The 270,192-nt window shown below is 40.9% G+C and overlaps 1 protein-coding gene across 29 annotated transcripts; it reads left to right on the top strand.

Annotated features, from left to right (window-relative positions):
* Positions 1 to 6,423: 6,423 nt before the first annotated feature.
* Positions 6,424 to 240,592, top strand: DTNA (dystrobrevin alpha). Of its 29 annotated transcripts, none has more exons than XM_051769740.1 (27): positions 50,581 to 50,783; positions 53,609 to 53,736; positions 62,172 to 62,245; positions 65,541 to 65,643; positions 133,293 to 133,360; positions 139,215 to 139,295; positions 169,654 to 169,867; positions 177,317 to 177,402; positions 178,925 to 179,079; positions 183,263 to 183,368; positions 186,268 to 186,434; positions 188,888 to 189,012; positions 194,294 to 194,374; positions 196,217 to 196,306; positions 201,647 to 201,724; positions 202,357 to 202,449; positions 209,298 to 209,385; positions 211,852 to 211,946; positions 213,322 to 213,435; positions 216,607 to 216,703; positions 217,949 to 217,969; positions 222,032 to 222,191; positions 224,925 to 225,014; positions 225,556 to 225,724; positions 226,443 to 226,575; positions 229,748 to 229,792; positions 237,065 to 240,592. In XM_051769740.1, the coding sequence occupies exons 4-26, from the start codon at positions 65,552 to 65,554 to the stop codon at positions 229,763 to 229,765; spliced, it is 2,421 nt and encodes an 806-aa protein (XP_051625700.1). In that variant the 5' UTR covers positions 50,581 to 50,783; positions 53,609 to 53,736; positions 62,172 to 62,245; positions 65,541 to 65,551; the 3' UTR covers positions 229,766 to 229,792; positions 237,065 to 240,592. The 29 variants fall into 29 exon arrangements, with proteins under 29 accessions (XP_051625682.1, XP_051625780.1, XP_051625767.1 ...); XM_051769704.1 differs by having other exon boundaries at positions 50,582 to 50,783; positions 211,849 to 211,946; XM_051769749.1 differs by having other exon boundaries at positions 50,582 to 50,783; positions 217,949 to 217,966.
* The last annotated feature ends 29,600 nt before the right edge of the window (positions 240,593 to 270,192 follow it).

Raw genomic sequence — 270,192 nt, forward strand, 5'->3', positions numbered from 1 at the left:
TGTGCTTTACATTTGCCAGTGTAGAGCTCAATGGGCCTGGCTGACTTCAATGTATCTACATTGTTTAAATGTTTAAGAGGTATTCTGTCCTTGATTTTGGACTTTTCTACACACCTGCTAAAATGAAGTATGCTAAGTTTCTGGGTACCAGCACCTTGATTATGACTGAAAACCATTGACAATGTCAACCTTAGTGTCACCTGCTTTTTCTCTTGTTTCCCTCTAAGCAGCAGACCTTCCTTCAGCCTTCCCCCCCTTCCTTTCAGACTTGCCATTACAATTTGTCTCTTCTGACTCATTTTGTGCCTTTCTGCATCCTTTCTATTCAGGCACCCTTTGTCCCTGTATTCCTTTCTGTACAGCTGCTTTTGTGTGATCCAGTGTTATTTACTCTGCAAGCTGAACCTGGCAGTGCAGAAGGGTATTTCTATGGTGCCAGGGCTCGGTGCAGTCACAAGGACAGAAGGGAGGATGTTCAGTCACACAGCATCTCCCTGTCACATACCGTAGTGTGTACACAACTGACAAAGCAGCTTTGGCTTCTTTAGAGCCAACAGTAGATTAATTCATGGATGTGTTATCCTCCCAAAATCGTACAGCTTCATATTCATGTCCTGTGCTTGAAGTACGGGCTACCATTATTTCAAGTGCCTGCTCCCATAAATAACTGTCTTGTAACTATTTTAGATGGTGGGTATGGATACACCCACTTACCACAAGCATAGCTCCTATTTTTCCTTTGTAGATCTTAAAGAAATTACAAGTGACCCTCCCCTTTTCATTTTGCAGGTGGAGGAAGAGAAAGGACAGAGCTGTGCCAAGGACAGCATTCAGCTCAGACTGGGTTAGGAAGTGAAACCAGTTGACAAATCCCAATCTCACATTCTTGCATGCAGTAGCATAACATATGAACCACTGACTTCCCTCAGTATATGCAGAGGTCTAGATGATACACATTTAAAATGCTGCATAGTATTTAGCTGTCTGGCACAAACTGCAGCAATGTGCTAATGAAATTAAAGTCTCTGTAAAGCCCTATACTGCTCCAAAGTATTATTACAATAGCCAGCTTCCAAACTCTTTAAAGTTATAGCTTTTGCATTTTCAAGATATAGAACAGAACAGCACAGTGATACACCATACACTATATTAGTGCAAAGAACAGTCACCAACTTGCTTATATTGGCTGACAGTAATTGTGTAGTACAATGTTGTCACTCTCTCGAATGACAACTGTCAGTTCTGGAGTGTACAATTTAATGAATATTAATTTCTAAAAGGGAATTAAATATTTTACTATTGTAACTGGCGACCTTTGCAGTTTTATCCTCTCAAACAACCTGAAATTCAGTTGGTTTGAAAGAATATTGTTTGGCAAAAAACTACTCTGCTTCCTCACAGCCTCCCATGCATTCGTCTGTCTTTCTAAAACAGTTGTGCTCCTCTCAGAATCCCTTCAAACCCATTATTTTCTCTGGTAGACAGGCTGGATTCATACGGCAAGGGAGGGAGCTCATCGGAGCTCACCTGAGAAGCTGTCACACAACAGCAGCATCAAAACTAGGGAAGACAGATGCCTCCTGGTGTCATCAGTCACCAGAGTAATGGCCAACAACACTCACCTCTGAAAAGGTTTTAAACTCCTCTTGGAGTAGAATAAACGATACTCTCAGAAGATGCTTTACAGGTGTTAGGTGTGAATAGTCCCCTCACTTTGCCAGCAAATAAAGGTCTGTGGTAATATATTTCTTGTTTAGCGTGACCTCTCTGGAACTGCCATCATATTCTGAACAAAACTCACGTAGTTACCACAAACCTACTAATTTAGTAACAGACTTAATCGCAATTCTAACTTCCAGGTCATTAAGAAAGCCTAGAGTTACACACGTAATCTGACGCTAAACAGCCAACACAGTTTCCTTCTTCCAAGGCATGAATAAATAGAATATTAATAAAAAAAATTAAAATAAGTCAGTGTACTAAGTGTTCAGTAGTTCCCTGCCCACTAAAATCTTTTATTTCTATATAGCAGAAATCCTATTCCTTCCCTATGACATCTCAGTGTTAAGCACTGCATTTTTCTAGAGTGAAGTATGGACTTTATTCTCTGGCTGTAATGAGTCAAGGAAACCACTAATGTACAGTGTCAGTATTTTTACTGTTATTATCTGTATTCTGGCATTTCCAATAAGTTAAAGATCATAGTAATGATGATGTATCCAAAAGTCCAGTTCGAATGATGTACCCAAATGGAACAAATTCAGTTTATTATTTGATTTCACAGGCACTTAATCGTACAAAACGATGCCTCGTTGGCACAGTGATAGATGAACTAGGAAAGATTAGATTTGTTAATGCTGACATTAAGATCAGCACTGTCTAGTGTGATTCCTGCTCTCCTCACACTCTCTTAGATGTAGGAGGTGTGATCTTCTCTCATTCTTCAGCACTGGGGGTGGGAGGGGATGTCAAATTAAGAACCCCAGAAGCTGACACTGCATGGTGGGAGGGCGGCTGGGCCAAAATGTGTCGTTATCATGTCTGTCATCTTCACTGTTAGAGAGCCATTTATGTTACCCAAGAGGAAATAGGTTGTGTGTGGAAAACCTGAGAGGATTGTTACAGACCTCATGGTTTTTAATGTTATTAAATGTAAATTGTAGGAAAGACAGTAAAAGGTTTGGAAACTCCTTCATGAATTGCTGTCTGTAAAGAAGAGCTGGTCAACATGTGATAGGACAGTTTGCTTAGAAGGTGTGACAGAAAAAAGGGTCAGGAATGCAGGGACTATTTTGAACTTCAAATAGAACCACACCTGAGACACTTCCCTTGTACTAGAAGGGAACAAGACAGGACACACAGTATAGGTGCAAATTAAACTCCTGTTTTTTTATGGATGAGACACCTTAAAAATTCAAGGTGAAAGATAATAGGGCAACTAAAAAAGAACCTGTTGTTAAATTTGCCCTAGAATTACATTTTAAGTGTAAATTACTCCCAGTCATTCTCATTTTCCAGCCTTGTAATTAGGAGCTTGACCTTAAGCCTGGCTGGAATGAACCTCTAATTTGATCAATGACTAGTGTTGATGACAAACTCAGGTGAGCTAATAAACATCAGAGTAGTTTGTGAGATAACCTAAATACATCCATATAAAGGGGTATGAAGAGGTGTTTTCTGGAGGAATGGTTCCCGAGATATTTATAAAGGATCAGCAAATGAAGTGTGCTGCTTTGCAAGTATGAGAATTAATGGAGGGGGAACAAAAGTTTTCAGGTGTTTGACTGCAGAAAGCAGCCTGTTCCGGTAGACACAAACCAATGTCTCTCCTGCAAGGAACAGATGTCTGAAATACATCTCACAGTTGCAGGAAACACTCAGACTGTCCTGTAACAACCCTGCAGAATTTGTACCATCAGCATCTCTATGAGACTGGCCAAAAATCAGGATTTTCACTTAGCAGAGGCTTCCACTCTCGGTTTGGTTTTCATTTAGTTTTCATCAATTTCAAGCAAACCTAACAAACACATTTTTTTCTCCTGCAAACTGGATATCTGAGGAAAGCTGCACTTAGAAAATGCTGATTTACAGTGTACCTTAAACAAAATAACCTTTCTGATTTGGCAGGCAAGCACACTGCTACAAGACTGCTAACAACACCTAAAGCAACGTAAAGTCCTGAAGTCCTGTTCCTGTGGTGCTTTGACAAGAATCAAAGCATTTTTCTAAGGGAATTTTGCCTTCTGTGTGATGATAGTTTGTTGAAAAGCAGCTTGACAACTCAAGTCCCAGTTCCCCTTGAAAACATTTCCTCTCTTGCCATGCAAAGACCGTCACAGTCAGGTCTGTGACCCATAGATTGGAGAGTCCATTGCCCACTCAGCCTTGGAAGGGCATGTTCTAAAGAATGAAAGATTATGATTTATTGTGGTGAAACTGCCTATAAGTGCAAATAATTTAGTGCCATGTTAAAACAGTGATTAATTTAGCTCATAATTTCAAGAAATGAAGCAACACTCCCTGACAAAGTCTGAGAAGCTATAATTTATAGCAGCCCTCCCAGTTAGCAGACTATAGAGCTATGAACATCCTCGGTCCTGTAAATGTCTTAACCGGACTCCCTACAGAGCATCAAGGTCTCCTGGTATATTCTCCTGTGAGCTGGAAACAGAGATTTTAAAGACAGATTCTCCCGTAGTCTGATCTGCTTAATGTGCCACTCTTCCTTTTCAGTAAGGTTACTGACACTTAAATGTCCCTGCTGAAACACAAATCTTCCCTTACCTCATTACTACAGTGACAAAATCCCTTATGCAGGCTCACTCATTTCATCCTCTGTGGCACTACCTTTTCCCTGTTTTTTCTGCTATATTGTGGTAATAATAATCAACTTCCATAACTGATACACGCACAGACTTGCCTGCTGGTTTTCCATCACCCACCACACCTCACTTCAAGCTCCCATTTCAACCTACATGACCTCATACCTTACTTCACCTGTTGTATCACCTCTTATGCACTTCATCTCTCCCACATTCCCAGTGTGTCTTACCAAGCTAGAGGGTACAATCTTGTGGGTATCTACTTGGTATCTACTGTGCCTGAATCTCGTTTTCATCCTTTTGTCAGCTCTCCTTCCCACTGCTTCAGCAGTGTGAGGAGGCCAGTGGCTGCTAAGTGTCATCACTGGGAGAATCCAGCACTGCCTGTGCCTTTATCCTGTGCTCAACTCCTCAGGCTTTTAAAAGGATGACTAGATTCTTAATATTTGCGTGCAGTAGAGTAGCGCAATGCCCTAGCTATCTAACCAGGCACACTTGTGCTTCCAGCATGATCAAACCTCCCTCTTTTTGATTTTTCTGCTTCTTTTTTCCAGACAGAGCTGTGGTCTCTTCATGTTGCTTTTAGATTAGTCAAAGTATCAGTCCTAACATAGGACCGAGGCAGCTGCATCCCAAAAGCCTTCAGTCCTCCTGACACCGTGTGATTAGGAGGATCTAGACCCTCCAGCATTATCAGAACTCAAGTTTTAAGTATTGCAGCTAAAGACTTATACAAATATTGTTAATTGGTTTTGTAAGTGGATAGGAAAAATCTGTGAAAACTGAAGAGAAAACACCCCCCCAACCTCCAAATTTCGTTGTTTTAAAGACTGCATTGCATTTCTAATGCAGATAGCCATGTCTTATTTTCAGGAAATTATGGTTGAAGATGAAAGAAAACATGTGGCTGCTACTCTGAAAGCTGCTGAATTTTCTTCTCAGGTACCTGTGTGTTAAGCCTACATGGTTAATCCCTATGGCTTATCTGACCAGTTAGGGGGGGAAAAAAAGTGGGTCACAGAACTTGAGCACTGGAGACAATTCGATTCCTTCCCCAGATGCAAATGTGCTAATTTTGAGAGCCGCAGGATGATCAGAAGCTTTTGTTGTTCATCATTCCCAACAGCCGGGCTACCCGATGTGCTCGGAAGGCTCCTACACGCCCACCCACAGGCCAACCTCTGCTCTCAGCAGTGAGCCGCGCTGGAGTCGAGTGTGCACCGCTACCTGCACCTGCAGGACCCGAATCCCGGGGAAGGGCTGTCACCGCGGCTCGGATGAAGTGTTCTTTCCCCAATACGTCACCGCGCTGCCTGTGGCGGTGCCAAAGTCGCGCTCCGCTCTGCACCCTGCAGCTGGAGCACCGGCCGGGATGGCGGGGACACACACGAGGGGCGCCGGGGGACCCCCGCCCGGGGTTGGGACCGACGAGGGGACTCCGGGAAGCCCCGCCTGGGGTGCCTTCCCCCGGTGCCCGACCCTCGCCCCGCTGCTGCGGCACGGAGCGATACAGCCCGCAGCAGGCACGGCGCCCGCCCCGCCCGGGGCAGCGCCCGTCCAGGCGCCGTGGGAAACTCGCACCGCGTGTGCCACTCTCCTCCGCCGGCTCCCGGGGGAGCCGCGGCGTCGCGCCCACCTCCTCCCCAGGACAAGCCCCGCCCTCCCCGGGAAAAGAGGATGACATCATCCCTCTCCACTCGCCCGCCCCGCCGCTCCCCCGGCCCGCCCGCCACCCCGGCGGGGATGGGGGGGTCGCACCCGCACCCCCCTGGCGGAGCCGCGCCCTCGGGGGGCCCTGACGGGGCTCCCGGCCCCGCCGCCCGGCCGCGCCCCTGCCCCACGCCCCACTACGTCATCGCTCCCACCGCCCCTCTCCGCCGATGCTGGCGGGGGAGCGTCCCTCGAGGGGGGCGCCGGGGCCGGGCAGCGGCTTCGCCGCGGCTTCAGCCCGCGCAGGGCGCCGGCGCGTGGCGTTGGCGCCGGCGCGGTGCGGCGGGCGCGGCTGCGCAGCGCGGCGGGGCGGGCGCGGCGGGCGGGCGGCGGGGCAGCTCCTGCGCTGACACCTGCAGCATGTGCCAGGAGCTGCAGCGGCAGCGGCCGCCTCTGCCTCTGCGCGGCGCGGCCGCCCCGCTCCGGCGCCGTGCGCGGCGCCGGCGGAGCAGGAGCAGGAGCGACTCCCGCTCCTCCCGGCGCGTCCCTCCTCCTCCTGCCTGGCACCGTGTGCCGGCGGCGGGTGCACGGTGACCTTACGGAGCGTGCATTACCTCACAGGTAAATATCAGCTGATCCGCCCCGGCGGCGGCGGCGGCGGGAGCAGGCGGCGGCGGGAGCGCACAGAGCCTTCCCGAGGTAGCGATCCCGGCCGGGGCAGCGGGTGCGCGGTGCCGGGCGAGGGGCGCAGCCGCCTGTTGCCGTGCACCTAAGCGGGGCGGGGGGGCCGGGGGTTCCCCGGCAGCGCTGCTGTCCGCAGGTGAGGGGCGACCTCGGGAGGGTGGGGGAGGTGTGTGTGGGGGCTGCCCCTCCGTCTCTCCCACCCTCCCGGGGCCGCCCCCTGTGGGGTTGCTCGGCGCTCCCGTCTGTCCTCGGGCGCTGCTGGGGCGCTCCCGGTGTGTGTGTGTGCACAGGCATGCGGCACGGCCGGGCTGTCTCCCAGTCGCCCACCCAGCCGCTCCGTGCAGCGGGTCCCTGGAGACCCCCCGGGGACCCGGCAGGCTGTCCCTGCCCGGCTGCTGTCGCCTCTTGCAGCCGGCTGAGGTAAAAGTGACGAAAGGACGGCGCCCCGCAACGCAGCAGCGACTGCCTTTTACCTGTGCGTTCGGCGGCTCGCTGGCAAACTTTGGTGTTGGGCAGTGAAAATCTCGGTCATTGCAGCCAAACTGGCTTGTACTACTCTCCCATGCTGAAGACCAGCTACCACCTAAAATGAAATACTGTTGGCGGCCGTTGAATCTGTTACTTACTCACTGGATCTACTTCCCAGCGTAGGTGATACCTTAGGTAGTACTTTAAACATTGGTGGGAAACAGTACTGCCTGGTAATCCTCGATAGATACTGGTGATCCAGGAGATGTTAAAAGGAGAGGTTCACCAAGTAAGAAGCAGCATCGCAAATTTGGTGCTCTTAGGCGTTCAATATAGTGTTGTGCTCAAAGTTTTGTAACTTACTGTTCAGTTCTGAATGCTGTACCTCTGCTCCTCCTCTTGTTTTTGGGATGTGGAAGTAATTTAATAATGGGGGTAAAGGTATGGATTCTACGGTTTAACACTATCATTAGCTATGGAGCTGTTTTTGTAGCTTTTACCTGGATACCGGGTGGTCTTTCACAACTGTGAATTTGCACGCAACTGGACTAATAGAATGATGGCAACTAGAGAGTAGTGAGTGCTAGATTTTTAAATCATCCCGGTTTCTGGATGTCAAAGGGTAAGTGAGCATGAAATAAAAGCCAATTCCATGTCTATTTTAAGTGCATGTCTTTATATTGCTCTTCAAAAGAGAATGATCCTACTGACACATTTTTAGGGTTTGCCGTCTTGTTGCAGTCACCAGTCAAGGTCCTATATTTATTCAAAATCCATAGTCATTGGAGTAGATATTTTTGTGGTTTTATGTGAATTTTGTTTTTTCTTTTTTTCACAAGGCAAAGTTAAAATTCAAAGAATAGAATGCCAAAGAATAAATCTTTCCTTCTTATAGCAAGTCACACATAAAATACCAGGTCCTGGCTTGACCTCTCAATGGGATATCACTGTAGAGGTGCTGTAGTCTTGCAGAGGTGGTAGTAAATAGGAAATTACATATGTGTGCAGACTGTGATCCCAAGAAAGCAGATATTTTATGCATATAATGCTTAGTATATGTGGTTCCCCAATGGTGTGTAATCATTTCCACGAGCAGTTTCCAGTGTGTTACTGATTGTGTGCACAAGTGCCCCGGGATGGCTAAACTGTGCAGGCTAAACTATAGAAGATTCAGCTCTCTCTAGGGAGTACCTCAGGACCCAATCCTGAAAACAAACATGTGGCTTTGATCTCTGCGTGCCAGGGTAACCCACCAATCCTGAAAAAAAAAAAAAAAGGCAGGAAAAAAGCATAGGGTACATTATGGTAAGCTGCTGGATAGCAATCCGTTAAGATTCAGAGCAAGGTGAAGGATGAATTGTTTTGGTTTGTTTGGCTTTTGAAGGTTTAGTTCTTTATTAATGATTCCCTTGATTTCTACAGTTGTATGCTGTCAGAGACCGTAGAATAGATTGTCTCCTCCTGTCCATTTTGCCCAGTGTTAAGTCCATTCAGAATTGTCTTTAAGGGTCAGCACTGATCTGTCTAACTTCCATGCCAGGCAAATAATCAGATATAATTGCACTGAAATCAATGAATATATACTGACATGAAGCTGTGAGAAGAAAATCGGCCTCCTGGTGTTTTATATTTGTATAGCCGAAAGCCAAAAATAGCTGTCATAAACACTGCGTGTCCTTTTGGAAGAAACAGTCAATGCCTATCTTACAGTTGTCCAGAAAATTTCTTCTGTTTCAGCAGCTTTGGATTAGGAAAGTGAAGGCAGCAGTCTTGGAATGAGAACTGTTCCAGAGAAACTTTTTGTTCCAGTGACTAATCTCCTTCCCTTTAATTCCATGGTGTTAATCTTAGCGTGCTCATATCGAGATTACTAACATTTGGCAAGGGACCGCTTTCTTAAACAGGACTCCTTGTGTGTTGCCAGGTGTAAGAGGGTTAATTCAGTTGACTGTGTTTTAAACTTCTGCTCTTTACATTAATTATATATATTCTTATCTCTGGGCATTACAGCAAAGTAGTTAGTAGTATGGAATGTTACATTCCAATTAGTTTCACAGTGCAAATGGCGATTATAGTTGATGGGTAAGTCTGACATGTACTGCATGACTTGTCATGTTTTTCCTGGAGAGAGGGGAGTCTTGGGTCTGAGTCACCGTGGAAGAACATGGAGCCCTGTAGGCACAAAACTGGTGCAGTGTAGTGATGAGTCAGATCTCTTATCTTTAAATTTGGTATTATGTGGTATTCATGCATGGGATGCATTGCATTTGTTGTGCACCTAGGCAAGTAACAGGCAAAAATCTCAGTGAGTCCTCCAACTCGCCTTTCCTTTGCAGAGTTGGTCCTGCTTCTATTGAAATGAAAGGCTGCTGGCTTAGATCATGTGGGAAATAACGGTGTATTACCTTGTCAAGCGAATCGGGTCTGCCAGGATATACTCATTCATTTCTTACATTGTTTCAAGTCCAGTAGTAATATGGCCTAATACTTAAATTTTCACTTTTTGCATTCTGGATTTGAACCAGCTTTTTCAGACTTCTGCAACTGGATAAAGAGTAGAGGACTAAGACCAGTGCTGCATCTTCATAGGCCCTGGTATTTGCTTAAGCTAAATGACTTTCATGAGCATTACTGTGGAATGATAGTATTGTTTCTGTTTCCAGAGGAAGCTGATGTTACTGCTAAGCTAATGAAAATAATTGAAATTTCTTAGAAGTGTTAGCTTCAGAAATATGTTAAACAGCGAGAGTGAAGACTGCTCACTCAGCTGTTTTCAGAAACAAAACAAAGCCTTACATCAGAGGTGTCTTCACTTAGACACTTACTGTGAACTTCCTTGAATAGCAATCATTAATAACACCGTCTTCTCAAGCTAATGGAGCATGAAGGTTCCTTGATTTGTAATCATTTGGGAGCAGATGCTCAAAATTCTGTCCACTTGCAGAAACAGCACAAGAGTGACACTTTTGCTGAAAATGGAGGGGGGGGAGCAGCAGGGAAATTATGTGTGGGACAATTGGAATGGCCTGGAAGAGTGTGGTGCAATGTCTCCCTCTCCGACATCATTACAAAAGCTTCTAGAGGGACCATGTTTGGAAAAAATTACATGAGCTTTTTATTTGAAAATTGTAGCAGAACATTATTGATCTGTATATTTTTAAGCTCTTGTATGTAACGACAGATGTTAGCAACTGGTTTTGGAGTAGAGGGTACGTGTGTTCATGGTCTTGCAAAAAATGCTTCTGTCTTCTCACATTGCCTTAAACTGTGAAACTCTTACAATGAAAGGATTGAAAACCATGCAGGAAAGCTGTGCCAATTTAGGTCTAAATCATACAAATTCCAATTAAAGCATAAATGCTTCATCTAAGTGACAGGTACCTATTCTATTCTCTAGATGTGTAGATAGCTATAGTGTCTCTTGTGGAGAATTCAGTGCAGGGACAGTTTAGCAGTCTCAGCAACTGAGATAAAATGCCAAGACACTTGTAAAAACTTGGAAATTTCAGTGGTCTTTGTGCCCTGGTGTAGAGATCAACAAACCTGAGACTGGTTGCACTGATGCTGTTGACTTCGGTAGAGCCAGGTAGAGTAGGTAGAGTAGGTTTTGCCCTACTTAAAACATCCAAGACTGAAATTATGGGGCTAAATCTTTCCTTCATTTATGATGATATAAATACAGTCTTAGTGTATTTTCTTCCTCCCACTGAAGAGAGAAGAAGATCACAACTGTAGTACTTAATGTACGGCATATCCACAACTGCTGCTAGGGAATATAATTGTTTTATACAGTTCTACTATAAAATGTGTGACGTCATCTCTTCCTGGAACCACTATATTTATACTGATTATGTGAGAAGTACCACTGTCAGCTCACATGCCTGTGCATGTGTCACAAGCACCCAGAGGGAAATTCTGAGCTGTACCTTTCATTGTACAGAGACTGCTTTTGTACAGAGATGCTCTCTCTGTATAAACGGAACAGCCTGTAAAGGGAAATACAGAGATTTCTATAATTGTTCAAAAGAGATTGCAACGTAACAGAATTTCATCCTATAATGTACAAAGTACAAAAATAAAGGCTCTTTTCAGTTAAATCTTCGACCAGATTGATGTCAAGAAGGAGTGCAGTATCTCAAATGGTTTGGTCTTTTTTAATCTTCTTAGTGGGAAGAGATGTTAGAAGAGCCATTCCAAACTGAAGTAGAAGATACATGTGGAATTTCCTCATGTAGTCGTCTGGATGTCTGCTTATTTTGCTTAAAATGAAATTCAAACTTGATTTTCTTTTTTCTTGGTGCTGACAAGCTCTGCCTTGGCTTAGTTGTCTAAAGAGGTAACAGCAAGTAAAATGTCATGTGACAGCAATGTCTGTAAACTGGTTTGTGATGTAAGAATCATAATGTAAGATTTTTATTACATGATTAAAATTAGGAGGGGAAAAGAAATTTTTCTACGTTGTTTGCAACTTTTGAAAAGTTCAGCCAGAACTTACTCCTGATCACCAGCTCCTCGCAGGTGTGAGTGAAGGCTTGTTTAACTGGTAAGACTCCTCCATAGTTTGACCATGTTGGTTTAAGTAAAAGCATGATATAATTTTGCCCTTGGGCCTTCCTGAGGAGCTGCTGGTTTAGTGCCAGAATTTGCGTGTCATACTTATGGGTGAATAGACCCATTGAACAGTGAGACCACGTTGAACAGTTCATCCTGGCTTGTGCAGGAAGGCGGAACTGTGTTTGCGTCATGCTTGACACCAGGGAGGATGGGTGAGCTGATTCCATCTGTGAGGAAGAGCCACATTGAGTGCTAGGCTCCTAGTGGCTAAGTCCACAGGTGACTGGAGGAAAGGAAAAGTGGAAGATAAAGCAGCATTTTCTGGAATGTAATTATTGCCATTGGAAGATTAAACTCCCAAAGCAAATCATGACCCACCTCTGTCTTCACATAGTACAAGTAGAAAAGATCAGTTTTAATCAGAAACATGAGAGGGAGCAGCGTGCACAAGATGCTAGGATGATCTTCCTGGAAAGATCTGGGCTGAATTGAAGATCTGATACATGTTTTTCTGATCTTGACTCCTGGTTCCTGGGCAACTATAGTTGCTCACCAAGTCTGCACACACGTGGACGGAGCTGCCTTTTTTAGGCCACTTGTATATGCCCTTATGCCTCGCAGAATTGCTCTGTGTAGTGGCTGTTTACATCTATTGAGTTGTCTCACAATTGCCCTGTTGTACTTGATTGGTGCCAAAGTCAGAGTTAAATGATGGTTGGCCTGTGCTCAGCCGCAGCAGCATTGTCCACTATAATCACCTCCAGAAAGTAGGTCTGGATCACAGTCTGAAGTACCAGTCAGCTCTCCTCTTTTCTTTCCTCTTTGAAATCCTCTTTGCTTTGGTGTGCGTGTCAATGAGCGTGCTCGTGTGGTGTGCCACACAAACTCGAGCTGCGCTGGGAGGCTTTTGCCTCCCTGGAGAAAGAAGGGCTCTTGGCTGCCCACCAAAGCCCATCACGACTTGACAGTTACGCTTTAGTGGAACGGACCGACCAACTTCTCGGTGGGCAGAGCGCCAGCCTAACAGATGGGCCTGAATGTGGGCAGCCAGCAAAGCACATACATAGATGTTGATAATTGTATGTATGGGCATAATAAAGAGGGATCTCGGCAATTCAAAAAAAGTTGCCAAAGCAAAAGGCTGAGTACCAAAGTGATGACCCGAAGAGAGACTTCTTTTGAGGAGCAGGCATGTCAGAGAGCTCAGAGGAAGGATCTGTACTTTCCTTGTTGCTCTTTGCCTGCAGTTTTGCAGATTATATAATAAACAAAGGAGGCTATTTAGTCTTTTGAATCCAGGCACTCTTGTTACTACAACTGGGAATGTGGAAAATGACACTTTGCTGCAGTGAATCCCCTTACAAACCACTTGAAGCTTGCTACCAGCTCAGATTCTACCAACACAGCTACTAATACAGCTTGAGATCAGTGGAAATTCGTGCATGCCAGGCTTTTTGTTTTGAATTGCATTGTAAAGTATGAAATACTGCAATGAGCAAGAATTGCATGGAAATCAGTTGTCAGTACAAAATGTAATAAATTTTCTTTATAGGTCATAGCTTCCAAAATCTTTGTGTGTAGCTAGCTAGACTCCCCAGCTAAGCTCCTTCCATTGATGGCGATCAGCTAACAGGCCATATAATAATTGATAGTTAAACACTTATAAGTCTTTTTAAGACCTAAACATTAGTTGCATCTCTACAAAAAGGACATAGGAAAGCTAGGTGGCAAGAACATGTCTGCAGATGGATTTGGTTGCAGAAACCCGTTTCCCTAATTTTTCCAATGTGATGCTGGAGAATCACCTGGCCTTGCTGTCTTAGGGCACAAAGGTGTCTTGCTTGAAGGTCCAACTCTCCTTCTTAGGAGAGAGCACTTGTGGATTGCAGGGTGAATAGCATCACATACTCAGCTGAAAATTGCCATGGGCTTCTCTTCAAATTCTGAAAGGTCTGTGGACACAGTTTTCTTTGAGCTGATAAGGCAAACCAAAGACCTGTGATTTTTGGCAAAATCTGTAATGGGCTCTGGATACACTCAGTATAAAAGTAGAGATTCAGCTATATCTTTCTAGGATCCTCAAGTTAGACTGGCTGGAATTATTGGGATAAGAAAAATCTTTTCTCAAATCCTGGAAATAAATTATATTTATCTGATCTAATGTAATAATCCCTTTATGCTTAACTTGAAGACATGGCAGCTGTCTGTGTAACTCTCAAATCAAGTTGTGTGGTTGCTGATTTCTAAGTGCACACAGTCCACGGGGAAATTCTGCAAGCCAACAAGTTAAATGTACCAGCAGACCTAGGGAGTGTGTTTTGGCATAAAGAATGGGACCAGGCTTTTGGTGGGGACTGACCTACCTGACGAGGCGTCCAAGATGAGTATGATGAAAGCACTATTTTGGAGGGGGAATAATGATGTAATTTCTTAGGGCCTGGATTTCAAAAGGCGAATAGCACTCCTGTAGGTTTCAGAGGCAAGTCCTTGCTTCTGTAATGGAAATGGTGCGTTCTAAATATTGAATGGAAGGATGTGTTCTGGTCTGAGTATAATGACTGACGTGTACACACTTTTATTAACTTTTTATTCTTATTTCAGTCTTTCAGATGTGTTTACCATGTGACTTGGCTCATTTTTTCCCTTCTGAAATATTAACCAAAACAAGCAGTTTAATGGTGGTGTGCACTAGTTAAGGGGAACTAGAGAAATGTAAATCGCCTGTGTGGGAATTCTGCAAGTTTTGACTCATTAATTCCTGTCTCCTTAGCCCACATCTACCATTTCCCTTTGTGCAGGCTAGGAGGAATATAGCCTTTAAGTCTCAAGGGGTTTTATCAGTTTTCTTATCACCTGCATTCAGCTGCTTCTGGCAGGACTGTTAGAAAAACACAGGTGTAGTCCTCCAAAGGATTGGGAGAGGGCAAAGGGAAAGAAAAACAGGATGGAGGAGGAAGATTGTTAAAAAGGGAAAGTGGTATGGAGAAAAATAGTATGTGAAAGGAGAAAAAAACAATGCAAAAGGGAAGGGTAGAAAGAAAGAAAAAAGCCTTAAACCAGTAGAAGGAAAGAGGGAGAGGAAAAAGGAAAAAACCACCCGAATCAGCAGATGAGAAGGACTGTACTTTGTTAATTAAAATTAGCACATGCTCCAGCTAAGTTTCTTTTCTCTTAACGTGACAGAGCACAACTCATTTTGCAAAGGCTTCTTTGGCAAAAGGGTGTCTTTTGACCTTACAGAACTACTTACATGAGGAACTGTCTTGGGAATATCTTTATGGATTGAAGACCAATGTTTGCAGGAGCAGGGTCAAGCTGTATCTGTTTCTGCCAACGGACAGATTTCCTTTTTATTACTGAATCTGCTGAAAAGGGAATATACTTGTCCTCAGTTAAGTGCTGGCACTGAAGAGAGGAAGGTAAGTTGCTGTATGTTTCAAGCCGACAGACAGGCACATTGGAAGTGCATCACTCCGTGTTCTGTATAACCTTCTGCAGAGAAAGGTGATACATACTGTCAAATACTGTAATATTAGAGGGACTGCTTTTGTAGTCCCTGTTTTTCCAGACAGATACAGAAGATTTAAAAGCAGTCAGTGTTTGTGAACACTGCATCGGCCTACCCTAAAAGGTACTTTGTTAATTTTTCATTCATAACCCCTGTTTATCGAGTCATATTAAGACCGAAATTATTATGGGCAACTGCATGGAACTTTTTTTTCACAGAAAAGGTAAACAATAGTTATTGTACAAGATTAGTAACTTAAAATGCAGCTACTTAGTACATTTCTCTGAACTAAGGATTAGCCAGTCATCCTTTTTAAGCAGAAAAATAGGTAGAATACCTCCATGTTTTGGTGAAGGGTATATTTCATTTGTCCCATTGTAGTGCTCTTCTGTATTTCCTCAGGGAACGCTACATTTCTGATACCCTAGGAGCCCCATATTGTTACTGCTGTTTGCATTTACACATAAATGTTACCTGTTTTACTTTTAAAACAAGCTAGCACAAAGATAATTATTCCCTCACAATTTGTGGCTTTTTTTTTCTTTCAACACATGAAAGCACATTGTAGGGCTTATAAAACTCTCTTGATTTGTTGTAGGCAATCAGACTTTTGATGGTGCGCTTGACTATCAGAACAAACGACTTCTTTACTGTAAGCTCTGTTCCAAATAATGAATGTAATGTTAGTGGGCTTACTGAAGCAGTGGGCTATATTACAGTGACTGCAAAGCATGGAAACCCACTGTGTCTTTCTGTCATAAAAAGGCCCTGCCTGTGCTGTAGATCCTATGAAGAATTTGTAGAGATACTTGAAAGGATAAAACACTGTATAAATTCCTAAAGTTCAAAGAGAAAATACCACTCGGGATAAAAAAGGGAGCTTAGCCCAGCAGCAGCTTAACCATATATGACAGATCTAGTGCTAAGTCCCGCACCATCAATGCAAATGCTTCTGGAGTTCACCATGTAGCCAGATGGAAGGACTAGAAGAAAGGCATTGAGGACACTGACATGGGGAGGGGGGCAGAAAGAAAAGGCATGTGCTTCCCAATAAATGACTCTTATTCTCCGGGCAGGATACGAACAGGAAAGGTTTATGACATGCGCAATGAGATCCTGTGTTGCATTTCCTGTGAGCATCAATATGTGTTTGTCTGCATTTCTGCGCAAGTACTATGCCATAAATAAAACTGGGAACTATGGAAGTTTGAAACTCTGTAATTCTAACACAGGGATAGATTACGCCAGACCTGAATGATGCTTTTGAGTGCTGAGACTTTAAAAACTCATTAGCTATGTCCTCCTTCCTGTACCATATAATGACAAGAACATTGGATCAAAGTTGATCCCCTTCAGGCCATCAAAAATGCAGTAAAAAAGGCTGGCTTAGAGGTCACACTTCCTTCTAGGTAGTTCTCTGTGACCTTCAATCATCTCTGTACATGTCCTGCAACCAGTTGTTTTCCTGTCTTGCCAGCTCCACAGAGAAATATCCCCTGGAACAGTCAGCTGAGCCGTGCCTCACACTGGCCTGCCTCCTTCCCTCTGCAGCACAGAGCTGCTCTTGCATGCTCTTGTCCTCTACAAGCCCAAGCATCTTCTTTCCCATTCTGCCAGTGGCGCTTGGATTTAAACTGCTCTGTGTTATCTCAGCTACTGCTGCACGTTGATTGTGGATGGCAAGTGAATGTGCAAATTATCTCAGTAAATAGTTGCGCTATTTGTCACACCAAACGACACAAAACCTGACTTTGGCAGGTTGCTGTTGCCGTAGATGTGCAGGGACAGCTTGTATGAGTGTCCGAGGAAAGGAATGACACAACAACATTTTAGCAGCTGTGCTGGTACTGTATGCTGCTTTGGGCTTTTTACCCAGTGCTCACAGTCCTCATTTCAAGTAGTGGGAACCTTTGGAAGGTAGGAAGTGATGTTGTATCTGGAAGACCTTAATGTCAAATAAAATGGACACGTAGCACTGAGTGCAGTCCTAAGAAAGGCGTGAGGTTGCGGTCACTGCTATGAAATGAGCATGCTTGTTGAAGGCCATATTGTGGCTTTTTGGCCTTTGTTGATGACCACAGGTATAGAAAGGGTTCATATTACTTTTGTTTATTTGTAGAAAAAGGAGGAAAGATGGAGCTGCGTCTCTGTTCTGAAGCTAAAGGTATTCTTTATTTCCCATATTTTGGTTTTTTTTAGGAGACTGCAACAGTGTACTCTAAGCAGTCACAGGAGCTTTAATGACAGCTGTTTTGCTTGAAAGCCTGTATCTGTCAGTGTCTGTAACATGGTTTGATGTAATCCTTTGGATTTCCTCATGTTTAAGAGAGCTGCAGTCTTCTTTGCCTACCAAAACACATTTAACAGTTGAAATTTTAGCAGTGAATATTTGTACAGTCTACCATTTTGCATATACTCTGATGATTCTACTGCTTATATATTTTTAATACATCTCTCACCTTAATGTGAACAATCAGGTAAGGACATGGCTTAGGAAAATATGGGAGTTTGGAAGAAAAAGAAACAAATAAAAAAAGAAGAAACAAAACTAGCAGAAACCTTTGTAGTCCCATATCTCTGCCATTTGCTGTTTAAAACCAAGGAAAAATATTTAAAACCGAAGTTGTCTGTCAGAGCAGAATTTATGCCTATGACTCAATCTCATCTTACTACTCAGATGTTGAGAAGATTTGTCCTTGAAACCCAGATTTCCCTTACATATACCGACATGTGTTTTGCAAGACCTTGAAATTACACAATGGAAAGAGAGCTGAAAACTGCTGCCAAATCTACAAATGGTCACAGTTATCCAGGGCTGACCAGAAGCTTTAATTTCCTGCACTACGGTACTGCAGATGAAACCGTGGAGCTGCGGTGTGCAGGCAGGTAGTCGGCACCGCCCAGGTGGCTGCTCCTCTGGCCAGGTGGGGAAATGCAGGTGTACCACTGAAGGCAGGATGTGGATGTTATCATTCCTTGGACATCAGCAGACAGCTGTCGCTTTCCTCCCATATTTTGTACCCAAAATGCTTCCCATTTTCTCAAGCAGAGATCTCTGAAAGAGGAAAGTATCAACTGGCGCAGGGGGTCCTGCGGCTGCCTGGCTCAGAATGCAGAGGAGAGTGGAGATGTAGGACCTGACTTTAGCACCCCTGGGTTAGCTATTCTGAAACCGACCAGGGCACTTGAATTAGCTGCTGTTTTTTCAGGGGGAGGCTCTATGGCTTCTGCCTAGTAGAGAGAAAAAGCAAACTTTGTCCCATTGGTATTACGATTGACATCCTAATTTGTTGATGCGACATGCTTATCTTTGCTAAACTACAAAGAAACTTGTTTAATCAGATCCAATTATCCAATATTATCAGCATCTAGTTGGGTGACTCTCGTGGGGCTTTGCGAGGGAGGAAAAGGGTGGGGTGTTTTTCTTAGTGATACTTTTTCTTTCTTGTTTTTCTTTGCATCAACTTCTTTCCACTAAATGACAGCAAAGCTTGCATGTTGTAATTAGCTCCTCATGCATCTGTTTGCATTTAAGGACTGCAAGATACTGAGCAATCTACATTTTTTTAGTGGTCTTCAAACACAGTAATTAAGAACAAGATATTGTTTTATTTGCAAAGCCCCAAACCAAAGGGAGAAGTCTTTCTTTTATCACTTCCTTGTCTTTCACAGCCTCACAGCAGTGAAACTTCGTGGGCTTCTTGCTGTCTGGTTGGCAAAGTCCAATGAATCTCTTCTTACCAGGGGGGCTAAAAATTCATTAAAGGGTTTTATATTTATATTAGGGTTTTATGCTTTACCTCAAATTTATACTTATATTTGGAAAGAACACATCAGCAACTGGAACATAATTTATGAAAAGTTATTATTTGTTGTTAATGCATTTAAATTGAAGCTCCGGCACACACTCATACACAGTCCTTGAGTTATCAAACATTTGTTAGTGTTTGTTATGTGAGCGGTGCGGCTGGAAGCTCAGACCTTGAGAAGGCTTTTACTGGTTTTTTTCACAGCTTATTTTTCAGCATTTATTACTTTCATTTCCTTTCCTTTTATTTTTGTTTTTAAAGGAGACAATCCTCCCCTAACTTGGAATGTGGTAACACCCACTTGCATACTATTCGTGAGTCATCAATGCCATTAGATATTGAGGTGTTTAGCTGGATTTTGAAATTAAGGTTCTACTCCATGTTGTTTGTGCATCTGTATTAACTGGCTTCTTAACTGTTGTGTTTTTCTACTTGGCAAGCGTTCTCAGCAGAAACTCTCACTGCAGGTGCTTCTAAAACTTCAGCATTTGTAAATGGTAACTGTACTGTTACCGTTGTTTAATATTCTATTTTTAAATCTCCCTTTCAAAAAGAAAATACAGTTGGAACAGTTATCAAGAAATGTAGCAAAAAACCTACCCTAGCTCCAAAGGCTTTTCAGCAAAATGCAAAGCAGGACAGCAAACCTGTGCCTTCTCATACAAAAGGAGAGTGTAACACACAATCTAGGCAGTAGATCCTTAGCTCCAGAAATTCATACAGCTCCACTGAAGTCACTTTTGTGGGAATCTGCTATGACTGTACCCTGTGAAGCTATTAATGGTGAAGTACCCAGCGCATACACAAGGGCACGACTACATGTGCATCAGAGAAGGGAAATAAATGCCTGAATATATACAGACATGCATATCTGCAAAGGTGGGGTGACTAGATTTCTTAGCATACTGGGGGGAGGTGGGGAGGGAGGAGACAGTGATAATGCAGAAAAAAAAAAAGGTAAGGAATGAATATCCAGCGGGCTTTTTTTGAATTATTTGTAGAATATGCCACAAAAACACAACAGCAAAGAGAAGGTCAGAGTCCTAAGAACATGTATTGCAATGGTCAGAGTCCCTTTCAAATGATATGGAGTCCATGCCTGCATTAATCCTGTTTCAGGAAGGGGGAATATTTTGAACACCAAGAATTGTTCTGTTCTTCTCAGTGACCTGACAGCATGAACACATTTCCCATTTGTAACTGGAGTATATTAAGTCAGCCCATAAGTCAGCCCATTTCTTACAGTGGGGCTTCAAGTCCCAAACAGGTGGGAGTTCATCCATTGTTTTATTCACCAGCCACATGAGTTTGTCTCCTTTAGGATTAAAGTATTGCGTTCCCAGATAACACTGGCCACTGCTAAAAGTAATTATTTGGTTTTGTCAGATTTAAATATATTTAATAGCATTGTCAGAACACAAATGCTTCTGTTTCTGTCAATATGTATGTGTATGAACAATATGTTAGTGTGTGAACAACTCGATGAGCGACGCTCACCTACGCTTTGGGCTCCTTCAGACAATGATCTCAGCATGCCTTTTTAACTTTTTCAACATAAGTAGGAAAAAATGATGTGAAAACTTTGGGAGCTGATATTAAAGCTGAATTTTTATGGGAATCTCTGTGTGCAATTCCAGGTGTTTAGCAAGACCCAGTTCCAAGTTAGCCCTGGTTGCAGAGGGAAGGCTTTTCAAGGCTGAATGATAAGAAGTTATGACCTTCCATGTTTTGTACACTTACTTCCTCTTTTATTTTCCTATTTGAGCACTACAGATGATCAAAAATAACGGGCAGACATTTTTGCTTGTTTTTTTTAAGTAATCTTGAACTGACAAGACATGAAATCCTTAGACCAAAGGACAGTAATTTTTGGAAGGTTACAAATGTCTGAAAGTAGAGACGCTGAATATATTTACCTCAGTCGTGATTTTACTGCCATAATAAGATTTTTTTTGCTTTGCTGCATACACCAGGACTTTAAGATCATGTTAGCTTATGCTGAGCTAAATCCAGATATGGGATTTGGTTGTAAAATGTACAAGGAGAGGTTTGTGTCTGCAAAATGTCTCTCCAATCCCCTTTCCATCAGAGGATATTAGGGGGTTGAAAGGAATCCATTGCACAATGCTTCCATGCAATCTTAGCTGATTTAATGATGATCTTGCTTTTCACACCTCTGCAAGGGTCCTGAGGAGCCAGGGAGGCAACTTTACTGGGCCTCCTCCCAGATGGCAGTGTCCTTTCCCTGTGGGTACTTTGGTGTTGCTGAAGCTTGTGTTGCCCAGAAGTGTATGAACAACTTGATGAGCAATGCCTTCCTGCACTTTGGGCTCCTTCAATGATCTCAGTGTGCAGGAACTATAGGAGAGGCACCTCCTGAGCCTGTACAGCCCCTGGCAAAGGTCATCCACCCATACGGTATGTGCGCCTAAGTAAACCCTTGTGCTCCCCCTCAGTAGGAGCATCCACAATGGCTGGAGCTTAACTAGTATCATGTGGTGATTCATTTGCAGTGCTTATTTTCTAAAAATTGCATAGCATATTCTCAAAAGCAAGTCAAAGAAAAAAGCGGCTGTTATGAAAAGAGAAGAAAAAACCTCACAAATACAAACCCACAAAGCTTTAAAGAACCAAACTCACATTGTTAAGGCGGGGGAAAAGAGCCCACAATTTACCATGTCTTATCTTATGTGAAAAAGATGAGAAATTAACTTAGATTTTTGAGGTACTGTTCATATTTTAGACGATTAACAACGATATACTAGTGAGTCTTAACAACATGGATTTGAATATAGTCCTGACTTGCATTTCTTACTTTTGTGGGTTTTCATAGAAAATAAACCAGGGAGTTTTTCCCTGTTGTAAAAAGATGTGCTTTTATATTCAGTGCTAGTGAAGTTTAGGCATGTGATATTGACCCTGAAATAAACACACTGCTTTTTCAGTGTAAGAAGCATCAGAATGGACCAGTCCAAATTTTATTCTCTCGTATCATTGAATACAATGATAGACTTCATTGTGCTTCTCTTTATTCTCGCACAGCTTATATAGACTTTGATTAAAAAAGCAGAAAATTGCCATGACCAAAAAAAAAGTTAATCTTCAGTGCTGTGTAATGTTTTGCAAGAACCATTTACTTTCTGTGGAAACAGCTGATCAACAAAAAACTGTAGCTGAAGCGTCCCATTAAGAAATTTCATAACATTTCATTTAAAAATTCATGATTGAAAGGAAGGATTTTAGCATCTCCAGATTAGTTGGTTTCTTTCACCTCAATCTGAACTTAATTTTTTTTCTTCCTGAACTACTGCAACACTTCACCTTTCTCCTGTGTTTCTGCTATATCAGGTTTTCCAGCCAGAAGATACACCTTTCTTAGCATGTCACCCCTATGAAGTTTCTGTGCCAAGTGGGGAAGTTGTATTTTGCTGTCCAAAAGCAGCCCCATAGTCCAGTCTACAAGCCACCAAAATTAGAAATCCAGTGAAGTCCTCCAGCAGCCCAGAGAGACACAGCTTATCCCAAAACAAAAACACTCAGTCCGCTTTGAAAGTGATACATTTTTTCTGCATGAATTAAACTTGGCTTTGAATGAAGCACTTCATTTGATTTTGCTGATGGAAGATTTCAGTTTTCAGCTCAAGATAAAGTACTTCCGTGCTAAAACTCCTGCTGTTCAGTTTTGTTCTGCTGACCAACTCTCTTCCGAGATTCTCTTAGTCTTTGTTTGCATGGATTGTAACTGGGAAATACTCTTGTTGTGAAAGCTTCTCTTCTTCCAAGAGGCATTCCGTCTTCTTACAAGTAGGGAACTCTGGAACCCAGTACTCTTTATCAAAGTGGAAGAAACACGTCAAGGTCAGATGATAAATTTTCTTGCAGACTGATACACACATTTGTGTTGAAGGTCCTGACCAACTTGGAGCCCAGTGAAACACAAATTCCTGTCTGTGTGTGTATTTAAGGAATAACTCACAGATGAGTCATGAATGCAGCATTACTAATGACCCTACCCACACCACAGCTGCTGAACCTTTATGAAAGGCAGAATGAGCTACAGACCTCCCCCAGATGCCAAGAACATCTCATCAGTACTCTCTGGATGTGATGGTCTCTGACAGGCTTTCAAACCTGGCCCCCACCTTTTAGCTAAGAAGCCAATTCAGAGTTCCTGAAAAAAAATCTTTTCCATGCCCCATTCGTGATGTGACCCACCCACATCCTTTCCCTGGCCTCATGTCCTGGGTTATGAAATCTCCCAACCCCCAGTAGTCCTTGTAGCACTGAATTTACCTTTAAGTCATGAAGCTGCAGCAGAGAATCACGCTGATTAAGTGAATACATGTAAACAAGAGAGAATGTGGTAATTTCTCCAATCATAATATTCTGGCTATATGTCTATTAGCATTTTCTTTGATGGACTAGATTTCCTTTGACATACTTTTTTTAAATAACCTTTGTAAAGCAAATTAATGAAAGAAAGGTAGAAATAGCGCAGAGTTGTTTTAGAATAGGCTAAAATCCTTTCGTGGCTCCTCTCTTTAAGCAAGCAATGCTTCTTCCAGGGCAACAAAATTGTGAGCTGAAAGTAGGATGAGAGCAATTAAGATCCAAGAATGGGTATGTGTAAAGCTAGGATTAAAGAAGGCTGAAAAGCAAAATTTCAGCTGAAGAAGAAAAGACTGATAAATATATTGAAAGCTTTTGATGGCTGCAATGTATATAGAAGGGCAGCTCATTTAATTTTGGCTTTTGCTTTTAACCATCAGTTCACTACAACTGAAGGTTTTTATCTTCATTCTAAACAACATTTTGGGGAATGGTGTTTCTTCTGCTCCCAACTGTGATCTGTAAAATAAATTTGAAAGATTTGCCATATGAATATGAGTTCTTTCAGTGTTTTCATTAAATCTAGATTTAATGGATTTTTTTTTAACTGAGATCTGTCATTCTTTTTTCTCCTTTGTATTGTGCATTTCTGGTTTGCTACTGTTCTGTCTCCTTTTTTAGGCCATTGCAAGCCCTTGTATTAAAACCAAACCATTTTCTTAAGAATCCTGCCACTTCCCATTTGGAAACCTATACATGAATACTGCTGTCTTTTAAGTTCTGTGCTGTCTTTTGGTAGTACTAGAGTAAGAGCTTGCTGTTGGATTGCTCCCACTCTCCCACTGCTACGACCTACTAGGGAATGAGAAGCTGGAGAGCAGCCCTGTGGAAAGGGACCTGGGAGTCCTGGTTAATGGCAACCTGAGGGGCATCAGGCAAAGCATCTCCAGCCGGTCGAGGGAGGTGATTGTCATGCTCTGCTCTGCACTGGTGCAGCCTCACCTTGAATATTGTGTTCAGCTTTGGGCACTGCAGTATAAGAAAGATACTAAACTATTAGAGAGCGTACAAAGGAGAGCCACAAGGATGCTGAAGGGCCTTGAGGGGAAGCCATATGAGGTGTGGCTGAGGTCACTTGGTCTGTTCAGCCTGGAGAAGAGGAGGCTGAGGGGAGACTCACTGCAGTCTACAACTTCCTTGTGAGAAGGGGAGGGGCAGGCACCCATCTCTTCACTCTTGTGACCAGTGACAGGACTGAAGGAAAAGACATGAAGCTGAGCCAGGGGAAGTTTAGGTTGGATATTTGGAAAAGATTTTTTGTCCAGAGGGTTGTTGAGTACTGGAACATACTTCCCAGGGAAGTGGTCATAGCACTTCACAAAGCCTGAGTTCAAGAAGCATTTGGAGAACATTCTCAGGCATGTGATGTGGTTCTTGGGGTGTCCTGCATGGAACCAGGAGTTGGACACAATGATCCTGATGGGTCCCTTCCAACTCAGCATATTCTATGATTCTTCTTATCTCTCTGAATGGGAGGTACTCCTGGAACCTTTCTGAGACTTGCCTCTGCATGGTTCTTTAGATACTTGACCTGACAGATGCTTCTCAGAATTGTTCAATCTGCTACTGCATACTTGGAAAAGTGGGATTTTTTTTGACAAAACTCAATTGTTTTGTTTACAAGCTTTAGCGAACCTTTCATACTTAGTCATTCCTATCATCTTATGGTTTCTGTGATCCCCAGTGCTGTTGCTGGTCGTACATTGAGAGAAGAACGATGATACTGGTTCCAACGCGAGCACTGCCAGAAGACACGCTGCTTTTATGCCTGGCGCTGTTCCCTTTTCATTCTTACTGTCAGCTGTAAGGAATGAGGCCAGTTTGTTCTCTTTGAAGGACATTAGCTATCTCTTGGTCCTAGACTGTCACCTCAGAGGAATGTTCAGAATGAGAGAGCAACCAGGCACCTCACTTGATGTTCCTGGGGCCAGAGGTGTATGAGTTGCTGATGAAGACTCTGTTCTGAGTGACCAGATCCAAAAGCCTTTAAGCTTAAAATCAAGGCTCCATGGCAGTGCTGGTAACAATTCCCAGCCTCATAAGATGTGTTTTGGGAGTGAAGTTTTCTGGGATCTAGGAAAACCAGTTCAGATAAAATGATCCTTCATTGCATTGCTGCCATGTAAATAAATAGTTTCTGTGAAACTTTTAGTGGTGAATTGGGGGTATGAATTCAAAAACGTCAGGCTCCAGTCCCTTGCTGGCTTCTCCACAGGGGAGATGGAGTTCTGAAGCCCTGTTGCAAAACTACCAACCCTCAAAATACTTAATTTTTTTTAACATGCAGCTTCTAGATGATAAAAGATAGTCAACTAAAACAATGTTATCCTTTATGATATTACAGAAAACCATGGAAATAACATATATTAAAACCCTATAAAAATTGAAGAACACAATTTTTGAACCAGTACTGTGATTTCAGGGTGATTTGTGTTGATATCCTCCATTTCTTTTGAAAATAAAAGTAGTATCAAAAACTTTTTTTTAAATCTGGAATTAGATCAGGCACCAAACAAGCTCATCCAAAACATTTCAGTACTGCTACACCACAGACCTTTTTGATGTCTAGGGCTTAATAAAATAATTTTTAAGAGTTAGGATTAGCAGTTTGGATTACAGCTGCATATGCAGTACTATCCTTTAGTCTTAGAATGAATTGATTCTAAAAAGTTCAAGACAAATGCACAAATCTACTTTATGAGCAAAGATAATGGATTTTCAGTTGGGGTGCAGGAGCTATAAGCCAGTTTACATCAGCATATGCTTATCGGTGTTTTTCACACTTTTGTTGAAAATTATTGTGTGATTTTATTCCTTCCTCTTCCAGCTTGTGTATCTAAAAATGGGAATCACATTGGTTTTCAAACGTCATTGGTTGTTCACTGAGCATCCAAAATCAAAAAGTAATTATTGTATTTTAGAAGACGAGTGAAAAATCACTACTAACTCTTCCTTGTGAGTTGTGTTGTGAATAGGATGGTTTGCATTGCAGAGAATTATAATGTGTGTTTGAAAAATTTATTCATGAAAGAAAAGCTGAAAATGGGTTCATTCGACTGATGTAGTGGATTTCATTCTGCCTTTATCTTTTGCTCCCACAGCAGGAGGAAGTATTTCTAATTGATCACATTGTTCAATATTTGACAAACTGTAAATCTGCTGTGACTTCCAGACTTTGCTGAGGATGGATTAGGAGTCAAGGAACAAGGACAGCTGCCATGCATGGTCAGAGTAGTCTGGAAAAATTTGCACTAAACTTGACCCATATTATTACCAATTTACCCATATTCACAAACATGAATTCAAAATATAACAGATATATTGACAGGGTATCCTAGCAAAGGCTTTCAATTTTCAATTTTTTTTTTTAATTCCTTTTTGAAATACTTTTAAGAATTGATAGTTATCATTGTTCTTTCAGCTATAATTACTTATAATAATTGGAGTTGTAGACATATATACTCAAGAATAGATATAAGTTGGACAAACAATCTATGGCAGCAATAACTTTATGCAAAGAGCTGTGCTATCTGACCCAGTGGAGTCTCTTGCTGTATGAAGTTTGGTGTATGTGTGTATCCTTGCTGGCTCAGAGCCCAGGATAAACACCTTGATCATCCTTTTGGGCAGATAAAGTGCAGCTGAGAAATGTTTTTTTCTGAGACCTTTTAGATGAAAATCTAATACCATATTGTTTCTGCTGCGCTTCATTAGAAGTGCTTGAAACTGAATTGCTATTGATTGCTTTTTAAATGTAATTCTGTATTTTAAAAAGTTGTAAGAGAAAAATGACAGTGATAGATGTGTACTTTAAGATCTCTCTGTCAGATGTGAAGGAAACTGCAGTCCATCAATGACCTGTTAATGGCAGAAAAGCCAATGATTATTCACACCCCAAAGGCTCTGATCTTACAACCACTTGATAGTTGTGTGTCCTTATTAATGTAGAGTAACTGCACTGAACATCATGGGATTACTCACATCGATAAAACAATGAGAGTTTGAGTGATCCTGGAATCAGTACACCTTGGAAACTGTTCATGTAGGAAAAAGCTATGATCAGATAATCAAAGTCAGAAATGTAAGTATGAGAAAGGTATCAGTGCTTCTGACACTAAAGGTTTCCCTGTACATTCCAGCTCACAATAGCAAAATATGCAAGGTTAATAATGTAGAAGTAATACACTTTGTGGTGTTAATCACTAGAACCTGTTTTTTCCCTTTTGTGACAGCTTTTATCTGAAGGCTCTCTGAAGTCAGTGGGTTATACCACTGAAGTCAGACTGAGATTTCGCTCATTTTCACCCATTCTGTGTTGCTTCTTTGCTTTCCGCAGACCTGATTTATTTTAAGCAATATTGTTGATACATGTGACATTTCCTTGTCTTCTTTAGCATGATAATGAAATCAGACAGTACTAGGAAATACTAAGGATCTCCAGGTCGTGCTATGGCAAAAAAAGTTAAAGGGGTATTTAGCTCTTGTAGAGGTACTCACTATCTTGCATGGGTAAAGTTATCCTGGTGTGATTGTGTGTACAGCAGAAATCCACATTTCAGCTGAAGGTGTGCGTTTAAGGTCTCCAGCAGCTGGTGTGAGAGCCTTTAATGATCTCACCTCCTCACCCTCCTTTTCACCCATCCTACCCCACCCTGCCTTTCTTCTCATTTCCTCTTCAGGACCACCCTATTGATTTGGTCACCAGCTCAGCATCTCAGGCCCCAAGTTCCCTCTGCTGTATGAAAATAAAATACTCTCTTCAACAGTTACTGCCAGTCAGCCATAACTTTTCTTCTGTGATGGAGGTTACTCTGAGAGTTTAGCAGGGCTTGGGGTGATAGGACATGAAGAATTGTGTTTGGGTTTTCTTGGGTTTTGTCCTTTTCCAGATTTTCCTTTTTGTTTTGCCTTCTGTCTTCCTTTACTTTAACTTTACCCCTTCTTCAGTCACAGTAGTTAAAAAGAGAAAAAACACAAAGTATGTTTTGAAGGCAAATATTTTGAAAACTGGAAAAAATAGGAACAATTCATACAGCTTTCATTGAAAATAAATTATTTTCAGACAGTAATGTTTATAGTTTCACTGACTGTGCTGTGCATACATGTTAAAAATGGTCCTTCAACTGACTATCTCCCAAGACAGGTAGTTGCATCAAACCTAAATTCTCTACTCCATGGCTTTTGTTGTAATTAGATGAAAGAACCTGATCAACTTTGGCTATCACCTTAAATGAGAAGTCATTGTCTTCTGGGACTGGAAGTGTTTGCATTATTGAATCTAGGTCGCTGTTTGTATTGCAGTGGATTTCCACCAAAGCCTTAAATTAAAAAATTGGGTAAGCATCCTTGGAATAATACTGATTTTTGTGTTATTTCAGTTTTCTTGTGCTACTGTGAGAACACAGGAAGGAAAAGACTATTATTTAATTACTCTATGCTGGTATGTGTTTTCCTGTGAGAAAAAAACCCCAGAATTCTGTAGTTTGTGCTGTATTCCATCCACAGTGTTGTCTGTGCATCACTATCTAAGCTGAATTCAGTACCAGACTTGAATGCATCATTTTCTGATTATGAAATGGAACAGTGACACCCAGGCATAGCCACTCAAAGTGATTTGAAAATAATAACCCAAAGAGAGCTTAGGCTCTCTGGGAAGAGACTCAAGAGGTGAAGTAACCTGCCTGCAAAGGAAACAGATTGTTTCCAAAGTGCAATAATCAGCCCCTGTTGCTGCTCGTCTCCTGTTAAGCTACTTTCTGTCAAGATACCAGGTGCAATGGACCATCCTCAACCTGCTCCAATGACAGTACCTTGGAAGAAACATGGAATTTATTTTTTTTTCCATGAGCATTCTTTTTCCGAAAATGGTGAAATTCAAGACTCAAAAATATTTGAACATATTGGCCTACTCCCCCTAATTCCTAGACAGTTTCAGGAAAATTACTACCTTTGATATGTTGTTTGCAAATTTGTGCTTGGAGGTGATTATTGAAAAAGCAAAATAGACATCACAGTAAGTTTCACTTTCTGTGATCCTTGACAAAAAGTGCTTTACAGTACTTTTTTTTTTTTTTGGACAGTCTTGCTTTTCACCAAAATGGAGGCATGTCATGTTCAGATTTATCCAAGATACCATCCTGTATATAGTTTAAACTCTTATTTTCTCCTCTTTTGATTTGCAAACTGTCTCTGGAGTGGTCAGTGTTTAACCCCTGGTCTGTTCTCTGAGTAGCACATCACTGTTACAGCACAACTCTTGTAATGGCTCAATGTCGTGTAGTGGCAACAAAGTGCTTGGGTCAAACAGCTTGGCCTGAACAGATTAGTTCAAATAACACCTGTCTGTCTACAGTACTAAAGAAAATACTGGAAAACAGAAGACTCAAATAAAAAGTCTGTGTTTCATTCTTTCCCTCATGATCTGTGAGAAAATATTGAACTCGTACTCAACAGATCACATGTTTGTCTTAAATATGCCTTTGAACAGAGAATTAATTAAACTCAACTAAAACATGGTGTGACCTGTGACCAGAAATTCTTACCCCTGGTTACATGTAAAACACTGAGTTCATAAATAAGCTCCAATATATTCTCTCAGCTAAGGAAGTTCTGTCCCAGCAAAATGAGTGTGCATGCAATAATGAAACTGGTATTGCTTTTATTGTTTGGGGAAGAGGGGGCTATAAGTAAAGCATGCTGTATAAACTCTCTGTAGAGTTTAGACAGACACTCTAATAATGTGTATTTATGGTTTATTGCATATGAGGAATTGGTTCCTCCAACCATTACCAACAAGTACCTTGTGAGAGCCTGTCAGTCTGCATTACCATCCATGGATAGAAACTCCAATGCACCAAGCCTCCACTGCACTTGTATGATTCATAGCTGTTAGAAAGGAAGACTTATTAGTCATCTACTTTATTGCCCTTCCTATACAGAATTATTCTGTATTGTGCTGTACATTTACTACTTTTTTGTTAGTCTAATTTTAAATTATGGAAGTAATGGAGCTCCCACTGCTTCCCTCAGGAAAATGTTCCAGAGCATAACAGATCTGCTGTTAAGAAATACACTAATTTCCTGATATTAATTTTTCCTTTATAAACTTCATTTTATTGCTCCAACTACTGTTTTCTGTGCATTTTCCAATGTTCTCACTTTGAAACTTAAACCTTGCACCCTGCAAAGGTGTCTTGTTTATTTTCAGCTACTATATGTGTATGTGAAGAGGTAAAAATTAACCTCTACAGGCTTGTGTTTAGTAGGAGTAAGGCAATAAAACTGCTAAAATTGGTTTAGTTTAGAGCAACACATCTTTGCAAGAGCTGCAGAAGTAATTATGAATAACAGCTAAAAGCTTCATGTCAGCTGAAAGTTAATTTCTCGACCACTTTGTAAAAAGGATGGTTACACTTACCTGAATGTAAGTAGAACAGAGTTGAAGTAAAACCTTGTATAGACATTGATTTTGATTTGAGTTTTGTAGTTTATCTAGGGGATTGGTAGGATACTTCAGACAGTTGAACAATTTACAGTTTCCCAATGGAACTTACATTCCCATGCGAGCTTCCCCAGGCTGTTTCAGCACAAACTTTAAATTAAAGACAGTGTTGGCTTGTGCTGCCTGTTAATTCTGCCTTGAAATAGATGAAGAGCTCTCACTACGCATCACAAATGTATGGTACAAGATGGTGGTTTAAGATATACCTTTCTACTTTGCATTGAGATGATCACTGTTATCTCACATAAGGGATAGCGTAGCACAAGTACTGTCAAAACTCATCAGACGCTTGCTTACCTGACTACACTTTTAAACCTATTTTCAGTGGCTCTCAGTTGAAGGGAAAAATAATTCTTAATTGGAAATAACTCACATCAGGTTTTTGTAGCTGGTTTCTGCGTGCAGGAATAAAATCTGACTTAAACACGCAGCTTTGCAATGTCTTGCTCTAAGTATGCATGTACTTAAGTGGCTCTAATCAACAGTGCTGAACAGAGTGCTTAATCCCTCCTTCTTTGACATTTGTCATCATGCATTTCCTCACAAACTTTAAATCACCTGAACAACTTTAAGGTCGCTTGTGTGCTTCCAGCATCCATCTTTTTTCTTTCTCTCCTGGACTTGGACTGTGTTGTACTGACCTTGTCCTAACTGCCAGCCCTCTTTCTGCTGAATTTCTTATATAATTCCAGTTCACAACACTCCATCTTCTGCTTGGGATAAAGTTTCAGCCATGATACCTTAGCCTGGATGCAAGCTGTTATAGCAGGTATAGAGATCTTGTTCTAAAATTTTTAGAGTTTGTTGGTTTTATTAGGTATCTGTCATTCTTTTCCAGAAAGTGACAATGTTTTATATGATAGCATTCCCCTAGGAAATGCTTACAGTAGAACTCAAGGATTTTGAAAAGGAAATGTTTCTAACTGAGGCTAAATGAGGGCAAGAGCATAAATAGAACTCAATTTTACAGAATACGTTCTGTAGTCATAGCATCTGCTTTATGGATGGCAAACATGGGTCTGCCCCTTCCTTAGCAGTATCTCTCACTTCTTGAAATATTTGCATCTTAAATGCCCAGTTTACTAGTCCTTTGAAGTCAGTGAGAAGACTGCAAATGACATCTCCTGTCTAAATATCTAGGGAAGACATATGAGAGCAACAAGACAAAAGAGAATAATACAGATCATGCAGTTAAGATAAACTGGGCATCCTAACTTCTGCCTTTGTCAGATTACTTGCAAAAGCTGCATAATAGAAGGGAGACACTGTCTTCTGTGACAACAAATCCTAGTGTACTTTCTTAGCTGTTTTTCAAGAGCCAGTGTGCCATTTTATTCTGTAAAATGGAATAAAATGAAAATCAAAACCAAATCAGTCTTTTGGGGTTTGCCCCAACATTTGCTGTAATTGACATTGCCAAGGTTATTGGGAATATATTACAAGAACTGCAGTCAAATGTTGAGTGTTTGAATAGGCTTTTCATTGCTTAGCTGCTCAGGCTGTCTTTACCTAGAATGTGATCTTATTGTCACTGAATGATCAATCTGTTCCTTTTGTTAACTCGAACTTTTTTTAAAAGTTAATTGTTCTTTTTAAATTTTAATTGAATCTTCAGACTTTATCTTATAAAGCTGACTGTGCAAAATGCATGAAACAGCATTAGGATTATTTTATGTAATATAACTGACCATGCATAAAATTCATGTAGTAAATTAAGCCCTGACAAATTAGCCTTTTTTCCCCTTTATTTTCATTGAAGTCTAGGTAAGCACAACATATGGAAATTCCATACATTTAGCAGTCTTAACAGGATTAATGCTGAAAAGGTAAAATAGTCATTGGGTGTTTTATGAGTATTTAGTTCTGCCTTAATGTTGTCTCAGATCTATAGAGTTCTTGCCAAGAGATAGGTCCTGGTTGCAAATAGCAGGTATGAAGTAGCTGCTCAGCATGGAAAGCAAATATTAATACAGAGAATGTAAGTGTTCTAAGGCAGTATAATAGATGGGTTTGTTGAGATGAAAGTCACTTTTGGGGTTGTATCATCTGAAGCATGAAGCAGGAATTGGCTTTGCAAATCAAAATTTAAGCCTTACTGTAAAAAGTAATGTAGCAGAGAGTGGGCTGGAATACTGCTTTACTCAGAGTTTACATTCAGCTTAGGTCCTACTATATACTACCACCACGCTTGTGGTATATTGTGTCTTTTGCTATGCAGGGTTAATGATCTATAAAAAGCCTTTATATGAATTTGTCTTTGGATGTCTGCATATTTATATGATGAACTCTACATTTATGTTGACAGATGAATAATTTAATAGCTCAGAGAAAACTGCAAGAAGTCAACAAAGGCAGCAGAAATGTCTGCAAGACTGTACAGAGCTGATATTTCTAACCAGGAAATATAGCTGTTGTGTTCTGATGTCATGTCTTGATCCTCAGACGGATCCTTTGGTGAAGTCAGATAATAAAAATTTGTGACCTCACAGCAGTAAGAAATTACAATACAGGACAATGACATCACTGGAGGTGTGAGGGAAAAGGTCAAGTTGAGAACAGCAATTGTGAAAACATGTTTATCTACAATCTAAAATACAAAATGGTTCAAGAAAAAATTGCTTACAAAGTAATTTGCTCTCTCACTTTGCCCCCGGAAAATTTCTTCTTAAGACATTGTAGAACAGCTCAGTAGAACAATAAAAGCAGTTGCCAACCTGGGTGTGTACAGAAAAATAAGCCTTTTTTACAAAGGGAGAAATTTGTTCTGTCACATACTAATTGTCTCATGTTTTCAGGTAGAAAAAACAATTTCATTACTACTCACCTGCTTTTCCTAAACTTTTGTGAATTTGAAAACTGTTCTAAATTCTTACTAGGAAGTTAACATGCAAATTCTTGTGAGTTGTGTGGCAGTGTATAGACTACTGATAGAGAGTTTGGGAAACTATTTTAATTTGATCGTTTGGTTATTTTATGTGCAAACAACCTATACAACTAAGTGTATGTGGTACTGCTGTCATGTCATAGATGCAGTGACCCTCAGCAAAAGAGGTTAATGGCTGTTGTGCCCTGATGTTGTTTGCCCAACAGAGATGTAAAACAGAGCACTAAATGGTTGAATTTGCAGTCTTCTATGGTTTCTTCAAAATACTTTTTTAATAAGTGGCATCTAAGAAGATTTTAGGATATAGGATTCAGATAAATCTCTAGTTGCCATCTTCATTATCTTTTGAGTGAAAAATAGTCGTGTTCTAGTGAAAAGGACCTGGTTTAGCCATATGAAAAGTATTTTCAGATAATTTAAGGGTGAGTAAATATTTATTACTGGTGTAGAATTGTAGTAAGCCACAGCAGAATTTTATTAAGAAATATATTTATACTTAATGATTATATTATAAACTTGAACTGCCATAATATACTTTCAAAATATGGGTCAGTGACTCTCATCACAGTGTGGTAAAGGCTGTCATATAGGAAGATGTGGAATGGGCTAAAGGGAATGCTCCTGGGACCTGGCAATTAACACATCTTGAGCACACAGCTTTCACAACAGTGCTTACTCTGCATGTGGCAGAAGCATTAGGAAAACTTGTATTGTTTCATGGGGTTTTTCTGCAGAAGCACAATTCATGGTTACTGAAGTTTAATTTGTGTATGTATTAGATGGAAAAGCTCTAGGTATCTGTGCATAGGAAGTACATTAACCATTTTTTCCATGCTTAGCATGAAATTTTCAGAGGGTCACCACTCCTGTATGGCAAATGTGTGCATGGGAAGACACTGACCAAGGACTAGAAGAGATTTAACACTTCAAGCTGGCTCTCCCACCACTGTTTTCATGGTAGGAGTCAGCTGCTGTTGCAAATGCTGCGTGCTCAGGACCTGTAGACTGCTGGGTCCCGTGATCCAGACTCTAACCTGCTCCTGAATCTTCCTATGTGACAGCCTCTTTGCAGATAGCAGACATCTCCTCTGAGTGCTGTGTGAAAGGCTGCAGAGAAGTACCTCTTGGTAGCTCTTCTGTCCTTGATACTCCTTCACACTTTTGTTGTCTTCTGTGAAGCAAGAGGCCTTTGTGCTGGAGTTGTGAACCAGGGGTGAATCTCACTTCACCTATAAATCCAGTATTGTTAATGGAAATGGCACACTACATTTCTTGTAGGATTTACTGCCATTGTTATATGAGTGTTCTGTAGAGAAACCCCATAAATATCAGAGACTAAATATATTCTGAAGGATAGGATGCTCAAATTAAATAAGCTAAAACTACCAAATTCCTATCCAGGTTGTCTCTATCCTGTATTTTTATCCCTAGTTACTTGTACCTTAGATTTCACAGCAGTTTAAGATACGCAGATAAGTAATCTTGTGCACTGTGGAAATCCAAGTGAGCACAGCATCGTGTATCTTAGGTACCAGCTGAAGAGTCTTGTTAGGTGAGCATCGCTTGCATACAGCAGACATCTGTAGACCCTTGCGTTTTTAAAACTCAGATAAATGTTGTCAGTTTTGCATGGACCTGATTCATGCCCATTGGTTTTGAAAAAATTTGGTTGTATCAAATGGATGTCAGCAGTACAAGCCATGTCTTGCTATCTTATTAGTCTCTTAGTGTCCTGAGGTGCAGACTTGCGACGTCTTGTGGGGTAGGAAAGGAGTGGGCAAACTGTGGACATTGGTACCACTCTCTGTCCCTGGGAGAGTAAAAATTTAAAAATAGCAACCTGTATTAGGTTTACAGTACAACTCCTGTAAACTGAGGAGCCTTCTCAATAAAATGGAGCCCTGTGATGCTTGGGTGGCAAATGTCACTAGAAGACCATCACAGTAAAAAAAGGGCTCCAGCAAGATGGAACAAAAAAGCAGATTATCAACTCCTCCAACCAAATGGCCTGAGGACTGAGAGTACACACAAGGTTTTGGCACTTATCCCACAGCGACTTCCCTCTCAATAAACTTTTTCTCAGGGCAAGAACTGGTAGAAGGTTCTCAAGCAGAGCTGCAGCCTACCTCCAATCACAGGATTTGCTATAGGAGGGAAGGAGCAAGCCTGTGGCCATTATAGTTCTATTTTACTGCCCTCTTAAATGTGATGCCTTACTGCTATTTTTAATTTAATTGTTTTTGAGAGTGGAGGCACTAAAACAAATTGTTTCTGTGCTTCATTCACACACCTAATGGGAGAACAGTGGAGGGAGCTGCAAACTGTAATCTTCATGAGGAACAGCAGCAAGAATTTCCAAATGTACATGCTTGGAATATGCTGAAAAGCTGACATTTGCTAATGAACTCACTTTCATCCCGATTTCTGGTTGTATCCAAGTATAATTTTTAACAACAGTGTTTTGCATCATGAAGCCTGGGTTCATTTGCGCTGTCCCGTGATTTCAATTGTAAGTCAAAGAACACCTGACTACAAGGGTGTATACGTGACAGCTTTTTGCTGTTTCTGCAGAGGTAGGAGACACCACAAGTGAGAGCAAAGATTCTTATCAGGGACTAGAAAAAGAGACCAGGGATTGGGCAAATTGTGCCCATAGCCTTCCAGATAGAAAGCTAAAGGATTAAAGAGTCCCACAAGCAGAGAGCTAAAGAGCTTGAGGGCCACAGGGAATGATGAACAGTGTGAGAGAGATTTAATAAACCAAGTAGAGGATTGAAGGATTTTATTTCCCCTCAGATTTTTACATTGACAGTAGAAGGCAGCATGGGTAGTGTGAGACTCTGCTCCAAGAAAAGGAGAATGCAAACTTCCAAAAGGCACAAAGGGTGGACTATTGATGAACCTCCTGGTAGGCGGGAAATGAAAGAAATTCCATGTGTTTGCTGTGGATGCCTGATACTCCAGATTGTGTGCAAGTGCTATCGATGAGCCACATGGGTGCATCCACTGTTGTTCAGGAGGGGAAACTAAGGCAAGAGGTAGGTGATCTTTTAATGTAAATACACGTTTGTACATATTAGATTTACATTTGTTCATATAGCTGCTGCATAATTAGTTCTACCAGCTCTTGGCTTCCATATATCTAAAGGAATGACAGTGTATTCTCAGACTTACTTCCATTTATACTAATTAAATACTAGTAAACCTGTCCACCTAAAGAACAAATGATAAATAATTTTTTCCTCAGCTCTGTTTTGGACATCTCTATATTCCTAACCATTAAAGCTACTTTATTTTTTATGTACTTCTATCTTACAAACAGTTATATAAGTTTATAGTCCTGCATAATTTAGCTGGGTGCTTCTTACACTGAACTCATACAGAGGAAATCATGACAAATTATGTAGGAGGAGGATTTCTAATTATTCAAGGCCTGAAGTGATAAGTTTATATAGAGATTTATATTTTTATTAAGCAAAATCATGGTTTCTCCAGAATATCTCCATTGCATGAGCTGGAGAAAAATCATTATGAAGGTTATGTACCTGAATTTCTTAAAAACAATTATTATACATGGTTCGAAAATAACATTTAGCTCCATAGGTCTTAGAAAGGAGAAATCTATGGTAGCAAGGTAATTCCTGACAATGTGGAAGATCCTCAAAATAGACTCCCTGTAGTCCACTGCCAGTGTAGAGGAAAAAGAAAAATGTTTTTCAAATAAATAAAATGCCTGGTGTATGATCCTTAGCAATTTGGAGCAAGAGAATTTCTCGTTCTGTGGGGTGGTCATTATTTGTAAATGTGCTTAGTAGCTGCAGGCTGGGCCCTGTCCTTGCTGCACCACCCCTGTTCACCACCCGACTTGTTTTATGATTCTGAAAGCAGAAGGTGTATCAGCCCATGGATTATGATCCAGATTTTGTAGTCAGCAAGTGGTGTACACTGAGCGATTTGTCTTCAATTTTATAGTATCCTACCATTCCAACTGAGCAGGCAGAGGACTCCTTCCAGGGCTCTGCAAGCAAAGAGCTCATGCAATGACCAGTGGTGTATGTATTACCCAGGCAGTGCAACTGCAAATAGAGTTGCTTTTCCTGTAAGTGTACAGATTAATCCCAGGAGGGCTCCTATGTGATCTACCATGCCACAGAAAGTCACGGATAATTCTAACAAAGAAAGGAGTCATCAGGTGCTGGGATAATAGAGGATTATGTGCCCATTTACCTTAAACCACCAAGACTTCAAGCTGACTCTGGCAAAGAGAGAGTAGTTTCCTGCTTAGGAACATGTCTGAAGGCAGAACACGGAGCATGTTTTGTCAGTCTGGCTGTAAGGTGGAGTGTAAGAAGCAATATTACCTGCTCAGTTATGTCTCTGAAGCAATGATGTGGTCGTGGAAATTTGGCAGAGGGGGTTGTCGTGCCAATTACCATATTTCCTCATTGTCCTTCATGCTAAGGCATTGTCAGGCTCTTGGAAGAGAGTTATATCTTACCCTACAAAGTTGTGTGGATGGTGCTGTAGAAATGAAGTATTTTTAACACACTGTAGCTACGAAGGGCTTGGCATCATCACCGGTGAGGTTCAATTACCTCACAATGCAAGACAAGATGTCCCTACGTGGCTTTGAGAGGTTTTGCCCTGGATAGGCTAATGTCCAAAAGTACAACTCAGAAATGTGGGTAAATGTCTCTCAACACAGGGTACATTTTAATACCCCGTGTTAAGTTCACATTTGCCTCCCTCATGCCTCTGTAGTCTTATTTCAAAGTCTCTCCTAGTAGCTCAGTTCCATTCCCAGAGGCCTGAAATGAATAAATCCAAACATGCTCTATTTAGACTTCTACCCCATTGCCAGCACACCCGATATGGCATTTTAGAGACTGAGGGAAGTGAGCCACATTTGCTTGTGGAAAAAAGAAAGAGCTGCAGCAATATAGTGACGTAAGGTTTATCCTGCAGGTTCACCTCGGGTTACAACCGGATCTAATTCAGCATGCTCTTGTCAGTACAGCTTAGTTCAGCTAAACCAAGAAAATACAGTTCAATTCTGCATACAGCTAACTCCCACATAAAGCATCAAAACCGTTCCAATCTAATTTTTTATTGTGGGCATTTTTTTTCCCCAAGTCCCTTCATTTGAAGAGCTGTTGGGCCTGAATAACATGAGTTTATTTATCTGTCTGGTACCAAATGAAAGTAATTTTATGAATTTGATTAAAGAACCATTTCAAAGTAAATAGGAGAATCACACTTTTAAAGAAGATGTTCCTACACATCAGATGCTAATGAGGTCACCCAAGAGAACATTGTGGCTTGGGGCCTCTACTCATCCCCAGAGTGCATTTTCTCACTGGGAAAATGTCCTGCCATGCAGTCTTAATCTAGAGCATGCTTTGAAATGGCTCTTTCAGATAGTGAGGTGCTAAACAAACTTCGTTTTCATCATAGTAGACTCTGAGAAATGAATTGTGTAAATTTCACAACAGTGAGGAGTTTTTATATCTGTCATAACTTTACAGTTTGACTCCTGTATCAGTGTAGTGGCAAGTTTCATCAGCCAGAAGACCCTGCAACTCCTAGAACTGCAAATGTTCTTGGTGCAGTGGCAGACCCAAAGTCAAGTTTACACTGAACATGTCAAGCAGCTCAAAGAAGTGAAATAGTGTATCTTGACCCAGATCTAGGCCAAAGTGGTTTTATAAACCAAAACAAGGGGAGTTGATGTATGCTTGCTGCCTTCATCTTCAAGTGCTGCTAGTTACTGGCAGTCAGAGCAAAAAATGGTTTAGAACACGAAGACTATGGTACACTCACAAGGCTGTCATCTTTTTTCTTAAACAACAGTTTTAGACAGAAATTTCTTGACTGAACTTTAGTGTTAACCAAACATTGATGCGTTGGATCTGATCCAGTGCATTGTTCCTGACAGTGCTCAGGAACTGGCCAGTTGACAGTTAAGGAATAATGTGACAAGAGGGGGATTTTCTTAATCCTTGGGGATTCCCCTTAAGGCAATCTTAATCCTATGACACTTAATCATTGCTTGTGTCAGGAAGTATAAATGTTTGTCTTCTATTGCTTAAAAAAAGTAAGGTTCATTAAGGATTATATTCTTTCTTTTTAAAACAAATGAGTTTCTAATGGGAACATGCAGGAATTCATTAACAATCTAATGAATATTTTTTTATAGTCCTTTTTGGTCCCAATTATATTATGCTGCAGACAGCTCCACAGGGTAAACTTACACTTAAGGTTTGAAAGGGTAGAACAGAATTTTCCTTAATCTCTTTTAAATTTTCCTGTCAGTTTTAAACTCCCTGTTTAACTTGTTTTTCATATCTCTTAATTATTTTGTCTTCTGGTTGCAATGTGTTCTTTTTCTTTTATTATGAGAAAATAAATAAGAATGTTCATATTCTGTGATTCTGTAATTTCCCTTATTTTTACTATTTATAATTTTTATACATCTATCCTACATTCCTCTCTCCCCGTTTGCCTCCTCTCCAAACAGATATCAGTCTTTCTTCATACAACTGATTTTAGGTTCAGAGTGGTTTATGTTCCTGGGGTCTGAACCCCAGGGCTGCTCTCTTTGCAGCCCTGGCTGCCTGTAGCATTCCTAATGCCAGATTTACAGTTCTTTTTGTTTGTTTGCTTGCTTAGGTGGAGAAAGTTTCCACACACCCCCTTGAATTGCAAGTGATACGCTTGACATTGGCAGTGTCATCAGAAGTGGTATGAGCTGAGTTCAAACAGGTGGTACCGTCGGGCTGCTGTCACAGGGGATGAGATCATACATTCACTCTGTCTCTGTGATGGATTTGTCTAACTCTCTCCAACTCGAGCTGACTTTGATCCCATATAATGAAAAGCCTTAAAATAGAAAGTGGAAGGGAACAGAGAGGAGCTTTAATTATTCACCGGCTGGGTCGAATCCATACCTTTTGTAAAGAGACTTCTTTTGTTGTTTTTTGGTCTATTCAATTTTCATTAAGCAAAATTTAAATCTTTGCGCTCAGCGTTGATTCAGATTCTGGGGCTGATTAAAGAGGCTTTTGAAGGAAGGTGCATTTTTATCTTGACTCAGTTAATTTTCCCATTCTCTAAATGAAATAAAAATGTCCCCTGAACAATTTCCAATTTTTCGTCGCAGTAGTGCTAGGAGGTCTAAGGTCCTCAAGGTTTTAGTTGCTCTAGGCACCTAGAAACATGACAACCACCAAAGGCTACACAGACAAAGTAGATAATAAGTGGGAGGGAGGAATTCAATGGTTAAAATCCCAAATTCACAAAACGAACCTGTGGCAGAGGTGAGGCCTGGTCAGGTCTCCTACTACTGCTGCCATGGTACAAGCCTACACTGCCTCTGCTGCATTCACCCCTCGGGTAATGCCTGAGCAGCATGGGCACGGTGTGGTGGTCTCCAGGCCGTAAGAGCCCCGTGACTGCCAGCATTTCTGAGCAGTATTCCCAGTTACCAAAGTGGTCCCTGTTACCCTGTGCAGCTTGATGATGTGTCTTTGCCCTCCTCTGGAAACAGGAGAGGTATCACCTCCTTCATTGAGCTGATGGGGCATGAGTACAGCTCCCCTGCGAGCATCTTACCCTGGCAGGTTGTGCCAGAAGGAGGCTGGGTACCATCCCAAACCCATCTCCTTCTTTGGAGGCTGGATGGTGCCTCCCAAAGGCATGAGGGCAGGGGGAGAGAGGGCAGGGGAGCCAGGCTTTTGGTGTGCTGCTTCCTTGCATCATTACACTTAAAACCAGAAACAACCTTGCAGTTACCTCTGTAGTCTTAAGCAAAAAGCTTGCTTGATTTATTTTGGAAGCTACTGTCTTCACAGTGTGCATGGCTGTAAAATCTACATGCTTGAGTTGAGGCTTGAGGAATCCCAGTGCCTATCAATATCACTGCATCCACAGCTCCTTCACAAGAATAGACAGTAATGTGAAAGATAGTGATGGTTCAGAGAAATGTCCTTGCTTTATCCTCACTTTCTCAGTGCCTGTGGATACGTTAACAGACTACTGTACATAGGGGAAAACATGCCTTTAATAGTTCTGTCTCAGCTTCTGTTAATTTGATTTCCCTCAGGTAGTGTTGTCACAAAGTCCTGGAGCAAGACTTTTTGTAGCGAGAAGCACAAATAATTTACACTGTAATGTCTTAGGTTCTTGGATAAAGCATATGCTTCTCTGAACAAAGAAAAAACCCTCTAATTTCTTTTATTTGGAGATAAACATGATGAATTCAGAGAGATAGGAGGAGGTGCTAAAATAAGGAGCAGCTTTGTAGCATCTGACAGAGGGTAGATTATGTCCAGACCTGTGCTCGCTCTCTGTGCCACACACATTGTATATTTGTGGCTGTTTGTCGTGGAACTTCACAGGACAATGTCAAAATAATCTGCAATTATTACTGGATTACTACAGATAAAATGTTTTTCAGTATCTCAGTTTTCCTGTGGAAGTTATTTAGTTAATATTTTCAGCTCCATTCCAGCTTCTTCCTCCTAAACTGGGCAAGTGTGAATTAGGTACTTTGTGTCAGCCCTTAGATCAAACTGCATTTGTTTGCATTTATGTAGATCTCAAGTACTGCCTTTGAAAAGAATGGGCTGCATTCTGCCCCAGATTGCCACATCCCATTCCTTTGCTGGAGCCACTCACTTAGGGGTGGAATTTTTCATCAAGACTCAGTACTGCTGTAGCATTCTTAATACTACTATAGTGTTGCATGGCTTGTATAGCTTTGCAGAAACTAAAATTGAAGAATTTAGAGCAGAATTAGGTCATGACCAAGTGTATTTGAAAATGCCATGCTAATTATTCACAACTTTAAAATCACTGAATGGATTTCTTCCAAATTTGCTCTGTTCCACAGATCCTATTGACATTTAAATGTAATTCCCTTTATCACTATGTTATATCATAAAGTCCGGTTTCCAGTATTTTCATTAGCTGGTAGATGTTCTATAATGTAAAAGGAAATACTACATGGTATGGAGAGAAAAAAAAGCGAATGCGGGTCATCTGTTAACACTGACTTTCTGGAATTCACCGATTCATTTTTTTAGTCTCATATTGGTATTGGGAAGAGTTTCTGTATTGTTAGTGGTAGAAGTTGTGTAGAGTTCCTGAAATTCTCAAGAAAGATCAGGTTGAGTGTGTGGCTGATCTTTCAAAGACCTAACCTTGCATTCCAACCTTTCAGACTGTCATCACCTTTTTTATTATGGAAAGTGTCCACTTTTCCTGAAGGTGCTGATTCTTCTCATCATTCCTTCTGATTCTCATGAGTGTGCACCTTCTCAGGGAAGAAGTGCTTGAGGGACATTTCTGCCTTTGAAATGGTTTCTACTGTAGTTTGGATTTCCATAAATTAGTGCTAAAAGGAAAGTGTGAAGTAGCTGAAATAGTGCTCTGAAGATTGCATAAAGCACATTGTAATGTTCGAGCGTTTGAAAATATGTATTTTCCTTGGGGTACAAGTTTTCCCTATGTTCAAATAAATGCTTTCATGGCAGCTACTAATGTCTTTTATAGGTGCTATCCAGTGCTGCCAGTTTCTAAGCCCTCAGAAATAAGTGTACAGGGTGGGATTATTGACTGGAGTTATGTTCAGGTGGTTTTTGGTTAGAAAAAACATTTCCCAACACAATCGCATTGTTAATTACCACATGATTAATTGACTTCATTACCATAAGCCACTTTCCCCCTTTCCTTTCTGCTTCCTTTTTTTTTCCCTGTGCTTCCTGTTGTTTATATGTGGCGTGGCACTGACATGACTTGGGGTGGGGTGTTTTCCCCCCTTTTCTGGGAGCGTGTTTGCTGGTGGGGTTCCCTAATGCAGGGCTCAGCTGCTGCCAGTCATCTTGTCAGGGGAGCTTCCTGGGCCTTTCTCTGCAGCTCATCTGGACACCCATCAATCTCATAAGATGAGATCATGATCTAAATATGTGTCGGAAAGTGAGATGATCGTGCCAAGGAGAGGTGTTACTTCCCTGCACCATTCCGGAAGCGATAGTGAAACCCTGGCAGGTACAGAGCCAGAGATTTGCTATGTTGGATGCACAAAGGTCCGTGTCATGCCATCTCCTGAGTGCGGTGGTGGTTTCTGCCTCAGCATCAGTGACTTTATCTCTTTTCCAAGCCTGTCTCTTGTCTGTGCTGCCTGCAGATTGCTGCCATCCCTTACCCCAGCTTTTCGCTCTGACATTTGGGATTTCTCCACAGGATGGGTACAGCAGAGGGAGCAGTAGGACAAGCTTCTCCCAGGCTGTCTTACCCTGCATGCTCTCGCCCCAGCTCAGACGCTCAGGCTGACAGACCTCCCCTTCTGCCCGTGTACCCCCTGCAGCACCAGGACCCCCCAAGCCTGAGGGGTCCATGCCACCTTGGGGCCAGGACAGAAAGGGAAGGAGAGGGTTCTGTGGCAGGGACACCTCCCCCAACCCTGCAGGGCACTGATGCATTTCAGAGAGCAAGTCAGGCGCTGCTGGCTTTTACATAACTGATCTGATGGGATTCGTGTTGTTGGCCTATATATTAATGTTCCAGCTCTCATTAGCGGTTTCTTAAGACTTCCAGGTCTCCTTCTGTGCTCTTACTGTGTATTTTTTTCTTTATTAACACACAAAAATAAATAAATAAATTAATTAATTAATAAAAAGCAATTTCATTTTTTTCCCAAGTTTTTCATCTGGAGGGTGAAATAAAGTGAGTTTTATTTTAAAGTAGGAGGATTTTTCCGTTTTATGCAGGATGAATGAAAGGGGATTGTTCCTACCTTTGGCTCAACTGAACAGAGAATCTGTTTTATGAATTATCCTCTTCCAGTTCTGAAAAAAAGTGTATATGTCACTCCAGCCACAGTCATGTCTGCTTGCACGGACACTTCAGGTATTGGCTGAATTTCTACGAAAAGCTTGTTGTTGTCTGTCCATGCAAGTCTAAAGACATAATGTTTGTGGCGTTTTTATGAAATAACTTACTGGAAAACATTTTCAGTGCAGAATATAGTGCTGCAATGAAACCCAAGGTGCTGGAGTGAGACAGAGCCATTTCCATAACAAAAATATTCAATTCATAATTTCAGGAATAAGGACATTATTTTCAGATGGAAGTTGTGAAAAGACAAGTTTTGGTGCTGTGATCTTTACTTTCATAAACTTTTCAGTTCTCCTCTTCAGGCTGCAATGAGCTCTCTTGATTAGCAGTATTCACTACCTTTTGTATAGTGGTTAGAGCAGACATGAGGCCTTCAAACAGTAGAGGGTTCTGAGGATTAAGAAGACTAAGAGCATCTCCTGCTGGAGCAAAGACTGTCATGAATTATTGTAGCTGGCATGTGGGTTGTTTCTTTATTTTATTTTCCTTTGGAGTTTGGCTCTCTGAGGGAATGCAGTCACACTATGTTTGTTTGTCTCACACTTCTGGCCACAGCCAGTAGTTTCGAACTCATTAGACACCTGCTAAATTAAACACAGAGGAAGAAATCTCAGCTATACTGATTCTCCTTGACTCTCATGAACTGGAATCCAAGACATCAACCCAATAAAGATGGGGCATGCAACATTCCCCTCTTGAAGCAGCTTCTGTGTGTTCTGGCTGGTCAGTCTGAGCCCACACAGCTCTGAACCAGCTGCATAACCTGCTTCCTGCTTTTTCCCCAGGTAAGGAGAAAGTACAAAAGGGGGTGTGGAAGGGAGCAGGAATACTGATTAGGGAAGTATCTAGAAGAACTATGGAGGCCTGGGGAAATTAAAAGGATAATTGTGAAGATGGCAACACAGGTTGACTGCACAAAACTGAAAATGTAGATGGGCAACACTCCTGTACTGAGGGGCAGGAGTGGTCATGAGAGTTTAGAGGAAACAGGGATTACTGTCACTGAGAGCAATAAATAAAGGGTCATAAATCCTTAGGAAGACAGTCTTCATTAGGTACACTGCTCACCAAGCAATTTTAATGAGCTATAGCTGTCACTTCAAACCGTTAAAGTGCAGTGTTTTCAGGTAGAGGACCAATAATGGATGATAGAAAGGATGAAAACAGGCTTTTTATTTATCAGTGAGCATCATCAGACCCGGAAAAACTTTTCCAGGCCTCAGCACAGTGTGGGATGAGGTTTAGCTGTCTTTTTTTTTTTCTTTTTGGAAAAATACTTTTCAGTGTGGTAAAAATAATTTACCTACAAAACCTTATTTTTTAAAATTTCTTTTAATTTTATTGTATCTAGGAAATCTTCATTTTGCTGATCAATTGGACATCTACCAAAAAGAGTAGTCTTTTTCCTGTATTTAGTGTTTGAATTAAAGATAAATGGAAGCAGAATTGTTTTAGTTCTGTTCTTAGGCATTTTTCAAGTAAGCTTGAAAATGCATCTGATAAATAATGGTTTGATTTTGCAGGGAACAAGTGTTGCAAGTGCACAGTTTTTCATAAGTTACTAAATTCTTCATAATTAATGTTTGTACTTCATTCTTGTGTACAAAAATAAAGCCAAAGTCTTTATATCTTTGCTCTTGTAGATGTGATGTGCTTATATATGATGATAAATACTGGTTTAAACCAGTTTGTCAAAAAAACTGGTTTGTCAAAAAAACTCTTACCAAACTACAAATACAAGACATAAGAAAAAGTAAAGAAGCATTCAAAAATAAATAATAGATTTTTTTCTTTATTCAATAAAATGAGTTGACTGAAAATATGGTTTGTTCCTGATGCTTAGATTTATGACCATGGATGATCTCCCTTCTTTCCCTATAGCTTCAATCACAGAAACATAGAAAAACCAGAACAGAAAAACCAGCACAGAAAATCCTTTGTTGCTGCAAAACTGCTCACAGAGTATGTACAGAGTGCATTCCCCATTTACTTCATTAATGCTTAGCTAGAATCCAAACAATTTGCATATGTTTTGTAAATAGAACTAACCTACCTGAACGTTTTCAGTGGCTGAGCTTCCTCCCATTATCCAGGGAGCCTCACAGAAATGGTAAGAGTGTTGTGCTTAGGGAAGTCAGACTCCTCACTGGCAGACCAGGGCAGTGTTTTGCCGTGTGCGAGCCCGTGTCACTCCCCTGAGTTCCCTTCCAGGGCAAATGTACCCTGCTGTGTTGGAGGCTGTGTGATGGTGGGGCAGCAAGGGAGTGGGTGCTGGGGGGGCGGCCACTAAGAGCCCCCTGCCCTAACCCGCTTCAATAGCTGTTCCTTATCTCTTCCAATAAAAAAAGTCAAAGGCAGGAGAGAAGCAACACATGGGTCAAGCCAAACCCTGCCTGTTGGACCATGGTGGAGAGGGCTCTTGGTGTAGCCACATAACTGAATAGGAATGGCTGGAGATAGGCTGGGGCAGTGAGGGGTGTGCAGACTGAGTAGTACTGAATAAACAGTGCTGGATCCATTGTGATGGGCAGGAACTGCATTCCTGTCAATGCAATTACAGTCCCTACTCCGAAGCTCTTACTCTCGAACAAACCTGTGCTGAAATCATCTGCGGAGGGTTAACAAGATCATTCCAAAGAGCAGGAAATACTCTTGAGTCAGACTTAGAAGGATTGAGCCTGTAGGGTAGCTGTTGCTTGTCCCAGTAAGCCCAAATCTTAAGACTGCCAAGACTAATGAATCCAAGACACTGACAGACAAGAGGGGACAAAGAGCAAATTCTGTGCACATTAAAAATAGCTAAACATGAAGGGACACATCATGCCTTTTAGGCACTGGGCTAAATTGGGAATGGGTAGGAAGTCACATGGCTCCAAACATGTTACCTATTTACACTTGACACTGGTACCAAATTACTCTCCCCTCCCTGCTGCTCCCTCCTCTGTTCCCATGCCAGCTAACTCCCACTCCTCCACAAGAACTTTCTATTAATGTGTTTTCATATATCTCAAATCTAATGCCCTAATCTGTTGCATTTGATGATGGTTATAAGCAATAGACTCTGCTGAGAGAGAAAGAGCAGTGGTAAGTCTCTCCCAGCTGTACACTTTATGTTGCACGTTAGACACTGGTATTATTGCACAGCTCTTCATCTGAGGAAACCGGACACCTGTCTTCTCCTTTGGCTAATGTGGTACAGTTTTTGGACATATGACCTCTGACTATCTCATTCATGGGATTAGGATCATGCTGTCCATGTTGACATTCAAGGTTTCCCCGTAACTTCCAGCATCGTTTTCCAAAGCTCCCTCTACCCCCATAGTCCTAGGTTTTTAAATAACCTTTTAAGAGACACGGGAAGCAAACAGTTTAAGTGTTCTTTCAGAGGATTCAAAACCCAATCTTTTTCCCCCTATATCTACTAAGGGAAATACCCAAATTTAGATAAAAGCCTGAATGTGCTACTGTGGATTTCCCTGCCATTGTTTTTCCTAACACTTAAGCACTCTCTAGAGGTAGGAAGGTAGGCTGGAGTCCTATAAACAGCTCATCCTTAATCCTTCCTGTTCATGACTTCACTTCTGAATCACCACATTTGTCCATCGCATCTTCTGCCGTGGGGAGCTTCTTTCTTCCTTCCTTGTTGCCCTAATTAGAAAGGAGCCCTCAGCCACAAAGGCACAAAGAGTTTTCTTTGTTCTTTTGTCTCTCTAAGCATCTAAAGCACTGTGCTTTTTAAGTCCTAGTGTTAACAGTTGGTCTCTGCTTCTAGTGATTACTGCCCTTCAAGTCTGACACCTTTACAAACAATTGGGAAAAAAAATTACTTGAGGTACATACTGCATTATATGCAGTTGCACCGTTTGAATGGGAGACTGACTCTGATTTTCTCTGCTCTGAAAGATTTGTAAGCCGGCAGTGTTAGAGGTGGCTCTGTCTGAAAGCGGTGCCAGGCAAGGCAGCTTTTCTGCCGTTCACTGCAGCTCCTCAGCTTGAATAATAGACACACATCCTGAACTGTTGTATCAGCAGTCCTGAGGCAAAGCAGTGAAGTGACTTCTTCCCTATCTGGCAGGAAGTCCACGGCGTGTTTTACTCTTGCTGGAGTTTTTAACGAGCACTGAAAGGCAGACATTGAACATACTGAGGTCTGGCTTTGCTAATAGTAACAAAGGTTAGTGATTCAAAATAAATCTTTCGACTTTTCAGGAGTTGTCAGACAGTTTGTTATTTTATGTTTGTGTGTTGCTAGCAGCTTTTCCACGCCCACAAACCTGTGCTCTCTCCAGGTTTAAGAGGACACTTGCCTTCTTGTCTGTGGGACTGACTGAAGTTACTGTTTTTCATCAAACTTCATATGTTATATATATGTTTCAAATGTAAGTATTTATATATATGTTATGAAGCAGGCAGAAGATGTGCAGGGTTACTAAATGTGCGCTCTGATACAGCCCTTCAACTGATTTTTTTACCATCCTTTAGGCCTTTCCAAGTTTGAGCCATTCCCTTCGTTAGCTTGAAGTAATTGCATGATCACTTTTACTACTAAATCAGTCCAGCCTCTCAACACTGGCACTCTGAAAACTGTAATGCCTCATCAGGTAGAACATTGGCAAGGCATTTTCAAAATGTGTTTTTAGCTAAATGATTCTGGGCACAGCTTGACCTTGCCTCCTCTGCCCAAACCTGTGCTCACTGCTTGCTTGGCTGCATCCCTGGGTACAAACCCCTCTTGGCAGCAGCTCAGACAAAGGCTGAAGACTCTAAGAAACCAGAGACATTTACCATGTTATTCTGTTTGAATTGGTGTGACTGTCAATTGGTATTTTCCTGTTGCAACTGAAAGTGTTCAATAATTCATACGTTTTACATAAAGTGTTGTGGCTTGTTCTTTTCCCACCCATGTCTGAGATAAGGCAGACTTGATGGCAAGCAGTGTTCAACTGAATATGCATTTGTGCATTAAAAACTGCTGCTTCAAAAGGCTGATCTTAAGAGTCGGGGGTTTGTGTCGACACTAGGGACTCTGTCAGTCTCTGGTAGGGATACTGTCTTTCTGGCTTACATGGAAGGACCTTTTTCTCCACTTCAGTCACCTCAAATGATGCCACTAATCTGTAGTCTAGTTACTTTGGAGTCAGGACAACATTGCAATGCATTGTTACTGTAAGGAGCCACAGACTAAGAGTGGAACTTTAGAAGCTTTTTGTTCAAGATCTGGTAAAATTTTGGGTGGTATTTTTTTTTTGTTTGTTTGGGGGGAGGTTGTTTGTGGGGTTTTTTTTGTTTGTACATGCTTAGTAAAGCCCCCTGCGCAGGCAGAAGTGCTGCAGGCATCCAGATACGAGTCTCTGCAGAAGCGTTGTCCAACAGAGGGTGAATTGCTGCCTTGCCCCAACCCATACACCCCTCCAGGTTGTGCCTGGGGTGCCCTGCGGAAGATGCTTCGCAGGTGTGCCACTTTGGACCACAAGTCGGTTGGTGATGCTCTGGCTCAGGGACTTTGCCTGAGTGGGCACAAGCAGTAATTTCAGGTGCCTCTGCACCGAGCAGAGGCAGGCCGAGCCGCTCTGGATTTCCGAAGGCACCATGTCGAGCTAATTGCCAGGCTGCTGGCTCCCAGCAGCGGGCAGCTGAGGCTGGAAGTCCGTGAAATCCTGCCAGCCAACCCCGTATATGTGTGTGTGTGTGTGTGTGTGTGTGTGTGTGTGTGTGTGTGTGTGTGTGTGTGTGTGAGGAGAGGTGGGGATGGGGAGATGGGGGTGGAGTGGTAGGCTCAGGAGGGAGGGAGAAGAAGAGGGAGGGAGGGAGGTGGAAGGATAGAGGAGGGGAGGGGGCTGGATGCCTGCGATTGGTAAAGCTCCACGAAGGCATCTGCCAGCAGGACTTTAGAGGAATGTGAAACCAAATCACTTAGAAGTTAAAGATAGACGCAGAATACACAGCATCTTGAGCCAGGGTTTAAATTCATCCCTCTCCGCCTGGCTTCTCACAAAGCTCTGCTTGTCAGCTTGCCTCTGTCTCCTCTAACAACTCTAATATTCTCTTAAAAATAATATCGTTCTGGATACTTTGGAATTACTAAGGTGGCAAAAGAGATCATGGTGCATACAGTAGGGTAAGTAAGAAGCTTGGCTTCGCATGCATTTGCTGGTGTGGTTCCTCTGGGTTTTCCTGCTGCTTTCAGAGCACTCTGACAGTTCCTCTAGGGTGAGGTGGATACCTAAGTAATGCTTTTCCCGGGTGATTTTGTCCACCATTTCTCCATATGGATCATTGGAACTTTATTCCTCAGTGAAATTAACTCACAAGATTCCTTTTCTTGGCATTCATAGGGAGTCTTGGGCTTTAAGAATTTTGCTATTACAGTTGGAGTGCCGTTTTCCTATCAGATGAGTTTTGTTACAAAGCTTTGCTTTTCATTAGTGGGACATACTGTTTGAAATGCTGCTTATGGTTACAAAGTTGAAAAGCGAGTTGTTTTCCATGTTAGAGAGGATGTAATCAATGTTTGCTTACTTTTTGGGCCATGGTTTCACTTAGGAACTATTTCCTCATGGGTAAATTTGAACACAACACAGGGTTAATTAAATTTAACCTTCTTGTTTGTTTGTTCCCAAATAGTGCTTTTACTTGGAGTTTAAGGGTCTTTTTGGTTTGGTTTTCTTTTGTTTTAACATTTTGGCTCTCATTTTCTCTGAACAAAGTTCATCTAGCAGTTATTTAAAAATGTGTGCATTTACCTGATTGTCATCACTTATAGTGAATTTGTGAGTAAGAAAAGATTCAGGCCATCATATTTTTTTCTAGAACTTATCAGAGGTAATTTCAGTATCTAGCAAATACATTACTTCATTGATCAATGTTTTTTTCAGGCAGTTTCTCAAAAATTTCTGGTGAAGTTCCTATACCCAAAAGAATTTTAAAATACAGAAACTCCGTGGGAAGTTAAATGTAATGTTTGTTATATAGCAAGAACTTGTAGTCTGAGAGTTTTATCTGAATCTGTGCTTTGAGTGAGTGTTGCCTAAATACTGACTTAGGTTTTGCCATTTATTCTGGGTACATGTGTTTTACATCATAGTAGAGGAGCTCCTAACTTTGGACTTGGTGGCGGTTCACCCAAACATACTCAGCATTCCTAACGTGTTAGTACTGTCCATAATAACCATAGGAAATAGGTGCTGTCTTTGGATAACTGGAGTGCCTAACATTTTTGGTTAGAGATATCAGTGCTGAAAAGACTCACATAATGGCAGTCTTTGTCTTGCAAAATATGTGGAACTGGGTGAATTAAAATAAAAACAGGTCCTCTGTTTCAAGGAAAGATGATGTGTCTGACTGATATGTTTTGGTATCTTTCTTGAATTTGATCAAGTTTGTCCTTATTGATCAACTTGACCAAATTTTGCAAAGCATTTGGTTATATTTGGTTGAGCAAATTTGCTGTGAAGTGTTTTCTGCTTGGTTAAGTGTAGGAGATGGAGAAGAAGGAAGTAGATAACCTTTAAGGTAAATCTGGAAAAAAACAGATGCAGATGTGAGAAATGACATTCAAGTCAGTTCTCTTATAATTTGTAGTAGTTGGATGTTCTTTTAACTAGCTCAGACTAGCTCAGCACTTCAGTCCCATGCTAAATTCCAGGCCAACAGATGCTTACACTAAGGAATTACTGTAATATTTGTTTTAGTATTGAAGTGGAAGACCTTTGAAAAAAAAGCTGTCAAGATGAGTAAAACTTGCAGTGGGGCTTGGTAAAAATGCAGTTAGCTTCTGGCTCTTGCACAGGGTCCTGTGCAACTTCAGGCAAGTTGTGTGAGCTTTAGGAGCCCCTGCAAATCAGAAGGGGGTGGAAATACCTTTATTACTCTCCGTGTTGGGTATCTAGATAGCAGTTCCTCCCGCTAGGCGTGGACTCTGATAAGGCTTGACACAATGGGCTTCTGTTTTCAGATGTACCCTCCCCAGGGCTATGGACTCCCCATGGAGGGAAGAAGAATCCACGTATTTGGAAGTAGGGGCTCAGTGCACCTTTTATAATCTTCCTAAACTGAAAGAGAAAAATAGACTGACATTCAGAGGTGAGCAGAAAATAGAATTAATGTTCCATGGGAAATTCCTGAGTCAGGTCAAAATTAAATTGCATTTCCCTACCACAGCGTATTGCTTTTCAGAAGCTATAGTTCAGGAGCATGATGTTCCCATTTCATTATCTGAGACCCTTCTCCCATAATTAAATGTCCAAGAGGCACTGGAGAGCTTTGTCACAAGGAAGCATGCTTTGTATTCTGGGAAGTGACGCTGCCTCAGAAACATCACTGCTGGAAGGGAATAAGCATCTGACCCAGGAACAGGGAGTTCCCAGGGTAACTGCTATGTGGTATTGGATTGGCTTTAAAAAGTATATTCTGGCCTATCTAATCCACAACATCTTCCAGTCATCCTGGCAATAAATGGAAAATCTTCAATAGGCTGATATTTTTCCATAGAAAACATTGCTGTATTTGATACAATTTCTAAATTATTATAATGTTGACATATTTGCTGAAAGAGAAAATCGTTGGCCAGCTGTTAGGGTGAATTTTTCATGGTTAGAGAGAGCATGGTACTGCATGTGTTCAGTGATTAATGGTACTACATGGCAGCATGATACTGCTGAGGCTTTTGTTAAGGGTGTGGTAGCTTTATCAGAGCATGACATGGGGACTAGGACCCCTCTCCTCTCCCTCCTTCTCTCCCTGTCCTCTTCTCCCAACCTAGCCCCGTGCTCCTAAGGTGACTAGGATTTGTTGGGAAGCAGGGAAGGTGAAAGGAGAGGAGACAACACATCCTTAAAGGCTTTTGTAACAAGGTGTTGCTAGGGATGGTGACACCCTCTTCTCTGTGATCTTCTGGACTTCTTTACCTGCTGCAGCCTTCCCTTTCTCCCTCACATTTCCCAGGATTCCCACTAACCCTACAGAGGGGAAAATGGAGAAGTGCTGCTGAGACAGAGGAGATGGGAAGATGAGAGGGAGCCTGCCCCTGGACCCTACCTCTTGCTGCTGCAGAGAGAGGAGAGATCATCAAGGTGCTGATCTTCAGGAGATAAGCAAGGGACAGAATATTGAAGAGGGGAGCACAAGACTATAGCAGAAGCTGGTGCCTCTTGGTTTTGGGTATTGTGTGAGTGGTTAAGGTGCTGCTCTGATGCTATTACAGTGTTCATCACTAGCATATGTCATGCTTTCCTACTCCAAGGAGCTGAAGGTGTTTCTTCAGGACAAGCGCTGCTTTGACACAGCCAGTAGCGTGTCTGCTTGTGCAGGAGGCAGGTCATGGTCCCTCCCTTTTTGTTACCATTAAATTGTGACTTTGTCATGAGAGTTCAAAAAAACTATGCTCTCTGAGGTGAACGTGGGTTTGCAGCATTTTTTCCTTTAATAAATCCTACACTTCTTTCTTTGCAAACTGCTAAAACCAGTACCAGGGATACACTTTATGGGTGTTAAAAATCCCTCCTTGCTAGACTTTACAATTACTGTACATGGTTCCCATTTTCTTTCTTTCTGTCATGATCTTTTTTTTTTCCTTTGTAAAACTTTTCTTCTAGCCTCATCCTCAGGCTTTTTGCAGTTATCATTTTGCCATAAACAAGAAAATAGGGGTGTCATCAGGAACCAGTTGGTAAGGAGTTTAAGGACTGTTTCCCCAGGGTTCCCTGACGATGTAATGGTATTTTTTCTGAGCTCAAAAGTACATAGAAGCAGCTTACAGTGATACAATTTCCTTTGGGTCTTAATGAATCTGCTGCCAGTGACAGCAGCTAATTTGTTTTGGCAGAGTATGACAGTCAATGCTTTACACAGTGCAGCTCACTGTAGAAAGCATCAATTCTGTAATTTTGTAATTCTGTAAAAAAAAACTCAAAAACATCCAAACCCAAAACTAATGCAATTATGATGTCCTGTGCAGCCATGTTATCACCTCTGAGTCCATGAGCAGAAACCCGGGGAATTTGCTAGTCCAAGTGTTTTCAGACCTCCTGCACTTATTATTCATTCTCCTGCCCTTATTATTCATTCTGGCTCCTGGTGTATCAGGGAATAAAGTACTTCCTGGCTAATTATTACGGTATGCAGCGACTTTACCTGGAAACAGAGCAATCCTTCCCACTAATAGGATGCTTAAAAATGCATCTAATTGCAGCTGTGGTAGTTGAGAGAATGGCTAATACCTAACGGTCTTGAAAAAACCATCCTCCCTGGCAGGGGGTATTACAGGAAACTGAGTTTTACCGTCTGTTTCCTGTGTCTGAACCAATTACATGGTCTCTTGCTATAAAACTTGAATTAGGGATTATACTCTGAGTAATAAAGAGATAGGAAAGCAGTGGAAATAATTAATCTTTATCTATTAATTTATTAATTTATTTGTTGGCATGGAGGTAGCTGTTTGCTGAACATAACCTTCCCTGGGGCCGTGGAGGGAACAAGTCGGCTTCTGTGCCTGTGATCTTTGACAAGCCATGTAAGGGGCTTGGCATATCCCTTTCTGAGATTGGTGACAGTGATACTTGCCCAGGTCTGTGAAATGCTTCAGGATCAAGGAACAAAAAGTAGTACCTAAGTGCTGCATTCTTATTTTCTTTTATATCTATTGTAAGGATAACACTAGTCTGGTATTAAATACCTCCTTGTAAATTTGTAAGAACATTTGCAGTCAGTGGAACCTAAAAAAGGAAGGAAAAAATGAAGCAGAGACAGAAAAGTCTGTGAGCAAGCAGACTTTAAAAGCAATTTAATGTCAACTTGTGACTGGTTCTTTTAAACACAGTGGAAGTAAGCACAGGCAAAGCACAGAGGAACATGCTTGGAGTGAAGTTGTCCTTGAGTACCCATTATCAAGTAACAACTGCAGATGGAATTAGTAATCTTAGGCTTTCCTCTACTGCATTTTAAAAATATCTCATTTAATGGAAGTATATGCTTTCTAGTAATTACTACCTTGTCAGTGTGTGTTCATTCCTAATGTGACATTGTCCTTGGAAGATCAGGGAACGCTTTGATCCTTTCCAGCTTAGCTATCATGTGTTTCTGTCCCCCCATTTTTTTAAAATGCACACCTCATTTATATTGGATTAAGAGACCTACTGTATCATTTGTGTGATATGGAAATACCGTGCATTTCCTAGTTTTAGATCATTCTTTTTTCCTATAAATTGACTTGAGAATGACTAACTTTACATCTAAAAAATGTGTTAAATTACAAAGGCAACACATTGATTTAAACATTTTTTAACTTCTGAGTTGGTTATTCTGAAATCTTGTCACTTTTTTAATATGGACTCCTAACTATCTTGTATGACTGAAAGCTTTCTCACCTACTTGAGAAACTAAATTTAGTCTGGGCAAGCTAGCCAGTCCTTTGCAGACTAGAACCCAGGAAAAAAGGCACGTCATAGATCCAAGTATGAAAGCACTTGCTATTTGATGTATATTTTTAATTGCTATTACAATAACAAATATTTCACTTTTCTGTGTATATACATCAACAAAATGTCTTTCCAAACAGATCAAACGAATTTCCAAACAGATCAAAAAAAAAAAAAGCAAGGGGTTTTATGGTTTTATATTTGTTCTTAAAAGTTTGATCAATTTGGATGTCTCAATAGGGAAAATAAATCACATCAGTTTCATGCAGGTACAAATTGTATTATGCTGGTTGGTACAGGAATGCAAGAAGAGCTTAATGGAGCTGAAAGTCAAGCTATGTTCTCTGCCAGGCTATTCTGTAAACAAGCCATGTTTTACCTCTTAAAAAACCCACTTCTGATAATGCCATATATCACATTACTTCCCTTACAACCTGTTCTGCATCTTGGCTTCCCATTTCTCTCTGCCACCTTCCAGGCCTCTTCATCCGAACCTCTAGGTTGTCTTCCCAACTGTAGGTCTGCAGTTGGTAGACCCATTGAACACATAATCATAGCGATCAGGGCAGGCTGGCAGCATATCCAGAAGTGGTAATGCAGCAGAAATCCTTGGCTTCATCTTCTCTGCTTGCCTACAAAGTCTCAGGGAGGAAATTTCTGGAGGAGACACATTTTCAAATACAAGAGGTTTTGCGTGGCTTTCAAGGAGCCCCCTGAGTGTGTCTTCCTTAGACCCATGTCAGTTCAAAACGAAAGTCGTCAGCAAAGGTGTAGACGTTCAGCTGGTAGAGCAATCCCTTGCATTTGTAAGCTCTGATGGTCCCTGAGAACCATCTTTGGGGGGATGAAATATGACTATAAGATAACAGTTGTACCTGCTTACCAGGTCGGAAGTTCTTATGTGAAAGCATGGAGGAATGAATGCTGCTCAGCAAAAGAATGGTAAAATATTTCTTTTAGCAGAGATAAAACTATTTATTTTCAATAACTTTAGCTTTGAAAATTGCTGAAAATGTATAAATAATATATTCAGCTTGACTCTAATACCTGATATATCAAGTTTCAGGTGAGTCATAAAATTTAGCAGAGCAACTGAAAAAAGGTTTTATAGTAGTAAGTGGGGGTAAGCAGAGGAAACTTGCTAAAATGATGATGGCAAAAAGCAATTATGTGACTGTAGGTGATAGTAAGTACAATTTCATTAATCATACAACTAAATAACTAAATGAGATAGTGGATGGTTGAAAGAATCCAAGCAAATACAAGTTCTTCATCTACATTAAGTCTGGTAATGGATTCCTAAATAGAATTAAAAGTGTAAAGAGTTTAAAGACTTTTTGAAGAAAGAAAAGTAGTTTCCAGGCTTAGATAAACTCTTCTCAGGACAGTATATTTTCATGGAAGGGGGAATAGGTGTTCACTGAGAGTCACATGCAGTTACTCATACCTCAGTGGTAACTTGGACTGAATGGACTTAATCTTTGCTGTTACACTTTTTAATATCCACTTTCATTGAAACAGTATATTCTCTATGAAAAAATCATAAAATAAGGAGATGGACTGATAATGTTTCAGGCCACTCTCTTTTTCTGAAAGCGGAAATAAACTCCTTGTGTACAGTGCCTCCGCTTTTGTAACTGTGTGTGTAAAGTACTAAATAAGTCAGCCATTATGTTACGTCCAAGAGAAACCAAGCTTTGCCAGAAAGCAACCCCAGCCAGGTCTGTCCATACCTATTTCACAGGTCATTAGTCCTATCCTTTTTCTGTTGTACACCATTGTAGATGACTGCTTGGGCTTGTACTAGGCATGACTATCTACACTGACAGGCTCAATATAGAACAAGGACACAAAATTGGGTATTTCAGCCTTGGAAGAAATAGTCCTTGTTTTTCCACTCTGTTACTGGTGGATAGAGCAAATAAAAAGAGGGAAGTTTATGCAAATACTGTCCAGGTGCCTGATGGATTTGCAGTATTTTGCACTGTGTGCTAATTAAAAACTATCCACAAGTCGATGTCTTTTATGAGGAGGCATCTCAAAGGCACAGTTGGCTCCCCAGACACACAGAGGCTGCAGTGGTGGTGTGTGTAGCTCCAGAGGATTCTGTGTGCTCGTAGCTCTTGACACCGGCTGGGGAACAGCCAGTGGGACAACACCTCTTCAGGAAAGGACAAGGGTTACTGTGGATCTCCAGCTGAACATGAGTTGGCAATGTTGAGCTGTTGCATTATAGAAAGGAAAAAAAGGAAAGTGTGATATTGGGATGCATATGGAACTACAGCCTGCAGGTAGCAATGGCCACACTGATGAGTGCTCAGCTGGGGTCCTGTGTTCAGTTTAGAGCACTGCACTTAAAGAAACTGATGACCGTTTTCGATGTGGAGAATAAGGCAGTAAAAATGACCAGAGATCTGTAGGACATGCCCCAGGGGGCCTAAAAAAGAAGAGTCTGCTGAGGAGTGAGTAGGATACGGGCAGTTTTTCAAGCACAGATAGAATAGGCTGTTGCAAAGAGTGGGCCACTAATCTCTTTTCTGTGCCACAGACAAAGAGAAATGCATCTAAAGTGAAGCAAGAAAGAGGAGGTAAACTGAAGGAAAGTGTTATCCCTGAAATACACTGCCAATGGTTCATGTGGAGTCTCCATCACTGGGAGTGTTAGGAATGGCTTTAATAAACATGACTGAAGTGTATCCGACTTTATCTCACAGTGGGAGGTGGATTACGTATCTTTTCTACCATGCCTATGATTTGGTGATATGGGTGATAATACTGCATATGGAATTGCTTTAATGATAGACATGCTTTCTGCATTCTGGTTTCAAAGATCTCTCTGCAGAGTGAAATGCGTTTTGCTGAGGTGCAGGAGGCACTTAATCATCATATAATTTCCTCATTTTGAAATGTTCCTTAGGTAAGTGGTTAAGGCATAAACAGCTGGCTTTGCATTTCAGCTCAAATATTGTTGTCCTGAAATACTTGGGGACATCACTTTGTCAGCTGGCACTTGACAGTCCATCCTAAATTTGAAACATGTAATTGGATTCTTTGGTTGAAATCCAAGTTTCCTTTGAAGTCATGGGGTTTTATAGGGTAAAAATTTCACACTGAGGATACAGTGGTGCCCGCTTGTATTTGCTTAGCTTTACTGTCCTAGTCAGGCCTGTTGTTTTCACGATAAGGATACAAGGAGTGGGTTGTAAGAGCACGTAACCTTTGCTATGGCAAACATTTGGTTGCAGAGGGGGGTCTTTGGAGTGCTTGTGTGGGTGAGTGAGAGCTTACAACAGGCATTATGCGAGGTGAATTAATTACTTTTTCCTTTTTTCAGATAATGTCAACAAAACTAATTTACACCATCTGTTCTAAAATAGAGGCAGTCAGTAGAAAAGCAACACCCATTTTGTTTTTTAACATTTCTTCTGATAATACTTCAGGCATTCTATATTCTCTTTAGTAATGTAATTTTTTTCCTTTTTCTCACTGGGGAGAGGAGTGTTCTCCTCCGGTGTATTTTTTTATTTCCAGTGGCCTTTAAATTTGCATTTAGTATTCTGATAGTTATAGCTGCAAGTTGAATGTTTCTCCAGCTACTGGTTAATCCCTCCTGATACACATGCAGAGAAGTCTCCAGTTGCTATGAATTGTAATAGTTCCACTGAAAATACTCTGGCTTTGCTTATGCCAGTATTAATTCAGAACAAGTTTGCTGTTTACAAATTTAGAGTAGATGATAGAATTTCATCCTTACAAAGAGATCACATTGATGCAGAAGCTCAGGGTGAATCTCAGAGCTGAGAGTTAAATTTTTGTGCCTCATAATGTGTTGTTGCATTTCACATCCAGATTTCTTTGCAGGCTTTTTTTAACTGTGCAGTGATGTGCTCCTATATATAGGAATTGCATGTGTATACCTGAGGCTAAAATAAGCCCACAAAGGAAGCACAAATCCCAGACTTTAGGACCACCAATACATCAGTTGTTAATAACCTTACAATGTTATTATAGCTAACACTACAGACATAATTAAATCGGAATGATTTGAAACTGCCATTAGGGGGAAGAAGGCGGAGGAAAATAGTTTCATTCTCACAACATCATGTTTTCATTGACCTACTTACAGTAGGGAAGAAAATGTGTCCCTTCCCATTACAGCAGAATAGGTTTGTTCAGCAATTTTTTTAATGCAACTGCGCAAGAGAAGACTGGTTTTCCTAACCACTCCAGGAGGATTGGAAAGGAGAGTAATGTTATTTCACACACTTAGGACTAAGACATGTAAGTTCCTGTCCAAGCAATAATGTTATTAATTTAATCGATTTGGCAGAACGTGCATTGAGTGAAAAAAAGAAGGGGAAAAAAAGCTTTATATTCAAAGGTGACGGGAAAACGGCTGTGCTTGGTCTGCAGCTGTGCAGAGGGACCTTCTGTGGGCAATTAAGTTTCCTTCATCTTCCCTAGCTGGAAGTCCCTGCCATCCCTGAGACTCTCAGACCTCCTGCCTGACATGCCTTGCAGCTGAGCAGCCCTGCAGCCTGCTTTCGCTTCAGCAGGAGTTCCCTCGTGAGCTTCACATCAGGGAATTACTGAACTGTACGAAGGGATGGCATAGGGCCCAGCCCTTTTGGGATACGCAAACTCACATTGACATCGAGCCTCTGTGATGTGTGACTGTGGGCACACAGACTTTGGGACTGCCGGGCTGGAAGCAGTGGAGTCCTGAACATCAGTGTGAGGTACAGCACCAGCTCTGCACAACCAGCATCCCTACCAAAGTCACTGAGCAGGGTGCAAAGCCCACTGCATCTAAAATACCTCCAGAGAGGAATCCTGGGTGCTCTTCCTCCTCCCCATCTGTCCCATGAGCAAAGAGAGTGTGATGCAGGTGTCTGGGTTACTCCAGCCACGAGGCACAGTGGTGCCCATGGGGTAGGCAGCGCATGGGGCTTGGGGTGCAGCCCTTCTCCTCCTCCAGACATGTGCATGTGGTATTTAAGGTTTTTTGTCTTATGCCTGAGTTAATAAACTGTCTTTATCTGAAAATAAACACCTGCGGCTAGTCCTTTCTAGGCTGCTCAGGTCACATTCCTCCACAAGGTGTTGTTGGTAATTTAGTATTGTCAGAGGCATTAGTCACTGCCATAGTAGCTTAATAATGCACGCTAGGAGCCAGCTGGTAATTAACAGATTAGAGATATCATCTACATTTTCCTCAAATATTTCACATAATAATTAGAAGCAGAGCACTTTGGGTGTTTAAAGCTGTTACGTATATTTAAAACATCTCAATATGTTAGGAAATTATTCATTCTTTTAAAGGTCAACTAGGCCTAATTTTGCTGCTGTCCAGGATTCACCAATGCACACCAAAGAGTTGTGAAGTAGAGAAAGAACCAGAGTTGTGGGGCTTTTTTTAACCCTTTAATTCTGCCTTGTTTAGCAAATTCATCCCAATGGCTGACTTCTGTTCCTGTTTTTAGGAGTGGCATGACTTTGTAGGTCTCTTGCACTTATCTTCCTTTCATATTAGAAGCATCTTGAATTGGAAGGGTACCATAGAATTATAAAATCATAGAATCAGCTGGGTTGGAAAAGACCTCTGAGATCATCTGATCCACTACCACTGCGGTTACTAGACCATGACACTAAGTGCCACATTCAGTCTCAAGTGCATCCAGTCTTATGTGCATGTGCATGTGTGATGGAAAGATGAAATCAGCTTGTAATTGAAGCAAAGGAGAGAAAAAACCCCCACAAATTGTATAAAACTGTTCAAGTGGGAAAGACACAACAGTATGAATGAAGGTGACAACGGGTTTCATTATGTAGTGTAAGTAAAATATGCCAGTATGCACAAGCTTACTTTAACTAACTTGGCATCTCCTTATTTTATCACCAGATGGTGACCAACAGTTTCAAATGGAGATGCTCTGACATTACCTGTGCGTGATGGTTGAGCGATAGTATACTTTGATATGTCTCCCTTCCATGCTGCTTCAGCCCAGTACTCCTTGATCCTCCTGCAGCCTGACTCCAGGACTCAGCTCTGAGTATCGCAAGCCTTTGACTCTGCTTTTTCTCCGGGGCAGGATCTGATCTGAGCACTCTGAGGCAGAAGAAGCAGGGAACAGAGCAAGCGGTCGGAGGAGCATCATTTCTACGGGTAGGGTGCAGTTAACTGTCTTCATGGGGAGCGCTTGGGTACTGGCAGTGGCTTTGAGAAGTATGATTTATGTTTTAAAATATTCTTCTTGGAGATGAAAAAATGCTGTTGAAAATGTGGTTGGGTGCTTTTTTATACAGAGCGCAAAGTTTTTGTCAGACAGTGACAGTTTGTGTTCAAGCTTTGAACTTAAGAGTACAAATGTGAGCAGCTGTAAAATGCAATGAAAGGCAGAGAAGAATCTTCCCTGTAATACCTTTGGTCTTTGCTACATTTATTCACCTCTACATTGTTTGATGGAAGAGCCCTGGGGATTTCAAAGCATATGTTTCTGAAGCTTATGAAAGAAAGGGAATTCCATATGCAATTTCTGTTAAGATTTTTAGCCTCTTAGAGTCAGACTCAGGCGTTTGGAGTGCTTCTTAATACCTTTTGGTACTAAAGCACAGAGGGTGGAGGTAGAGAAGGCCTGGCAAGTTATTCCCACAATGCTAATAAACAGTGTAGACTTGTTTTGTGCATCCTGAATTCTCTTTTGTTGTGGGTGGCTTTTGCTTGCGGTCTTTGTGGTAGTGCTTTGTACTGACTGTTGCCTCAGCAGAAAACCTTCCCTGTTTTTACTGTGTAACAGTAGAGCATGAAAGCACAGGCAGCACTGGAGTCACGTAGCATGCAGACACAGCAAGAGAGTGACCCTGCTGACTGCACTCAGGGTGGGTGAGAGCCGATATCCCAGAGGGCAGAGAGAAACACAGGAACATGCCACCCTTAACTTGCAATCCCACAGCAGCGGTGAGAACAGGGCTCGCATCTCCCAACCTAGGTGAAAGCAGCACAGCAGGTAGTTTTTGCAGTCCTGCTGGCAGTCCTGGTCCCTCCACTGTCCAGACCAAGGAGCCTGTTGAATGCACCACTTCTCTTTTTGCTGGTGTTTCTGGATTTCCCCCAGTGCAGGCCAAGGGCAGGGCATGGGGATGGTCCCACCTGGTTCTGCCCTTGGCCATTGTGTGGCAGCTTGGCACACACACAGAGACCTGGCAGGGCTCCTGGCATCTACAGTGGAGACATGGCCGGACCAGAGACATGGCCGGACCAGAGACATGGCTGGACCGTCTCGCCTGTGGATCTCTCAGTGACAGAACAGCATTTCCTAGTGCGGGAGCTGGTCCTGCAGGCAGGGGTCTTGAAGTTCATCCAGGGATTACAAGGCACATCAAGGCACATTTTTCATCCCCCCCGAAGCCCATCATATACACAAACAATTACATAGACTTTGTAATGATTATGGCCTTTTAAACTGCTATATAAATATTGGTACTGCATTTAAAAAATTATTTTTCATCCTTTGTGTTAATTCAGTTAATGACCTTCACATTTCAGGTTTTAAAATGCCCTTACATTCCATAGAAGACTATATTGCTGTTGAGGGGAATGAAAATAAATACAATAGCAAGGAGGGAAAGAGTTTTATTTCTTCAAACTGATACAGTTCATGTAATTGTGGAAGGTAGGGGGTGTCTTTAATACCTGTCACTCCCTTGTACTGATGTTTTCGAAATATTGCTGCCTTTCTTACATTACATTTTGGGTTAGTATTTCTGCAAAGAGGCTATACAGAAATCCCAGAGCAATTTAAACCTCTAAGATTTCTCTATTCTGTAGTTTATTTTGGCCAAATAAGATCCATATAGCTCTGTATTAAGGGAGTATTGTGATATTTGGATATTGCATTCAAAACACTGCATTTCAATACAATTGCTCAAAACCAATCTTTATATAGGTAAAATATATTATTTGCTGCATTCCTTTTATTCTGAACAATTCTATAATTTTATTCTAGCCATATAATTTTCTGGAAAAAAAATCCTTTACTTCTGTAACATTTTGTTCTGTGCTCTTTTCCTCCATTGTTTAAATCAGACTTAGGCTGTTCTCTTCATATTTTATTTTTATTTGATATTTGGGAAGCAGTAAGTTAACCTATGTGTTCCGTGTTCAGTCTGGATGACTAAGTAATTCCACAAAGACTGCTGTTCACTGGCTGATCACTGCACTTTCAATTTACTTTTATTAACAAAAATGCCAAAGCCCCACAACTAAACAATTTGGTTCTAAATGCAGAGGGCTACGCTGGAAATCCATTTATTTTCTAGTTTTTGGCACTGATAGGTGAGATTCAAGAGTCCCCACCAGGACTGCATGGGCAGTAGTAGAAGTTCTGTGGTCACTGTGAGAATTTTGTTTCAGCTTGGGGGTGATCCACTGTTAGAGTTGTTCAGTGCTCTGCTTACTCCATTCTTACAGAAAGTATTTCCTTTTATTTCAAAAAGCCAAGCAAAATGTCATTCCTAGCCACTATCTCAATGTCTTCCCTCACTAAAACAAAACAACAGGTGACTAAATCTTGAAGTGTCATATCTGGCATATTTGGCAGTTGTTTTCTGCTTCTTGGTAATGCTGGGATGTGAACTTGAGGTCATCCCAGCTGCTCTGGCCACCTCTCTGCTCACTGAAATAAAGACTGTGATTACTATTTGCTGACACTGCTTTATGTGTGCTTTTCTTTGCATATAGTATCCCAAACACTGTGTGTAAAGATCTATGTTGATATCTTGCAGTGAGAATTTCCCTGCCAGTGGGAACCCAGGCACGTATATGTATGTTTTGGAAGCAAATGGTTATGGTGATACGTGCAAGCTTATCTGCTCAGCCTGTTCATTTGAATGTAGCCTTCCGCGATTAATTGCCAGGATGAAAAATTCAGTCCATCCTGTTTATAGTTACGTGCATTTATTCAGTCCATTGTTAAAGCTAATGATGTTGTTCATGCATGATTTTTGCTTCTATGTAAGTTTTATTATATTTTGATCTCCTATAGCACCCAACAAACTTTTAAAAACCACTTCCCCAGAAACTGTTATTTCACTGTGATTATAAAAGAACATGTATATGAATCACAAATGAGAATATTACCCAACAAGGTATTCCTAGAAACAGGAGAGCACTTTACGTGCAATACAATACATTAATCATTTATAAGTAGTAGTCAGCCATTAAAATGTTGGGCTTTTTTAATACTGTACATTGAGTACAAGAATGATGTGAAAAGCTTTTTCACTGAATATGTTTGTGAGCTTTTGAAACTTTCTTAAGTTTTCATCCTCACACTCTTGTCACAGATTTGAAAAGGAAAAGCTCAAGTACCTTTAAAGTGTGAGTATATGTGTATGCATTTGTATATACACATAAGTAGATATATGTGTACAGATACATTGTACAAACTTTTGTCTTTAAGGTAACTCAACAATGCGCTTGGTCCCTCTTCATTTCTACCGAACTTCTCATGAGAAAAGGCTTTGCCTCCTGAGACACTTTTACGATCAGGATCTGTTATCATTGTAAGCAGATTTCTCTAATGAACAAAAGTCTGATAAATCTAGCTGAGCTATCATTTCTTCACAAGGCTTTATCCCTGGGTTGGCTTCAGACATACATGTTTGTAAATGTCACCAATGTCAGAAGAAGAAAGATAGGAATGAGGAAAGCTTCAAGGAATCATGTTTTGAATTTCCTGCATGAAGGTGTAGTGTCCCCACTCCCCGTTCAGATGTAGGACATGTCTGCACATGGCAACATGAGCTCCCCTCTGTCTCTTCCCCAGGCTGGTGGGATGTTCTCCAACGCCAGTCACGAGTTGCAGAGCTCACTTATCACCACACTGTGCCCAGTGATGATGCACAGCATTTTAGCAACTGCTGAAGCTGAAACCAACTTAGGAGCTGCCTTGTACCTGGACAGCTCAGGGAGGAAGTTGGGGTCTGTCAGCTATAGCCCATGAAGATATTCCCTGGATGGTGCACATTTTGGAGAAGGTGATGAAGCAGGAGACCTTTCCGGTACAGGGTCTTGGTCTGACTCTTGCTTTTGGAACAGAAATGTTATTATCATTACAAATTCTGTCACCACTGTTCACCTTCCCTGGGCATCTTTCCCTCAGCTCCTTTGCTTTGGAGGGGAAGCAGGGCAAGGGAACGGACCAGCTGCAGAACTGCAATTGTTCTGAAGCAACTTTGCACTGCATTATTGCAATGAAGGTACAGTCTGGGTCATTTAATTTCCCTTGATGACGTAGGCAACAGTCAGAGAGATGTGCTGGGGAATTATTAGCCACATCTGATAACTTACCTTTTAAACAGAGAGCAGGACCTTCCAAATATTGTAGGAAGTGGCAAAAGCAGCAAGAGAGAACAGGTAACACTTGTAAACTATCTTTTTAAAGTGCTAAAGTTTGAGCTAAAGAAATTGCTGTTTTTCTAAGAAGAAAAGTCTATGTAATGAATAAGTTTGTTCCCACCTAAGTCCCTTCCACGTGTCATGGAAAATATAGCAGCTGTGATTCCTGTACTGGTATTTAAAATGACAAGCATATTTAAATCTGAGTTTACTAATGAAACTTGGCTAAATCTATCACACCAGCACAATAATACCATGCGACCTTTACAATTTAAACCAAATCCCTCTTGGCTCTGATGCCATTCTCAATCCCATTATGGTGAATACCCCAGGTGGCTCATGCTGTATGCTTTCAGATCAATCTGTAGTGATTCTTCTGTTTCTCCCTTTTTCATGACCTGTCTGTAGACCAAGGTACTTCATGTATGTGCCCTTCTCAGACTCTCTGGTTGAGGAGTGATGACAGGAATGGCATTCCCTCTTGTTTTCACCTGGCCAGCAGTAATCTTGAGTAAACTGGATGTGTGTGGTTGTGGAGGAGGAGAGAATATGGTCTTCGACAGAGACCAAAATGAAGGTATTCCAAGATGTCTTTGTGCTTTACATTTCCTCATGGGGTCAAACCCTGAAAGAGATCAGATTGTCTGAGTGTTAGGAAAAGAAACCTCTCTTCTGACACCCTACTCCCCTCTGCCCTAATGACTGTTTGGAAAGCACATCCATTCATTCATAAATGCATTCATTTTTCATTCATGAAATAACCTTGTTTATGCTCCAGGATTATTGGTGGCGGAAGACAGTGCATTGCATGCATAAACTTTCCGTGGCTTTAAATGCAATATTATCCTTTGTGTCTGATTTTCAGAGATGCTAAGCAGCTGTAGCTTTGAATGAAGGCCATGGAAAGCCTATGTGGCAGTCACGCTACTGAAGTGTAACTCTCTTTACCAAGTATCTCCTATTTTGCTTTCAACGCCAGACCTTAGTAGTCACAATTCAACTGTTTATTGAAGGTGAACTCCTTATCTTTTGTCTCCTATTTATCAAATCTTGTACTTGTGATTTATCCTTGCTTTATGCTGCCGTATGCAATTCATGATGCAGAACAACAGTTCTTCTGACCCTATAGAAAACTGATGGGTAGAACTGCTCGAAAAATAATCTACACTGGAAATCTTATTAAAAGTAAAATTCAACTAGTTATTACAGAATTGACAATCCGATTCATTCACCTGTCCAGGCAGAATGGAAGGTCAACTAAAATTTAGACCCTTACTAAGGAAGTGTCACTTCATATTAGTGTAACAGGCACTCCAAAGATAGGATCACATATTACTAAACGTAAGAGGTGCAAAACCCACTTACAAATGTAAAAGCAACAACCTGTACACGTATGGTTATTGAGTAGGACATTGGTATTATAATCTTTCAAACAACAGTTTTGTCTGATTTAATTCATCATGAAGTGAAAGTTTCTGGTGTGTCAGGAGTTCTCTTGACCTGACACAAGAACTTTATAGCTTAACTTTATAACCTCAGGAAATTAAATCCATCATTGCAATCCTAAATCTAGTCTTTCTCTAAAGATACTAAAATTTTTGTAATACCCACTATTTATTACACAATGGAAACTTAAAAATTGTAAAACTTTGCCTTTAGTATCTCACACACACAATCACATTGAAGTGTCTAAGAACACATTGCAAGCTACTTGTTTGTTGGGTTTTATTTTGGAGTTAGCAGAAAATAAAAAGCTCGTTAACCTTCACTGGTTTTCACTTCACTGGAGTTGTTCTGAGAACTGCAAACATTCAGAAATTGACTCCTAGGTGGGATCTTTTATGCAACTACAGAAACATTTTAAATTTGTCCTGTGAATTAGGAAAGGAGACTTCAGCATTGGGTGCTCTTTGTAGTCCCACAGATTGATCTGAGGTACAATTCTGACCACACTGTCATCACATGGCTCTAGAAACAGTCACGTACTGCCTCAGAAGAAGGAACTGTTTTGACTCTTCCTCCAGAGGTTGGTTTGTGTGAAACCTGCTCCAGTTTTCTTTACAGCATGCTGATAGGATTGCCTGTTGCTTGTCCAGGTATCCTATTTCTTGCAGCTAATCTGAACATGCATCTCAGGTTTCTTTTCAATCTGCTGAAATATGACTATGATAATTTTATCTTGACAGTCTGTATGGCTCCACTCGCATTTAACAGTCCGTCTGACTGGCTGTGGGTTTCAGGCACATGACCTTGGGAGAGGTACAGACTATTCATTTGTGAAAACCTTCTCTGTCAGAGTGATGTGCGTGTGCTTGTGTCTGGTATAGCTTTATAAGGCCATGGCAGACACAAAACCTGTCCTTTGGTGTCTCTCACTGCCCGGACTGGCCACAGAACAGTTTTTCTGGGCTTGTCTGGGTTCAGCTGGCAGCTCTGCCTCTTCTGCTTCCATCCTGTTTTTATTTAACTGCCTATTTTCAGCTTACTGGAGGGCAGTTGATAACGTAGAGTGCGATAAACAAAACATGTAAATTCCTGACTGTGTAATAGATTGGTAGCACCGCCAATTAGGAAAGTTGCCCAGTGGTTCCCGTTATAGTACCCTGGTTTTCAGAGGATTTGTGAAACTTTTAATATTTGAACTGAAATTTTTCAAGCCAGCTGTTTTCCTCAGCCCGAGTAGTTTTGGAATATTGCAGCTTAAGTGATTCAGTAAGACTGAGAGCAAGACAGGGATAAAAATAAGTTGTTTTTTCTCATGTTTAAAGAAAATCTTGAGTTATTTTCTTTGGTGTGCTTTAGTATCCTTGTACATTGAAACAAGGATGTAAATAAACTTCAACAGAGCACATGACCTTTGTGTGAGCACTACTACTCTTATTTTTCCCTGTGGAAATCTGCCTGTCTTTGGCCTATACAGCAGCACTCGGGAAAGTAAATCCAGAGCAGCTTATCCATGTTAAGAACTGGCTGCAGATGAAGATCTTTGATGGAACCAGTCCTTCTACAGGTGCTGGAGAGCCTCTTTGTCTCCTCAAGGCACCTAAGTTGTTCCTTAGTCCTTAAGCACCTTCCAAGGTTTCTGCTGTATTTGTCTTTGTGTGGCTTTGGGTACACAAGTGTGTACCAAGGAGTCAAATACTGTCCCCATAAGTCTTACATATACCAAGGGATACGCTGCAATTTCATGGTCAGCCCGAACTTTGGCACCTCCTGTCTCTTAAACACTGAGGCTGCTAAAGCAAACAAACACATAGCACTATTGTTACCAATTTCCTCTGCATTAATTCTGCGAATAGTGTGGCATTGTCCTTGTTTTGTTGAATAAGGGTGCAATTTCTTTCTAGCAGTTAATGCTGCTTAGCATTCCAAACAACCTTGATGGAGGATCCCAAAGTACTCTGGGCTTTCACATCTGACTCACATGAGGTATACATAGCATCTACGCTTCTGGCAGTATTCCAGCAGGACAGGCAGGGAGCAGGAGAGGCAGCACTGTCTCAAGGGAAAGAAAGTAGCTTACATTCAAAGTTCATTTCCATTTTGGTTTATAAAGCAATGCTTTTCAAAACTTCTAGGTTTCTGTCATACATCCAGCCCTTAGCTAAACAGATCTCAGAGGGGAAAAAACAAGCAGAAGGAAAATAAATACGTGAACCTTTTGAAACCTTCATCATGGCACATTGGCCAGTATTGAGTAGAAAATAATCCTGCTGTCATCAGTGTTTTTGATGTTAGGGTTACGCCTCTACATTTTTTTTTGTTGTTGCTGTTCTCTTTTAGCAATCTTTCTTTTCTTTAGAAAGAGCCTTTTGGTTCAATTTCTCTTTCATTCCGTGTGGTCAGATGAATGTTATTTCCTACTTAGTAAATGCCCCATGCTTACTGTGTTTTATCCACGTGAGTAGATTTACTTGAGATCACTGTGAATGTCACATGATGAGGGGAGCAAAGAGTTAATATTTTTTACTGAGCTGCATAATACTTTTGGATACATTTCTCTGTTGATCTCCCAATCCTCTTATATCTACCTAAATAAGTTCTTTATTGTGGAAAATAACTTTGCAATTTATAACACTGTGAGATCACTTTTCCCTCAAAAGATCTACTTTATATAGTCCTTTCTTGTTTCAGACACACTGGTTATGCTCCAGTTTCCTCTCTGGTAGTAACGGTTTAAGGATAAGTAATAGGCCAACCTTGCAAGAAATTGTGTTTTTACAAACCCAATTTGTACTTTTTGAAAATATGAACAAAATTCTGGCAAATGGGAGTGGTGGCATCTTAAATCAACAGGTCCTCCCCCCAGTTATCTGTAATAAAAAGGCTTTGGGATTTTTTTCTGATCTCCTTCACAAGATTTCTGTGCTTGCTTCTCCTGCTTTTCACTTTACTGGACCTCATGTTTCTTGACTGCTCAACAAGAAACACTCTGACCAAGGCATAAAGAACATGGAGAGGGTATGAGTATATCTCAGTGACTGCATTCTACAGTTTCCAAACTTATAAAGTAATTCATCAACTGGACAACTAAAAATAGGAATGAGCACCATAATTAAGTGGTTTATAAAAGACGTGATCTTTTATTAATGTGAGACAGATTTTCCCACTACCTGGGAATATGTTTGGAAACAAGTAAAAAGAAAACATCCCACATTCCAGCACTTACTCCAGACAAAGGTTGCCTTCCTGACTTCCTCAGGGAAACAGTCAATTTCACATACTTTAATTTGTGTAGTAACCCACAGGCATTGGTATAGTGATGTATTAAGGGGTTCAGAAAGCTATACTGAACTCAGTTATTATTTCAATGGAAATCCTACCTGAATAAATGGATTACCAGCTGCTCACACAAAAATATTTCAATTAAGACAGGAGAGTAACTGGTAAATTCCATGGACAAACATATTTCCCAGGTTTCAGATAATGCAGGAAAACTGTTAACCTTATGGTGCAAAAAAGGAAGATGCTGAACTGAACAAGCTGATGTGCAGATACGAGCTACTGTGAGTTTATATTGCTGTTGCAAGTAGTTTCGTGTGTAGAGAAATAACTGCTGTGCAGTCCAGGCTGAGTGCCAGAGTCTTTTTCTCTGCTTGTATGGTGCTGAGGTTGCCAGCGCTTACCCCAAAACTGACATAGCTGTTGGCATAAGCCTACACAAGGAGTGATCGCTTTGGTGTCTGAAATATAATGCAGTGTATAGGCGACTTCTTTACAAAGAGAGCAGCAGAGATATGAATCTTTGTGTCTCTGATGAGAAGTAGCAGATGGGTGTTTGCTGGAGGCCGGAGAGGGGAATGGAGGGAAGAGCACAAGCAGGATTTTGCTGCTGATGTCCTGCCACTTCCCAGGTGCTCTGACCAGAGCCCTACCTCAGCATTTTGTTGGAGCAAGTCCAGAGGAGGGCCACGAAGTTGAGAAGGGGACTAGAGTACCTCCCCTCTGAAGACAGGCTGAGAATGTTGGGGCTGTTCAGCCTGGAGAAGAGCAGGTTGTGTGGAGAACTCATAGCAACCTTCTAATATCTGAAGGGGGCCTAAAGGGAAGCTGAAAAGAGACTCTTCATTAGGAACTGTAGTGATAAGACCAGGAGTAATGGGTTCAAACTGAAAGACGGGAAATTTAGATTAGATATATGGAATAAATTCTTTACTGTGAGGGTGATGAAGCACTGGAAAAAGTTGCCCAGAGAGCTTGTGGATGCCCCATCTCTGGAAGTGTTCAAGGCCAGATTGGATGGGGCTCTGAGCAACCTGTTCTAGTGGAAGGTGTCCCTGCCCATGGCATGAGGGATTTGGAACTAGATGATCTTTAAGGTCCTTTGCAACCCAAACCATTCTATGATTCAATGATTTTGTTTGCAAACAGAATTCAGGTTTCTGTGTACAAATGGGTTCAGAAACAAAGGCTTAAAAGAAAGGAAAAAAAGGCCTAGATTCCAAAAAGATTTAAAACCATGGCTGTGTAATTGCAAGTAAGAATCTGTGACAGTTACTTTCCAATCATATAAATCAAGTAGCCTTTAAACAGCAAGACCATTCAGATGGTCAGCTGGGAAGTAGATTTAGGGTGTCAGCTCAAGTAGACTCAGTCTACTGACATTAAATATAACTTTGGAGATGAAACTTTGCCTCTGGCTGCATGATAAAGGAACTAAGACTCCCACTCTCAGATAAAATATGTAGTTCTCAGAATACATGATGTCACGTGCTCCTCATCCTAGGAATTTGCACCTTACGCAGCAGAACAGAAAAAAACAATATAGGCAATGCACAAAGAAATAAGATATGACTCATTCACAAAAAAATGTCATTGCTTATGTCATCAGTTAATAGGCAGCACAGCATATCCCCAAACTACTTTGAAAAGTACTGTGTTGTTTGAGGTTTTTCTTTCTAGCTGAAAGGATGTTGTGCCATCAGTCCTTCTACACTTAGGAAGATAAGTTATTTTTTACTATTTTTTTAGAGCATCATCATTTTCATAGTCTTCTAGGGTGTGTCCTACCTTAGTACCACCTCTTTTCATTTAATAACCTGTGTTTGGAATTAAGGATACTTGAAAGTAAAATGATGATTCTTAGAGAAGTTATTAAAACTGACGTACCCTTTAAGAAGCATAAAGAGTTTTTATGAGTTCTATTTGTGCATTACCTGGGTTTGCCAAAGAGTTTTGTTTGTGTATATCCCAAAGCATGGCAATTTCTTGGAAAGGGGTGGTTTTTGTTTTTATTTCTTGCTCTAAGCATATGGTCAGTGCTAGAGAAGAAGGCCAGCGTTTGCCCTAATTGGGTCAGATTCTGGCTTCTGAGAGCACCTTAGTGTGCAGCTCATAAAAAAAATAGGACAGAAACGGTGAGTATAAAGAATATGATCTTTATCAAAGTAGTTTTAGGTCTGAGCATTCTCTCAGGATTCTCACTTATGACTATGGAGGGCTCTAAGGAAAGCTACAGTTCTTTCAGATAAATCAGCTGGTCTGATTACCATTATTATTAATATTTTAGAAGGAAAAGGCTGATTTTGAAACAAGGTTTTTTAAGCAATGTGTCATTTTTACATCATTTTGGCAGGAGCTCTGGCATCCAGATTCATATATCTAGCTGAAGAGGTGGAGACTTCAACATACTAAATAACTCACTGACTAAGACGCTATTCTAGTAAACACGCCAGAGAGATGCCTCTGGCACCAGCACAAACTTGGATGGCACAGCATGTGTCCATACCGCTGAACTCAGTCTTCAGCGAGGGTGTGGCCACAAGCAAACAGCCTGCAAACTCCCAGGCTGTGGCCTGGAGCCCTTTGGAGGAAGGAGGGCTGTGTGGGAACAAAACTGTACCAGAGACCACTGTAATGCTGTAGCAGTGTAGGCAACAGTTCTCAGGAGCATGTCCTTGCCCAAGTTTCACTTGCTAATATGGACATAGTCTGATCAGGGAGATGGGACCACATAAAGAAGAAGTGGTGGTTTGGTTGCCATCGCTCACCGTCGTGTTGCAAGACATGGGTTATGAACCCCGTTAAATGCTGTAATAGGTTATTCAGTAACTCTGGGCAAGCTGCCTCCCTAACAGCTCCTGAGTTAAACTGGAACAAATCTGCCCTGGGAAACGCCAGAACCCAGCTTGACTGCTTGTCTTCTGCTGGGCAGGATCTTGCTGTCAACAGGGTTTTTCAAGAGATATTACGCATTTGCTTTCAAAAGCCATGAAAATATTTGTGTGGAAATCTTGCCATTGGATACAAAAACGTTTGTCTCCTGGGCCCAGCACTGTATTCAGTGTGCTGCAGTAAATCATTGATGGCCTAATTTCTGACGTTACTTTTTTTTCCAAATTCCTCTATATGTGGCATTCTGTTTTCTCTGTTTACAAAGAAGTATTTGTATTGGTACCTTTTACTGGAACCTCAATGCACGTAACAGGGATGATGTTACTGTGGTCTAAGTAACAACATGTAGCTCTGTTGTTCCTGAGTTGCCAGATACGTGTGCAAATAGCTAAACAGTCTGGATGGGAAAATTTGATTTCAGGAGTACACTAAGCTTCCAGGGCTTGTCAGCGTCTGTTCAAATAGCTCCAAATTGTGTCAGGATGTGCTTGTGTAGGTGTGAGAAGAATCAGTCAGGAGGTGAACCAAAGGACTGCACTGCACAGCTCCGATTCCTTTTCAGAGGAAAATTTTCTTGAGTCACGGCTATAAAGGAAGTATTTGTTCATATGCACAATACTAAGCAGACAATTCCTTCCACGCAGGCTGTTAAAATTAAGTGCTCAAAGTTTGTGTCCATTTCCAGCTGTTACATGAAGATCTGTGTGCTGGTTGCCCAAATTGTTAAAGTAGCTGGTATCCAAATACCATAATAATGGGCATTGTGGGAAGGCTTAAATGTAGTAGAATTGCCTGTCTGTTGCATCTGTTTCACTGATGAGAGAACTGAAGCACCTCAGCTGTGAAGACAGACTACAAGAGTTGGGGTTGTTCAGCCTGGAGAAGAGAAGGCTCTGGGGACACATAGGAGCATCCTTCCAGTACCTAAAGGGGCCCTGCAAGAAAGCTGGAGAGGGACTTTGTACAAGAACATGTAGTGATAGGACAAGGGGCAATGGCTTTAAACTGAGAGTAGATTTATATCAGATACCAGGAAGAAATTCTTTACTATGATGGAACAGAGAAGTTGTGGATGTCCCATTGCTGAAAGTGTTAAAGGCCAGACTGGACGGGGCTGTGAGCAACTTGACTTATTGAAAAGTATCCCTGCCCATTGCTGGGGGGTCCCCTCCAACACAAACCATTCTATGATTCTATGTTATCCACAATATCCAAAGGCATAAGGAAAAAAAAAATCACTGCTGCATAGGCCAGCTGAAACTGCTGAGCACTCAGCAGTTTAATAATAATAATAATAATAAACATAGTGACATTTTTAGGGAGGTAGATTTATGTCTTTTCTTAGAAATAAATTCTGTGCTGAGTAAGCAGACTAGTTCTGTAGTTTCCTTAGTATAAATCAGAAATTTGATTTGAGATATATATTAGATTCATGCTTTGGGCTAAAGTTTCTGGTTAAATTTGCAAATGTTTTCACTTCCCCTGGGTACAAGAGTCCTGCTCATCCTCCTTCAGTCTTGTAATATGGGAGCTGGTTTCCAGTTCAGTTGTTGTAGTTTCATGCTTCTCTGGCTAACATTTGATCACAGGGTGATTAAGTGAATTTTTGTATGTTCCAATACTGGCAGTTCTGCATGTAAATTGCCATCATTGGGTTTTCGAAGTCTCAGGCAAAGCAGAACTGTTGAATCCAGCTCAGGACTTGATCCACAGCCTAATATGGATGTAGAATGTCTTTGGCCTCAGCCTCTCTGAGCACATTCAGAGCCTGCCAGGATCTCACTTTGGACTGTTTGCATGATGAATTCGTCCTAAGCAGTAAACAAAGTGTCGTTAATGCTCTAAATAGGCTGCCCCATTTCCTGGGTTCTCTGTGGTTCAGCTGTTATTTAACTTCATTAACACGATTTTTTTTGAATCAGAAAATTAGTGTTTCAGCTTTTTTGTTGCATCTGTGCAGTGACATATAGCAGAACTGTGGCACCATGAAACACATGTTAGTTTTACTTAAAAACTAAACTTTCAAGGTCATTTTGGCTATTTTTAATGTTGCTATTGCAAATTCCCCGCCTTTAAAATTTACCCTGAAAATGATTTTGTACATGTAGTACTATCATGCTAGAAAGAGCTGAGCAGTTCCTGGGTAGGACATCCATAGTCCTGGGCTAGTGGCTCTGAGGGGCCCTGTCTGAGCCAGGGGGCTGGAACAGATGATCTCCAGAGGTCCCTTCCAACCCCAGTCACTCTGCAAGTCTGTGACAGAGTTGAGTTGTTGTCTCTGTGAGGCTAATCCTGTTCCTGTGAGAGCAGCCACCTGAGCACCTACTTCATTTTTCCTTTGTTTATAGTTGTCAGGAAAGTTGATTAAAACTCAAAATCTCTCTTTGGTGCAACTCCAGATATACATGGTGGAATTTTCTCCCTCGGAAGCCTTAGATCTGTATTCTCTGACCATGGTGTGTGGCCATATGGGTCAATTGGTAGTGGGAGATCTGGACATTACACAACAGCCCACTTCGATGGCTTTAACAAGTAATATTATCTGTAGAAAAAGTCCTGTGGGTCCTAGGATATGAAGCAGCATGTTTCAATTTCTATAAAAATATCGACCAAAAAAGAAGAAAAAAGGCATTCCCTCTGGCATGTTATTTCTGGCTCTTGTTTGTTTGTGTTAAATGGAAGATCTAGAGGGAAGAGTCTGCTTTCTCCATTTCACCCAATGTCCTTCAATAGGAAGGATTCTCTTGCTAAGTTTTGTCTCTGACAACCAGAGGTAGTAATTAACTCACCAGGTCTCCCCTCTTGTGCTGCAGTGTATTGAACCTGAGAGTCATTGAAGAATTACACAAGCTGCTTTTTATTTTGGAGGGCTGAATTACCTCCAGGGAATTTCCAGACCTTCCCAGATAGTAAGAAACTCTTCCATAATTTCATATGGCTGATCTCTGACTGCTGTTAATCATGTGATTAACTGTTGTAGTTGCTTTCCAGTGTTGTCCCTTAACATGGAATTAGTGGCCACCAAGCCCTGTTGGTGTCCTCAGCATTTCATATATAGTGGCATTGGAATCATTTCACCATTTACTTAATTGATAGTAAGGCCAAATGCAAGGGGGGGGGGTACACCCACCTACCCCCACCACCAGAAAGTAAGAGTTCAGACTGGTGTGTACATTGTTATGACTGAGATTGAAATTGTGGTGTTTCTGCTGCTACCCCCATCAGAATTATCCAAGTTACTGCTTAGAAGATGAGGGAATCTAGGGGGTTTTATATGAAGCTTAATCTTCTTCTTTGAGAAAGGAGTTAATTAACTCTTGAAGACCAAATTATTTATGGGAATCCCCTGCATTTGGAGTGTGTTTTTTGAAACTTCATGGGTCTTAGCTAGATCTAACTTAATCTTAGACTATTTCTCCATCATTTTATTCCTTCCCTGGTGTACCTTTAGCCCCAGACTAGTCACCACTGAACATACCACATTCCTAGCAGATGAATACTTTGGAGAGGGACCTAGTTTACTGTGGAGTCTGCAAGACACTCCTGAAAACTAGCAGGAAAAAACTATTAAAAAAAATGTTTAAGTGTGTTTATCTGTTTAGTCCTTAAAAATGACAGTGTAGTTCTTCATTTTATCCAGCCATTACTGAATTCTTCTGTAACACCAGAAGTACCCATAGTGTTGTAGCTTAGTATTTCATTTTTCTCTTGTTCTCACTAATAGTCTTGTAAACACATAGGTATGTGCTTTGCTCTGTCCAGGTAATTAACTCTGCTAGTAAAGAAGTGCTCAAATACCCTCTCTAAATGTCACGTTTCCTCAGTTTCCTGAAATTAGAAGGTACTTATTAGGTACCCTCATTCACTAACCAATTATAAATGAAAATAAATTACTTCTTATTTTTAACATCAGCCTAAAGGTTTGGGTTTTTTTAGTAGGCTAGGATTTGGGGCTCTAGCACAGCCTTGTATGCGATTAAGAGGTCTTAGGGGTTAAATGGAGCAGGTTAGTTGCATATTCAATATACGTTAAGTAACATGACATTTTTGAAAAACACAGATAAGGTGTTTTTGTAATTCAGCCTTTCCTCTTGACAGCATACTTTTAAAGGACAAAAAAATAGGTGATTACGGAAAATAATTTCTGACTGATGTTCAGCCCCGGAAAACTTCTTACTACCTTGCCTATGAATCAGGAAGGTACCAAGGTTTATCTCGTTGGAGCATGCACATGCACCTCCACCTCCTAATAAATTTATTGCTTGGTAGGTTGGCTCCCTGGGAGCTGGATCTATCCTGGTGGGCAGGGCTGTAGAGCTGGCAGGGCTGGCTCTTCCTCCATCACACTCTGGAGTTGATATGCCACAGCACTTACCTTTCCTTGACCCCATCCTCCCCTCCTGCTGTGAACGGAGGAGATCTCCTAGATGAGATTTCAAAAAGCTTTGATCCTGGCTGGATCCTGCTCACTTGGCAGCAATAAGCCAGGGCAGACCCACAGCTGTCTCCAGCTCTCCTCACTGCCCCAGGCTCTGCAGTCAGGCAGGCAGATGCTCCATGAATCGATGCAAGCAATCAGGAAACTCCCCTGCAGTATTTCAGCACAAAGGATCCACACTCAGTTACATTGCCACAGAGACTGGAAAAGGCTTTAGACCACCATTTTGCATACAAATAAGATTTTAGTGGTGGGGAAAGACATACCTGGTGTAGGCTAAGGGGGTAGTTGCACAGGGCAGTATCCACCTCTGGACACTGTAAAATATACTGGGGGGACCTGCCTCTTGCCTTTTTTGATGAGGGATGTGTCAGACCCCTCAGACAGCAACTCCTGTCCCAGATGTGTGGGGAGAACAGAGTGGAGGGAAGGAAACCTTGCCTGGGTTAGATGCTGGGGCACTGGCAAAAGCGTATGCTTGAGATGGGAAGCCAGATGTCCTTTCTGTGTCCAGTAGTATAACAACCATAGCAAGAGTTAATTCTCAAGTTGAGAGGGATTGTGTTTTCCATAGGGGACCGATACCTACACCAGTCATTTTTTGAACTTTCTGTACAAATTGCCAAGGACTGACAGAAAATAAATTGGAGGGAAGGATGAGTTGTAGCACAAAACAGTGAAACGCTGTTTCATGTAACTGTTTGAAGGCTTGTTTTAGCATCTTGAAAGGAAGCAGGAATTCACGTGTTTTATTTTTAGCTTGCAAGGGAAGAGTTATTTAGCGTTCCTTTATATCTCATCTCTGAAGATGTTCTCACTGAGGCAGGATCTGAAGTCCTGGAGCTGGTTAACCCAAGACTTGCCTGCCTGTGAAAATTTATTTTTACAAAGGGGAATTACCGCAATTGTTTTTCCTTTATAAAATTTTAAGTAGAACTGAGTCCAAACTCCAGAGTCACTAGAGTGTTAAAATACTTTCTACTGCTGGCAGTGATTTCTGATTCACAGCATATGAAAGCATTTTGCTTTCAGGAACTCATGAGCTTTTTCAGATTTCTATTGCAGAGTTGCTTTTGTTGCCATTTGCTTTGATTTTGGCTCCCATTAAATTATATGCAGTTCTAATTTTTCTAAAGGAATATTTTAATCAAAGATTTTAATCGTATTTCTGTGACTGGGCCTTAAAACTCTAAGCAGAGATGGGATGAGCTACTCACTTACAGTTAGTGCTGAAAAAAACCTTGCTAGCATTTCCCTCTTCCCTTCTCCCAGGTCTCTGAATGTCAATACTGTGGCTTATGCTTTAGGTTCCTGAAAATCAATGAGATATTTATGATACTTTGTTTTCCACTAGCCAGGTAGTGAATGGATTTGTAAGATGTTGCTTGTCAATACTCGCATCTCTTGCCCAGTACTCTTGGGTCAACAAACATGCATCTTAACCTCCTAGTGAGAGTACTCTTACTTTCCTTGCTTTTCTTTCCTGTGAGGCAGCAGAACAGTGTCAGCAGCAATGAAATGAGAGCTATCATTTCCTCGAATGGGTAAGACTATCTGCAAAGCATGTATTAAAAATAAAACGGGAAGTCAGTGATTATCAATTTTTAGCAAGCACATTTCTGCTGATCTTCAAACTGATGCCTAACGGTAACAAAAGGAGAAGCTCTGCATCTGGGCAGTGTAATTTCTGGTTATTTGAAGTATCTTTTCCTCTCATTAAGGCATGGACTGTTTTTATTTTAAGGCCTAAGACTAGTAAGAATAATAACAGAGGCCTAATGTTGTTGCTTGTAAACAGCACGTGTTGAACAGCATGGCTGGGATAAATAGGTATCAGGTTGAAAAAAAAAAAGGAGCGTCCATTTTTTGTGCATTTACAGTTTTCTGAAGTAAAAGGCAGCATATGGCAACCCTAGCAAGGAAGAAGTCACGTCTCTCAGAGGCTCTTCCCCAGCTTAAGGAGTTAGTGATTGCTTCCCACCCTCATAAAAGAACATTACTGGCATCCCTGTGCTGAGCGGCGTGCGTGTGGGTGACGGGAAATAAGGCTTCCTCCAGACCTGGCCACCTGCTTGAGGAGAAGCGATGGCGGTGGGAGGGAAATCCACCCACCAGCGAGCCGAGAGCCTTGATTGATGTCTGTTTTCACTGCCGGAGGGGAACCAGCACACTGCTGCACTTCAGGCTTCTCCTTTTTGCATCTCTTTTCCCCTGGAAAAGAATTGGGAGTGTTCATTTGGACCCTGCTGCAGAGGAGAGGGAACAGCCTGCACACCTGCCAGGAAAGGGAATCCTAAACAACTGCTCCCCCTCAGAGGAGATTGGGAGCTGGGCCAAACATTTCATACGTGGGTGATTAAAATTAGACTCCTGCATCCATATGTACGCTCTCATTTTGAAAACACTGCCTGGCTTACTTTTCTCTCCTGCCTTTTATGTAGTCCTGTAGTGGGCAAATGCTTCCACCTTTCCTGTGGCTCTGAACAGTGGTCCTTGCACTCGCTGAAAATACATCTGTCTTTTCTCTCTGTAATCATACCTGATCACAGGCACAGGAACACAGCTCTGTCTTTCCATTTGCCACTAATATTCCCTTGAAAAGTATCTTCTTGAAAGGGAAAAAAAAAGTTATAACCTCTCCTTTGGAAAAAGAGCCAAGTTATGAAGCGGACTTGGCTTTTTCCCTGTCCTCCTGTGCTGCATTTGCCTGAGCAAACCAAGACCTTCCTGGAACTCAAGCTGGCTGATCAAGAAAGGTCCAGGTCTTGGTGGAAAGGCATCCCAAGGAGGAAAGGGAGAAGGTAGACAGACTGGCACAGCACTCAACTATGATGTACTTGTCTGCAGCCTGTTCTGTTCACAAGCACCAAAACCATCAAAGGATAAAGAAGCAATAAGGCAGCGAGTGCATGGCTGCATGACCTTCGATTGGGAACGATGCAGACGTGCAGTGAGCTGCACAAAGCTGTTGGTGCAACAGGACTTCATGCAAAATTTCAGCTTTTCGTGTCAGTTGGATAAGATCACAAAGATGCTTATCATCATTAGACAGTGATTTGTTCCTGAGAACTCTGAAGCATTCCAAGACCCGAGTACTTCCAGAAAGAAATCCTTATATTTCAAAAGACTTTTGAGTATTTTTTAATGTTCTCCTCTTAAGAGCTCTTCTTAGGAAAATGAGGAGTGTTCCTGGAATTAGTGACTACTAGGAAAGCCCTATTAATGCTACTGTTTCATAAGCATCCTCCTGCTTCACACTGTGTACCCACTAGACAGTCTAAGGGCCACAGTGGGTAAAGATCGGGGGGGACCCACATTCTCCTAGGAGTGGATCAGTTGGGTTGTGATTCTACTTCAAAGACAGAATCCTTTCTTGGGTTAACTCCTCTGTGTGAGGAAGCAGCAAAGCCTCCTCTGTGCCTTGTGTGCTTGGCTGTTTTGAACTTGCCCATCACCCTGCCAGCTGCAGGGCTGTCCTGGTCCTTGCACAAGTACGTGCACTCCCATACAGTTGAACAGCCATCTCTGTACCTTTCCTGGGGAAAAATGTGCTCACACAGAAATGCTGAAATATTTTCCCTGTAGGAGCACAACTTGGATTGTAAATGGATTCTTGTATCTTCCCCACCTGGTCCCAGCTGGGGCCTGGTGAGGGTGCGTGGGATCTCCCTGCACTGGGTTTCTTTTCCTTTCCTCTGGAACAGCTACAAGCTGCTGGGTACAGGCCAAGACAGAGACAGAGGAGGCAGCTGATGCACACCCCGTTCTTGCCCTAACATGGAGCGAGGACAAGGCTGCAGGGCACACAGATTCAAAAGCTTTTTTTCAATATCAAAACTAAGAACAAAGCACCTTGTATAGCAAAGTGAAGTTATTAGCTTGTTCCAGCTTGGAAAAAGACCTTTCAGAGCAGATAGTGCTGGCATTGTCTCCTAACAAGTCTGCAGGCTTTACTGGAGGTAGTTTATCTCAAGCTGCTTTTTCATTCTTTCAGATGTTGAATTGTCCTCCCAGATACACAAAATTAAAGAAAAGCAGTGACTTTAAAACAAAATATCCCAATAAAAAAACTCAAGTGGAATTCATACATTTTTACAGAACAGCTCCCAAAAACTTGCCAATAATTGTAGTTTTAAGAGGACTTGCAGTTTTATGCACAGCCTCTAAGCTTCTCCCTCCATCAGTAAGAGTTTTCTGATGACATGTGGAGTACAGGGATGTGGCGTTGTTAACATTACAGATGCACGTGTTCGTTGTGTACAAGCAAGAGGACAAGGTATGTATAAAAGAGATTTCCAGAATTACACAACTCCTATTGCTGTCATAAAAATGTTGGCAGCTGAGCACAAGAGAGGGGCCAAAATATGTTCCCGGAGAGCAGAAGAGGAGCAGGACTGAGCAGTTACACGTTGTTGGCCATGGGAGCCGAGCCATCCGCATGTGTGTCGCCCCTGACAAGTCTCTGTGCCTGCTGGCCCTTGCCTGGGAAGGCTGTTGCAGCCCATCTCCCCACCAAGGAAGGTGCAAGAGTCCTTATGCTGATGGAAGGGAAAGCTGGAAATTATCTACTGAGGAAGGAAGTCTTTTGAGAATCAGGTTTCACTGTTTCAACTGCTTAAGGAAAAGCTTTTTTATAATATACTGTCAATAGGAGGTGTCTGTGGAGGTGTGTGTATATATGTATGCAACATATGCATATAAGGAGAAGAACTTTTACTGTGGTCTGTCAGCCTTAAGCACTTTGCTTCTATTTTCCTTTAAACCCTGTGACTTCATAAAAATAAAAAAAAAAAAAAAAGACATTAAGAAACTCCCAGGGTAGAGTGCGTGCAAGTGTGTGTGTGAGGGAGTATGAGTAACTTATCTTCACATTTTGCTGGAGCCTTGGTATTGTCAAAGCAGCTGAATCACTGCCTGTGAGCTGCCATCTTTGCCATGGTGATAATTTGTCAGAGTGCCAGCACTGCTGCCTACTGTCTCTGAAGAGCTGACCTTGTAACAACATCAACACTCTTTCTTTGGCTTTTGCTGACATACTCTAGGCTCTGGAAACTGTTTTCAAAACAAATATATAATGAGGTGTTGTGTTTGTAAAAGCAATTGTGTTTCCCTCCATCAGATTATTTTAAGGTGTCTCGCCTGCCAAAGGGCAAAGCAAAGAAGCAGACAAGGAGGATAGAACTCTTCAGATAAAGTGAGAGGCTTTCCATATATGGGAACAATTGGAATCAAAACTAACCTTCACAAAACCAGGAGTTAATGGCAGAGTGACGACTTACCTTGCACTGTTCCATTGTAAACTTTTGTTTCTCAAACCAAGGACAAGTGAGCAGAGCTCTACGAATAAGACGAAGAATACACAAGGGCCAAAAACAATGAAACTTCTGGATTTAATTCATACTGTATACTGTTGTGTGTCTTTCTTCATGCAGGCAGGAAACAATTACCATCTATAATACTGATTGAGACTTTCCATCTAGCCATTTGATACGGAGAAATGGTAGAGGCTTGGCTTAGCAGGTCAGCACCTGGAAGTAACAATCTTCTTGGCCCTAGGTTTAGGCTACTCTACTGGGTTACCTGACAAGTTCAGGCAATCTCCCAGTAGTGGGGAATTATCTGAGCAATTTGTGTTCCCACTGTCCATGTATGTGTACCAAACTTCACGTTCTCTCCATATGTCCAGTGTGTTTACCAGGGTACAGCCTGCAAAGGAAGCAGAACAAATCAGATGCAGTACTCACCTCACACTTGCTACTGCTTTGATTGTGGAGACCAGTGGAAGTGAAATGCTGTTACTAATTTTTTTCTTCTTGCTATGCTTACTAAACTAAATGAATATAGCAAGCACTGGTGTCCTAAATGGCATTTCATGGAAAGATTTTGTAGTGTCAGAGGCTGTATAGTGGATGCATGACAGGCCTTCTTTTAAAACTGCCATGCTGTGCACAAAACCCATACATATGGTTAGGTAACAGCAGTTTTAATTTTAGATATGGGATTGGAAAATGCAGGTAGATTAAACCCAGTACTCTGTAGGTTAAGACCAGAATGAAAGATGTAGCTAACAAAAGTTCGAAGGCAACATCTTCATGAGACACCCCAGTTTTCACTCCCCCTCAGAGATCTATTTTCAGGTGTTGTCAGAAAGAACACTGTAATTTATGTTTCCCCTGGAACCTTCTTAAAGTGCAATCCTTAGGATTTGTTGAAGTCAGGTGAATATTTTATAATATTTTATACAGCTGAAGTTCCACTTCTGCATGTAGAAGTTACTCTTGACTTTCCATAATGGAGGATAAAAGTTGTATTGTGTGTCAACTTTCTAACTTATTTACTTAAAAAGCCTCCATTGTAAAGCACTCTGACTTCAGCTTCTTCTGACACTTAGAGGAGCTTTGAGATTAAATAGGGTTTGGCTAGCATGCATCAATGTATTACTCTGGTTTTATATTTTTATATATATATACACATATGGCAAACAAAAGTGCAGAAAAATGTATTTGGGAGAAACAGCAAGCAAATTATATTTGACTTTGCATTGTTTTCCAGCTTGTTTATTTTTTTGTTTTTAATTCACTGCTGGATTTTAAGACCCAGGTTTCTGTTAGGGCTTTGTTTTCTTTTCACATTTCTCACTGTTTTCCTAGCACTTGAATCATTGAGCCATACAATCAAACAGAAAAAGACTGAGAGCAGGATTTTCAATGTGGAAATAATTTGCCATGGGACCTATCTTCAAACTTCTTGTCCCTTTTTAAAGTAGAAGGTTATTCTTCAGGACATCAGAATGATACAGCATCTCAAATTGCAAAGAACGAGTAGTGGAAGTTGCTGGGCCCGTTGTATGTCATGTAGATGGGATGTGTAAGTTTAGCTTTGAAAGGAGCATTTGTGCCTGAAAACAAGAGGTTTTGTTGCCTTAACCAATGGCATAGCTAGGAATGGAAGTCTGAATGGTCTCCATGCTATGGTGGACAGGCAGTGACTAAACTTTTTTAAGTGTGACCACCATACATGTTCAGATTTGGGAAGGCTTAGGGGCTTGTTGGGTGGGCCATGTCTAAAATGTTTGCCCGAACCAAGATTGTAACAGAAATTTGGTGCAAATTAACCTTCTGAGATACTCCTAAAAGTCCAGTTGTCCGTGCAATGGAAACATGCTTTTTTTCTGACAGTGAGAAAATTCAGTCTTTTAGTACCTGAAATTAGCTTGAAAACCACACAGTTTATAATTCATTCAACTTTATATTAAAAGCTGAGACTAGGGTTTGGTGCATTATTTTCAAGCTAAATGTCAATCCTCTGTCCAGGAGAAGCCTGCTTCTTACAGGCTTCACTTTTTCTGCATGGATGGCAAGAACGGTTTTCAGAATTACTTTCCAGGGAACTGTGAGCTTTTACTGGCAGTGCATGATTTTAGCTAATGGATTTATTAGCTTATGCTATTTTTTTCCTGTTTGTGTGAGTGGGATCACACAGCAGAGACCCACCCAGCATGCAGCCCTTAATAACAGGGAAGGGAGATTTTTCTGTCAAAGGACAAATGAGAAATTGTTCCTTATGAGAAAGGTAATTTCAGGCTATCCAAGGCAGACCTGGTAGGATTTTCACCAGCTAGTGCCTAAAAAATGCAAATTGCTTTTAAAAATGAATATTGCTTGAGTGTTTGCTTCTGAAGCCAAGGGAGCCATGCATTAGCTGCTCTCTTAGCAGAGTATCAAACTGGACCATAGAAGGAGAAGAGGAAAATACCATGGAAAATAGGGCTGTAGGCTGAGCCAGATTTTTTCCTTTTTTTGTGCATAAAAACGTCTTGTTACAGCCATATCCTTTAAGCCCTGTGGAGTCAAGATGAATTGCCAAGAAAGGCTTTTGCATCTCTAATCGCATGCTGCCTCCTCCACCAGCCTGTATTTTTCTAAAAATAATCCTGATTTCATACCTTAGCTGATGGACCTCCTAGCAGCCACAATAGGTGCAGCATCCCTGGAAAACACACAGTAGTATCTGAAAGCATTGGATCCACTCTGTGAGAGAGGTTGTACACAGCTTTTGAAGAGACATCCTTTGTATTTTGAGCTGTGGTAAAATGTAGTAAGCTTAACCCAAGCCCTTTCTGCTTCCCCAGAACAAACAAGTTGCTGCTGAATACCAGGTATCTTATTCAGCAGAGGGACAAGAATTCCTTTTTTTCCTTTAAAACACAGAAGACAAGAAGTCACTTGGCAGGGGGGGGAAAGAAAGCATTTGTTTTTCTATCCATGGGGAAATTTGTCAGGCAGCACAGCCTGAAACGTCAGCTCGGGGTATGTGGCAGTTGCTAACAGTCAAGGGAGCGTCCCAAAACGGGTGCCATATTCTCCAGCTGATAAGCAGGGAGAAAAGCTGCCTTGCACTGACAGCACAGCTTTTGAGGGCTGCGGGCCCACGTTACTGCACCGTCAGTGGGAGATCCCTTCTCCTGCACACAATCCTCAGCCCTCCTCCTCGTGGCACCATCCTCACAGCTGTGCTAGCTCCTTTATCCATTTGGCTCCTGGGAAGCTTCTGCACCAGGTCTGCTGTTGGAGTAGCAGTGACATACAACTGTGCACATTGTGGATGTAAGAACTTGCAAACAGCCCTAAGGTGTTGTACTGTCTCCGTCAGGCTACCAGAGGTAGGGAAGATGCACTGATGGTCATTCAAAATATATTCGCAGCACAGAGATGAATGTGACTTGATAAGTTCCTGAGCCAGAGGTGAGGTCTCCACATTTAACATTAGAGCGTGGTCACAGGATGGTGTGAATGTCTCCAGCCTTCATGCCCTGAGCCAGGCTTGCCAGTCTCTGTTCTAAGTGGTGCTTTTCCTCTCCATCTTTTCTCCACAGCAAAATACAAAGGAACTGATGGAGTTTGATATGCTACATCCAGGACTACCTAGGCCTGACTGAGCAAAGTTGGACCTTAAAATTCACTATGGATATATCTGTATTCATAACATTTCCTAGACTACAACCGGATGGTACCAGAGCAGGTGGCTGTCATGCAAACATGGACATAGGAGGGAGCTCCAATGCCTGGAGAACCTACTCCCCCTCCTTCCTCACTGACTTTGGTGTCTGCAGAGCTGTTTCTCTCACATGTTCTCGTTCCTTTCTCCCTCCAAAATTGTTGTGGGTGCTACCACCATTGCTGATGGGCTCAGCCTTGGCTGGGAGCGGGTCCATCTTGGAGCCAGCTGGCATTGACTCCGTTAGACACAGGGGAAGAGCTTCTAGCAGATTCTCACAGAAACCTCCCCTATAGCCCACCCTCTACCAAAAACTGTCCACACAAACACGATACGCTGCAACATGGAGACTTGTCCTCTGCCATTTTTAGTGATCAGGAAACAATTAAGAGAAAAGACTCAGACAATCTCTGTCACCTAGGAACATGTATGAGATCAAGAGTAAAAAGCAAAAAGCCACATCTGTAGTGTGCCAAGGAAGGCAAGCAACATCGATGGCATCCTTGTGCAGGTGTTGACCACCTTATCCCTGGCTGCTGTTTGACAGTACAGCACATCAGGCTTTTGCTCCCAGAGCCAGTTTCAGGGTACCTAACACCTAGCACCAGGGGAGAAGGTGGCAAAGAGCTGCTCAGAGCTGCTCAAAAAGCACTGACAGGATAACCTCCTGATCATGCTGTCAAGCCAACATAAGCAGTGTGTTGTATGCTGAGACAGATTTGACACCAGTGTGTGCTTGTGTGACAGTCTCGGCTGCAGGTCAGGCTTGTGCTGCTGAGTGACCTGTCAGTCACAAGCTGCTTCAGTGGTCATGGCATCCCAGCATCAGCTCAGGAGTGGAGGGAGATCTTTGAGCACTGTGTGTACACACAGCAGGAGGATCAAATGGGCTTCAGGGACAAAAATACAAGTGAAAGGCTTTCCCTTCATTTTGTCCTGGGTATTACAACCAGCACAGAAATTTGTGACCTTCATTTAAAGAATTTTTTTTCTCTGGTGTAAGAATCCTAATCTTCAGCATTATGCATAATTCAGCATGTCTCAGCATTGCCATCCTGATGGTACACAATTTTACAGTGTATCAGTGGTTTGTTTCTCACTCTCCATCCCACATTTACAGGGGGTTTTCTTTAAAAAGTTAATTGTCCAGTCTGTTAAGCGTAGATATTTTTATTCTGACTTACTTCATCTTTGGAAAATGCTCACTTTGGAAGTGAGCAGCCAGTTGGCTCAGTTGTGCTGGTCCAGAAACATTCAGTAGCAAAACTGGTAAAATCACCATGTTTATACTACTGTGAATAAGGAGCCTAGTCCACTTGTCTCTGGGTGTGCATTGGCGCAGTAGGTCCTGCAGCCAAATGCCCTTTGAGTTTTGGAGAAGAATCTTAATTTTGCTTTCACTCTGTGACCAGAGATTAGTGTAATTTTAAGGCCTTAATAGAAATAACATGTCTCTGAACAGTATTTTGAATTCTGGGGCTTGAGGCAAGGGGAAGCCTGGTCTGTAAAAACAGTGGTGAATACTATTTTGCTCTACATTTAAAGTACTTAGGTGTTCAGTAGCTAGTGAAAAATACAGCATCCACAAAGAAACAAATAAAACTATTGACAGTAAGCAGAGATTTTCCCCAGGGAGTTTGCAGCTGCTCAGTTTAGAAATTTAATCTGAAAGTCTCTGCTTGGTGAAATGGGCTTTCGATTCGTGTCTTACCATTTCATTCTTGAGGTGATTGGATTGGAAATTGTGATAAGATGCTGGAAATTACTACAAAATCCTGTACTGTTTAGAAGGGCTATGCAACAATGTCAGAGCTGTATTTATTGTTCTAGTAAATAAATTTTTCAAGCTGTCAAAATAAACAAGAAAGAGGTTTCTCATGCACCTCCCCCCCCTTGTATCTGTAACTAGTGGTCATAGCACATACCTGGGTGAATTCCTTGGGAAATCCTTGCCTTCCTCAGAAGATGATGCCTTTCATGTCACTTGGGAGAGGGTTAAGCACTATTAGGCAGAAGGATGAAAACTGGTGCAGTTGCTTTAGGGAAGTGGTGGGATGTTTAGACTTTTGGCTCACTTGATTTATTGCTCAATTATTAGACTGTGCCCTGACTCTGATGTGTGAGAGGCAGGGAGTGCTGCACATTTCTGCCTGATTTCTATTAACAGCCTCCTGAATAACAGCCTGTGTTAACAGCTGCTTTTTCCTTTTCATGTTCAGGGAAGAAATGTTTGAAAGCTTTTATACTGTCCAAGTGAGTTAGGGAGAGAAAGAAGGAGTCCTCCGTCTCCAGCTCAGCCTTTGTGTGCAGTCATTTATGTTTTCACAAAGCAGTGAAATCTCAGGCATGTTGCAATTGCTGTTTTCTTATCTCCTTATTTATGTGGCAGTTTAAATAAAGGTTAACAGGTATATAACTGATGAAATATTAAGGCCTGAGTGTTCAGGACATCTGGAGTATCACGTGACTGATGAGTGAAAATCGACTGATCAATGTCTCCCTCATGCTCTTCACAGCTAATCTTTATGTTGGTCCTGGTGGAGGGAATGATGTCTTTGGATAAGAAGAAAAGGTATTTTACACTGTGCAGCTACACTGCAAGGAGATGTAGTGTATGTGTGTATTATGTGAGATAATTCAGTTGTCCTTCTGTGTGTTTGCATGGAGTGAGAAATGTAAAGTACTCAGGCTGCTTGGACCTGACACTGCCAATGTTGTTATAAGACACGAGGAACAATGAAGTTAAAATTCTGAGAAAATCTCCATTAAAACCTGAACTGACTTCAGGCTGGATTTCCCAAGCAGCTCCAGAAACTATTATTAGGTTCATGAGAGCATGAATTAATGATGGTTAGTAACAGTTATGATTCATAGGTGAGGCACATGTGCCTTGCAAGAAAGTTTCCTTTATAGCTGCTTACACCTTCCCCTCTCTGATTTCACCATCTATGTCCCTCTGCTATGTCCCCTCTGTCCTACTCTGATCCCATCTTTCATCATGTCTTTATCTGTTCCTCAGCCCTCTTCTTCCTTCCTCTCCCCAGTGTCTTCTGGTGTCCCATGCCACCATCCTTCCCAGGAGCTCCTTTTACTCCCAACTACCACTGTGTGGTCTGGCTTGCTTGCTCTCCTCTCTGGTGTAAAAAACACTGACCCAGGCCTCAGAGGGACTGGTCTGGAGTCCTAACTGCTGGGTGCACATAAGCATCTTTCTACCTTTGAAAAAAATTCGATCTCAGACCTGAGAAACCCTTACAACAAAACTGTTATCAAACCCACGATATACAGATGGTGGGTGTTGCATTCGATAAATCAGCATTTTCTTCTTACATACTGCTGGGGAAGAGGAACCTCAGTCCATCCTGTTCCTACCAGTTTGAAGCCAGGGCCAGCAGTAGATGCCCACAGCCCGGAGAGGGATCACAGGTCAGCAGGAGAGCACTTGAAGAGCAGTACAAAGGAATTTCAGCCACTCCAGCCAGTAAGTCATCTGCATCGAGGCCCAACTGAAATGCCTCTATGCAAACACATGTATCATGGGGAATAAAAAATGAGATGTGCGCACACCTGCAGGGCTAGGATTTTATTGGCATGATGGAGACATGGTGGGATGACTGGAGTGTTATGGAAGGATACAGTCTCTTTAGGAAGGACAAGCAGGGGAGAGAAGGAGGCACTGTCACCCTTTGTGTCAATGACCAGCTGGAGTGTGTGGAGCTCTGGGAGTGGATGAGCAGCTGACTGAGAGCGTATGGGTCAGGATTAAAAGGAGGGCAGGGACAGGTGACTTTATAGTGGGGGTCTGCTACAGGCTGCTCAACCAGAAAGAGATATGAGACCTCATATGAGGAGCAGCCTCATGTTCACAAGTCCTGGTCCTCATGAGACATTTCAACCACCAGGATATCTGTTGGAGGGACAACACAGGAGGGCATAAGTCATCCAGGAGGTTCCTGGAATGTATTGATGTTAAATTGCTTCTCCAAATGACAGAGGAGCCAACAAGGACAGGTGGTGTGGTGGACCTTGTTCTCACCAACAAAGAGGGTCTGGTGGGGAAAGTGAAGTGCAAGGGCAGTCCTGGCTGCAGTGACCATGAAGTGGTGGAGTTCAAGATCCTTAGGGCAGCAAGGAGGATGCACAGCAAGCTCACTACCCTGGACTTCAGGAGAGCAGATTTTCAGGGTTCTGCTTGGTAGAATTCCATGGGATGAAGCCCTGGAGGTAAGAGAAGCCCAAGAAAGCTGGTTGATATTCAAGGATCATCTCCAAGCTCAGGAACAATGCATCCCAAAAAAGAGGAAGTTGGGCAAAAATGGCAGGAGGCCTTAGTGGATGAACAAGGAGTTTCTAGACAAATTCAAATGCAAAAAGGAAGCCTACAGAGGACAGGTAGCCTGGAAGGAATGCAGATAAATTGTCTGAGCAGCCAGGGATCAGGTTGGGAAAGACCTGATAGAATTAGAACTTACCAGGAACATCAAGGACAACAAGAAAAGCTTTTATAATTATGTCTGTGATAAAAGGAAGACTAGATAAAATGCAGGCCCTCTCCAGAAGGAAACAAGACCTGGTTATCTGGGACATGGAGAAGGCTGAGGTACTCTGCTACTTTTTTGGCTCAATTTTTACCAGAGCTCCAGCCACACTGCCCAAGTCTGTAGAAGGTAAAAGCAGGGACTGGGAGAATGAAGAACCTCCCACTGTAGGAGAAGATCAGGTTTGAGACCATCAAAGGAACCTGAAGATGCAGAATTCCACATGACCTGATGACATTAATCCGTGAGTCCTGAGGGAACTGGCAGATGACATGGCTAAGCCACCATCCATCATATTTAAGAGGTCATGACAGTCTGGTGAAGTTCCCACTGACTGGAAAAGGGGAAGCATAACCCTCATTTTTAAAAACGGGAAAAAAGGATGTATTTGATGGGTGGACCACTCAGTGGAAAAGAATGTCCGAGTGGAGAGCAGTGACTTGTGACATTCAGGGGTCACTGTTGGGACTGGTGCTGTTTAACATCATGGAATGTGGGATTGAGCACACCATTAGCAGGTTTGCTGATGACACCAAGCTGTGTGGTGCAGTCGACTCACTGGAGGGAAGGGATGCCATCCAGAGGAACCTTACCAGGCTTTAGAGTTGAACCTGTGTAAACCTAATGAAGTTCAACAAGTCCAAGTGCAAGGGTTCTGCACCTGGGTCAGGGCAATCCCAAGCACAAATGCAGGCTGGGTGGAGAACGGTTTGAGAGCAGCACAGAGGAGAAGGACTTGGAGCTGCTGGTAGATGAGAGACTGGACATGATCTGGTCATGTGCATTGCAACCTAGAAAGCCAGTTATATCCTGGGCTGCCTCAAAAGCAGCATGGCCAGCAGGTCGAGTGAGATGATTCTACCTCTCTACTCCGCTCTTTTGAGACCCCACCTGGAATATTGCATTCAGTTCCAGGATTCCCAACACAGGAAGAACATAGACCTGTGGGAGCAAATCCAGAGGAGAGTCATGAAGATGATTAGAGGGCTGGAGCACATCTTTTATAAACACAGGCCAAGATAGTTCGTACTCTTCAGCCTTGAGAAGAGAAGGCTCCAGGGAGTCCTTGTTGCAGCCTTTCCATATCTGAGAGAAGCCTACAAACTAACTGGAGAGAGACTTTTTACAGGAGCTGGCAGTGAAAAGACAAGGGGCAATGGCTTTAACTTGACATTAGGTTGGATAAAAGGAAGAAAAAATTTACTATGGGGGTGTTGATGCCCTGGAACAGGTTGCCCAGAGAAGCTGTGAATGCCCCATCCCTGGAAGTGTTGAAGGCCAGGTTACATGGGGATTTAAACAATCTCGTGTAATGAAATGTGTCCCTGCCCATGGGAGGGGGATTGGAACTGGATGATCTTTAAGGTTCTTTCCAACCCATGATTCTATATTGGAAAAAGTCCCAGACAACTTGGCTTTTCACATATTATTGTAAGAAATGTTCTTATATTTTATGCACAAGTTCCGAACTTTGTGAGCAATGCTTGCTGCAGTGTCTAAGCAGATAAGCTGATTTTAATTATCTTCCATTTGATTGCTTTCTATTTGTTTTCAGCAGTGTCATTAAAAAAAAAAAAAAAAAAAAAGGAAAGACCCCCCCACACACCATTTATTTAAGGTACCAGTACTGGCTTTAGCTGTAGCAAAAGTTAAGTGAAGTTAATCACTGCTGGGGAGAATGCAGGTCTAAACTGACCTCACAGGAGAATAAATCAGGAACTGAACAAAGATTTTGAAATGCCCTCAAGGGAAACAGAGGTTGCAGTAGTGAGCTCCAAATAGTGCCGGGAGTGGGCTGACTACACAAAGGAGAGAGCAGTCCTGATTGCTCTTCTCTTAGTTGATTCATTCTCCTTCCTGCCAACTGTGCTAAGCCATAAAAATGGACCAAACTGAAGAACTCCTAGGCAAGCTTCACATTTGGAAAATCAGAGCTACATGAGGTTTCTGATACACTGTCTTTGAGGCATTTACTCTCTGCAGACAAGGTAGGGTACCCTAGGTGCCTAGCATATTCTCAGAAGCTAGTCCTTACTTTGCATCTCTGTGGTGAGAATCAGGATGCTGGCAAGTCCCAGGTACATCTTTCCACTCATTCCTCCAGCTCAAGAGAATTTGAGCCCAGGATCCCTCTGTTAGGCCCGCACAGATAAAGAATGGCACCAAACCGGAAAGTTCCCTCCACACTCAACTACAGTTTTACATATGTATTGCAAGTGACTTCTAATGTAAGTGTCCTTTTGCAATTTTTTTTTGTAAAGCCAATTTCCTGCTGTAAACCAGAAGTCATATACCCAGTTATGAATGATGTTGCTTTTACTCTATTCTTTAAGACTTTACAGCTTGCCTCTTGTCCCTTGCCGGAACAATTTTTAAAATAAAATGTTTTCAGTGTTATAAAAATATAAATTATAATTGGCTTTAATTTCAAAGCCACATTTCATTTTGAAGTATTTATGCAAAGTGTCTGGTGTGTTTTACTATTAAAATAATTTCCATATGGAGAGCAACCTCATTGCTACTGAACTGAAGAGAAACAACAGCTTTGGTGTCAGGTGGGACAAGTTTGGGAGCAGAATGTAAAAGTAGAGAAATCCACAGTTTCCCCTAAACATCAGTAGCTTTGATTCTTAACTAATTCATTGACTATCCTATTTTCAAGGAAAATGTGGACCCTGCTCACAGACAAATCCTTTAAAAACTGATTTTAGATTACAGTTTCTCTGAAAAGTTTGTCATAGTGAGGACCCGTCATAGACAAAGCAAATAGGGCTCATGGACTAATGCTACCGGAGGACAGTCAGGATGGATGTAGATTCACATTTCTTAAGCTGTGGAGTCAGAGCAACCTGGTGCCCTTTGTAGTTGTCCCTTCTCCTACAGTATAATGAAATATATTGCTCTGTGTGGTTTGCATTTTGGACATTGCTTGCCCCCCTCAGAAAGCTTTCATTTTAAAATACTGGAGTCTAGATACATTTCACTGTGCATCTTTTTACCATAGCTGAATGACCTGTCACGCTCACGTTAGTTGTGGTTGTGGTTGCTCTATGATTTGCAGACATTTCAGCAGGGCTGCACTTTCTGTAGTGGCTGCTGCCCTGGCTGCCCTGGCCAGATATCCAGGACACCCAGGCTGCCCAGGAGACCCAGCGCTCAGATTTACGGGACATACAAACACTTCATTTGCATTCTTGCCCCCAAGTGCTGACTGGCTTGGTTCTAGTTAAATTAAAACTGGTTTAATCAGCTGCAGCTGTATTCAACGTGATTGCTTCACATACAAATTCCTAGCTATCTTCCCCCAGCATTTATCTGTAGATAGTTAATAATATCTGTAAAGATAGATAAGGATAATGTCGAGATTATCTATATTTACACAAGTGCTTCATTTGGAGGTCCACAGTGTAATTCATCAGTCATTTTTATGTGCTTGATTCCCAGAAGGGTAGTCACCTCCATTTCCTGGGCCAGAGTGTACTTAACTTTTCAGGTCATAGAGGGTTTTCTATTGCAGTGCTTGATGTGGAGAATCATCCCTGAAAATGAGCAGCAGTTAGTCACCTGAAAGGCTCCATCCTTTCTGCTTGCAGGTCAAAATGCAACAAGATTCTTGTGTATCATGAAAGTCTTCTCCCCCTTATATAAACATCCAAGTTTTTTGTTCAAAATTGCTGAAGGAAGAACAAGCTGCAGTTCCACAGTGGGATGAGGGCAGACACTGCTTTTAAGTTGTTAAAAGCTGCCTAAGGAGAAACAGATCCCACAAAGCTCAGGATAAATACAGGATTTAGAGGGTCTTTTAGGGGCATTTTAGAGCTTCCATTGCAGGTAAATAGTAGCAGAGAGAAACCCTTTCTATCATACAACGTGTTTTGTTGATTTACATCTGTAAGAAAAGCAAGATTAGGGGTTCTTGCATGAGCATGGGGAGGATGCAATGCAGAAATGCCACTATGCCTTGTACATCTCTGTACTGGGAAAACAGGAGTCAAGGTGCTGGCTTCCATGGCACTAGTCTGGAGACTAGAAGCTGCTCTGTCTTCAGAAAGGGCTGGCTGTGGAAGGGCTTAGGTTAGCACATCCTCAATCTCCCTTCCACAGTCAGGGACTTTCAGTGTCTCTCACATTTGAATGCTGAATTTTAACTTGGTCAAGGGATCAGAGGAAAGGGCAAGGGGGGTTAACCAGTTATGTTTTGAACCCTATCTCCATAACTTAAGCAAGAAATTAATTTTTTCTTTTCAGGGAAAAGTATAGGCCTGAATATTGCTATATTATGTGACATTTCATAAATTGCCAAACACTGGGTGCTGCTGCTCTCAGCTTTCTGGAGACTCCCCTCCCCTTCAGAGCCATGCACATCAAAAAAGAGGATGGACACAGGAAAGGGTCTTCCAGGTGAGCCCGCAGCCTATGGATTGAAGAGACACATGTGAAACCACTTGCTCATTTTAGATTTCAGAATAGGGTTGTTACAGTAATTCTGAAGTCTGTTTCAGGCTTCATGTCTGAAGATTGCAACACACTGGTTGAACAAAGCTGGAACCCTGTTCAACCATCTAAGTTGATGACAGGCATCCAACCTGCCTAATTTTAGCCAGGATGCACTTCCATTTCCTGCACAACATTTTCACTAAGTGAAGATAGGTGTGGATGTTATAAACGAGGTCCTAACTTGAACTTGGAGCTCTTTGGACATTGGCATGTGTAGTAATTAATTGTATGGCCAGATGAAGGCAGTGAGACATCCCATCGCAGTGCCCTCAGCTGGACACTGGACAGTGTTTCATGTACTGCACAATGGCAAAGTTGACTGAAACATGATTGTCAGTTTACAACAGTTTACAGTTTCAGATCACCTGTGTCATTCTGTCTTCTTCCATCTTTCCTTTTGTTCACTATATAACTATGTACCTGAGCGTACTCCCAACAGAAAAGTCAGGCTTACTTTGGTTAAAGTAATGTAAAAAGCAGCATTGTGGTTTACCCACTGTTTATAATCACATTTTCCTTAAAGATTTCTTTAGAAAGGCTTTTACATGCATCACTGTGCTGTTCCTCGTATTTACCTTTCATGCTAATAACAGAAAAACGCAGTTATACTTACACATTATTGTAATTGTTGCTGATGATGCCCTATTTAGCTCACGTCACTTCTTTCTGAGTGGTAATATATTTCCTGAATCTGTCCATTTTTGATTTTGCTAAATTAAAAAGGAGACGCATTAACATGCTATCAAAGAGATTTAGGGAGAGGGAAACCACTACATCCCAGTGCATGAATTAAAAAAAATGCAAATAGGCCCATAAATGCAAATCAAAAGTTATTTTTATTTAGAATAGTTGCATCTCTGTCAATGCAAGATTTATTGGTTTCTAGTCCTCTCTAGGCTTAGGAATGTGCTTAGCTGGACTCATTAAATTCAAAAGCAGAGTTTCTTCCACACAGCAGAGCAGTGGCACAGGAGCCAGTTAACTTTTGGCACATCCTGTGAGCCTCACTTGTGTTCACACCACCAGCTTTGGCTTCTCCCTGCATGGAAGCACAGTGACCTCCGGCAGTGAATTTGTTCAGAGATTTTGGCTTTGTTAGATGTGATGCACGGCCTTTAAAGAGGGAGTTTACATCTGATTTGCCTGCTTGAGGTCAACCAGGTGATGGAGATGTACTCTGCAAAATAAAATGGATAAAGTGGCAGAAGAGTTGGGCTTGTACACATGCCTTACCTGTGCTTGGTTCATGCAGGTGGAGACTACCTTGAGCCAGCACAAACAGCAACGTGGCAGACCAGGTAAAGCAAGGTTCAATCTGTGTAAGTTCATGACTGGGGTTTGTATCCTCTCCACAATGCTGGAGCTCTTCTCTCTGCACTGGGGGGGAAACATACAGGGAAACAGTTTGCTCGGCAAGAGCAGTGAGGAGATAGAAGTATCTCAGGCACGTTACCGGTTCCTGCTGATCTTCCAAACTTATTTAGGCAAGTTGTTAAGAAGGACAAAAGATGGCTATTGGCAAAGCACTATAACTAAAAGCAGTTGGGGTAAAATAATAAAGCAGTATGTAAAATTGCAGCAATATCGTACTTTTTTCCTCACTTCAAAAATGTAGATGGGCCATGAAGCGTAATCAAATATTAAAGTAAGAGTTAAAAATAGTTTAACTTAATGCACTTCCCTTAATCTCTTGTCTGTGTTACTTTTGTTCTATTACTACTTTCACTCTCCTCTACTTTTATATTAAAAAGCTGCACAGACAGAAGTACAAAGTGTTGTTCAAACCACAGATCAAACAAAAGAATATATTTATTTATAGAACTGTTTTATTTGAAGTCATGTTATATATTGCATAATAATAGCATATTTGAAAGTTGAAGAAGTGATTTTAAAAAAAAAGTTCATTGTATCTTTTAAGGACTGTTCATGTAAATACTGAGGTTCTTTATAGTGAGAAGCCTTGTCAGGCAAAATCCTGTGCAGATTTCTGTTGCTGGAGGGCAAAATAACTTTCATAGCATTTAGGGAAGCATGCTGTTACAGCCCCATAGCAGAATACACATGCTGCCTGGCAGCAGGGTAACACGGCAGCAAGCTTGGGAGGACATGTATAAAAGCAGATAGGTAGGAATTTATTCTTGTTGCCATGGTGTCTGGACAATGTTTACTTCACCTATCAGCTGAACCGCCTATCTGGTTCTTTCCCTGTCTTCTGGAAACCTGCAGCCCTGACCCGCAGCCAGGTTCAGCCTCAGATAGGCAGTCAGGTCCCAGTAGCACCTGGGCAAAAGATGTATGGATATTTTTTTTTCTTTTAAATATGGTTTCTGGCATTTATGATGGAGGACAAAAGCTCCCCATGGTGAAGTGTGCATTATCTGTTCAGTGGTGTTCTAGGTAGCCTAAACCCCACCTAAGCACACCATCAGCTGGCAGCTGGGGCTTGCAGCCCCAGGTTAGCAGCAGGAGCCCCACAGAGATGGGTACCCCTCCCTTCTTTGTCCTGACAGCCTCGAGAGAGGGTAGTCCCACTGCTGCTTCTTCTGTCACCAGGGCCTGGGAGAGGTGATGGAGCTGCTCCACCTCGTAATTGGTGGGAAGAGAATTAGGGACAGATATGGGGTGGTCCTGTGGTCTCACCTTGCTGGTGGCCTCTTTGCCCCAGTCCCACTCTATCTGCCAGACTACAGAATTGCTCTCAAATAGAGATGCTTAGTTGTTCTAAAATTTGTGGCAGCTTAATGATTATCTCAAAAAGCGGATGAGCTCTGCACATCAGTTTCCCTTGTAGTATGTGCCAAGCTGTGAGTATAAAATGCCAGGTTCTGGTTATAAAAGCACTCTGTCAGATATATATATATGGATATATATATATATCCCTTGATATTGTTAAACTTTGTGCAACAAAACAGACCAGACATGCATATCAATTTTAGCTTTTCAACTACTAATGTCATGGTGCTATCTTCAGTGACTTTGGTTTTATCATGATGCTATAACTACCAGTGAACTACCGTAGTTGAAAGGTTGTTGGCATATCCTTTATAATTTTTAAAATAAAATATCCTTCTCTCCCTCTGGCTGAGTGGTTAAATCACACTACAGTGGCCCTACTTGATAATTTTCTCATGAAAGACTCAAATCCTAGGGTTAATTAAAGCATGGAATAAGTATCTGGGGAAGCATACATAAATGCTAACAGGATTCCTACCACATATCTATAGAGACAAACATCACCACGTATAGTTTATGCTAAGCTGAGGAAAGGAAATCCTTAGATCTCTTATATTTTGTGACAAATGTAGCCAAAAAACCTTCTCAAATGATAACAAAACCATGCAAATTTTATAACCGCAGTAGGTAAATATATCCCTAATAATCGACAGTATGTAAATATATCCCTAATAATCACAGGAATTAAACATTCTGGAAGATAGTACAAAGCTTTGTATTTGCAGGAATCTTAATACCCATTCCTATCAGAGGAACCTGGATCTAGGGTCAGAAAGCAAGGAAGAATGCTGTGTCTGACTGAAACTACTGAGGAAACTGTAGCAAACAGAGTTATCTGTTTGCATAATCTGGCCAGTACTGCAGGGCAGAATATTATGGGGAAAAACTGCATGATCCATAATGATAGGAGATTAGAAATACTGTTCAGCTTCTTGTCTAACAGCCCTGGTTCTGAGAACATCCACTGTCACACACCATGCACCCCTGGCACCGACACTGTCTCAGAGGGAAGGATGCCACTTCTTGACTTCTGCCCTCCTACTTGGCTGGCCTCCACTTTGCCCATGAGGTTTGTTTTTCTGTACTGGGTTGACCTTCTTTAGTTTATGCTGTTTAGCTGAGGTAAAAGCAAATAAATGGAAAAAATGACCTAGAGCTTTTGGCGGAAGGCCTCATTGCTGTTCTCTCAGCATCTCTTTGAACCACTCCGGCATAAGGGGATTGTGCAGAGGGTCCCTCCAGCCCCTGGATTGCCTGGATTTTAGGTCTGCAATCCTGTACATGATTTTGTTCATTTTAAAAGAGGTTAGGTTTGTCTACTTAGAGCAGAACCTTAGGAGATGTACTGATACCATCTGTTTTAAGCATCCAACTTGGATGCAATTCAGAGGACAGCGTCAGGAGCAGCAATTCCCAGTAACCTCATTGTAGAGAGGCAGGTGTCTCTACACAGGCAATTCAGGTCATTCATGTTAGATGCTTAAAATAGAGTATATGCAAACTCAGACAGACTGCTGTCTTCACCTAGTCCGTTGCTTATGTCTCTTTATGTCTAAAAGGTGGTTTATCATTGAGCTGCTGAAAGAAGCCTTACACTCTTTTAAAATTGCCTGTCCGATGTGAAAAATGAGATCATGACTGCATGCCCTTTACAACATGTGTACCCCCAGCACATGCACACACTTCATGCCTAAGTTGCTTGTGGGGTGGGACTGAGGAACTGATGAGTGGGCAGTGGAGGGGAATGAGAGAGCAGGAGGGTGCTGGGCAGAACTGGCAGCAGCCCCATTGCTTTTGGGTAGGTGGCAAGAGACTGAGTTGGGCTGATTTAACATAGATGGTTTTTGAGGTAGTTTGAACTTTTGCCTTTGTAGAAATCTGTTAAAATATGAATGAAGAAATGTGTTTCAAATAAAATTGTCTCTGCAAGAGTGTAGAAGTGACCATAGCGATAGGGAACCTAATTGCTAATTTATCTGAGGATTTTTTTTAAATATGTCCTTCTGAGAACCATTAGGAAAAAGCCATTTCATCCAACTGCTCCCTGGCCCCTTGTGTTTGCATGTTTGCACCGTTGCTTTAGAAGTGCTTGAGCTGTCACTCTGCTGTAGAGTTGTAGTCCAGTCTTCAAACATTTGTTCTCCCCAGTGTTACGGTGCTGCTTCATATGGCATCACTGGCCTTGTACTCAGTGCCATAGTAACCATCATCTGGAAGGGCAGCAGGACAAGGCAAGGAACACGTCAAGCATGAGAGAGAGAGAGAGAGAGAAAGAAAATGCAAAGCCAGACCTGACAAAGTCTTGACATGGATGGAAAATATTTGACAATGCTTTGTGGTGGCCGGTGAGTTCTCCTTAGGAAGAAGAAATAAAGAAACAATTCAGAATAGTGATCAACAATTCTTAGTGGCTCACTAGTAGTTAACAAGGGGATTGCACAGACCAGTACTGTGTTGGAAAGAATGCTTGTAGCAGCATGGGGAAGACGGGTCAAACCTTTCAGTTTCTAGGCTATTTACAGCCAGTGTGTTCGCCTTGCGAAAGAGGTAGGAATGATAAAAAATAAATAGGAAATTAGATACATCCTCCTTGCTTACTTACTTTCTTCCTCTTTCTCTTCCCTTCCCTGTACATCTGGATATTCCCAGTTGCTCAGCAAGCCTGTAGGAGCCAGCTGAGAAGCCAGCAGACTTCTTGCAGGCATCCAAGGAGATACGTACAAGCAGGGTAACTGTACTTGCTCTCTGCCAAGTTGTGGTTCCTCATCTAGCTTGGTATAAGAGCATACCTGGGTGGCACACCTGTCTTCCCAGACACCCTGTGGGTCCATTGCTGGGAGGTGACAAGCGAGGCTGAGCTTGGTCTTAAAAGAGTTTTTGTTCATTCTGACCTATTTTTGTTAAAGTGCTTTATTTTGCATTCAGAGTTTAACCACAACCAGAGACACACACTGAGCAAGAAGTCCCACTCATAAAATAGTCAAAATAATTTTTCAGGACGCTGTGGATTCTTGCACCATAGGGCTTGAGTGGTTTTTTGGCTTCCAGTGGCATGCACTGCCAGTTACCAGATACTTGGATCCTCAGGGAGTAGGGAATAAGGAGAAAGAGGAGCTGTAATGACTTCAGTTGTTACAACTGTTTCTTGGCTATACGAGATAAGGGCACGGTTTTGTAACACAGACTGCCTGCCTGCCTTAGTGCAAGGTCTGCCCCGTGCCAAACCGTGGCGGCTCTCTCCTGTCTCTGCACGCCGCCTCCCTGGCAATGCTGGAACAAAATATTTGCGGTGTCGTGAAGCGGCTCAGCTGTGGAGATAATTCTGTGTTGTATTTCCACCGCTCTGGCCTGAAGCGTTATTAATTTGAGAAGGGCATCCGAGTCAGGTTGAGCCCAGACGGGCTTGTTAGCACTGGTGCAGCCACAGCCATGCCCTCTGGCTGTCTCTGCCCTCCTGCGCAGGGGCTTGCATGGGGCTCGCAGGCTCTACAAAGCCATGCTGGATCCATGCTCTTGGGGCTTGCAGAACCCGGATCTCTGAGGAGCACCTGGTGGTGAAGTCCAAGAGGCTATGTGAAGACTTGCCTGGGTCCAGCATGGAAGGCTGGGAGCCAAAGCTGGCACAGAATCTCGTTGACCCCCCTCAGGAGCCAGCTGGGTGACCCTGCCCTGTGCCCAGAAACTGCTAAGACAGGCTGGCTCAGCCGGGATGTGGCTTGGATTGATGGGACTTAATAGTCCTGGCTCCCTGTGAAAGCAATTAAATGAGGCAAAAAGAGTGAGTGCCTGCCTCTATATAAAGGAAAGCCTAAAACTCTGATCATCTGTGGCTCGAAAATGTGACAGCAAACAGACTCAAGCACAGGTGTTTGCTTTGAATATCTTGCAATCTCCTGGGGTCTGCAGCCCAACCTTCAGCCATTTGGGCAGCACTAGGGAGGCCTTTTCCACTGTTGCTCCAAGCAGCTGACCAGCACCATGGCAGGGGTGCTGTGAAGGCAAAGTGAAAGAAGTCATGCTGTCTGTCAGACAAGTGGGGGTGGCAAGATGTGATTTCCTGTGCCAGCTCCTGCTTGGCTTTGGAAGTACCGGAGCAGTGCCACTACTCCATCCCAATGCTCACACTGCGCTTTAAAGAGAGAGTCAAGTCTCAGCAGCTGCTGCAGGCTGAATTCTTCCAGAGGGAGTCAGTACTCATAGCAAAATAACATTTTTCTGCGTGGCTTGAGTATTGTGTGAGAGGATCAGTTATCCTACAAAGTAGGAAGAGAACCCTTTCGAAGTCTCGGTAGCATTTCTGATGAGAAAATATTTTGATGGGAAAATGGCCATTGTCTTACAAGTGCAAATGTGCTTGGTGCCATCTGTGTCAGGCAGCCCCTGGCCAACAGGTGTTTAAAGAAAGGCAGAGTAACCTTACTTTGAGTACATTTGACATTGGCTCATTCTCCTTTTTCATTTCCCAGGTAGTGTATTAACTGACTGTGTTCCAGAACAGTAAGCACGCAATGGTGCTTCAAGCTATGCCCGACCCTTTCCGTACAAAAGTAACTGCCACCTGGAAGCTGGTTTCCACCTTCCTTAGCAGCACATACCAGGCACCTACCTGTATTAAAAAAACTTGAAGAGTTCAAAGCCGTCCCCCATTACTGACAGGCACAATTTCTAAAACTGTCTGGATTTTCCTGCTCGTCTCCCGAAGTTCGCTACAAATCCATAGGAGTGAAAGGAGAACTGGGTTTGGGGGGAACACAGCAGGAGAGATAAAGACTGTGAAAGCGTGAAATCATGAGTGACACAGGAGGCTGCTTTTGGCCTTGGGACATCAGAGCAGACATGAATTATTGAAATTATGGCTCTGTTGATCTGTGTATTGTCAGCCCTTCTATAAACAGTAAGCAGGTGTCATTATGACAGCAAGTTCTGTTGAGTGGGAAAGCCCTCTGGTCAGAGAGTGGGAGAGACTTCTGCTGGGGCTCCAGCCTGCAGCTTCAGCTGCCTAACCTGGATCATTTATTGGTTCAGACTGAGGGATATTGCTCTTCAATAGCCTGTGTTCGTTTCTCTTATGACAGGTGACATCATTTAATAGTTCATTAGACTCCCTCAATAGGTTTTCTTTTTTACTTGTGTACTCTGTGCACAATTAGAGTGAAGTCACTGATAGTAAACAAGACAGTAATATTAATAGACTTGCACAGAAAGTTTGCTTGCCTTCCAGCTTTTGGGTTTTTTTGCAATTGTTTGTGTTTAAAGTACTTATCACAGAGTTTGCAAATGACAGTGTAGCAACTGAAACTCAATCACATTATACAACTTAAGGATGTGCTTTGTGGCCTATCTGTTTTCCTGATAGTCAGTATTTGGGGAAGAAAATTCACTGTGTATTAACAATTGACAGAATAGGCATTGACTAACTGTAGAAATTGTTCTGAGGGGAATCCTCTTGCACCCTGTTTTGTCCCTGTATCCAGGATGCCAGACAGAATTTTAAAAGTTAATAAATAAGTATCTATTTCAAGGCAAAGTAAGATGACTCTTCCAGGAGATTGCTTTTTTGGTTTCCATCTTCAGAGGTCTCTTAGAACAGCTGCAGCTTTGAACATCTACAAAACTGGAGATCTGTGAACTCCAAAGCCAGCTTTTGCTGACCAATGCAGTAAGATGCAGATTCCACAAACAGCTTTGGCAGATATGAAAATAGGGTAAAAATATTATGAATTAACTTGAGTAGAGTTTGACTCTTCTTATAAGGCAGTAAGAGAGAATGAAATAGCAATTAGGGGTTTAGTTTGATTTTTATTTTGGACTCTCTAACATGGTGGGTTGAGGCCTGTGATAGTAGTAACTGCTTTTTCTGCATCTTCCATTACATTCAGACAAATGGAGAACCGAATAGAAAAGTTGACCTTTTGATTATGTAGTTGCCGGACTACATTCTTGCTTAAGACACTCCTGGAGCAATAGTATCTTTCACACCTTGAACAGACTTTGAAATGAGAAGCAGTTACTCCAACTCAAATGCCTGTCACATTGGAGAAGGCAGGTTCTTGGGAAAAACCTCACTAGGACCACTTCAGAAAAGCCTGGCACAGTTTGCGTGGCAGTATCAGGTTGCTGCCGGTTTAGTCCCTGCTCTTGAAGAAGCTTCCTACAGGTGAAAGGCTGGGCTACACATTGCCTGTTCTGTCCTTTTCTGTGCTGAAACTGCTGGAGGAAGAATATGGCCCTGCTTTGTGGGAAGAATTTGTTATCAAAGATGCAGTTACAAGACTGGGACTTTAGAAGTGGTAATTCATATATTCTAGTACACTTCCCAAGGCAAACTTCAGTATTACTAAGATGTCTCAGCAGTGCAAGAATTCATTTGAAGCTGTAAAGCATCAATATTTAACTCAAAAGGTTTTTCTATGCTTAGTCCTCATGCTTAATCCAGTAGGGCAGCATTAATAATAATTATTTAGCATTTTCCAGATAAATGCAATTCTGTTCCACAATCAAACAACTTTGTAAAAGTTTTTTTTCCAGACCACAAGGGTGACAGTGCATGACTGGTTTGTTTTTGAAGGTGTAAATCTGGTGTTTGTCACCTGTACTGGCTCTGCAGCTGTACCATTGCATTTCTGACTGCTGAACGTGATTATTTGATTGCAATTCCTATGCAGATAGGAACCTAAGTTTTGAAACTAGTGAATGGCAGCTGATAATGATCACCTGTTTAAGGGGTTGACTCACTTTTTTCTTAAAAATAAATAAAGTTGTCCCCCAAAGCAAACCCTATAGTTTAATTGTGTATTTCTTTTTAGACTTTGCCATAACTTAGCTCTGACAGGTGGTATGAGTCTATCTGGGTTAGATTTGCTGCACAAGAAAACAACCCTGACTTTTACCGGGTGGGTGGACGGGAAAAAAACCCAACTTTTTGTCAGTCTTTTGTGTTGCAGCAGCTGGATTCATTGCTGCTATAGCAACACACCACATGATGAGGTGTATTAGATTGCTCTGTGCAGAGCACGAGGGGGAAAAGGAACACAGCTCCTTGCTGAAGGTAGAGGTTGCACTGGAGTTTCTGCTGGAGAGCTGGGGAAGGTCAAATGCTTCAGTTCCCAGCACATGTTGTGCACAGCGGAAGGTAGGGGCGTGTGGCGGTGTTAAACTGCAGAACCAGGTAAGGTACAGCTGCATCAATTAACCTGAGACCTTACCCTCCTCGGTGGGGCAGCACAGCTTCCCAGAGAGTTTTCTTTTAATTTTTTCCAAGTGTTTTTGTTTTTTTTAAAGTTACTTTAGTAATGTGATAATGTGAATACACTGACAATGGTTCAAACTGTTAGAGAGACTCTTACTGTAGAGAGACGAATCTTACAGATTAGGAGGTAATTGCCCTCAAATCAATGCAAAATGTGTATGTAGTTTTTGTGATTGTTTCAGCTTCACTCCAAGATGTTGAACAAGTTATGGTTTTATTACTATCTGCACAGTGGTTCAGAACATCTCTGTTGTCAGTCCGAATCCAGGGCATTATCTACTTAGTGATTTTTATTACCAATACCTTTTAACGATCTGCTCTCTGGCATTTATTAACATTTCTTCCTCTCTCCCTCCCAATCTGCTGCATCAGGGTGCCTGAGTCTTCTTGGAAATGAATTTTCATGTCATTTACTCCTTCAGATTTTATGCTGCCTCCTTAAGTCTAGAAGTGTTGTTAATGCAGTTAACCAAACTTCAGTGTGCCTGTAAAGACATGAAAGTGGAAACAGTGCCACAGGGTATCGTGTTTTTACCCTGTTAGCCATTTATCCATATACTGGTAAATATAAGTAATTAATGTCAGCATCGAACTTATATGTTTATTCAGACTCATATCAAACTCAAAAAAACTATTATGCACCTTTTTTTTTTTGCTTTTACACATCACTAGGTTAAATGTAACAGGCATTCAAGTAGCATCCATTAGGTGAAGGAAGACAACAATACTTTAGAAAGGGAAAAACTGAGGGACCAAAATGGTAGTGGAGAAGGTGGAGAGCCTGTCTGAAATTCAAGTTAAATGGTTCAGGTTTTTTTCCTGCTTCCCATGAGGTGTTTCCAACATTTTGAATGCTTTCTGTTATCTGCAGCTTAGAACATATTTCTTCCTTACCACTGGCCTCTGTTTATTTCACCAAATAGTTGCTTTTCTCTCCTGATAGTAAAGGAGGTGGTCAAGAGCCTCAGACTTCTGCTCCATAGATAATTTTGCTTACAGAGCAGTGGGGCACTGTAGGGACTGTGTGGTCAGAGCTCAGATTTAAATGAGGCTCCCCTGGCTGTAATGAGGTGACTTCAGCGGAGTTGAAGAAAGAAGCAACCACTCTGCCCATCAGCTTACAGGAGAGAGTTTGTGAAATAAAGAAACATAAATGTGAAGCCCATTAATGATCCCAGAATGAGACAGGTTTGCAAGAAGCTGAGTAGGGATTCTTGAAAATGAGGATTGGGAAAGGGTGGAAATCTTTGAAGGGGAAGATTAGCTGTACAAGGGAAAACTCAAGCAAAGTAGGACAGTGATTTAGCTCTGATTCCACCACTTCAAGCAGAGCAAGGAAGTCCAGATCAAATTATTTAAGCAATCAAAGAAGCTTAATCTATCTAGATTTAGGGACCTTGTTCAATTGGGTGAATGAGGAACCTAAGTCAAACACTCAAGAGCTTTTTTCACTAATACAGCACATTGTTTGTGGCCCAAAGCATAAGGCACTGGGGATGCAAGTGATTCATAGCATAGTGTCACTAACACATTCCCTAACTGGCTGTCACAGAGATGCATTAGGGGTGAATTTGTCCAGGGAATAAAAAAATTAAGGAACCTAGAAAAAAGAAAACAGAGCACCCTCTAAGTACTTCCTTCTCTATTTGTCTTTGAAATCACATCTGTGATAGTTTATCACAAGGAAGGGAGAAAAGTAAGTGAGTCTTAGTTAAGGGCTTCATTATTAAACAAAACCAGCAAAATAATATCAAAAAGAGCGTCCAGCTAATCATCTTTGCTAGACTAGCAAAAAGGTAAGAGGTTATGGAAATATGGCTATGGAAAATCATGTACTTGGTGAAGCCTGATGAACAGAAGGAATATGACCACTGTCAATAAAAGGTAGTTTCCTTCACCAAATAGCATTCCATTGCATGTTTTTTGTAGGATCATATTAAACTCTGCAAATGTTAATAAAGATGATAATCCTGGTCATGATTTGGTGAAGAATAGTGTATTTTCAATGAAGAATAGTGTATTCACATTTTATTCATTTGTAAGATCTATGAGTATATATGAACCTTCCCCCGTGGATTTTTGTTCCACTTTCTTTCTATTGTCTCATTAATCCCATTGAATCCTTTATAAAACATTCAAAACAAGGGATGGTGTCTTATATGTCTATAGACTGCATGATGTAATAATACTGGCTGCTAACTAAAACCTCTGAAAGGTGCAGTAAAACAAACATATGGATGCCTCTTGTACATGAACCATCTGAGAAAGTCATGGAAGACTGCTAAAATGCACTACTGTGCCATCAGAATAATTTCACTGCACGATTTTGCAATTCAGATTTTATTCAGCATTAAAACTGTAACTCATTAATAATGACAACAAATTTGCAAGAGAGATCTCATCTGCCCACTCCTACAGATTAAAATCACACAATTTATTGATATGATAATCTTTTTGCTAGATTTGGATTTGTGGAAAACAGAAACAGGATTTGTGGAGCAGAAATACCAAACTGACTCCACTGGAAAGAAAAATTTAATCCTTTGAACTGACATGACTGTGTGCCAGCCTCTGAGAAGAATGAAATTTGGATTCTTGATTAGTAGGAGTCAAAACAGACAGAAAATTGTAAGGCTATGTGATATGATGTGTATGTGCCTTGTATGCAAATAGTAATTCAGGCAAAATTCCAATATGGAACAACTTGCACTGACTAATTGATGTAGGAATATGTGCAGCAGTAGGAATAGGCCAGTCCTTCACTCAGCCATCAGATGGCTGAGATATTTTTCTAGGGATAAATATGTACAAGGATGATTACAGTAGCAGATGCTAACTCTAGGAGCTTGGGCTCCACATCCAAATATTCATCTGGCTCGATCAAAATGGGCAAAAGCATTTCCAAAGGGGAAGGCTAACATCTCCGGGGCCAAATCTCAGATCGAGAGTGGGCATTGGCAGCAGTCCAGAGTGTCTTCTTCACATGCAGGAACTGTGCTCTTGGGAACAGTTATTTCCAAAATGTCCAGCCACTTAAAGCATTCAGTGTGGAAAATTAAGGAAAACCCTTCTCTTAGGAAGAAAGCTTGCGATGAAATCATCCCAGGAGAAGTTGATTCAGTTCTTCATGGAGCACAAGAGCTTGTGGCATCAGGATGTTTATCTCGGATGTCCATAGGGTGAGCTTCGGTACTCATGTCAGGTTTAAGAGTCTGCTGAAACAGGTCAAACACATGCAACAACTTGTGGAACATGAGGCTCTGGGCCAGGACTGCTGTGGTCACTGAGCAAGGAAAGGACGCTTGTTTATTAATGCCTCAAGGAGAGATGTAAAGCTGTCACTTGGCCGCATGGGCCTGTGGTCATGCTTCCTATTATTCTTCCTCTGAGGAACTTGCCTTCAATATTTTCAAGTCCCAAGTGCTCACAGATCATGAGTCTGTGCTACAGAGCAGTCATGAGATGCTAGAGCTCCTCTGCTTTCTGGCTTGTTGCATGTTCTTTTCTGCAGCCATGAACCATGGAGAACTTCTTTGTTCTTTTGCAGAGAAAGAGTCTGTTCAGCCTCCTGTTTCCAGTAGTACAGTCTCTTAAGGAAAAAATGCCCAATGCTGTGACACCCTGAGAAGAGATTCTCTTTTCCTGATGGACCAGTAGAGATACAGCCAAAGGAAAAGCTCTTTGAAGTGAGCAAGGTGGGCATATAGTGCAGAGACCCTAAAACATAGAGATGCATTTGGAAATATGTGCAGATGATTACTTTCAGTGAGGAGTTAACTTCCTGTGAAAGAAGAAAACCAGCTTCTTTACCCAAAAGTTCAGGTGGCTCTTGGAGATGTTAGGTCTTTGAGTGGAAAGGGAGCACAGCTTCTTTTGACAGATTTGTCTCCAAATAAACCTGTGCTGAGATAGTCTCTGGATCTGAACATCAAAGACTAAAGCTCCTATCCATATGCTGAACTAAGGAAAAGCTCTTCTCTGATTCTTCCACCTCCTCCATCAACTTCAGTCTATGCTAATTAATTAATCTAGGACAGTACACCTCCCTGCCTGCCTATCTGTCCCATGTAGCCTAACCCACATATATTTGTTTTTGTGTGTACACAAAGACACACTTGAAGTAACTCGTGTATGTCACTAGACACAAATTATCGAATTACTTTGGTTTTCATGATTTCCAAAACAAAAAATGACTGAAGAAAAGATGAAATGTCGTGAGCTCTTTTATTAAAGATAAGTGACCTAAGAAGTGCTTTTGCATCAGGTCAAGGAGAGTAAAACAAGCACCAACTGCAAGTCTCCTCTTCCTTCTGCTGTCCAGGTAGTCTGTGAATGGTGTCAAATTGTGCAGTTTTTCTGAGATGCTGAAGTAGTTCTGGCTGCCTCTGAGGCTGACCATCCCAACCTCACTGAGAGCTGCAGCCAAGCACTGGACTAAAAGCAGCTGGATTTGCGGGGCTGAGAGGCACTGTGCCACCCGCCCACCTACTAACTGTAATTAAAAATGTTACTTTTCACACATTTATGTCACGAGGTGAGGACTAAAAGCCTGCTAGCTGTCTTTAGTTAGGGGTATTTTTGTGTGGAGTGCTTCTTAGAATGAAAAGAGGCAGATTAGACTTTCAAGCACCCTTTGACAACTGCAGTGAGGCTGAGGGTGCACTGAGGAATGCTAATACTGGAAAACTAGGAACATCTTGACTGTTAATTCTGCTGAAGTTAGCAGAACAAAGCAAAAAAAAGGGTTGGGTTTTTTTTCCCCTTTTTGTAACCCCTAGGCTTCATAAATGCATCACCCTTCTTTATTGTCAATTTGTTAGAAAAATCACTGCTGGCATCTCACCTAAGGATTTATTATCATTCCAGTCAGGCTATATTTCACTTATATTGAAGATTTCTTGAATTTTTACTAGCTTTAAATTACATTGAAAGTAGGCAGATGAACATTTAAATTACAAGGTTAATTGAAATGGAAATGTTGCACTGGAACAGTTAATTTGTTTCAGTTTAAATGTTTATTAGCTTAATTGAATATTTACAGAACCAAGACAAAGAAAGTTGTGCATCTGTTTTCACAGACACAAAAGTAAATGTGTTTGTGTTTGAAAGGTAAATACCCACTGATAACCCTTAAACCCCAGAGTCTGTAAGACCATATTTCCAAAACAAGGAATATTCTATAGCTAAAGGCCAATTTTTTAATGATTTCCTATCAATCACCAGTTTCTCTTATGATTCTTTAGGAGTTATGAGCACACTGAATTCTTCAAAGGTGTCAAGAGAAAGAGCTTGTATTTTACAAATGCTTGAGGCAGGAAATGCTGGTAAGGTCTTCTGCCTGACATAAGATAGCCGAATATATGATTCTCTTGTCTTCTTTGTGGACTTTTGGAAATTGATGAGCAGGATCCTCATGAGGAAGAGCTGTTAGAGAAATCTGTCTGCTTTTTCCTTTCCCTAATTGGAGAGGGGTCAGGGTCTGCTGGTGGCAGGAAAAGGAAACTGTGATTCATTCCAGCTTTCCTGGAAGAAACCGGATTTCAGTTAGTTAGCTTTCCTAGGGTGCCTAATTTAACAGCACGGTCAAACTGTATTCCCAGTCTAGGGGGCAAATTCAACAGCGGTAGTAACACCAAAAGTAAACTAATCAGACAGCAGCTGTATGAACACAAATGTGTTTTCAGACAGGGCAAGTGCTGCAGTATGTTCCAAAATAAGGAGTAACACAAGTTATTTGGAATATGTTTAAAATGGAAAAATGTGCTTTAATTGGTTTATTTAAAAAGAAGTTTATGTTTGGAAACATCTAAGCTTAATAAGTGGTATAGTGCAATTTCCTACTCAAATGTCATGGCCCTAAATAGCAACAGAAATGGATTTTTCCCCCCAATATCTAACAGATGGACTATTTTAAATTCTACTTCTTCCCCTTTATTAGTTTTCTGAGAGGATTTCCATCATCAGGCTTTAGGAATACATTTAAACACTGAGGTCTTGAAACTATGGTAATTATTAATCTTTCGTAAGTATCCAGTTAGACCTCATTGGCTTTATGGCATTCAAACTTCTCTTCAGATTTTACTAGGTGATTTTCCCCTTATAGCATCTACCTCAGTTATACACATGGATATGCCGGGACAGTATCATACTAAACCCACCAGTTTGTGACAAGTGGGAAAGGCACTTTTATCTCCATACATGATTTTGTTAGTTTATACATCTTAGCAGCAGGAGAGGAGACAGTTGGTAGTCTTGGGCAAGAAGGTGGATACAAAGGTCAGGATATGCCTACTGTTTCGCTGGAAGTGTGTCCGTAGCAATTTTCAAAGAATATTATCCTATCCTGTAACTAACTGCAATCAGTTCTGAGCAGCTTAAATGTGCTAATTCCTGTGGCTTGAGAAACAAAGCCTAGTCCTTTGGCCTCTAAGCAAAGGAGTTACTGTTTGATTTGGATCATTTTTTGTCAGCCGTTTGTTGTTTCTCTCATGCAGTGCACACCCAGTTCCCACATCAGCAGCCACCCAGCAGGTGCGAGATGCCCAAATGCTTCTCTGGTGCACTGCTTCAAACTGACATGTTGCCATCAGTAGGCTGACCAAAAATACCTGTTGTTCAGGTTTTATTCCATAAGCTTAGTGAGTTTGTTCCATGTTAGAAATGTAACTGTCGACCTCGGAAAAGGTCGACCTCTCTTTGCAAAGGTACAATTCAGTGTCTTCAGTGGGCTTTGAAAATATTTCCAACACCTTAATGTGAAGGGCACTGATAGGTATCCTTTAGCTTCCAGGCTATACATTCCTGGTGTTTACCTTTTCCTCTTGTATTCTTACTGCCTTCCTTTGTCTGCATTGCCACTCCCTTCTTTCCCATCTGTCCTATTCCCCGTCCCCATGTTGTGCACTTTTTTGCCTCTGTTGTGCTGTTCTGTGCAGCAGACTCACATTTTCTATTGGCCAGATGCTCTTTTTTCTGATCTATGTTTTAACATTTATGCAAGGAACCTCTTTTTCTCATCCCTTAATTACCTGTGCTGCTTTTCATTGCCTTTAATTGTTTCCATTTGTCTTATGTTTGTCTCATCTTTGGTGGCTAATTTTTCCTATGTTCATGAAGCACCAGTTACTTGTTGATTCTCTCACAGTGAATGTTGATTGTTACCAGAATTGTGGCTGCAATTACATTTATGCTTTGCATAGGACCAATTGCTGATGTTATTCAGAGATATAAATTGGTCTTCACTCACATTCTTTCATATTGTTGCCTTGTACCTGATAAAAAACCTATTTGTTGTCCTACATATATGATTGAAATGAGGCATTGCCAGAGCCCAGCACTTACTTGGTGTCTCTTAGGTGAAAAGCACTGAAACTGAGGAGCTTTTCCTATGGTAGACCTTTTCCTTAAGGAAACCTTGTCCCTCCTAAAGAGAAGCTGTTCTCAGAAGAGGCTGTGGGCAAAGCATACCTTGATCCACTTGCCTCTAGTTCACATGGTCGCCTTGTGTGTACTGCTGGGCTGCCTGGGGGTCACAGCTTCTCCAGGTGCCCCACAGGGCACCAAATGAGTTTGAAGCTGTTGGCATCATTAGCCTTCCATTCTGATCTGAAAGGTGACCTTTGCAGGTGCAGGGGGGCTATGGCAACAGGTCTGGGTCTTGCCTGTAGGGCAGCCTTCCTGAGATGGGAAGGCATACCTCTACCAAATGATGCTGGAGGTGAGGTATACCCTAAAAATGTATAATATGTATTTCTGAAGTGCCCTTACATGCTTTTGTACTGGAGACTTGAAAATCACTTCCCTAACTGCTGAAGTAATTGAAACAGGGAACCAAGTGCAGTTTCTGCACCTTGAATACTTAACAGTGATCTTTGGAAAGGAAAATCTGTGGGTGAATGACAGAAGGTGATGATGGGGGATTGTGAGCACTATGATTAGAAGATAAAGAAGGAGAATGTTTTAAGCTATGCATTAGTAGGGGTTTTTCTCCTCCAAGTTCGTAATATAAAAATCTGTAAATCACATAAATAACCTAAAAGACTAAAAGCGGAATGAAATAATTCGGTTTGGGTCAGGTTTTGATTTTAAAGAACCTAAGTGTAACTATTCTGGCACAAGGGACCTTCTGATGGTTTTAAAGCAAACAGAGCTGGCTGCAAAAGGAAACCTTGTGCCTTCAAACCATTGAGCATACCAAGCTGGGAAAAGCAGTGAGGCATCTGAAGCAGCTGGAGCATCACCACGTTAGACTTGCATTGAGTCTGGGTGGTTCCAGGCCTGGGTAAGTATAACAGTTCCAGCTCTCAGGGGAATAAAAGATTATTCGCCTCTATTTTCTTTAAATACCTGGGTTTGTGATTAATGTAGTCAAAAGCTTGAGGAGGGGAATCTTCTTTGCAGGAGAGATTGTAACTGAATACATGAGGACTGTGTATGGCTAACAGTGAAGCATCTTCTTTGCAGGGCTTTTTTTCCGGGCTGCTCTCTGTTCTCTCTCAGTTAAACAAGGGTCTCATCTCAGCACATTTAACTGAGCTACATGGAGAGAGATGTGATTTAAAACTACTGAAATTGTAGGAGTCTTTTTTTGTAAAGCAGCGAATGTATCAGGCAGGTGCAGAAATAGATCTTGCAGTTCAGAAATATATTTTGAATAGCAGAACATCCCAGGCCCTTAAGTTTTGGGTGAAGTTCAAAGGAATCCTTCCAGAAAGCCAATTCAGAATGTAGCAAGGCCATTCTGTTCCCATTTGTCTTTCTAAAACCTAGGAAATAAGAAGTTTATTCAGCAGTCCACCAGTGCAATTAGTCTTAGTTCAGAAAATTTTCTTTGGAGTGTGACTTGGCAGGGTAGAGAACAGCTACAGATATGAAAATACTGAGACAAGGAGAAGAAAGTGCTTTTACTCCCTTTTACAAAGCTCACATAACTGTATTTTGAATTCTGACCAAAACCCAGGATAATCCAAAGTTGTAAATAGCATAAGGACACCATTGCAATGATTGATCACCAGGGTTTTTTTAAAAGTATTAAATTTTCTATTTACCTGAAATGGCCTACCGTTGTCCATAAATTCAAAGTTTTATGTGGTAAATTGTAATTTCTAACAGAAATAAAATACGTGGTGTGTTTTAAATTGAGTGCTTCCATATGAGAGAATATGTCTTCATAATAGTGTTTCTGATCTTGAGTCAAGCCAGGGCATTTATATTGTGGAGTTGTAGCTGTTGGAAGGGGATACTAAAAATCTGAAGCCCCATTCCAGTTTCTGAAACTGATCTTTTAGGGAAGTAATACCAGGGCTGTAAGTGCATCTCTCTGCAAAGGGCAGGACCATGTGTACTGCTAATTAGAGCTCTGTCCCCTTAAATTCCCTTTGTATCGAATGAAAAATTGGTATTTGAAAACACCTGCAGGCCAGCAAGAGGAGTTTTAAGTGGTTATACATGCATTATAAAATAACTTCCCCCCTCTCTCCTTTGATTTATTGCATAAAAATAGACATATTTTAAAATTCTCTCTTCTGGGAGTGTCCCATGCAACCTCTTTGTCTTTTGATCCTCTTTTTTCTGTATTCACTGTTTGCTAGTTACACTTTTCATATAAAAATTCTGGGCAGCTAAGGGATATATTACTTTCATTGGAGTCAGTAACTGAAATTATTACATCAAGGTCATTAGGCTAATTTCCTATCTTTGTAAAAACAGAATATAATTTTAAATCTAAAGTGAGTAAAGATGTGGAAAAAATGAGCTTATAAAATGATGCATACAATCTCCCATCAGTGACTGTTTCACATCTGCCACTTAAGGATGAACAAGATCATGTAGTTTGTAACAAATGCCACCTTCTTCATTGAGAGTTTTATAGTGATTAAAGAGCAGAAGTGACTGTTGATCCCCACACTGCTGTCATTCATCTCTTATCTATTGTTGTTTGTGATGTTGCTGTTCTGTTGTCTCGACTCCCCCTTGATTGTGAATCTGTTCACATTACAATTTAACCTTGCAGCATTCTAATTTTAACACTGCAATATTACAAAACAGACAAACATACAGAGTAGACTCTGTTTTCAAAGAATGATATTTATTTTCGTTGCCCAGCTTGATTTTTCAGGACAGAATGAGAACTCTTCTTTTGTGAAAGTGGACATCTAATGGATATCTTACAATATATTCAGAAATAAAGGTATCCTAAATCACAGGTTACTTTTGAAAACACAAGCTGTTATGGCTAAAATTAAATCCTGGCAAAATTGACTTTGTTGTCATTGAAGTAATTGAAAACCTTTCGATTGATTTCAGTGGAACTGAGATTAAACTCTGTATTTATAGAGAAGATTATTTTTCCCATGAGGACATATGCACCCTTTGTATTCCCTTTTTTTGCTCTAAATGTATTGTGCTGGACAAGAGCCGCTTAAAAGTCCACAACCTCTAGGAAAGATGCTCTGCAAGCGCAAAGAAGCATCAGTCGGTGCAGGCCAAGCATGGCTGGGTACGCCAGCCAGTGCCTTTTGTTCACAAACAAGAGGGTATTTCACTTGACAGGGCTGGAGCAAGAAACTCCAGGTAGATTTCAACAGGCTTCAATGCCCACTGTTAAAAGGAGAGATTTTAGACGTTTGCTGAAGCTTTTGAGTTCAGTGCAAGACATTTTGCATAAGACGTTCTGCAGGCTGCATTTGTGAAAGTATATTGTTATAGCAACTTGTGCTGGATATCAACTCAAGGGAGTAAGTCTACAGCAAGCTAAGTGATAGCAATACTCAGAGTAAACAGCTTTTGACTTTTAGAAGTGTTTGTTTCTGTGGAGAGATGTTAATTTTGCCCTTTCTGTGGGTGGCAAAAATCGGAGGAGCAGTGTCACATCTGTCTTGTCCCAGGTCCTGATGCTGAGGGAGATTACCTGGGGGCCTGGAAGGAATGGAGCAAGTTCTGTTGCATTTTACAGTGGACACCCTCAAGGGAGAAGCAGGGGTTGTACCAGGATGCCATGTTTTCAAAATAAAATGTACCGTGTTTGTTCCAGAAAAGAGAAATTTCTCACAATCTTGCTCCAGGAGTCAGGGTAACTCTGGCCAGGAATCCTCAAATGTAAAGCTCACTGTCTGCTCCTCATCGTTCAGGAAATCTCGGGCCCAGCCTCTGAAGAAATCTAAACCCTTTCTTTTAAAGAACAAACATTTACTTTCCCACACAGTTACCCACCGGGAATACAAGAGAACCATTTACGGGGAGAAAAAAAGATATTTTTCTTTTTTAAAGTCACCCTGTAAAAAGGCTGAAAGGTACACACTAAGATTCTTTTCTTTTTAAACCTGTATTTTTTTTCCCCATAAATATCAGCATAAATTGATGCATGATATACTGAAGTTGTGTTTGTTGCCGATAGATCCATGACTTCAAGAACAAGTAAAACACCTTTATACTAGGACAAAGATGGTCTAGATGCTGTATTTTGCCCAGAAGGACAGAAAATGTGTGTAGAAATCTTTTTGATGCAGGGATATAGAAGAAAATGTTATTTTGAGTAACTGTTACCTGTGGGAAGCTTAAAAAGTTTAATTTTAAAAGATTTTCTACCCCCTACGCATTCAGGTGTTACCTGTTTTGCAGTCAGTGTTTGCAATGCTAGGGAAATAAATATTAAAAAAACAACATTTTTATCCTGTTGCAGTAAAATGTGTGCAGATGTGATCTCTGTTTGTTTGGTGTGCATGAGGAGAATGGGAACATCTTTTACTTAGATATTTGACAGAGTACTGTATTTGTTGTTTTTCTAATCCTTTGCCGTGTCAAGGACTGAGCAGTCAGGACAAAGATTATGTGATTGTCATTTTGATCCTAGCAAATACATTATTCAAGTCTGATAAGATGCTGATTTTTTTTAAAATGTTTGTACCTACTTTTTCTGTGTAAATTTTGGAGGTGAACAGAAAGTATTCACATATGAAGCACTGGATTTGGTACTCAATATTCTTTCTCTTCAGAGTAGCTCACCTACAACTGTTCCAGTGTGTGAGTTTTTGGCAGTGTATCAGCTGGTATCATGAATTCAGCTGGTATCATAAACTGTTACTGACAGATTCAGCAATTTCCAGGGGCTTAAAAATGTTGATTTTCCAACTCTTTCTTTTTTAAGTGCATTAGTTTATAATTTTTATGTGTATGTATTCTTACAGTTTTATACATACATAATCTTACAAAACTCTCAAGCTTTTTAATGGTTTTTAATCTCCCCCTCAAGAGAGTGACACTATTTCAGTCAGTACAATTTCAGAAGATCATTCAGAATGATCTAATATCTAAGTTTATCTATTTAGGCCTCAACACTGAGTATCTTTTTTACATAACTAACATGATTATCAAAGGTGCATATTGGTTTTCTTCCTAATGAGAGTTCTTAGATGAAAATAAAGTTTGAAGGGATCCTGTTACAGGTTTTTTTCACCCTCATTATTTTGACCTTATTAATGCTGCAGGTTATTTATAGCTCCATGACTACTGTGTTAAAACCTTTGCAGGCTGAGTGACTCTATCAGATAAACTGCGTGTTTGAAAGACTTCCAGGGTTGCTGCTATGTGAAGTAGGATCTGCTCCACCCTGGCTTCTCATGGACCCTTTGTGGCCTTTGCTCTGGGAAGCCCTGCTGGTGAGACTGACTGCAAATGCTACCTCCAGAAGTGTTACCCTGTACTGTTCTCGTGCCTTACCCAAATCTCTGTGATGTTGTACGTTAGAGAGTACAACCTTAAATAGCCTGTTGCTGAGGAATGACTGGCACTTGATACAAACAAATCTCCTGGTGCTGAACACTGCCAGTGGAAATCCTTTCAGTGCTTCTCCTCAACTGCAGAATAATGAAGTGTATGCAAGAAATGCTACCAAAAGGCCTTTGTCAAATATTTCAATGCTCCACATCATGTAAGTCTTTTCAGGCAAAGCTGTCTGTGCTCTCTAGCTACTCTACAAATAGGATTGGGTAACAAAACACTACATAAAATTAAAAAAAGTAAAATAAAATGTTAAGCAACTGGAGAGGAAGAAGCATCTCTGACCCTTTCAAGTCTCCTTTTCCACTCATCTGTGTTGTAAAACCACACTTCCATAGGCTTGCTTAAAACCAAGCCTGCAGCTAAATATTTACCCAATGGATTTTGTTAAATCTGTTTCAGTGCCTCTGGAAATGAATTCACACCTCTAATTCCTAAGTACCTTTTGCCTCTGGGCATCTGTAGTGAAATGCAGGTATTAGAATAGCTGAAATTAGTTGAGATAACTGATAACCTATGTCAATAAGCAATGGATTGAGAAGACAGAATGATCTTTTGTCTCTCTGGGGTTTGGAAATGGAAATTTTTGAGCTGAAAAGTGGTTGTTCAGATAATTCTTGAGAAGTATTCTCAGTGCCTGTTGTCAGCCTTCCTGCATCAATTAAGTACCAGTTCATTTAGCCCAGTCCAAAAATGTTGCCCACCAGCACTACTTCTAGTAGAAGGTGAAGAACACCTCAGGAGGCCCTTGTGCCAAAAGGCTTTATTGGCTCCCTTTTCTGATGGAGAACACAAGGACTGCTGCTAGTCACCTTGTGCCTTTAATGCACTTCACTGGTGTATGGGGTGCTGTGCTATAGACATCTTCCTCACAGGTAAAAGGAAGTTTGGCAATTCTTCTCTTTCGTGTTTCAGCCTTTGGCATCTGTTTAACACAAGGGAGAGATCTGAGCCTAGTGCCCAAAGTCCTGCTGCACAGTTTGCTCCCTTCCTTTTCTCTCTGTTTACACTGGAGGCTAAGGCAAGAAGCAAAGTGGTTAAGCTGTCACTGAGCAGTCTGCTGTTGGACATCGCAACTCCGTGATCTAACACAGGGGAAGTCTGAGAAGTCAGAAGTCACTAGGTGCAAATGGGTTGTTTGGGAGAGAAGAGAAAAAAAAAGGTAATAATGAAGGAAGAAAGAATAATGGGGGCATAGGATGTGGCTGCTGAAATAGTCTATTTTGAACACTGTATGTTTAAGAAACTAAATTATGAAATATTTAAGGGGAAAAAAACAAATATACAAGTTAGGAATGGAAGATGAGCCTCTGCTGATAAAACTCTACTGTATGCCATTTTATACCCCAAAATACATCTGGAGTCTCCGTTTCATTTCATTGAAAATAGCACTGGGCCTGCAATGTACGTTCCAAAGATTTATTGGGATAGTTTTAAAAGCCACAGACTGTACGGCATTCACCATATCTCTTGAGAGACTATCTAAAGCCTCATGCATCTTTCACTTCAGAGTTACCCTGTTGAGATCAAATATATTCTGTGTTTAAATATCACTCCTGCTATTCCTGATTAAATACCGTGTATCACACCTTATCATTCTCTCCTCAACATGAACAGCAGATATCTGTTTTATTGCCAGCTCATCAGCATTTAACAGAACTCTATAGGTCTGATGTTATTCTCTTCCCAGAAATCAGACCCTCCAGTCTTAACCCTCTGAGTATTTTCCCATCTCTCCGCCTCTCTCCTTCCACACAGTCAGTGGCTTCCAGACAACGTGGTGCCTAAACCAGAATGTAGTAGTTGAGTGTAGTTGAACCAGAGCCAAACAAAAAGGAGAAGGTTTCTTGCTTCGTACTCTGATGTGATGCATTTGATAAGGCAGACCAAAAATACACTGCAGCTTTCTTGCCAGAATACTCAGAAGAATATTAGACATGGTCTCAGAATTAAGCAAATGACACCTGAGGTGCAAATGTACTTACTCTTGTTTGCAAATATCATTAAGCAGCTTAGCTCAAATCTGCTTATTACCGACTCAGATGACTTCAATTTAGATGCCTCTGGACCAGTTTAAGGATTGTCTCCATTTGTCAACAGTGTTCAGTTGGACATGGTTTTGTCCAGGCAGTGGTGTGGCAGTTATAACTCAGTTCCAGTTTCTGTTGTTCTCTGAAGTTACCTGGTCTGAAAAGCAGACTCTGAAGGCAGTGGTTCGGTGTGCGGCAGGAGCATCATACTGGCAAGCTGGCTGCTGGCTCAGCAAAACTGCCTCTGAGGGGGAAGTTGGTCTGTAGCTACCTGATGGTCATAATTGCCCAGGTAAATTGTCACCTGTGACAGCGAGCTCAAGTATGTTTCTCATGTCAAAATCCAAGCTTGGAGAGGCTACTGGTCTCTGCAAGGATTCTTGTAATACTCTGGGGTTTGTGGCCTAAGTGACCACAAATACCCCAGCCATTCTGTCTAAGGTGCAGCTGCTGGGCTGCTGTGGTATGTGGTTGTGATGTGGTCAGTGCTTCCTACCGGAAGTATCTGCTCAGGGTTTTAGCTGCTCAGAACCAACAAATTTCACATAAAAATTAACTTGTAACAGTTTGCATTGATATTCTCTCTCCTAGAATGTATTGTGTCTTGCAAGCTGCTGGAGGCCTTAATGTCCCATGCTTTCTTCTAGGGTGTCTCTTCACTTTCACACTGACCATCCCTTCCTCTTCTTCTGCCAGCTGTGAGGCTTTCTCATAGTTGATGGCTGTTGATTTTTAGTGACTAGTCTTTGTGAAATAATTCTGTAAGTGTGGATCTTGGAACTGACTGACACCTTCGCAGCTGGGAGTTGCAGATCAGAGTTGCTCCCTGGAGTGGTTTTCGAGTTGGTTCTCCTAGAACTGTTCTGTTATGTTAGAAGGAAAATGAGATCTTTTCAAAAGAAAGAGGTATTAGTTTGAGGATGTTTAGTCTTTGGTGGATCATGACAGAAGCGTGTGCAAATATAAAGTGCTGTGTGACTGTCTTGACTGTTTTGTCACCTCGTTTCCTGTTGTTAGTGATACAAAAGTCATTTTTCCACAAAAGTTGATGCATTCTGTGCATCCTAGAACAATGCTTGTGTAGGAGCATGTCTTCTCTCTTGACTACCTTTAGCTGAGTGTTTCTAAGAAGAGATGTACTTCATTTTACATGAAGAAAAATCTTTTAACAACCATTTGGGGATTTTAAAGCACATCAGGAATCTTTGCAGCAATAGGTGCCAACCTGCTTAGCTGTGCTGCTTCTGGGCTTTCCCATGCTTCCCTTGGCTTTCTTCACATTCCCTTCTTGCCAGGGGAAGATTAAATTCAGGACACTGAAATTTCTCCAGATGAAAGTCTGCTTACAAGCATATTTCTAGCAACTGAGATGTTTATTCTGCGTTGGAGGGATTTTTATAACCTAAATGTTCTTTTGCAATATAATTAATACTGTTTTATTAAAATATTCCTCTTCAAGCATATACAACAGTAACTCAAGTTTAGCAGGGCCCAACCAGTGTTAGATTTAATGTGTGTGTCTGAGAGGAGAGAAACAGATCCCTGAATAGGATGTAGCAGCCTGTTTCTGCTGTGTCCATTTACAAGCATCACCAGCCATTATCTTTGCATTCAATATTTCAAGCATTAGCTTTCTGTTCTGGCTTAGTATATGAGACGATTTGCTACATAATTGTATTGTATTTCATTTTCTTCTGCATGTTATTGTAATAATGACATTGCCTAATAAAATAATGCCAGATTTTAATTAGGTTAAAAGTAATTTAGAATATTAGGATTTTTATTTGAGAAAATAAACTAGCCGATAGTGCATATCAAGCTGTCCTTGTTTGTTTGTTTGAATTTACTTTCATTTCCTGTCATCCTTTACCTGTTGAAATACAGGTGGTCTTTTCCATTAATTGTTTGAAGTTATTACAGCCCTCCACAGCCTTGAGTCTCACATAATGATGTTGTAGTGAGGGAATGACTAACTTACTGTTTATTAAATGGATAGTTTTGCAAAAATTGTTACTCCTTAATAAATAGCTGCACCTTATTAACCACTGAAATAAAGTAGCTAGACTAATGTGAAAGGGTATGGTAATACTGTATGAGAGTACTCCAGCAACAGGAGGTGTAAATTTGCTGGGAGGCAAAGACAGAATACATTTGCATCAAAGACAGTTTTGTAAAAGAAAAGCTTATGCTAGCCTTCTGTGGTTGGATACTTTAGGAATAACCAGTAAAGTATAAACTGGCATGAAGTGTAGTTCCCTAAGTGATTTACTTTCATAAGAGTGTCCTGAATAGCATCTCGATATACATCCAGATAATGAAGAGAAGGATGAAAAGGAGAAAGATTATTCTGTTTCTTAACACTCTTCTCTTTAATTCTTTATTCCTTTTGCTTTCGAAATTGCCTCAATACTCTGTAAACTTCCACATCACGTGCAGAGGAGGTATGTTCTCTGTTACATGACTAAAGCTTATCTTGTATTGGGAGATATTCTGACTCCTCCTTGAAGTGCTATTTCCAAGTACATTCCCCTTTATATACACTGTTTGTAAGCTGTCCTTTTTTTTTTTAGACATTTATTAAGGACTAAATAGAAAACCTTTGAGCCTGGTTTAGCAGTCCGTTCCTCTTCAGCTAAGTAGTCAGTCAGCACAACTGAATTCAAACATGTGCTTTGAGTTCAGTGTGTGTGTGTAAAGGCTTTGCAGGATAAGGACAGATTAAAGAAAGCTTTTGTTGAACTGGAGCCCATTTGACTTTGCCTTTCCTGTGCATTCACCATTAGAACTCAGAATTATTGTATTGACCTGTAATTTCTCGTCACTTAATTTCTTACAAATTTAGACGTCATTGCTGTTTTCTTTGCTGTTTCTTCTATTATCACATGGTGCTGCTAGCCTACCTGTTCTGTTTCTGTTGCATATAAGGACTGTACTGCTTGTGTGGTTATTCATGGGCATGCAGGCAGGCAGTTATGGAACAAAAATGTACAGAAACTGATTTTAATCATTCTGACTTTGGAAGAGTTAGTGTCTTAACTGAATATCTTGAGGACTAGATTATTATAGCTAAGGCTGCTTAGTGAAATCATGCATGTAGAACTTCTTTTTACACCACAGAATTAGAGACACGGACGTGTGTCCTTTAATGAGGTCTGGTGCTTGAAAACAGAATTAAAAGGAAGAAGTTGACATCTGCTTTAAAAGAATCTTCAGCTAAATGCAATTACCAGAGTGATCAAGTTGTATCCCTTACCCAAGTCATCAGACCACTCATGGAAGGGATATGGCCAGGTAAAAAAGAGAAAATCTCACATTTCTTTATTCCCTGACAACACCTAATTGCTAAAAATGCCTTCTTCAGGTATTAATTAGATCGGCCTTTTAGGCTGCTCCTATTTCCATTAAGGATCTGATTTCTCTCTGCATGAGATTCATACAGACTCAATAATCAAAGCTTTCTTTGTCTCAGAAGATGTATACTTAACCCAAATATGTTCCTAAATGTGTTAGTTCCCATCCTAGTGCCATTCTTCTGTCCTAGTGCCTGCTCTCACTGAACTTCCAGACAAATTAACAGCTACCACTATGAAAGAGTACACGTAAACAATTTCATCAGTGTCTCATCTTTCATTAGTAATTCATTTTCCACCTTTCCACCAATTAGATCTGGAGAGACTTGAATTTCCATGGAATAGTTTTTAAAGATTCTTTTTTTAAGCTGTGTTTAACTATAGTTAATACTTTTTTTTTCCCTATAAATCTGTTTTAATATTTCAGAAAATTGAAAAGTGAAAAAAACCCAAAGGGGTCTATTTCAGACATAAGGATGAAAAAGCTTAAATTTTTCTTGATTGTCAGTTGAATAATGGAAAACTCTTCATGTCTGATAAGGTTTTTTTCAACTTCTCTGAATCAATGGCTCTTCCATTAATTGTTTGGGTGCCAAAACTTTTCATCAGGAAAAATGACAAAAGCCAACCACCTCTCTATTAACTAATTTGTTTGCTTACTCACAGTACTCAGTTTTAGTGAGATTTTCACAATACATGCAAAGGATCTCAATAATTTCAATTGCCTGTGAATGTCTCTTCTCCCACAGCTGCCATTTGATTTATTTAGTTGTTTTTATAATTCTAAGGAGATGAAAGTACCTACTGTCCTAGGTTACAGCAAATAATCATCAAATCCATATTTACAAAAACTGACAACTTGTATTATTAAAATTGGCAGAAGCCAGGAAATGATTCCTAACACAATTGTATCACTGACAGCTTACTCAAATAAATTTGGGTTTAATTACAGCAGCACAAGGAGAACTGAAAGATCCCTTTGACTAAGTAGGATTTTAATTATATTTGAAATCCTGCAACCTCCTTTGTGCCTCTACAATGGCAAATAAAAAGACCAGAGAGAGGACCAGACTACCAAAGTATCAATTAAATGCTTTGTGTGAGAAAGTCCTTGTAACTTTTTATCCCTTGCGTTTCATTACAGTTTTCCATATGAATTATGCCTTGCCTAAACTACTGAAAGAAGTAGAATTGCAAATTTGAGTGTTCAAAGGTCATCAGTTCTTTATTGATCTTGGGTTTTAGAAAAATAATTTTCACAAAACTTATTTTGGAGGAAAAACTGCCATGTGGGTGAAGTCCAGCTCCAAAATGAGGGCATGGCAAAACTCCATTAAAGTATTAAGACATCAGACAAGCAGATTTTGTGTTGTATATCATCAATTTCTATATGTGAGTTTTGGGGGTTTCTTCTTTTTCTGGAATGTGTTTTGAGTGTAACAAAAAAGAAATTACTATTAGTGGAGGTTATGTCTAACTACCCCTCAACTGCATTAAGGCTCTGAAATGTCATGCATAAGTATCTGCTGTATTTGTTTTAAAATATTAAATAAAACTTAGACAAAATATAATTTTATTATAGCATTTGATTTAAACTTTGAAAAGCTATATTTAAATCTGTACCAGTTAACTGGAAAAAAGTTTTTTGGGGGTGACCAAAATTATTTGATTGGATAATTTTATACTCTCAAAGGATGAAAAATTAGTTTTCTTTCCATGTTTCATCTAGTAGAGTACTTTCTTGTAGTGTCAGAAAGGTTGACTCAAAAAGAGCATAACCAGAAAAATTTATCTAAAAAATGCCTGTAAGACAGCTTTTTAAAGTTTCACATATATATTTTAAGTCTTGAGTACTCGTTTTCTTAAATGTCTTTTATGTCTGGAATAGTACAATTCTCTAAGAGAAGTTCTTCATGTTGCAGAGAAAAGTGGAAAATTATACTGTACAAGTACCCATGAAAAGCAGAAAAATAAGGATTTTGGTATATATTTTGGCCTAGTTAGTAACATTTGGAATTCCTAAACTTGATAATGCCTAGTGCACATGGAAAAGGACTGATAGTTCCTTTGTCCTAGCATCCTCTGGTAGAATGCTGATTCTATATAGTATTAAATATGAAATTAGTATCTTTTGACTCTCATGTTTTCTGTCCCCAAATTAGCATTTGGGTTTTTGCGGTTTTTTAGTAATGAATCTCTTCACACTTGTTTTTTAGACCTCACAGATAAGATTTGCATAGCATTCTAACTTCCTTGAAGAACTGTGCATTATGAAAATGAGTTGCAGTGAGTGCCTTATTAGGCATTTTTGACAGTTCCCCATTAAGGATATGAAGCTCCCAAAAGGGGAGCTGATGAAAAATACGTTGGAAAATTCCTTCTTAAAAACAAAGGACAAATTTCACTAAAGGAGTAAATCAAGAGAGATATTTTTTCCCTAATACTAAATTTGTGAAATATGACAAAAATTAGAAGAGACTGACTTGCTGGAAATGTTGGAGATGAACTTAGCAACAGCTTTTGTTTTCCTTCTCCATTGTAAAAAGCTTATCTAGATAAAACACAAGCACGCACTGTAAGTGCAATGCAATTATACCTAGCCTCAGGAAAGAGCATTGACCAATTTTATTACAGTGCCAAAGATTAGTCCTGAAATGTAAAGCTGAGAGAGACCTATTAGGGATCTGCTTCATTAAAACATGTGGAACAAGACATTCATAAGGCACCAATAAATCCATTAAGGGGAAGAGGGCTCTGAAATGGCCCTTCATGATTCTCATTATTAACTACAAGGATTGCTGAGGTTGATGGCTTCAAAATATGGTTTTATCTAGCACTCACTGTCCCTTTTAACTCTCTGTTCTCCAGTCCAAATTCACTTTGAAATAAGCAGGCATCACTCTTCTAGTTAGCTGAGGTGTATCTACCTAAGAGGGCTGAATCTGGAGAAAATGGGAGAAGAGAAAAAAAAAATCTATAGAAAATCTTCTCTCTCATATTTTTACGATTCCTGCATGAACAGCACTCCAATCCTAGCTGCTGACTACAGCTTTTAAGTTCCTCATAAAGTCACTGTAAGCTAGACCCTAGCACACTCTTTCATTTTCATAAATCTAAATTTCTGATGCTGGTAAATCCTAAAAAATAATAGCAATTTGTTATGTATGGAGGGCATTTTGATTAAACTGTCCCAAGCAATGGCAGACAAGAAGCCTGTGCTGCTGAAAAATGGTACTGTTGTCTGCTCAAAGTTGGCTTTAAATATTGACCATAGCTGCACAGAAAATAGCATCAGATTTGTCAACTGCATAAAAAATAGCCACTGAGAAACCAGTACATTTCTCTACATCATAATGTTTCTAATTCCCAAGAATACCAAAGTGAATATCTAACATTTGACATTTCATGGAAGAAAAAAAAATAGCTGTCTATATCAGGAGATCAAGATTTCCTCACTAGGGAACTGCGGATTGCTCAGATAAAGAATGCTTGATCCTGGTTGATACTTTCTAACGAATGGTGATATCTTCAGATACTTACTGTTGGGTTTACCAGTCTTGTCGTGCAAAACCTGTGTCTAAAATGCTGCTAGAGCTTCAGAGCCCCAGTGAGCTCAACTGGACAAGACTGGGGCAGAGACAAGTGTTCCTCTTTTTCCTCTGGGAGTGCTTCAATGAAATAAACAACTTTTATCCAGCCTGAAAGACTGTCAGAAGTGTCACTGGCCAGGATTCGGAGCCTCTTTTGTCGAATGCGCAGCTACATCACAACCATCACATGGGACCGGATAAATTTTTCATGCCAGAATTAATCCATTTCAGTGGGCAGTTTTCCTCACCGGCATGCATGCTGCCTCCCTGGGGCACCTCCTCTGTCACAGGCAAACGGGATAGGGATTTGTGGAAGTGTTAATGGAGTGGCTTTTCTCAGACTCATCAGACTGTGTGTGCGCATGTTAGGTCAGGAATTTTTGACAGTCTCCTGGGAAGTGTATGGAACTTTCCAGAGGGGAACACCTTCTGCAGGTATACAGGCAATTGCTTCTTTTGGTGGTGTCATCCCAGATGGTAACTAAGTTTAATTCCGGCTGGTTACTAAGTCCTACACAACTGCTTGCTTTTTTCACCCCTGGTGGCAGGGAAAATCAGAAAAAATAAAGTGAAACTCATGGATTGAGATAAGAACAGATTAACAATTGAAACAAAGCAAAATATAATAGTAATAATAATAATAATAATAATGAGAGAGAGAGAGAGAGAGGAATACAGCAGGAGATAAATAAGTGATGCCCAATACAATTGCTCACCACCTGCTGACCAATGCCCATTCTATCCCCAAGAAGCAATCGGCACCTTCTGGCCAATTCCCTTCAGTTTATATACTGGGCATGATGCTCTATAGTATGAGACATCCCTTCGGCCAGTTTGGGTCAGCTGTCCTGACCATGCTGCCTTCCAGCCATTTGTGCACCTGCTCACTGGCAGAGCATGGGAAACTGAAAAGTCCTTGGCTACTTAGCATCAACTAAATCACCAGTGTGTTAGAATATGATTCTCATACTAAATCCAAAACACAGCACTGTACCAACTACTAAAAAGAAAATTAACTCTATCCCAGCTGAAACCCGGACAGATTGTTATTTTGGAGCTAGTGATTTAATTGTAGCCAGCATTCCTTTTATTTTGCACAGAGATAGCTCAAGAAATGGCAATATACTGAAAATATACCATTTGTGAGAAGAATGACATAAAACAGGGTTTAAAAAAATAGATTATTTACCCTATAAATACTAAAACAAGAAAAATATTTATGTGCGAGAGAGATTATTAACAGTACTCATAATTCAAGCAGCACAACAGCAAAGGAAAGAAAAATGAGGCTTCTAGTTCTCACCTTATGTATATTATGTGATATTCCCTCCCAGATTTTATAAACCAAAAATGTATATTAAAAAATAGACCAACTATGCTTCTGATACATGATAAACATGAAGATGAAATTGCAGTCAAAATAGTTCCAATCAAACTACATGCTTCCTTTATTTATTCTTTTCTCTCTGGCACTACTAATGTCATAAGTTTTCAACTTGAAACATGGGTAAAAATGAAACACAGTATCTTTTTCAGATGCTGGAAGCCTTACGCTTGGAACGATTTCTGCTCTGGAATGTCTGTAATACATTGAAGCCTTAATACCATACTAATTGGTACCTTACTAATTAGCTCGTGACAAGAATTTTAATTAGATGCACAGTAGGTGTTCTCCTTACCTGCAATGGAGGAGCTATTTCCTGGGGAGAAAAATGAAGGGAAAAAGATAGTGGAAGGGATCCATAGAAGACAAATATAATCTATTCCCTACTATGAGAAAAGTATACATTAATTATTATTTTTCAAAATTATGTCTCTGGCAATTTATTCTGTTTTTTAAAGTTTGCTTTCTGATTTGCTCCTTTCCCCTGTAGAACAAGTTGTACTTTTTTTCTGTGACTTGATGTGCTCTGAGCAAACTAAAAAATATTGGAACATGATTGTAGTCAATTATGCTCAGGGCCAGCCCCAGGGACTGAGCTGAACTCATCCCAGGCTCAAAGCCTGAGTCTCTGTAATCTGAGTTACAGAGCAGAACTATGTACCTGTGAGCTGGATCACAGGCAACAAGGCTGGAAAGGGAGATGCCCAGCGCCATGACCAACAGCATTAGCTGAACCTGGGCTGTAGCACATTCTAGAGTTAAAAATGCATGTGAAAAACTTGGAAGACACGGTCGAGTGAATTCTTGTCAATGGCGACTCGAAAGTAACAATGCTGATGAGCATCATCTATTATTTTTCTTCTATCAGGAAAAGGTGTGAAGGAGGAATAGAAGGTATCTATCTGAAAATACTGCCACCCCTAATGTTCTGGTTAGCTTAATGGCATTTACCTTGTCGCAGAAGATTTTAGTATTGTCATGAATGGGATGAAGGCTACTTGAAAATCTGCAAAAATATCTAATGCCAGAAGAGTCTTAAAAATATAAATACAAAGTTTCTTCTCTCTCCAAGGAAGCCTGAGTTGTGTGTTTATAAAGTTATTTGTCAGGCCTGGTAATCCTCATAAGCCCCAGCAGTGAAAAGGGTGATTCAATTTCAGAAGATAAGGGGACATTCTGAAAAATGATGATCAGGTCCAGGGAACATTTTTATAAAGGGAGATAAAAACAGTGAAAGTAAAGGGAAGATGAAGTGCAAAAAAGAGAAAACCAGTTAAAGATTTTTTCACCCCACTGAAAGGACACTTTAGGAATGGACTCTCTGAAGGAAGTGGAGAACTTGCTGTACAATTTGCATGATTTGAAAAGTACCTTTTTTATTTAATTTTGACTGGGAAAATTCTTCTGCATGGTGAGTAAGACACATTCCAGTGGATGCTCTGTAGATATCTAAAACCAATAGCTAAAGAATATTTTTCTCCAAATGGCAGTATGAGGGAAGTGAGAATAAAGTTGCTTTTGATAAAATTTTCAATTAAGTTCGTGGCAGTCGCTGTGAGACAGTGATTGTTTTATGAATGATGGAGAACAATGGGGAAATGAAAACAGCAAATTATTAAATGGAGAAAAATCTGTAAGATTTAAGTGTAAATTGTATCAAGAAACTGAAAGAAGATGATGTAATCCTTGTATCAAAATGAAATTAACCCAATCTCAGTCAAATAATATGGGTAGTATGCAGTCTGAAAACAAGCTGCACATTGTAGAATAATTCTGAATGTAGGACATGTCAGAGAAAATTATGATGGCCTATGACCAACTCTACAAATAATCAGTGTTAATCTAAAATTGTATTTTAGTTGAGTATTCACTCAACTACCCTGCCTGGTAGAAGATACAATCTTTTCAAAGAGCTTTATTAACTCACCTTTCCTACGATATCTGGTCGTTTTCCATGGCAAATTTGACACCTAATATTAGTGAAATTACATTATTTTTAATTTTTTATGGGCGGAGATTTAAGGCTGATTCATGTAAAAAATATATTGCTTCTTGCTGTCTAATTAGGATACTGGTTGGGTCTGGCATATCTTGATGTTTATTTTGTTTAGCAGGTAGGTGTGAGTCTTCCCTGACACCTCCAAGCTAGCAAGACACCAGCTACCTCCAGATCAGAGGCTGTGTGACCACTTCTGTAAAGCACTGTACTGGGAGCTGTTGTCTCTGCAGAAAGGCAGGATATGTTAGTTCAGAGTTAATGCCATGCTACACACATCCATATCACTCCTGGCCGAATGAGAGCATAAGGGTGAACTTGAATCCCTGCAAAGAGGCTGCAGCCATACCCTTTGTCCCCTTCCTAGTGGGACTGCTGCTCACATCACAAAATGTCCACCAAAGATAGCACTTTAGCAGAGTCTTTATCAGTACTCTGAGAATTGAATAGGCTATTTGGAAAAAGTAATTATAATGTCCCACCACTTCATTTGATCAGTGCATTCTGAAAGGGGAAAAAAAACTGCACACAGCAAAACACCTCTTATGTGATTTCCTTTCTTTCTTTGAGAAATAAAAGGAAGCTGGTTTTCTATCTTTTGTTCTTTGGTGATGGTACACTTAAGCATCCAGTACTTTTATCCTTACTGTTGAATGCATATGGGGGTTTGCTATGGGATGTGGTGTAATATTTTTGATTGCAGGCTTCTACAGAGCATATCCTTTATAATCCAGGTAGTTTGATGTTGTTTTACACAGTTTGGTTGATATGAGGATGTAGATTAACATGTGGGTCAGAAACCCTAACCAGACTTGGCAGGGAGGAAGGGATATTGGTTCGCCAGAGTGATTACCCATAGGAAGTGGTGATGCTGACGCTAGTGCTGCTATAGATGTTTATCTTTACTCTGAAGGCTTTAGTCTTTTATGGTTTGAATGCTGGCTGTGAAGAAAGCTGTCTCGTTTCTCTGTGCTCCATCCAGCAGTAGTGCTCTTCAAAATATTCAGAACATTTTTATATCTGAAAACTGAAGGAAAATATATTCTTACTTCTGAGCCTTTTGCTGAAAGTCATTCAATTGGCGATATGGGTCTTGAATTTGAATGAATATTTGGAGCATGTTTGCTTGATTAAATAGAGGGTATTTTGTTGTGGAGTAGAGATTTAGTTGCTGTTGTTTGGGATTTTTTGTCTCCTCCACTCAGAATTGGCTAGAAAGTCGTTTTCTAGACTATAAAATAATATCAAAATATTTTATGATTTTTTTTCTCTCTTACATAATTTAAACTGAAGATTCCTTATTTAAGAAAACATAAAATGAATTTCAGAGCTTGTATTATGTAAGCCAGTTAGTTACATCAAGCAGAAAAACTGAACACTGCCTTTGGGAGAGAGGGGCGGGGGGAGAACAAATGCTGGAAAGCAGAGTCTAGGGAATGGAGGACAATTTGGGGACCAGGTTCTTCACAAACCACACCACAGGGAGGCTGGCAAAAGGCATTGGGTACACATGGAGCACCAGTCAACCTCAAAGGTTCTTCAGGATCGATTTTGGAGGCTTATGTACGTATGTTCAGTCTGGGAATAATACTTAACGTTTTCATATGATTTTGTCTTCCAGAATGATTGAAGATTGTGGGAAAAGAGGAAATACCATGGCAGAAAGAAGGCAGCTGTTTGCAGAAATGCGTAAGTGCTTCCTAGAAATGTTTTGCTGTGATAGACCAAGCCAGTTACTATGCAGTGTCAGTAAAATTTATGCAAGCTTTCCACCTCAAATCTTCATTGCACAAATGATTTAATATTGTGAGACCAAAACTGCATGAAAATGGGTTAATTTGGCCAAACAGGAAAAAGGGATTTTCTACATCAGATTTTTTGATGGTATTATTTTAGTCAGTAGCTTCTTGAGACGAAGATGCTGCAATACACAGGTGGCAATGAAGAGGAATAAAGGTCTCCAAAAGACTACATCTTTTATTTGGGGTATCTGTAGTGGGTTGATCCTTGCCAGCTGCTTAGGACCCACATGAACAGTTGCTCAATCCCCAGCCAGCCCCTAGTGGGATGGGAAAGAATATAGGGAGAGCAAAAGCAATCAAACTCGTGGCTTGGGATAAAGATAGTTGAATGACAGGGAAGGAAAAATTTACAAAAAACCTCAAGAACAAGTGATGCAAAGGTGGTCATTCACCACCTCCCAGAAGCACACTGATCCCCAGCTAGTCATCGAGCAGTGTCTGCCTTGGAAGACAAAACTCCCCACCCCATCTTTCCCTACCCCAGTTTTATGGTTGAGCATGACGTTATATGGTATGGACTGTACTTTTGACCAGATGAGGCCATCTGTCCTTGCTATGTCCCCTCCAACTTCTTGCCCATCCCCAGACAACTCTGGGAGGGGACAAAATAGGAGAAAAAAAAGGTGTGGGTGCTGTGCAAGCAGTATTCAGCAGTAGCTAAAACAGCAATGTGTTATGAACTCTTTTTTAGCCACAAATCTAAAACACAGCACCATGCAGACTGCTATAAAGAAAGTTAACTGCATCCCAGCCAGACACAGTACAGGAACTCATGGATTTCATACCCCACTTCAGCATATTATTTATAGTTTCTAGTGAAGCTCCGTGCTCCCTTTAGAATGTGTGAGAGATGTACCAACAATACTCCTGCATTTCTCCTGACAGCCATCTCTTATTTCTCTTATAACCAATGCACCATTTCTCAAGGAAATTCTATTACACATGAAGTTTGAGACTGTCACCCTGTTACTAGATCTAATGGAGTTTTGTCTGTAATTACTAAGCTTCCTATTGTTTATCCCCTGCAATGTAGAAACAGTGACATGACATCTCCCTCATCTTTGGTGGGAGACTGCAGATGAGCATTGCTGGGACTTGAGTTATTGTGCATACAGAAAGGCCAGGTCTGTGCTGGTGAATTGGATGTGCTCAGGACTGTTCTCCAGGAGTGAGCCCTATGTCTGAGCTCCTGAGCTCTCCAAATGAAAGACTTCTCATTCAGATGGCCTACTGAGAGAACTGTCTTGTCCCATTCCACTGTGTCCACTAGCTCTGTTGTGCCCTTTAATTATTTTAGTATCCTACAGGGCTTACTGTTGTAACTCAAATGAGTATTTCTCACTGATCTCTCTGGTGATTAGTGACAGGACCTGAGGGAATGGAATTAAGCTGTGTCAGGGGAGGTCTAGCTTGGATATTAGCAAAAGTTTCTTTACCCAGAGCATGGTTGGGCATTGGAACAAGCTCCCTAGGAAAGTGGTCACAGCACCAAGCCTGACAGAGTTCAAGAAGCATTTGGACAATACTCTCAAGCATATGGTGTGATTTTTTTGATTTTTGCAGGGCCAGGTGTTGGACTCAATGATTCTCGTGTATCCCTTCCAACTCAGAATATTCTATGATTCACTTGTCTCTTGTGTACAACTTCTTGGACCAGTGGAGGAAAGGGATGTTCTTTGGCCAGAATAAAAAATGGATTTGTCCATTATGGGAACAAACGATAATTTTAATTAGAATTATAGAGGGGACCTGAGCTTTTATCAGCTAAAGTCAATGGCACAACTACCATTAACTTCAATTACTTTGAAATATTCCTAAAATGCTTAAGACACTGCTGTAAGGATTTATGGTTTGTTCCCACAGTTTTGAAGGCTGTTTTAATGTTGGGTTGTTTTGGAGGAGTTAAGGAGGTGTTGCAAAAATCAGCGGTGGGAGGCAGAGGAAGGACTGTTTTCCCGTACTATACATGAGTAGTTATAGTCTACTATTTTTTCTTACACGTTTTAGTATTTTGACATGTTTACTTGAGTCTGGGTTATCTCACGTGTGCTTCCCTTTTCTGTTTGCCTACCTCCGCTCCTCCACTATTCCAACTAGGTTAAAAGAGGGGAAAATATTAAGTCTTTGTGAAAAACTAAATGTATTTTAGGCGAAGAAATAAATGTCCATATTCGTGAAACTCTGAACTTTGCATTTTGAGAGTCCCTTGAATTTTTCTATATGTAAAGGTTGTGCTTCACTGAAAGAGAAGTTCACCCTGAGGTTGCATTCAGGTGCCCTCATCTGTGTGCAAGCCCACACTTTAACAAGTTTAACAAAAATCATGTGCTCCAAACGTCCTACGTACTGCGGGCCATGTGAAGTTTCTTAACGTTGTGACAGACATAAGCATATGGTAAAAAGTTAAAACTCACAAGCTGCCAATATCAGAGGAAGAAAATTCATAATATAAAGATCTTTTCCAGTGTTTTAGGTTCTTGCAGTTGCATCTGCAAGCCTGTGATTAAAACCCCGCTATGCTTTTAGAAAGTGGGTCATGTTCCAGACTACACAAGACAGGGGGAAAAAAATTTAAAAAGAAAAAATAAAAATCCAACTTTTCCTGCCTTTTTAAGTGAGAAATTTGTCCTGAACAAGGAACAGAAGGATTTGACTCTGGCTTTCTGACTTTAAATTTGGGCCACTGCGATTTTCCCTGTATTTTGAGAGATTCAGTTCAACTTTTTTGTTTACTTTCATTCAAAAGAGGCACATTTCTAGTTCTGAATTACAAACCTTTGTGAATTAGTATCATAATCATCATCTTCTTCTGTAGAGTCCGGTGGTTAAAGCTTGAATTGTGTCTTACAACTCAAAATGCCCTATTGGGACGTCGAATCGCTAAGTCTTAGTCTTACCTTAGTCTTACCTGACATGCTCTGGTATATCCAGACTGATGAAGAGTTCAGGATGTACATCACTGTTGTGCTGCCGTCACATATTATTCAGCAAGAAAACAACAGCCAAAGCTTGCAGTGTTTCCCTTTGTTATTTTTGCAAACTGCAAATAGTGTTACATGACATGATCATATTCGAAGAATACAGAGTGAAGCACTGCCTGCAGGCAGTGCGAAGGAAAGGCCACTGACAATACTGTAGGGAAGTGACAAATTCAGTGTCTTGTTTGCCATGCTCAGTCCCACGTATCTTTCCACTTGTTTTTCCGGACTCTCCATGTAAGTGATGTCACTTTTCTACAGAAGTTATTTAACAAATAGATCTCTGACTGTGGCAAAATGTAAATCATGATAAAATTAAATTGCCAGTTCCAGGGATTTATCAGCAACACTAATCCACAAATAGTATCAAAATGATACCATCCACCATGTGTGCAAATATTAAAAAAAAAAGCTACATTATTGTCTACAAATTAATTTATTTAGGATTAATATTGCAACTCAAAAACTTAATGAGCCAGAGTGTCACTTTGCTTTGACTCTTTAAATCTTTTTAAAAGGCTGAAGGAGCCTTTTATAAAGGAGCTTTGGAAACTTTCTAGTAACTTTCACTAAAGTTAAGAGGGAAAAAGTTATATGCATTTTACTCATCTGTCCTATTAAAAAGGAAAGTCTTAGTGTTGTAAGCACTATCTTCCCCTTTACCAGTAAAGAAATTTTCCAAAAGCTGTCAGTGAGATATTAATGGAGAAGAGAAAACCCCATATAATTTTAACAATAAAGCACAAAAATAGTTCCCTGACCTGATGGTAAGTAGTTAAGGGTAATTTCTCCCAGGAGCAGTTGTTGTTAAGACAGCTAACTGGCAAAAGGGAGCAGCTGGGAGCCCTGGGAAGATGGTGTGGGAGAATCTGGTCAGGAAAAGAGTAGAATCTGGGTAGAGGGAGAGTATCATTCTCATTTTCATCTTGTAGGTCAGAGCACATTTGAAAAATTTGAGTCCAAAGGATGACAGGTTGTTTAAGAAGGTGTGGGTGAAAAAGGCAGAATGGAAGCTTTGGACAAGGCTTATCAGGGAAGCCCTTCCCCTGAGTCACAAGGTGCAGAAAGGACCCCCTCACTTTCTAATCTCCTTCTCAGGGAGGCATCTGGGTACAGCTGGATCCAATCCTAGTCCAAGATTTAGGCAGTGATTTATGTTTAAAGGATTATATAGGTGTAATTGAACCTTTATATGACTTTGTCCTGCAGGATTAAGGGTGGCAAAACAAATAAATTTATGTGAATAAAATAAATACTTATTTAAATTGATTACAATGATAATAATTAGACTAAAATACTTTAATCAAAATTATTTACCATACAATATAGATAGTTATAACTATTAATGTAGGGTACTGTTAAATAAATAATTTCAAAGCTAGCTTAATAGTTAGTAAGTAGAGATTGTTACTCACCCATACCAACAACCGTGGGCAAATCCCTTTCACTTGGCCTTGAGGAGTAACCTTGAGGCATCCCTCCTCAAGGGAGGAATCTACACACACACACCTCCAGAAGGAATATGTTAGAAGTCCCTGCCATTAAAAAGTAAGACTGAGCTTTTGTAGTACAAAGTGATTGACAGTCAATCAAATGTTTCTAGGCTACCTGTGCTGGCTCAGCAACCTTTAGCTCAGGAACTCAAGATAAGTTATCAGTTCTACGACTTGTTGCTTCCTTTATTGGGAACTTTTTTTGCAACATCCTCACCAGTGTCAGTTTCTGTCAGGAGACCCTGTTTTTCACATCCTCGGAATGTTTAATTTTGGGATTGTGGAGTCAGACTGGTCTCAGCATTCTTCAACAACCAAAAGCAACGTGATCCTCCTTCTCCGTCCATCACTGATAACTTTTGCAAATAGGAGAAAGTTCAAGCTGTTTTACCCCCACTTAGGCAGAGCATCCTGCTACAGATGCCAACATGGCCACATGTACAACAGTACAGCTGAGTCGAATCATGTCAAGAAGAATCTTAAAGAGAGCATTTAGGAAGCTTGTGTAAAAGCCGGAGCATATTTCACTCCACTTCTTTTACATCCTGACTGTACCTTGTTTGGATATGTTTGATGGACACTGTGCCAGGTTCTGCCCCCATCCTGGTACCTCTGTGTGGTGGTTGTCTGTGAGGTAGCTACCAACTAGTTTGTACCCATCTCCAGGACAGATGCTTTTGGAAATTTTACCAGATCTTAAAGTTGCAGCAGGCAAGGCCAAACTATGTCTGAAGCAGAGAGCTTGAGTTCTCCCTTGCAGACAATAAACCTCTGGAAAATGGAGAAAGTCCTTGCACCTTTTGCATTATTTTTACCCCCTTCTGCAGATTGCCATAAGCCTTTATGTTATGGCATGGTATTTTTTCTGATTTGGTTTGCTGGCAATACCTTGTTCTGATCTGGTATGTCAGCTAAAGATACTTGTTTTGAGCTTTTCTGTTAAATATTAAAATTAGACTGAGGTTTTGCCTGTTGGAGCCTGGCCAGTGTGTCTTTTAGCCTGCAGCTTGGCCAGATTGTTCTTCAAAGTGACAGACACAGTGGGCTGACTATTCCTTGCCTTCCTTTATAAATGTCTTTTAACACTGTAGCTCTTGACATTCCCCTTCTCATTCCTCACTCCTCTCTACTCTCTCTGTGAAGGAGAGAGCCTTGAAAATTGTTAAAGAGAGTCAGCTCATGTGTCCTCTTTGTTCTCTGGCTTCCCTGCTAGCAAAGATACGCACAGGTCATATTCCATACAAATGTCACCGTTATTCTCTTCCACTAGGGGCTCAGGATCTGGATCGCATTCGTTTGTCCACCTACCGAACAGCATGCAAGCTTAGATTTGTTCAGAAGAAATGCAACTGTAAGTATGTCAGCACTTCTTTGACCTACCGTTGTTGTAAGCTTTCCCCTGCACTCCCTAGTCTGTCCTTCACATCACTGACAAATAGGGACTGTTTGATCTGGCGTTGCAAAGGATCTAATCAGAGTGCCTGGGCAGATTTTAAATAGTAACCTCTTTATATAAGGAGCTTGGCCTTAAACATGCCAGTGATTCAGTCATAGAATGGTGGGTCAGGATGCAGGACATAGCTTTAATTAATAAGTATGTTAACTACATTCTCCAATTTTCTTGTAAAACTGAATATTCTTGCAAGATCCTGCAAATTAAATGCTTTTATAGCAGCTCCATGAGAAGAAGTGGTCGTTCCAGTCCTCGTGTATTTGTGGTGCAGCAAAGTAAGTGCAGTGTCAGTCAGACTCTTTTTTTTCCACAAGGCCAGCTAGATGCTGCTTTTCTGAGAGGGTGAACCTGCTTGTAATCTGTGTGTTTGCCCTCCTCCTTCTAGGTTTTATTGTTGAGAAATTTCCCACTTGATTAGTGACTTTTTTAACTTTTCTTCTGAGATTCAGTCTTTCTTCCTTTACAGCTGCAGTTTCTATTAGCACAGTCATGCATTGTAAACTTTAAAGAGGAAATACATATAAAATCTGTAATGGAGTGTATCCTTTCTTCTCCATCCAAAATAGTATGCAAATACTTAGAAGGGCAGATTTGGATTTATGTATTTTACCAGACCTTTCCACACCAAGTTAAAAAAGAAAAAATCCTAACCAGGGGAACTCTTGTCGGTAGTAGCAGTAGAGAGAGGACTAACACAGAGAAAACAAGTGGGTTTTAGTCTTCATAGCTGGACTAGAATGGCAACCTGGCTATGCTTGTGCTACAACTCAGTGGTAAGTATGTTAAGAAATGCTCACTGCTGATAGAGATTAACCCCCCTGGAGAGAATTCCTGGTTTTGGGGTTACATGTGTCTGCATTACAGAAATGTTTAGCTTATGCTGTCCAAAGATACTGGAAAGGCCAAGTTGTGATGGAAAAGATTTTGGCGAGTATTTACTGTGTTATTAGCCACAGAGCTGATTGGCTGATCACTTCTGCAGCACGCTTCTCATATTTTTCATAGGTGTTTAGCTGAAGTATTAATTGAAGAATTAGTATCACATTATAAGCAAGCTGCTAGATGCAAAACCCAGGGGGGCTTTAGTACCTGCCCAGCAGCTGGCTTCTCCCATTCGGGAGCAAATGTGTTGAAAGACACTATTATGTTGCATTCAGTTGTTTATTTTTTTAATTTTATGTTTAGGAGGATGACATTTTTACTTCATTTTCATGGTAACAGAATACAATAGTCTGAGGTGACAAAAGTATCTAATTAAGTTGACAGTGATAGCAAAGTCTGTATGCAACTGTATGCAAAGCAAATGAAAAAACCTAGGGGCTAATAATGGTCTCGTTGGGAGTGGCTGGCTGGCTAAAAATACTGGTTGTTAATCTTAACTTTGTGCCTCTTATTTATCAGCTGTGATCTGCTTTTGTGGAACTGTTGGTTCTCTTCATAAAGAGTCAGTACAGATGCTCTTCGGTTCGCCAGCTTGTGCCAAGTCACTTGTGGACAGGGCTTGCCTTCTGGTCGCCATTGATAGCCTAGGAGAAGTTATTTGCTGGTCTTGTTTCCAGACTTATACTGTATCAATCTCTTCTGAAGAAAAAAAAAAAAGGACAAACTTATAATCCTAATAATTAGATTCTGTGCAATTTAAGAAATAATGCCTGTTACTCTGGAAGGGCTGAATTGCGTGTTTTCACCATCAAGTGAAGTTTTCTCCTGATTGTTTTGGGTAGACTGCTGCTCTCCTGGATGGCTTTCTCTTATCCATGGGAATTCATTCACCTGACAAGTATTCAAGCAACGGCTGTCCAAGAAAGAGCTTTTAAACATAGAGCCATTGAACTGAGCACTGCCCTTGAAATGGTTAATATTAGACCTCTGACTCATGTCAACTACTGTTGTGGGGGTTTTTCCCTTACAGAAATCGTCATTATGCACCACCCAATAGCAAGTTCATGAGAAAAAAAAAAAGAGGGGGGACATGGAAAAAATAACCTTTCTGCTGCATCTGAGCTGCTTCATTTAGGGTAGAATATAATAAGAAAAAGCTCAAAGACAGTTCTGCTTCACTCTTCTTTGAGCTGTGCTCTCCTGCCCTGCCCTGGCACACTGGCCCAGACTTACTAGGGAAAAATTGCTTGGAAAGAGTGTATTTGAGGGGTTCTTTTAAAGAGCTAACTTGACAAACTGCAGAAAGCTGCTCTTGTCTAAAGGCTGAAGGTGTACGAGGATGGAAGCAGAGAGCTGCTTTGAGGGCCAGAAGTGTTTGTTCCAAGGAAAGCAGAGCAGAGGTTTTATTAGCACCATCTTTTTTACCCAAAGGTGCCCATTAGCATGGACAGTCATGGGATTTCACTTAAGAGGCAGCTGCACTTATCACACACAGTGCACTGTTTGTTTCTGCCGTCTTTAGTGCAGACACAGACACAGGTTCAACTCCTGGCCTCCCTTTGTGAATTATTCTCTCAGTACAAAAGTTCTTTTTGCTGAAACCTTCAGCAGCAGGCTGGATTTTACTGGTGAAATAGGCAGCGTGCAATAGGTAAAAGTGCTTTCATATTCTAAGAGTGTTTCTCCTGAAGCTAGTTAAACTATCTGCATAAAGATTATAGAGAATGTGCTAGTTTACCACCATTTACCAAAATACCACTACAAATGTTGCACTTTGAGTACTAACACCGTTTATCAAATTAATTGCTCTGGAATTATTTCATTTTCATAAGAGGAAGACTCCTTTGTAGATATTTAGCCAACAGTCTTCAAAATTGCAAATACATGCCTTTCTGATAATTATATAAAACTTTAGGGAAAGTACTCTGTGAAAAGTATTTCTTTTATAAAAATCTCTCTGAGCATTTTAAAGCAAACAGTTTAAATGCAATCATCAAAGTGTGAAAAATCATTATCACTCATTGCAATTATTTGTCAAACAGGATATAATTTAATCCAGTCAACCTCATTCTTCAGAAAAGCAAGAAATTCTTAAGAACTCAGAAAATAAATAAATTTGAAAAAGCTCTGATGTTATCTTTCAAAGAATAATTCCTGCAAATTTAAGCATTCCTCTTTGCCTAAATTAACTCTACGAATAAATAACAGTAACATTTACAAGTTATTGTTAGCACACCTCTGAATCTGCTAAGTGCCCAAATGTGGAATGCAATATGTGACAAAAATCCTCAAAGCAGGAGACTCACAAAATTCTGAATGCAGAAATCTTAGACACTGGGAAACTTTGTTAATGCACCATGAATATAAACTAATTTTATGCTTCTTATTTCTGCTGACAATTTCTAAAATTGGAAATAATGAAAAGAGGAACTCTGCAGGTGATGTAGGTACCTTTGAGGATGTGGTGGGTATAGAAAGAGATAATTGCAGCCTACTTGTTTATTACTTTGCAGAACTCCTGTAGCAAGAGACCTGTTGCAATAGTAATAGTCTTCTCTTAGTTATAATATAATAACATGAGATATAGATACCTCTTGTGTAAAAAAAAAAGGAAAAAAACCCAAAGAAGTACTAAAGAAGTCTTGAGAAGATGTTGAGATTTGGGCATGAATAATTCCAAATGAATGGCAAGAGTGGTGGACAGGTGGACCCTGGAGAAAACACTGCTGGTGGTTATGTCATCTTGAGATCCCAGATTGTAAAGCTGGGAGTGTGTGAGCTGACTGGCTGCTTTACTGGATGATGGTGTTGGATACAATCTTGGAAACAGTAGCACCCTAATAATTTGAGGTTAAATTTCATTATTTGGGGTAATAAAAGCAGATAGGAAGCAGATACAGATATCAAACATGCTACATGTTTATTCTGGTCTGTACAGTACAAATTGTACAAAATGGGAATAACTGACTTAATCATCTAAATTTTCTAAATGTGCTTTAAAGGCAGTCCTAAATAGCACACACTTCAAGAATCAAGGAGGGTGAGCTACAGGTGAGCACTGTGAGGTCTGAAACAGTCACAGAACTTGAAAACCTATGAACCAATATAGCTCTGACCAAGTCAAACATTAGGGTATTGTCCTTCACTTTACCTCCAGTGCATCAGAACAGGTTTTGGAGCACCCAGTGTAGATTCTCACCATACATACTGCCACTCAGCTCCCCTTTCCACCAGGAAAATGCCATCTTGACAAGGTTGATTTGCAGCTATTTGTCCATGATATCCAGACAGAGAAGCACCATAGACTTTCCTAAAACAAGGCACAAAGGACCAATGACAGCAGTTGGACATCTCTTGACATTCACCAGTATTCAGGAACCACCAAAAAGCACAATTTGTAGTTTTCCCCAGTGATCATTGTGCAGTTGATTTATTTTAATATTTGGGTTTCGGTGAATTTATTAACAAGCTGAGATGAAATACCATGTTCATATGCAAATTCCCTCTGGGCTATGGTGACAGCAGGAGTAGGACATAACATTGTATCATAATCAAAACCATTATAACGTTAAACATCACTCACTAATATAGAACTGTATGGCTGGAAAACTACTGCTGTCCTTGATGAACTATCCCGAATGTGTTGTGAGATTATTCTGTGATTCTGGCTGCAAAAGCAAATTTTGTTGTTTTCCTTAAATCAGAATAAATCATTGGCAGTTGAAAGTGTGAATCAAAAGCTGTGCTAGTGATAGTAATATGTGCCTTAATTAATGCAAAAAAAAAGGGAGCTTGTTTCCCTGGCAGTTTAATCTCAACACCTTGGAGTTTTGGTGTCATTGTTTCTCCTTTCAATATTGCTTAGTGTGAGTGATTTTTAAATTTTTTAAAATTCTTTCAGCCTATCCAAGTTGTAGTACAGCTACATAGAGAGCGCAACTGCCATGACTATGATGGAGACCTTGTGTATGTCCAAGGCGGTGTCCTCCACCTCCCTCTGCTCTTCATCCTGCCTCTACTGGGCTTAAGTAGTCACAGCTGAGGCATGTAGGCATGTCAATTTAATTTCTATACGTGCTTTTGAGTTCCTCCCTGATCTGATCTGCCTTTTTACATTTAAGTTAGAATTAATTTCTCCCCTTCTGAAATATAATAATTTTCTACTGAAAAAGAATGACAGTTATTGTAAATACATTATGCTTTTCTTAAAGCTCTTTTCTGTCTGTACTATTATACCTCCTGTAATACTACAGGATGCTTCTGAAAATGCTTTTGTCCTAGAAACTGACAATTTGTGTATGAAATGATGAGTTCAGACTGTATGAGCTACTGGCCCCCATCATGATGGCAAGCACTTTTTGAAAACTTATTTGATTAAACCTAAATAAAATTACTAGGGTTTGGGGTTTGATTTTATTTTTTCTATACTGAACTGACACCTAAAATATCATTTTATTCCATCCCATTCAACATGCCATTCACCAGAAAATGAAAAGTAACAATATCTGCTACTTGTTGTAAAAGGAAAGGATAAGAAAGTCTTGATTCCACACTGGAAATGGTGCTGTGACCTTTGTGTTATCCAGGGACTGAGGAAGTCAACAGGAAATCCAGGTTCAACTTTCTCCTGTATGACAAAATCTACACTGATCTTACATATCTGAAAGAGTTCCCTAAACACAAAGCTAGAGGATATTCACAAGTGTTCCAGTCTGTCCTGTTGATGTTTAACCACCAAATCTTTCATCTTTACATGTTGATTGATTTAGGAACATATAACTACTTCTCTTTACTTAAACGAGACCTCTTGCCAGTGTAGTATAAAGATATTCTTCCTTTGACTCACTGAGTATTTATTTTCTCAAACATGAAACAGTGCACAAGAAATGTGTAAAGGTATCAGTATCCATGAAGATTCCTGCCATGGAGGGAGGCATTCATTGTCACCATCCTACCTTTTACTTCTCAAGGACTGTATATGCAATTTTGTGCTTACCCTTCTCTTTTTTTCCTCTCTCAGGAGGACCATCAGAAACAGAGCCACCAAATTGTCATAATGACAGAATTGTTTAGATTAAATAACTTAATCCTTCATCACTGTAGGTTTCCATGGTTAGTGCTCTGTTTTCATTGTTGGGTTTTATCATGTTTTTCATTCTATCCTGGAAGCAATAAAGTACGGGAGAGGTTCAGACTGGATCACAGAGCAATCAAACTGAATGACAAGCAGTGTTGCCTACTTGAGAAGTGCAAAAGGTCTGCTTGACCACAATTTGAAACAATCTGCCCTTTGAATTTGCGATCATGGCATTCTCATATTCTTCTAAACCCTCAGCAATCAGTCTTGTATGAAATTTCCTTAAAATCCTGTAATTTGGGAAAAAAATCAGCATTTTGTGTTCTTATTTTTATTCTTCTCTGTTGACGATCTTGGATATTCTATGAGCTGCTTATTATTATTATTACATAAAGGTAGAGGCTGGAAATATTAGTTGTGTTCTTTGTTTTCTATTTTAACAGAAGCCGAATCTTAGAGATTCCCTTAGAGTGAATGACATTATTCACATGGCTCTAAGAGATATAGCTTTAAAAAAAGAAAAAGCACTCTATATTACAGGAGTCATGATACCATTGTGTAAGTTACTAATTCTGGTATCCTGCAGTACTTGAAGAATGGAAAGAGAGAGGAGTTAATGATTTTAAAAACTTTTTTGTTCCTTTGTCTTTACCAGAGACTTAGAGACTAAATGCTCCTGGAACTGCTAGTACTGTTCCATATGGGTTTCCAGGCAACTATGGGGAAAGGATGCATATATTATACATTCTGCATTATGCATCAATTATTTAATCAAAAGTTCAAAAGGGCTTGATTTAGCATATTCCCCGCAGACAAATCCTTAGTCTGTAAGTGTTCGCTCACAGCACAATATCCTGAAAATGGGCTCAGATTTTCTTTTTCTTTTAACTGTAAAAGTTTATTAATATGCTTGACAATCATAATAGCTGTTAGAGAGCTGACATATAAACTGTATATTTGGCGTGTTCATTGAGGGACTGCTGTTCAACCTTTTCTTCAATGTTAGCATGAACTGTACTGTTGTACTGTAAAAGGGTTGTGGTATCTCAGATGTCCCTGAGTATTTGCTTGTAAAGACAGCCACTGCAAGTCTGTCTCATATATGGTTGAGACAAAAACTACTAGTAGATTTTTGCAATTAATGTATACCTACATGGTGCCCTCTGCTACATGGGTGGCTCAGCCCTGCCCGGATGCAGACAGCCTTTGTAATTGAATCATAGCTGAAAATGTCTTCTTACTGACTTCCTGAACTCTATGAAGACTGCCATTCACTGTGCTATTTCTGATGGCTTTCCTGATGCAAGTTTAAGGTTGGACAGTCTGTTCCATTCCCCACTTATGTTTCTGAACATCTGCTACTGGTAACAGGCCTCAGTCAACTTTGTCTGGCAACCTTTGGCTTAGTTACCCCAAACCATAAAGTTTCTTTATCCTAACAGATGCTTCGAACAAAAGAAAATAAATTTCTGTTAACTTAGTAATCTTTTAGACAGTCTAAAAATTGCAAAATATATGAAGACATACTGTTTGACAGAAACAAACCAATACCTTAGCAATCACAGGATCACTGTATTTTGTTGTTCTTCAAGTGAGAGCTTTTTCTTCTTTCACCCTCTTGTTTTCCCCTCAGTCTGTAGCTGCGTTTTTTAGTCTCCCTCGTAATTTCCCTGTCCTTTCATTAGCTTCATGTCATTATCTATGGCATTTGCTTTATCTCTGATTTCTCTGCAACCCTCATTCTCTTGTCTCTCTTTCCTTTTATCCTCTTGGCTCCAAGAACTTTTCTTCAGGCCATCCTTCTGTTACACTTGAGCCTTTGTCCCCTTTTCTTGGGCTGTTCTGATGTGTCCTCTTTGGGTATTTTGCAGGGCCTGCCCTGATATCATGGGAGCACCTCCATAACATGTCAGAGTGCACTAAGCAGAGTAACTTAATCCCATGTTGGTCATTCTCTCATTGTTTTTTTTTTCCTATCATATTTATGTGAAAAGGGGGAGAAAAGTAACAAGTCATCTTTGGAGCAGATATCAGTGAGTTTGGTGATGATGGTCCTTTGTTCCTAAGGGGTTTTGTCTTGAAGCTCTGCATCTCTATTCTGGACTCAAAGCAATAAGTCTTCAGGAGTCATATGTGAGCTCAGTCCATACATGTTTTCTGTTGAGACTAAGGGACAGTTTTTATGTCCTTGCCGCCAAAAATTGTTTCCCTGAGAAGATAAGCTGGGCTATTTTGCCCTATCTGTGTATTGTTGCATTGCATTCACAGAATCACAGAATCACTGAGGTTGGAAAAGACCTCTAAGATCAACGAGTCCAATCTTTGAACAAACACTACCTTGTCAACTAGACCATGGCAGAAAGTGCCATGTCCAGTCATTTCTTGAACACCTCCAGGGATGGTTGCTCCCCTGGTCAGACCATTCCAGTGCTTCCCTTTTAGTGAAGAAATTCCTACTGGTGCTTTGAACTCTTTCTCCATTGCATCTTCTGAGTTGGGAATTTTGCTGATCTTTTTTTTTGCCCTGTCCTGGTTTTTACTCTGCCAGTTGGCTCATCTTCATTCCCTCCTCCAGTAACTTTTACAAATAAGCCCACTGTGGAGCCAGCAGGGACACTGTCTGTGGTGAATGTTCTCGGCAATTATGGGCTTCTTCGGGGTGAAGACGGCAAATAATCCCTAGAAGTGAGGTCAGAATGCAGGACTTGACATCATTTTTATTATAATTCTCTCCTTCTGTACTTCCCAAAGAGTGTTTTTTTCCATGCTCATTTGTTTTCATTTACATCAAAAGTCCAGTTTGTGTAACTCTAACAATATAGATCAAATTCACAACACCCAGAATATTTAAAGGGAGGCTTTAGCTTAGCTGTTACATCATATTTTTACTGCACCTAGTTTTATTTTCTGTAAGTCTTAGTGGAAGATTTGGTGCAGCAAATATCTGGTGTGCTAGGACAAATCATGAAAATAGAAGATTTTGGCCATAAATATAATTTCCTGCTTTTATAAATGTGAAGAGACTGCACAATATAATGTCTTCAGTGGGTATTATTATTAATACAGCTCTGGGTCACTGCATACACAATGAACATTCAGCGTCATGGCATTGATGTTTGTGATATACAATGGCTTTTCAGAGGCTGTTTTCCTTGTTCTGAATCAAGGCATTCCAAATCTGAATTCAGATTAAATTGTATCTGTGATATTGTTGTTGGCTACAGAGGATTTCTAGCAGGGTATTTGGGAGCTGTCTTTGGCCCTTTACTGAGCCAAGTGTGGGCTAGTTCCACAAGAAGTTCTCTTTTCTTTGGTCCATGTGGATAGACAGATGGATGTCTGCTTTCCTTACTGAAAGAAAATTGAAAGTAACTCTGTTGAACTCATTGACATCATTATGGCACAAAGGAAAGAATGAATCAGTCTCTCAGTGTGTGGTTTTTTTGAGGAGGCTGAACTCAATTTCTGATAAATGAAGTCAACACTAGTATCGTACTGCATCTCTTGTAAAGGTCCTGATCTTCCCCAGGTTTAATTTTCCACATTTCATTCATCTATATTTTGCCTTGAAATCTTAGTTTGTCTTAGATTTGCAGGATATGTTTAAGGATTGTATGTGTAAAATAAAGGATGACAGATAAGTGGCTGTGTACATCAAGACTCATACTCCATCTAGGGGCACTGACAACATCATTAAAGAGCTTCTGTCACACACAGGAGAAAGGATAGATGTGTGAAACTTCACCTAAATCTCATTTATCTGTCATTTCACATTTTGCAATATTGTTTCCTTTCTCATTGTTGCTGATTGTCAAGCTATGTTTGTATCAACTGGAGCTTTTCTCCTTTCCTTGGCCTATTCCTTATTTCCTCGAGAGATGTGAAGTTTTAGTGCATGATATTGTAAGGGGAGACACTGCAATTGCCTTCTGATTACTGAGCAAATCAGCAGGAAAGTGGAAAACCAACCCACTCTTCCAGAAGACATTGCTTTGAATATGAGTAATGTCAGGAGAGTAAATGTGGAAAGATTGTGTGAACACAAAACCAGAGTTTAGTCAAATATTCTTTACGCTTTCTCTGAATGAGATGCTGTCTACTCAAATGAAATTGATACGGAAAATATGGATATTCCAGATACTAGGTTCTGTCTCTGCTTATCTCAAAGCTGATTACAGCTCATATCCCTAAAGATTTGGGGCAAATAATCGTGTTGCTTTCAAATATGAAAGCTCAAATCTATGGCAGTAATTAGCAACTCCATTACCAATCTCAGCAAAAGGTTAAATAAGATCAGAGTCTGAACTGTCCTTATGACTTCAGTCATGAGATGCTTTTTCACCAAAGTCCTGCATGTCACATGACTGTCCTGCTTCATAGCAATGCTCTCACTGTGAACAGCTGAAGTTGATATTGGGATTTTGGCCCAGAAACCCTCTGAATTGAAGCAAACTCTTCAGAAGAGAGAAGCATGTGCTGACTGTCTTTAGTATGTTTCTTCTGCTTGGGGTTGCAAATCAGTCAGTTTGCCAAAGCATTACGTTCAGTTTAAGTATTTCTCTAATTATTTTTAATAGATGAAAATGTTATGGGTCAAATTCAGTCCATGTTACATAAGAACATTTTTAAATGATTAGAATAAGGATCAGGTTAAGAATTTGCATATATGTAAAATATTGCATCTTTTATGTTCAAGAAAGTGCATGATTCATCTTTCATTAGTATTCCGTATCTTGTGTTGCTGTTTACAGTCTTGCCAACCCTAAATGATTTTAAAAGTAGTAATACAGAAGATGAAATAACCATGGATCAAACTTTGAAAAACAAGAGATGTACCAAGGAGGATTTTTGTTTCCACACAGTTCTAAATGTATAATAGGTGCTCATTCTTTTTCATTGACCTTTGTGATATGACTTAAAGGTTGATAATGTAATCTCAACTTGTTTTCTATAGCCATCAGGTAAGAAATTGTTGTAAAGAACTGTTAAATCACATATTCTCTTGTCATCACAAGGTATTTTTTAAAGAAAACAGCAGTTAATATGGGACTGGGGATAGTACCCTGTATCCTTAAGCTGTTAACTAGCACTGCTTCAAAATTAATGAAAAATGTAAATAACCCAATTTGTTAACATTTGCAATCACGCTGCACTTGCTTTTGGCTGCTAATGGTGTCAAAGCAAGCTGAAGACCTCTTGTGACATGGGAAATGTTTTAGGGGGGATAGAGAGAGCTGGCAGCAGTTGTATCAGAGAGAAAAAAGGATGTAGTCTTAGTCAGACTTGGCATTTGAAGAAATATACTTCTGGAGGAGATTTTATCACTGTAATAAGGCCATTCAACATGAAGACATTCTGCCCTTTCCATCTCATGGGATTAGCATTGTTTGCCTGTCACACGTGACCTGTTTAGGACATCCACACAGCCACATCTCCGCACCCATAGGCTTAGTTCAACTCAGTACAGAGACAAGGCCGTTTTCTGGAGACAGCAGTGGAAATGCACAGCTTTGATTCGTGTTTGCTCACTTGACACTGTGCCAGTAGAGTTAAAATGTTGGAGCAAATGTGGCTGCATTTACTAAAATATACCCAGTAGTGCCATCCTGTGGTTGGGACTGCGGCTGCCAGAAGGCTTTTGCACCATGTCCCGCCTGTTCTCTGAAAGCTGATCTGTCTTGGGTACTTACACAACATCTGAGTTGTGCCAGCATCTAAAATTATGTTTTCCTTCTCATATATTCAGTCATTTTTGAACTTCTAGTTTAATCTCCTAAGTAGGAGGGCTGAAATGTGGCTTTTTATTTTCTCTCTGGTAGCATTTTTTGGAAGTCTCCATAATTCAGTTTTTCTATTCAGTTTCAGATTAACCAGATCTCTAGAAGAGAAAACTTTGAATATCAACTCCAGATACAGTATCACCCAGCCTCAGAGATATTTTTTACCACCTTTTGGGAATACAGAAGCTTTTTCCTAGTGTTTGGTTTGCTGTAATATAGTACCGAGAGTTATATTTCATTAAAAAATTGAATTGCTGTAATTTTAAGAATTGACAGAAGAACTCAAATGTAAGGCACATTGACCTAATTTTAAGAGAAATGAGAAAGCTGTTGTGTATCATACATATTTATTAACCAAGTCTTGTTACCTCGTGTCCTCTTTGGCTAATGGAAAGCTGACACTTGCAAAACCCTTTTGAAGGAATTATTAAGTCAGATTAAGACCTGATCCCACAATGCCTCAAATAAAGCCTTTCTTATTAAAATAGTTTTATAGTGGGATAGTAAGAATAATAGAGACACCTAAGCTAGGAATACCCTTGTCTTTTGTGGAAGGGGCAGATATAAAGTTTCTGGCTCTTGAATACATGTAGCAACAGGTCTGCTATTTGCACATTGGTCTTTAATGCATAAGTACGTTTAACTCTTAAAATAAGAACATTATGTGTAATCAATGGATTTAAGCCATGTGACTTCTTAGCAACAATGCAGTGTTTTAATTCTTTCCTGGTTGTCATCAAAATAGTAAGAAGCTTAGAGTTAGATTTTTTTAATTATTTCATTTTATTTATGCCCTACTTCATTCATCATTTCAAATAAATTATTTCAAAGCATGTTTAAAAAAAGGAGACACTTTGCCAGCATCTGGGTGGCAAGTAAATGACAAGTTTCCCAGGCCACTGCTCCCTTTTTCAGAATTGACTGTCATTAGTGCTGCTCCTTGGGGAGACTGATGGCTTCTTCTGCCACCCACAGAGAGCCCTTCAGGCTTAGGTTAAATATAGGTGAGACAAGATGGGCAGGAGAAGAGGAGAAAGAACTGTTATTCTAAATTAAATTAATGTCAAAGAGAAAATTTTTACTGGAGATCTTTAAACACTCTTACACCTTGGTACTGTATTAAAAGTAAAAAACCAGATTTCAGTGTATTGTTAGCCTAATGATTATTCCTCATTAGTAGTACTTGGCTAAAGTGCTGTAGTGATCAGAATCTCAGAAGGTTTTAGAATAACTCTTTTTGCCTTCTGGGCAAATGTAGGTAAAGGATAATAGGATGCAAGCCCAGATATGCAGACAGAAGAACTTTGAAAACTTTTCCCCAAAATTTTCAGTGCCTCAGTTGTACGTATCGTGTCCTGCAGATTTCCAAACACCCAACAGCCGGGTTTGGCACCCACACTAGTTCAGAAGATAGGTGTTCCTGTTGGCAGGTGTGAATGTTTAGTTCCTTATCCAGGCGCTTCTCAGCCCTGGGATGGGCAGGTAGAAGTAGATAGCCTTACTCAAGCTTCCTGCTGAGCCAGGGCACACCACACACCTGTGCACTCTCACAGCACAAGCAAAAAGATGAGGAGAAGGAATGCATGCAGCTGACAGATGACTAAATGAAACCATGACTTCCCTCTCAGATCCCTTGGCCTTCACAGGAAAGCTTGAGGGAATATCTGAGTACACAGAGTGCTGTGAAGGCACTTCTTTGTGATACTTCTTTCTGTAAACCTCACACAAAACCTCTTGAGGATGTGGAGGACTGTTTCTCAAGTATTCAAAAGACCTCAGGGCAGGTTCTTTTTTTTGGTCTTGTTTATTTGTTTATTACATGGGTTAGAAAAGGGCCTTGGAGCACAGCTTACTTGAGCAATAATTTTAGAGAAAAGTCAACGTTATGGGGCGACATTGATTCCTCTCCAGGAAGAGTTATTATATGTTTTTGCAGTGTAGCTTCATGATTGGACAAGGACATCACAGACTCACTCAGATTGACAGGGACTTCTGGGGAGAGCAGAATCAGCTACAGCAGATTGCTCAGGGTTGTGTCCAGTTTGGATTTGATTATCTTCAAGAATGGAGACTCCACAGCCTTTGTGGGTAACATGTCACAGTGTTTGACAATCCTCATGGGGAAAATATTTTTCTTATGTTTAAATGCTTTCCTGTATTTTAATTTGTGCTCATTTCCTTCTGTCCTTCCACTATTCTTTCCCTGAGAAGAGTGTGCCTCCATGTTCTTTACTTCCTTGCACTGGATCATAGAGTAATAGAATGTCTTGTGTTGGAAGGGACCTTAAAGATCATCTAGTTCCAACCTCACTGCTATAGGCAGGGATACCTTCCACTAGACCAGGTTTCTCAAATCCCCATCCAACCTGACCTTGCCCACTTCCAGGAATGGGGGGTCCACAGCTTCTCTGGGCAACCTGTTCCAGTGCCTCACCACCCTCACAGTAAAGAATTTCTTCCTCATATCTAATCTAAACCTACTCTCAGTGTGAAGCCATTCCCTCTTGTCCTATCGCTACATACCTTTGTAAAAAGTCCCTCTCCAGCTCTCTTGCAGGCTTTCTTCAGGTACTGGAATACCACAGCTAGCTCGCCACAAAACCTTGTCTTCTCCAGGCAGAACAATCCCAATTCTTTTAGCCTTTCCTCATAGGAAAGGTGCTCCATCCCTCTAATCATCTTAGTGGCCAGGTGTCTATATATACTTGTAAAGTCCTCCTGAACCTTCTGTCCTGTAGGCTGAAGAGTCCCGGCTCTCTCAGCCTCCCCCCATATGACAGTTGCTCCAAGTCCCTTCACTGTCTTCGCTGTCACCAAGGCTGAGTAGAGGGGAAGGGTACCTCTCTCTTCCTGCTGGCAGCACACTGCCCAGTGCAGCTCAGGAGAATGTTGGCTGCCTTTGCTGTAAAGGCATATTGCCAGCCAGCACCCAGCCTGTATTGGTACAAGGGGTTATTCCTTTCCACGTTCGGTACTTTATATTTCCATTTGTTGTACTTCATGAGATTCCTTTTTGCCTGTTACTCTAGCCTGTTGAGATCCCTCTGAATGATAACCCAGCCCTCTGGTGTATCAGTCACTCTTCCCAGTTTTTTATCGCCTGCAGCCTTGCTGAGGGTACACTGTCCCATCATTCAGATCATTAATGAAGATATATTAAACAGTTTGTACTCAGTATCATGCCTGGGGGTATACCACCTAGTGACTGGCCTCCCTACGGGATTTGGTGCCACTGATCACAAGATTTTCAGCTAATGTTTGCAGACAGTTTTCAGTCCACTTCACTGTCCCCTTATGCAGTCCACACTTAGCAGTTTGCCAGAGAGGCTGTTATGGGACGCACTGTTGTAAGCCTTGCTAAAGTCAGAATAAAGAACATCCATTACTTTTTCTTGTCCCTTGAGCTAGTCACATCATTGGGGAAGGCAAAGAGCTTGTTCACACGATTTCTCTGTCATAAATCCATGTTGACAGCTTCTGATCATCTTCTTGACCTTAATATGCTCAGAAATGGCTTCCAGGAGGATTCACTCCAGCCCCTTTTCAGGGACTGAGGTGACGTTTTATTTCACTGGATACCTCTTTCTTTTCTTGGAAATGAGGTGACAGCTGCTTTCTCATAGCCCTCAGGAACCTTCCCCAGTTGCCACAACCTTTCAAAGACAATCGAGTAGTCTTACATTGACATCAACCAGCCCCCTCAGCACTTGTGGGTGCATTACCCATCAGGCCCTATGGACTTGATCATGCCAGCCTTTTTAAACATCCCTTAACTGGTTCCTCCTTCACCAAGGCTGTCCTCCTTGCTCCAGACTGTCCCACTTGTTGCAGGGGCCTTTATCCTGAAGATGAGACTTACCAGTAAGCCTTGCCAAATTCCATTTCAGATGTACAGTCTTTGAAAAGACTTTGATTTCTTAGCGAAGAGCTAAATGTTGTATATGGTTGCTTTTGGTTATCAATATACCATCCTCTTAGAGCCTTCCATACCATTGTATGCACATCTTTAAAAAATAAAGCATTTTGGGATCAGAATAACATGGCAGTAAATGTTCTGAATATTTTGTTGATTTTTTCTTTAAGCTTGAATCTACAAAATGCAATCACTGCATCTACAAAAACTAGAAATCAAGTGAAATAGCAAGAAGATGCAATAAAATACACTTTTACATTCATACATTCAAATATATGCTAACAAGCCCGAAGTCCACCAATCTTGCTTTTGGAAAAAGTGGTGACCAGCCCAAGAGCTGTTGATGGCCTGCAGAGTGTTTGGAAGTGGCCCAGCACACACCAACATGTTGGATCGGCTGCCTAGCAGGTGTCCAGCTGTGCTAGAAGTCACTGGGCTGTATGAACAGTGCCTGGCAGCAGCAGTGGGCAATGGAGGTAGATGAGAAGCCTGAGAGACATGGGAGCAGGAACAGGAACGTCCAGGACATTTCCAGGTAGAGACTGAGCAAAGGTTCAGATATTTGGGCCATGAGTAGCCTGCCTGTGCCAGACTCTGTAGAGTGACAGCTGTCACCAGATGTACCCAGCCAAAGAGTACCTCATTTTAGCCCTGAGCAGAAGCACCACCCTGGTACATTTCATGTAATTTGGCACCAGAGAGAGCAAAAGATTGCAAGCCATCATAACTGGCACATTGACCTGCATAGTTGTGGGATGTGCAGATAAAGCTTTCAGTGATCATGCTATAGCTGACTGATTTGAGGCACAGCTTTGCCACAAAGAGGTGTAGCCAAGGAAAAACATGCCTCGGGCAGTCCTCCAATACCTGCCTGGCAGCAGCACGGAGAGAGCGAAACAGAAAGCATGAGTGACTTCCCAGGGCTTCTCAGCAATGACGATGACAAATGGCTCCAATACCCTGATTTGTGATGGGTTCATAGATTCTAATCAAAAAAAAAGAAGAATTGTATAACGTATTTTATAATATTTTTAGGATTGTTAGACAAGCAAGCATAAATCTTTCCCTTTTAATGAAATCCTCCTGAAATACCTGACATACCGTCAAGTGCCATTGATTTCAAATGACAGTACTAGTATGCTTAAATTCAAGCATGTCTGTAAGAGCTTTGCTGGGCTAAAATCTTCATGAAATGCATACCAAAATTTTGGAAATAATTTGAATTAGTGCTTCTTTAAAAGTTGTTCCTGTATCCACCAAAAAAGGAAAATCTATCAAGGAGGAATTCTGTCCTAACTATCATTTGGGCATGTTTAATCTAGATTTAGTTAGACCTACTGTATATTAAGTAAATTTGAATTGATTATTAAAGTCCTAATTTAGATAGCTTCTGGTGTTTGGTTAAATGTAATCTCCTCTTCCATGTTCATTTAGTAATAAATGGAGAGATAATGTTGTAGAGTTCATGGTTCAGGTGGAATACAAAGAATGAAGTAGAACAGATGAGGATTTTTGTACAAGTAGATCCATTTAATTGTAAGAAAGCTTAATGTGCTGGTTTAAAAGTTAACCAGCAGGGGGAATGAACCCAACTCAAAGGAGAGATTATAAGTCAGAATAACAATTTATTAAAATAATACAGTAAGTACAATAATACAAACAAACAATTGGTCTCAACCCACAAAAACCCAAATGTGTAACCCAGTACCCTGGGGCCTGAACAAAGTGGTGTTCCTTGGGCCCTGTTTGAGTCCAAAGTAAAGGGAGAGGGGAAGAACCTGCTGGTGGGAGAGCTGCTGCAGTCTGGCCAGAACTGGTGATCGCAGTCCAGTGGTGGTCTAAGTCTGGTTGAGAGCGATGAGATGCAGCCGTCCTCTGGATCCCACGAGTGGGTTGAAAAAATGTTCCAAAACTCCAAGATTATATATCCTCCAGTTCAGGCAGGAATGCTTGGTACTCCCCTCAGGGCGGGGAGTTCACAAAGGGTGTGAGGACAGAAACATCCTTCTATCTCACAGGCCTCTTAACACCTAGTTTATAGCCTGAGGAGTCAGGCTCTATGGGTAGAGGGTGCGAATAGTCTATTGACAACAATAGTCTAGTTTCTGGGAAATGACATGGAATGCTATAGAATACAGTTTTGGGTTACACCCACCATGCTCTATGGGCAGAGGGTGCGAATAGTCTATTGACAACAATAGTCTAGTTTCTGGGAAATGACATGGAAGGCTATAGAATACAGTTTTGGGTTACACCCACCATGATGAACTGATCTCAGCTGTCCTAACTAGGACATTATCCACCCCTTATTCTATGCCATCCATGTCATGCCCAAATTAACCCTCTTTAAAAACTATATCCCTTTAAAACTATATACATCTATCTATCTATCTATCTATCTATATATATACAATGAAACATTACAGACCATTCTCACTCAAAATTAGGTCCCCTTGTGGTACACAACGTGTCTCCCCATCTTTTTGCATTACCCACCACGTGGAACCAGGTCCCTGAGCAAAAACAATCCCTCGGATGGGTTTGCCTTTGCTTGAGGTGGGACTAATCCAAACAGTCTTCCCTAACATTCCTCTCATATGTACCACGGGGACTTTATCTCCATCTACAGTATGCAAAAGTTCTGATTGGGCAGGGCCAGCTCGATTGATGGAACCTCGGGTGTTGACCAACCAGGTGGCCTTTGCTAAATGCAGCTCCCAGTGTTTGAGAGTCTCCCCACACAGTGCCTTCAGAGTGGTTTTCAGCAGTCCGTTGCACCGCTCAACTTTTCCAGCAGCTGGTGCATGGTAGGGGATATGATACACCCACTCAATGCCGTGCTCTTTGGCCCAGGTGTCTACAAGGCCATTCTTGAAATGGGTCCCATTATCAGACTCAATTCTCTCCGGGGTGCCGTGTCGCCACAGGACTTGTTTTTCAAGGCCCAGGATGGTATTCCGGGCAGTGGCATGAGGCACGGGGTATGTCTCCAACCATCCAGTGCTTCCTTCTACCATGGTCAGTACGTAGTGCTTGCCTTGGCGGGTTTTGGGGAGTGTGATGTAGTCAACTTGCCAGGCTTCCCCATACCTGTACTTTGACCACCGTCCACCATACCATAGAGGCTTCACCCGCTTGGCCTGCTTGATGGCAGCACATGTCTCACAGTCATGGATGACCTGTGAGACAATGTCCTTGGTTAAGTCCACCCCTCGGTCACGAGCCCATCTGTATGTTGCATCTCTCCCCTGGTGACCGGAGGCGTCATGGGCCCATCGAGCCAGAAATAATTCTCCTTTGTGCTGCCAATCCAGATCTACCTGAGAGACTTTAATCCTGGCAGCTCGGTCCGCCTGCTCGTTGTTATGATGCTCCTCATTAGCCCGTTTCTTGCCTACATGAGCGTCTACGTGACGGACCTTCACACTCAGCTTCTCTACCCGGCCAGCGATGTCCCGCCACATCTCCGCCGCCCAGATGGGTTTCCCTTGGTGCTGCCAGTTGGCCTTTTTCCATCGCTCCAGCCATCCCCACAGAGCATTGGCCACCATCCATGAGTCAGTGTAGAGATAGAGTCTTGGCCACTTCTCTCGTTCAGCTATATCCAAAGCCAACTGAACGGCTTTAAGCTCTGCAAACTGACTTGACCCACCTTGTCCTTCGGTCGCTTCTGCAACTCGCCGTGTGGGACTCCATACAGCTGCCTTCCATTTTCGGTTTGTCCCTACAATGCGGCAGGAGCCATCCGTGAAGAGCACATATCGCCTTTCATCTGCTGGTAGCTTGTCATATGGTGGGGCCTCCTCAGCCCGTGTCACCTTCTCCTCCTCTTCTTCAGAGGATAGTCCGAAACTCTCACCTTCGGGCCAATTGGTGATAATTTCCAGAATCCCAGGGCGATTAGGATTCCCTATCCGGGTTCGCTGCGTGATCAGAGCGATCCACTTACTCCACGTGGCATCGGTGGCATGATGTGTGGAAGGAACTCTTCCCTTGAACATCCAGCCCAGCACTGGTAGTCGGGGTGCCAGGAGGAGCTGCGCTTCGGTGCCGATTACTTCTGAGGCAGCTCGAACTCCTTCATAGGCAGCCAGGATCTCTTTCTCAGTTGGTGTATAGCTGGCTTCAGATCCTTTGTATCCCCGACTCCAGAATCCCAGCGGTCGTCCTCGGGTCTCCCCAGGCACTTTCTGCCAGAGGCTCCAAGAAGGGCCATTCTCCCCGGCTGCGGTGTAGAGCACGTTCTTCACGTCCTGTCCTGTCCTTACTGGCCCAAGGGCTACCGCATGGGCAATCTCCTGTTTAATTTGTTCAAAGGCTTGTTGTTGTTCGGGGCCCCACTGGAAATCATTTTTCTTCCATGTCACAAGGTAGAGAGGGCTTACAATCTGACTATACTCGGGGATATGCATCCTCCAAAAGCCCACAGCGCCTAGGAAAGCCTGTGTTTCCTTCTTGCTGGTTGGTGGGGACATGGCTGCTATTTTGTTAATCACCTCCATTGGAATTAGGCGGCGTCCATCTTGCCACTTCACTCCTAGGAACTGAATTTCCTGAGCAGGTCCCTTGACCTTACTCCGTTTAATGGCAAAACCGGCTCTTAGGAGAATCTGGATTATCTTCTCTCCTTTCTCGAAGACTTCGCCCGCTGTGTTCCCCCATACAATGATGTCATCAATGTACTGTAGGTGCTCTGGAGCCTCACCCTTTTCCAGTGCAGTCTGGATCAGTCCATGGCAAATGCTGGGACTGTGTTTCCACCCCTGAGGCAGTCGATTCCAGGTGTACTGCACACCTCTCCAAGTGAAAGCAAATTGTGGTCTGCACTCCGCTGCCAAAGGAATGGAGAAAAAGGCATTGGCTATGTCAATGGTGGCATACCACTTGGCTTCCTTGGACTCCAGCTCATACTGGAGCTCCAGCATGTCCGGCACAGCAGCACTCAGGGGTGGTGTGACTTCATTGAGTCCACGGTAATCCACCGTCAGCCTCCACTCTCCGCTGGACTTACGCACTGGCCATATAGGGCTATTAAAGGGTGAGCGAGTCTTGCTGACCACCCCCTGGGTCTCCAGTTCACGGATCATTCTATGTATAGGGGTCACAGAGTCTCGGTCGGTGCGGTATTGCCGACGGTGCACTGTTGCTGTGGCTATCGGTACCAATTGTTCTTCAACCTTCAGCAGTCCCACAGCAGAGGGGTCCTCTGAGAGACCAGGCAAGGTGTTCAACTGTCTAATTTCCTCCGTCTCCACAGCAGCTATGCCAAAAGCCCAACGAAGTCCTTTTGGGTCTTTGAAATACCCACTCCTCAGGTAATCTATGCCAAGGATACACGGGGCCTCTGGACCAGTCACGATGGGGTGTCTGTGCCATTCCTTCCCAGTCAGGCTCACTTCAGCTTCCAGTACAGTCAGCTGTTGGGATCCCCCTGTCACCCCAGAAATGGAGATGGATTCTGCCCCTACGTATCTTGATGGCATTAATGTACATTGTGCGCCAGTGTCCACTAAAGCCTTATATCTTTGTGGCTCTGATGTGCCAGGCCACCGAATCCACACAGTCCAATAGACTCGATTGTCCCTCTCCTCTACCTGGCTAGAGGCAGGGCACCCCTAGTCCTGGTCATGGTACTCATTGTGCTCTTCTTGTGGGTATGACCTGGAGGTCCCTTCAAGAGGATCAGACGTATCATCATTCCTGTACCGTCTGGAGTCTTGCCCACGAGAGACTGGAGCAACGTTTACCCTTGAAGAGTTCTTTATGGTATTTGTTCCTCTTTTCAGTTCACGTACCCGGGCTGCTAAGGAAGAGGTGGGTTTCCCATCCCACTTCCTCATATCTTCTCCATGCTCACGGAGGTAAAACCATAGATCGCTACGTGGAGTGTACCTTCTCTCCTTAGCTTGGGGACGCTGGCTCCTGATAGCAGAGACTCTTGTTTGTCCTGGCGAGATATGGAAAATCCCTTCCTTAATCTCTTCTCTTAGCTTCTGGTGTCCCTCTTCAATTTTCTCTTCCAGGCTTCGGACGTGTTCAGCCAGTTTGGTTTCCACAGATGAGACGTGGGCTCGTAATGGGGCGGTGACAGTGTCTTCATAAATCCTGAGTTTGCTAACCAATGCTCCCACCTTGTCCTCTCCCTCCCTCCATTGCAGTGTTGCTAAGTAGCGGGAATACATTTCTGGCCCGAGTCGTGCAAACTTTAACCACATTTGGGAGGTGCACTGTACGCCATCTGGACTCTTAGGGAATCTTTCATCCTCTGAAAAGATTATCTCCAGTACAGCTAACTCCCTTAAGCACCGGATACCTTGTTCCATCGTGTTCCACTGTCCTTGCTGTACGTGGAGGTCCTCCTTGCAAAGGTATCTCTCCCTCACGCTGGACAACAGTCGCCGCCAGAGGCTGAGAGTTTCCTGCCTCCTTCCAATCCCCTGATCAATGACTACATCTCGAGACAGGGATCCCAGCTGTCTGGCTTCACTCCCATCTAGGATCGTATCGTTAGCTGCGGCATCCCAGATTCGGAGCAGCCAGGTCAGAATGGACTCGTTCGCCTGTCGTGTGAACTCTCTCCGGAGCTCACGTAGCTCACCCAGGGATAGGGACCGAGTGATTATTTCTGGCTCTGTCTCCTCCGGTGGATGTGAAGGTCCCGCCTCTTCGTCATCATTTGCTATGCGAACTGATTTAGTCTTTGATTTCCTTTTCTGGACAGGGGCGACTGCTATTGGTTTTGCTTGTTCTTCTGGCTCCTCGATGGTTTGTGTGGACACAGTGCCGGTTGGTTTATTTCTTTCTCCCTCTGACTCAGCTGTGGTTTGGGTGGACGTGGTGTCTGCGGATTTGGTCCTTCTCTCCTCGCCCTGACAGTGCTGTATCATGTCAAGCAGTGCCCGGTAGGCAGTGGCCAGGGCCCAGCAGGTTGCTGTGAGCTGGCCATCTCTGGAGCTGCCAGAGCATTTTTCCTTCACCAGTCTTATCATGCTAACAGGATCCTGCAGTTGTTCAGGGGTGAATTTCCAGATCATTGGAGGAGAAAACTTTTCCAAATACTGGCTGATGTCCTCCCACTTCCCGTGCCACTCAGCATTATCTGCTCCCAGGGCAGGTGTCCAACCAACCTCCCTAAAAGGCACTTTTCTGACCCTAAACATGGTGTACACAGTACAGAGCAGACAGAGCAACACTAACAATAACATTATGCTGTCCTTAACATCAAAAGGGAACTCAATATTTTCAAAAACTGTTTTAGCAGGTCTGAAGGGGAAGAAGGAGGTGGGAGGCTGGAAACCATCCACCCCTGTTCCCCCAAAAAGCTGGGTACGATTTTTAATGAGGCCCCAGAGGTAGCAACCCAAACCAGGACAGGCAAACAGGACTGAATACACATTTACAATGAAACTCATTGCTTCTGATGTTAGAATGACATAAACATAATATACTAATAAAGCAATTTGGATCCCTCTCCGTGGTCTTAAAGAGAGCATCAAAACAGGCAAATAATACGCCATCTGTGGAAATATGAACAGGCTCAAATACAACATCCATGTGAGTGCATCAAACAACATGGTGATCAGGGAGTTTCTATATTCAAATAGACAAATGCTTCAAATGAAATTGTGATTCTGACTTCTCTCTCTCTGCCCGACGTTTGGGCGCCAAAATGTGCTGGTTTAAAAGTTAACCAGCAGGGGGAATGAACCCAACTCAAAGGAGAGATTATAAGTCAGAATAACAATTTATTAAAATAATACAGTAAGTACAATAATACAAACAAACAATTGGTCTCAACCCACAAAAACCCAAATGTGTAACCCAGTACCCTGGGGCCTGAACAAAGTGGTGTTCCTTGGGCCCTGTTTGAGTCCAAAGTAAAGGGAGAGGGGAAGAACCTGCTGGTGGGAGAGCTGCTGCAGTCTGGCCAGAACTGGTGATCGCAGTCCAGTGGTGGTCTAAGTCTGGTTGAGAGCGATGAGATGCAGCCGTCCTCTGGATCCCACGAGTGGGTTGAAAAAATGTTCCAAAACTCCAAGATTATATATCCTCCAGTTCAGGCAGGAATGCTTGGTACTCCCCTCAGGGCGGGGAGTTCACAAAGGGTGTGAGGACAGAAACATCCTTCTATCTCACAGGCCTCTTAACACCTAGTTTATAGCCTGAGGAGTCAGGCTCTATGGGTAGAGGGTGCGAATAGTCTATTGACAACAATAGTCTAGTTTCTGGGAAATGACATGGAATGCTATAGAATACAGTTTTGGGTTACACCCACCATGCTCTATGGGCAGAGGGTGCGAATAGTCTATTGACAACAATAGTCTAGTTTCTGGGAAATGACATGGAAGGCTATAGAATACAGTTTTGGGTTACACCCACCATGATGAACTGATCTCAGCTGTCCTAACTAGGACACTTAAGCACACAGACTGGGGTTTTTTTGGTTTCTTTGTTTGGTTGGTTGGTTTGTTTTTTGGTTTGGTGTTTTTTTTTTTACTACTTAGAAGATAAACTTCCAGTACAGTTTTCTTTTTATGCTTACTTAGGGCAACATCGTTTCTTGACAACTGATGTTTAAAGTAATCTTCCTCCTTTGAGATTAGTGATATATCCAAGATTATCTGTATCTCATAGCCTTTCCATAATTTTAAATAGACTGCATGATGGAGAGAAAAATTCATTCCCCGCATAAATAACTTTTCATTTCTTTGCTATGAGTTGAAAAAAACCAGTGTAGTCTATCTCTTCTCTCTCATTTTGTCTATTAAGATATTATCTACCAAAAAGAAAATTACTTACTGCAAATAAATCAAAGTTCCTAGTTGCAATAAATTAAAAATACATTGGTTTCCTACTAATGAAGAGACTAAAAAATGCCTGAAGAAAAGAGGGAGGATCAAGATCAATAAAATTGATGTGTTTATAGTAAGCAATGTAAGACTGTGTTAAATTCTGCTTTCTCCAAATGTGTCCAGGGTACACCTATTCCACAAATTAACCCATTGACAGAGTTGCAGGTGATAGAATTCTGCACTATAACTAATTGCTTGTTTTCGTCATCAAAATAGTAGAAAGTAATAGGAAAAGATGTTCTGAACGCAAATAAAGGCAGAAAGGCAGGATGTAAAACTTGAAGAGTATCTGAAAACTTTTTAGTTTGAAGAAAATATAAAACTCCTTTCAAACTGAGCCACACATCTTCATCCACCCTTTCATCTCCCTGCAGGGAGAGACTGATCAGTTCAGTCTCAATGTGCTGGCAACAGGCACTCTCCAAATGTTGTTTTAACATCTGAAGAAGTTCACTGAAGGAAATAACATTTGTTATTTGCAGTGTATTTTCATGCATTAATCTTAATTGTCTTCATTTCAGTGAGGTTTTCTTCAAAGTGTATGGTTTTTTGGTAACAATTGCTATGGAGTGAATGGCAGCCATCTGTGTGTGCGACACACACTTCTGTCCAGACACTGAACTTTATTTACATTCACTAATTTCAGTCTGTTGCTGAACCTGCTCAAATATAAAACCTTCTGTGACAGTGTTTATATACTACTTAACGTCATTGAAGTTAGCAGACAATGTTCACCATAGAAGATCTAATAACACTGATCTTTAGCTTAACTGTGACTTTAGAAATCACTTAACAGAAAATCTAAAAGGAAACGTAGTTTAGCAATTGCTTGTGGAAATTGTCTACATTTTTTTCCAACATCAGGCAATCGAGTGAGATCTACACCTGCATAGCTGTGCTGTTTACAGAGTGCAAGGCCTTTCTGAAGGCTCCGTGAAGATTGGCTGGGCTGCATGATTTTTGATTGCCTTATACCACACAGGTACCAGATACAAGCAGCTTTTACTCCTACTGCCTATCTGCTGGCACTGAAGGAACAGCTGACAGATTTCTCTAGTTTTACAGATCCCCTTCAGAAAGGACATCTTTCTCATGCTGAGGCATAATTCACTTTTCAGAGGGAAATGTGGGCAAGGCAACAAAAGCAGTAACAGCAATGAGAAGTTAAAAACAAACTTGTGGAGTTTTACTATGTTGAGGGAATTTAAGGCAGATTTTAGGAGATAGAAAGCTCTCCTACTTCTGTGTGCTGATTTGTTACGCTGCAAACTCTCCATCATCTTAGGATCATAGTAGTATGTAAAAATCAGATTTGGGTTTTGTTACACTACGTGTTGTGCAAAGTAAGAAGATATGTCTTCTTCAGTGAGATTAAAACATTCTCAGGGATGGATAAATAAATAAATGAGCATAGCAGGTATTATGGAAAATGGGTAGAAGAGAAGATGAGGAATGCAAGCTTTTGCAAAGTTTGCAGGGTTAACATTCTGTTATTACATTGAAAAGAATACAGATATGACATTAGCTGTAGGCATAAATTTCTATTAGTAGAAATGAGTGGAGCTTGCAGGGTCCTGTGTTTTACTCTGTCTTTTGCCAGTGTTAGTTGCGTGATCTGGCAGCATGATATAATATGTAAGAGTTTGCTTACTGTGTGAGTAAACTTAAAAAAATAGAATTCAAGGTAATAGGGAACTGCACCTGGATGTAATCTGCACAAGGTCAAGCAGTGCAGTGTAAAAGGTAGTGACTATGACAGAATCTTGTAGCTGTTCATACAGATTGAAGTATTTATTATTTATATTTTATATAAAACCTGAATTATTCTGTGTCATGTAGTAGTCAGACTAGAAAAGACATCTTTTCTTAATGTTTAAAGAGGAAGGTGTGTTAACTTTACCAGCTCCGAGGTTACATGTCTTATGTAAACTTGTTGCTTTAGACTTTGTTGGTGAAGAAATATGGGCAGCTTCAAAGCTCTGTTCATCCCACCTGTCTCCCAACAGATGCTTTAAGGTGCTTTTCTCTTTCATTTAGATGAGAGGGAGCCTTGATCACCAGCAGACAGCAGACACCTAATTTTTTACATTTAATCTAGGTGTGTGAATTCTTATTTGTAACAACTGACTTAACTAAAGGTCAAAGACTTCAGTCCTCTGTACAGCAGTCTAACAAACTCTCCTTGTGATTTTGAGCTAGACGTTTCATCAGATACTTTCAGAATTAGTAGTTCCTGTTAAATGCCTGGCTCGTGTCCATCCTTCATTTCTTCCTCCAGGAAGTATTGGTTTCCAGCCTCTGTAGAGAGATTTAAAATTAACTCATAAAATGCAAAATAAAATAGTGCAGTAGGATTGTTGTTTATTCAGCTTCAAGTGGAACCAAGTAAAATTATTTATAGTACAAATACACAGCAGTTTCTTGAAACTAATATTTTATGGTGGGTAGGGGACTGTTACAGCTGTGTAATTTCCAATAAGTCATTTTCTTAGTCTTGTGCCCTACCTTTCTGGCATACCAATGAACATCAGGAGGGCTTGTGAGGCTTTCAGGTTAGAGCTAACACTAAAAGCAGTAATTTTCTCTCAGATGTTTAGTGTATACTGATGTTATTAGTCCCACGTCTGCTAGCCTCTGGACATTTTCCTTCCCAGGACCATCATCAAAACTAACTCTGGATATGACTGCATGATGAAAAATATAATATCAGTAGGAAAAAAAAGTCAACAAAAAAACCCACATTAAAATCTGACAGCTACATAGTATCAATACTAGATCATGTGAGGAATAAGACACCAACCCCCATTTCAGCCTCATTCATTGTTGCCAGTTCTTTCACTCCATATTCTCTTACTCAAGAGTTTTCCAGTACTAGCCTATAATTAAAGTTATATTAGTGCATGAAATTCTCACTGTTAGGAAGTCTGGATGTCTGGTTCATCCTCCCTGAACATAGTTTTAGGGATGCTAGGGAAACCATTGCAGTTTCCAGTGGCTACAGAAGTAAACATGTATGATCAAAACAGTTCCTCCACACATCAGGTGCAGAGACTGCCTGAAAGGTATCCCAACAGCTCTGATGACATGATTTGTTACCCTTTAAATTCCCCTTTTCCATTCCCATGCTTTTTTCTGCTAACCTGCTCTTGCACTCACAGATAAACAGCCTGTCCCTGTTTATACTTTTCCCACCAGCTCTAATGTTGCTGATTTTACATCCTTATTCAGTATTTATGATAAGGTTCCCCTAGTAATTTCTGCCTTGGTCAGCAGTGCTAGTACCCCTGTTTGCACTGTTTCTCAGGTTACTCTCTTGATAGTGTAGTCTCAAGTCAAGATGAGCCATCTGCATACGGCATTACTCTTCTTTTTGCTATTTGTTATGCCTAGCAATTTCTCGCAGTGCTATCGTGTTAATTTAGCAATAGTTCAGGTTTCACAGAATCACAGAATTATTAGGGTTGTAATGGACCTCTGGAGATCATCCAGTACAATCCCCTGCCAAGGCAGGGTCACCTAGAGCAGGTGACACACAAACACATCCAGGTGGGCTTGGAATGTTTCCAGAGAAGAGTCTGGAGATGTCTCCACGCCCTCCCTGGGTTTGACAGTTTACACCCATACCCTGGTGAAAGTGCTGGTGGAAGCATCTTCTCCTTGATGTTCTAGGTCTGAATTACCAGGAACAGCCCTCATGGCCAGTGACAGCTAGACCTCAAGGGAAACATCACGCTTTGTCTTCTGCTTTCTGCCTGCCTCTTGATAAGGCCACGAAATACGTGCACATGGTCCAGCCTGTTGCTGCATCTTCTGGCATGTTGCTCTGTATTTCTTGGGTTTTCCTTGACTACCTTACAGTGTGGGATGCTCGTTAACCCTTCTCACCTGGACCAGATAATGGCCTGCTTTCTGGTGACTTCCTCTGTTCTCTGCCTTGTCTGGCCACTGAACCATGTGGAGAAGCTGCCCAGAAAGGGTCAGTTCTTATGTGCAGGCTCTCTTCCTGGAGATCAATCACCTCCCATTTGTCCAAATGGCATCTGCGGCAACTTGACAGTGGAAACTGGTTAAATGGGAATACGAATGACTGCATTAAAAGAATCTGAGTCCTATGCCAGATTTTCTATGGGGAAGTTGCTCTTCAGCAGCTGGAAAACAAAAAGGAAGAGTTCAGAGAGTTTGTATACTCCACCCGCCCAACTTAATTCAGGATGACACACTGAAGGCAACCTGTCAGCCTACAAGGTTGCCTATAAAAGTTTCCTTTTAATACAAAGATAAAATAAATGTTTTGGTGTCACAATGGAACTGCACCTTTCAGGTTTTCCTGGTTATTTGATAGGGAAGAGCAAGAAGAAGTGGCAAAGTGCCTTGTCTAGTCCCTACTTGCTGCTGCTGTACCACTCATCTGTATGGTGTGTCTTCCTCCTGGGGTTTACACGTGCACTGGCAGGGTTAAGAGGTTATTTTTTCCCAAGGCAAAAGAAGGGAAACCCAATCATAAGGCATAATTCCAGATTAAGTAAAATGATTGTGTCTGATTTCATTATCTATGTACTATCAGCTTACATTTCCCTGCCATCAGACCATCGTGTCATATTGCAGTCTGAGACAGCACCTGCAAACCAATCAAGTGAAAATGTAATGAGTATTAGAATTACATTTCTCTATCCAGAAAAGAAATTAATCTCCTTCCACATACAGAGGATTTTTGATACATCATAAGACATATCACCATGCTGAGTAATGAGAACTATGCAGTAGTTTCTCTGGTGAAAAAAAAAAAAAAAGAGAATTTGCAACCTAAACCTCATGATTTGTTTCTTACTGACACTTTAGTAGGACAGTAGGTAATACTTAAGATTAAAAAAAGGGATGAATCTTTGAGTTCAGGTTTGAAGTAAATCCAATTTTTGAATGAATGTAGGGTTTTTTTATTTTTGGCAAAGTTCACCACTGCTGGAAATGCCAATCTGAGGCAAGCCAATTATGCTGCCACAATAACAGTGCTATGCAAACAAAATTTCTGTTTGGGTAAAACACAAAGGGTGAGCAGAAATTGTCCTTTAAGCTGTCCTTGTAGGTAAAAACAGCTCCCATCAAATTCAGCTTAGATTGGTACTTTAAAGAGAGAGATTTAACAAATCAATTGGCAAGTATATTAGGAAGACACAAGACATGATTTTGGGGTCACTTCATTACATGTTATTTGTTTAAATGTAGCTAGTCTACCCTGACTCAATTGGAATTCTGTTTCTGTAAAATACTTTGCTTTCCATACAAATTGCTGAAAAGAATTTTCAAAATATCGCTATGTGATAAGCACTTTGTATTCGTAGGATCTTCTGAAAAGCCCATCTGCTATGCAAATTAATATCTAAGAGTAATTTCTGAATGGGGATTCATAAAGGCATGGTTCAAAAAGACAATTAGCATATGTTTACCTTCCAGCGATTTGTGTATAATATAGACTTTTACTTGAATACTTTATACAATGGGGAATGATTTCCTGAGCTGAGGTTGTACTCATTACAACTAGTAATATCAATATATTGTTTGCTTATTAACAGATTCTGTTTGCTCATTCCTTCACCAAATTTCAGCGCTGGAAAATAAATGAATTTGTTTAAGTATTTATGAAGCATGTTGTGCATGGTTGTGTTATTCCCACCCTGTGGGAGGAGGTGACTTTTTTTCTCTATTGCTTTCGAGAGCGCATGACCCGGCTGAGTCTTTCTGTCCTGTCCCGCAGTGCACCTGGTGGACATCTGGAATGTGATAGAAGCCTTGCGGGAAAATGCACTGAACAACCTGGACCCCAACATCGAACTGAACGTGGCCCGCCTGGAGGCTGTGATTTCAACTATCTTCTACCAGCTCAACAAACGGATGCCAACTACTCACCAGATCAATGTAGAGCAATCCATCAGCTTACTGCTCAACTTCTTGCTAGCGGCCTTTGATCCGTAAGTCTGCCTTCCTTCCCTCCTCTCCCAGCTGGTGAAAGGATTTTACTTACTCTGGAAATATCTTTGGAAAACAATTGAACAAGCTCAATTCTGACCCAAATAACAAGCATGTGAATAGTGCTTACTAGGGAGACAACCTAAATAAAGGACCTCTGCTTTCCTTTCTGTCAAGCCAAATTCAGCACAACTGTGTTTTCATCCAGCTACTCAGACTTGTTCCAATTTATATCAAAGAAGAATTATCTACAGAAACAAATTTACAGGCACTTCTAATTTGCCTTGTTATTTATTGACACACCAGTGGCTGACACCACTGCAATGCCTCTGCAGCAGTGCCATGGGTTAATAGCTCATTATTTTGAAAGAGCTCATTTCCCTGCAAATTCTTACAGCTGTAAGCAATTTTTTTTTTCCTGGCTCATGCCAGTGCAGCATGATTTTGAGACCAGGACAGAAATAGGACTAAAGACCTGGAGGTGATGAAATTCATGTTGTTTATTGCTGCATGGGAGTCATGTTAAAAAAAGAGGAGGTTTGAGATAGAGTGAGCCACTTACCTTAACTAGTATGCTGCATATACCTATTACAGTTTCTGAATACATAGTTGGCAACCTCTACTGCAATATTTGCAGTCCTCAAAACTGAATTATTGGGGAACAGTGGTTAAGTCTGACAGATGCAGATTTGTTGCTTTATGGCTTATATTTTGAAAATTCACCAGCAGAAAACACTGGCCATGACACATTAAAATGAGGATGCTACCCCTCTTCCTCTTTCCAGTCCTCTCATTTGATGCCCTGGTACTGGGTGTCACTGAGCACCTTTCGGTGCCAGACCAGCTGGTGACTCAGTCGCCATGGCAACAGGGAGAAAAAGTAGATGTTCCACATGAGAAGGCTGCACTCAACCTCTCCTCTGCCCCCTCTGAGGGGAAGAAAAGAAGGCAATACATTGTGAAACCATAGCCTTCAGGAATATTTTTTTCCCCTCAAGGGCAATAAAAGAAGGAACAGACATTTTAATTCCTACCATTGTGGCTGTGACAAGAATACTAAGGGATGCTGAAAATAGCCAGATGTATTCATTGCTGCATGCCACAAGCAGACTGCTTCCTGGCTGATGAACACAGGGTAAGACCCAGGACTGTGGAAGCAAGGCCTGTGATAATGTGCTTGTTTTGTAGCTCGCTGTAAAGGAGTAAAGATCTCAGCTAGACAATATGGCTGCTTGCAACAAAATGGAGGAGAGGAATTTAATCCTCTGTAGGGAATCAGAGAATGTTCTTAAAGGGGTAAGGTTTTTGCTTTCCCTGAAAACATCCCGTGTGCTATGGTTCATGACCTGTTTATGGGCTCCAATCAGGCCCTCACAGGAGTGAGGAGTCTGTGACCCTCACTCCATTTGTCAAGCAGCATCTCAGTCTGTCTTACTGTTTCTGAGTGAAGTGCATGGGATACATTTCCCAGAAGGGCATAGACACCCAAGGAACCCCTGGGAAGAGGCTTCCAACTCTGGGGTCAGAGATAGGGACTAGCTGCCTATCACCCCATTTTAAATACACCAAACATCTGGGATAAGACTCAAGTGCAGTCTGAAATATCTAAGTTCAGGCTTCATGGACATATGTGTCAGCTAGGTCTCCCTGGGCTGTAATGGGAGTTTGAACATCTGTCTATACTGTCACAAGTACAGACATACCAGTTAAACATCTGATCCTCAAAATGTGCCGTACCCTTTAGTATGGTTCATATTATTGAAGTTTTGGGTTGGATGTTAGTTTAGCAATTGCAGGGGTAGTTTGCTTTTGGAAGAATTTGTAACGGGAAAGCTAGAAATTCTTGTTTTCCCTTAGGAAACCTGCAAAGTGCCTTCTCAAGAGGGATAGATTTTTCTTCCGCTTCTGCAGTCCAGAGGGGTTTGCAAAGAGAGCTGTGTTATCTCTCTTTCTCCTATGCTGGAGAGAAATAGCCCTAAAAGACATGTACAGAGGCCTTGGGAAGGCAGGGGAGAAACAGAGAGGATAAAGAGGCCCTGAGAGGATGGGAACTTGCCTTTTTCTCCCTGGGGCCCAGTGTGTTACCATACTGTTAGGTATTTCGTTTCTCGTGTTCTGGCCTTCTAAATAAACTTTTTGAATTCTTTCCACTGCTTTGGCATTTCTGGGGATACCTGCGTATCTTACTTTACAGCAACCACTGGTAGTCCAGATTTCCTGCTTACTTGGAAACGGAGTGAGGGAGGTGGCTCTACATCCTACAGGGATGGTGTGAGAGCTACCGGAATCTAACCAGAGCTGATGTCTCTGCTTCCCATGTTGCTCCTGTCCCTCCCCTCCAGTGAAGCAGAAAGATCATTTTCTGCTGAAGGCTACAAGTTGTTGGAAGGAGGAGCAGGGTCTTTCCTTGTGGTCTCATGCTCAGGGAGAAGCAATGCTTTGCATGCCATCCAGAGAGACTCAGCAGGCTGGAGAAGTGGACCCATGGGAATCTCAAGAGGTTTAACAAGAGCAAGTGCAAGGTGCTGCACCTGGTTCGGGGCAACCCCCTATATCAATACAGGCTGGGGGATGAACAGATCAAGAGCAGTCCAGAGGAGAAGGACTTGGGGGTGCTGGTGGATGAGAGGCTGGACACAAGCTGGTAATGTGCGCTCACAGCCCAGATACCCTGGGCTGCATCAAAAGCAATGTGGCCAGCAGGTCAAGGGAGGTGATTCTGGCCCTCTACTCCTCTCTCCTGAGACACACCTTGTGTACTGCTTCCAGCTCTGGGGTCCCCAGCACAGGAAGGACAGACATAGACCTGTTGGAACACGTTCAGAGGAGGGCCATCAAGTTGATCAGAGGGATGGAGCACCTCTCCTATGAAGACAAGCTGAGAGAGTTGGGTTTGTTCAGCCTGGAGAAGAAAAACATTCAAGGTGACCTATTTGCAGCCTTCCACTACCTGAAGAGAGTCTACAAGAAAGATGGAGAGAGATTTTTTAGAAGGGCGTGTAGTGATAGGACATGAGGGAATGTGTTCAAACTTGAAGAGGGTAGGTCTAGACCTAAGAGGCTAAGATATCAGGAAGAAATTCTATGCTATGAGGGTGGCGAGATACTGTCCAGAGAGGTTGTGGATGCCCCATCCCTGGAAGTGTTCAAGGCCAGGCTGGATGTGGCTTTGAGCAGCCTGGTCTACTGTAAGGTATTCCTGTCCACGTCAAGAGGGTTGGGACTAGATGTTTCTAATGTTTCTATGATATAGAAAGAACAGAGGTGGAGCTGTGGGCAGGATGAAGTGTTCTCACTCTCCCCTCATTTATAGAAACTGGAAAGTTAATTTAAATCATCTGCAGTCTTCTCTGATGAAAGAAGATGGTTTATTAGGTCCATGAATCATACTGAAATAACAAGAGCCATTCTTAAAACAAACCTGTTTTCTTTGATCTGGGTTCACTCATTGGTTTCTTAGCCTTGTGTTTTAAGGAAACAATTAACCTGCAGAGATGCTACTTGAATTTCTAGGTGACTACTGAGGAATTATTTTTCATATTGATTAAGGAATGTTTATATGATCACATTTGATGCTATGAATACAGACAACAATGGAAAAAAACTCCCAAACCCTAAAATACCCAGAACAACTTTCTAAGAGCAAAACAGTAGACCAAGACCAAATAGGTCTTCAGAGTAAATGAGAAGGCTGTTCTAAGTGATCATGGATAGGTTTGGTGTTTGTGGCCACACAGGGCAATGGCGGCTCCTACTGTGCTGTGTCTGCGATATATGAAAGAACCAAAAGAGACAAGTTATTTCACATTTTAAATAAGCCTACAACTGTCTCTTTTTTTAGTTCTAGTTAATATATATGTTGCTCTGTGTGTATTGTGCTAGCTGAAAATTCTCCAAGCTTCTTCATTTGTTTCTAGCCCACTGAAAACCTAGCAGGTTTCTCTGCCCTCTGGCAAGGACTCTTTCCCAAGGCCTGCAATACAGATGTCTTCTCAGGAGCTAAAACTTGGCTAGAAAAACCTAAAAGGAACAACAGTGCAGTGCAATGGCATGTGTGCCAACTTGGCCACTGCTTGTGCTGAGCTTACATCCCATTTTTTTTAAGATCTTTTCATGGTGTTGGGGATTCATTAAGCCTACAGATAATTATATTTCTCTGCTGCTCAACCCTGAAGGGAGGAAAAGTGGGGGAAAATTATGGAGTATAAAATTTCACATGACACTGAGTGTGATGTTCCTTCATGCTACTAAAAGTAAATTAAGGTGCAACCTTATAAAACTGCAAGTCAATAAATTCAAAATTCAAAGAGATACTTCTGCAATTAATTTATCATGAATGTGTGAGAGTCAGCATCATGTGGTAAATGACCCTGACAGACCAAAACTGATGAGCAGAATGAGGTGGTCAGACTTGAAAAAATCTGGAGAGAAGCTTGCCTGATCTATGTTTTTAATTGCATGTTAAAATTGGGCAGTAGCTTTTGCTTCAAGGCCTAAGGTGATTAAGTGGATTTATGAAATAATAACACATTTCCTTCCCTGGCATGCCAGGTACTATAAAAAGTTGACAAGTTCAAACCTCTTTGAAAAATTTGTCCCAGGTTGGTGTCAAAGCCTAGGCAGCTGGGTGGAATGCCAGCCTTATTCAATCGAGTCATTCCCTGAAAGACTATCTTTAAACAGACTGTGAAATAGTCTGTACTAGATCATCTCCAACTATTCCTGCTGCAATGTTATTACTGATAGGAAAATAGCTGAATTTTTTCTGTTCCTTGACATACTTGTCCTGTGAATGGAGTTGTGGGCTCTGGGCTGTGAAACAGACTCAGTCTGGCTGGAGGAGCTTGACTTCTACATGGAAAAGAGGAAATAGTCATGCCCATGTTTAAGCAAATGCACATTTGAATAGTACTGATTTCAATATATAAAGATGTTTGGTATCTGTTTTGGAAATATAACTTCTTACTCATCCATCTATTCAGAGCAGTGAATTGTTTAATTCCCTCTCTTCTCCACCTTTGCTACTCATTGAAAGCCACAGAGGCCAGCTAGCTTTTACAAAGGAAGTCCAGGAAAAAAAATGCATTTCAGATATTTGGTCATTATGCATTTTACTCTCTTACATGAAAAAAATTTGCTTGATTTCAATAATTTTTTTTCTCTGAAACACGTTTGTGAAAAGGAGAATTTATAATTGCAACCTCTGACATTTCAGAATTGACTGCCCTGATTAGAGTGGGTAGTAAGAGGCCTACCAGTAACCAAAGAAATTATATTACTTTTGGATAAGATACCTTACAGTATTGGGGGAGCACGACTTCATGCCTAGTTAATGAGAAAAATTGTATATTCTCCATGTCCATTTCATGGGACTCATTTGTTACTTCTAAAGATGTGATGTTATTTCTTTATAGCTTTCTGCAACATATGGCTGTCTCAGTACAAATATTGCTAGAAATCCTGATAAATGACAGTGTCATCCATTTGGTACCACTCTTCTTGGTGACCCAAAAGGCAAATTCAGGCCCTGAAACCGGACTTAACCTTGTATAGTCTGTGGATTTTGTCAGGCAGTCTGTGGGGTTTCTCTGGGGACAGGCTGTCTCCCTCTTCAGCTGTGCATTAGAAGAAGAAACCTGCTCTGTTCTGGTGTCTAACAGCATGTATTATTTTCTACCCTTTTTTCCCCAAGCAGAAGGAGATAACCTTAAGCCCTCGCCATCATTTCCTTTCTTAAGTACTCCATCCTGTATTGTTGCTAAGTGCACATCAGCTTCAAGGTTTGCTTTTGACATGATTTATGCTTCTAATGCTTTTCTGTAGGATTCTGAAGAGTAACCTCAGTAAGAGAGGTGATATATAAAATCAAAATATTTTTTGTCCTCTCCTGTTTCCATTAGTAAAATTCATATCTCTTTGCATTAGCCAGCCTAAAGCTTCTTTCAGCAGGGAGCACTGACTTCTGTAGAGCACTTCATGCTGCCGTGAGCCACTTCTTCAGCATTTGCTTTTACATGGCAAATACTGTGAGGCCCCAGTGCTACCAGTCAAGGGCATCTGTAGTGCTTAGACGTAGCTTAGGGCCCTTCTGGATCCAAATGACATTGGCAAGTCTTAGGCCCCATTATCCTGTCTGTTCATCCATCATATGTATTTATATATGCATGTGTGTATACATGTGCACACACACACACACACACACACACAGAGACATATTTGGAGGGCAAATTGAATTTATGCTGGCTCTAGTGATGCTTTTATGAATACAAATGACCGATACAAAATACAGTGTCAAAACTAATCAACTCAAATGGAGAGATTGAAGAGATAAATGAAATCTTTTCCTTTTCTGCTCCTCTGTTCTATAATCGTGTGAGTATGGGAAAAGCCGATGGCTCTGGGCTGGAAAGCTGAAGCCAAGTTGATATGTGTCTGCCATTCAAGATTATAATCCTATTAGTAAATGTAACTAAACCTCCTGGGAAAAATTATCTAAATCTGAAGCACTTCCACATGGGCTTTATTTTTTACTCTGAATCTTCCATTGCTTCTTAATAACGCCATTGCTTCCACTTAGCATTTCTTTTTTTAAGTATAACAACTCTTTAAAGGCAGGTGGAAACCTCATGATGAAACAGTGCAGAAAAATTCCAAAAGGTCTAAAGGGTAGCATGTACACAAAAAATACAAAATGACTGCATTTTCAGCCATAGCAGTGCTAAGTCCTGGTTTACACGAATCAGAATCCAGTCAACAAAGGATGGAAGTACAGAAGTCTGGAAATTACTCTGCTGGGATTCTAATCTTATGAAGCCGGTCAAAGGGAACTCAATGTAGTGAAAAAGAAAATGTGCACAAAAGAGCGTTAAAGAACACAGTAAAGATTTCTTTCTTAAATACTGAAGTGGTGAATTTATTACTTTTTACCTGTATTTCCAGTTGATTTTCTGACAAAAAGCAGAATTTTAAATGAGTGTAAAGGATAATCAGAATTAATATTTAGAATTATGTGTTACACTGATGTAGAACTAAGTCCAATTCACTGAACTTTAAAGATTATTAGCTAGTCAAGCTTAGGGAACTGACTCATTTTCTAAAGTCTGAGTGACTTAATGAACATAGTGGTGAAGCATGTAGCATGCTTTATCATACAGATCTGAGCATACAATTCGTGTCTATCTTACATGTATATGGATATGTAGAGAAAGAATGAGGATAGCAAACAATGTAATACTAAGCTTCATTTATATAATAAATGTGCTCTGAGATCTTTACAGAACAGTGTACTGATGTGTGTTCTCACAAAACAAACTTTCCTTATTTCATTGTATGTCGATCCACGTATATTGTGCATTACAATAAGTGATGTCTGTGATATGCATTTTAAATGGACAGAGGCTCATATTATAAAATGGACGTGTAAATTATGGCTACTTTCTACTTTTGAACAGGGAAGGACATGGTAAAATTTCCGTTTTTGCTGTCAAAATGGCCTTGGCAACTCTTTGTGGAGGAAAAATCATGGACAAATTAAGATGTAAGTCTTTTGGGTGACATTTTTTACCTGTTAAAAATCTGTTATTTTTTGATAAATAACAGTACAAGTAGAAAAGAGGGGATTAGGATAAATTAGAGTTTCGTGGCTGGGTTTGGGATTTGCACTATAAATTTCTCCAGATAAATCTCACTAAACGTTCGGTTGAACCTCTCATTGAACTTCATATTTTTAAAGCCAAATTGCATATATTGAGCTTGAGTGGTGGATTCTATTTTTTTTCCTTTGGGATTATTGAATTCAGAGTACAGGTTGAGAGCCTTGACATCATGAAGCATCATTCAGCAATTTCTTCTGATTATTTTTTAGTAACAATCTCATTTCACACGTAGAAGTATGATATATTTATGGACTATTTATATTTCTTCCCACAGGGCACATTCTTATGCCATCTATTTTGGTGAATAGATTCTCATTCCACATGATTTATTCCCAGTTTTCCAATAGCAAAGGCATAGTTTACTTGTAGGTGCAGTGGAAGACTTTCTGTTTAGTGATATGATGTCTGTAGCTCAGGTCCAGACTTTTGGACCAAAGAAACCTTCAGTGTCCCCTGGGCCTTCTCCCTCAGCCCAAGAAAACAGAGTTTGCAAATTGATGTTTATTAGAGTAGACAAGTAGAAATCCCAGGTGTTGATTTAGTCTTCCAGATTTGGTGCCATTTTTTAATATATTATTTCTATGTAGAAACTCAAATACAGACTGCACTAAAGTTATAAATTATAAATTGAGCAGTGCTATAAATTGAGCACTGTTTGTTCCTTAATCTGCTTTAGGAATAGGAGCAGGGTCCTTCCACTGGAAGGCTGGAGTACAATGATGAGTTTTTGGGTCAGCAGTCCCAGAGTCCTGTTGTCAGAATTTCCTGTCCAGGTTCCTGGAAATGAAGCAACTGACATGACAGCCTGAAAAACAATAAATGTTCCTTAGTCAGTGATCTCCTGCAAAGCACAAGATAATTTTAAACAAGCAGAAAAGTCAAGCCTTAGAAACATTCATCTCTGCAATGATAAAAGGGTGATATTTTTATACATAAAAAAAAGGAGAAGAGTGAAAAGTAATGAATTTGCAAGACCTTCAATGCTTTGTGTGTCCAAAACAATAACTGATTTAATGAACTCGTTGTCAAGATTTTGATTTGACGTGGTAAGCTGGCAGTAGGCAAAAAGCTGATGTTGTGTATCTTGTCAAATCAGAGCCTTCTTATCTGATCAAATTACTGCCTCATGCTGTGCATCAGACTTTGCTTAAAAAATGACCACACAAAAAGAAAAAAAAAGTCAGGAATATTTTAGTATTAAAATCAGCTACTTTTTAATATGCAAATAATTCTCTTTGTTTTCTATTGAAAGAGGTTGGAATTAAAGATGCAGTAATAGTGGAGGTTTCCATAAGCAAAACATGTTTAGGGGTTCTGGTTCAAATCAGATGATACTGAATTCAGAGCAAATCTGTAGCTCTCACTGAAACTGCTGTGTCCTTTTCTTGTTTCTTCCCCCCTCAGACATTTTCTCAATGATTTCCGACTCCAGTGGAGTGATGGTTTATGGCAGATATGACATGTTTCTGCGGGAGGTTCTCAAGCTGCCCACGGCTGTTTTTGAAGGGCCTTCGTTTGGTTATACTGAGCAGTCAGCAAAATCCTGTTTCTCACAACAGGTAAATGAAGAGTGAGCGTCCCAGACACAGGATCTCAATCACTCCTTCGAGCAAGCCAACACTTTCTTCCTTTCTTACATATATGTGCCTATTCACCCAGGAAACACATGGCTGGATGGAGGGAAGGTCCACTTGGCTGATTTTTGGCATGTAGATTTGGTGCCTTCAATAGGAAGCTGGTCTCTGTAGTTTCCACATATAACCAGAGGGGACGGAGAGGCTTGGTCAGAAAGTGATTCGGAGCAGGATTTTGACTTACATGTTCCTAAATTAGGGAGGCTAAGGAGACTAATTTCCTAATTTAAGCACCTGTTAGATATTTACATTTAGGTGATATGCAGTCCTACACTCTGCTTTGTTGTTGTTAGTATAAGCATACACAGGACTTTAACTTCCCCATAAAAAGCTCAAGCCCCACCAAAAAAATCAGACTGCAGGTTTTCCAAGTGATACACACACAAGAAGTTTAGGAGTGAGAAGAAAATCGCCTTAAAACTTTTTTGAAAATGGGAGTCAGTATGTATTAGGAAATCCTTAGTCTCTTACCAATAACACCAGGGACATAGCTCAGGGAAGCAATGAATTTATCCTGAAGAAAATACAAGATTTTTTCGCAGCTCACTAGACTCCATAGGCACACTAAGTACAGTACAATGGCTTCAGGTAATACACAGCACTTCAAAAGATCCCATAATCAAGGCTGGTTGTCCATTTCTCCAGTGGAGAAAGAGGGAATTCCTCTGTCTTTTGCCACACATCGCACTGTATAATTCCATAAATATAAAGTAAGGGAAGATGCTGAAACTGGGAAAACATTGTAAATAAAGTTGTATTTTCCTTCCATTCACTAATTGAATACTATTGAACAAGTAAGTTCAATGGAGCAGGAATAGTGTCATTTTCATGCAAAAGAGTCTCATTTTCTGTATTCCCTCAGTTTCATCTCTAATCAGTAGGCCCTCCAGTCAACCGAAAGGCATTGTTGAAATTCATTTATTGAATCATCTCCCAAATCATTTAAATTGCATGTGTGAAACTAGGCTTGTTTCACAGAGGGAGACAATACAGTACTTCATCTTACGTTGAAGAGTTTACATAGTGAAGTGACTTTTTGTAGTTTTGTGTTAAAGTAATGAAAGAGTGCTCTTGCATGGCAACAGGGCATTCAAGCCTTGCATGTTGGACATGCTATTATTACAGATGAAAAAAGGAATTTCTTTTCTTGAAAAAACATGATTCAAACATCGTTTTCTGTCTCAGTAGCCATCAGAAATGATACTTTGAGAGCAACCAGCTGAGTGGAGCAGATGCATTAGGGTACCTTAAAAACCAAAGTTTTCAAGTAGGCATTAGATGGTTTTGTTCACAAGCTCCATTTGCAGCTAACGAGTTAAGTCTCTAACTGATGTCAGTACACAGCAGATTTACTAAGCTGCTGTTTTATATCTGGAAGCAGCCAAGTACTCTTTTAAATCTAGTCTGATATTTCACTTAAATTGACTTCATGTAATTCTCATTACATCCTCACTAGGAATGAACCAGAGTTTTGAAATGAGAGTCAAAAAAACCCCATATCTCTGTGACACTATGATAAATGGTATTTACACTCATAGTCACACCGTAAGTCATTCTTTCACTCTCATATTGCACTTAGCATCATCAAAAGCTGATACCTTGGAATAAGTTTGGCACTCTCTCTTGTTGTTCTCACTCTGGATCATTTTTTCTAACCAGAAGCCTTTCAACCCCCTGATACATATAGATTCTTCAGTTTCAGGGTGAGAAAAGATTCTGGGAATGATCTTTTGGCTCATAGTGTCAAATCTGTTTCAGTTTACATCTGAAAGGATTTTTCCTGTTGCAGAAATGTTTTATTTTTCCCTATTGTACTGGTTTACTTGATCAAACCATGTATTTTCCTCTGCCTGTGAACCATAACTAGATTGAATGGCTATTCAAAGTAGAAACAACTGTTTCCTCATCAGCAAATTTATGGAACAGAAATGCTGAAGCAAGTGACTTAATGTTTCAGAAAACAAATCTGTGGCTCAAAAAGGAATTTTATTGCCACCACTTTCTCCCATAGGTAGGACTGATGCGATGTTATATATAATGTGTGCATTAAACAGTGTTGTTACTAATGTAAAAACCACTTTTTAAAAAATTCTCTTCTCTTATCCCAAACTGAAAAGATAGACACTAGCTTCATTTTTTTAGCACTTGTCTAAGTGTTATTCCACAAACCTAGACTCCATCTGTATGTAGCATATATTTAGAAAACAGCTTTCAGTTTCAACTTCCCCAGCATCTGAAACAAAACTGCAGGAGGAAAATGTATGGAAATTGCTCTGATGGTGTCTTTTTAAGGGACACTGCTCTCTCTAATCCATAAAATCAGTGATCACCAGAGCAGTTTGGCCATAAAGCTGTCATTGAAGCTGAGTTGCTTTATTTGGTGTAAATCAGGTTTTAAGTTATAGTTGCACTCAAAAGCCTACTGCATTGTGGAAGATTGTCTCCCCATCTCTTTGCTTGTTTAGACCCAATGGGTGTATCCCTTCAAGAGCAGAGGGCTACTCAGCTCTGCAGTATGGGGCACTGGACGTCCCTTTTTTTCCTCCCGTGTTCTCAGTTCTGCTGCCAATAACACAGGCATTTGCTGGCAGCATTGGTCAGAGAAGCCATGCCGGGCATCCACAGCAAAAGGAAGATCCTTTCCTGTGAGCTGATGCCTATAGCATAAGATGCCTGTTTGGGAAGTGGTTATCTGCTCACCATGGCTGGGAAGATAATTCATACAACAAGCAGATAGTAGTGTTTGACTGGACTTTCATACTGCAGGTATTGTGGGAAAAGATGGTATTCCAGTGAGATTTAGAGCTCATATTCTGGCTATTTCTATTCATTATAGAATCAAGACCATTTTCACACTAGCCTGAAGTATTTTCTCCTAGGGACAAATATATATATCTTTCCCAATATCTTGCAGTATTTCAGCCCTGAGACGGTTACATGGTGAGATGTTTTCCACTGATCACTCGGTGTATAAGAGAAATAATGATTTTATTTACATCTAGTGGTAATTGTGTATAAATGGAGCACAGACACTCCATCTTGAAACCTCAACTCTTAAAAGAATTCCACAGCACACGGAGATGATACATGTCACTGCATAACTGCTGCTTTGCTTTCTCATGGGGTAACCGCAGTTCTTTAGCAAGTTAAAGCAGTAGCTTATGCAATCAGAGATGAAGATTTAGCAATCCCTTTGGATATGGAGATACTACTTAAATATGTATGGCTATAAAAGATATCTGCATATATTCTCAACAGGGCTCTATATTTTTGCATCTTAAATTTTATTTAAGGAAGACTCAGTTGCTGATTGAAAAAATAAATGAACTAAGATTTGTGATAACTTTTTCCAGACACCTAAGAAACTTAAGGCCCTAGATTGCATTTTTAAAATCACCAGGGATATTTTAGAGTTTAAATCTCTTTGAAATTTAAAGGGGCATAGACCTTTGAGTGCTGAAAGGTGTCGAGAGTTTAGGAACAGTTGCAGTCCCTGAGTGCTGGCAAACATGACATCCCACAATCATAACAATCATAACCCATAACTCATTGCCATCACTCCTCAGATAAGCATGGTTTCTTAAATTACAGTAACAACTTGCCTATGATGCTCTGTTCTTACCCTATATTTGTTTCAAATTTCTACTCCCTTGTCAGTATTTCCTTTAATTTTCTGTTTTGGAGTACTATCAGCCATTCTCTGCAGTGACTTCTCATTTGAAAATTGGTCGTACATAGTGATACCCTACATGCACTTGTACTTATTATGTGATACTCAAAACACATGAGAACATGAAGGGTTGAATGCCACCCTTAATCACAAAGCATTTTCAGGCAGTGACTCTAGAAGAGAGTCTGGAAATGAGTGGGAGCTAGGTGTCTCCAACCCAGCCTTGTGAGGACTGTTAGGCATCAGTTGTATCGTTGTAGCAACTAAAAATAGTCTGGAAAAGCTTTACTAGTATCACTTGTTCTTTTTAGTGAATTGGGGCTTCAGGCAAACAGTATTTGAAACTTGTTCCCAAGTGTTTCTGTAACAACAAGATAAAATTATTTTGAGATGTGTAATTACTGATTTTTGTGCATGTTTGTGTGCTTGTTTGAGCAGAAAAAAGTCACATTAAACACTTTCTTGGATACTCTCATGTCTGATCCCCCGCCACAGTGTCTAGTGTGGTTACCACTTCTGCATCGACTGGCAAATGTTGAAAATGGTAAGTAAGAGACGCTGCCAAAACAGAGTTACAAGAGTAAACTTTTGTGTGATAATTTCCTCATTCTGTAGATGGTTTTGTAGAAGCTACTGTGCTTGGGTTCATTGACTCCATGTACAATTTTTACAGTGACTGGTAAAATATTTGAAGAAGTCTGTTGGTCATGGAGCCAGGAATGTGGCTTGAATTTTGCTATGCTCAGAAAACTAACCTGATCATGTCCTCTCCTCCTGTGCTCTGGACCAGCAGAGAGCAATAGGACTTGATCCATTCACACACTTCTATTTGGTAAAGTGTCAAGACCACAACTTTCATTAGCTATGACATATGGCAGCAGAGAAGGAACAGCTTGGCAGTTTCCATTCCTGCAGCATTCTTGGCAGGAGATGTCCAGTGCAGTGCAAAATACCAACCAAAAGGTCCTTATGAAGGATCTCCTACGCCTACATTGCCAGACCATATACTTTGAAGAGGAAGTTCTAGATTCATCCTTATCCTTTGCGTGTGTGGAAGATGAGGATTTAACTGTGAAATGCCTCTTTCTCCTCAAGGGTTGTCTTTTCCCAAAATGAGTAGATCACAGGTTTTAGGATAGAAAGGGACCATGAAGATGAACTCATTTGATTAATGCCTAGTGCCTGTTGCATGTCCCTGGACAGTATCATCTTCCTCAGCCTTCCAACTTCTTGAGCACCTGGGGAAAAGTTCACAGACTCACAGGTGTAGTCCCCCAGCCAAACCTTTCATATACCATTGCTATAGAAGGTGCTGCCACACTGAAAATGCAGAGGCAGAGCTAGGGGCTTGTGCATCTCATCTCACTGCGTGCGCCACCAAATTGCAGCCCACAAACTCTGTACAGTTCCTCGTATAGTTCTGGAGGAGTTCCCCAGCTCCAATGCAGATGGCTTCTGCTGTCCAGAAGGATCAGAACTGCCAATATTAAATAGAAAAAAACCCCATGAGACAGGAAATGCATTTTTACTGTCTTATTTATCAGCATGTAATGTGGCATTTCTTGCTCACGGTCATCAAGATGCAGTGATTCTGTTAGTCATTATTCCAACACTTTAAATCTAGAAAAAAGGAGAAAATTTTAAAATGGAGGAAATTTATACCAAAAAATTGAAATATTAGTTTAACAAGATTAATAGATTTTTCAAACAATTTTACCACTCAACATTTTGCCTCGGAGGTTGTTGTGTAAGGGGCTTGTTAAGTATTTCTGTGTTGTTGCTCCCTTGAAGGTTTACCTCAAGCATAACTGAAGCTTTGGGACACTGGAAAAAGAAGTGTGGGACAGAAGGAAAAAAAGATCATACATAGTCATCCTGTTAGGCAATAGAAATATTTATACCATACTTCCAACAAGAAAATGGGGCTGGTGGAAGGGAAGGTGTGCATCTATTTTTTGTTGATAACAGGAAAAGGAGGAAGTTGCATGTGTTCTTGTACTGAATAAATCCCTCTTACACTGAAAGGCACCGAGGTGGGTAAGGTGATGTTCCCAGTCATTTTTGGCTACAGAGCAACCCATTTACCCCACCTGCCTCAAGCTCTTGTCATCCATCTCTGTCCCTCACCAGCTTCACGGTTTTTCCTAGCCTAGAGCACTAACCCCTCCTGCTGCAAAATTCTGGCAAGAAAATAAAACCCTGACATCCTCAGCACATACAAATGCTCTCAGACTGAACCTTAAAACAGAAAAGCAGAAGGTGCCTGGGAACGAGGAGATGTTCAGTACCCTGTGGTAAATTGGGTACATGCTGTAGTGAGGAGAGAGGAACAGAAATAACACTATTGCCAGGAAGGTGTTTCAAAATATCTCAGTTGGTGCCTTAGTGTGCTCAGTGACTTGCATCCTTGTCATATCTGCTTCTGAACAGAGAGCAGGACCACACAGATCCCCTTCAATGGCCAGCTCTCCAAATCTGGGCATCCAAAGCCAAGTGTTCAACACCATAAATAGGTACCTAAATGACACCAGTTGTACAGATGAGACGGCAGTAATTAAGAGACAATGACATGCCTAAGGACAGTTTTGTGCTTTCAGTAATCAGACAGCTGAGTTTGACTTTTCCTCCGATGTGCATCACTTCAGCTCCTTACAACACAACAAAACATTCAGCTATCCTCAGTAATGCAGCTGGAGGGTTTTCTCACATATGAATTTCCTCTAACATAGACTCATAGAATGGTTTGGGTTGGGTGGAATCTTGAAGATCATCAAGTGCCAACCACCCTACCATGCACAGGAGCACCTTCCACTAGACCAGGTTGCTCAAAGCCCCATCCAAGCTGGCCTCAAGCACTTTCAGGAACGGATCATCCACAACTTCTCTGGGAAACCTGTTCCAATGCCTTACCACCCTCACAGAGAAGAATTTCTTCCTAATATCAAATCTAAACTTACCCTCTTTCAGTTTGAAGCCATTTCCCCTTGTCCTATCACTACATGCCCTTGTCAAAAATCCCTCTCCACCTTTCCTTAGCCCTTTAATTACTGAAGTTGCTCTAAGGTCTCCCCTGAGCTTTCTCTTTTTGAGGCTGAATAACCCCAACTCTCTCAGCCTGTCTTCACAGGAGAGGTGCTCCAGTCATATTTGTGGTCCTCCTTTGGACTCAATCATTCTTTTAGATGGTGAACACATTTTTTGCTGCTCCAAGCAGGATGTGCAGACATCAGCTCGAAAGTGAAACAGGGTTTGTTGTCCAGTGTAGGAAATGGCTCAGCACAGGTTGAAATACTTTCACAGGTCAGAGCTGTCGACAGCATCTGGCACTGCAGATTTGTTTAAACAAAGAAGGGAACACCTTCAGTTTAGGGCTTTGTCCATAAACTTTTGCTGAGTGTTTCTTTGTTTCGGTTTATTGCTCGGCATTTCTTTCTCCTGCGCAGTCTTCCACCCCGTCGAGTGTTCCTACTGCCACAGCGAGAGCATGATGGGGTTTCGCTACCGCTGCCAGCAGTGTCACAATTACCAGCTCTGTCAGGACTGCTTCTGGAGGGGCCATGCCAGCGGTTCCCACAGCAACCAGCACCAAATGAAAGAGTACACGTCATGGGTAAGGGAAGGCTCGTGCCTCACTGCAGACTGCTTTGCCCTCCAGCCATCGGAGAAGCCCCTGGCCGCAGCTCTGGGCAGCTGTCTGGAGCCAGGGAGCCGGGCTGCCAGTTTGGATTAGTGACGCTGTCTGGGAGGCTCCGGTCTTGGGAGCCATCAGGAGAGCGTGGAGGTGGTAATGATCATTTCTGTGTGAGGATCTGGGGCATCTGTGACGGTGTGTGCCGCGGTGAGGGCAGCGCAGGAGGGGCTGGCAGCAGGGCACCAGGCTCATGGCAGCTTCTCCCATTCCCACAGGACTCACGGTAAAATCGTCATTGGCTTGCTCTGTTTGGCTACGTGTAAATGAAATGATGAATACTTGATGCTCATTCATCAATATTTTCAGTTGAGTGGCTGCAGCATATGCGTAGCATTTGGGATGGTCCTGGCACTGTAGATTTGAGTGTGGTCCCAGGCTTAGATCCACAGTGGTGTTTACTATTAGAGACAAACACACTTCAAACTTTTTGTCATTAATCGGAATAACTCAATGTTTTTTCTAAGCTGAAAGAGAAGTATCAACAGCTACATTAACTTTCTCTGAAGGGCATCAGACCTGGGGAGTAAGCTCTCCATGGACTGGAGCAAAGCTCCAACAGAAGCCCTTGGTCACAGAGCGTCACAATCCTTCAGGGTTCAAATCCAGAGACCAGCAGAAAAATCCTAACTAATCTCAAACATAAGAGAAGAATATTGTTTAAAAAATAAAATAAAATAATGCACATAGCAAGAGCTCATGTTTTTACACTACTTAGTATGTATTTTTTAACGGAATTCTGAAGCTTAACACTTCTAAAATGTCTGGTTTTCTGTTGATGGAACATTTCAAGGGTTAAATTTGATGTGGTTTGCTCTGTATGCCAGTCATACAGCCCTGCACTGTATCCCAGCAGACCTGGGTCTGTAATTGTTTTTTGTGGGTCCTAGTTGCTGCTTGTTGCATAGACACAAATGGCTGGAGTTTAGTCTCTGAATAGGAGAGTGCCCACTATGTAGCTCTGACTCTATTCCTAACAGCAATCTGTGCTATAAAATCATTTTTTGCTGTAGCCAGGGAGCTGTAGTTATAGGTAGGAAGTAATTGGAAGACTTAGCATTTCTGCTCAGCAGAAGACAAAAATGTGACTGCATGCCTGGTGGTTTCAAATATTTCCTTGTCAGAAACAAATGTTTTGCTTCAAGTTTGAAATTGCCTTTCTGTAGCATGCATTAGCATTTGTTCAAACCTGGTTAGCATTCTCCATAATGCATTCACATCGAGCTCCACATGCAGATTAAGAGTGTTTATGAGTGCAGTGGAACTCAACTGTACTCAATTCAGAGTGAAATTGCATTTATAATGGAAGAGCCTGAACTTTACATATTTATGTTGGATTTCTGTAATAGAAATATTTCATTATTAAGCTGATTACAGTCATAAATCAATGCAGGATGCGTATGCAAAAATACAATGCTATTCCTGTCAAGTTCCAAAAAGGTTTTTAAATTTCAGCATGTAGAGCTGTGTTTTGGGGGAAGCAGACAGTGTAAGGATCACTACCCCTCTTTTACTGGCAGAGAAGCTGAATCACAGAGGGCTGGGTTGGATTCCCTGAGAATGTCACACAGCCTAAAAGACACCATAGATCTCCAAGCCGTTCCTTAGAAGGGAAGTTGAGTTTGCTCCTCAGAGAGCCGCCAAACAAAATTATAAAGCAGAAAATAATTTGTTGGGGGTTTTTTAGACTTGCTGATGGAATTTCAAGGTGAAAATCATGCTTGCACAGAGCCTCCCCATGTTTTGGTGACTGTGACAGTATGTCAGCCTTTTTTGGCATGCTGTTGCCACAGTGGGGCAATTCCTGCCATGCCCATGTCTCAAATTTCCCAGTCTTCTGTGGCCATGGGAGGTGAAAGAGGAGCTTATAATAGCAGCTAAACAGTACAGGGTACTGGAGGTGCGGAGAGAAATACTAGTGAGCAGAGAGAATATAGCAGCCTTGTGCCTGGCCCACAGCTAGGAAAGAAATGGTGTCCCATACAGTGTATCTATATGGATGGGCATACTCAGATTTGTTCTCCTTGCACTCCCAAGTTGGTGAGGTACAAGCCAGCTCCAGTCCAGGTGACATTAACTGTGCTGCCCTTCATGCAATATTGCCTGAGTGCAGCATTGCAGAAGAGCCATGGCAACTGTCCCTATAGATATACCCCCTGAGCCTACTCTAAAGGCAGTTGGACACAAGAGTAATCTTTCCTCCAAAGGGAACAGTCTTTGCCTTACCAGACTGTCAGGGTGGGAGGGGGGCAATGGGAATGTTAGTCCATAGGTATGTAAGCTGTTGGAGCTTCCTGTTGTTTTGTGCTTCCTATAGCAGAAACAGTATGCACCTTACTTGTCCAGATTACCTCTACCTTCCTTGTTCCTCCCAGAAATCACCTGCTAAGAAGCTAACTAATGCACTTAGCAAGTCTTTAAGCTGTGCTTCCAGCCGTGAACCTTTGCACCCAATGTTCCCTGACCAGCCTGAAAAACCTCTAAACCTGGCTCATATTGTGTAAGTATCTGTGTGCTGTAGACAAAGTAAGCTTTGTTGTAGGAGTTGCTTACACCAAGTGTAGATACTATAGCTTTGAGCAAAACAGGAGGCAGCTGTGGCTTACCCAGCTCAATACATCACAAGTGCAAATTTGCTGATAGGGGTATTTAGGATGAAAATGTTCTTCTGGTGTGACTTCACTTGAAAAGTCAATGGGATATATACATACAATCAAGTACTGGGACATAGTGTTGGTATGTCCCCATTCTCCTCAAGAGATCTCCATTTCAGCACTTCGGGATGTATTGATGCTGAACATTAGTTCTCAACTTCAGTGCATCACAGGTATGTCTTGACATGAGACACCAGAGAAAAGTGAAATTAGACCAGTTTTGTTGAAACCTGTGTCAGAGTTCTCACTGACTTTGGTGGAGCTGTGGCTTCATTCAGGTCTGAGGAGTTGCATGAGTCTGCATAAAAAGTGAGTCTTAAACTTGTCAAGTCACTTGAAAAGAGTCTGTTATTTTTACATTTTTATATTTTGAGAAAGCAAAATTATTTTTTGGTATATACCAAAAATAAAAATAAATCACTACTTTATTTCTGCAGGAGTCAAGAAAATCAAAGCAGAGAGACAATGCATTTGTGCTGGCTGGGGAAATTATTACTTTGGATTTTTTTTTTTTTTTCCAAAGCATGCCTGCCATCTACAGTGGCAGTTGCTCAGATTTTCTTATTTATAAGTTTGATTTGCCTTTACTTACTGGGTCATTAAAAAAAAAAAAGGAGAGAAGAAAACACTATTAAGTTTTCCATAGAATTCAGGAAAATCAAGACATTGGTTGGAAGAAAGGTACAAAGAAATTAACTTGGAAAACTTGTTCTAAAAATACTGTCTTTAAAGGATTTCTCTTATTCTGGTATATTTCTCAAGAAAATATCTTTCTTAACCATCTTCCTGGGGTCCTGACTGAAGCATTTCAGGCAGCAGCTATTATAATTGTATTTGCATACTGATATATATGTTACTGGCAGATGGAACTATTCCAGTCTGTAATTATTATGCATATTTACTTTTGTCTGGACTGAATATTTGTATGTGGCATCTTTAAGGGCAAGTGCACACCAGCCATTGTGGGCTGTGCAACACCTGGAAAGTTTACCTAACCTGCCTGACATTTTAAGGATAAATCATGATGATGGACCTCCTCATGTGGTTATAGCAGAACTTTTTCAAGGTGTAAGAGAGTGTTCTGGTTTAAGAGACAAGGTGCTGCCTCTGACATATACATAGTGCCAAATCCCTCTTATGCTCTAATGTCAGTTAAAATCCTTGCACCTCTTTATGGAGGAGTAATGAAAGGATGTTGTTCTTTGGAAGAAATGATCCAGAGTTGGATCTGCTGAGCTACTGCACTGCTGTGCGTGGTGTAAAAGCCTGGCTCCACTGGCAAGTCAGTGATAATTTCACAGGGCAGATTTTGGCTGTCCTTAAGGGAAATGGGAAGAGGCAGGGAGCTTGAAACTGAAAGAGAAGCCTCTGTTCCCTGTTGGCTGGAAGCCCTGGAAGGCCTGGGGTTATGTGAGATAACGGGTGGCAAAAACTGGGCTACTGTGAATTGATTAAATGCATTTAGGCAAGGCAAGGGGAAGGTACCATAATTGAGTAGGAACCGATCCAAATCTCTGCTGTGAAATTAACACCTTACCTTATTCCTAACTATACGGACATAATTTAGAGTGATTGGATGTGAGAACAAACCACCATCTATTTTGTTTTATGACAGAGTTTCTCTTTATTCATAGATTGATGGTAATATAACTTGGCAATATATATTGGCTATAATGATGCATGAGTGAAAAACCTGTAAGTTGTGGAGGTAGCTTGGTCTACGGCATAATTCACACAAATTAACTGAGGGGAGAGATATGCTACAGAACCTCATTGAGAATATCTTCTCGCTGATGTGATTTTTATTTTTAAACATAATGGAAGTTGAGAGAAACAGCTCTGGGCAGGAATCCAGGCAAAAAAAGGTTTTATATGTGCATTAAATGGAAGAATTTTGGCAACAAAACAGTATCCTTTTCTTAGCTTCTAGCTTAAATGGGGACAAGTGCTCCCATACAGACTTTTCTTTTGATCATTCTTCCACTTTAGAGTGGCACCACACAGAAAGACTGCATGGTTTGGTTTCTTTTGCTGGTGCCCCACAGAATTTTCAATTAAGCAAGAAACACATCTAAGGCCTCGTCTAGAGAAGTAATTGTAGTTAACAAGGTGTCATAACCCTGATGGTAGAAATCCCCCCACTGATGGAGGGGTCATTTTTTCTTTCTGTCCATGAGATTAGCAACAAAAAAAGAAACTCCAGACTGCAGAGATGACAGACTAACTGGCATGGCCAGTGGATCATGAAGGTATTTTTCTGCACTGGCCTGAATTCTTAAGTCTGTGAGAGCATTATTTTTGACATCAGTGTGAACAGGTTAGACCAGCCTAGAGCCTGGGGCACTTTGGAAAATTCCTCTTATTTAATTTGCTTTATTACTGTGGATATGTGTTGTGCCATAGCATACTTTTATTACATAGCATGTTTCAATAGCATTAAGTGTTTTCCATCTCCTTGAGGAAAGTTAATTATCATCAGCTCAGTTTTATTAGAAAGCTTAATCACTCACTTCTACAAGTTTAGAAATAATAATTTATAGTCCAGTAGCTGAGTTTTCCTTTACCATGAAGTCTCCTATTCTTGTCTTACCACATCACACAACTGCATGTGTTTGAACATCCATTTAATATTCAAGCCTAACCTGAGGAATGTGACAGTGGGCATCAACCTTTAAAAAACTTGCCTTGGGAAAACCCAGATTAGTTTAATATATTTTTCTTCATATAAGAATTTACAAACTAAGGCTAATCACAAAATCTTAGCAAAGCCTTGGAGTTTCTAGACATTTGTACATAAAAGAAACTCTGCATATGTAAACAGATTAATGACCTTTTATGTATAGAGGCTCTCATGCTTTTGCAGAATCAGGGTCATAAGAATGGAGTATGTCCAATGTACTACTTAGACCATAAATGTATTAAACTGGCAATTTAATTAATGATCTCTTTTCCATTTTATTCTGGCTGCAAAAGAGATACTTGGTGAGTATTTTTCTTCTTTAGTACACTTATTGGAGAAAAAGCTTGGAAAAAAATGCAATAATCTCAATATTACCAGTCCTTAACTTTTATTAGAGTCCAGGGTCAAATATATAGTTATCCTTGAACAGAGACATTGAAAGGGAAGGGCTCTTTTGGAGGTTAGAAACTTTCTGACCCACCCCTTTCTTGAGTTAAAGCTTAGAGAAGGCATTAACCTGAATTGTGTTTGTGGTGATCTGCTGAAGTCTATGGGTGCCCCCTGCCCACTCCTACTCAGTCAGCAGAGGTGCACTGGGTGCAAGGCAAAGCAGAGTCCAAGCTCTGCCAAGGGAACACTCCTCCTGCCTCCCTTTCTGGGGCAGTGTTGAGAATCAGCCTCTTCTCCCTTCTCCTGTGCTATTTAGGACTCCACAGCCACTCTGCAGAGTTGGACCCATCTTTCAGAAACACCAGCTTATGCCCAATTAGTTTTTGAATGTGTTCACTGTTCAGTAACTGAATTGGGAAGAGGGAAAATGTAGTAGTCGCATGCAGTTGGTGTGAACTATTTCACCTTCATCAATTACCAGTTTACAATTCCCAGGCAACAAAATACCAGTTGTTTTCCCATTAAATAAAATTAAGTTCTTAATAATCTCCCAAAGTATATTTCCAAAGCTCTATATTTCAAGATTCATCCTATAATCAGCTTTCCAGGGGATTGTCTCTGATCATGGCCTCAACCGAGCTGTTCCTAGCTCTGATGGAATCCATAAAAAATAATATTAAACACTTCTCCATAAGTACCTGCAGGACAAAGGGCTGCTTCTGAAATTGTGACTGACCAGAGCTGGAGGTTTTCATGTGGTTCTGCAGATGCAGTGTTAGGCTAAAACTATACTTTCATATAAATAAATAACATGGCAAATCCTAACTCTTTCTAGTCACAGTTTTAAATGTTTTAAAATCAATGTGGCATTATTATGCTGCAAAATTCATTTAGATTCATCAAACGCCATATTTATGCTTGTTTTCTAACAAGTTACAAAACGAGATATATAGTAATAATTCACTTCTGTGCAGTACTGGCTTTCTTACAAATGCTTTGGATGATTGGTTGTCTTGCACAATTGGAACTCAGTGAATATTTTGCAGATAGCTACTATATTTTGATTTGCATATCTGCAGAATTCAGAAAGCAAGATAGATCTTTCATAGAGCTTAAAGGGGATATTAGCCAACTTGAAATCTAGGCAATTTGAAGTGTGAATTACATGTGGCTTCAGGTTCTGCTCATATCTGATTGAAAACCCTGTGATTTTAATAACATATTTTGTAGTTGCTCCAGAGCATCTAGATCTTTTGCCCAGTGTTGCATAAGAAGTCTATTTGGAAGGGGAACTTTCTCCATAATGGATAGAGAAGGAAAAATTATCCACAGATTATTTTTTAAGAGTAGACAATAAAAGAAAGCAGAGGAAATATTCCTTCTCATTTCATTTTATAAAATCGGGAAATAAAGAATGTAATGATAAAACCATCATTATTAATGGGTCCTCCTAAACTAGATACTTATTCTACATTTTGGCTTGGGGATTTGATATACCAGCTAAAAAGCTTTGCTGTTGGATCAGTTTAGTTCTACATGTATTTTATGGGACGCTGAGGGCTGTGGGTATACTGTGGCCACTAGGTGGATGTGGTAGCATGGAGCTTAGCACCAGGGATAGCCTCATGAAAAGATGTGTCATTTACTGGCACTTACCCCCTGCAGACCTCCACGCTGCCACAGTAAACTGACCACCAGTGCTCATCCTGGCTGGTGGAAAGCAGTGACTGCACCATGTCTTTGGGAAGGAACAGTGGCGTAGTGGTTATTCTGCCAAGGCAGGGGAAAAAAAGTCAAGCAAGTTGGTCAAAACTCACCTCAGAACACACAAAAGCATAAAAGTATTATTTCCCTCCAGGCCTAAGTATCAGTGTGTTTTTATTAACTTCTGCTTAAAAACATAGCATCTATAATTTGGAACTATTGCTACATAAAGCAGAAGATGCCAGTAGTAATGTTACTTTAAACAAGAAGCTCATTCTATTCTCCATTAATACTGTTGCTGATGGAGGGGTTTTTGGTGCAAAATTAATGCAACTGGATATTTTGCCTCCTAGGCCTCCCCGACCTGTAACCAGCATGAACGACACACTCTTCTCCCATTCTGTTCCCTCGGGAAGTCCCTTTGCAAACAGAAGGTGAGTTCTTATCCTTATTTATGTTAAACAACTATATTATAGTAGTGGAGGTTTTGATTTTCAACTCCCTCACAGGAAAAACAAAACCAAAAAACGACTCACAAAGTAAAATTAAGAGACATGAGCAGAGAAATGCCCTGGTTATTTTGGACTGATACCCAGACATTTGGATGGAGAGCTGGAGTTAAGGCTTCCCAAGCTCCTCACCACAGATCACCCTCATTTGAACCATTATGATGCACTAAAATGTGCTCACATGCAACCTAGACATGTCACAAGGACTGAAAACAGGCTATTGGTAAGAAACCATTTTGTAGCAACACTATGGGAATAGGAACTGGGACATGCCATTGCCTACTGGGAATGCCTGCATTATACTGCAAGATAGGGTATGAACAAGGAGAAAATGTGTTCGTACTTACAAGTTATAGCAAGACATCCTTACTCCTGTTAAACCACTCTGATATTCATTAGAGGCTACAAGAGAGAAGGAGTAGTCTTGGAATATGGACACCGACCCTTCAGTAAACAAATCAGGGAAGAATCACCAGAAACATTAATCCCAAAGAGTAGGTGATTGCAGCTGTCTGTGTACATTTTGACTCAGTATTTTGGCTCATACAACCAAAATATGTATGTAGCGTTTGCTAGCTGTCTGACCCGTATGTAAGCCTACCAATGCACAAGGTGGCAGAAAAATAACTTCCTGCTGCATTGGGGAAGATGAGCAATATGTCTTCTTATTATTGGCATTTTATTGCTCGATTCCTGCTGTATGTGTCAGTGCTTCAGCATTCCCAAATGACTAAGCACAATCCCTGGGTATGCATAGCTGCATATTGTAACATCAAGACCAAAACCAAACCTGCAGTGTACACTGCAAAGTCAAAGTAAAGATGGTTTACTACTACTTCAATTTACAAATTTTTTTGCCAGGACCTGTTAACTCTCAACGTTAACTTAATGCAAGTAGCTGCTGGGTGTGACTGAGATCCTTTTTGAAAACCAGTCCCAAAGCAGCCTCCAAGGCCAGGATCTACTGCCTGTACAGTGAGACTGCAAATGCAAAGTAATTTCTGTTGTTATCATATATGGGGGTTTATGTGCAAGGCAGGATAATGTATTTGTGGCCTTTCCAGGAGAGGTCATTAAGAGCAGTGCTCTTTAAGAGTGTAGTCATTGCTTCTGTTTATCCCCAAGAAGTCCCTGTGCTTGTTCAACCTGCAGTTACCTGCAGTAATAATCATAGCACTTTCTACTGTGCTGCTTGTTTTTCTCTACATGTAAAAAATATCTGATTATTTTACTTTTGTCTTCAGTAAATGACTGTCTTTTGCTATCAGGATTAGATGTACATGCTTCCTGAGCTATTAGAATTCCTTTTCTGCTAGGAAAAACTTCTTGATGAGAATCCCCTGAAGGCAGGAGATAATAACCAACCCCCTCAATCATAGGTACCCAGACTTCCCATATAGGTGGATAGTGTGATATCCTTATACAGTTAAGAGTTTCCATGGTGCAACAGTCATTCTAACTCTTTTAGAGTTAGCTGTACCCTGATATGTAAAATAATTACATTGCTTGTATATTAAAAGTTTTGTAACTTTTGTTTCATTGACCTAGCAGGATTTTAGGTGTTTGACAGCTTATGCTCAGCATTTTTATTTTCACCTCTTATAAATTTAATTTGCTTGTTTTTATTGGAAAGAAAAAGCACCCTACAAATAGTCAATATTCTTTCTAAATAAATGGCATTTATTGTTACAAACCCACTCTGAACACCCTGCTCTCTCTGTATACTTATTGAGTTATTAACAAGGTTTCATTGTTTGAATCATTCAGGTTACTTGGGGGTATAAATGCAGCCAGTCCTGTGGCTGATGAGCATTCTCTTATAAAGCTGTATGTAAATCAGCTTCACAACAATTCACGGTCAGTATGAGAGCACTAACCTACTAATCGCAGTAGTTCTGTAGCTCATGCACTAAATCATTAGTGATTCTGCTAAACTACTCAAGATATTCTTTAAGGATGGGCTAGAGGGTTTCTGTGGCTCTAATTAGTCTTTTGAATAGACTTCCTGCTGGCTGTGGGCTTTGCCAACTTCTCTTGCTTCTGCGCAGCACAAGTCTTTCATTTTGCCCTTTCACGTAGGATTAATATTAATGTGTCTAGTGGAAGCTGGAAACGTTGCTTTTGAAAACTGAAAAAACTACACCTTTATGCTTTCATCATCAGTGTATGACTTGCCTGTTGTATTCTTGACCAAGGAACGAAAGAGGCTTGCACAAAAGCCTGAAAATGACTCCAGGTCTCACAGCCAGCCTCCTCTTCCACAGCTTTCACTGCTGGTGGTTACTATTCTGCAGTTACTGCTGCTTGCCAACAACCCTCCCCGGATAGCTTTGCTTTGCTTTTCAAAATGACTACAGGAAAGGCAGATCTAAGTCTTGCTGAAGCTAATGAAAACTTCCCATTTATGTAGTGAGCATTGGATTTGGACCCATGCCTCTGGTTGCTGCACCCTTTTTCCAGTATTCCCTGGCATCTCAGTGACTTAAAGGAAGATCCTATTTCATTCCACATAAAAGAAATATGCAGTTGGATAAGAACAGTTTCCCTATGTTTTTTACTGTGGAGTGCAATATACTTTCTTTTTTTTTTCTTTTTTTTTTTATTAATCCATGAGCATTAGCTATAATTCAGTAAGAATTATAGAGACCAAGGTACTTTTCTGCTAAATGCCAAGGTCTTCAATCTGTGTTAGATTAATAACAGTATCTTCATTCATTCTTTTAGGTTTTACTGTTATTATTGCCCTGGGAAAATCAGGCCTCGTTAGTGGAAGCTCATCCTCTTGTACATCAGAAAAACAGACTTTGACAGCTCTGTTTGCAGTTGTGCTTATTTTATATTAAATACTCCATCATTCATATTATAATAAAAATTATACAAACTCAGGGTAAAATTTCTAGCTGGATGTAATCAATGTTAAAAGCTCTGCTGGCTGTGTTTTCACTGCAGATAACTTATGGTTACTTTAATTTGCATTGCAATCTAGTCCAGAGGTTTCAGATAGCTTTAAATAAAGTTTTTATGTAATTAGAATGTTTATTCAAAGGAGAATTGGCAGTGAATGTCATTCATACCATTCCCATGGTATATATTTCATTTATTTTATTTATATCATGTTCATATAAGAACATAGCCATTCCCACCAGTTTCTCCCTGTAGTAGCAAATGCTAGATTCAGCACACCAGTTCATTCTGCTGCTGAAAATGGACAGCATCCCATAAGTTCAGTACAATATCATCTTAATTTCTGGATTCGTGGGGTAAAAATTATTCCAAAGTTCAAAGGAAGTGGGATTCAGGCTTTCCATAAAATGCTTCTTAGTTCCTTCAAGACACTTTAGAATCAAAGTCCACTTAAAATTTCTGTGCTTATTTGCTTTGAGCCACCAAGTCTGTAAGAGAGCTTTAATGAGGAGGTTGGCTTAACAATTACAAGCACTTTCTTCTAAATATATACAGTGTGGAAGTTGGTATCAACAGTATGCTCTGTACAGCTCAAGAACAACTTTAGAGCACTTATGTTAGAAAAGAAGAAACAAAAAAAGTCTGTAATCTTCTCCCAAATACCAAATCATGGTCATTTGCTGTGATGACAGCTAACATGATTAAAACCACAAGGCCTGTACTTGTTTTACTGTAGCTAATAATCAGGAGGTTTTCTGTCATTTATTTTTCTGATTTCCGATTGCCTAGAGGGCAGCAGAACAAGGGAATGTTGCTGCAGAGTAGGTAATGCCCTTGCAAACCCAAGGAATTGGATATATTATGTCAAAAACAAGCAAACTGAGCATTATAGAAACTTTTGTCCAGTCAAGAGGAATAACCCTATATTCTGAATTAATGCTTTCTTCCTTATTTGAATACTTTTGTTCCCCAGCTGCAGTCTGTCAGTGCCACCCTAAAGTGTATAGCTGCCATAGTAATGGGTACAATCTCCTGCTCTTTCTTAATAAATGTTTTCTTTAAGCCATTGAATTATTGATCTTAGGTGGGATAAGATGAAACAGAATGATTTTTCTTGCATTTTTCTCAGGTCCCCCTTCACAGACAATACATTTAGTTCTTCTAAAGGAGTAATAAACTGAAATAAATGGTGTGATGCAGCACATTCTGCTGAACTTGAAATGACTTGGCAATTCTGTGGTAGATAGAAAGAATGCACTCTGATACCCCCAGCCAAGGAGAAATTGAGTCTTATTTAATGCTGAATCAGAATGGCTAGTGAATTTTGGAACTCCATGTAAAAACTAAAGGAAATGGAAATAGCAAGAGATTAAGGCTAAATTTCTGGACAAGAACTGTCTATGGAGCAAAACATACTGATTGCTGCTGTTCTCCATGTTTCTATCTCTGAGGAGTGTGGTAGACATGAACTGCATGTTGCCTTTGCATGTTGTTTTTAGAAAAAGATGAGGATCCTTATTTCATAGGCAATATTTTACCTGGCTAAAGGAAAGGTTTATGTTTCATTGTTTAGTAGACTAATGAGGCTTTAACATTTACACCAGTATTACTAGCTCTACATCTTTACAGACATATTCTCGTTGTTCGAAGTTTTGTCTCTTAATTTTGATGGAGAAACATTTTTTGGCATCTTACAAAATGTTCCATTTTAGCAGGAATATATCTTTAAAATATATGTTCCAATTGGAAACTCGCTGTGGCCAAAACAATCTCTGAAGTATTAATTGTATTTTGAGAATATGTGGAGGATGTAGGAAGATGTGGAAAAACAAGAGGGACAAATGTCAGCTCTTCCCTGTGAAGGAGGGTTGAAGGTGGAAACAGGGAAAAAGTTTAAGGGATCGTACAAGAGACAGCCTAACCCTGGTAGCCAAAGATGCTGAAATTATGAAAGAATTGGTAAACACCCAGAGGATAATAAACCAATGAGAAACAACCACCATGGATCTGTCAAGAACAAATTTATGTCAAACCTAACTAATTTCATTGACAGAATAACTGGTTCAGTGGGTAAAAAAGAAGCAGCAGCAATGATACAGGTTGACCTTAAGAGAACTTTTGACATAGTTCCAGATGACATTGAAGTACCCAAAGAAAATATGGACATGGGGAAATTAGTATAAGACCAACACTGAAAATCAGTAATCATATTTTCAGAAGTTTGCTGTCATTCTAGGAGGACATACCCGCTGGGATTCTTGAAGGCTATCCTAAATCAGACATTATGAACTATTTCATGTAGTGACCTAATGGGAGTATTAGAGTGAGTGTATGCAATTTGTAGATGGTACAAAGGTTGAAATAGTTCTGGGAAGAAGCGCTTGGAGAGCAGTTTCTAAATGAAAAAAATGAGCTCAGTTGCAATGGTAGTAATTGATTTCCAAATGATCCAAAATCAATTAGAGGAAATTCAGTAATTATAAATGACAAGTACTGTAGCAAGGAAGCAAATAATCAAATAAAAGATGGAGCATAATTGGATGGACAGAAGTATTTTAACAGAGGACTTAGCAGTTGCAGTGAACCACAAACTAATTGAAGTCAGCAATACGATTGTTAGATTGCATTTGACCCTGGAACATCATGTGAAAAGCCATTAAAACTCATTCCCTGGAGGAGGAGACATCTGCCTGGAGGTTTGCACCCAGTGTAGGGCAAAAGCACGGGACAGATATGCTAAACAGCATGACAGAAGAGACACCCAAACATCAGGAAAGCATAGAAAACATAACTCGTGAGAAGAGGTTGGAAGATACAAGTTTACTTAATCAGCTAAGAAAGAAAAGGACATTGATGGACACAGTATCACTTGCTCAATGAGTAATGTTTGCTTGCCTGTCTCTCCACCCTAACTTCTGTTTCTGGAGCATAGGAGAGAGAACTTAGAGGGGGCATCACACACTGTTAGAGAGCAAGACACAAAATCTGCTCTAGAGTCTTTGGTCTCCCATTGTGGCAACATATTTATCTTTATTTTAACAACCAAAAGGTGCATTTTTGGCTGAAATGGCACACCTCTTGAATGCATTTTCCTTCTCTAACTGGGAAGAAAACATGTGGAAAACATATGCCTCTAGATAGCATGGAGCATGTTTATCTGCATGAATATTGCCTCAGTGGAAGCACAACACACATAAGTAGCATGCTGATGGGCAGAGAAATGTGAAGCAGGCATTTTTCCTTGCTGTGCAGTACAGCGCTTCATTCGGGTATCTTCCAGATTTATTATAAATCAATAGGCTCGAGTTCTTAGGACACACTTTGGTCCCATCCTTTTCAAACCCCCACTGCCAACCTTGCCTTCCTAAAAGGAAGGGAATGGCATACATCTCGTCTCACTGAATTAATTCTTTGTCCTAATATTAAAGGTTTTGATCTTCAGAACATTAGAGACACATCTGCTCAGATTTATCATGCATCGCATTTGTGCAACATCATCTGTGGTCTGTAAACACACAGACCCACACCCCTGGATGCACAGGTGCACGAGCATGCTCATGCACCCATGAGGTGCCAAACCAAAAAATAAAGGTGAATAATTTTTAAAAAGAAGAAAGTAAAATATAATTTTATTTTACTTTGTTGCTTTTCAAACAAAAAATGCTGCAGCATGAAAGACAAATTAACATTTCAATCTCTCCCATTTTTAACCAGTTTTATCTTATTAATGTGGATATTTAAGCATTGGGAAAGATGCAGTTACTGCAATTCATTAAATATTATAATTAGGAAAAAATATGTGTTTGATAAACTATATATTATTTTAAATCAACAGAAGAAGAGTACTTCTGAAAATTAAACTGCTATGTCCCATCACTGCATCTAGATAAATACATTTCCATATATTATTGAAACTATCTTATGGTAAATGTGGAGAAAAGCAATTCAACTGTTATGGTGAAGCTTTCCCAGCTTGAAAGTGGTATTTGAGATGGTGTTTTTCTCGAAATCCATCTGGAAACTACACAAGTCTTCATCTCTCCATTTGTGAGAGAAGGACATTTTGTTTGTCTTTTTGGTAATGAGAGCTTTATAGCTTTTGGAGAGCAGGAGGGAAAATTTTGTAATTGGTGATTTTGCATTCCCTAAAGTTTTCTAAAATTCTTTAAAGCTTCTATTGATTTTTTTTATTCAGTCCAGGGCACTTGAATGAGTTTCTCCAAACTCTGTTCTGTAATGAATTTCAGACATCACTGTTGACCCTCTTCTTAGTTTTCCTGTCTTATTAACTAGCTCTCCTTCCAAGAATACTGAAGTAGAGCAGAGCAAACTGCTGGCTAGGGCTGCTCCAGCTTTCTTGAAAGGCAAAGGGTAAGTTAAAGAGAGAGTATGTTTGTAGCTTGCACTAACAAAGCTAAACCAAAACCTTTTCCCCTATCCCTCCCATTTTTAATGTATTCTATAAACATCTTTCCTGAAAAAATTGTGATAACCAATTAATCCAGTGAGCTAAGTAGAGCATGTTTAAATATATTTATGTACACCTGGATGTGTGAGGTCTTGATGAGACACTTCCAAGCAAATCTAGCTTGTGAATTCAGTATGTCAATCGTGTGTGTTACATATCGATATAATGTTTATATGTAATACATAGTATATTAAAATAAATAATGCTGACCTCACAATTTGCTGTAGTTTACAATAAATAGTACTGTACAGCTCCAATCCCTGGCCCAATCTGGCATCTCACCGATTTTTGAGGCTGGCTCTGTAATCAAATGCTACCATCCTATGTCACTAAATACTAAATACATAAATTACAATAATAACAAAATAATTCATTTCTGCATGTGGTGTGTTGTTTTCTGGGGGTTTCTTCTTCTCTAAAAACACTTAGGTGTTCGTTCCTAGGTTCCCATTTCACAATCTCACTTGCTCCTGCTTTCTCTGTTTATCTCTCCGTCTGTCCGGATCGCACCCTCTCTCCCGCGGCCCTGTTCCAGGTTACAGTACAGCCTCGATGTTGCAGACAGGCTGGCTGATGAACATGTGCTCATCGGGTTGTATGTCAACATGCTACAGAGCAACCCCGCACGGTTAGTGCAGGTTTGGCACCTTTGGGGGACCCAGGAAAGGGATGTTGGTCGGCCAAATGCTCTCTCTGTTCCCACCTGGCTACGAGCCGAAGCAGCTCTTCATGAGCACTTGCCTAAAGGGAATGTGTATGAACACAGAGTAGGTCCTCCCAAAGTTGGTGGATTCTGGCAGTCGCTGCTATTCTCTCTAGTGATGTTAGCAAGCTATTGCTAAGTATTGCAAATAATTGCTTAGTTGAGAATGGCAGTGCAGATTGATTTGGGAACTTGTGCTCTAGGCAGTGCAGGGCTCAGTGGGGGTACAGCGATGATTAATAAGTCCATGTTTTCAAGGTATTCATTTTTGAGGTGATACATAATTTGTAGCTTCACCTTCCTTGAAAGTAAAAAATGGTAATAGTACATAAATAAAGAAGATGATGATAATAATTTGCTTGTTGACCTAGTGAAAGAAGTTCATTTTTATTTTTAGATATGTCAGGCATTGTCTTTAAATCTGCCTGATGTCTGCATTATTTGAGTCTTGTATATAACTTTTCCCTTATCGCATTCAGACTGAAGGGTGTCTTGAACATACTTCATTGTTTCTGCTGGAGTGATTATGGAGCATCCTCTACTAAACACACCAGCTATCCTGGCACTTGAGATAGTGGCATTGCAGCGGGCCACACCAGGAAGGGGAAACGCTGGCTCCCTTCTCCAAGTGCAGCAGAACTCTAGACTTTGCAGCCCTGTAGCAGCAAGGCGGTGGGCAGTGTGGTAAATGACCCTAGAAAATGCAGTGCTGAGCAGAAAACTGTACAGTGTTTCTGGCAAAACTATGCTCAGGAGGTTTATTTTGCTCAGTTCAGTTTACAGTACTGCTATGTCAGAATATTTCCCAGGTTAGATGAAAGTCTTCATTTACTCTAGTTTGTAGAAAGCAACAAGCAACTTCGTTTGGGAGAGTGAATGCAGTGGTTCTCTGCAGTCTTACGAAATTCACTTCTTTGTGTAGCTCCTGTTGAAAATGGGAGTAATTTGTCGTGCCCAGTGGAACAAAGAGTCTCTCTCCGTTGTTCTGGATCCGCTTCTCTACTCTGTAGCCCACTGGAATGTGCCAGTGGGGAGAAAAAAGCACTAGTTTTTAGTGAGGAAAATGAAAACCATTTACTCAAAACAAAAGCATTTTGAAGGGGAATTTCATTCCTGAAGAAGCACTTCCAGAAAGCAGGCTTCTGGAGGAGTATTTACGCTGTGACTGTGAAAGCAAGCTGTTGGGGGCATGTGTGTAGAGCAGTCCTTGCCCATCTGTGATCGAGGACAGGAGTACACTACCACTCGGTCTAGTTTGATGGGGAGAAGAAAATCTGGCCCTGTCTACTACAAGTGACTTATTTGATATGGTTGTTCAAGAGGTGAGCAAAGAATGGACATGGTTTAGGGTAGTTCTTTGTGGTAGGCTGGTTTGTCAGGCATGGCATTTTGGATGCCATGTCTGTGATTTATTTAGCTTCAGTGAGGTCCACCAGTTCCTCACCAGATCTCTTTGTGGGTGCCTAGCCTTATATTTACCATTTTCATCCTCTAAATTTTATTCTATATATTCTGACCTGTTCCCTCATGGTTTTGAGCCAACCTCAACAAGTCATAGTAGTAAATTTGTACCCAAATTTGTACATACAAATCATCTGCCATAACATCTAACGTGTTGGTTTTGAGGAATGAATGGAGAGCGACTGATAATGGACTTAATAATTTAAAAACCTGATGTAAAGCATAGTACATAACATCTGATTACTGACATTAAATCACTGCAGTCATATCATCCTGATGAGAAACAATCTCAGTTATTTGTGTAATTAGATTTTGACAGAAACATAACTGAGAGGGACAGCAGTCTTAGTCATGTGTCAGACCAGGCTGCATTGCCATTTTCTGCTTTGTTGGTAGAGACTTCTGGTAGAGAAATGGAATGGTTACATTTTGGTAAAGACAAGAACAAAGTCTTGCCATTCTGAAGTTCCTGTGTGAAGCCAGTTTCCAGGACAGGTAGGTGAAGCCTCTGCAGGAGGCTCAGCTGCTGCATCTCTCATAGTCTCAAGGCAAAGCTGAACTCCTCCTGTCCATGCCCCGAAGTAGCTAGATGCAGTTTGCTCAAAACCCACCCAATTGTGTTAGGATGGTGCTGAGTTCAACTTATTTCACCCTGCATCTTAAGAAGATTTGGTAACCTGAGTAAAGCCTGTACTTAAACATAATCAGGTAGCTTATGATGTAGGGGAGGCTGCAGCTGGCCAGCTCTGCTGTTGAATCTGTCTGCAAAATACCACTTGTACATACCCAGACGTGCCATTATATGTTTTCAAGTGCTTCTAACAGCCAAAGATGAAAAGAGGGATGATTGTAGCTGGACCTTTGTCCGCAAGAAAAACCTACAGAAATACTTTGTGAGCATAATACATAAAATTACCCTAAGAACTATATAGTAACACTTTAAAACAAAATGAGCTTTGGATTTTTTAAGTACTGAGTCAAGCTGATTTGTAGTAGCTAATGATCAGTGCAACACAGCCCAGTATAACTTTTTTTCCATTTTAAGTGCAGCTGGTATTTATATTTTAATTTTTGTGGGGTGTTAAAATTAATTTAATTAATTTTAACTTATTTTTGTTTTTCATCTGCAGTTATTTGATACTGTAATTAAAAGTACAAGTTTTCCTTTCCATCCACCACAGGCTAATAAGCTACTTAAGGGTTTTTTAGAAACCAGTACTCCAGAGCAAATTAAGAAACAAGAAAAATAATCAATTCATTATTTATAGTAACTGTATGGGTAGAAAACGTATGCCTTAGCCAGATGTTTTAAATAGTTTAATTGTAAAGTCTGGTTTAATATGTAAAACCAATATTCGATATTTACTTTAGTTCATCTTTAGTGTCTGATTCTAAAAAAGAACTTTTAACTGCAGATAGTTTTCACTTTTGAAAGTTAGAGACTTTGCCTAGTTTTGAATATTAATTCCACATATTTCAGTCTTTTTCTTTTCAGGTGCAGAAGAAAATAAGATCAAATATATTAAAAGTAGGAGGTTATTTTGGTTCCACAGAAAGCTATTTTCTGGGTTTTTTATGTTATACTGTGTAGTTCTGTGGTGGGTCCTGTTTCTGTACTATAAAAGTGGCATGCTACTCCATGGAATTTTTTAAAATGTTTATTAAGGGAGCATGCACAACAACTAACTGTAGCTAGGAAGGTCCATCTAATCTTCTCTTGAAAGAGGAAAAACATTCAGAGACCAACTGCTGCAGAGGAAATCTATAGACATTTGGCTTCCTTGAATTGAGTTAGTTTTTATGATTATACCCCCATAGCTGAATGTTATTAATATTTTGGTGGTAAAGTCTTGGTGATTCTAAAGTAAATAGCAAATTAACAATAGCAGAGAGCTCAGATGATGTGTCTCAGTTTAAAGTGCCTTAAAACCAGGCCAAATTTTAAAGTGTCATGGTTAAACACTCTTCAGAATACATTTGGTGTGTTTTTATTGTTTTTACAGCCCTGGGGCTTAGAAACCTACCCTTTAATTTGTCTGTATTTTCTGTTAATTTATTTAAGCGAAGGTTTGTAGAATAAGAGCACATCATGAAGACCACATTGATATCTCTATTGCAAAAATTTCACAAGAAACTTTCCTAACCAGTGGTGGCATAGTTTTAAGACCAGCAGGGAACATCCATATCAGCTATTGCAGGGTGCCTACTGCAGAACAGGCTGGTTTGACACATCTAAAGCCTGAGAAATAGCAAAGATCCTCCAGTGTCACTCCTTTGCTCACAGGCTATCCTATTTTTCCTCCTTTGACATCCTGTTTTTATGGAACTCCCTTAGACCGCAGAAGTCCTATATACAGGTGATAATATTGGATATTCATTCTACATCTGTGTGGTGATAGATGCCAGACCAATTATTACTAATAATTATAAGGTCTTTAAAGAAATGGTCACTAATGGAGAAGCAGTGTTCAAGTGTTGTTTAACAGTTTTAGAAAAGAAGAAGCAGTACAATATTTGTATGCAAAATGTTTAGTTTCTTTCAAAGGGCTGCCTGAATCATTCTCTTGAGGATCCCAAATTCTGCACACATATTCATGATATTTAAAGCTTGTGTGTATGATTGTCATACTGCTTCTCTGTATGATTGTCCGTGAAGTTGCTGAAGTAAGCTAGAAGTGAATTATGGCAAATTAGAACTCTGAGACATTTGAGGCTAATGCTGCTGTGCATACCTCTGTGCTTGATGGTCACAAAGAATAGGTTTATTCTGGAACTAAATTTATCTCTGGCATTGAAATTTAATTTACAGAGCTTTGGAGCTAGTGATTTGTGGCATTCATAGACCAAATTTGATGCACTGCTACATCTATTTTTATGTCATCCACCTATGCATAAATACATATCAAGTACGTTAAATACAAGTAAGAATCAAAAAGCTGCAGTGGCTTGGTTCATTCAGTAAAGCCACTGTCTTGGGGTTTAGCTCACTTCTCAGAACTACAGTGCAGATTGTGTTATGCCAACAAGTGGAACCATATTCCATTTTTCCAGGATGGATAATGTGGCTGCACATAGCTGTAAAAAGGAGAATTGATGCTGAACGCTTGCTGTTTTTACAACCATCTGTTAGGATGCAGTGTTTTAGTAATTATGGTAAAATTAAAAATTTAATGAACTGTCATTAAAGTAACCTGTATTACCTGGTTTACATAATTTTATGTGTCTGCAAGACTTGCTTGGCCCTTTCTTTCTCTGCATGACATATCAGTACAGTAAGCATGAGTATGTGAGAAGCAGAACTATATAAATTTAGAAAAATACCTTTATCTTTCAGAATGTAAATAGGTTAGCCCACAAGAATCTGAGTAAGTATAAAATTAAGCTATATATGTAAGAAAAAAAAATGAAAACCAAAAAGTCAGTGTCCATCTACCTCCAGAAGTCTTGCATGCAGTCTGCAGCACAAGCTTTGCTTACACAGAACCTCGTTGTGTCTCACTTTTCAGAGCTTTACTGTTTTTCTAAACTTCATGTTTGTGATCTCACAGGTTATTGTCAGAATGAGAAAAAGATGATATTTGTCTCTTTTCTTTTACATCAATAAGGCATACCTAATCCACATGACACCCAACTTTAGTTTAATGATCAGTGAGTATCAACCACTACCCATTTTTCAAACATAACATTTAAGTCCCAGTGGATTTAATCGAGCTAACCAAAAGATGCCCGTTGTAGTTCTCTGAGGTACACAGGGACATGAACTCACTGAGAAATTTTGGAGAAGTATTTCCTTTTCCTTTTAAAGATGTCAGTTCTTCAAAAGCAGAACTTTTTGCACAAGTTTCCTCTGGAAGGCTTTTCAAGTTCAAGATACAATTTCTGGCAAAAATCAGAATAAAATCCCATGCCCAGAGCAATTCTTGTTTTGCACACTTTTTTGAAATATGAAGCTCATTTTACCAGCAACCAATTGCATACCTTGAAGAGCCCATGGGCAGGGAGGTGTGTGCCTGTCTCTCTTCAGCCAAAAAAACATCATACAGTTGCAAAGGGATAAGAAGAGGTCAGACTTACCTCTGTCTGGGACAGTCTGCAGACTGTCTTGTACTCTGCACAGCAAAGTGTTCTTCTCTCCTCTTCTTAGGGCTTCATTTCTTTTCTCTTGTATATGCTAGAATTACTGAAGTATAGGATTCTAAAGCCCAGGATTATCCAGGGTCAACTCAGTCCTCTTCAGATTTCTGGTTTTATCAGTTCAGTAGTTTTGATGGTTCTCTGCAAACTTATAAATGTTTAGAAATAGTGAAGGTTCTCACTATATTACCTTTTTCCTGCTCATCTGACTAAATAATAGCCTCCATTTAAAATAAGGACAGCTGGAAAGGTATTTACCTAAAAGAAATATTTGCATTTTATATTTTTAGGGGGAGAAAAAAATAATAAGGTGCAGTATTTTAAAGGAATTCAGTATATTTGCTCTTTAGTTTCTTACACTTTCTGAACAGGAGATTTGATTGGCAATCTCCAATCTCCACTGGAGATTCTGCATATGTGACCGAAGTCCATCATAGTTGGTGCTAGTAGATTCCTGAATCCTGCCAGCAGGAGTTGTCTCCAACTTGGAGTGAGTCTGGGATCAGTGGTGATATATAAGTTGCAATATTTTAAAGGAATTCAGATATTTACTGTTTAGTTTTTACACTTTCTGTTCAGTCATGCAATTCTCTGAAATCTTACTCCCAAATATCAAGAAACCAATAAGAGAAAAAGTCTGATTATAAATTCCTGGATCAGTGGTTCCAAACAGTAGTCCATGAGGCCTTGATAAGTGCCCTGCAAAACTGTCCTAAATACTGTTTTCTGTTGCAAATCTGACAAAATTTCTAAAATTTTTCTCAACAAACACTGAGGTTCCCACTAATCCACTGTCCAAAAAGTAATCTCTCTTCCAGAAGATATGACAAACCTGACACATAAAATAAATGCTGACTGGTGGTCCTAACCACCTCCCACCCGTTTTTGGGTGGAGCAGTCTGCAAGTTGCATCTTGCACAACCTTGGCTGGGGTTTGCAGACTGCTGCTGTTACCCCCTAAGGGAAGGTGCCGTGTGGCCCCTAAAACTGATCCTCCCAGGCAAGTTCCCCTCCCCCTTCTCCCCTTTGCTCAATTAATGTCTGCCGTTGTTTAATTTGGTGACATTTTGCTTCCAAGTTCTGTAACGAGGGGCTGTGAGATGATGGTGCAAGAGAGCAATGGTCATTTTTACCATGTATAAACATCTCTTCCCTCCTTTCCCCCCACGCCTGAGCAGCGTGCTTGACAGCGCAAGTCGCCTGGATGAAGAACATAAGCTGATCGCCAGGTATGCAGCAAGGCTGGCAGCAGAAACTTCTTCATCAGTAAGTGTTATAATTAAAGGAAGGTACTTTCCTTCTGTCATGTTCTAAGGGCTTAGCAAGATCAGGAAAATTGCATCTGACAGTCTAATGATTAATGGATTATTTTTCCCTATCCTTTTCATCAGAGGCTGTTATGCTTTAGTAATAACACTTTTATGCAGTCCATTTAAACCCAAGAATCCTCATACTAATGCATATAATCTATATACTAATGCAATGGTATTTAAATAATTACATCAAAAGGAATCTGACATCTTGAACTGAGGAAAGACTAGAAAATACTGTCTGGACCAGTTTGGTTAAAGGTTAATGATTTACTGCAGTGGAAAAATGGGTGGCGAATCCATTTTACTCTCTAGTTCAAATATCACAGCCACTAGGGCCCTAAGTACTAAGGATTTTAAAGAATGTTCTTCAGCAGGATGACTGTAATGACCCCCTGCATTAGCCCTGGCTCCCATTTTCATTTCAGAGCAATGATTATTCTACTCTATGTATCCCAAGATAGAAGGTGATGACAGGCTAAAACCTCACTAACTGCATTTAGGAACAAGAGACAATGAAGCAGGAACCTAATCAAAGTATATAAAATCTTAAATGGTACATGTAAGGTCAGCCTAGTTACTTTTTTTCCATCTCAGCCCATTTGGTAGAACAAGGGACCATAAATGATGGTTAAGTGAAAAGCAGCTGGTACAGAGTGCCCAGAAACATTTTCGCACAGAGATTTACACTGCAGGGTCAACTGAAAGGGTGAAATTGGGCACCACAGTTCATGTAAAGACACTGATTAACACTCACACCAAGAGAAGACGAATATGCTGCCCCGTGCAGCTATCTGTCATGGAAGATTTCAGACTACCTGCAGCTACGTGGGAAGAGAAGGGTGCTCCTACTCTGCCAGCCAAGCCCAAATCAGTCCTTTTCAGAGTTGTTTCAAGTTTAAGGCAATCTGTAGGTGATGGTACTGTTTCTGAAGGACAGGGAACAAGATTTCTCATTAATAATGTCTCTGGGTAAAAACTTGTTGAAATCAGTTGTGTACAACATGTATCCTCAATATGGGGGAAAACTTAGGAAACAATATAAATAGAACTGGTTTGAAGGAAAATACTGAATTTCTCATTGCCATTCATCTGTGCTCTTTAAACAAAAGAGACAGAAGGAAAAGGAAAGGTTTCTGTATACAGAAATTTTTTCCGAGAACAAGAGTGGCACTACAATAGGAGCACAGTGGAAATTTCTAAAGCTTTACTGATGGACATTCTGGTTTTTAAGGAACAAAAATCTATTAATAGCAGTGGGCATTCAGGAAAGATCCTGATTCCTCCTGTACCAGCCATGGCATCCACCAGCATGTATCATTTCGCCTTTATGCACTGTTCTGTTTCCCTGTGGCTGAAGTGTTAATAGGAAAGTGAATCTATAGCAGCAAAAATAGTATGTGGTTCCAGGCAAAGCATACTGTCCTTTCCCCACAGACAATCCTAACCTTTGTCAGATTTGTTAAGCTATTGAGATGTATCTTCATCCTTTTTGAGGGTCCACCTCCTGGAGAAAGAAATGCCTGGCATCACATAAAATAGGGCTCCAGGGTTACACTTCACAGGGCTTTCTACAGTGAGAAAAACTCATATCACAGCAGTAACTCAGCAGAGTATTTTTAACTGTCTGAGATTCTTTCAGGTTGGAGTTAGAAATAAAAGGATATCTTTGGTAGCTGTGAAACTTAAATGTCTTGTTCTGTGTTGTCATTGATACAATACTGAAATACAGGAGTGAGAAATGGTAACTGGTTATTGTTGCTGAACATGCAAAAAGAGAGCATAGTCCAATGAATCTTGAGTGAGCACTGCCTAGTCTGGTAAGAAATTGTTTAATTCTCACCTCATTTTATTGGGGGGAAAAAGGTTTTGCTATACCTGAAGGACTAGGGAAAGAGGTTTTCTGAAGTATCATCAGAGCGTTTAGGAAAGCTTGGCCAAATGGGCCACACAGCCAGACTGAAAACTGACTACAGCTTTCAAACTGAATGTAAAGCCACAGTTTCAAGGGTGAAACATCACTGCACTGGAAACACATCCCCTTCTTTTTGGAGACAGACCCTGGTTTTTGCTTCAGTGCATTCCTCTTGTCTGTAGCATCAAAATCAGAAGCCATATTACAGCAACTGCCTGCAGCAGTGCCATTGCCTTTTATGACTGGTTCAGAGGAAGCTCCTTGAAAAAGCAATGAATGACAGGATCGTAAACACTTGAGTCTTATTTACTCTAGCACTTACTCTGCTTTTACTAGCAATGGAGACATACCAACATGAGCAAAACACAGATGCTCTTTTTTTAGTGTAGGCAAGCCTGGTACTGCATTTTCTGTAAGCAGATTTCACAGAACAGATCTGTGTTGAACTCATGGGTGCATGCTGGCTATTCCTCTTTCAATGCAGCCTTCTCTGTTTTACAACAGCAGCAGAGTCAGCAGAGAGGGGCATCAGATATCTCCTTCACCATTGATGCAAACAAGCAACAAAGGCAGCTGATTGCAGAGCTTGAAAATAAAAACCGGTAAGCATCCACAAAGTACCTGGTTTTGTTCAGTACCATATGTTTGTTTGTTTCTTAGCATTTTTTACCACCTACACCCGTACAATGTGCTTATACATGCACATACATCCCCCGCTACAAAAAGCACAGAACACAAAAAGATCCACACAATATGACGAAGGCTTTGAAATCCATAGCTACCCCGTGTTTTCATAAGCATACTGTTCAATGGCATGATATAATCATTGATACTTTGCTGTTTGCAGCTGCTGTTTGTAAAGAGTTTTAAAAAAAAGCCTATCCTGTTTCAAAACCGGATTAACTTTTCAGTCGGATCCTCTGTAGCCCTATAACATGAAACGATAAAAGGATCAGTCACGCTTGTAATGTTATGCTCCCCTGCTTTTATTTGGGAAAAAGATGATTAAAGCTCTCCAGAATACTGTCTGCCTGTGAAAGGTTTACAGAAAGGTTAGCAGCAAGTTAGACTGCTGATCAAATGAGACAGGAGGTACAGATGCAATGGAGACTGAGAGACAGTGTCCAGGAGAAATAGGGCAGCCGGCCCCAAAAAGGAGTGATGCCTATTTGTTAACAGCAGAGAATTGGGCCCTGGGTATCAGACTGCCTGATGCCATGAAACGTATGGCAGCAGAGCTCTGCTTTTAGTGCTGGACTGTAAAATAGAGGCCAGCCCAGACCAGATGGTTTCCTATTCCAAACTCTTCACTGCCTTCTGTCACCGTGTAATGAGCACCACCAGATCCACTCTCAATTTGTCTTTCATAGTTCAAGGCTGGCTCTTGACCATCTGCTGTCCAGCACATTGTGAAGAAGAGACAAAATTCACAAAGATTTCTACCTTCTGCTGTAAAGCTTTGTATTAGCCTTTTGACAGCACTCTAGAGCTGACGAGCAAGTTGTAACGAGACCTACTAAAGTGCTTCTCTGTGAATTGTTGACTGCTCTCACATCTCTACTTACACTAAAAGTATTTTTTAAGTGTCAAATGTTTTCTCTCATACTCAAGAAGGGCCAGAAAGGTTATTTTAATTTTTGTTAAGTTCCTGAAGTGCTTGAAATGTTCATGGTGAAGAATTAGAAGGGAGCAATTCAGTTAAGCTTAGAGCTGTTTCGTGTCTACCTCTGATTTTTGGGAGTCTTGAAGAAATATTTCCCTCTATGGCAAAATCTCAAGAGTTTGTTTAAAAAACATCCAGAACTCTTTCCCATTGCTGAGAGCTTCTTTGGTTGGTTGCAGCCCAGTCATTTTATCTACATGTACATTGATGAAAAGCTACATACAGCCATACTATTTCTCCTCTTGCGATGGTCAGTGAGCTGGTTTGGTGGAAAATTACTGACTTGTAGTCTTCTGCTTATTCTCCTCCCCAAGAGAAATCCTACAGGAGATCCAGAGGCTGCGACTTGAACATGAGCAAGCATCTCAGCCCACACCAGAGAAGGCACAACAAAATCCCACTCTCCTTGCAGAGCTCCGACTGCTGAGGTAAGTCCACAGAAACTCCGGCCATGACACAGGCCAAACAGTCATTCTCAATAAGAGATGAACCTTGCTTATGGTTTTGGGGGCTTTTTAAGCCTATGTGTATTCTTTCTCCGTTTTTGGTGCAGCCAAAAAGCTTATGCTTTAAACTGCATGCATGAGGAATCTCACATATTACACATCTACATTAAATTAAGCATGTGCATTAGTGTTTGTAGAGTTAGGGCCTTAGAACAGTTGCAATAGGTCCCCGAAGCCCTGGCCAAATGCCATTAATCATATAGGGAAAAATGTTCTGTCAGAACAAACATCTTTAAGAAGGCTTTTGTTTATGCTAAAGAAAATAAAGCTACATGAAAATACTGTCAGAATTAGGTGTTAATTTTTGAAAATTCCCCCCCCAAGTGTTGAACACTAAGGAGAGGTTGGTTCTCTTCATTCTGCAAAACCAGGCTACAGAATGATCCTCCTTATCACATGGGAGGTGGGGAGTAATGTCATCTGCAGCAGCTGAAGATTTAGGGGATCATTCCTCCAGTTATCCCGCCAAGCTAAAAACATTGATATCAATGGGTCTGCATGTTAATTATGATACTCTACATGGATTTACTAATTGCCATGAGTTGAAGAAATACACTTGTCATTGGCCCAGATCCATAGGCTCTCTGAAAGTTCTGAAGTTCATGTTGTGAGAGCCAGACAGAGAATCCAATAAGAACTATTCAAAATGCTTCATGTGAATAGAGAATAGGGTGTAAGCACTTTCTTTCCAGTGAAACAATGCTAGATTACTCTGCCCCCATAGCAGTTCTCTCATGAGAAGACTAAAGAACATTGTTGGCCACTTAGCCACTCCTCACACAACTAATACTTTAGTGGTATGATTCATTTCAAAGGAAATTACTGTAAGAAATTGTGCTAAATTTTTTTTCTTTACAAATACTTCATAGTTTTATTGTGGAGTTTTCCACACTAAAATATTTTTCTGATTCACAAATAATTACATTTGCCTTCCAATCTGAAGACAAAATAGCTTCTTCATTTCTATGAGTGATTTTAGTATGTAATTACTTCTAGATGTCTACAGGCAAGTGACATTCTGTGGGACATATAAAACTAACTGTGAGGAAAATGTGTACACTGTATAAAATATACCAATAATATAGCTCTTATACATCAAGCCTGAAGTCTATTTTCAGCAGGTTTAGGAGATTAACTTTTTATGTAGTTGACAAATAAAATTCATTATATTTTAAAAAAAATTGATTGTGCAGTGTTAGCAGGCTACTTAATTTTTCCCTCTTTTCAATTTTGATACACATATTTTAATTTCCTGACACGGGATGTCCCTAGGGCAGTGACGGTGAGTTCCTCAATTATATCTTCTCTCATTTAATAGAAGTGTCAGAATCAGAAAATAACTTTTAATCTGTGGATCTGAAGTGTTTTGCGTGCCTTCTAAATGTTCACCATTGGAAAGGCAAAAGTCTGACTTATTTACTGGGGAATTTTGACACCACCTCTAATTCTTAGACACCTCAGATGGCACAAGGCTGTTCTTACGTGTAAAACAGCAGGACTCAGAACAGTATGTAACAGATTTATGTCTGTTACCCCACAGATTTTTCAGGCTTGATATACTTAGGGCAGTAGGGCTATTTAGTTCATATTTTCTTAAGAATTGCTGAAATCCGTAAATTATGTTGTGGGAACCTGTCCCAGCATCTTTCACTAGCTGTTATAGAGTTGCAGAGTCACTGAAATGAGGTTCTGAACACAGCATTCCTTCCTATTACCGGTACTTGGAAAACCCATTACTTCTAAGAACTTGCTCTGGAGTACAGCAGGAGAAAAACTTCAGAGGAATGGTCTGTACAGCGCACACTGCTTAGATCCTAGATTCTCTCTCCCTGTGGAATGAACCTAAAACTCAGCAGAGATCTGTGCTGGGACCTGCCACTTTGAATTACATGGACCTTATTTTTATTAGCAGTTTCTTAAACTCCATTGCCTTTGTACAATTCATAGAGTTTCCAGCCATTACATGCCTAGAAAAGAAAAACCAGCACAGGCATTTTGTAGCAGAAAACAGATGAATCCTTCAGAAGAGTAAATGCAACCTGGCAGTGTTACTATCTGATTCTATTATATGGGTGAGAGACATGAGCACACATGAGCAGTCCTGTAGAAATCAGTGTTGCTTACTTATATCAGCAGGTGCTCACTTAAAGAGAAGGGTTTTGTATTTCTCTAAATATAGGAAATGTACTTTTGTTGGCTACAGTACTTTTCCATTTAGGATTAAATTGCCATGTTTTTGTAGGTAGCAGAAGGCTAATGACATACTGGTTTTGTGTTATTTGCAATACAATAGTGTATAAAATATCCCTAATATGTATATTTTTTTAACAGTAATGTTGTTAATTACATCATAGCTTCCAGGAGGGAACAATTTTATTTTGTTTTTAGGTGGGGACCTCTCACACAATTTAGTGATTGAACATGTGCAAGTGCTGATCCCCCATCCTGTGCAGTGGAGCTATGCAGAGTCAAAGCTGTTCACATTTATGGAGGCACAGAGTGGCTGTCACACTTGGAGAAGCTTAGTATTCATGCTGTCACAGGACCACCACTGGACTCCAAGTCCAAAGAGCTGATTTCAAGCAGTTATATCTCCACTATGTGATAGTCTTACTCTTGCTTTCAGAAAAAAAAGTAGAAACAAAAGCAGTTTTCTCTCTGAATTTCTGAACTCAACCTCTTTCATATCTCACTGTGTTCAGTGCCCCTGCTGTAATTTCCTGTCCTTTAGGGCATGGCTTTAATTTCTCCTGACAGCTAGACAGGTTATTGACTAGAGAGTTCCAAAGACAAAAATTGTCAGCATTTCCTCAGGGGAATATAATACAAATTTGTTTGAACCTCATTTGTTCTTTGAAGAAGTGTCTGCCTTTTCTCTAATCACTGTATTCAGTCCCACGAGGATTCTCAGCATGAAGGAACTCACTAGCCTTTATGTAGCCCTGTTTCTAAGCACTATGCTGAATTCATCCAGTGTGTTTGCTTTCCTGCAGTCTATAGGCATGTACCTCATAGCAGGGCTGGTAAAATGATGCATTTAAAAGCTGCTGATACTGTGAGGGTGAGCTCTGATCAGATCTGCTTGTTTCTCAGACAGCGGAAGGATGAGCTGGAACAGAGGATGTCTGCTCTCCAGGAAAGCCGGAGGGAGCTTATGGTTCAGTTAGAAGGCCTCATGAAACTGTTAAAGGTAAGGAGCTCCACCTGATACTACCAAGGAGAACAGACAGACTGAAGCAAGAGAGGAGAGAGAGGAGATGCAACTCCAGAATTCTGCAGAACTTGACTGTTTCTACCCACAAAATTTGGCTTTGTTTCTCTCCCTTTTTATTTTTTGCCTTGCTCTTTCAAGTCAGGGGTTTCAAATGATGCTCAGAAAATGTTCTTGTAGCAACACTGCATCATCATTGTCACTTACTGCTAAGTGGAGTAAGAATAAGAAAAGAAAAAAACAATATATAAGTTAACTATTAGCTATGAGAAAAAAACCTCAGCACTGTACACTATTACCTACTCCAACTGGCTCTATAGAATTGCTTTGTTTGTTCCTTTAACTTTGCCCATTCAGTTGCTGGTTCTGTCAGATGTGCCATTTGACAACCCAATCTAACTCTCTCGCCTTGGAGATGCTGCTCCTCCAATCCTTGTTCATTTTCACGAATACAGAAACACGCCCTTGTTAAACAGATAAAACATGCCTCAGCAAAGGATCTCAGTTAGAAATTAAGATATCAAAAGGCATGTGCATTTTTAAAGACTAGGATAAGATGGAAAATGTGTCTTTATTTGTAGAGTCCAGCCCTATTTTACCTGATGTGCCTCAGGACAGATGATGCCAGAAATTCACATGGGAAGAAAGAGCTCTGAATAGTGTAGGAGTCTGTTTTGTTGTTGGCCATGCCAGATCAAATGAGTGCATGAAAATTCAGTGCAACTTGGGTCATATATGTCTGATAAAAGCAGAAGGAATTTCACTGAAGTCCATTCGACAACATATATTTTGCATTAAAGGATGCCTTTGACCCCTTATGTCACTTACACCTCCTCAGACACAGGTTTCTGCAGCCACGGTGCAGGAATTGGTGGCACCTGAGCAGCAGAGCCCACCCAGTAGTCAGCATATTTTTGGGAGCTGGATTAGGCAGGAAATTTTTGCTCTACCTATGAAATGCTGCAGTGCTACAGCTAGCAGTGAGGGCTGCCTGATGTCAATACACTGCCTGGACAAAGACAATTTGGGGTAGGAAATGATAGCAGCTTTCTGCATGCTTTTCACTGTTATGGTGTTTCAAAGTATGCGTAGGTGGGACCTTAACCTGGTCACATACCTTCAACTATCTTTGTACCTTTAACTCTGTACTCCAAATTTGGATTTGTTTTCTGTTCTTTACTTAAATCCTGGCTAATCTCATGTACTGAACCTCTTTTTCTTTAGGAAGAAGAATTGAAACAGGTAGTAAGTTACCTCCTTATTGCAGGCCTCACTAACTCCTAAATGTGATTGTGTTCCTGTGATTTATTTTACTTTCTCTGCTTGAGAAGTGCGTGTGTTCTTTTGACCAAAATTAATATTTTGCAATTCTTTCCCATATTATTTTCAAATATCTTGGAGCAATTTTCACAGCTGAATATCTTAGCCCTCTAGAAAGTGAGTCATGACTACAAGGAATCTTGATCTTTTTCTCACTCCTCTAAGTAAAAACACGTAAGGTTTTTACCTGACATGGTAAACCTAGAATATGGATTAAAGAACATTTATACTACACATAACATTTTGAAAATGTAATTAGAAATTTGGAACTTCAAGAAAAACATAACTGAGCTTAAATCAGACCCAGGCAAATAGTTTAAAATCCCATTTTACTCAGAAAAAGTCAGGGCATAGTGTGCACATCTTTAAAAGTTGGCACTAATGCTAACATTCCCATGAGTCTTCAGGAGATTAAGTGATTTCTGCAGCCTAAATCAAAAAGAGCAAGCATCTATATTACTAATAGTAAATTTTAAAAGATTTGTTTTGAAGCTTATTAGTTTTGTAATGGATCTTGGAAATATATTAGGCTTTTAAGAAAAGGCACTTTTCAGATGGCAGTTTGATTTATGAGTTCAATAAAAATGTTTCATTTTAACAAAATACACTTCATCTGGCTTTCATCAGCAAAAGTACAGTCACAAGTCTGACATGTTCTGTCTATAGTAGAGAGTGTGGAGTTTGTTTATGGGTAATGCTCACCTTCATAAAACTAACACTGGCTAATTTTTTTAGAGCATCAATCTACACACAAAAAAAATAAAGCTGACCAAACATCACCTTCATGTAAAGGTTGTCTTTTTTGATTCTGCAGTATTAAGAGAGATTCCATTCGCAAAAGAGAAGTTTTCAATGTGGCAGGAGTTTCCCGATCATATAAAATGTTCACTGGACAGTATAAGTGAAAGCACATTTTCAGGCTGTTACGAGATATTTTTATGAGATTTTTTTTTTTCTTCTGAGAGTAATAGCCTCACTGAATACCAGGTGATGATGCTAAAGAATTATTCTCACCATTTCCATTTAATGGTCCTCATTATGCTATGTCATTTCATGATCTGTTGAGAGAAACAGGATTAAATTAATTTCTGGAGGAATTCAATCGGAATGAGCAGCCTGGCAATTAATCTAATGGTTATAAACTATCTATTTCTCTACTGCCTTTCCTTGAGAAAGGATAATGAGTTCTTCACATCCTTGTCATTTGATGAGGCTGTGAGATGGGCTTTCCCCATATGTTATCGCAGTTCAGTCCCGGCAGAGGGAGCAATGGGCTAAAGCTCCTGTAAAGCCAGTTTTCGTTTCAAGGATTTTATCCTAAGCATGCATGACACTTGGTAGTGGGAAAATCTTTCCTGTCTGGCAATAATTAACTTAAAAGCCATAGCAGTTTGACTAGGGATGGTGATTAAAATAAAATACATGAAAGTTTTCCTAAAAGGTATGAGGATATATTGATAGCTGCAACCGAGTACAACACAAAAGTTGAAGCCATCCAAATATCCATGGTGGCTGTGGTAGCTCCCCTTTCAGCATGCCTTAGTTCTCAGCTGGTGGAGCTGCCAAGTTTTGGGATCAATTCAGTGCTCAATTTCTCTTTTGAGCTTACCAAGAAGTTTCTACTGACTGTCATAGCAGATTTCAGATCGTTAGCTCTAGCCCTTGAGAACCACATTTCTCCCAATAACCACTAAGCAGGAATCCAATCCTAGTTGTACATCATTCGCACAAACTCGGGCTGAGGTGGATCTAGCTGAGTAAAATATATTTAATGTTAACCTCTCTGAAATTGGGCATTCCCTAATATCCTCCTGTTTCAACTTGCTGTTCATCAGTTCTGTCTGATACTGCCCAAATAGTATAAAAAGTGAGGAGGTTTTTTTCCTGGACAAGGGACTCCGATTGCTTAATCTCTGTGTGCTTCCCAAACACTTTGTTCCAGCACCAAAAGCTACAGATAAGAGAACACTGTTTGTCATAAACACAAAATCTCAGTCATAGCTACAAAGCAGACACAGGGCAAGCACTGGTTATGCAGCAGCTTTTGCGTTTCTCTTGTGGGAAAATTCCAGCCCAGAAGTACTGACAGGCATCTGTTATTTTTAGTAAATAAAATGCCTATCCTGAAGTTCATTCCTGAATGTGACTTGAAGCAAATTTTGTCCAAGTTTTTTACCTCATCTTCTCTGAAAGTTCCCACTGTTGTTGGTGTTCCCCAGAACTGAGATCAAAGGCAAAGGAGAGCTAAGGAAAAAAGGCAAGTGAAAAAAGGCATTCCTCTTTCGGGGAGCTGGGAACCAAAAATTCTTTCACAGATTTCACTGAGGATGAAATATGCTCCATTGGGGCATGAAAGGAGAAAGCTGTAGATCCCAAGTGCCCTGCCTGATGTGCAGGGGGTGTGACCTCCAAGGACCTTGGAGCATATCCAGGTTGCTCTGTGCCCTGCCTCTGGAGGGCTAGAGATCTGCATTTTTGCTGGAGCTGGTACAGATGATTCCAGAAACAGGAGAGCATCTGGCCTTTATATATTTGACTTGCCTTTCATCCATCATTTAAATGTTCTAAACCCAATCATTAAAGAAATTATAAGTATTAAATCCTCCATTCTTCCATTAGTAATGTGCTTATTCCTCATAAACCTAATTTGCCCTTGATGTCTTTCTGGGGATAATGTCTCTTAGAAAGGGGTGATAGGAGAAAAGAACAAATAGCCTAGTATTCTGATACATTATTTATGGTTCAGGGCAGGAATTTATAAAAATCTCAAGGGCAGTGCTGCGCTCATCCTGAAATGGGCTGCACTTTGTCTTTTTGGAACATATTTGCCAAACCATATCAGGGCTGTAGTGACAACCAAAACAGAAGTCAAAATAAATGTCATGGGGAGAATTAAGAAATCCTCCTGAATTCTCAAAATAAATGGCGGAAAACACCAACCCTCAGGTCACTTTTGATTGTAAACAACCAAGAGCTTGTGTTACAATTCCCCTTTAACAGCACTCAAGCCACCTCCATCTTTAGCATCTACTAAACACAGGTTTTCAGTCAAAAACCATGTGCAGTTTGGTGTGGGCTCCAGCATTTGTTTTTCCTTACGTGGATAAACATTCCCAGGGGTTCAAATCAGTGGATGAGAGGAATACCATGTCTCTTGGTATCACTCACTCACCCAGCTGCATTAGTAAAAATTAGTATTCTGTAAAGTCTTCTTGAATTTCAGCTAAGTGATCCTAACTGTGAGGTGCTAACAGCATGACATTTATGTGACTGGTGTTAAAACATTTTCACTTCCAGCAGCTGAACCCATAGAAGGAATTTATATTGCCCTATCCCCCCAGTTTTTCAGGAGTGCCTGAGTATATCCTGTAGAGAAAATAATTTAATAGTGTATGTTTAGTAGCAGCTCAAATAGTTCTCTAGTTCCAAATAAAAAGCAGAAAGTTGTATTGTTTATTGCGAGTGTCAGACTTCATGTGACTGAGAGGTCACACGTACCATGAACTTGTCCTGCAGGGAGGCAGAGGGCAGGGCTGTGATCAGCTCTGATCTGATGAAAGGGGCTGTTTCAGTCCCTTGCCCAGGCTGAAAGCCATGCTGGTGCCAGCTTCTTTTCCCTTCTCACAGCCAGAACGGGTTATGTTTTATCAGGCATTCATGCGAACTGGGGGAGTGAGAGAGGGAAGAGGGCAGAGAGTTCCATAGTGTGGTGTTTATTAACTTGGATTTTTTTTTAATTTAGCTGCCTGACATTTTCCCGTGCTTAAAGGAAGTCAGATCTTGACTTATATTTTCCTGCTTACTGTTTTTCTACACAGAAGCACTGCTGTCCACTAACAACTGACTGTGGTATATTTCTTCTAGCACAATTAACATTACCCAACTGATCTACAAACAGCATGATGCCTTAAAGCTGAGGGATGGGTGACAAGGACAGCAGGCAGACTCTTGCAAAGACCTGTTTAACCCCTTGTGATTGTTTTGCAGACCCAAGGGGCAGGCTCCCCACGTTCCTCACCCAGCCACACGATCAGTCGGCCTATTCCAATGCCCATCAGGTCTGCCTCTGCCTGCTCCACCCCAACCCACGCACCTCAGGACTCTCTGACCGGAGTGGGAGGAGACGTGCAGGAAGCCTTTGCACAAAGTAAGTCTCATAGCTTGTCTGAGGTACCTGGAGACTGAAGAATCATTATTTCTTGTGGTTACTGTCTAAATGAACTTGAGCTTGAGAGTTGCGTGCAATGAAACAAAACGAAACAAAACATATTTGCAACAACTGGGTTTTGCCATTGAAAATCAACTTTGTCAGCCATCAAACCTTGCTGTCAAAGTGATCAGGTAAGCAAAAACTGGACAATGATGCCAGTTAATGGATTTTATGGTAAGAGGGAATTTTGATCAAGATGGTCAAAGTGATTATTAGTGCTTTGTTAACTAGAAGAATTGCTATTGATCTCAGCAGGGCGCTGTCAGTGTGTTTGGTTTTAAGTAAAGACTTTGCAAGAAATAGATGATACAGTCATAGAATTAGTTCAGGAGGAAAGGGCTTTTGTAAGTCAGCGTGTCCGTCTGCTCCAAGAAAAAGGACTTCAAAGTGCTATCAGACCATTCAGGATCTTTACCAGTAGAGTTCTAGATGGCTCCAGGCACACATTTTCCACAGTCTCTGTTCCAGTGTTTGATCATGTTTACTGTGTGAATTTCTTGTCCTTGTATCTGATTGGAACATCCCTTGATGCAACTTGTGACTCTTGTCACTTGTCTTTTTGCTTTCAGCCTCTGAGAAGGGTCTAGCTAGACTGGACAGGAGTAGAGTCTGGAAGTCTAGGTGAACACTTTCTTTGCATTTCCAGAAAACTACCATCCCCTTCCCACTCTTCTGTCAAGTAACAATAATTTTTAAACTGTTTTGAATTTCTAAGGCCACAAATTAAATGATTATGTTGAATACTGAAGAAAGTGAGTCTGCTCTCTCCTAAAATATTTACATAATTGCAATTCTGATTTGAAAATTTTTTTACCTCTTGCCCTAGTACAAATTAAATGTAAGTTTAAATGTAAGCTCTGAAGTTCCTCTGCTACAGTTGAAGCATGTTTGTTCCCTAGAGCCCAGATAATCCCTCTCATGCACCCTTCCCCTTGATTTCCATGGGAATTGTGTCTTTGTGTGTATCTTAGATTGAATCAGTAATGCAATCAAGAACGTGCTAGTCAATTCATGTATTGAACAGAGGCATAATTCCTAGTACCAATATAACAGGTCACTGCTGATCTCATTTTCTAAAAGAAACAGAGAAGATATATTTTTATTTTTTTTCTGCTGTGAAAAAAAACAAGGCAGGCAAAAATATAAACTGCCAACCCCTATGCTGTTATGGGACAGTTTCTTCCAGGGTTAAGAGTAATAGAAATAATGTAGTGGCCGCAATAAAATATCCATAAACAATACTAAGGCTGCCTCAGGCAAATGCATTTTAAGTGTATAAATGTGTTCTGGTCAAGATAAAGAGCAATATAAAAAGTTATGTGATCACATGTTAAAACTGCTGCATTTGATAAATATGTAGCTTTATGTCATTATTTACTATATTCTCTAGATGGGAAGGTCAAACCCCAAGAACTTGAAGCCAGCCATTCTGTCACATCCTAACATACGACTTTGTGAGGGGGGTTGGGCTGAGATTCTATGGCTCCATTCTCTGCTGCACCAACAAAGATCTGCCTATATATACATAATGCAGACAAGCCATGGTTAAAGGACATGTTCTCTTCGTTGTTTCTGTTTCTCTTCCATAGTGTTTGCAATAGTTCAGAGTTACAAAAGTGAGAAGATTTTAGAGAGGGAGTGACTGTCTGTGTGTTTATCAGAGAGAAATTAACTACTCTAATTTACATTCCAGTAATCATTTGCTAGTGGATATATTAAAAGAAACCTCCTTGGGATTTGAGGAACTTTTTAAAATGTATTGTTTTGCATTCAGGCAGTTTTTAAAAATTTACAGCAGCCAAATCCTGCCAATTCCTGTAAATAATTCTATTTGGAAGACTAGAGGTTCTGTGGGATATATTGATTATTCAGCTACAATAGTATCTATGTTTGGGATTTGGGGGAGTTAAGCATGCATTACCCACAGACCCCTCCTTAGGAAGGAGTATTTCATGCAGCTCACAGGAATCTTTCATGATTGATGGTTAAGGGAATATTGCCAGGTTCAGCAGGGAAGCACTTCTAGATGCATTATTAGAAAGAGTTTAAAAGCAGCCTGGGGCTGTTTAGAGAGGCAATAGCACTTCCTTTATTAAAAAAAAAAAAAAGTGGGGGTGGAAAGAGAGGCAGTAAATTATAGAATATACAAGAAAGTCCTTGAGTTACAGGAGAGGCTGAGAGGGAGTGGAGAAGAGAAATCTGCATAGTCTGGGTGAGGTCAAGTGTGTTTCTTCAACATTTGCCATAATTATCTGGCAAATACCTGGCAATAATGGTGTCATTAAACAGAGCTGTGGGAACTTACAGAAAACGCTTCATTTCTACCCTCCTCCCCCACAGGCACTGTAAATGAGTTCACGCTGGATTTAATCTTCCAGGCCTGGTCTGCTGGTGTCACCACACAAATGCAAGCTTGATGGCAATGAATAATCTCCAGATATCTGGCATTGTGATTAAATGAAGTGTGAGGGTAGGCTTCTGCTTTTGCATACAGCATAAGTAAATGAGGCCATTCTGCAGAGAACTCCACTGCACGTGTCCTTCGTAAGGACTTTGATACCCTGAATTATCACAATGACAGCTTTCAACGGGGTTAAAACTGCCTTCAAGAGGAAAACATATGTCATGTGAATAATCATAACACTGTGCTTTGTCCGTCTCTTGCTTCAGGTGCAAGACGAAACTTAAGAAATGATCTGCTGGTGGCAGCGGATTCAATCACCAACACCATGTCTTCTTTGGTAAAAGAACTAAATTCTGGTGAGTGAGGTTGGCCAGGGTGGATAGTCACTACATTGACATTTCACGTATTTCTGAAAAAAAAATGGAAGGTGGGAAGATACAAAGCAACAAAAAGGCAATGTATTGTATCTTTAAAGCTTGTCATGCTTTTAGAAAAAAAATCCTTATATAACAGCTTCAGGAACACAGCAGTTTCCCGAAGCCATGGATGTAGAGGTGCAGCTGGATACAATGAAAACTTAAAGTTTGTTTGTTATTCCATGTGGAGTGGGATTTCACTCTTTAGAAATATCATTCAATATAGAACATATAGGACCTATTGTAAAATGTAGTCTGTAGTAGTCTCATTAAAATATCTTACCTTATAACTGAGATAAGCAAAAGCTTCAATATTTGGTCCCACCACAAGAACAAAACTATAAGCTTTGCCAATATATGTAGAATAATATGCTGTTATTCACTGTGGACATAGCATTCTCAGTTGGAAAGGCAGAAAAATGCTTAGAGAAACAGGCAAGAATACTTTTGTGAAAGTTAAATGGAAATTTTTGCTTCACAGAAGTGGGGAGTGAGACAGAAAGCAATGTGGATTCTGAATTTGGACGGACTCATTTTGATGACCTGGTTCCATCCCCGACATCTGAAAAGGCTTTCCTCGCCCAGATCCATGCCCGGAAGCCAGGGTATATCCACAGCGCTGCTGCCACTGGCTCTCTCCGTAGTGACATGTGGGTACCTGCTCAACCTTCTTAATCACATTCTTTTTCTTTTGAAAACAATGGGCAGCACGCAGTATTTTCCCTCAACTATTTGATTACAAAAAAGAAAAAGCATAAATCCAAGTGAGGACTGCTTCACGATTAGATAGTAGGAAGCTCTGTAAAGGCCAGAATTTAGGATTCCCTCAGGAGTGAGCTGTCTCGCATCCAGCCTGGTACACTCAGGCAGCATAGAGGCTGTTGGGCAGATGTTCTCCCTAATATGCTCTGCAGTCCTATTCTCTGCTTATGCAGACTGAGGGGCCTATTAGAGCTCACTGAGAAAAAAAAGTTTTTAAATGGAAAAGACAGAATGCTTTTCATTGACCAACTCAATTGATCAACGAACAGATTTATTTTTAGAACCTGAATCTTCCTTTCAGAGACAGTACGGATCTTTCTAGTTATTTTTAGTTCAACCTCTTTGTATCAAGTTATTCAGAACTTTTGTTACTCATTTCCTTAGGGAAATGCCTTCAGCTGAATATGCCCTTTGGTGTACTTCATCAGTGCCAAACCACTGGAGAGGGGAAATATCAGACGTGTTTTCCACTGCCAGGAAAATACTAGCTAGTGGAGCATGTTGTTGGACTAAAAGTATCCCACACTCTTCATAGCTTACAATAAGGGAAGTTTTATTGACTCTGAATGTCATTCATCTCAGGAGGCTATTTATTAATGTCTTTAGGGTTACAGAAGATGGAGACCCCTATGTCAGAGCAGATGATGAAAATTATGAGAATGACTCTGTCCGCCAGCTGGAGAATGAACTGAAAATGGAGGAGTACCTGAAGCAGAAGCTGCAGGATGAGGCATACCAGGTGAGAGAAGGACACCAGCTGCCCATATTTCTCCATAAGTGAGAGATGACAGTGCGCCATAGACACCCAGTGCCATCTAACCAGTCCTGGGCTCTGGGGTGTGATTTCTTCTCAGTTAATAGAGCAACTACATCCCAAAAACTGCTGCCACTTTTCAACAGACACATGCATCTATCCTTTGTGCGTATCCAGGAAGACCACACTGCCTGAGGCACACAATGGTCGTTCATAAGCTTAGCAAAGGTACCAGGTGGGACAGAATTGCCTCTGAACTTGTTCTCTGCCTGTGCCTACCAAGTCACTTAGACCTAATTGCCCCCTACCATAGATGCTGGCTATTGGTGTCAAGCTGTGTTGCTATTTTCAGATATTTTTTTCTTCAGTAGCAAAAACCATTCATAATGTTTCTCCAGTGTGAACTGAAGCTAAAGTGCAGTCTGTGTGTTAATGTCATTGTCAGAATTTGAAACTACAGAAAAGGGTCTGAAATGAATTTTATCCCAGGGGACCAAGTATTCGACAGCCTGGGGATTTCTTATTAAGCACCTCCCTGAGGAAGTTCTCAAAGGGCATTTGTTGAAGAGTCTGAGTAAAGCAGATATGCCAGGGGGAGCTGGAATTCCGTAGATATCCATGTCTGCATCATGATCTCCACTTCGTCTGGGTGTAATGGATTATTGCCAGACTTTAAGTTATTCTGGCTCGGATCATCTGAATATAAAATACATTACTTTTTATAAAGTTGGTAGTAGTGTCAGTAGGAGGGCAAACCTAGTTCAGTTATTTGGGAGTAGAGCTGAACCAAGCAGAAATAACTCTTTTCCCACATGGTGATCAGTTTGAGTTTGAACCTCACCCCTACAGAACATAGACCGAAAGATTAAATGGGCTAAAAAGACCAGATTAGGCAGGTTGTGAGAGATCAGAGATATGCAAATGAGATTCAAAATCACTTCATGGGCAGGAATTCTTTAAACTGCTGATTTCTGGGAGATAACAAAATCTAGCCTTTTTTTCTGGTACTTTTCATACAGTGTCCAGTGCCAGTCACTTTGGAGACAATGATCTGGGACTGACAGGCTTGTGATGGAATGAAGATTGGCTGCTTTTTTGGTCTTCTTTTCTGTAAAGCTGCTAGGATATGTTAGTCTTGTAGAAGTTCATCAAGTCTTATGAAAATTGCAGGTAGTCTTGAGGTTGATGTGAGCATCTTTTTGTTGTTCTTGTTTATGTAGACTGGCTACGTGCCCATGATGGCTTACCAAAAGTCATTTCATTGCAAAGGTCTTTAAGGACATGACGAAAGGAGAAGAATTGTTTTGGACTATTTACGAAGGCAACAGCGGGTGACATGGGGGGATTGTCAGAATTTTTTATCCAAGATAGGAAATGGCAAAAATCACAGCCTTTAAACTTCTGAACAGGATGAGGAGGTACTGCTGATAAAAAGAAAAGTAATTGTCAGTTATAAAGAAGGGGTGCCTCAATGGTCAGAGCTGTCAGGCATCAAATAATAAATGTTATTCTTTCTGGTAAAAAATCCATTTTCTTCAAAAAGAATAATAGACCAGTTTGACTGTATTTTGATTACAGTATAGAAGTGCAATATATGGCAACAGTGTTCCATGAGTATCACAAGTTACAAGGGGATTTTGTGCATGCATAAAATTCAGTATGCATGTGCACTGCAAAAAAGGGCAATAGAAGTTATACATTGGTCAATGCCACTGGGTGTTACTCTTGCTTCAGTCAAAACAGAGCTTTTCTGCTGTCCTCCACCAACATTCCCAAAAGAAGGAGAGGAAATCTCCTTATCAATGTCAGAAGAAAACTCCTTCTGAATTTAGGTCAGCTAAGACTACACCCAGGTGAAGTTTATTCCCCATTGGTTTACATTATTTGTTGCCACCAGGGGAGCAATAAAAAAAAAAAGGCTTTTTTTTTAAAAATATATTCACTGAAGGAACAGAATGTCCTCATTCTAGACAAGTTCTGTTTAACAGCATTTTTCCAAAAGAAATTTCGTGATGTACTTTACTGTCTGTGAGATTGTCAGCTCCTATCAGGCAATGATTTGACAGTAGTGACTTGTAAGTAGAATCTATTTTTAGTTGATAACCACAGACCCAAAGCATGAGAAGTCCTTCCCAGTATGACTGATGCCATTTCAATTACAGAGCGGGTTTAAAGGAAGCAAGAAAAGGTATTAAGTTAGTAGGGACTACTAAGATGATTAGGAGTTAGTTTGAGTGTCATGTATTGATCCTGAGACGTGCTTTGGCAGTGGCTTGTTTTCTGCAATTTGCTGTTTATTTGTGGCATTTTGCTATTCTATTCCTTTATCTACTAATACCACTGAGTATAAAGACACAACTTCCTACTTGCAAAAACAAAGGAAAATTGAACCAGTGAATAGTAGCCAGGTCAACTATTCTCATTTGCATCAAACCATTGGAATTTATTACAAGCTATTTTACTGTCTGTACTCACATGTACACTGCATTCATCTGGATTGCGAAAAAAAGCTGGAAGCTGTAGCTATCCTAGTGCAATTGTCAGCTGAAAACTGCGGGGAGGAACTCATACTAAGGTTACAGAATGGTAACTTCAGTAACAATCTGGTAACCTTTTTTATGTTATTAAATGTCTCACTTTGTGTAAAAGCTGCACATTTAGAGAAACATGTAGATGTCGTGTAGCATGGAAAATGCTTGGTCCAAACCCACTCTTGTTATTTTGTGTCACCTTGTTTCCAAGCAAGATTTTCATGCTAAACTCTAAATTAATATTAAAGTATGAGCAAAAAAAGCCAAGATACATGGGGAAATGAGGGACAGGGAACCTCAAGGAGGCTTCTTTCTTTCTTTTTTTTTTTTTGAAGCATGTTGTAAGTAACAAGTATCCATATCAGAAAAAAATCCCCACATATTAATGCACAAGTATAAATGCTAACAGTGCTTATCCTTCCACATCTGCTTCCAGTTGTGTTCTTGTTACAGTCTTTTGCTGGGTGTGTTGTGTAAGACAGTTTTCATTGGTTTTATTTTCTGGGTCCCTAATTGCTCCCTTTATTTCTAGGCTTTTGCATGGCTTTCTTCAGAATAATACACTGCCTGGCTGCTCACGGGCTTAATTTGTCATCTTCTTGTTTTCTATCCTTTGTTATCTACAGGTCAGTTTGCAAAGTTGAGTGCAATATCCTTCTCTCTCCTCTCAAGTAAGTATTATTATAATTTAGACGACTGTTTGGAATTAATCCTCATAATGTGTATTTCAGTTGCAATGCACCTTGAGCCATCTGAATGTGTATGAGGATGCCGTTTCTTTCTTCTTTTAACCTGTGTTGGGATGCCTAGGAATCTCTCTAAAGCAGTTCTAATTTACTGAAATATGCTCCTAGTCCTGAGGATTCCCATTAAACTATCTTTTTGTTTTGTTGACCATCAGAGTGAGAATGTGGGCTTTTCATCCCTAGGGATGACAACAAATATATTAGCCAGTACAGAGACACCTTATCCAGAAGATAAGGAATCAGATTACATTTCAGGAGACCTGAGTTTAATTCTTTTTAATGCTTTAATCAATGCTAGGATAACTGAAATAAATAATTTCTGGTGAGATCAGAACATCTACTCCCATGTGTGAAACAGAAGTCAGGCAAATATTACAAAAAACAATCCACCAGCTGCTTAACCACAGAGGTATCTTCAGATGTGTTGTGGAAGTTTAAAATGCCCCAATCCAAAGTGCAGGGCACTCAGCTACTAGCTAGGGTCTGGCAATTCAGACATGGTAAGAAGATCTATAAATTCCCTGCTGTCCTGTATTCAGGTCATGTTCCTTACACATGCCAACCTCACAGTTGCAGCACCGAGATTAATGCCAAGTTCAGCAATTGTGTTTTTCTTCAGGAAGACAGACAACGTCTATTTTTATGAAGTAGCCTGTTATTCTGAACACTTGCCCAGGAAATGGGAGGCCACACATTTCCTTTTTGCCTCATCTGAAGCTGTGGGCTCTGCATTTCTGACTTCCTAGGAGAATGCCCTGCTGTGACCATGGCAGCGAGACAATGCTGTCCATCCTACTGAGACACTGAACCATGGGGTAATGGGGCCAGAAAGGCAGGAGAAGTCAGACTAGGGATCTGAGTCTGGTCTGTAAACTGAACCTCTTCCTCAAAGCCAGAACTAATGGCAAACAGAGGTCAGTGATCAAATGGACACTACAACTTGGGAGCAGGGTCATGTTCAGATGATCCCCTGCTCCGATAATCAAAACCAGTGAACTAGCCTGTGCCAACTCTAGCAGGAACTGATATCATTACATTTTGTATGCCTTGTTTTATGCTAGACCTCCTTATTTATAAGACAATTTTGATGGCAAAACTTGACCCTGATTCAACGGGTTTGCAGCTTCTGCTGACAGTAAAATCTGGCTGTTAAAATGTATACCTTGTGAAAGTAGCTGCTAGTAGGTATTTCCAAAGCAATGTCTCTTGCAGCTAAAGCAGAATAAATGGATGTGGAAAACAAATAAACTGCAATACCCAGAGTACTATAAACACCAAATAACTGCTCATAAAAATTGTCCTACTTTGCCCCTCAGGTTACATTCATTTTCTCAGTAGTCCTGTTAAAAATATGAGCTGTGTAGAGTTTCCTAAACATTGACAACCAGGAAAATAAGTTTTTTTATTCTGTTTTGTTGCAGTTGTCAGTTATAGATGAGGTCACAGGAAAAGGAAAATAGATCTTTCAACAACAATGTATGCATATAACTGTATATAGTGGAAATGTTATATAGAACTTAATTTAATTACAGTTTGCAAACTTGCAAATAAGTTGAAAAAAATCCTTTTCATTAGAATTATAAAACTGAGGCAATTCCATTTAAGGTTTTGTTTTTTGTTAGGAAGCAATGTTAACGTAGTGATGTGAGGAAATGCATATTGCTGTACAGCCTGCCTTTCTTGAAAATATGTATCCTGTCTCAAATTAGCAGAGATCTGAGACTACTATCTCATCTCCTGGATGAGAAGCATTTTGAAATCCTATCAAAAAGAAAAAAGAGTTTCATAGTGAAATTCTTTTTGGCTCCCAGGGAAGCCCTTCAGCCAGTAGCAAGGACTGTAATATTCCCACCAGCTGTAAAAGCCCAACCATACAGAAATGAACATTCAAATCTGGTGGATTTGGCATTTCACCTACATCCACAAGAACAAACTGTATTATGGTACATTATGATAAATACATCTACATGTGGTGTGTCTTAGTCTTCTCAAGATTCACTCTCTTGTGAATATGGAAGTCTGTCATATCTTGTGTGTTTTACTCAGTACTTACATTTCATGGCGTTGGAAAAATAATTTCAAAATAGTTCATGTCAGTCATGGTACATAAAGTGCTTTTGCTTTTTACGTTGGATTCTTGCTTGCAGCTTAGAAACTGCACAAAGAGTTTTATTTCTAAGCTGTTATTCAGTCACTAATGATACAAATACAGTCCATATGACCCTAGATGGCCATATGAGGTAGAAAGCCAACAGACTTTCCTATCTCACAACAGTATTACGTTTGTGCTTATTTAAAAAAAAAAAAAAAGATGAGGGAAATGAGATCAGTTTATTGTAACTGCATATGAGTGATATTGCTGCTGATGGCCAGCCACAGAGTTTTGTCTATTTCCTCATTTCATTAATCTGGGGTTGGTGTCATTTGATTAGGGCTTAATGCAATATATTTGCATTTTTAAAAGTGCTATGTACAGTTTTCTGGAACTGATTTTGGAATAACATCTAGTATAACAAATTCCCCAAATTCCGAAGACAGCAGGTGATTCCAGTAATATATAAAACATAATTTAATCATCTTTTCAGTTTACTTTTTATGTTAAATGTACTTGTTTTATTTTTAGTAAAGTAACAGAGTGAATTTGAGCTTGTTTTCAGCAGGCACTAGGCAGATCTTAACATCGGGTGAACCTGCAGCTTTGATGTTATTTTACCTCTATCCCCTTGATAGCAGTTGGTTTTTTGCCAAGGATAGCCAATGGGAGCAGAAAACCTCCATTTCAGAAACTGGTTGAAAAGTCATTTTCAATTAATTGCTGTTGACTTGTGCAGTGAACATATTCCCATGAGACCTACAATTTCCTAGATTTTCTAAAGCTATTCTTTCTTAATGCTGGCACACATTTGAGTTGGTCGTGCCTAATTCATTTATATGCATTATTATAACAGAAAAGAAGGTGTGAAAAGCTAATACAAATCAGACCTAAAGCATCCACTGAGAGGGAGTACAGGGGGGAGTCTTTATTAGAGATTTTGTTCTCAGTTTTTTAACAGTGATTCTCCCTCTCTCAATCAAAACATGTAATAATTTCAGTTAAAGACTCAGATCCATTCCCACTCCAAACCCTCTCACTCACTCAAAACCTTATAAACTGTTGTGGGATCTGGGGCTTTGAGTGGCTGTGGGTGACATTTTCCACTGCAAAAATGCCTCAATAGTTTGTATTGAAACAGGTGGAATTTTTTTGAAACACAAAACCCGCAAATCCTCTCAATTTTTTTTATATTAATACATTCTTAAAAAAATACTACATATTCAACTTGACTGTTTTTCCAAGACAGAAATCTTACTGAGTAACACTTCCATATTTTTCTCATCTCTTGCTTTTTTTTTTCCCCAAACTCTGTTTTCATGTTTACCAGCAGAGATTAGGAGTATCTCTGCTGGTAGAGAGATGGTGTGGTCAGTCCAGTCCGCCCAGTGTGCCACTGTGAGAAGGGCTTGGTGTTGGCTAAGCCAAAGGGCACAGATTAATTGTTTAAGTGCTGTGAAGATACAATTGGCCTGCATCCATGTTTTTTTCTGAGAAGGAAAGATTTTAAAGCTAGCATGCAGTTCACTGGCTGTTGACATTTTCAGTCCTTTGCAATGGGGACTCCACCATTTACTGTTTAGGAAAGATATGACACAGGATCCATAGCCCAGAGTCCAAGTCAGGTTACTAGCCCTCAGCTGATGGACGTGTGGGTGCTATATTTGCTGTGTCCACAGCCTGAGGTCTCATTTCCCAGCTGTGCCCTGGCCTCTCTTCAGCTCTAGGGCCCTAAATGCTGCTACTCAGAGCAGCTCACACACTACAGTTCATTCCTTGCACGGATTTCATGCCGGGAGCTCAGGAGATCACAGAGGAGTGATGGTTGGTGTGTTGGTTGACTGGATCCTCAAGAGGCCATTTGGTCCAGTCTCCCACCTGATGCAGGTCTATCTGCAACACAAGACCATGTCAGCCATGGCTTTCTCTAACAAAGATTAAAACTTACACAGATAAAAATTTCACCACCTCCCTGGGCAGTGTCATCCTTCTTGTACCTTTTATTTTGTCCTCATGTCCAAGCTGAACCTCCCAAAATGCCTTTGTCTTTCTTCTGTACTTCAGCACTGCCAAGAAGATTTTTGCTGTGTTATCCCTGTAAATACCCTTCAAATAGCTGCTAACTGATCCTCCCTTGACACTTCTGCCCCAAGCCCAGTTTCTTCAGCCTCTTCCTCCTAAGCCAGTGATGCAGCAGTGAAGAAGAAAGATACAGGCTGTAGATGAACTGCTCATATACGTATAAGTCATACTCTACTAGCACAATCAAATGATTCAGCATCTCTTTTTGGTTTTTTCCTGAACAAATACATAAAAACCAGCATTATCAGGACCATTCCATTTGAAAATAACAGGAGGCTGGCAGCACAGTAATTTTCAAAAATGTCTGCTACATTTGCTCAGTTATGTTTTGGTTTTCATCTTTATTTTTCCCCTTAAGTCCTCCTCTTCTTAGCATGTAGGTTTAAAAAAAAAACTGTAAAAGAACTGTGACCAAGTTAACAGGGAAGAAGCAACTTTAGTGAATTCAGTTCTAAAATTACACAAGTGATAGGGGTGTTTTTTAAAAATCACTGAATGATAAGTAACAGAAAAGAACCTGTGGATTCTGTTACAGAAAAGGTCAAGAAACAATTTTATATCATGACAAATCATATGAGTCTTGACTTGGAATTAATTTTGGCACTTCTAAAATGTTGCAATGAATTTAAAGCTCTGAGGTTCATTAGTACTCATTATTTCTTGTATGAAAATCTCTCTATCCCAGTGCTGGCTGTGGAATAGAGAAAAGCCTTGAGAGAATTTAGAATAACCCTTCCCACACTCCACCAAAGAGAAGTAATTTATCCAGAAAATTTGAAGCAAACCCAAATACTTAGCATTACTGTCAATGTCATCTTAATGCTTCCCATGCTTCACCGACCCCTCTTATTTTACTCTTGTGGTTTATAATGATACTGTCAAGAAATATGAGATGTTCCTATATTTTAGGATATTAGGAAAAATTTTGTCACTGACAGAGTTGCCCAGCACTGGAATAGGCTGCTCAGAGAAGTAGTTGCTGAGTCACTGTCCCTGGGGGTATTTAAAAGACAGGTGGATGTAGCACCTGGGGACATGGTTTAGTGGTGAACATGGGAGACCTGGGTTAACAGTTGGACTCAATGATCTTAGAGGTCTTTTCCAACCTAAATTATTCAATGATTTACATAACCCTGAAACTGAACCCTGAAATGGCCAGTCTTCGTGAACGAAGATTTGGGAAAGGTCTCTACCCACATTTGTTACAAGCGCGCTGGCGATACAGGGCTTTGCAAATGCGGGTAAGGCCTTCGAGCCTGCGCAGTGGATTTTTTAGGTGAGACACAGTGTGTGCTGAACTGAGCCCACCCTTTAATCCTGAGGTTCATCTGCCGGGACCGAGTGAGCTTGGACAGTGGCAGTGAGGTCCTCAGGACGTAGGTTTGTTTAGAGTGACCTTCTCTTAGATGGATGGCCTTACAGGGCTGACGAGCTCTGTCTGCCCGGGTTTAGAGTTGTCCTTCTCTTCTGTGTGTTCCGGGGCTCCCCTCTCATCTCCCACGATGGCACTGTCCGCACAGGCGAAGCTCCCATTCTCTCACTCCTTGCCGGGCCCAGCACCCAGGGCCGGCCGGGCCGCCATGAAACATGAGTTCTAGGACTGGCCCAAAAAAAAAAAAAAATCAGTCTTGGGCAGCTGAGAACTGACCTCTTCCACGCCTTTCATTTTCATTTTTTGGCTGATTTGTGAAGAGTGAAATATTCCTTTACTAAGATTTCCGAGTAAGTTTGCAGACTTAAGCGGTACAGATGCATGTCTGATTTTTAAAACATATCATTTAAAATGTACCTCAGACATTTTTTATGAAACTCTCATTATACTTGCAGTGCAGGTTTCCTTTCCTGTTGTCAACGAAATGTTAATGCCTGTCTTTTGTAACTGCCTGACACAAGGAGACACTAAATTAAGATCATCATAACATTTGGAATGCATAAGTATTAGGGAATGGGATGGAATTGTTTGTGGTTGAATAATTAATACAATCAAATGGTGTCAGGAAGGAGAAGCAGCAAGCTTCTACCTGACCTTTCTTATTCATCAGATTTAACTATTTTTGCTGAAGTAATCTGCATTTCATCTCCCATCTTGTAGACCAGCCTTATGCCTGAAATGAGTAGAAAAGAATTCATGTCAGTAGGGTGTGGTATTACGCTGTTATTATCGTATCTCATGCAATGCAGATGGGTTTTCTCTCTGAGGTAGTTCAAGAGAAAAAGGGCTGAGCTCCTTAACTTTGGAAGAGTCAGGTATGTAAACAGTGTCCTTACAATAAACATGCCAAAACCAGAAGTTTGCAGTATTACCTGACTGTAGATCCTGACATAGTTCTGAGAAAGAGCAGCAGTAATCTATCATGAATTTTCCATTACCAGCTAACATGTTGATGACTCCTCTATAGGAATTTAAGGTACTCACTGACGCTTCAGGATACAAAGGAGCACCAGGAGAAACTGGTGCACCAGAGGACTAGGCTGTTTATGAGCTATTGTAAATCATCCTCTTCAGTAACTACAGGTTCTTTTAGGCAGAGTGAAACATATCCAGGGCAAGTAATATGTGTGGGGATGCTGATCATGGTGAGGGACTGTTAATCGAGTGGCTGAACACTGTGCTCAAGGGGAATAATCCATGGGTTTGCTACCAACAGCTATTTATAGAGTGACGTGGAAGGGGAAAATGGAAGGGAAAATGGGAACACTGCAAATCTGTGTCAGTGTAAACTGAGTTACCCCGGGATCCCTCAGCAGAGCAGGGAACAGTCTTCTTGCCCAGGGCAAGGAGAGTTTCCAACTTCACACATACCCTGTAAGTTCTTGTTTACAGCTCAATTACCTATGGCTCACCTAGGTAGGATGGCTTTTTCCCTGTCTTAACTCCTTAAGTGGTAACCACAGGAACTGTCCAGCTCCTGCTTTTCTCTCTCAATAAAGCAGCACTCAAAGGCTCTACTTGCTCTGCCTGTGTGGGTGCAGCATCTTAAACCAGCACTCTTTAAAAACCTTCCCTAAACATTTCTCAACAGGGAAGCTGCAGTCAGACAGACAATGAAAGCTACGTAAGAACTGATGATGAGGAGAGCTGCTTTCGGACAGACGATGAAGAAAACTCAGCTGCAAACTTCACAGAAGAATGGAACCAAGAGGTGCAGCGTCTCTTGACAAAAAAATCACATAACTAAGTTCTGAGGACTGTAGCACAGTACTTTTGTTCTAAGAGTTGTAGTTTGTAGATGTGTGTTTTTGACAACAAGACTTTTGTTTAAAGCTAACTTATATTAGCTACATCTTCTGTAACATGGCTCATTACTGGTGAAGCAAACAGACTGATGTACGTACTGCTGTTACACAGGACAGTGGTATTAATAACTCACGTGAACCCTTTGCACATGATATTGAACCTGTTCAGTTTACAATGACAATACTGTTTATAGATAGAAATTTGATTTCTGAATACTTTGAGATTTTAGTAGATTGGTTTACTATACACTGTACATTTTTTTCCACAGATGAAATAAAAAGCGACAATTATGCATTTAACACTGAATAATAATACTCCTGAGTGTATATATCTAGTAGCCCAAAAAACAAAGTACCAGACTATCTTTGCAATTTGTTTGCAAGTCTTTAAATTAAGGCTTATACAAAATGTACTAAAATAATAATTATAATAATATAATTAATAATAATAATAAACTTCTCTAATTTAGGGCTAATGTGTAACTTAGGAATGTTTCTTTCAAAATAATCTAACAAATCAGCCATAGAAGTTAGTGTAAATATTTTTTTTCCAAATAGATATCATATACAAAAGGTGACATTCAAATGATATAGAATCTAGTTTTTAAATCAGCACAGATCTTCTTAAAACTGTGAACTATGTTTTGAAATACTCGTTGCTAAAGCTGTTTATAAACCACAGGTGCCATAAGATCCCTGAACTGACTGATGTTACGTATAATCCTCCATGGTATTGTTTCATTGATGTTTTAGCTTTAGTAGGCATGTGTTCAACAAACTGGCTATTTCCATCTTTCTGCCCCTCCTCTCCTCCCCGCCCCCCCTCATTATGTTATTTTCGAGGCCTTCAGCTTTAAATGTACAGGCTTAAAGTGCGCTTGCAACTGTTCTCTTTTGATTTCCGAATGTGTACTGCCTTAGCCAGCCACCAGATGTTCTGCATGCTCTCTTGGAAATGTGTAGTGAGACTCCTTCAGAGCTGGATGGAGAAATAGCGATCAGTGAAAAGCACAAGAAGAGCGGTGGATTTTTTCAAAAGGACAGGCATATAGTTACAGGGTTGGAGATTGGTCTGGTTTAGTATTTTTCCAGTATCAAGGCATTTCAGGAGAAAGGAGACTGACCTGGCCATTGTGGGTTAGACAGTGAGACTGCTGGCTAAGAAGTGTTTGCTCTGCTGTGACTACAAACCTACAGATGTCCTGAGCAGGGATTGACACACATCAGCTGTAACGTGCTCCCCAGAGCACACTGCTTGGAAATAAAGGTGACACTCATATGGCACATAGCACTGCCCTGCAGAGAAACCAGAGCCAGGCCCTCAAGAGCTGGAGCAGCAGCAGTCAGGGACACCAGGAGATGTTCCATGCTGGCTGCCCAGCCCTCCTGAGCTGCACAGTGTATGAGCTCGGGACCACCTCTGTGCCAAGGTAATTTTACTGTCCTAATACAACATTAGGCTTCCAGTACCTGGCTGATCTGAAGTGACACTGTCTAACGGCCCTAAAAACAGTGGTGTTTCATACAGATATTTCACACCAGCATAGTTTGCCTACAGCAAGTGATGAGATACCCATCTAAAGCAGGTGAACAAGGCTTGTCTGTCCTTGCTTTCATGGTGACATGGATGTGCACTGCCATATTTACGTGAGATTGTAGCTCAACCCAGTAAATCCACTTGTTTGCATGTACTCTCCAGGCTCATGGCTGTTTCCCTGGGCACTATGTGTTAGGGAATGAGTATCTGTATGAAAGAGCTGCTGCCATTTTTCACTTCTATATTGTTTTATTGCGTATGCAGATCTCTTGTCCACATCTCCTTGCATATCTGTGCTTGGTCTCAGACATCCAAATGCATACTAAGGGTTCTAGATATCTTCATGTAAGCTTTTCATTTTTGCAATCACTGGTCTTTGCTCCTGGGGTATGTGCCACCCTAGCAAGGCAGGCACCATATCCTCCACTGCCTCCTCCTCCAACCTCCTCTCAGGAATGGGTTAGCCTCCACTAGTGCCTAGCACTCCATGTTTGAAGCTACTCCAGTGAACCTGTAGACATTGCTGTCAGCTCAGGATTCCAAGTAAGCATTTTCTGAACAGGAAGAAGACAGCTACATGCAATGGCTGATTAATTCTACCCATGTCATGTTTAACTGTACCCAGAGTAAGAGATCCCTCTCATCATCTTATCATCTTAATGTCTGCGTGCTCATTATCACCATGCTTAAAATAGATGCAGTAAACTAAATCCATTGCAAGAGCTTCTGAACTAGGAGTAATGACTAAAGTTCACTAATCAAGTACTTTTCTTTTAGGCTGGTGTCAACAAGGTGATCCCTTAGAGCTGGAGTTCTGGGTCCCTTATGCCCTGGAGCTCTGAGATGAAGCACCTCTTACTTAGCTCTCCAAATGTCTATTTTAAGCATTTTCCAACTGTTAAGCTGGCTGCATTTTCACCCAGCTGGTCTTTGTCTGTTTGTTGAATATTATTTTGGTTGTGGTTTGCGGTCATTAAAACAGTTACAGAAGAGGTCCCTGGCGTGGCCCTTTTCTTAACTACCAATGGCCCACCACAGCAGTCAAAACTCCAGGTGGTTTTACTGTCACTGGGGGAAAACCAGTGGTTTGGAATCAGGAGACAGGGATGTGAAGATGTATAGGGTCCTTGAATGTCCAAAGCGAAGGTGGAGAATGGGTTGTCTGTAAGTAGTAATGTTAACTAAACTGCATAAAAAGGTGTGTGGCCTTTGTTGTGATATAATATGTATTTTCTTATATGCATGAGCCAAATTGTTGCATCATAATTTATCATAAGTGTGTCCACCTTTACTTTCAGTTGTCATCTTCTCCCATCCTTATTGGTTCTTGGCAATTACTGTAGATAGACCTTGTAAATATTGCAACCTCGGGTTGCTGTAATCACGTTGGTTCAATTCAGCAGACGGAGCTGTGAACAACAAGCACTCCACTGTGTCCTGAAGACAAAAGGGCATTTTTACCTTTGAACCAAAAAAATTTTAAAAAGTATGAGGAGTTACATCTTGAGGCTACTAACTGTAAGACATTTTTAAAAACTACTGTACTTGACACCACTTGAGACAGATATAGAGACACTAAAGATGTCACGATATTCATTGGTATTGTAACAGAACTGCTATTGTATGGGGTTTTTGTATTGCTGTTAAGTATTGTTTTGTGTGTGTGTGTTGGAACCTACTGGGGACATGTTATATTTTGAAGTGATTAAACTATTTAATTGTGTGTCTATATTTTGGAATGGAATTATTTCTTCATTAAAAAGATTTTTAAAAGGAATTTATGGAGCATCGTGTTTGTGGCTTTTTATGGGTTTGGATGTCCTGTTCCATGTAGCCCAAGCAGCGTTTTCTTTTAGCAGGGAAGGAAACTCCATCTCCATGGTGCAGCAAAAAGTCTTTTCTTCATCCACACTGTCTCCTCTTCACAAGAGAACTCCATCCACCTCCTTTGGAAGTGCTTTGAACATGGTACAGAGCAGTACCCGCTTTCAGTAGCCCAAGCAGTTTCTTCTTTCTTCCTTTCTTAATTTTCTGTATCTTTAGCAGTTTCACATCCTGAAAATGCAGTTCCCCTGTCTGTAAAATACCTGCCCCTGTATCCACTTAACAGCAATGAAAATGACCATAAGCAGAGACGCCAGGGCCTGACAAGGTGCCTGGTACAGACTTATGAGGGGGGACCCTGGTCCTCAGGAACCTAAACTACCTGCAGTGGTGTGATTTTTTCTTACCGACTGTGTTTGTCTGGCCTTAGAAGGAGCAAGACCTTGGAACCGACACATTTGAATGGCTTTACCATACACAGTTACTTGTTTTATTGCAGAAGGACATAAAGTCTTTGTTTTTCCAATTACACTTTGAAGATATCTTTCTATATCAGTTGTTGGTAATTACAACTGATTGCTAACCTAAAAGAGCATGGCAAGAGCTCCTGCTTAAAGCAACAAGTTTGTGTCCTGATGCAGTGCTTGGAGGTACTTCATCAGGATGCAGCAGTGTATGGAGGCAGTGCCCGGCTGTGCTGCTGGCCCGTGGTGGGAGCCCTTCCCAGCTCTGCCACTGCCATGGCAGAGCATCCCACTGGCAGCTCAGTGCAGCCAAAGTGTCGACAGCTGTGCACATAACATTGTTAGCTGGCCAATTAGTTACACCAGGGTGAGATCTGTTAGGAGGAAAGCAGTAGCAGCACACCAAAAATATTCTCAATATACTTACCAGATATCCCAGTGTCTTGGGAAGCTGATAAAGCCAAGTCTGCTGCCTCCTTCAGCGTTGACTGCTGTGGTAACCTATAAATCACCAGGGTTTATTTGCCCTAATTCCCCTGTCTACGCAGTGACGTTCTTCAATAAAGAGGATCATTTTACACTGTAAATTATTTGCCAGATCTGCTGAACTTTGCCTCCACAATCCCAGTCCAAATTCATATCCGCAGGATTGTAATGTATGATGACATATCGTCAGCTCATGAGGATAGCTCTGTTTTATCCATGCATAATCCCAAATTGCTGTATTTCTTCCTAACCCACAATCAAGTCTGTGGCCCTTGGGGAACAAAGGAGCCAGTGAAAATTAATTTACAAAGGCTGTTTTCCTCTTTCCCTCTTGGTTACTCTAGCTGCTTTCTGCTCCCCACAAGGAAAATAGACTTGTATGGGAAGAAACAAATTGTTTCATTTGCAAGAGGAAATAAAATGAAAATACTAAAATAAAACCAGTAAAATTTTAGATAAATAAATAAATAAGTGGTCTAAGTTGGTACATTGGCTGCATCAGCACTGAAGTAGGGGACTAAAAGCATCTGGAACTTTCTAAAAGCACCTGGGAATTTCATTCAGCTGCACACAATTCTGTGATCACTCTTCCAAAATTTGCCTGGGAGACCTGTTATTCAGCAGCTGCATATTCCCATGCAAGCAGCCCTTAGTTCTGGGTGAAACTTCATAAGAGAGTAATGCAGGAATATGAAGCTGAGTTTATCACAGAAATAGGTTATGTGGAGTAGGAAGAGAAGTCTCCTCTATTGTTGCACAAAGAAAAATGCATTGAAGAATTTCATATGCTTCAGGATCATCCCGTGTAATACCCCAGATAATCTGCATATTAAGGATTCCTCTTTGCTTTCTCCTGAGTGATTGTGACCAGTTGAGTTGCCTGTGGATTACGACGGCTATCCCACACTGTCAGCACTGCACCAACACACCTTTGGCTGTAAAGGGCAAAGCAGCAGAATTAGGCTGCACCTCTCCCTGCCTTCCCATTTCCCTGGGAACAGGTCTCAGATTGGGATAAGCCTTTCTGAGGGCCCACAGTTCTGGAGCTTTTTAAAAAAGAAGCTGTTTTGGGGAAGCAACCTCTTAAGACAAGGCTGGGGGCTGTGCACAGGTCAGTAGGGGAATCATGCAGCCACATCATGCTACTAACATAAGATGGTTAATGCAGCTTTGAGATATTAAAGACTAAAGAGATAGGTGATGTTAAAGAGTAGTTGCTTTTCTGTGTCTTGGAAGGAAATGAAGGAGGCCCCGGTGCATTTTGTCATTCATATGTGATGCTGAAGAATGTAGTTTGCTATTTAATACAACAAAATTTACCACTAGCAAATTAATTTCCTCGTGACTTACATTTTTTGCAGAACACTCAGCAGTGGCCAGATGGCAGATGTGTTAGGCCTGCTGCTTGTTATGCTAATTGTCAGCCGTAAAAGCATGAAAGCTGCCCAGTTAACACTTCTCCCCTGCTTGCTATAGCCCAGCCTTGCTGTTAGAGGCCAGCATTGCCTGCAGCCAGCAGGTTCAGTCAAAAGAGGCACCCTTCAACTGCATGTTTTGACTGGTTTTCTTGTTACTGCTCAGTTCAGTTTTGGCCCCTTTTTGGTACATTCCTGTCCAAAAAAAGCATGGGTCAAACTGGTTTCCAGTATGGGGATGTGTCTGTGTGCACCTACGTTTGATCTTCGCAGCGCCCAGATCCCTGAAAGCCTCCCCTAACCCCAGCCTGAAGCACTGAGCACCCACCCCTGCTCTTTCTCCCTCTGCCACATGCACCTCAGTACAATTTCAAGATGTCAGGTGCTCCTCACCTGCACCAGCATTTTTCTTTGTGTTTTTCTGGGCATTTCAGTCTCACACCAGAGCAAAATGAGATTTGCCTGAAACCTCCCTGAAAGCTGTTCAGCACCGCCTCATGGAGCAGAGGCTGCTGCTCATCTGGGAAGGACATTTCTCACCTCTGCCCTCCTGTCCCTCTTCCCACAGAAGCTGCCATGGGGCCCAGACTGGAGTTTCTCCTGGGTGGGATCCCTTGCTCAAGTCAAAAGGTGTTTTTGGAATCCAAAATCCTTCCCTGGTTTCACTGAACATATTTGTACCCCTCTGCCACATAGAGTTACCTCCCCTCCTGCACCCCTCACTGGTGCCAAGTCCAATTACACTTCTTTTTTTATTTTTTTTTTTTTGCTTATTTTGCTTTGTTGTTTTTTAAAGCTTCTGGCAGTCACTTTAAATCCCCAATAAAGTTATGCTCCTACACCACTGCTATCAGCAGGAATCAGGTGCTTAGCAGGACTCTGCACTTCTTCAACATCTGCCTTCATGTGAAAAACCAAGAGCTTACAGGCTCTGTAAGAAACACCTTTCATCACCATACTTATTATGTAGGTACAACTAAACTTAGAAATCCCTCCCCCAAGAGACCCCAGCTCTGACAAGCAGCCCAGTTGCCCTATCCACAAAGTAGAAAAGTTGTGTTTTAGTGCTTTTAAGTGCCACTGTGTGCTCTCCAGAGCCAGTTTTTCATTTGCTACCTATAACTGCATCCTAGCTCTCAGCTCATTTGCCCAGAGACCCCCACAGCCCCCAGCAGACTGAGGGGCTTGAGCCCTGCTTGTTTCAGCTGAAAGGCTGACACTCAAGCTAGTGCAGATGGTAATTGGTACTTGAGGGAGCGTTGCTTCCAGGGAATCCTCTCATCACTCGCTCTGAGTCATACGGTTACTGGAAGACACTTCACCAGAAACACATTTTCTGCCACGTTTTCGATCTAAGCTCTCACAAATTAACTGAGTTCATGTATAAATGTAAGAAGGAGGAATGCAGAACACTTTTATAATGTTGCAATTATGAGAAATGTATGCAGACAGACACCTGTTCACCAATTAAAAACTGGGTTGATATAGAGGTTATACAAAGTCTGCACAGTTCTGTATTGATTGTTTGTCTGGCAAAGTGATAATCAACAGAAAAATTAACTGGGTTTGACTGCAAGTTAGGATTGCCAAGGCTGATGGTGCCCAGAAGCAGAAAAATTAAACTGTTTTATGTTTATCTGAGGATGCTTCACTTAACCTAACAGGAGAAAACCCGGAGGACTAAAACCAAATGAAAACCAGATCACTGGTTCAGTCGCTATTCAGTGGCCAGCTACTGCTTTCCTTGGGAAGCAATTCATTATTACATTTTGCACTGCTGGGAATGAAACATCCCATCAGCTCAGCTAATGCTGCCGAGTAGCAGGTGGTTTTCCTGCCACGAGGACACAGTGGGCACAGTCCTGCCATGGCTGGGCCATTAGGTACAGCTGAGGTACACCAACAGAAATTTGCTCTAATAGCTTTCTCAATCTGATAGCAGGACTGCATCTGCTTAGCCCTTTAATAAAAGGTGATGAATAACCATGGGGTGTTTTCCCTGGCAGCTGAAACCTTTTCCAAGATGGAAATAATGTTCATGTCTTTAGTCACCTAACAGATGAGACAGAAAAACTGGTGGCCTTGTCCAGAAACCATGAGCCAAGCCTAATTCTGGGGTGAGGTTTCACACTCCAGCTGTGTGGCCAGCACATTAAAAAAAACTGGGAAAGACAAGACTTGAGTTGTGTTGAGTGTCTGCGTCATGCCCTGTTGCCTAGGTAGCTACATTTAACATTCAGGGACTTGTTTCTAGGAGTTATGAGCTAGGGAGATAAACAAGCTCTTTTAAGGATGCAGAAGAGAAGAAGACTCGAATTTGGTTTGTTATATTTACTTTGTTGTGCTCATTTAGACATTCATGGTCTAATGATGACCCAGAAACACAGATAGCCTGCGGAAGTGTTTCCCTTGCTCTCTTCAGCCAGCTTTGTATGCCTAGCCCTGTATAATCCCTGGCACGGACACACACACACCCCCCTACACCGATCAGTTTGTTACGTTAAGGAAAAAGTGACACTCCAGACTGCACAGGGTGAGTCAAATGTAGTAAGAGGCTACCCTCTCCAGTTTGCATGGGTCAGGCTGCTCTCATTTTCACTGTACAAGAGGATGAACAGTCCTCCATCAGGTGAAGGGGAGAGCTGCACTGCATGTGCCCTCATGCCAGACCCCCAAGGCAATGTTTACCATACCCTACCAGAGGTGGTATCCATCCACATCCCACGAGCTGCCTTCTTTGCCTCACAACTAAGGCACCAGTTCTGCTTTTGTGAGATCCCATTGGTGTGAGGGTTCTGATTTTACTGCACAGTGGCGACCAAATCCTCTGATCTTGATTTTGTAACTTCAGAGCAGGTAGATGCTGCAGTGCAAGCCAGGGTCCCACCACAACAAACATGGGCAGGTGTCTGTCCTCCTCCAGTTCATTCCTCCAGAATCAACTGGATTGGAAAAGACCTTCAAGATCATCAAGTTCATCCCTTGATCCAACATCAGCGTGGTTACTAGACCATGGCACTAAGTGCCACATCCAGTATCATCTTAAAAACCTTCAGAGGTGGTGAATCCACCACCTCTCTGGGCAGCCCAGTCCAACGTCTGTGTAAAAAAATTTACTCTCTCTGTAAAAAATTTCTTCCGAATATCCAACCTAAACCTCCCCTGGCACAGTTTAAGGCTGTGCCCTCTTGTCCTACTGCTGGTTGCCTGGGAGAAGAGACCGACGTCCACCTGGCTACAACCTCCTTTCAGGTAGTTGGGATGCTCCAGGAAAAACACATGAAGGAATTATAAAAAGACAAGGATGTTCACCTGCTAACATGAAGTATCAGTAGACATAACTAGTTGGCCTCAGGCAAGTTTACCTCTGAGATGCCAATACACAGTAGCTCTTTGAAGGGTCAGCAAGAAGCACTTGCCCATCAGCCTCACCAGATTGAAGCAGCATTAGTGCAGCTCCCCAGATCCAGAAAGAACTTCTCTTGAAGGGTACAGTAGTAATGAAAATGTTTATTCTTCATGGCCTATGAGTACATTTCATTACCATTTAGTAATATCATAACTGTAACTACAGGAAAAGCTATTTTCATTATACTGTATACAGAGCTATGCAAGCTTGCATTTCTGGGCTGACTTCTGGCAAGTTTAGCCCAACACAGGACTTCCCTTCATGTAATTTCCCACAGAGACATGTGGACGTGTCTTTAGCTGTATAAACCTAATTATGCTCCTGCAGCCCCAAAACTGACGACTAAATTACTGTTCCAGAATGCTTGCAGAACAAAGCTTAACCAGAAGTGTCGCAGCTTGATTTGTTGGACCAGCAGTCTGGAAAGAAAGATCGTTATGTAAATCTAGCCTGAAAATTGTTATCAAGAATGATGACACAGAACAGAATCCTTTTCTTTTTTTGAAGGGATTCAACTTTATTACAACCACATTCAGTTTCTGGTTACATTAGCATAAGTAATGTGATTTCTTTCCCCTGTGAAGCTGCAAAATTTTTGTTCTGGAAGTGCTTGTTTTCAGCAGAAAGATGGTAGTGTTCATAAATTAACGTACACTGTGAAAATTAAAGATACCCACCCTGGCCAGTCCCAGTCCATACTTGCTCCATCCAGTGCCTTTCCTCCTCTATTTGCTGCCTGACATGGGTTTGAAATCTCATAAAACCTACAATCCATGAAGATCTGCTGCTATATAGGAGTGATATAATATAATCATGCAAGAAATAATCTCTGTTGCAGTTGACACTTCATTTGTATGTCTTTCATGGTTACTAGACCCAATATACCTTCCAACTACAGAAACATAGATAAGTGTCTTGGAAACCAGGGAAAGGACCTATTGAAGATGTAAGTCTTCTTTCCACCACTTGTTTTATCTATCATTAGGGGTTTAAGTTTCTATTTTAGTTGCACTCTACTGACATTATTTATACTTGTTTACATGTGACATAGTAAGGCTTGGAAAAAGAAATTAATACAAGTCCAGTCCTCATAGAAGAATATTGTCCTGATCCATTACCCAATGATATAAAACATAAAGCTACTGTTTTTGGAAGCATGGAATCAAGGCCAATATAATAATCTGTTGGGTCCTAGAATATAGAGACATTTTCATCTTCTCCTTACATTTCTAGAGAATATAAAAAATAACATCCAACAGATGTGAAACAGGAAATAGAATACTTGATTTTTAAAAAGTACAAATCTGCAGATATGGAAGTCACAGAGAGCAAACGTAAAACCCATTCAAATAACTATAGAAAACTCAGGAAGACAGTAATGCGTATCTATTTTTTACAGTAATCATCATGTGTCTTCTAAACAAGTCTACTCTACTTCCACTAACAGCTGTATCCTTGCTTTTTGTTGTAGTAAAACAGAAATTAAGTAGCAAAGTTGTAAAACTAGAAGAATTTAAGAAAAATAAATATTCAGTGAAGTAAACTCAAGAGGTTGGGGTTTATTTATTACAGATAAGAACTTTCCCATAGAAAATAATTTTAGGAATGGAAGAGTTGTGTTACATATTTCATGACAAACAAAAAAACAACAGCACAGATTTTTGGCATGACATCATGGTTCAGATTTTAAGCAACCCTTTTCACTGCGTGTGGAGACAATAATCCTGGTGCAATGTGAGCCAAGCCACTGGCATGCAGCATGATTTCCAACAATCCTCTTCTTCCACTCTGCAGCCCCAGCTACTGTACAGCTTGGTGTGTGAAATCTCAGTCCTCTGATTTGTTCTGTTTCCCTCCGGGTCTTTGGTGGAAACAAGGGAACTAATGGGTAGTGGTGAATGAGACCAGAAAAAAATAAAAATCACTTTGGAATGATTCTGAAGTTTTTCACTGAGTTTTTATGGGTAACAAGTTAATTAAGACATCAGGGATATTTAGCACATCGTTGTTAAGCATAAAGTCATACCTAAAACACCACTGTTGGCTTATATTTTCAATTTATGACCCAAAACCATATTTTTTGATGCTGTTGTTGCATATCCTCTTCTCCTTCATTCTCCTAAGCTAAAATGCTTTTTTCTTTTCCAATGCCTCTGAACACAGGCCTATCCCAGCTCCATGATGTCCTCCTTCAGGCCCTGGTCAATCCACATGACCTGCATTTTGTCCTGGCTCATCTCACTGGCTTGCCATGTTTGAGTTGGAGCCACCTCCTCATGCCCCAGGGACAGAAACTCTGGTCCTTCCAGCAGCCATGAGGTTTGATGTGCTTGTGTCCAACTGCTGTCTTTGGCTTGAGGCTAAATATCTGCCTTGAGCACACCCCCATGAACTCTCAAGGAGGATACTCTCCACCCTGGCTCTAGGAAACCTGATCCTGAGTCACAACTTTCCTCCCCACAGTAGGGTCTACCACTTTCTCCAACCCACAGTTTAATGTAAGGTTGAAGTTCAGCGAGACTCACAAGACATGGACTGTGACCTCTGAAAGAGAGAAGAAGAACTGCTTTTCTCCATTTCCTGAACTATGGTTCAGGAAAGGCCTGGGCTTCCATGGCTTTGAAGATTTTCTTCCTCAAGATCACCTTTGTTTTCTGTATGAGACATTTACCTCTTGTCTAGCCTTAAAAATTCAGGTCTCTGGAAAGTTGGACAAATTACAACTTCAGAGGAATCTCTAGACTAAGCAATGAAGGAGAGGAGCTTCCAGGCAGCCTGTAAATTCTTGGGGCTTGTCCACATTCTGTTCATTTGTTTATTTTCTCAAATACCTGCTTTAATGCAGTGGTAAATTAACATTTTATGGTGCCTTTGTTTAAGTTTTTAGACCACAGCTCTTATTATTACTTGTGACAGCTAAGGTTCCCAGCTGATCAGCACCTGCAAAAGCATGGAAGAACAGATCTGGCTTCACCAGGGGAGGTCACAGGGGAAAAAAATTTGAGACAGTTTTTGCTTTTTCAAATAACTGTATTTGAGCTTTTAAAATGCACCAGAAGGAAGGATTAAAAAGAGCCACAACATCTCTTTAAAATATTTGTCAGGAATGGTCACCTCTAACATCTATTTGAATTATGTATATACTAACTGTCCAATTTTGTACACAGTTTTAGTATGAAAAAAATCATGGATGATGATGATGATTTTTATTTTATATATTTAAAATTGATTCAGATGAAAACCAGTTGTAAGAGAAAATGTCTTTTTCAGAGATACATTGGCATAGCTAAAAGGGAAAAGGAACACATACATGATGTTTAAGGAAGTACATTAACTCTTTCCAAAGTGAGATATTTACAATTACATTATATATTACAGTTTTTAATAAACTGCACTTGAACACATGCAGTCAGTCCAAAACTTCTCAGACATCAGATATAGGCAGAGAAGGGGACACGTGCACGTGCACACATGACTGGGGAGATGACAGGGAGACACTCACAAGCCTTCTGCATTCCAGAAGATTTATTTCAGCTTTAAAGAGAAAATTAATTAACAAAATCAAGTTACTGTCAAAAATGTTCTTTTCTGTTGGTTTCTATTTATAATTACCACAGAACAGAATTTAAGCTGAAACACAAATTGCAGAATAACAGTCAGAATACATTAATTCTAGCAGTTCTGTCTGTTCCTCTGAAGAACACGTGTGAGAAGGCACAGCAGGTGTCCCCTCCCTCCACACTTCCATCCATCTTTTTTCTGGTTTTCAATTGCTTGGAAGGCAGGGTGTGGCAGCTGTGCACCAGGACCTTGAGCAATGTCCTAAAGGTTTTCCTGTGAGACTGTCCAAGTCAGGCAAATGCCTAACTGATCAGTCTTGTTCTATGAATACATTGCTGCTGGAGAGGGGGATTTCAGGAGTCTGGGCAGTGCTGGAGGATGTTAACAGGCACAAGGTAAAATGCTGATGGCATTATTCCCATTTGTTAATAGCTGTACTAGCCCCAGTGAAGCTGCTGCAGGACACTTGCTAAACCTGCTTATTTTGTTTGTGCATTCATCAGACTTTCAAGGTTACTTTATCCACTGTTTTGAAATAACATGCCAATTGGTGAGTAAGCAAGTAAAACTGTAAGTTATGCATAAGTAAATGGTTTCATTTCTGCCACAGCTCCTCTGCACAGGAGGTAATGTGCTGCTCTCACACTTTGCAAAGCTCAGCCAAAGATCACAGTGCAACTCCCTGGCCAGCTATGCCATCCTCTTTACTTATTCAGCAAAATTGCTTTTATACATCTGCCCTGGTTACATTTCTCCTTGCTTAGCTCATGAAGAAACCCAAATAAATCTCCCTTGAACCCAAATTCACAGCTTCCAGAAACTGGTTCAGTCAGCAATATCTGTGGTCTTCTCTGCTGAGAACATGCCCGAATTATAAATGTGCCTCCTGGCTCTGCCTGTACAGTCAGAAGCCAGAGTGCTAAAGTTCCAACAGCTAAATCCCATTGTACTCTTCATTTAATGCTTTGTCACAGACATTCCTCATCCCTTGCCTTGTGCAATGCTTCTTAGCATTATGCTAAGAAGCATGATGCTTCTTAGAAATAGCTGTAAAATGTCTTGTTGACCCCCACACCTCCAGAAGGCAATAAAGAAGCTTATTAATAACAAACTTGATTAATGGGCTGGGAAGGTAGTGTTAAGGAAATTTCTTGTTCATTAGTTGATTACAAGTTCCAGGAACCATAGATCATACTGTTCTCACTGGGGCTTAGCCAAAGAATCAGATGAAGGTGACATCTCTACTACAAAAAATTGATTTCAGTAGTACTTAGATCATGCTTTGTACCAATGATGAAAAGTATTAAAATTTTTTGGTAATAGATGTCAATGCATGGAGTATTCAGGGATACCAAAATTCATAAGCATCAGCACCACAGCATGAAGTCAGATTAGTGCCTCACTTTGCATGGCCCCTTCCTGATGTCGTCATGGTAGTCTTTCATAATATAAAAAATTAGGTAAATTCACCCTTACTCTTTGTCACACAGCTTATGAGATTTTTCATTCATCCATGCTGCATTAGGGTACCTATACCAGGCATGCACCAGCCCTGCTGCAAGACCTCTCCCTTTGCCCACACAGACCTGGGGCTCTTGGTGGATAAGGTGAGTAGAAAGGCCTTTAGGTCTCTCATCAAACTGAATTTAGCCAAACAGCCCCAAAACCTGATGTTTCTATCCTCTCTACAGTCTCTTGAGACAGGGTCCCAGTGCATTTTTAGCATAGGGTGATGCCTACTAATTGTCACTGTCTCAGTTCCTGTTTCCCCAGAATAAGGAGCAACAGGCAAAGCCATTGAAGCAAAGGGCAGCAATGCACTTTTGACTGTTTTAAGGGTTAGTTATTTTCTCAGCCAGCCTACAATTTTAACTATTCAAAATACCAAATTCAGTATTTCTTGTAGAATTACAGCAGAAATGATTTAGCCACTTGTATGCTTAGAACGGTGATTTTTATTGTGTGAGAGCACCGTGCCCCACCTTGCTCCTGTATCAGCTGCTGTTACAACTATTTTAAGGCTTCATTTCCCCAAGTACTCATGAGGGAGCCTAGTTACCACCTGCACCCCATCATTACAGGTCCTAGGAGGTACCCTCAGCCCAAATCTCAGGCTCAGTGTGTACTCCAACTTTGCTCTCTTGATGGAGCTCCATTTATTTCGCCTTTTGCACTCAGTCGTCTCTCTGTTGGGGTGAGTTGGAGGCAGATGGGTCAGTTTTGTACAACCAAAAGTAATTAATTAGATCAATCTCTTGAGGCCTGTTTGGAAGGGAAAAATACTTCCTGGTATTAATTTGCTTCAGTAATCTAAATGATGTATTTCTGGATCATCTTCTCAGATGCTGTTTCCGCTCTTTTCACACCTCTAAAAACGGAATGTACAGTGCAGCAAACAGTCTGGGTTTAGCCTGTCAGATCCTGCTACATCATTAACCTTGAGATTATGGCTCAGATCTAAACTCTTATCCTTTTCTATCTGCACTAAATAATGCTTCAATTTTTTTACAAAATTCCACTAATGCTAGGTAAGATTGCACATCTTGGAGCCATTCAGGCTAATATAGCATAAAAATCCTGCCATATCCACAGGTCTTTTTGGATCCTCCTTCTCAGCAGATCTTTTTTCAATGACTGCTTGTGCTGCAGTGGGGTAATGAAGGCAGTAACCACATCCCTCTTGCAAGTCCCCTCCCAGGACATTTCTGCCTTCAAAGCTATCACCTAGCCCTTGGCCCTTCCCCACGTCAGTGTCCGAGAGAGCAAGGGAGCTCCCCTGTGCCCCCAGCAGCAGGAAGGACCTCCCAGAAGGAGGGAGCACCACTGGGGAGCTTACAGAGGCTCTGGGTGAAGGCACTTTTGAAAGGATGGCCCAGACACCCAGCCCCTGGCCAGGCACCACTCAGAGGAGTGATCAACTGGTACAGCTCGCTGACACAGCGCATTAGACACACCAGACAAACTAAGTTTAAGGCCACAGGTATCCCACCTCGTGCAAACTTGCTTCCAGACAAGACTATAGTATTAAAACCGAGTTGGAAGGGAGAGAAAAATGAAAGGTACAGTGCCTGTAGAGTACAGCCAGCATTTCAATATCTGCTGTTTTCTGATTATGCCTTTCACATTCTGGTCATTCCCCTTCTTCTACTTTCTGTCTTTTGCTCAGCAAATGTACTCAACTTTGAACAGTCAGTTTGCAAACTAAGCATGGTATGGAATAGGGCAGGAGCCCACAGATACTTTTTCTAGCTGATGACTTGCACCTACCACATGCTCTAAGTTGTTGTTAATATCATTAGTACATAAATGTAAAGACTAACATCGTTTTTAACTATAAGGAATAATTTCACTTAAAGGGAACACTTGGATTCTGGGAAAATGTTGGCCTTTTAACTGCTTGGTAGCTGCTATGATCTGTCACAGCTCCATGTGTGCTGAGAGTATTGAACGGCAAACCCTTGCCTATGATCTGTGGTTCATAAAGTTCAAAGTCCTACAGCAAGTGTGATGTATAATCCTACATGGGACTTCTGCCATGCAGAGCTTTGGTGTCCGCTGATTCCCAACACACCAACAAAATTCAAATGCAGATTTATATCCATAAGACAAACAAACAGCTACTCTGCCACATACACCCTGGTCTCTGGCTGACTGAGCACCACAGAAAGTCTGTGTCCTGCATCAGTGAGAACAGAAGAGGTCGATATCAGTACCTCAAACAACTGTCAATTTAGAGTAAGCGACATCCATCAGATAAAATGATTAAGAGATCAGCTTTCCAAACCATTGCCCCAATGGCCAACAAAGATGCAGAGTGCAAGCACTGGTATGACTGCATCTGTCAGGATGTATTAGCTCTGAGAAATCGTTACCCACCCTAGGGAGGAAAATTAGCAAAGAAAACCCCCAACATTAGTCTGAACTGTGGGTAAATGGGACTTCCAATAAGGAGCAGAGAGGGAAACAGAGCAGAGCTTTTTACTTATTCCTGGGTAGCCATTAACTTTCTACGTCTATTCCTGTTGAAAAATAGGCAGATCTATGACAATAAAGTTTGGAAATTGTCATTTTTTAAAAAAAATTTATTTTTCAAAAGAGCTCCCTCTTGCCTCCCTTGCCTGCCTTTTGTGAGAAGTGGGTTTGGCAAGACCAAGAAGTTTCTTCTTTGCTTTATTTTTGAGGCCATATTCCCTGAGTGCTGACAACTTTTCTCTCATGTGATACAATAAAACATTAGTAATTCATAAACTAAGAAAGGGTTTCCCTTTTTTGGGTGTTTTTTGTTGTTCTTCTTCTTGTTGTTTTCATTACTAGTTTAGTTATCCAATAAAAGCACTTCTCACACCAGAGGATAGTCTGGGGAGGCTAGAATGTCTTCAAATGAATGTATAGATTAGTCTTTAGGAATTGTTATATCTGAGCTAATGCTTGGTACTTGTCTCATGCTGTGCTCTACATAAGTGAACCAGCAACACTGACACTGGTTCACAGGTAAAGAAGCAGGGGAGCAAAACTTCCACTAACTCTAGATATTCCATTCAAGGAAAATCGTGGCTCTGATTTTCAGAGCAGATATTATGTCACTGAACCTCAGCTTCTCCTTTTTATCCATTTCAGCTTAAATTAATTTTTGTTCTGATTCGTGTACCAGTCTTTAATATGCAGTCCTAACTGTTGCATATGATGCCCAGAACAAAGTTGTTTGTGGAGGGGAGGATGGTTTCACTGCACTTTTCTAGGTCTGGTAACATTCTGAGCTTGTAGGAGGTGTAAAGTTTTTGGTAAAAAAGATGGGATTTTTGGCACATGAAGCTGACAGACAAATATATATCTTCTTTTGAAATATCTTGTTAAAGTAATTTTCTTTTTCTATATTAAAAAAAAGTGTTCTGGTTTTGAAATTTTTTTTTTATTTTCAAGTGCTACATTAGAATATAAACAGTAGGGAAAAATCTATCCAGGTCATACAGTACAAAGGAGTATTCCTTCTACTTGGTGACAGGCAGCCACTGGTGACAAAAATAGCCAAGGAAAGGAAAGTCTTTGAAGCTAAAAATTTACTTTTCTACCCCAATTGTGTGCCAGACTACAGGCAGAAGAAAGGTGTATCTGTGAAAGCAAAGCATTCAAAAAAACCCTTGAGAAACATCCTGGGGAAAACTTAGCACTGCTGAATGAGTTTTGCTAATGGGTTGCATAAGATGAGACTTTTTCCAGCTTGTCTCAAGCTGCACTACTGGTTCTGCTGCTGATCACTGTAGTACCTGGGGTCCTAACTGCTCAGGAGGGATGGCCCCAGGCACAGGGGCTGCCTTGTCAAATGTCTGAAAGCACATGGAGACTCAAATGCTTACCACAAATATTAGCATAGCTTGTGCTCTTTGATTACTTTCCCTTCCACTACTAACTTAGCCAAGATCCTCAAAAGTGTTTACACCTCTTAATAGTTTTCAGAATCTCAGCCATACTGATGGACTCTACAGCCCTGGCAGGGCCAGTCCTGACTCACAGTCATATCCCCAGAGGATTGAAAAGATGTATCAAGCAAAAGTTAAAAGCACTTGGATAGTCAAGGTATTCACAGACAAGGGTTATTCCTGTTTGTTGCAGGTTTTCTGAGTGGCTCTGTGTATATCACCAAATCTCCATGTGCATCAACTGCTTATTGCTGGGATGTGGCATTTCACTTTGTTTTCTCCTTTTACAATCTAATTCAAGTATAATTAATGCAATATAGTATCTAAAGGGCCTCTGCCATTCTTCTTTTCCTCCTTTCCTCTTTTAATCTTGTTCCTTGTTCTTTTGTCAACTGTTCTACACTTTATGCCACAGTGCTTAAACTAGGTTTTAAAAACGAACTCAAAACCTACATGAACTTTGCACATCATTACTGTGACCTCTGTTTGCACACTTTCAGAAGTTATTCTTCATTCAGTAATATAAATACAACTACACAGATATAGCAGGGATAAGCAGAGAAGACGGTCAGATCAAAAATGGTGGGTAATATAAAAGATCCCCACACGCATACATGCAAGGTATACAGGTTAAACCAAGGCTGAATAAAAATTTTGGTTAAATCACAATTCAAATGTAAATTTGGGAGATTTTGACAAGAAAGCCAGACTGCCCAGTTGCCCACACCCCATTGGTAGCAAAGCAGAGCAGGTCACAGCAGTTCAAATACGGCCATGTGCTAGGATCTAACCTAGAGCACCTTTCTTCAGAAACTGCTGCTTTTATTTTTAGTTCATGCAAAATTCCCAGACAACAATAGTTCTGCAAGTGCAAGAGAACCAGTAGAAGTGCTTTGAATATAAGCAAATGAGAAATAGGCCTGGCATCGCTTCCTTTGGTCTTGGAGCACTCTTCTAGTCATTCTTCTGTGAATGAGTAATGCTGGGCATGCAATCTCCCATTCATCAGTTAGTCTGTGTTGACTGTGAAAACTCAGAACTGTAGTTTAATCTGAGACACACGGCAAACTGAATAAACACAGCAGTGGTAGTAGATATCATGAGAACATGAAGCGAAGTTTCCAAGCAAGAGAGAAAAGTTCAGATTGAGGTGACTTGGATGCTGAGCGTTTACCTTGGCCCAGCATGCAGGTCTGTAAATAATACAGTATATTAATACACTGGCATACCTTCAGTCATTGCTGTTTCAGCAAAAAGCAATTACAACCTGCCAGATATCCATGTGTTTGCAAAGGCCAAATGCCATGAGGCGATATCAGCCCCAGGGTCTCTCTAGGCCTGGTTCATGGATGACTGAAGGCAGGGGAGAGTCTTCCACTGGCTTCCAGAAATGCTCAAGACCAAGCATCTGTCACCTCAAAGGCAGGGAGCTGGCAGAATTGTCAACCAGATTTCATTAGCTATATACAGTCAGGTGTTGCATTAACACAAGTTGCTGTGGTTTAAAATGCTTTGGTTCAAAAAACATGCCTTTGGATGCTCCTACAGCATCCTGGAACTGAAAATGTGTACTATTTTACACGTATGTTTCAGTGAATTTCTTCCATCGCAGTGTTTTTAGCTATTTCGTCTCTCCCACTAAATTACATATCAACAGGAACTTATACCTCACTGCCCAAAACCGTAAATGGTGGACTGTCTGGTCTTGTATCTGCAGAGTGGCTGCAAGGTAGCACATGGGACCATCCCAGCACCATAGGCACAGCTACAGACAAGCCACCTTGCTGTGCCTTATTGACAGGCTCTCCTGTTCTTTGAGGGGGGGGGGGGGGGAACACAACACAAAAAAGAAAATGTTAAGTCTGCCTTTTAGTCCTATGGCTTCTAGCTGATTTTCGTTGTACAGGAACATGAAAACAAAGGGATCAGCCCAAGGCTGAGATCTTTGGACTAAATTCACCCTGACACGAAGCGGGAGCAGCTCCCTTCAGGAGCTGTACCTGCCTACTCATTGTCTGGAGGCTTCCCATCCTGGAGTATCTGATAACAAGGGTGAAGGTGGCATCGCTCTGCTTTCCCCGTTGCCCCTTGCCCTCCGGCCAGTGCCTCTCAGGCTCAGCAGCTCCAGCGCCAAGGCTGTTGGAGCCACGAGCAGCGCCAAGAGGAGCAGCCGCGATGCCGATGCCCCCGGGCACAGCGGTGCGGGAGTGCGGCCGTGCTGCTGACCCGGCTGCGATGGTGGCAGAGATACCTCGGCTGCTCCTTGTCGGCGTCGCTTCTGATTTCCGAGTCCTGCGCAGGGCACGGCGGTGGCGCCGGGACAGCACAAAAACAGGCTGTGCAGGCAGGATGAGTTCCTGCAGCAGCGATAGCGGGTCTATGGAGATAGGGCTTCCTGCGGTTTGTCATGCTGCTTTCAATTAGAAGTCTGTCAGAAAAATAGTCATAGATACCAAATCACAGCAAAAAACCGTAAGCATATGTAGGTGCTGAAATACGGGGTAGTATGGAAAATGAAAATCCGTGGAGATGGCTTAGCAGCCCCAAGGGGAACAAATATTTTCCTTACAAAATGATGTATAGAAATGCCTTGTGCTACTTGCAATGAAAAATTTATTCTAAACATTTGACCCCTTTTCTCTCTGTGATTTCTCTACAAATAGCCTCAATTGTTTATGATTTCCCTTCTTAAAGTAGTCCATAAATGTTTTAGACGATCACATTTCACTATATGGCTTTAGTCTGGCATGTTTGCTTACCCTGATTTGCTCCATGTTCCCTCATTGCTCATCTAAACAACAGAAGTTATTTTTCTTCCCTATGATTCAAGTGAGCCTGCACAGATGGGAAGATCATTTGCCATTAGTTTGCTGAGAACGTACAAGTGACCACGTAAGAGATACACGTTTCAGAAAAGAGGGAATGCATTTGTCTCCACAACATGTTTTTATTCTGTTGGAAGCCAAAGTTCTCCCTGTATTAAATTAATTCTCACAGAATTCCAGCGTACTACTAGTCACATTTTACAAATAAAAAACACAGAAGAAAAAGCGCATCAGTGATGTGCCTTGGCTTACACAGAGAGAAGTTGAAGGAAAAACAAAGAACTGAAGACATATTTTGCTACAAGGTCTTCTTCAGCAGTGAAACCAGTCTTCATTTTTCCAAAATGTTGTCTTCTGATATTTAGTGAAAGAGTACAATGATAAATTGGGAATTTTCATTTTTGCTTTTCTCTTTCTATAGTTGAATCTCTACAGTGAGATTTAGAGGTAGGTGAACCAATGAACTCTTTTCTTGGTGAATGCATCCAGTACTTATCCCACCTGCTTTTCTGGAGGAAAAAATTATGCCTACCTGTGTGTCTATCTGTCTGCTTGTGCTGTTATATGCTCTTTATTTTCACTTTCTTCAGAAGTAATTTCTTTGTTCATATTTCGCTAATTGAATATGTTCTATAGATCAATTTTCATTACATTGCATTTCTGCCTCACTGGTTATGAGGAATGAGCCATGAACCGTAGACCATATCTCATCCTGGCCAGGGGAGATAATCAAAGAGATGGTTAAATCTGCTTCCTATACAGTCTGATAATGTTGAGCAATAATCTCTTTTTTTTTTTATCTCTCTCCCTTTTCTGACCCCTGTGAATATGACTTATTAATCAGAACTTCAAATGAAAGGGGAGGGGGAAAATAAAACTAAATATGATACCATACTGTGGCTCAGATTAAAGAAATTCACTCAGTGATTCTCTCAGATTCAGAATTTCAGTAGAACAAACCACATTCTTAATCTTGCAATTAGACTTTTTTAATCTGAGTCATGTGAAGTTACACTTGATAATATAACACCACAAATGCGACACTTAGCAGAAGTAGGTCCTGAAAAATTTATAAAGAACTGCCAAGATCTTCAGTTGGCTCTTAGTATTTTTGAAGAAAAATATGTGTGGAGAAAATAATTCTGTTTTACAATGCTTCCAGAGTTTTATCTGAAAATCAGAGACTGCACCAAAACAATGGTGCTATCCACTGTACTTCAAGATCATCAGAAAACAGCTGTGAAAATGTTTCTTATCTACGCTTTATTTTAAACTCTTTTGGCATATTGAAGCTGTGGTTTACTACGCAATATAGCCCTATTATTCATGAATCCCAAGTCACTCAAAAATCATTGTATTTGCTTTGATATCGATTTAAGTTCTTTTTACTCAGCTCTGGGAACTGAACATAGGCGATTCAAAGTTTAAAAGTCCTGAGTACTAAAATAACCCCCTCCTCCTTTTTCTCTTGCTAAAAATTAATGTAAGATCACAAGAACAGATACATTGGATCAGATTCAAAGTCCAGCTAGTCCAGGATCCTGTCTCTGGCAGTAGCAAATATTACCTACTTTGTGAAGAACATAAAAATAGGCAGTAATGTGGGACATTCTCTCAATATGGTTACCAGCCTTCTGTGACTGCAGCTGCAGAGATGGCATCTTGGTGTTCAACAGCCCCTGTGGATTTTTCTTCCATTAATGTATTCAACCAATTTTAAACCTTTTAGGTCTTTTAGATCCATAACATCCTGTGGCATTGAGATCCACAACCTAGACACCTGCTGTGCAAAAATCACATTTATTCTTGTATCTCTTCTCAGTCTGCCACCTAGAACCTGTAGGTTTTACTCCAAATTTCTGTACTTTGGGAAAGAGCAAACAATTACTCCCCAATTATTTTTAAAGCTCTGCTCAGAACTTAATAGAAGTCTCTACCGTGTCCCTTCATTTTCCCTTTCTCCTGGTTGTAGAGAGTCTATTTGTCACTCCTCAAACAGAAGTGGAGTCACACCTTTGGTCTCGCTGGTTACCTCTTTCTGTAGCTCTTCATCCATTGTTATGTATTTTTAACAGAGAGCAGGGGAAAGAAATTATATCCAGATGCACTATGAATTTGCATGTATTATGTCATAGTAAGCCATAATATAAATAATAAATAAATAAATAAATAGCATAATAATGTTTTGCACAATAAAATCATAGAATGGTTCGGGTTGGAAGGGACCTTCAAGATCATCTAGTTCCAACACCCCTGCTGTGGACAGGCATACATTTCATTTGACCAGGTTGCTAAAAGCCCCATCCAACCCGGCCTTGAACACTTCCAGGGAACGGGTATCCACAACGTCTTTGGGCAACCTGTTCCAGTGTCTCACCAACCTCACAGTAAAGAATTTCTTCCGACTAGCTCATCTAAACTGACCATCTTTCAGTTTGAACCCATTCCTCCTTGTTCTATCACCACTGCCCTTGTAAAAACTTCCTCTCCAGCTCTCTTGCAGGCCCCCTTTTGGTACTGGAAGGCTACTCTAAGGTCTCCCTGGAACCTTCTCTTCTCCAGGCTGAATGATTCCAATTCTCTCAATCTGTCTTCACAGGAGAGGTGCTCCAGCCTTCTGATCTTTGTGGTCTCCTCTGGACCTGCTCCAACAGGTCCACATCCTTCTTATATTCAGGGCCCCAGAGCTGGACGCAGTACTCCAGAGGGGATCTCACAAGAGTGGGAGTAGAGGGATAGAATCACCTCCCTCAACTAGCAAGAGTTAGCAACATTGACAGTGAAAGCAGCACTGCTGAACCATTAGCAACAGAGAACACACAAAATCTAGTTGAGATGGTGCCGTACGAGCACTTTAATCATATTTGCAACTTCACTTCCATTAAAGGTGAAACTTCACTTCCGTTAAAAAGATGTACTTCTAATCAAATCATTACACCTGTTTTAGAAATTTCAATTCTTATGAAAGTGATGGAAATATTATAAGCTCCAGTCTGACATGTCAGTTTTAGGCCAAGCTGCACTCATAGCCCAGTTGGTGTATAAGGCTCAGTTTTTGCTTTCAACTCATCAAACATTGGCAATATTTTCGAGCTTTGACATGAAATATTTCTGGTCCTATCTTGGTGTAGATAATATAAGAACTAGGAAAAATGGAAAAATACAGATTTTTTGTTTGTTTTGAACAACTTTTCAGCCTATCTATACAGCTGAATTTCTTCCGTGTTAAAACCTGAAATTCATCATGGAATAGCTCCCGTTACTGAAAAGGGAGTATTTTGGTAGAACTGATTGTATGACTGATTTAAATCAGACTAGAGACTTATTGCTGCACAGGAGTGTTTGTTGTGTTCAGGGGGTGGCAAAGTTAGGGTTAATTTAACCCCACTGAGATGAATTCAATGAATCTGCATAGTAGAGAGCCTTGCAGAAATCCTTAATTGGGTATCTACAGGTCAAATGCATGCAGGTGTTACCCAGAGCTGCTGCCTATTTTGTAACTCATGGCTGATGTGAGACACACACTCCACAAGCTATGCTTCGTGTATCCAGGAGTAGCAATCAGTCCTCAAGCACCACGCCAGAGCTGCTCCCCATGGAAAACAAGAGCAAACCCCTCAAATTACAAACAATGTTTCCTTCTTGTTTGGGGGCCAACTTGCCTTCAGTTTCCAGTTCTCCTCGGCATTTGTGCAATGGGTGAACAGGCTTGCATGTACCAAAAGAGAGAGACCCAGAGATCGGCGTTGCAGACCGCAACGTGCTGCAAGCTCAGATTGCTCCCATACGTCCCTGTGGGACCACGGAGGCAGCAAGGTGGGGAGATGGCAGGGCTGGCAAGTGACTGTCCTCAGGACATGGGGACCTGCGAGCTGGAGAGGGGAGGACCCCAGGCCTGCAATGAAATACCAGCCCACTCTTGCCTTCAGGGTCTTGCCACCGTGTCAGTGACCCCTCCTAATCACGAGGTGCGTGGAGGTCCAATGATGGACCTGTACTTCTCCCTTGGGCTGTTGTCTACGTGAAACATGTAGAGTGTTGGAGGGCAACAGGAACATGACTGTGTGTGTGCAAAGGACAGATAGCCTGCTCCAGCCCAAATGCAGCAACTCAGGCCATGGTAAATCTTATCTTTCTTTCAAAATTTACTCTGCAACTCATGAAGCTGAAAGAAGCTTACTTTAGTGGACAGCTAATTTTAAAAACATAATAATGTTGGCTGGGGAGGAGTATTTTAGAGGGTTTTAGTTGTAATTCTTTTTCATATTTACTTCCCCCAGTGCACACAGAACAGTAAAAAACAATAACTATTGTTATTGTGTATCTTTTCACGGAGTCTCATTAGTATCAGGCATCTGCAGTGCAAAGAATTGTGAGTGCTATTTGTTTGCTAAACTGTTACAAGCAGCCACTTCCTGGACAATTCACAACAAAAATATCTGTGTACTTCTTTCTTCCTCCTACTATTGCTACTGGTGGCTTTGCTCCCAGATAACTCTCCTCTTCAATACAGAAAATGTCCTTTATTACAAATCAAAATCAACACATCCCAATAATTTTTAAAAGTTTGCTATGGTCTTATGTTGTTTTTTGGGGTTTTTTTTTTGTTTGTTTTTTTTTAATTCGTGCCTATTTATGCTCTCCAATCTATATTCTGTGTCTATTACAGCAATGCTCACTTTCAAACTTCAACTTTAATATGCAATACCTTGAAAGACTCCTATTTCTTTGTCTGCAGATAAATAATTAATTCTAAGAGACAAGACTAATCTGGCTTTCCTTACTATCATCATCATCATCATAAATTGGAGGCTGTTTGAGAATACAGGACATTATATTTATGCGTGCAAAATACTAACAAAATTCTGGAGTTATTTAGGTGTCTCCTTTGATTTTGGGATGTTAGGCAACTAATTATTTTTGGAATAAGCTTAAGCAAGACTTTTGGAATTAAATTCTTAGTTCTGGGAACTTAGTTCATGTTGAAACTCTGCAGATGTGGAGCACAGTGAATCTCCTTGGCTCACTTGAAAAGCTCTGCTCACCTTTTGCTGTCAACAGAAGTTGGGAAATCTAACCCCAGTCAGTAAAAGATGTGTTTTCGTTCACATCAGAAATGTTTTTTAAAAGGACTCACCTGATTGTCCTCACAGGGCTTTGTTTCACACTGCGCAGCAGGCACAGAAGCCACAAAATTTTGTAAGAAACCAGATGATGCCATGAATTTACAAATACAAATCCATTTAACAAATTTCAGGTGTTAAAGCCCTTTAGCCCAGAGCTTGCTCAGTGTATCCCTTCCCTAGCACACCTCTAATGTGGCCCTTAGGTTCACCAGCATTACCCTCTCCAAAGCCACTGCCTGTTCCTCTAAGCAGAGCAAAAGCAATGCCAAGGATAATGCCCTTCACTAAACTGCTACCAAATATCCAGCTCATTGCAAAATACAGTCCCTGTCAATTTAAATATGTTGTTGCCAGAGTTACTGGAGTGCTGTGCTACTCACAGCACTTACTGACAGCAACGTTCACGTGGTGCGCAGGAGAGAAAGGAGGCAACAGAGCAGGGCAAGGATACAGGATATATTTTCTTATCATGACTTGAGAGGGGAAGCTGCTCTTTTAGCATCAGTGGGGCCAGAACTGTGGGAGTCTGCCCTTTGTAACTCTCCAGATTTGTGCTTTTCTGCATTTGTGAGAGCATTTCAAAAGAACTCCTTTACATCCCATTTACACCAAACTGCATTTATCATCTCATACCAATCCATCTTTCTTCAGAAATTTCTACTACCTGTTCAAATATGGTCACTGACAACACTGAAATGACTTTAACTGTACTGTGTGTTGTCAGTAGTTCTACATGAGTTTCCATTCTGTATAATCAGCATGCCTGGATTTTCAAGGAAACTCTGAAGCTGTAACTCTGATCAGCAGTCATGATACAGATCTCTATTTCACTTCTTTCTTATGCTATTAGGATGGTATGAATATTTATATTTTTATGTAAATGACAACCAGGAATCTTTTCAAGTTCAACAGTGATGGTATTTCCTCAGGAGTCTGTTATTTCTTCCTTATTTCTTTTTTATGAGTGTTGCTCTCATATGACATTTAACTTTAAATTTTACTGTCTTTGTGGGAGAGAAAGTGGCTTGTGGAGGTAGGATTTGCTTATGCAAATTGTTAAGTCCTCTGGGAAAAGATTTAGTCATTAATTTCCTTATTAGCCACTGTAATGGATTAACAGTTACTAGTTTGAGTATACTTTTTAAAAAGTAATATTTAATAAAAACTCACCTTTTATACAGCAAAATCATTTTGAACTACTCATAGAAAATCTACAGCCTGACACGGAAAAAATGTGCTCATTATTGTTCTCTTACTGTTAGTCACCACTATGAGACAAAGCCAAATGTGTGTACACAGATACTGCACAGAATTAATTTCATCAAGAACAAAGAAACACAGGGTGGTAGGGTGAACAATGTTAGGGGCTTTCAACGCTCTGCTGACTGGGATATTCAGTTCCCTGGACTCTTCCACTACTGTTAGTTTTATTCCTACAGATTCAATAAGACCTGATGCAGCTCTGTACACACAGTTCATTTACTTCTTACATGGCTTGTTTCTATGGTAATACTAAAACAGGAGATTTCTGATTACTCATGCTTCCTTATTTAGAAAAAAAACCAATGTGAGATGTCATAAACTAAATAATTTTAACCCATGCCACTAAACCAGTGCATAACTTTGCATCTGGTTATGGCAGTGCATCTTGCTGCTATGATTACCCAAAGTGACCTCAGCTTTACAGAAAGAAAAAAACCTATTTTTTTTCAGAAAAAACGGTTCCTCACTTTACCCCTCATTTCATTGCTTCTGCTCCTGACAGTCATGGAAAGAACAACACAGCTCTCTCCAGTATCTGTTACAGTGAGATGTGCACAATGTTTTCAAAGAAGAATTACCTTCCAAGTTGCAAAGGAAAACCACTGTAAAGGGAAAGTGTGGTTCAACACTGAGATTTAGCTCAGCTTCCTAATTATTCCTGGGGGAGCAGAATTTTGTCCACTTGTAATCAGGGTAAGTCTGGTCCTTCAAAACAGAAGGTTTCCTGAATTCTACACCATTTGGGGGCCACCTGTAGAGGGTGAGGAGACCTTGTATAATGGCACATTGCCATTAGCAACTGTTTTCATAGAATCATAGAGTCATAAAATGATTTGCCAGACCTTTCCCGCTTTCCCTGAGGCTATTCAGGAACAGCACTTCCCACGGTGCCGTAGGAGTACAGGGACCAGCTTCACACTTGGTTAGGTACTATCTGTCTCCTCTGCTAAGCGACACAGACGTTGTCAGCTCATCCATCTGCTTCTGTCCCACAGACATCACTATGATCCTACCTCTGAGTAGACGAAGTTTCCAAGGAAAGGAGATCTTCAGCCTCACTGTTCCTCACTTTCTCAGTGTATTTCCCCTGATTATCATCTGGTAGGTCCCACCAGCTGGGGACTGTCTCCATCCACAGTGGGGCTACAGTCTCCTTCATTTTTACACTATAACCACCTTCTAAACATCAGTCTGCTGCCAGTCCATTATGACTTCTGGATAATTTCTCTGCTATTGATGACAAGTATTAGATTAATCTTGGTGGGTTTGCTTCTTTCCCAATTTATGTAATGACAATCCAGTCCAGAAATCCTCATAGCATCAGGAAAGCAGTCCCTGGCCTTGCAAAGAGCTTTCACACTTCACAAACCCAGAAAGATTTAACATCATGATTTCAGCAACTTGATTAGCCAGGCTCTCACTGATGAGAACTTATTCCATCTAATGAAAGAGAGTACTCTCAAATCCTGAAACTTTAAGGTCAAAGGGGAATCAAAAGAGACTGGCCAAGACAGACTTGGGTATCCCTTTGGAAATTAGGGATTTATTTGGCATGCATTCAAGAAAAGCATTTAGATGTGGGCCTGATACATGGTGCGTACCTAGGAGCTTCCCTGAAAAGGACCTCGGTTAATAGATACCATTGCATAAGTGCTCATAAAGAACTTGAGTGTAGCATCTATTTTTTTTCAAATGTTGCCAGTTTCCTTTAAATGAATACATTTATCATCACTATCTGACTATTTCAGAGTTTGAGAAACTCTCTCCCTGGAGAGAACCATTTTAAAAGGCCATACTTGGGTCTGACCTCATGAAGGGGGAGTCCTAACCCCTTAAATTAAATGCACTCTTAAAAGTCATTCATTCATTCTAGTGATAGGGGATATCAGGGCCACAGAGAGGTTAGAGAGGAGGGATTGCTCTCTAGGGATGCTAGTAGAGTGGGCAAATATGTAGATACAGCTAAGAACCTAATCTTTAATGCTGGGACTGGGCTGAGGCAATTACCACTTAAAGCTGTCCTTCCCTGAGGCAAGCAAGATGAGTGAGGAGAGGACTGTGCCAAAAGTCTTGCCTTGGCCCTACTAGAAATAATGCATTAGGACAGCAACAGAAGCAAATGATCATATCCTGTATGAGCTGGGAATGGCTCTATCAGAGCCTGCCTTTCAGCAACAGAACACTGAAGGTGATGACCTTGAGTAAGATTTTTCAGACTTACACCCCCAGTGATTTATATACTATTCTATAAAATATAAAGAGTGACAGCTGATATATCACTTCTATTTCACACACCCCATGTAACATAGGCTGAGTGTATCCAACCAAACAATTTAATAGCCCACTAATGTACTTGGGGGTTGTTTTCTTAAGGCTTTGGTAGGGAGAAGACCTTTTGTAAAAATACCGTACAACGTATCTATCAGATTACCTTCCCGACACAAGACAAAGTACAGCTTTCTCAGCCTTGTTCCTTCCCCTTGCCTCCCTGTGCTCTGCTCTGCTCACTGTGGCTACTGTAAGAGAGAGGTAGCAGAGACACTGTATATGAGAGCCCATAGCCTTTAATGTGCTGTGCCCTGTGGGACACAGTGGTGTGCAAGGGTGTACACTTATAGCATGACGGTGGACTGTATGTTAGGACAAACTTGGCAATTTATTTTATTAATCAGTTTCAGATTAACTTCTGTGTGTCCTGGGCATAGTCACCACCTATAGTCACCGTTCACTGCGTAGTGCTTCCTGGCATATTGGGGGCACTTGGGTTAGAAGGTAAAAAAATTAATAAACACACCAAAGAAGCAAGTAGAGAAATGAGCAATAGTACGAGATGATGGTTTTCTGAGGATTTCCTCAGATCTTTCTGGATACCGAACAGTAAGGTTTGACCAAATGCAGTATTTTGTGGTTTGGGAGGACAGTTGGTCAGGGAAGAAGAGGGAGAAAAAAAAAAAAAAAGGACTGAAAAGGTTTTTTTCAGCTAAAGTGGAAATGTTGCATCTTTTCTTCCAACAGATTCTACAAAAGAACAATTTAACCTGTCTAACTGTGACCTTTAGGAAGTGCTGTTACTTACCCTGAGACAAATTTGGGGGTTATATGTTCTGTAAACAAAGGCTGCTTATATGTATTATAACATGGCATGTTAATTTCAACTCTTTCCGTTTGTTTTAGTGGGAAATACATCGCACATTTTGGGCTAGCACAAAGAAAGATGTCATTGTTGAGAAATAATGAAGTGATAATGAAGTAATAAAACTGGGTTTTATATTCAGGTAGACGTATTTACATGGACGTTTTAGTGTATGTCTTTGCTAGAAGATGCAAACACACACCTGGCTTTTACTGTGGGTTTGTGTAATGGGTAAGATCCGACTGCTGACAGAAGAGCATCTAAATCAGTTCTGCATTAAAGAGGCTGATGTCCCTTTTGTTCCTCCCTTAACTGCGCTCACTGATGAAGATGATGCAGATAATTAATTACAGCTATGAAGAATGAAAGTGAAAGAGCCATATTCCCTCCTCAGCCATGACCCTGCACTGGATTGACATCAAGGAGGTTGCAGGGTCAAAGGAATTAAGGAAAAAGCCTTTGGTAATAAATTATACTGAGATTATGTCCTATAACCTAGCTGCATCTCTTCCATCAGTGATTAGAGATCAAGTGTAAAGAGCTCTTAAAAAGCTGAAAGTCATCATTTCTCCCTGCAAGGAGAGCGTGGCTGAAGATGGATGCGCTTCCCTGAGGCTCTGCAGAGCAGATTATTCAGCAGCTTCTTCTGTACCTGGGCAGACTTGACCCTGACCAGGTCACAGTTGCATCTGCATGTGCTTTTCTTATTGTGTTTGAAGGACCCATGTGTGTTGCTTTGACCTTTCCTTTATCAGCTAAGAGTCATCTTCTGCTTTTTCACTTGCTAAACAGGAATCCATACATAAGCTGCAGAGCAAGTTTTCTTAAGAGCAACCATCCAGTTTTAGAGATGAGACAAATATTCATTTTTAAAACCATTTTGGTAGGTAAAAAACAGTTTGCCGGCCCACCCAATGCCAGGTGATACCTCCACCACCTTTGGCGGAACATGGCACAAAACCAAACTGGCCACAAATGTATCACTAGTCTGATCCAGAAACAAAACTGACTGCAGAGGGACTACAGCAAAATATGGCTGTTTTTGCAGCAATGGTCCTTATGCACATGCTGGCATTGGCATAGAACATGGGAAGTGTCTGAGGGAGGAAACACATGTCAGGATGTCTACAGAGAGGACAGCTTCCATGTTCCTGTAGATGACTGATAAATCCCCAGGACAGACCTTACATGGACCTCATCATGAGCCTGTTTAGTTTTTAAAGTCCTTGTTTCTGAGCATTCCATACCTGAAGGCTCTGGGAGATGATATTCATTTGATCAGGCTGTTTTGGCTTAGGAAATAACAGGTGTGCAGGGGGCAGGGTGAGCTATGCTGCCCACCTGGTCCAGTGATGATGGATGCGGAAGCACCTGGCTATAGCTGAGACCAAATACACCTCTCACCTATGACGCTGGGAGCCTCAAGCAAGAGAGAGGGACCAGTCAGCAGTGACCTGTAGCTAAACTTCCAGAGCACAGGCCTCCTAAGTCAGCAGGTCTCCTCGCGGGCATCTAGACTGAATGTGCTCAAAGATGAGCTGATGTTTTTTGGCTTGACTCTGTTTCTCTGCTCTGCAGCCTCCTTTCTGCACAATGAAGATTACAATTCCTGAAACACTTAGGCACACGCTTGATGATAAAATCATGCACCAGGACCTCAAACACTGCTGTGCGCAGTCCCAGAGAAGACCATACAAAAATAGCATATCTTTTGATCTTCAAACTCGGTTAAAATGCAGCCTGCAGATGCATTAAATTCCTCTAATTGTTTTGTGGGCACAAAAATAGGTTTCTTGTCACTATGACACAAAGCAATGGGATTAGGACAAAATTCAGGTGTTTCCGACAGAACCAAAAAAGCCAGAAAATTCCTTTGGTTTTGAGTGGTAAGTTTTCGAGGTGTTTCCTGCTCTGCACTGTATTTGGGATTCCCTCCCTGCCCCACAAGACGTGCCTGTCACCTCTGGAAAGGAGTAGTGCTGACCTCCAGGCCCAGTTTCACAGTTTTAGCATCATCTCATCAGTGGTACAGAGCAGTGCCAGTGTCATGGCACTGTCACTGCTCTTCTGCCATCAAAGATCCAACAGCCATGGAACCTACTTTGCACCCTTCAGAGCAGATGGTCCAGCCCACTCAGTGGTGGCAAACTCCTCTGCACCTCAGCTTCAGCCCTAACCTACTCCCAAAGCAGGAGGTGGTCTCTTTTCCTAGCAATGGAAAGGGTTGGAGATTCCATGAGTATCCCCCCATTACCATTTCCAAGCCACCCTTTCTGTCACTTAACTGGGACAGCAAAACGGCTGTACCATGTCTGTGCATCTCTAGGGACATGGGGTCCCTTAAATTATGCAGCAGGAGAGGTCCCATAAACATTGAGAAGCTGAGTCTCAGTCCTCCTTCCCTCAGAACTGCTCAGAAGAGAATAGCACTGTTTCCTCTAACATGCATAATCA

This window comes from Manacus candei, unplaced genomic scaffold (genome assembly GCF_025592945.1).
Source record: "Manacus candei isolate 608988 ecotype Guabito, Panama unplaced genomic scaffold, ASM2559294v1 h1tg000008l, whole genome shotgun sequence".
Classification (NCBI taxonomy): Eukaryota; Metazoa; Chordata; class Aves; order Passeriformes; family Pipridae; genus Manacus; species Manacus candei.

Excerpts from the sequence above, each read along its gene's own strand:
- DTNA (XM_051769722.1), top strand. The coding sequence starts at position 65,552 with ATGCGCTTGGTCCCTCTTCATTTCTACCGAACTTCTCATGAGAAAAGG. Across the intron at positions 201,725-202,356 it reads GCTTTCTTGAAAGGCAAAGG|GTTACAGTACAGCCTCGATG; the intron begins GTAAGTTAAAGA and ends GCCCTGTTCCAG. Across the intron at positions 217,970-222,031 it reads AAGAAGAATTGAAACAGGTA|ACCCAAGGGGCAGGCTCCCC; the intron begins GTAAGTTACCTC and ends ATTGTTTTGCAG.